Source organism: Hippoglossus hippoglossus, chromosome 22 (genome assembly GCF_009819705.1).
Source record: "Hippoglossus hippoglossus isolate fHipHip1 chromosome 22, fHipHip1.pri, whole genome shotgun sequence".
Taxonomy (NCBI): domain Eukaryota; kingdom Metazoa; phylum Chordata; class Actinopteri; order Pleuronectiformes; family Pleuronectidae; genus Hippoglossus; species Hippoglossus hippoglossus.
Genome location: NC_047172.1, coordinates 16,594,958 through 16,882,483, shown reverse-complemented (window position 1 = coordinate 16,882,483; position 287,526 = coordinate 16,594,958). Strand labels below are relative to the sequence as shown.

Below are 287,526 nucleotides of genomic sequence, written 5' to 3'. Positions count from 1 at the left end.
CCTTTAATCAGAAATAGGCTATATTTGGGCAAATACAAACATCGATTAGGCAAATAATGTATTACTGTTTATTATTACACTGTCATGACTGTGCTGCTATAAATCCAGGCACGTTCGACTGTCTTTGGAGTCATACTAGGCCCAGATTTGCAAACGCTTGAGGAAATTGATCGCGGATGTGGGGCCTGCGTAAATGCATAGATGCAGTCCACCAGTGCTGCTCTGATCCATCCACATGATTTTAATTCTCATAGTTACATTATTAATAATATAGGGATACCCAGAGGTGAGTTATGATCCTCACTTTGCTCCAGATGTTTGAGATCTTCTGTCCTGCTCCTCTTGCTGCGCTCTACACGTGTTCCCACTGTTAAATCGTGCGTAATTTCCCCAAATATTGTCACTGATATTTGCGACCAGGTGGGACTTTGTTCTACTTTACCAAACCTGGATGACCGCATTAGTGTTTCTAAATGTTTTAATTAGTGTTGAATGTGCCAGACATAGCTTCAGAGCGCCCTCTCTCGGTTGTCGTCTCCAACTGGCTCTGCTGTCTGTGGCACAAAACGCAGCCCAAATTCTCGGAAATTAAACGCCTGTGAGATATTTTTTAAATTGATGGAATAAGCGGAGATTGCCTCTGAATATTTTTGACAAGAATTCAAATAATTCAAACCACAATAAAGCACGTTATTATGTGCTGAGCAGAATATAGAGGTTACACCTTAATGGTGTGAATTTAGAGTGTGCGTCAAAGCGCGGAGAGATGGAGTTCTGTCCATATTAGTTTTGTGACGCTCTTTAAATAATACATCTTTATTTATTTTGATCCAGTCACGCGGAATCCCACTGTTGAGTCTGCTCCACACACTGTCTGTACAGTAGTATTTGTATGACACAAACATCTAGGTGAGGCTGCAGTCCGGTGCCAGCCACGTGTCAGTGGTTGTACATCTATTTGACTGCATATTTACGCAAGAGCATAACTATCAGTATAGAGCCCCATTAGTAAAGGCGAGTAAACCTGTCGTGTTGACGAGGGACTAACAGACTCTGCTTAACTTGGAAATGAGATCATGAGAAAAAAAGCTGTGCGAGAGTGCGTGTGTGTTTGAGGATTGGGGATTGCACCGGTGGAGGCGGTCAAATCTGCGCTTTCTCCGCTGGACTCAGTCAACACCAATTTTATTCGAATCATTCAGAATTTAATAATGAATAAAAAAGACATTAGAAAATAAACAGAACTAATTATATATTTTACGTGTAATCATAGATTTATATTTGTAGAGCTGTGTACGTATCAGGGATGCTGGGCATGTAGGCTTTTAAATATAAAAGGACAGCCATGAATAATGTATGAGAACTTCACATTTAGAAATAAGGAATATTTGAATAAAATCAATTGCATGCATTGCAAGCAAGGTGCGTATCAAGTGTGTGAACATGACCAATAATCTCCCAAGTGGATGTTAAATTAAATCTTTACTGTTCCTAATTTATGACCAAATAGATATATGGGCTACAGTGTGTGTGTGTGTTTTCAAATACGTTCATGATATGTTTTATTCCAACAAACAGGCACAAACCCTCCGCTCTCTGAAATGGTCCTTGACCTGCTCGACATTATGTTCCTGAATGAGACATGTTGCTAATTCCACAGTTAATCATCAACCTGCCCCCCAGTCCTCTCACATGGGTGAAGGTCACATTTTGGATTTAGTCAAAAACAAAAAAAAACTCAAGCGTGGCTCCATTTACTCTATCACCCTATTTTGTGTGTATTTCATGTACATGCTCTGTAGTAGTGTGCGTGTACTAATACACTCTGTGCTCCAGTTGCCATAGGTGAAGTGGGGAGTCTTGCAAAACCAATGACTGCCCTGATTATTACCTCTTCACATGGGGTGCTAGAAAGTTGGGCAACATCTCTTCTGGGCCACAGAGGGACATCAGTCAGTGTCAGTTTCACAATATCTCGCCTGGGTCACATTTTCTAAAGAGCTGAAACATGGCTCCTTTGTCGTTTCTGTTTGGCTTGTCATTAATGACAAATCATTGTCAAGTATGAGTAACAAAGAACGGTTATTTTCCACTTTTAAAATGTGCCCGTGATTCAATTGCTATTTACGTCTTTTCACATGAGATAACAGACACCAACGAATTAAGTGTGTGAGCAGAGAAGAGGTTGAAGATGTCGGGAGCGTGGCCATCATGAGATGATATCTAAATTAGATAATTCATTTGCAGTTAAAACAGGCCACTTGTACAAATCATACACTATTTACATTTGCCTTATTGCAACAGACTTTCTTAAATGTGCAACAGCAGCAGCCACTGATTCTCCGAGGTCTAAACGTCACACATCCAACTTCATTGAATTACACCCAGATTCAACTGTGCAGGCCGGTTACTGAAGGACCAAATAGTAAGGTTGCATTGCTGCAACTGTAATGAAATGCAAATAGACGCCAAATGAACAGCAGCAGCCTTTTAGGAAACAATGTTTTTAATAAAATAATGGGAAAAATGATTTATTTCATTATCTATTTAATGTGACTGAGGACCATGATCACATGTTACAGAGAACAAATAACATATAAATAAATTAAAACAAAGGCACACAGCATGGCTGAATAAATGTTACTTAAACAACACTCCAACCAGAGTACAATTGACTTTTAGCTTGCCTGATGGGGGGATGTTTTGATAATTCTTTGGCAGATACCTTTCTCGGTAATTTTACAATACTTACAATCATACAATATATATATATATATTTATCTCCCAGGTTAGCACTGGTTTCTATTCAGCCCTTTATAGCTTCCAATGACCTTCTAGATTCTGATGTTATTCACCTTTGGTTTTCACACAATAAGATCTTGTTTTTCCGAAAAGTGTTTCTCCATATAGAATTCTAGATCTCAATGCAAATTAAAATGATCTTGTGTTTTGATTAGAGTCATATTATGGTGAAACATAAATATCTGGTCAAATTCCGGCTTTTATTGGTTTTTATATCTGTTTTTTTTAGTCTGAAGTGTGTGAGCTGAGAAATCTGTCTTTTTTCAAGACCCCATCACATTAACTGCAGCGTTGTGCTTGTAAATGTTTCTCGAGCACCAACGCAACATGTGCAACACAAACTGCCGCTGCATTCACTGTTGATCATTGTGTTCCCAGCTCATGCTTTCACAGCCCTGTGTGAACACGGGAAATGAGAACAGAACTGCATTTGCTTGTATTTAAAAGAATGAGTCACACGCTGGCACAATGTCGTCTTGTGAAGTTGACATATTAGCAGTGTGTGTGTCCTATACATCTCTGCTGACCATTTAGCCTCCATGATGATCAGTGTTACATTTCACACTTTCAGGCGTCACCCCTCACTGGTTATGATAGGGACAAAACGCCAAGTGTTGAAAGTTTAATGAGTCATTTAAAGAAGGGATAGCACAACGCCTGCATGAGCGAGGCCCCCTATAATGACACCAATACGACTATAGTTTTGTGCTGCAGATGCTGCCGAGGGTCTGGGTGCAAGGGGGATGGAGGCAGGTTTGTTCCCCTGCTCTGTGAGGAAGGCGGAACTCTTCGGACATTCCTTCAAACACCCAGGAGTTGTTGGCAAGAATGTGTTAACTTTAAGTTTCAACTTTCAAAGTAAGACCCCCTTTCTCCCTCTGAATTTGAAGATTCCCCTTTTTGTGCTTTTGTATCCATCTCAATGCTCCAAGTCACACACGCGCACAAAGCACAGGGCAAAGGGTTAAGCATGTTATTCATCAAAATAAAATTAATAACTAGAGTAGTATTCCTCTTAGAAAGTGCTGGAAAAAAAACTGTTTGCTGCCAACTTGCCTGTGGTGACAGTAAACATTCCAGAGCCGGGCTGGAGTTTGGACTTGCCATTATCTGCCACAGCTGTGACAACGCCTGTTGGCCGCAGGTTTGTGGCTGGCCACGCTGTGTTTACCTGGAAATGAATCTGAAAAGCGGCTGGACTGGGAAGGCACACAACCCAGCTAAATAAAAGTGAGAGTGGCCATTGCAGCGAGAGGCAGTGGGAGGGAGTCCAAAGTTATTGCACTGGCCCCAGTGGGTCAGGGCGCAAACACAGGCGTAAACGCACTAAGGATATCCTCAAATATGCACCTTTTGATATTGAGAGGAATGTGGTGAGGGAATGCCATTCGATATGTTTTATGTTGACTGTATCCAGGCCGCTGCAGATCCAATATTCGTCCCTTGTCATGTTAAAGGAGCCTATGTTGACCGCTGCCCTTCATTTATCAAACAGGGTGACAGTTTATCTATTGGACCACAGGAGTAGAGGGAGGACGGTGGGATCCACAGCGATCAGATCAACAGATCAGATGACACCAAAGAATGTATGTGCCTTAAAGTAGAGGCTTTATTAAGTTTTAAATTCTGAAATAAAATGGAAATCTCCTTTTCTTTTTCCATAAGGGGCTTTTAAATAACAAAGAACTTTATTACTTATCAATAAATCATTGGAAAAAAGTTTATATACCTTATAACCGCAGAATTGATGGCTTATTTGAAATTAAGACACAATTGAGGATTTATTAATGGATAACCAATATTTATAACAGCATTGATAACAAACTAAACTGAGAAAAATCTGCCCAATGTTACACTACATTGCAATACATTTCATTTAGCTGACGCTTTTATCCAAAGCGACTTACAATAAGTGCATTCAACCATTAGGGTACAAACCCAGAACAACAAGAATCAAGTAAGTAAATTTGCTTTAAAAAAGCACAACTAGAAAGTGTAGGTGCAATATAAGTGCAACACATTTTTTTTTCATTTTTTAAATTAAATTATTTAATTATTAAAAAAAAATGTTTTAACCAAGGTGTAGTCGGAGGAGATGTGTCTTTAGCTGATTAGAAGATGTCTAGACTTTCTGCTGTCCTGATGTCAATTGGGAGCTCGTTCCACCATTTAGGAGCCAGGACAGCTGTGATTTTGTGAGGCAGCAGCAAGCCGATTGGCAACGTGAGGTTTCACAACCTGGCAACCCAAAACGTGTTCAATTTAATGACATAGGATGACCTGAAATAATTTTTTTAATCATTCATAAAGCAGTAATGGCTTCAGCCTTTTAAAATGGCACTTTATATGAAAGTGTTGCTCAATTGTAAGCTTAATGAGAAGAAAAGAAATAACTATTTTAGATACCCCGACTCTGTCATGGTTCATCTCTTGTGCCACGGCCCCTTGTCACCGCTGTCTGAACTTTACAGCCAGCATGGACGGGTTGTGTATTAGAGCCTGAAGATTTAATATCACCAAATCAGCACATTGTTATTCATTAGTGGACCAACTGCAGAGTCAATACACATTTAATCACAGACTGGAGGCAATTAAAACAGGAGGGGGGCCAGTGGTGCTATGTTAATTAAAGTGCCAGGCTCCCATGGGAAGCTCCGTGTTGAAAATATCACTACAATCGAGCCCACGCCATAATCCACGATGAGCCATCGCCGTTTACTCTCGACCGCCATGCTGTCAGGTCCCTGTCAGCGCGGACAGGAGAACAAAGCAGGACTGATGATTAAAAATGTGTGTATCAGTGATGGTCGTCCTAATCCTAATTGGCTCAAACACGAGAGTGAAATACCAACATCCTTTCCACGTCAGTTAAGATAATTAATCAACTAGTTTGATCTCGTTTTGAATAGACACAAGGGTATGAAATATAGGTTTAATCAATCCAAATCTTCTTCTGATCATCACAATGGTCAATTTCCTCAAATGTGCTGGGAGAGCACGCACACACACACACACACACACACACACACACACACACACACACACACACACACACACACACACACACACACACACACACACACACACACACACACACACACACATCTCAGTTCTACATCTGAGCGAGGCTTTCGGTCCATTTCCTTTTTCCATCAGTCTCTCAGTGAGCGAGCGAGTGAGGTTCATATCTGCTGCTGTCTTATCTGTATTCCGGGCTGATGGGGAAATTCAAGTTTGGGATTACCGCTGACTGCCGACCCAGACCCATCTCAGACAACCGGCCCTGCACGTCTATCATCATCACGCTTCAGAGCCCCGTGCAACTAAATCCCACACTCTCCTGAGCAGACTGCGGTCATGCGCCGTTTAAATCCCCCGCGTCTGATTCTATATCTAAGTATCTTTGTTTTTTGTATGCACGAGGATAGAAATTAAAAGCTGATAGAGGACTTTGCATTTACAGGTCGAGAATATAGTGCGTCCTCTACCGTCACTCTCCTTCCTGTAAAGGCTGAGGGCCCATCCATATGCAGATGGCTAATTTGTAGTGTTTACACGGGAGCATGGAGGGGGCCGACAACTCATGAAGAGGGCTGAAAAGGAGCTACCTACACGTCACCCCAGGGGCCTGCTGGTAAAGCCTGCCCTACCAGAGCAACAACATAAGTGTCCAATCTGTGTTTGCTTACCCGTGGACGCCGGTGGCTGAGTCCTGGCCGGGGGCCCGTAAATTGTGCCCTTTTTTTACAGGCCCTGACAGCTAGCAGACTATTGGGAACAGGGGCCCAATGACACAGCCACTCAACAGATTAGCACCTCATCAGCCTCCTGCGGCTCCGAACAAATACGGCCCCTGCCTCTTTAAAGGGACAATGGGGCCACCGCAGCTAAACAGCACCCCGCCAAGACAGCCCCCCACCCTCCTCCAGCCACAAAACTTCCTGGTCTGCTCTTTCTCCGGGGGCCACAGCTGCATCAAGGGGTCCTTTCCCCAGTCTCCCCCCCGGGCCCACCCCGACCAGATGTGTGTATATCAGGTGAGCAAATATTGCCACTTGCCTGAGAGTTCAATGGCCAGTGCTTTCAGGAGGGTGCGTATTGCGCCTGCCTGCTTTGCAACAGGGGTGCATGTGGCTTCACACAGCAACGGGTGCACAGAGCGGGTCAGGGGAATTCTCCAGGCACAGCTGGAGTCAGCAAATCAAACACACCTATATGGCTCATCTGCATTTTCCCAGACTGGGAAACCGTTCCCAGCTTTCATTTCCTCCCTCCACAGCTTTTACAACAAAAGAGCGACTCTGTGTCACCGAGCAGCCACCACACACGCAGATTTGACCTTTTATTCCCCTGCAATTCACAGTTTAGAACTCTGACTTAAAAACACATATAATATAAAGCATTATTAATCTCTCCATCAACAACAACACTGCCACAACAAGAATGGTAGAGCAGATACCTAAATTTCACACACTCATAGATAAAAAATGCCTCATTTGGTTTTTTAATCAAGATCCATGAATTATTCTCTTGGAAATTGTTGAAAATGTCGAAAAACGTCCGATCTCGCAACGTTAAACAAAGTCTGGGATCCGTCCCCTGATGCAGATCCACACCAAAGTTGTATGGTTTCTTTCCTGACCCATACCACATCCTTCCACCAAGTTTCGTGGGAATCAGTTGTGTTGTTTTTTGCGTTATCTTGCTTACAAACCAACTATCAAACGGACAGGGGTGGAAACTCCCTACAAATGGACCCATAACTCCGATCACCATTAGGTTATATAAGTAGACATGCAGGGGCATTGAAAGCTGAGCTTGCCATCCACTCATGTGTCGTGTTTTGGACTCTTTGTCTCCAGTGCACACATTAGAGGTGTAAACGCCCTCTGAAGTTGGACTCATGTGTCATCCAGGTCATAATGTGGAAAACCCAGACAGGGAAAATACACGGTGTGCTGTGAGATTGTATTAGAGATTGGCGATAGCGTGTTTCTCGGTACTCGTGTCCTTTGTCAAGGACACAGGAGGAAAAAGTAAAACAGTGTGGGTTACAGTTGGTTACAGGCAGACGGCAGTGAACTGATAAAACATGGTCATGGTTTTTTGTTGTTTGAGTTTGGAACACGTATCTTAAGAAATTGTTCGGCAGCACCATTGATTCCAGGCAAACATTCACTGTGAGCGTAGAATAATAGTCAATCAAATGAATCCCTGTTTACTGGTCAAGCCTGAGAGGCAGCATTGTGGAGGATGAAAGGCCACCAGCTGAATGCCACACCAACAAGCCACTCACAGAAAGGCCAGGCCCACAGCTACAGAGAACAGGATCAGCTTAGGTAAAGGCTACGGGCCTGCGGACGCCGCCAGCTGTGTATTGGGTCAGGAGAGGATGTTTCAGCGCGGACTGAGGACCACCTTGATCCCTGCTGGAAGTCAAACACAAGTGTGGGTAGCCGTGTCCTGGGAGGCCTCCTCCGCCGTCACAGTGAAATGACACTGGCCCAGAAAACAAACAAGATCTCTCTCCATCTCTCTCCCCCAAGCCCAGGCCAGCCTTGTCCGGCTGATGGGTTTTTTCTGTTGTTCTGTTTGTTTGCTTGTTTGGTCTGTAGCCCATGGATACCCAGCATGGAGCAGAGAGAGGAGAAGCGGAGGAATGGAGGACGCGGAGGAGAGAGGAGAGGTAAGGAGGTGGTGGTGGTGGACAAGCGTGCACGACACACAACAGACCTCCCCTTGAGGTGACGAGAGACCTGCCGAGAAGCCACCAGGCAAAGCTCCTCGACAAATATACACATGAGCTCAGGATCAGGGCAACAAAGACAGATCACTGTCTCCGCTTCAAACAGATGTTATTTCTGACACACGTCCGATAGCTCAGTGTTAATACATGTAAATAACCTATCTGCCTCGACAACTGGTTCTAGAGCTCACCCTCTTATAGAAGAGAAAACCTTTGGTATTCAGGTATTTACACAGGTAATTTCCAAATGTGGTGAAGCACAACACATACTACATTATGATATATCTTTTCATAAAGAGGGCAACAAATTATCTTTGTAACCCACCTTAAGATAATCAAATGTTGTGCCAAACACACTGAGCTCTCTTAGTCTTACAATTGCAGTGGGTGAACCTACAGTGAGTGACACCTTCTGGCAGCATGGAGAATTGCTTCCTTCATGGAAACAGCACGATGAGGAGTCCGGGCCCATGTGAGTATACATGTACATATATATACAATTCAGATTGTGTCTTTGGCTCAACCAACCAGCACAGGGCATCATTCAGTCCAGAGACCGTCCACTTGAGGTTGGCACATGAGAAAAAACACTTACTCATAAATACTTATCTGCCATTTCAAGCATATTTCAAGTAGTGTATTTAGTTATTATTATAACCTTTTTTAAATTTTTTATGACATTTAGTATTTTTGCACTTTTAGCTCAATGCAGCTGAACCAGTGGTGTTTTATTGTGTTATTGTTTCAGTGGATGTTTATCAGTGCATGTCTGTATCTTTTTATTTTAGTCTTCTTTTAATTGTCTGAAACTAAATTGGCTTCAGGATTAATAACCTTGTATTGTATTGCATTGTAAGAAAGGTTTTTTAAAAGTTTAAAGGTCCCCTCTTGATATGTTTTATGTACTAAGGATTAAACACATCCCTATTTCTGTCTGACATAGATTTATCCTCCAATAAAAGGGTTTTACCTCCAACTACAGATATTTGATGTTTCCAACTACATTGAAAAGTAAATTTTCAGTGTACGTGTAATGGAGGCTTGAAGTTTCCACATCACACAGAGTCGTATACTGGACCATGATCGAATCTAAACTAGCTGTGATGTCACTGAATCATCTTAAATAAGACAATCATAAACCTTTCTCTGTCTATTTAGTTACAGGCCACATCGTTTACACTTCTGTCCATCCTCAGAGAGGGACCCCTCACTTGTTACTCTCGCTGAAGGTTCTGTGTTTTTTCTCTTTTAAAATGTTGGTGTGTCTTTTTGTCCCCCTAGTCCAGGTTTAAGGACAGAGGATGTCACACCTTTGTTTGTTAAGCTCTATGAAGCAGATTGTGATTTGTGAATAATGGCTGTACGAATAAAATTGGATTTGATTTGATTTGAAAGTGTCAAACTTATCATCTTTCTGCAAAAATGAAGATCAAACATGCAAATAAACTACAAATAAAAAATAAAACATTTCAGAGAGAGGAGGACTTTGAACAGTTCTCTCCACTAAAATGAAATATTGTCTTGCGTGAAATTACACAGCATTAAACATATATGATATACATAAATATGTTAAGTAAGGTTTAAACTACTCTTGGTATTAAACCTCCATCCCACCAGAGGGAGACATTGCACCTCATTTCCTCAGCTCGGAACTTCCTGAATAAAAACCTCTTTTCCTATGGTGTCCTTAAACCTGACTAACACCAGTTACACTAAAATATTTTATGGAGGAAAGATTAGATCGGATTTAGCTGAATGTGTGAGGATTGACCCGATCAATTCTCCTTTAGTGCTGTTGTGTCTGTGCCCGTCCAGTCATAACTGTCTCCGGGGTTAATGGGGACATGTGGCGTGAGGACGGTCCACATCTTGAAATCATTCAGACTAACAGACACAGGAGAGCAGTATTAAATATCTTTAAAGGGGAACTTCAACTTCTCATCAGTGGCCGGTGGCAAGTACAATAAGGCCATAGCTTGTTAACAGTGGTTTCTCTGTATCTGCAGTAAATACAGTGAAGGACTCAAGGAGGGCACACTTCAAAGATTTCACTAAATCAATGACAGCCATCTTTAAACTGTCCCTTCAGACAATAGGCCCATTCAGAAGTACAGTCCAGGAACGAGACCTTGTATTCATACGGCTGGAGCCCAACGCACGTTTGATATACAAAGGGATTCCATGATGGCATTTGTCACGGGCGATTTCAAAGTCGTTCCACAAAGCCCCAAATCACCGCCACCCTCTTTAACTATGTCATTACTCCCTTGTGGCGAGCGGCTGGCTCTGCAGACCGCTCGGTGTGGTGCAACAATCACATCCAGCTGCTGAGAATGGGATCTGACACGTGAAACCACTACACACACACACACACACACACACACACATCATTATGCAACATACAAGCCCGGGCTGCTTATGCATGCGTGCTGGGGCAATGAAATTCACATTCTGGAGGAGCGTGAACAGGAAGACGGGAAGAAAACTTTCATTGTCAAGTAAAGACGTTTGGTTTTTTATTCCATTGGTATGAACTGAAATATACAAAACACTGACACCTGCCAATCCAGCGGCAACGAAGACAGGGAAAAAGGACAACAGGAAAGAGGAATGTACTCCCAAAACACGCCAATAAAGCAAACTATAAAACTGTAGCACTATAAACTCCCATGTGAACCGAACTGTACTCATACTGAACTTTCTAACATGTCTACTGTCTAGACAGGGGGGGGGGGGGGCTGTCAAAATGGTCCAGACATCATAATAAACAAGACAATGGACACCAATATCCTGTTCCATGTGAAAACTTAGACTGGCTTGTGTGTGGCGATGCAACGTTTCAGACAAACACATACAGTACGTTCAGAAAGTATTCAGATCACTTCACTTATTTTCTTATTTATCACCTCAACCAAGGAGGTTATGTTTTTGTCTGCATTTGTTTATTAGTTAACAGGATTATGCAAAATCTATGGAACCAATTTCCACAAAATCTAGTGGAGGGGTGGGACACGGCTCAAAGAGGAACCTATTCCATTTTGGTGCAGCTCTGGATCAACATGTGTTTGTTAACTTTCTTTAACATTGTGAGATTTTCCACATTTCCCTTGATTTCTCAGGAAGAATTCGTGGATCTTGATTAAATTGGTTTTATGCATTATGTAGTGTGTGAAATATGGTTCAGATCTAAACAAGGGGACTGTTATGCTGTATGCACTCTACTGAGTTATGTATTAAATGTACAGAGCTCTGCTTTGCTTTGGTATTGTGGGTGTTGAGAGTAGAATGATATGATGATGACATTTGAAATTTAAATAATGTTAGCATTCAAAATATTTATTTTGTTGCCTATTTTATTCTGTTGTCCACCTCATTCTAGATTAAAGCTGCTATAACAAGTGCATTTCTCAAGTATAATAAAGTTGATCTTATTTGATCATACCATATCTTATCTTATAGCTGCAACAAAAGAAAATGGGGGGGGGGGGGTGATGGGATCTGCAAACTTTCTGGACACACTGTAGTTCGGAATTTAGGGTCACATTCAGAAATACTGCATGAGTACAGCGAGCGGTGGCACAGAAACATGATGCTCCAACATACTGTTGATTTGAACCTCATGTAGAACAGAGGCGTTGGCTCCATTTTACTTCAGGGTTATTAGTCCTGTAAAACTTAAAATCAACAATATTGATCAAGATAAATAGTTTGAAAACGAATAGCTTCTGTGAACATGATTGGTCAGGGTCAGGAAAGTTGATCAAACTTCCACACTAAAAACAGATCTGGATGTAATGGTGAAAACACCTGATGGGATGTACACAGGGGCCAATGCTGTGTGAGCTGCATCAACGTTCTTTGACTCTTTGCACCTCGACTGGAAAGTCGTTTGCTCTCCCCGTAGCAGCGAATAGTGTTTCCTATTCATTTGCTATGCTCCGTGGTACGATAGTGCAAAAACCTACCACATTTACTAAATACATTAAAAAAACAGACAACATACAAATACATGTGATAGTTCCAGTTTCATGCCAAAGGACAGTCTCACCAACAGTTCGTACGGGAGAGCCAACTCGAGCGCGTTTGATTCTCAGGCTGTAAATCCCTTGTGAAAAGTGCCCTTTTCTCCTGGGGTAAGATCTCTCTCTGAACTCGTCTGTCACATACAGAACACAAGAGCCATGCCCTTACTCAAAATTCATCTAAATCGTATGTACACTCATTAAACGTTCACCTTGCATATTTTGGCTTGTGGAGAAAAAAATCCATGGAATGTTTTGATGTTGTGCAAAAAGGAGGAGAGAACATCTTTCTCTCCTTTTGTTTAATGCGTTTCTGTGGCCTGCGTCTCCACCTGCCTGCTTCGTGTAGCAGAGCATCGAGCTACGATTTGGGGGTTTTCCCAACTCTTAAAGCCTGCGGAGCGGAACTCTCCGCCTGATTGGCTTCTCTCTGTTTCCACAACAAACAGTCCAGGAGGGGAAATCCGGCGCTCCCAAAAGCTTCATGCAAATAAAGTCCCTGTGACAATACTTCTCCTTTGCCACATGCTGTGTAGTAAGTCCCCCGAGCCCCTAGGGGTCTTCTTCCATGTCGTCCAGGTTGGGAGCCATGATGAAGTGTTTGGGGTAAAGGAGACTGTGCTCGTCTGAGTACTCCTCCCAGCGCGCGTCGTCGCTCTCGTGGGTGATGTAGCGTTCGCCTCGTCGCGTCTCAAACTCCCTGAGGTCCAGCCACGTCTGATAGTCCTGAGGAAACGAGACATGGACTTTTAAATGAAGTCAATATGTTGTTCGTGTTAGTGGGGAGGTGTTCCCGATATAAAGTGATTGAAAATATATAGTTAAGCAACTGAACCCCAGCTTTTAAGTTCCACTTTTAGCCAGACACACCTTATATTATATGTTGTTTTCAGAATTAATTTGTCTTTGGAGTTGCTCTGAGACCTTTTTTATTGGGAAAAAAATCTGTTATTCTGAGCCTTCACAGTGTCAGGGCATGTATTAAGAGAACTGAGCAAATTGCTTAAATCTGACATTAATGGATTTTCTCACTCCTGTTGGTTTTATATATTTTTCTTCGAATTAAACTGGGGTAATTTGTTCGAAATTATTGAACAACATTTCCCATAATGCTGTGGGGAATGTGAGCAGGAAGTATAATGTTACAAAAGAGTCAGTGAGAAGATAAATAGATAGATAGATAGATAGATAGATAGATAGATAGATAGATAGATAGATAGATAGACAGATAGATAGGTAGATAGATAGATAGATAGATAGATAGATAGATAGATAGATAGATAGATAGATAGATAGATAGACAGACAGACAGATAGATAGATAGATAGATAGATAGATAGATAGATAGATAGATAGATAGATAGATAGATAGATAGATAGATAGATAGATAGATTGATAGATAGATCTCAGCTGTCAGTAATACATTTAAAAATATGTCACCTGTAACCAGGGATGGCTGAGACACTTGTCCACGCTGTACCTCTTCCTCATCTTGACCTGGAGAAGATTGTTGATCAGATCTGTGGCTGTGAAGGGAAAACAAATAATGTTACTAAACTGATCTCACATGGTCTCATACTTGCAGCATTACAGCATTCAACAGACTCCCAAAGACGAAAAACTGTTCACAACAAGAGATAAATATCAGCAGTGAATGACAAGAACAAGAAGGGGGGTTACAGTAGCTGGGCTCACCACACATCAACAGTTATTTCCTCCTCTGTGTGGGAGGAGCTGCAGTTGGGGCAGTTGGGGAGAGTTTGGAAGTGAATCATTTCGACCGCAGACGAGAGGAGACAAGAGAAGACCGAGAAAACCAGACGTGTAGGTGGGGAGGACATTACCGAGGCTGCTGAGTGTCAGTCTGACACGAACATACAGGTGCAGCCAGGCCACCATGTTCTGACAAGAGTGAAGGACATGCTAACTGCTAGATTAGATCACGCACAGTCTAATATGGAGAAAACAGACAGATTACCCTCGGGGGAGATATCCTTCCAGGGCGTAGGCGGGTACATGAAGGCAGCGTTCTGGATCTGATCGTTAATGTCCTCGTCCTCGTTGAAAGGGAACGTCCCGCTCAAGCTGACGTACACGATGACCCCCACCGACCACATGTCTAAGGAGCGGTTGTAGCCTTTGCTGCGCAGCACCTCTGGGGCCAGGTAAGCCGGCGTGCCCACGACAGAGCGCCGGAACGACTTCTCGCCGATGATGCGGGCAAAGCCAAAGTCGCAAAGCTTCACCTGGTTGAAGACAGTAAACACAAGTTTATACACAAGTGGACAAAGCAGAAACACTGATGCATTTGTGTTTATTTATTTTCATCTTACCTGAGGAAAGGGCTCTGCAGAAGCCAGTAGTACATTCTCAGGCTTCAAGTCACAGTGAACAATGTTTTTGAAGTGCAGATGTCTCAAGGCCACCAGGATCTGTAGCCACCGAAAGTGAAAAAAACACAGATTGAGCTCCTGAGATCCAGATAACTATATGTCTAATTGGTCTAAAGGTTTTGTTTAGACCAGCGTCTGAATGTTTTCATGTATTCAGCGCGAGGTATAAACAGGGTACTGTTTATATATTCTGTTCAGTCGAATCTACGGTGCTGCCATGTGGAAAAATCACAGCACGCTAATGCCCTTAAATACTTCCATCCTGACCAGTACCTTCACACAAAGACACGTGACCTCGTCTCCTCATCCCATCTATATTCATGATCGCTGGCCTAAGCTCGTGCTGCGCGCATGTCTGCTCGTGGCCGTGCACCAAAAACCACAGAGCGCCTGGCTCCCCCTGTCCTGACCCTGGCTCTGACAGAAGTCCTCCCCGGCCACATCAGAGCCCCGGCCCCGCCGCAGCTAATGCAGCTGTTGTTAATGGCCCCCCGCTCCTGTTTGGGACCTGGGATCCGCAGAGGCCCGGGGGCCCGCTGCTTCTTCTAATCAAACCCCCCAAAGCCACCGGCGTGCGGCAGGCTGTAATCCACAGAGCCAGGGAGGAGGCCGTGATGCCATGCAGACTGATCGCGTAAACAACCCAAACCCTGACACACACACACACACACACACACACACACACACACACACACACACACACACACACACACACACACACACACACACACACAAATCAGCTCACCACAAGAATAAACAGGCCCTGGAGATGAGGCACAGACTCGCTCACAGTGGGCTAACACACCCCAAAAAGAGAGGGAAGCATACAGGGAGAAAGGAGAAGGGAAGCTACGATGGAAAATAAAGGGACAAAACACACAAATGAAAGCAGGAGTTGAAGAAACGGGTTATTAAAAAGTGTGGAAAGATAATAGTTGTAATTGGTTATCAGTTTATTTGACGATAACCAGCTGCGAGAGAGAATATGGTAACATTAAGTTACAGATCGTTCTAGTTAAGGTCAGCTTCTAACAGTTGGAATCTTAAGGGCACAGTCACACATACACAAATGTAGCAGTGCTGTCTCCCCCCCCCCATACGCTTCCAATCTGTGAGAGCGAGGAGGCTAAAAAAACAATTTGCCTTCTGTGGCGAGGCAAATCGCAGTGTAGCTTATCGTGGAATCCAACTTTGGTGAACTTTGACAAGCGATATTTGCTTCGCATACACGTATGTGTGACCGTGCCCTGATACAGACGGTCGAGAGGAGACAAAACGGCAGAAAGAGACGGAGCAAAATGTATTTTCCAGCAACACACACACCTGTGTGACCAGGAACTTGGTGACGCGTTCAGGCAGCTTGCTCTTCTCGCTGGACAGGATCATCTCCAGCATGTCGCCGTGCAGCTTCTCCATGACAACAAAGACCCGCTCTGGCGTCTCGAACATGCACTCCAGGTTGACGATACCTGGGTGGTGCAGATTCTGAGGAAAAGCAGACAATGACTTAGAGACGAGCTCCTGTTCAAACCTGCAGAGCTCACTATCCTTTATAAGGTGTTATTACTTCTTTTAACTCTAAGAATCATTTCGGTTGTTTGGTGGAGTCTGGTCATTACCTGTAATATGGCCACCTCGTTCCTGAGCTGGCTCTCCTGCTTGGTGGGAAACCTCATCTTGTCGATGACTTTAATGGCCACATCTCTGCCGCTCTTTCTGTGTTTGCCTAAGATATTATGGGACATTGGAAAATGATTTTAATAGCCTAAAAATGTATTTAAAATTTACAGTAGATCTATTGTGTATAAAATTCAGGTGCAGAGACATACCTCCATACACGATGCCGAACTGGCCTGACCCCAGCACCTCATCAGAAAATATTTGGTACACCGAGGCGATGTCCTGCACAGAGAGGATTGCCGCTGTTACTAAATGATTGTGTTTTGTTTTTACTTGTGGGAAAAATGTGGTTAAACTTTCCATGCTGTCAATTTAAATCAGTATCGTCACATCATCTAAATCCTGGCAAAACCCCTGCTACTCTGCAAATATTTAACTTTCACTCGATGCAGAAGTGCAACCGAGACGAAAACCCCTCTGAACAAAAAACCTGAGGCTGCAGCTTCCCCATTTGTGCGGCACGAAAGCTTCCTCCGGAGGTTTTGGTTGAAACACATTAAGACATTCTGGAATACGATTTCTGATGTTACCGCAACAGCCACTTCTTTAACAGCAAATGGATAGATGTGTTGTGCATGTGCAGGGCCTGTTCTGGGAAACTGCAACAGTGATTTTAAGAAGTAGCCCAACTCACCACATTCTCCTGGATCTGGCAGTTGGACACCGATATGCTGATGGACAACTCTTCTGAAAGAGAAGACACACGATGGTTCCACATTCAACAAGTGAAAAATGTCACTTAACCGAAGCATAAAGCCGCCGGTCGCTCCATCAGTCAGTGAAGTGATTGTTGTCAGATGCTCACATACTAGTGTTTTTCTCTTACATAACTTTACCCTCTTAGATCGCAGCTGCATGCAATACGTCACAACCCCTCGTAATGAAGCATTTTATTACACTATAAACTGGCTATTCAAAATAATCTGAGATACTATGTGTGACTGGGTGTTGCAAGTATGCAGGAGCTCACTCTGCACAACGAATAGAAAGTCAGAGACGAGAGCAAATGCAAAGTGATGAAGTTGTGATCATTCGGCTAATGTTACGCACAACATCATATTTCGTATTAGCTTTTATATCTGACTTGCCACTTATTGTGGAGATATGAAATATGATGTTGGGATCATTTGGCTCAAGGTAAACAGTAACTTCTGTGTATCTATATTACTTCTCTAGCCACTCGAGGCTCTTTACAGTACAACTTTGCCATTCAATCACTCACACACACACACACACACACACACACACACACACACACACACACACACACACACACACACACACACACACATACAGTGCATCTATGTGGAGCACTTTACATCACTCATACACTGCTGGTACAGCCATCAGGATCAGTTTGGGGTTCAGTATTGCCCAGGGATTCTTTGGCAAAATGGGGGAATAGGATCGAACTGCCAACCCTCTGGTTAGTGTTTGAACCGTTGTACCTCCTGAGCCACAGTTGCACCAAATAAATCAAACTGACATTTACGTTCATATCTTTGGAGCATGGACAGTTTCATACAGAGTCATTTCTGAACACTCTCATGGTTTCAGGAGTGACCCGATGAATTGCTGTTCCACATCTTCCGATTTTTTTGCGACAGCCTCGTTTCCTAATGTGATGCCCACACTTAAAAATCATTTGCTTCTAATGATCAGGTCTCTCATTTTCTATCTTATCGTCAATTTATAACCAAAGAGCCTCTAATAACATTCTACAGGCTCCTGTCTTTGCTGTTAGGGAACAAACCAGTGAGAAAAACAACACCTCTGACCAGTGTGAGACTCAGATTCTGCACAGTCAGTGACAGTCATACAGTGACTTGCCTCATACCCACACTTATTTGGCCTGCAGACACTAATACAGGGCTTCCCCTTCCTCTCCAAAGTTCAGTCGATTCACCTGTTTTTTTTTTAATGCCACCTTAACCGAAGTTGTGTAAGCAGAGTTCTTCTATCTTTTGGGGGCGGATCTCCCACCTCTAACAAACACAATGAAGATAAGAGACACTACATTTGTTGTTGCCCTAGTCTGTACTTTAGCTTCATGCTTCATAAAACAAATTAAAGTTTTCATCATCTCCCTTTGAATATTTCAATATCTTGATTTTAGGTTGATCATTTGTAGCCATGAAGAAAAGACTATATGTAATATCAAAATTGTGGTCTTCCTTGGACCTATTATAAAAGTACCTGCACAATTAATATTGATTCTAAAAATATGTATTTTCATATAAATGAATAAATTCATAATTATAAGTCATTGATTCCATTTCAACCACAACATCGGTGCTTTTTGCACTTGAGAGCTGTTTGTATATCAAACTTACTGTGATCTTTTCCCAGTCCGGCAGCACTGGCCACACTGGGCTGGGGGGTGACGGGCATCAGGGCCTGTCTGATGGCCTTCTCCCAGCCCTGGGCGACCTCCATGCCCACCCCCGAGGCAGCCAAAGCGGGGCTGTGGTAGTGGCTGCCGTTGTTCTCTCCCACGTAGTACACCATGGTGGCTGTGATGATCTCGAAGCAGTGAGGGTTGCTGCCCTGGGCCAGACTGCTGTAGTCTTTGGACTGCTCCACCTGGAGGATCTCGGACAGAGGGATTTCCTGTAAGGGAGAGGGCGAGAGGGGGTTACAACAAATCACATTATATTTTATTATTATAATTCTGAAATGAAATAGATTCAGAAAAATAATTTCTTTCCTTCTTAATATAGATTTAGATGTCCCACTTTATCAACATGAGCGATAATGTGGGACAGCATGCTTTGGATAATCTGGGACAGTTATTAAAGTTCTCTAATTGAGGGAATATGCATTTAGGGACTTCCTGAAGTAAAAAAAAAAAAAGATAAACTGAAGAGATGTAGCATATGGTCGGCAGTTTTTAGAGAGGATGGTAAATACAGTCTGTCCCTGTCTGTTTAAAAGGATAACTAGCCCATAATCAGCTGTCTAGGACAGACATGATCCAAAAAAGCAGAGAAGAGTCTGCAGCCATAACACCAAACATGTGCAGAAGACAATGGGCTGATCCATCATGATGGAGCTCTCACCTTTTGTTCCCTGCGTAGCCCCAATAAAAGAAATAATCTCTTATTGTTGCTTGCTGTTGATTGAATTTGAATTGACTTTAAAAAAAAAGTGATACACCTTTAATAGAATGTATTAGATGAATTGTATAGTTTCTTTATTCAAGATAGGGTCCTTTATGAAAAAATATTACTTTTACCTGTTAATATGAATGAAGAGAATCAAGAATAATATACATTTTCTTGTTAATTTTCTTGGTCAGGCAGAATTTTCTTTTTGGGCCCAAAGAACACTAAAAGCTGTGCCGTGTCTCCTGTGGGAATGAAAGCTCCTTTTTCTCTTCTGGTTTGGTTAGAAAACATCTTAAGGATTAAAGAAAGGTATAATATGTTGATCGAATGTGTAACGCAGATATCAGAATAAGTCGTAGAAGAAAAAATTGCTAAAAAAGTCCCAGATTACCTGAATTCACCCCCCACTCATGCTTATTCACTAATGAACGAGTGCATTATACAGGTTGTGTTTGCTTGAAAAGAGAAATAACATGGAGGAGAAAACAGGAACAAAGACATTAAAACACTAAAATATCTAAATGGACAATCAGACAAATGGCTAAATATACATTGTATATAAGGGTAACTAAGGAAGGGTACCAAAATATCGAAATGGATGATCAGAGAAATAAATATTACACATAAATAAATAAACATTGAGGTGAAAGGAACATTCTAAAAAGTTAAAATTTAAATAAAAAAACTGATAAAATAATAAATCACATCCCCTCACTTCAGAAAGTTGGCTGGTTTCTTTGTACCTTAAATGGGCAAAGATAGTAAAATAAATTGTGATCATCTAATTTAACTAAATGAAAACTGCCTAATTCTACAGATGCAGTGCTCATCCTACACAATAACATGACAATAATAGAGGTATTAACACTCACACAGTCTCCACACTCAGTTGCTCAGTTGTTGACTCTATAATCCGAGCTCTATCTGTCTCTCTTCCTCTTCACTACAGAGTGAACAGTTGCAGCACACTTTAAAAGTTCCCCCCCTTCCCCTTCAGGCTCACTGTCAAATCAAAGAGAGGAGGGAGGGTCGAAAATCAGAAAACACACAGAACTTCCAGCCAATGGGGTCTCCCTGAGGCACACGCTGTCCCCTCCGCGTGGCTCACCACAGGAGTATCAGATGAAGTGCTTGTGGTTAGCGGGGCCGGGTCACGTGAGCGGGGCCCTGCGGCGGCCGAAGCGCTCTGGTTCCCTGATTACAAGGCAGGGCCAGCCAGAGGCCCCATCTGAGCATGAGCCGCTGGCGCTACCGCTAGCCACTGAGACGAAAGACGCTGCAACTGCCATTCTTCTACTGGGTAGAGTGTGTGTGTGTGTTTTGATTGTGACAGCACTCAATCTGGCCGAGACAGAGAGAAGCCCCCTCACCCCATGAAAGGTTCTTCAGAGAAAGCCACAAGTACAGGGGTCTCATCTTCAAACGGGAAGCTGTTATGGCTTCCAAATGGTGAAAATGGCTGCCATGCCTGGCAAGCGAGCCACCGCACGACCACCACTAATCAGATTGGAGGTATAAAGCAAAGGGGAGGACAGTGGCCGCACGCTGATGAGCAGCAGGCAAGAAACTTCAGAGAAATGAAAGGAAAATCCCCGAGCCGGGGCGATTTCCCGGATACAGATGGGGCAGATGGAGAACCTGTGGTTTCTGAGAAGAAACCCCTGGAGGAAGCTTTTATCTACTGTACAGGAGATCATCTCACGTTATCTATCACAGACAGAAATCTGCCGCTCTGCAAGAGGCCTGCAAACCTTTCGAGCATTTACAGCGAACCTTCAATTAGCCTCCTGAAGGTCTTAAACAAGGCGGAGTGCCAAGTTGATAATAAAGAACCACATAAAGCTGCCTGTAAACACACCCGAGGAGTCGGTCCCTGCTGAGGTTTCCTCTCCGAGGCTTTGGTGGCAGAGGCTGCAGGGTGTGACAGAGTAATTGGGGGAGAGGGGTGAAGGGAGTCGAGCTGTTTTTCAGCCTTGTTTCACAACCAGTGTCAGAGAGAAGAAAAGAAGGACTGTAAGCGCAGCTGCTTACAAAACCACCACTTTTTAACACACACGCACACACACACACACACAAAGTGAGCGTGCCGCCCCCTCGCTCTGGAAACTATCTTAACCGACACACACACATAACTCTGACCACAACTCAAAGAGGTATCACAGTCTCAAAACATACAGAGCGACATGAACAATAAAATGATTACACCCAACCCACCCACCCTACACACACACACACACACACACACATACAAAGAACCAACCAACACACATGTGGAAGTCTTTACCTCGCAGTTCCCTCCCTCGCTCCTCAGTGTGTAATTACTGTGCTATTAAGCCCCTGCGGCAGTGTAATGACTGACTCCGGTGCTGGCACTGAGCGGGAAGTGTCACACACTCTCCACGACTGATTCTACACATCCAAATGGCATTTTTATTCACTCGCAGGCACGGTGAACTTAGAGATAAAGGCTGTGGCATAAGATGTATGGTTGAGAAAAAGATTCATTTCAATCATCCTTGGGTTTTGAATTTGAAGAAATCAATCCGTTTATTTTAAAAGATCGCGTGGCAAATGTACTATTTTGGTACCAAAAGTTTCAACTCCATCTCCTCAAAACCCCTGAATATATCCCATCTGACCTGATACACAAGAGCTAAACATAGTGAGTTATAGCGGCTGTATCTTTTGACTGCATGGAGGAAGAGCAGAAAAACCCCAAGGGGAGTTTCAGCGAGACAAACTGACCTTCAAACACACAGGAACCTGCTGCTGACACATTTATTTATACACCTCTCATCAAAGTGGTGTCGGGCAGTATTTATATGAAAAACACAACCCATAGAGGACTTCAGTATCACTCAAGTTGCTTTCAGACATGCACGCACACTGGCTGAGGGGCTGTATGCAAATGTCCGATTCAGCTACTCTGGACTTTTTCTGGAACGTTTCCTGCCAGCCCCCCGGTAAAATGTCTAAAAACTAGAAGTAGTCAAAGTGAATACAGCAGGAAAATGTCCAGAAAACAGTTTCCGGACATTTCCTGGAGGTCATGTCTGAAAACGGTTTATTTTCAATTTGAAGGAAGTTAAATCCGTGGCAAAGTTTCAGGTCTGTGGAGCTATATGAAGATTTTGGGGATATTTTTTCACCACGGACTCAACACTGAATCTCCCTGCTCAACTTTCTGAAACTTTAACGAATGTTACTGTATAGCTGCTTTCAGACATGCACTGAACTCAAAATAATCTCCTCACATTCTCCGGAGGGGCTAAATGGGAGAACACCAATGTCAGTGTGAGAGCCTCCGGACTTTCTCTGGAGTTTCTCCTGCCAGCCCTCTAGTAAAAAACCCTGGATAATGTCCGAATGAGCCCATGTGAGAAAACACCAAGAGATCCTCTGCATGAGTGAGTGGGTGCGTTGATGATGTTTTTAACACACAACATCCATCTTTGTCTGTGCCACAGACACAGACAAAGATGTCGACATAGAAAGACAATAAGATTCCAGAGCTGTTGGTGATAATGGCTGACACCAGTGTTGATGTGCTGTAAACAAAACCACATGATCTCGGCAGCAGAATTTACACGTCTTTTCCTCCCTCCTACATGCTGCATCACCCCTGAACGCTCTGGGGATTTCTCTGTTGTTGAAAATGTGTATGAGCGGAGAATCTCCTGCTGCGTTCTTCAAAAGTGAAAGGCAAACTCCGGAGAAGGTTAGTACCCAATTGTGTGGACATTCTCCGGAGTTCACATCTGGAAACGGACACAGAGACACAGAGACGAGAGTTTCACTCTTACTTTGTAGAACTTGGCTCCAGTGTCGTTCTGGAAGAGACTCAGACTCTTGCTGTCCAGCCTCCAGTAGTGTCTCTTCCGCTGTTAAAGGGGAGGAAAACAAGCACCACGTTAAACTGCACAAAACACAGCCAATATTGCAGTAGTTACTATTTATTTAGTTTCTCAAGCAAAATACCTTCTGCGCTGAATTCAACACATGAATTCAACAGCTTTGGAGAGAGGGAGTTTTCCCCAGCATTAAGGCTAAGCACAGCCCATTTCAGACTGGGCTCCTCTGTAGAGCTTTGGGAGGTTATCAGTCTTACCAGGTTGTCCCTGCTCGTATAATGTACCATCCAGCCCTCCTTCACTACAGTGGTGCTCCGCCTCTTGGTGTGTTTGATGGACTGGACCACCCGCATGAGAGGGATGTTGGTGCTGGTGGAAGGACTACACACACACACACACACACACACACACACACACACACACACACACACACACACACAAAAGATAATAATTAGGGTTTTACGATTTTATTGGTTAATATCAGAATCAACAATTGATAACATTTTAACTGACCAGAAGCCTGTTAATGAATAGTTTTAAATAAGCTTTTCTAGGCAGCCAAGTTTTTCCTGACAGAAATCCTGCACAGAGTGATGCATGATTTTATGTTTGCAGCCGTGGTAACAAACAAACATAAAAACTCCACTGCTGGCCTAGAATAAACTCAGGCATTGGCCAGTTAGACCTGGTGGTTTAAAAAACACAACCACAAAGTCCCCGGTTTCAATTAGGACGGTGACCTTTCATGCAAGTCTTCCTCCCTCTCTCCCTGTTTTCGGTCACTCTGCACTGAAATATCCAAAACAAGTAATATAAAGAAAAGCTGAATTTGGGAAGGTGGCCTCGGCAGGGCTCAAACAGCCATGGATCTGTGTCTGAGGAGCGCAGTGGCCCCGAGCCGTTCGAACCGCTGGCACAAGCTTATCTCACCAGAGGATCAAATGGTTTATGAGTCAGAGACAGCCGAGGGGCAGAAGAGGATGGGGGGACGTCCCTGAATGGCAGACATTGTGGTGACTTGGGGGTTTCATTTCAACAGAGATTTATAGATATATATAAATAAATGTCACTTCTATAAATATCATGAGATGAATATGATGAGGTTGACTCTACGCAAGCATTGGCCCTAAAATGTCCGAGACGGTTTGAAACACCAGGTGGCGTTTTGAGCCAAGTTCAAACCATTACTTCTTTATTTTTTGGTCATAAATGTCAGCATTAATGTATTTCATCAAAAAACACTCTTATAATATAGTTAGACAGCTGAACAACACATTTGAGTGTGCAGTATTTCTTTACATCAGCATCTTCACACCTAATCGTCTTGATGGGCTCTTCATCCTTTTCTCTATCCAAGAAGGGAGAGTCCATGTCGAACATCTTCTCATCTGGTGTCGAGGGTTCCTCTGGGTCGTCCAGTCCTCTGCCGCCGTCCATGTCACTACTGTCCACCTCCATCGTGTCCATGGTCGTGTCTGAATCCGGGCCGGGGCTGGCCGGCTCTATGCACATGTACATGAAAAATGAAAATGTTTGAAATCACAAATATCTAAGGGATATAACACTGTCACTGTGAAACTAGATGAAATGATCACCTCCATTGAAGTCCACCTCTCCTAAACAGTCTCTTGGCACCTTCGAAGCACATCGTTTATGGCAGTTGAATTTGCAATCTGGTCATTGAAATAAAAAAAAACAATGACAAATTACGATCACGGTAAAAAGCTGCCATGATGTTCTCAAATGATCTCTTTGAAACACACTCTTCATACCTTTACACTGCATGCCCTGGCGAAAGAGACCCTTGAGCAGACGCTTGCAGTACTGGCAGATCGTCGGCCGAGTGTAGGTGTGTATGGCGAAGGTGTGCGGCACCTTGACCCGCCCCAGCACCATCTTCTCCATCCAGATGGGCCTGCCGCTCCAGGACAGGATCCGCTTCCCGGCCTCCTGATGGGACCTCTGCTGCTGAGGGTTGGAAGGATTTTAAAAGATTTTAAAAAGTGAAAGATGGAGGGATGTCCAGAGGAATTAAAAACCATATGCTGGAAGGAAGCAAATGGAAAAATGGAACGAAGAACGGCCTCAACGGGAGTGTGGGAGAGATAGGGAACGACAGTGAATAATGAGATGGCGGTAGAAGAAGAGACAGAAGTCGGTGGAAAAAGCAAAACTGTCACACTGAGTTAGCATGACTTCGTCGTCGACACAGCCCTGGTGGTCCATACACTGTTATTAGATTTGTCATGTTTTACCACATATAAGCATTTACCACTGCTTTTATATGAATAAATTGAGTCGTCTGGGAGCTCCTGACAGAAACGGGGAGGAAGCGATCTTTCATTTTCGCCAGCGAGCGAGCAAATACACAAACGAGGACTTTTAATGTCATTAGCATAATCATATTTCCTCATGACCTTTCTGAGGGGACACGGACAAGAGGAGAATATTCCATTGTGGGCTTATCCTAAAACTGTTTCATAAGACCTCACTGAGGATCTCTCAGCGCTGAGCTATGCGTCGCTCAATTCAATTTTCTGAATCAGTGGCGTTCCACAACAGGGCCCAGGAGATACGAGGGAAAAAGAGCCAGATTTGCTAAGTTTAGAAACATCACGCACAGCAGCTACCTCACATTCTTGGCTTGTTCACCTGGCTTCCAGTCGGATTTAGGTTGATGTCAAAACTGCAGCCAGCTCAGTGTATGCACAGAGGATAAAAATAATCATCACAGTCGCCGACTCCTACATTCGGTGGATCAGCAGATACTGACGTCTGTCCAACTTTCTTTTTCTACTTTGATTAGTTTGGGGTTCGCCCCCTTTTGGGAATAACTCACTTAACTCACTCGTGACAACACATCTGGCTCCAGCACACCTGAGACACCAAGGAGAGCCACGGCAGCTGACGGCACATGGCGTCCCAGCAGATCTCCGGTTCAAAAAGAACTCTGGAGAGAGCTGAGTAGGCCGAGCTAGGAGCCGTGGTTCACAGGTCTGCTGGTCCATAACCTCCCTATAGTCAGATAGTCTGTCGGCACGTAGGGAAGTGAGGAATACGAGGGACTAAATCATAGTCTCACCTCATCCAGGATGACGACGGCATTCTCAGCAGGTGGAGGCCGGGGGACAGAGAGGGACGGTACGGGCAGGGAGACATTGGACAGTCGCCTCTTCCTCACACCGGTGCAGTTATTTGGGATCTTAAAGGCACAGCGCTTGTGGTAGTTCAGCCCACATCCTTAAAAACAAAAACACAGAAGACATCAGTCACAAATAACGAGGATTTATTTTTGATTAGCTACAAGATGCATGAAAAGGCCTGTATACCACAATTTATGACTATGTGTGTTTGCACTGGTTGATGAATTAATGTTTTAAATTGAATTCACAGTCAGGGAGGTCTTCAAACGCTGCCGTGTGACAAGAACATGAAAGAGTTTGATCTGATCCAATAATGGCAAAAAATGAAAGCGAGCCGTCGTGCCATAACTCCACTGGGATCTGAATGTCAAGCATTTCACTGGCTGCAGTGCTTGGACTGAATCTTTCTTGTTTGCTTGTGTATCTCTCAGATACATTCTTGAGGTCGGAGATGTCATGTGTTTGTGCATCTGTGTGGCTACAATAGGAGCCAGGCTGGATTTCTAGTGAAAAGGTCTTAGAGAAGTCAAAGGCTCGGGTGAGAAACAGTTTGCTGTGTAGTGTTTGTCCAGGTGTGTGTGTGTGTGTGTGTGTGTGTGTGTGTGTGTGTGTGTGTGTGTGTGTGTGTGTGTGTGTGCTCCTGACCTTCACATTTGAGCCCCTGCCGCACCAGACCCCAGAGCATCTCCCCGCAGTAATCGCAGAAGGTGGGGGCCTTGTAGGAGTGGACAAAAAGGGCATGGGGTCGGATCTGGAAGTCTTCAACTGTCGCTTGAGCTAAAAAAATACAAAAAATACGACACACAAGATGTATAACTAAAAGTTGGCCGGAGCAAAAGAAATCTGGAAAATCATTTTGCAAAGGAAACTGAAGGATTAGAAGAGAAAAAATGAGAAGAGATGACAAAGGAAGCAAAAGAGCAGCAGTTTAACACATGTATATAACAACTATTTCATACCGTTTTTATTATTAAAGCAACACTGCAGACAATACAGTCTCACTGTATATGTATCTGTACTTGTGTTGGGGTAAAAACTTTAAAGGAAGTTTTCTTCACAAGAAAGCAAAGAAGAACCTGTCTGCCGGTGCTCTCTTGTAAATGCTGAGTCCACTTTGCTCCCCTAGAGGGCGTCACATCTTCACTGGCACGACTTCAATTTCATCATTGCTTGTATCAAAGTGACAGGGCACACCCATAGGAGAGCAGAGACCCACAGTGTGACCCTGTTATATCCATCTTTGTTATTTTGCACGTAATAATAAATCCAACAGAGCTGTGGCCATGTTTTTTTCTTTCTGTTTCTCTTCCTCTCTTCAGGGTTTCTGCTGTTTGTGTCAAACAGACGCTCTGAGCTCACTGCTGGAAGCGAGGCTCGGTTAATCATGACTGTGAATCATCAAAGATGTGGAGATGAGTAAGATCAACTTGTGTGTTTGCACGTGTGTGTGGGGGGTGTGGGGGGGTGTGTGTGTGTCTCTTCTTTTGTGTTCCTCTGCAATGCTTTGACCAGTGACACAATAGTTAATCTTTACACTCAGGTTAAGCTGCAGAACTTGCTGCAGGAGTTAGTGCGGGTAACGGTGGTGTCACCTAACGTGTGTTAGTGATTCAACCGATCACTTTTTTTGTCTCCTTTGATGAGCGAGGACAACATTCTCAGCTGTTGTTTGCCCGTGATGAGATGCAGACATGCACAACAAAGTATGAGTATTTGGCCAGTAATAAATTAAAAAGAGCATTTCCTTTGTCAGGAATCTACACATGCTCCTTATAATATAAAGAGAAAACATGCTTGGAGAAAAAAAAGTCAGTCAGAGGGGGAAAAAGTCTTAGATGTCACAGGAATCCTCGCTGGCAGTTAAATTGAATCAATTCGATTTGTTCACTTGACAAACAAAATGCAACATTTCCACAGAAACGATAGGTCGAGGGCTAATTTTAGCGTCGCAGCCTGGGACCAATGTGATGGGAGATATTTTTTGCGCAGCATTAATGTAAGCGGGGATCGTCTGGCCACATTTTTCCATGGTGGGGTGATGCAGGCCGTTTTGATTTGAGAGAGGAAAGAGCACATAGGCAGGTCACATGTCACAGCTCCCTGGCACAGGCACATGAAAGGCAGCATTCATGAGCGTTTTCACACACGCCTGCAAAACAACTGGCTGCTTCTTAGCTGCCACAGTGTTATGTATTGCCCGTCGTGCTTATTAGCATCAAACAACGGCGAACATAAGCTCAGCGCGTTGTTTTTCGCGGCCCTTCTCACGAGCGGAGAGGCTCACAATGATTTGCTTTGAGCCCGAGAGTTTACAAAGTTTCCATCTGACAAAAACATGTTTGCCATATTTACGACAAACCGACAGCATTATAAAACGGCAATTTCACACCGCCGCTGGTGGCGAATGAGGAGCCTGCGAGAGCCGGTGGGAACCTGAGGCAGCGAAAAACAGAACAAAAGGGACAATCGGTCAGGCCAAGCCTCAAACCTCATGGGCCTGAGATGGCCTGCGCTGCGTCCGCTGTGTCCAGGGCCGGCCCTTTACATCAGAGCTTGTTTACACTCCACGGGTCTACTACAATCACTTACTGCAGCAAAAAAAAAGCCCTCGCCTTTGAGCCCGCAGCCAAGAAAAAGCCACTTCTGCCTCCCTCCCACAGCAAGAGAGATATCCACATGGTCTCTCTCCCGCAGCCGCAGAATCCAACAGCAGGTTGGCCAGGGAGCGCAGAGGCGAGGGATGACAGGGGACAAATTGTGGGGCGGAAAGGGTTCATATTTTCTCTGAACCAAATGAAAGGCTTGGGGATGTGGATCACTCAGCTTGTGCTTCCCAAACAAAGATCAAGTGTCTGACATAGCAAAGCCCCTCTGAAGAGGAGGGACCACGTTTATGGAGTGTTGGGTGAAAAGAAAAGAAAAAAAACGGCTTGCTTATGTAGCAAATCTTACATCTCCTTAGGAGTATATCTCTATAGCTCCTCAGGTGTGGATTACACCTGCAGATGGATTAGAATGAGAAGACGATAGAGAGAGAGAGAGAGAGAGAGAGAGAGAGAGAGAGAGAGAGAGAGAGAGAGAGAGAGAGAGAGAGCGACAAAGGAGCGTACGAGACAAACAGAAACAAAAAGGAGGAAGTTCTCCAGTCTTTCGTCTGCATTCCTCAGCCCTGAAGTATCCTCAGATCCTGAACCTATACAATCATCCCACATAATTCCCCACAAACAATAGTCTCACAGCTCAGGAGAGAGGAGGAGACGCTCGGCACAGGTGGCGTCAAGTGCTTCCTCGCGGAGGCAGATGGAGCAGGAGAGCAGATTAGAGCAGAACAGATACTCTAAAGCCGTTTGCTGCTCCCGGCCCCGCACAGGAAGCAGATTCAGTCATCGCAGGAAGTGACACAGAAAAACACCTGTGTAGATGTAACAGTGGTGGACAATCTTTTCATGCTCTGGCTGCACTGAGCCCGGCATTGAAAAAGAATAGAACAGAAAATGCGATATCATTTCCAGTTATTGAAGTCAAGTTGAGGATATTCTAAACGTTTCTTACTGACTGATCATTTTGGTCTTTTGTCTGATATGATCAAAGTATTATTAACATGTGATGCGGATACAAATAAAGTCATGTCAGATTGAGTTAACTCATGTCTGAAGGGCTCAGTCTGACTGACATGTTTTTATTTATAATCATTGGAAATATTTAACTGTGTGGGGATAATTTTCCCCACACAGTTTTCCATCAGAGTTTTTCTTTTCCACTAAAATATCATTCTCTCTCAGAAAATCTCTCTGAAATAGCTGCAGTGCAAGAATAAGTTGAGTTTGAGTTTTGATAACATTTTGATACCTTGAAACAAGTACTTCCTTTAAATAGGTCGAAACGGAAGTTTTGCATAAGGTGCATGTTGCAGCTTTACTTGTGGAACTGCAACTTCTTCTTCTTCTTCTTCTTCTTCTTCTTCTTCTTCTTCTTCTCCTTCTCCTTCTCCTTCTTCTTCTTCTTCTTCTTCATCTTCATCTTCTCCTTCTCCTTCTCCTTCTTCTTCTTCTTCTTCTTCTTCTTCTTCGCTGCTCTAACAGTACTGGACAGTGGCTGTACAGCACAACTGCTGCTGGATCGGCGAAGAAGAAGTGATTTCCAGGAAAATAAAATTGCAGTTTTATCTGGGTAAAACGTTTAAGAGGTCATATGGAATCGCTACACAGAACTCTGCATTTTGGGTAGTATTGGAGGCATTTACCTTGCTGGTATCAGTATCGGAAGGGACAGCATTTAACACTCCCCTGTCATGAATTAACGATTCGGTTGGATTTAAAAGGTATTATGGATTTATTTAGTGTGACAAACTCTCCATCTGTTTGTCAAAACTCTGATTTAAATCCAGAGTGAACACATGCAAAATGTTAAATGGAGTGTATTAATATAGTGTTTTCTAGTCTTATTGGCCATTCATAGAGCTTTACAGTACAGGTGACATACACCCATTCAAACACATTCATGCTTTTCCTATCACACACCAATTACACACTGCCGGCACAGCCATCAGGGGCAATAAAGGGTTCGGTGTCTTGCCCAAGGACACCGAAGATGGCCGTAGTCGACCGATCGGATTGGTCATGAGCTTGGCTGCTGACAGGTTTTGATCCACACCTCTGCTCTGGGGCTGAGTACGTGCGCAGCATATATGATATACCACAGTAAAAAGGGAACCATCAATGTAACACCCGGAGTTTAAGCTGAAGTTACCTCGATAAGCTAAATCCTGCTTGGCAGTAAAGGCCTCAGACCTCTGATGGAAACTTTGATGAGGGAGACAGAAACCAAAACAAAAGAAAACACCAATTCATCACAAAATAAAAGCAGGTCAGTGAGTGAGTGTTGTGCTGAGTGATTCACCCGCAGGAATAACATTTCATTCAGGCATGGCAGTTTCAGCGAGTACAGACGACTCTGACAGTATCTGATCCACTGAGCTGCCCTTGAACGAGACAACACAGGCAGTGTTTAATGGAAGGTGTGTCAGCCATGACTACAAGTCCAGCTTCCTCCACTTTATTAGTTTAAGGCAATTGTTTGGATTTTAATAGCACTTGGTTTGTGACGGTCTGGTGGAATTTTTCTCATTTTTCTCCTGTTTGGGGAGTGAAAAGAAGCGTGACCTTACGTCTGTTGGTTTTGGACTTCAGACTGAAACAAACCCTGAGCCAACAGAGTCACTGCACTACATTTTGTATACAGTCTCTACTGGTTTTTCAGCTGACATAAGCAGTTATGAAGATAACTGAAGAAATGTTTTTTCCTCATTGAAATATATGGGTTAAATAGGCTCTAAAGTCTCTCTTATATTTTAAAATTTGCAATTTTGATGTTTGCGACTGCTACAAAGCCGCTGCATTAAACATTAAATGTAAAAATGAAACATCCCCACCAAAGTCTGATCGTAACCTTTTATGATAAAAAGCAAAAAGTTACTTGGATTACTTATAATCACAGTAAAGCTGCTTTCAGACATGCACTGGACTCCACAGATCCTCCATACTTTCTCTGGAGCGAGTGGGGGGGTTGATGACACGCCTAACACACGACAGACGATAAAATAAAATAAATAAAAAGGCAACAAATATATCCGGATGAATAAGCGGTGACACAGACTTAGAAGACACAGACGAGGATGTCAAGAGAGGTTGTGGTGATTAGAGCTGATGACGGTGTCGGGGTGCTCCAGTGATCTACGCAGCAGAGTTAAAACGTGACTTCCTGTCTCTGTGTGCTGCAGCCGGGTGCTCCACCTCTCGTCTGAATAATGCGGAGGATTTCATGCTGTTATGAACACGTGTGTGCAGAAAACCTCCCGCTGTGTTGTGCATGTGTGAAAGGCAAACTCTGGGTAATCTCTGTAGCAAATTCTCCGTATTTTCATGTCTGAAAGAGGTACAAACTCTTGCTGTGTCCCAACCGTGAAGCAGGTGACCTTCGTGGGCAACATATAGACCACAAAGTCGGAAGCGAAATGAGACGATCTACTTTGAGCCACTGCACAACTGCCAGCATAGCTAGCTCATTAGCTTTGTCACTGGCTTGCAATGCATCCTAGGATAGGTTGCCTCGAGAAGTATCAACCATTTGGATCTTTTGTCACTCACAAATGAAAGGACACATTAGTCGACCGCATCTTGAGGATGCCTTAGAAATGGGACACCCTACTCGCGCCACAATCCATCTTCAAATGCATTCTCTGAAGGTTGTGGCACTGAATTAAGACACAGCTTCTGATTAAATGATTAGAACCTATTGTTCATTCTGTATCTTTACCTTTATTTGCAAAAAGCAAAAGTCGAAAAGGTCTGTCGATACATTACTAAATAGCTTTTAATTTGTGCCTCTTTTTTGAGAAAAAGAGGCACGAGGCACTACTTGAATACACATTAACTTAAAGTTGCAGTGCGGTTTACGTACCAGAGAGCACCACCTCGATGAGGTCTCCTTCATGAATGTCTTCTGCAGAGGTCAGCCTCTGCAGGATGTTCTCGTCGTTCAGGTCGTGGCGGAACAGCAGGATCTTGTCGTACATGCCAAAGAAGCCACACTCGGGGAACTGTGGAGAAGTAGAGATATGAGTTATTAGATGTAGGCAGAGTGAAGATGCTGGTGAAACACTGAGCCTGATAAAAACGAAAATGATAGAGGTGATGTGTGCAATTTAAGATTAAAACAAACTGTAAATCTGATTAAGAAAGCTGACAGAGGTTGTCTGACTCATATTCACAATCTGTGCAACAGTAAACATCCAGAAAATACACACAAGCACACACACACTAGTTACATCATATCCAGTGGCTTACATCACAATCCGTATGAGGAGTATTTTGAAACCTCAGGAAGTGAGCTCCTGCTAAGACCTGCTTTCCTCTCTCAGACAGTCTACGGCATAAAGTTAGAGGAAATACCACGAAAACAACCCTTCACTGACAACTGATACTCAATTTCCCTTCCACCATCAATATTAGTGGCCCACATTTATTTTCATTCGTAAAAACCAGCTGCAAAGCATTATGAGCAAATCTTGAGTATTTTATTTCCCACTTTTCCATTAATACATTGATATCTTAATGCAAACCAGGAATAATCATGATAAAATGCTTGAACAATGTTTTTCAGTAAAGTAATGCATTCGGTGTATGTTTTAATAAAGGTGCACACAGAAAAATCCACTTTTGGCCAATTCTGGCACTACCAAGGTCTTCGACAACAGCATCTGTCGCCGTCATTGCAGAAGTCTGGGCCAAACCAAACCGAGACAAACCAGGTCATGAACTGGAGCCGAGCGCACTGACGTAAAGTCATGTGACAGAGGAAGGGGGCGGGGAGGAGGGTGGGAGAGTGAGGCGTGCAGGAGGAGGAGGAGGTAAACATCCTGTGAGGAGTAGAGGAGAATCAGCGCACAGGAAGTGCAGCGCCAGTCAGTACTGAGTCACTTCCTGTACTGAGGGCAGCTCAGCCTCTTGGAGAGCAGTGTTCTTGTCATAAGCATAGAGCTACTAAAAATGATATGGACACATGCTGTACACAAAAAGTGTGTATATGTAAATATCAATTTTACAAATACACAAATTCAAGAAGAATGCCGTTTTGAACACCAGGGGAATCTTCTCCACACCATAACATCACTTTTTGCAAACCCGCCCGAGTGGAAAAAGCCGATCATCAGTAGATGGATGTCCTGAATGGTAGGAATTCAGGAATTGGGGCACTGTAATTTTACACCAAAGCCCGAGCGTCAGGATCAATGCCAAGCAGGCTGGTACTGGAAGATCTACCAGCTGTTTCCCCCTGAACACGGGTCACACACAATGGGCCACACAAGAACAATGCCACTGCGGCCCAGGAGCCCTGAGGTTGGCATGGTGTCTGTGCACGGGACGCAGAAGACACCTGCAGCCCTTTGACCACCAACAAACACACATACAGAGACAGTGAGAGATTGATGACTCAGGAAAACACAGGGTACATACTAGACGACTCATGTCAGTTCAATCTAGAAATAAACAATATATAGTTTGAACATCAGTATCTCAGAGTGGACATGATATACAACTGTTACATCACAAAGGATGTGATGTAAACTAGAATCCGATCCGATAAAAAAATGTATTGCACACAACCATAGACATCGGTCATATCATAGCTACACCCAGGGGCTAACAGTAGGGCTGGGCTATCTGGCCAAACCTTATATCAAGACAAAACTTGATAAATGAATCAATAATAATAATAATAAATAATAAATCTGTCGATATTAATAATTATCATGATGAATGTCACATTATTATTTCTTATATGTTTATATATTCATATATATTCTTCTCGAAACGGCGTCGTTAAAGGGATAGTTCACTCAGAAATGAAAATTCACTTATTATCTACTCACCCCGACCAATCAGTCGGTAACCTGCACTATTATTTCTTAAAAACACACCCCTGAAAATTTCAAATTAAATAAATATATATCTTTAAATTCTATTCACCTCTTATCACATATCTCAAAACCAAAACGATCAACATTGCATCATTGCACTTAAGGCCTGTGGTGTGTTTTTGTGAGATATGAGACGTATTTTGTGACAACGTTAATGCTACTTTATGTTGATGGTTCTGACCTCCATCGTATAAAGAGAATTCAGCTGCTGCAGACACAAACAGGAGAAGGAAATAATTACACGGAAACAGTTTGTGAAGGAGAAAGTTCTGCTGAGCTCCGAGCACTCAACACCGAGGCACGTGGCTGAATGATGGAACGTTTCCAACTCGCCCACTGCTTCTGACACAGCTACATCCTAAATCCTGTCACCATCTGGGGTGATTGATGCGATGTGGCCTAAACCATCACCACCACCACAGGCAAGGGCCGGGGAGGGTGGGTGGGCGGGGGGGAAACATCCTTCCTGAGGCAGCTGCAGTGTCATGGTGGGGTTTTCCTCCACTCTCCTGACATGCCTGCTCTCCGACACACACACACACACACACATATTGGAGCCCAGGCCCACATCTTGCCAGCTGAAGTCACCTCCTGTTGGCACTTTGTGCAACACTTTCCAGTGAAGAGAACAGGTCCCATTCCAGAGCAGGAGCATCTGCAGGCCGGCACGTAACAACCTCGAGGCCAGAGGACACTACTTTTTTCCAAGGTCCGTTAAAGCAAGAGGAAGGTACAAGAACAATAGATGGGCTGGTTGGGGGCACATTTTAACAATATGTTGTTCAGTTCAAACGGATGAAAGTTATAATTGATGGCTAACCTGCGGGGGTATGAAGTAGAAATCCCCATATCAACACATCTCTCCACCCTGCGTGTAAAAACAAACCATTCACCTCCACCGTGCTCCCGTACACACATGCACACTCACACACACCCTCACACACACCCTCACCCGCACATGCTAGCGCGTTGGTCTCCAAAGCCCATAGTGACTAAGCATGTCTATTGTCATCTTCTAACGCAAATCCATTCAGAGGAGCAGCCGCGACCACACACGCACACCAAAGACCCCGGCCGCGGAGGAGCTGTGTGTGAGGTCCACAAGTCAGCCTGGAAAGACGAGTGGAAAGGGGCTTTGCTGTAGTAAGCTTTTGTTAAACGAACTAATCCTCCATTGATATGCTAAATCCTGTTAGATGGAAAGAGAGTGAGAGGCAGGAGAGGAGAGGAAAAGAAGGGAGATGATTTGGGTTGGGTGGGATAGGTCTGGTTTGAATGATCAAGTGCGCAGTTGATTGTAGCTGTTTCACAAAGCTCAAAATAATACATTGGAAAATGACTCATAACTCTGCCATTTGCATCTAATGATAAATGTGATGTAAAAACAGGGGGGAGGGGCTGCGGCTTGTTTTGAATGTTCCACTCAATTTCTTTGCTATCAACGTGAAATGATATGCCATTTCTTTAGACTTGAACGCAGCAGGAAATTGTCCAGTTGTCAGACGAGTTCACAACAACAGGAAAATATCCAGAGCATTCAGGTGAGGGGTGGGGCCTGGGTAAAACACGACGCATAGAAAAAAACGTGTTTTGGTTTACTGCAAATTGACACCAGCGTCGGCCCTTATCCCAAAAAGCTCTCGAATCTCGTTTTCTTTCCAAGTCGACATCTTCATCAGCGTCTTCTACGTTTGTGGCTCCTCTTTTTCATCCTGACATATTTGTATTCTTTTTCTTTTTGTCCACTTGTGCGTCCGATATGTGTTGCAGTTAGCCTTTTTTCATCAGCTGCTGTGAATGAGCTGTTAAGTGCTCGGACATTTTAATAGGGGGCTGTCGGGTAAAGTTCAGGAAAATGTCTGGAGCAACTCATTCAGATATTTGCGTCCTCACATACTCTGTGTGGAGACTCTCAGTCACAGAGGACAACAAGAGCTTGCGTTGAAAAAGAACAGCGTGCACATGATTATGTGGTTTAGACATTTGAGTTTGATGTGTGTGATGTGTGGCGGAGGTGGCTGGCAGAAAGAGGAAGTGGCGGTGCGAGCGGTGCACCGGCTCTGAGTGATGACCATGTGATTACAGTGAGGAAAAGTATGCTGCCTGACCTCCGGCTTCCTCACACCTTTATGAGTCTGGCAGCGGGCCACACACATGTGGAGGACAGTGGCTATTGGTTTTAGTCTCTCTAAGGCCCCCCTCCTGATAAAGCCCAGTCTGCTCTGATTGGTCAGCTGGCCCACTCTGTTGTGATTGGTCAACCCCTTCCAGTACGTGTACAACAAAATTGGCCTCTGCTCTCACCATACCTGGCTTTGTGAGGGGGCATGCCAGATGAACTAATACCGCTTTTCCATTTAGCACGTAGACAAGGGTTTTTTAAATGTGGGTAAAGACAAAAAGGCGGTGCGTCATGGCGCTCTCTAAACTTGCTTTCTTGCCTTTCATCCATCACTGCCGATTGGAGCAGGAGTCGACATAAGCCTGTGTCTACTGCAGAGTTATTTGACCTGGGACTGAATGCAGTTTATATCCCATTGCAAACAAAAGCCAGATATTATAGGGTTTTAGTAGTTTTTTTTAACAGTGGCAAAAGGGCTTTACTATGCAAATGTGGGGCATTGTGGTGTCACATGACATCATGATGATACGGAAGTATTGGCCCGACTACTGACGAGGTGTTTCAGAAGCTTCAGGATCAGTGTTTTCTGTGGGGGGGGGGGGGAACTCCCTTTAACTGCAGACTTTGAGCTTTTTAACTTTGCTAAATTTTTACAAACACAAGAAACCTGTACAACAAACTAGAGTAAAGAAACACTGAAAAAGCATCACACGTCTCCTTTAAAGAAATGACTGAAACAATTAATAGATTATCAGAACAACTGCTCATTTCTCTGTCAAACCACTAAGTCATTAATAGGCTGATAATTTTAACTCTGTGCAAATGCATCTTTTTCTTCATATGTCCTCAGTCAGCAGTGCCTCCAACAATGGACCTTTTCAATAACACTCCTCAAAGTGGATGCATTTCAAAATGTGTGTGGGGGGGGGGGGCGGAAATAAAGAGTTTTTCCAAATTCTGTATTATTGTCATGTGACCATTGGCAAGTTGTCGTCATGTGACTTGTTTTTCACAAAGTTCACTTGCTGGCTCACGCCATTTTTAAGTCTTGATCTGGAAATTATAATCAGATAGAGCCAGAATTGTATATATTTAAATAGATACTAGAGTTGTCACTATGCAATGTGATAGACTTATATCCGGAAAATCAAACAAATGTGTTCCATCACGTACTCCATATACGATTTAAGCATTTTGCTATTGCCCTGGCATTTCACTGCAGACAGTACACCAGGAGAAATAAACCTGAAATGCTGGAGTGGATGGAAAACTTAAGACGTGTTCTTGTCCATGCGCCAGTTCGAATCCAAAGTCCAGCTGGGAAACTGTGCAAGTGAATAAGCAACAGACTTACTCAGCAAATACTTCTGATGTGCCTTTGAGCAGGCACTCAGGCCAGCACTGAAGACTACTGTTATACAGACAAAAGCAGAGGCTGAGGGATTATCCAACCAACCTCCCTCAAGAGGTCTGAACCTAAATATTTTCATCAAGGTACAGGGCTCTTGTGAAACAGTCAGGAGGAAGGAGCCGCCGCTTCGTTTAGCTTGAGGTGGCAAGATAAAGACTATCATAAGATCAGAATGACACAAGGTGCTTTTATTCACCGGATAAATAAGTCCATTGACTAACAACCCTGCGATGATTTAATAGTGCTGAGACACAGATCACACTGCTGCCCCAGAGACCTACATCAGAAGACACAGGATGTGGACTTCTCTTCCTCTTATTCATCTGAAGAGAAGAAAGGGCCAATAAGAAGTGTGAAACAAATTACATATGTTATATTCAAACTCGGTTAATAACTCAGAGCAAGACTGGATGACATTCATGCAGAGCAGATTTAATAGATAACATGTGCTGCATCAACGTGCTCCTCAGTCACTCATGAAACCAGAGGTTCCACTGAGCTGCAGTGCGGCTTTCACAAATAGGAAAACAGTGTTTCGTGTCAAAACAATGGGGGAAACATTATTTGACTTTGAGGTGCACGTCGATGCCCACAACAGAGGAAAATCCACTTCAAGAACTCGTCAAACGAACGCATTGGAAAATCCAATTATGTGCTGCACGCGAACCTTGGGGGGGGGGGGGGGAGAGCTGTGTAATTACTTTGTTCAAGTCACATCAAACACAGTGTGGAAAACTGTGTTAATTTATTAAAGTCAACTTTGGAATGGTATTTGTTTTCATTACATATTATTAAAGTAATGTGCAGCAAAAGTTTTTTCCACGCAGCGCCGTTAGAGAAACACATGCGCAGCCAATCAAACGATTACTACATGTGGGCATCAGCGACGGCATGTTGGAAACTCTCTGGTTTTCCGTGGTGCTTTAACAGTTTCCATGTAATTTGGCTCGATGTGGAGTTGAAATGAAGCAAATTCAATAGAATGTATTGATTATCATTACAACCAAAATACATCCCATTCAATTCAAAGACATTATTATAATTTTTTCTATCAAGAAGAGGTGATGTTCCAACTGAAAAGGGGCTCAGCAGTGAGCATATATTCTTGCATAATGTCTTCAGGTACTGCCATAAATACAATGTTCACAACTTCTGCACTCAAGAATAAATTAATACATGACTAACTAGAATGGCAGTAGAGTGCATACCTCCACCAAGGCCCAACATCCATCCATCCATCCATGATCTATACCGCAAATCCTTACCTATATACTGGAGCCAATCTCCTCTGACATTGGGTGAGAGGTTGGGAACCGGGCCAACATACAGTATAGAGACAAACAGCCATTCACCCTCATATTCACAGATATGATTAATTGAGAGTCTCCAGTTGACCTAACCCCAGTCTGCATGTCTTTGGACTGTAGGAGGAAGCTGGAGTACCCGGAGGAAACCGAGGAAATGAAGAGAACTGTTCATCTTATCAGCTTCACACTTGTCATGTGTAATGTTAAGTGCCCAAGGAAGTGCAGTGTCGAATTCAGTGCCATCTGGACAAAAGATATGTTCAGTATTAATTTCAATAAGCAGACAAGAAGTGCTCTATAGCAGCAACAGCTGGGACTCATCAGCATAAGTGACGTTGTTGATCACGACAACAGGCGTGTTCATAACAACCGGTTCCCCAGTTAGGGGTTCTGCGTACTGAGTCGATCTTCACTGAACTCGGACTAAACAGGTGAACAGCTCTTTGTGCAGCAGCGGGGCCGCAGCTTTCAGGGTTCTGTGGTATCCTGCAGTCGCTCTTTATTTGCTGCACTCTCAATTACTGCAGATCACGATTTACGGTTTCAGAAAGAAAAGCTGCAACCAGCAGCACCACAGGCCAAACAAACAGACCATTCCAAACAGGCAGACTCAGACCGGCCACTTCAATGCCACATCTGAAGCATGAAATAACTGTGCCGTTTCAATTCAGGGGGGTTTGGGAAACATGAAACTCGCATCATGGCTAAATAGAGTGAAACATTTTTTCCCGAAATGTTGCACTATTCCTTGAATATCTGTCCCAGACCTAGTGCATTTTGTGTCTAGCTCTAATTTAAACAAGATCATCCTAGAAATTAAGCTGAATAAAACTGTATTCAGCTGCAACAGGTGAACAGTTTACAAATCCCTTCACATTATAAAGAAGGTGACCACATTGATTACCACAGCAATATATTTCAGATCATTTTGCAGGGCGCCTTACACTGCTCAGAGAGAGAGAGAGGCAGCGATACATGCTTTATGTCAGTGGTGCATTACATCAAACTATTTGCTCCTGCGTTTGCAGACACAGGCCAAGACAAACAGTCTACAGCTGGAAGAGGAAAGTCTGTGCAGCTCACTGACAAAGCACCACCCTCATGTGGGTTATATTTGAGCGAGTATCTTTGTACACATGCAGGATGAAGTATCCCATCACCCTTCAGAAGACATTCATAATATGTGCTGCGCCTCATTCTCCTTAACTCAAGTCAGCTTCTTTTCCACCTCAGGAGGAAGACTCCACTAAAAGCAACAAACTAAAGCAGCAGAGAGGAAACTCATGTGGTCAGGAGTGCGGCGAGAGAAGCTGTGACTTTCTCACTCGACTCTGACTAACTCGTTTCCTTCCATGTGGCTGTACATGGCTCATTGCTCATTCATATGTTTTTTTTCTTCGACTGTATCATCGCAGAGCACATCAGTATGTTCGTCAGGAGTGTAAATCCAGCGTGAATGATGCTGATACTTCTCAGTGAGTGAAATGAATCTTTACTCCAAATCCGTCTGGAAACCTGTCAATTTCAGCATTCACGACACAGTGCAAAACCTTACTAAAGTCAATGTATGTAAATATTATCAGCACAATGTAGCTAAATTATAAAAAGTCAAATTACTCACATTGCAGTACAATGTTTACCTATTCTATTGGATTCATATTACAGCATTCATGTGTATGTTGCCTTTTACTGCTGTAGTCGTTTAAGGTGGAGCTCATTTGAACTATTTTATTTACTGTTGTTGCATTTTACAGCTAATTCAAGAGGCTTTTTAAAGAGTTGATTTTCTCAACATACAAAGGAACAGTCCATTTTTCAGTTTATCACAAACATTCAACCTCAATACACCTGGAGATGGTTTACACTGACATCTGAAAAGTAAAGCTGTCAGACAAATGAAGTCAGTGGTGTAGTGCAGGGTGCACAACGTACACCCATCACCTCTGATACGCGTCATTCAGCAGAGTGCTGCTGCTGCAAGCCTATTTTTCTTATAGGACAGCAAAAGCAGGACCCGCCTTACACTGCGTCTGATTGGCTAGTGCTTGATGCCGGGTTTAAGTATGAGGAGTGGTGATTGGTTCGTTAGAATAGGAATATCAGAGTAAGCTGTCAGACAAGTGGAGTGAAAAAGTACATTTCCCTCTGAGATGTAGTGGAGTAGAAGTAAATAGTTGCATAAATGCCAATACCTATGTTAAGTACAAGTACCACAAATGTGTACTCACGTTCAGTAATTGAGTAAATAGTTACTGTCCATAACACAATGGAAACACACTTTCGAAACTTATTATTATTATTATTATTATTATCAACGCCTCAGCTGTGACTCTTCCTGCCAACAAGCTGATTCTGCAGCTTCCTGTGAATAAGTGTCAACATCATCACAAAGCGACTTATTGTTTAACCAACACATGAGAGCTCTCAGGACAACGTTGCCTTTTTTTTAATGCATGTTTCACAAAAGTACGAACACCGAAGTCTGGCTGAGACGTAGTAAGATGAGAAACACAGGGGTCTGAGAAAATGCCAAGAATTTATATGCAATTAATTAACTTCTGACTGTAAGCGGAGAGCTCTGTGTGTTTGTGTGTGTGTGTGTGTGTGTGTGTGTGTGTGTGTGTGTGTGTGTGTGTGTGTGTGTGTGTGTGTGTGTGTGTGTGTGTGTGTGTGTCTGTGTGACTGCAGCCTACGCGAACATGAGCGCATCTACAGTTCTGGTGCAGACAAAGTGGAATCACAACTCTAACCACTGAGCTCAGGTCCAGGGCCACGTCCAGACCACAGCGTATAAGCAGGAGACTCTACACTTGTCATCCTAAACCTCTTCAAATCATCAGGAGACTCTAACAAAGCTATACCACTTACCCAATTCACATCCACCACAATCGCTCAGGGTTTCCAGCCAAATGTCTCCGTGTTCCTACAAAACACGTCGCTGCGAAGCTCTCCAAAGAAAAGCCCTTAATTATTTCAACAGGCTTTTTGATTATTTGGATCCAGGGAAACAATACTCCTCTGTGGTAGTTTGGCCTCAAGTACAGTTGCGCTGAAGTGGAGTGGGAGGATAATTGTGGTGAGGTCACTTGTTGGTTACTTGCCACTGTATATCGCCAATGGAAGCCAGGTGGCTTGTGGCCTAATAGCTCTAATAATTTCTATTTTACACACATGACAGAAACTTACTCATCCTTCCTCGATGACGATGTGCTGCACACGTGTGGGTGTTTGCATGCATGCATCTGTGTATATACTATGAGTGTGTGAGTATTGCATGCAGTGTCCAGAGGCCAGGCAGAGGAGAGGAAGGCTGAGTCACAGGATCCAGAGCCTCTCAGGAAGAGAGCAGTGTGATCTAAGACATGCTTGCTTGGCCAGGCCCCCGCACGCCGCTGATGAGTTATAGCCCCGCTGCGATCCTCCGCCAGGGCCCTCCACCTCAGAGATACACTTCATCTCCCCCTCTCACAGGCCTGGAGTTGCGGGAGGACACGCCACCAGATTCACTGCCACACGGGGCAAATAAACAAGTGACCCTCGGGGAATTTGTGCGAAATTGATGGTGACGGCCCTTTCTCTTATTCTGGTGAAGCAGGAGGTCTGAGGGTGGGCCGTAATCACACAGATGTAGGAACACGCTGCTGTTGCTCGACTGAAATGTTCATAATTGCTCTGCGTTGCATGTAATAAGTTGGGCAGCGACTACAGCCGCTTGAGGCTTTCTACTTCTTCATGATTAATAACAAGAACTTCCTTATACAGAGGTTCTTTTGTTGAAATACAATAGCACCTACATAATAAAAAATTGTTTAAACTAAACCCAGGGTCCGGCCAAATTCCAACACCCAGGCTGTCACCGTGTCTTCAACGCGGAGGCAGTTTCTCAGAGTGTTTAAACACACAGACAAGAGTAATTGCGAGTGCAGCGTAGGGAAAAGCCATTTGAACGCAGACACACACACTGACTGCACAGGCAGCGCTGCTCCACCGACCACAGCAGATTGGAGAGCGGGAGCACAGAGAGAATATGGAAACAGGGAGCGGCTCTGAGGGGGAACTAACCGTAACGGCGGCAAGCTCGGCTGGAGGAAGACACACAGCGACAAAAGGGGTCATGCTGAGTGGCTGACTGTTTCGCTTGGGTTCAAAAAACAAATCAAACAAAGGCAGGATTATTACACGACTACTCCTCTTTCCAATTTGGCCGGTGGTGTTTTTCGTTAAGCTGCTTCTTATATGGCATGGCCCTTTTGCACAAGGCTTCTTATTCTATCAACAACTTGTGGTATCAACATGTAATTGCACTTCCGCGCCCCCCCCCCCTTGCCACCTTCCTATCAGTTTGACAGATCACCCGCTGCGCTGAAAAAACAGGAAAGGCAAACAGTGCTAAGAAAACAGCACAGAAGAAGACATTCTGCAACCGGCTCATTCTGCCGGGATCGATAATTCCACACATATACGACTGTGTAGCTGCAACACACACTACACGCTCTCCATCGCCGGACCCTGGAAGCACTTGTAGCTGTTGACAGATCTGCTGAGGTCATGATTATAACATCTGTTTGTACCGGGCGCATGGAATGAAGGGTTGTCCAGTTCAGAGAAGCAACATTAGTGATTAAAGGCAGGGTTGGTGAGTTGTTTCTGAAACTCTTTTTATCTTATTTGTTGTAATCCTCTTCACGTCCCAATCAATCAACCGTAAATGGCACTCGCAGGACCGGTATAAACACGACCAATCATTTCATTGGACCGGACTCAATGATTGGCTGGCGAATCTGTTTGCAGAGTTGTAAAAAGTACACACATTCTTTACTAAAGTAGAAGTACAGATACTTGTGTTAAAAATGACTAAAGTAAAAATACAAGCACTGATTCAACCTCGAAGTAAAAAGTATATAAGTACAAGCTATGAAATGTACTCAAAGTATAAAGTTTCCCTCTAAAGGCCATTTCTAATGTGCAAAAAAAAACTGAGACTCAAGTCATATTAATATAAATCAAGATCTATTTCACTTGAACCACTTTTACTTCCATTAAAAGGAAGATTTTTTGACATCACCTTGCTGTCTTACCAAATCAGAACATTCACCCAGGTGACACATTTCCATTCCGATAAAAACCGGTGTCTACTGCAGAGTCATTTGACCCAGGAGTGAATGCCCATTGTATTTATTCCCATTACAGACAAAAGCCAGATGTTAGTGGGTATTAGTGGTTAGTTTGCTTAAGGGGCTCAAGGAAGGGTTCATATAGACATGTTCTTGTCATTAAGCCAAGTTTAAACCTCCTTCATTCAGCTTTTGTCATGGTTGAAGTCCTCCAAGTGTGCTGAGTTCGTCAGCAGAAGCAGTCAAGGTGGAACCAGGGGAAACTCAAGCCGTTAATGAGTAAATTAATAAGAGTAAAGAAATATCCTCTTTCAGCGATCCGTGTTGTGCCCATGGTTAGAAACTTATGACTGGAAACTGACGGTGATCTCTCAGGAAGTACTCGGAAATCCCCACATGTGGTTGGCTTCACAAGGACAAAGTCGCCAGAAATTACGGCTGCCTGCCACTTCAATATAATCACAATCAAAGCCCATTCACGTGGCATTAGCAGAGATTGGAGTGATGCGAGATTATCACCCGGCACTGGCTAAAGTCAAGTGTGCTGAAGGGCATTTCTGGTGCAACCTAGAAGCGCAGAAAATCCGAAGCAAAGCGGCTCTCGGCGGCAGGAGCGGCCCGCCTACTGATGGTTTTGGCATCGGACATCAGGAGTACAGCGGCCACAACCCCCCTCTGTGCCCCCGCACTAGGCCTGCCAATGGGGCCGTCCCAGCCTCCCCTGCCCCCTTCTTCTTCATCTCCACGAAGGGGACCACTCTTCTCCACTCTGTCATTCGCTGACTCTTGTGGCCGGGGCCCTGCGTTCTGCCTTGCCACTTTACATTTAAAGGAGAGCGAGGCGGCAGAAATGTGCACTGCAGATGGTAGAAATTACTTCGCTCACTTAACTTCAGAGACATTTTTTTTTCTTTTCTTTTCTTCTCTCTCTCTCTCTTTTTCTCTGTTTTCCACAAATTACTCCAAGGCTGGTGGAAATTGATAGATTCCTGCAAGTAGGTCTTCTGAGTTGAACATGGAGGACTTACTTTTCCCAATTGTGATATCAGAAAAGCAAACTTTGGATAACACCAGTATGCCTACAAATGAACACTGTAAACCATCTAAGCTTGAAAAAGGGGCTAAGGCTGTAACAGTGCGTATTCAGAACCAACACCAACAGTGAATATTTTGATTCGGGGGTGACCTGTTTTTTCTTGAGAGGGAGCTGAATGTGCTTTCCAGGAAACGTCTGGCTCCATGTATATCACACATAAAGCCCTGTGCTGTTGGGACGTCCTCTGGGGTGAAATATGGCTGCCAGCTCCATAGGAACATGCAGATGTGGACTTATACTGTTGAAGGGAGGGAGCGAGGGAGGGAAGGAGAGGGGGAGGGAGATGGCTGTGATTTATTTCCCGTGTGTTTCAGTCCGCTTTGGTCAATGTGAAGTGCAGTCCCTCCATTTTCCATCTGCACCCTTCTTTCTTGCTATTTTCTCTTCTCAGTTTCCTCTCCTTGTAGCTCTTTCATTCTCGCTCGCTCTCTTCGCCTATAGACACATTTTGAAATTTTGGATCACAACCTCGAACACTGAGAGATTACAGTCAGTTATTGTTTCCATAATCACTAAAGTAAAGTTTTCTGGTTCAAATCACAATAACTTTGGCTGAAACAGCCTTCTTTCCTGTAACTCAGTCTAAATAATCTTGAAGAGGAATGTTGAGCCGATCTCATTTGCTCTGCCAAGTGTTACCTTGCATCATGCAAGTGATATTACTTAGAGGTTCAGAACAATCCAAATACCTCATAGCACTCTGGCATTTTACTGTATGTTTCGGACTCAAAACTGCCTTGGTCTCAGTAATCCCAGAGGCAGATGTACAGCCCTCACCCAGAGCTGGGAGTCACAGCACCCCTGACCAGAGGAACCTGTGGCTGAGGCAGCCGCCGTTCACAACATTTTCAGCTGCACTGACAATGCAGCAACATCCTTGAAGGACAAGTACTAAAAGTAACGAGTAATATTTGAGGTTTAACCCTCCAGTGGGCGGCCCCTAATCACAGGAGGTTGTTGTTTGCATGATCCTGTTTAAATGAATCTGAAATAACAACTACTCAGGTACTCAGTAGAGTTCATACCTCTGCCAAGGCCCAACAGTTCCCTTAAATTCAATCACGAAGCACCAAATTGCACACACACATAGATATCAGTTTCCTAAGCGTGCCAGATTGTTTTCATCAAGATCATTGAATTATTCTCTAAAAGATGTCCTATCTCACAATGTTCCTTGATCTGCCCCCTGATCCAGATCTGCATTGAAATTTAATAGGTTCCTCCCTGACCCAAACCACATCATTCAACTAGTTTCATGGTAATCCATCCTGTAGTTTTTGTGTAATCTTGCTTACAAAAAACCAAACGGACAGGAGTGAGAACAGAACGTCCTTGGCAGGGATAACTACAATAGTTAGTAAATTAATTATTGAGTAACTTAGTTAAGATAAATTATTTTTGTACCAAAGACCTAACTTCTCTCTTTTGCTTGCTCACATTAAAGGCTCTGGATGACATCATCACATTACCTCAACCTGTGTTGCAAAACGTGTTGAAAACGTACGGAGCTGTAACAGGAGATGAGCAGAGTTACACAGGCATATCTCAACAACTAAAAACATGTACAGCATTCAAATTACATTTGGAGTCTCAAGAAATATTTTGTTCATGTTTTTTTTGTACAAAATTTGATGAAAAACATGTCTGATTTTTGTCTTTTTTACTTTATAAAATAAATTATAATACAACAAACATCATGGTGAGTACAAGGCACTGGCAGAACCAGAGTTCAAAGGCTTCTTGTTTTTTTCTGTAGCCTGTCAGAAGAGCTTTACATTTCTCTCTTCCTTATAGCTACTATTAAATACTGACCCATTAACAGGGAAAATCGAACTGTTTAGATGGCCCAGTTGGCATTATAGCATCCATCAAATATGGCAAATGTTCAGTGCTACCAAAACAAGTGTTTAGCTTCAACATATTTAAGTTTCCTAGCAGTCTAATCCCACCCCATCTCAAGCAACATCACATCATCCCCCAAAAATGCCTGGTTGAGGAGGAATGTTCTGTAGCTGGCCGCCTGTCCCGACTGACCGAGTTGCTAACTGGCACTCATTCTCAGGGAGTCGTGAACTTTTGTCCCGCCACTGCTCCCTCACTGGCTGCACGAGAGGACTTGGGCGACACCAAACAGGAAGTGTTCAACAAGTGGAAGCTTTGGATGTTTATCTCGCGCCCATTCATCAAGCCCCCAAAAAACCAGACAGAGAAGTCGAAACCCAGACCGGGGCTGTCCTTCTCGGAGCCACTGAGGAGCCGTCAGCGGGCCATCATGGGTTAGATCTGGGCTAGATGGTACCCGACTGGGAGGGTCTCTCCGCCACTGGCTGGCCCCTTTCATCCTTTCTCACAGTCCTCAAGGAGCCAAGCCAACAGTCAGCAACCTTGTGCCAAGTGGTGATATCAAAATATTCTTTAGTATTCAATAGATTTCAAGAGCTGTAACTATAGTAGCTGCTCTAAGAGACTAAGCCTATCAGGATCGGGCTGCCCTGGACTAAGGTGGACCTTTACCACAAATGTTGGTGAATGCGGTCCCAACCACTGCTATCAAAACAAACTTCAGATAAGTAAGGGGGAACAGAGGGAAAGCAAATCTATTCTGCGGTTGAGGCTTTAGCAGGAAGAGGAATGAGCTGTACAGAAATCTATACAATACACAGCTATTACAACGGGCTGCATGACTCCCCATCAAACAATGAAACTGATTCAAAACTAAAGGGTTCAGGAAAGATATGAAATGTCAACCTTAAAGCCACGACACAATATATAAATAAAGAGAGCACACGCAAACATCTGGAAGTTTTACAGCTGCACAACTGAATCCAGAGTGCAGCTGCAGAAAAAGGCTGGTGTTCCCGGTCTGTGAAGTTATTTCTCTGCAAGTAAAAAAAGCATCTTTGACACAAAGGATCATTGAAAATTGGACATGAGTTGTTTTGGAAGATGTTGTTGATGTTGTGCAGCAAAAGATCTCACACATCTTATAGTGAAACCTAGGAACAGGTTTCAAAACAGAAGAATACAAACATACCAACAGCAGCAGCAGTGCAAGCAAAAAAAAGCTGACAACAGACTTTCTGTCCTTAAGCTATGGTCACAAGCTTTGAGAAGAAAGTGGAAAATGGAGATTGCGGATACAGGCAGGGTTGTTGTATTCTCTGAAATGAAATGTATACGTCTTAAACTGGAATCATGCTTCTGTACAAAAGGGTTACACACATACCTAAAGCAGCTATGTGCGTGGGCTCTGAGGTTACACCCATAGAAAGATGTATATAAAGATGGACGACATGCCTGCTCCCTAAAAGTGAAGCCAAAGCGTTTCAATCGACACCTGGTGGGCTGGCAGCAGTAAAAGTCATAAATCCTGCCTCCTCCATGTTAGTGGATGGGACATGGTCAAAGTGAATGGTCAGATAAACAGGTCAAAAAAACAGGTCCTTTCTCAAAAATGTAATTTGTCATTACCTCCCCCAAGGAAGTTACGTCTTCATCTGCATTTGTTTGTTTGTAAGTTCGCAAGATAACACAAAATCTACTGCACAGATTACCACAAAATTTTAGTGTGGATCCGAATTAGTGGGCGGAAACAGGAATTTTTTAAAACTTTCTTTTACATTCAACATTTCTGTTGATTTCTCATCGTATAATCATGGATCGTGATGAAAAAAACAGGCATGTTTAGGGGAGTGATGTTTATGAGTGTGTGCATTTTGGTGCAGATCCATAAAAATCGGGTGAATTTAAATGTGGTTTCATAAGGGGACTGTTGGGCCTTGGCGTAGGTATGTGATCTCTGAGTGCCATTCTAGTTACTTATTTGATGCTATATAAAAAATGGGGTGAAACATCATGATCATCACTCACGAATGGTCGAAAGGGCAAATTGGTGATTGCTACTTCAAAGACTCTGGCTCCTAATGCACAAGATGGCACCATTCATATCCGGAATATTTAGGCTTCATTTCTAGATAGTGGAGTCATGTCGTCCATCTTTATATATATATATATATGTACACTCTCTTGTAAAAATGGAACTACATGTTGGGGCAAAGGCAGCGAAAAAGAGCTGTGATCAACCAGCATGGGCGGCCTGTGCTTTCTCCAAGTTTCTGATGCCGGTGGCGTTTGTAAAGACAACATCGAAGACGCCGAAGAAAAGACTCCACCTGTTTATTACTGCAGACCTTCAGTTTACCACGGTTGTTCTGTGTGAATCGATGAACTTACACACAGCAACTGTGAGGCAACAGTTTCTTAATCAGTAACAACACAAGGAAAAGTGGCCTTGATGTAACTCCAGTCCTGTGAGTATGTGTGAAGCCCAGCGTCTCTGTGTATCACAAAGTAAATGAAGGAATGTAAACACAGTCAGTGTGGGGAATACAGGCTACTTAGTGGACAATGCAGTCTGATCCTGTGCAGTACATTCATCCAGTGTTGGTAATATCAACAGCTGGAATCCAACGCCCCACTATACATTCAGACCTACACAGATAGAAGCTATAGAGGGACTCTTGTGTTTAGTTAAGCAGCTTCACTAATCCAATTGGTCAGTGAGGGGTGAAGGAGTGGCGGTTGATTGGCTGTGTATTGGGAAAAACCCCAAAGCCGAGACAGTGCACAGTGGACAAACTACCTTTCCATGTCGGTCCAAAAGCAGCTTGGGATCCCATGAAAAGAAATACGGGGAAAAGTAAATCTGGTTCACTGCTCTTGCTCTGCTGGCACAGTGACCCAGACCCTGATTATCAGCAGGAAGATGAACTTGGTCTGCCACTGTAATACAAGGCCGAGGGCCAGCAAGGTATCAGCATGATAACTAATATGATTTGCATACAAATAAATCCCGCTGTGAATTTTCACAACAGCTGACACAGCGGAAAAGACCTGACACTGAACGGGCAGTTGGGGACGAGCATCCATGTTTGTTGCATGGCTGAGCGGTGAGTCACTCAGCGGAGCAGGCCAGCTCTCAGCGGAGGAAACGGCAGCAGCATGAAGAGGGGAATACACTTCCAGCCAGACTCCATCTCCATGCAGATATTACCACATGTGGTCTAAAAGCCCTTTTCCGTTCTCGCCTCTGCTGCTGACAGACACCTGAGGTTCTGCTGACTGGAGACATCCTGGGACGACTGTCAACAGGCCTGAGCCGGGGTCAGGGATCCTCAGCTGGAAAAGCTGTCCGGCATGAGTGGACTTTGTGAAAGGATCACCGTTGTCACACATATTTCAGAACAAGACAGAGAGGCAGGGCACGGATTGGAGAGCGCAGAAGGCCTCACACTCATATTTTCCATTGATATCAAAGCCATATGGCTTGATTTCATGAAATAGCTGAGGCAGAACACTGCATTTGGCAGCGTTTAATAGAAGAAATGCACAATAATGTGGATGAACTGGCTGGATTTGTCCTGTGTTACTGATGTACAGTATATTATACATTATATGTGCAGATGTTTACTGTAGATATAGCCCTTTCAAAGTTCCCATGACTGTGGGCCATAAATCAGACAGCTTCCTGTCATAATTTATTGGACTCTGAGGCCTCTTTAGATGAATGCATACGATATGAAGTGATACACATTCAGAAAGTTGCAATATGTGATCCTGATCATTTTGTGGCAGATTGTCAACAACCCTCAGTGCTTTTCTTTAAAGTGTAACTTCCGCAGTAAGTTTTGGCTAAAGTGCGTCTTCCTGGAAATTCAAAAAATGCCTATATAACGCAGTGCTTGAAGGCGGGGCTACGGCACACCTACCTACCACCCTTATCCCCCATACCCCATCCACACAGACATCATAAACACACACGCATACCAATTGCTAAAGCTAACTTATCTACTGTACGTCGTATAGCTATGAGCGACGACTCCGACTGCAGCACACACACTTTTACAACAGAAATGTAGTATGAAGTAGAGGCTTCTCGCCTTCGGAGTTTCCTAACTGTCAAGACTTCGGCCGTCCTGAGCCGAGGGTCAGGGGAGGACAGGGGGACGTCTCTGAATGGTGGTTTAGGGGTTTGGTTTCAGTATCGATTTGAAAATGAGCGCGGCTTTGCAGATTCCCACTCCCAAGCAGCCACTGTTGGCAGGGGTGAGTGCCCACCTTTGATTAGAGGGTGTTAACTTTTTCAAATATATATTGATTTCATGATGAAGAGACGTCCCAAGTGGTTGACTCTACATAGGCATTGCTTTGGCAAGTTTTAAACACAGGTGGTGGTATGAGCCATGTTCAACCCATAACTGTTGATTTCTTTTATAAATTTGGTAATAAATGTGGCATTAAAACCAGAATTAAAGTAATTCATCAAACAACAATCATATAATTTAGTTCACAGCTCATAAAACACTTTTATCTGTGCAGTATCTCTATAACAGTTGCCTTCAATTCAACTCTTTTCCTGTTACAGATTCTTGCGACTGTGCCAGTGTTACAGGATCCATGTAAATATGCAGTGATGAGATTTTCTGCTCTGCGGACCAGAACTGTTCATAACTAGCTAGTGAGAATCAGCAGACCTCGTAAAGAACAACAACATTACCGTGCTCCTCTGGAATGCCAACTTGGACAACATGGAACCAAAGGACACAGGCTGAACACAGACTGCTCCTTCAATATCCTCCACTTGCTGCTCTGCACAAGTTTATGCTTCATTCATTTTTTTTCTCTTTTCCTTATTCCTGCTTTCATCAACCTCGAGCAGCAAATGCAGCTCTGACCGGCCTAAATGTTCAGATCCTGGGGGGCTGATGAAAAGTGCTTTGTTTAATCACCCTCTTTTTTTTTATCCAGTCAATGATAATTACAGACACAAGTGGAGCAATCATCATTATTCACAAGAGTTTAAAACAGCGACGTGTGGATGCACACAGGAGCCATTTCATTATTCCAACAGGCTTTACACACCATTAATCCCACACAGCTATGAAGGGCAGGGCCGATCCATGGGCTCAAAATAACTGAGTCAGAGGTTTACAGCACCGGCATAAGTAGAGAAATATCTATCTATCTATCTATCTATCTATCTATCTATCTATCTATCTATCTATCTATCTATCTATCTATCTATCTATCTATCTATCTATCTCTCTGTCTATCTCTCTGTCTATCTATCTATCTATCATCCAACCATCCTTTTATACCTATCTGCTTACCTACCTAGCTACCTAGCTACCTAGCTAGCCACCCACCCATCAGACCTTACATCTGTGCTGTCATAGCTTCACAGTGCTTATCATTATATGGGGCGCCTTTAAATCAGAAAACAAAAATGTAAATGTTTTAGCCCTATTTTCACTTATAAACAGACACACACACACTCAGACACAGGCCACACTCAGCACCAACCAGCAAGAGCATGCCAATTAAAGCTGGCGCCATTGATTTAGACTTAAAATATTCTCACACGACCAAATACAAGATGGCAAATGATCTGGAATGACTCGGCCTGTACGTGTGGTTAAAGCCACTTCTTATACTGAGGTTGTACAACACATTATCATTGTTATGGAAAATGAAGCACTTCCAAAATCACACAGGAGGCCGAGCAAAAACCACAGAGTACTTCTGTGCATGTGAGCTTGTGTGCGAGCGCTTGCATTACGTTAAGTCCAGCAACATTACACCGCAATGTAAATAACTGCGGCTACTACATGGTGTCCTGAGGGGCATCAGTGCTGTTGTGTCTCTTGCGGTATTTGAGTCATGTTTGGGGCACGAGGCCCGGACGTCTGCTCTGGGAACAAACCTTAACCGATGAATAGGTTAGAGGATGCCAAAAAAAAAAAACGAGTGCATCGTCATGTTCTGCCTCTGTTACCGTCACGATCATCTCTACAAACTGATTCTGCAAGCGATAATGCTGAATCTTTAGGTTAGGGGCCGTAATTCTTCTGGTTTCTGTTTCTAGTTTGATCAACATGTTGGAGCCGGCTTTGGTTTCCTGTGAGTTAACAGCCAAATAAGTGGAACACATTGACTGAAATGTATCGGCTATTGGATTTTTAGGCAATACGATACTTCTACTTTTTTGTTAGAAAACACATCAATGTTTGCTATGGATACGCCCGGTGTTCACACTTCTCCTACTAGAGCCCCTAAAAAGGAGAAGTTTGGAAACGCTGCTGGCCTGGTTTTATTTTGAAAAGTCCAGGGTAGCATTTTAGTCTGGACGGCAAGAAACTGAGATGTTTTGAAACACTTGCATCTGCTTCCTGACCAGGCCTTTTCGGTCATGCTGTAGCCTTCGCTGATTCGTCAGGATCCTATCACATGACCCAGGCATTATATATGTGATAAAGAAACTAGTTGGACTGCAAACAGTATTGAGCGAGCTGAAATCCTGACCTTGTTATCTGTTGTCTACACCAGAAGCCCCACAGAAGAAACTTTGTGTTCAAAAACAAAGTAACTGTTGTAGAAAATGTGTCTTGTACAGTGCGACTCATAATAAAGGCGTCCTTACCTTCTGGTCCACTATAGAGCACACCAGGTCCTTCACGGCGGACAGCGACAGGTCACTGGCCTCCAGGTTGACCGTCTCTCTTGTCAGTCCGATCTGCAGCAGGAAGGACACCCCGTGGAAGGAGCTGCGGGAGTTGGTGGGGCTTGGGGCGCTGTGGCTGCCGTTGGACAGCCGCGTGTAGAGCGGTCCAGGCGACGAGGGCGGGTGGTGCGGTAGGAGAGAGTGGAGGTAGGCTCGAGGTAAGGACGGGGGAGAGGAGGCAGACATTGGGTTTCTTCCAATGGCGACGTGAACTGCTGAATAGTGGAGGATTCAGAGTGGGGATAAACTCTTGGTCGGGGGGAATCTTTGGTCCTCATCAGTCGCAGTGACTAAGCACTGGATGTTTGTTTTTTTATCAAAGTGACATAGTTTCTTTTAGAAACGAAGAGTGAAGTAACCTGTCCGCCCACCTGGGATCACACACCACACACTCATTAATGAAGTGGGAGGGTGATGGAGGAAATGTCTCGGGACCATCCGCGGGCGTGTGCAGTAAAATCACCGCCACAAGCTTCATACCCTGCAGTGGTGTTCCCTCTCCTTACTGAAGTCAGTAATCCACTCTGACCACAGGAAACCTGTCACCACAAACAAACACACACACACAGGGACAAACACAGAGAGCTATTTTCACAAAGAAATAAACAATTCATCGTTCTGAATACAGTTGAGAAAGTGATGACTGGTGGAGCTCAGATGTATGAATGAATCAGCTCTTTCTCTTCGCAATGTGAACACTTGTGAAAAACAGCTTTTCAATTAAAGGGTGAAAGGTGGTTCTCAAATAGGGGTCCGTGGCACTCTGCCATGGGTTCATGAAAAGTCTCAATTATAATTATCAAGATATATTCTGTGTTCTGTGTCATTGGCTGAAAACACAATTATAACCTCTCTCTTAAAGCACTTATAGGTTTAAATAGGTTTTGCTGTCCTGTGTTTTTGTTGTGTTGTTCTGTGTTGTGCTGTGTTTGCTGTGTTAGGTTGTCTTGTCTTATGCTGTGTTGTGCTGTGCTGTGTTGTGTTGTGCTGTGTTAGGTTGTCTTGTCTTGTGCTGTGTTGTGTTGTTCTGTGTTGTGCTGTTCTGTGTTATGTTGTTCTGTGCTGTGCTGTGCTGTGTTGTGCTGTGTTAGGTTGTGTTGTTCTGTGCTGTGTTGTGTTGTGCTGTGTTGTGTCGTGGCCTTGCATTGTTTTGATTGTGTGCAGGCCACCTCCAAGTGTTAGCTTTCAGCTAACCCATATTGCCTTTAAGTAAATGAGCCATGCTAAAGCAGCCACAGTTTAAACTTAAGTGTATTATCGAGCTCTTAGTGACTTTAATACACATGTCACAAGTATCACTGCCACACGACACATGCTGGTGCGTAAAACATGACAAGTAAAGCCCCACCGATGCGTAAAAGTTGACAAAGCGCATCTTTTCCTGTGTTTACACGAGGTCAAACTCCACAAACATCTGGAACCGAGGCTCCTCAACATCTGCACCCCTCCCACTTTCTATCGGGCTCCGCTGGCAGAACACAAGCCGAGTGGAGAATGCCAGCAAAACAAGTTATACAAGCGCCCAATGTGCACATTCACTGGGACACTAAGTAGAAGTCAACCCGTTAGAAAAAGCAAAGCAGCAAACGTCGAGTGGGAATGATCCAGAAATGATACTTTACCTTCACAGTGAGCGAAGGGCGCGTTTCTCTCCATTGTGAGCGGACTGAAGGAACTTTTTAACTCCATCAACTGAGCCTGAACTTTTATTATCCTGCACTTTCTTCTTCTTCTGGTAGTATTACGCACGAAAAAGCGCAGCGTCGTCGCCTACACGCAACAAACACCGACTTCACTTTGACGCACGGGCGCGCAGAGGAGAGCCGAGCCGTCCATTTATTTGTCTTTCTTATCTTTTTATTCCAGATTGTAAATTCATGCGCATCTTATTATCCTTCTTCCAGCTGTGACTACTCCCCCCTCTGCTCGACGAGGAGAAAGAGCCGCGGCCGTCGCTGGGGCTTGAAGTCTTTTTATTATCTCCGCATAACTGACTTTCCATGTGTGGGGAGGAAAACTTGAACTACAGTGCCTGTGAGGCAATGGCGCCTCCGATGGAGCTCGGACCAAATGCGCATGTGCTTTTCTTTTCCGTTATTTCAACTTGGTCATGCCAAGAAGAAAAAAAAACTATCCCACACACGACCCGGTTCAGTTTGAAACACACAGCTTTCCACAGTGGAGTCCAGGAGTGTGCAGGGGCCCTAAAGGGATCCAAACGTGGCCCCTTGGATGACAAGAAATGCACTGATTCACACATAAACAATAAATAAAGTAGGATTTGGATTTTAGATTTCACTCTACTGTGTCATCTATCATCCTGCAAACAGCTGGACTCTTTTTTGAATATTTTATGACGTTTTAATCTTTTAACAACACAAAAACAGACAAGACACAGATAACAAAACAGAAAAAAATACACCTTTGCATGTCAATCCATACCACATCCAAAATGTCCAAGAGTGGGTTCAACTTCAGAAAGTGAGGAAATGAAGGCTACAGCCCAGATCCCAAAGGTTTGGGGCAAGATTGTTTTTGTCAGTTGTCATTTATTCTGTCCAGAATAATGTCCTGTTCTAAAAAAAAGTGGAGGTGTAATGTCATACATATTCAAATAAATGAAGGGAAACACAGGAATATTTTTGCAAGGATGCTTGTGTGTTATCTAACTGCCCGCTCATGTTATTGACGACCTGACACACAGCAGATTACACAACACATTTTAGGAACAGGTCCATTGACGTGCTCGTTATGTGAGGTTTTGTAACTCGCCGATGACATTTAACACAATCTACCTAGAAGAAAGATGTAGAGGAGGAAAAAAAAAACAGAGATGCAGCGATTGTTCAAATAAAAGTTTATTGATGGATCAATACTGTGGAAATGTGGGGTCTATTTTCTTTGACCAGGACGTGAGGCCTCCGCGGATGTCCTTCACTGTGATACTGTCCACTTCAGATCCACTCATCTTCTCCAGAAGCTGCACCGCTTTCTGAGAGTCGTTACCCAGCTTACAGATCACATACACTGGGGGAGAAAACACACAGATCTGTCACAGTCTGGTCACATTGATGGGACTAATTCATAAAGTGAATTTGCTTTAGATTAAACTTGCAAACTGGAAGAGCACAGAGAGCAAACGCCATGGCTGATTAGCATCTTTAACACCACTTCTGCATATTGAGATCAGATACATACACCATGTACGTAGAAACCTCTGCAAACTGCTCACGTTAAACACAGGCTAGATTTGTTAACGTATGGTAACAGAATTAAAATCATCCCTAATAAAAAATATTAATTTTAAATGACAAAATCTGGATTATTATTTAGATCCACACAAAATTGCACCTGTTCACAGATATAAGCACCCTACACATGCCATAAAAACGATATTCCTGGATCTGCCCTCTGATCCGGATCTGACCAATATCTAAAGAGTTCCTCCCTGACCCATTCTGCACCCTGGACAGAATGCTGCACAAAAAATTCAGTGTTTCATTTATGAGCAGAAAAAAGTTAAAAATAATAAAACCTGAGTTAACAAGATGTGAATATGAATAATAAGTAATCAAGACTGAAGTATTAAAGATGAAACTCCCCAAACCTAAATTTAGCTCATTGATAAAGAAAGCTCCACACAGTGCATCCAGAGCACCACCACCGAAATAACGTTTTGAATATTCATTTCTCTGAAGCAGGCCAGCTGCTCAGGTTGACCACTTGTTTTGGAAAAGAGGTCACCTAGCAACCTCATTACAACCTTCTACTGGGTGTCCAACATAAGCCTCTGGCCCGACAGTGTGAGACGACACAGGGGACAGTGAAAAAGACACAGACGTCTCTACGTGTCTGCTCATCTCAAACAGCATGTTTGGTGATTTGACATGTTACCTGGAGGCCGGCGGTCACCTGCCGTCTGCTGCTTCAACTGGCTGATTCTCTCCTGGAATAACTGCATATGTCCACTCTCTCTCTCCTCTAGACTGGAGAGTGGGATGTCTGAGAGGAATATAAAGGGAAATAATCAAACAGAAAAAAAAAAGTGATAAAACATTAGAGCCTGACCAATTTATCTGTTTGACAATATTAACCTCTCAGAGTCGGGTCGGTGACAATTAGCATCAGTCAGAATTTTGCCAATTTGCACCGATGTATTCATCTCAAAGTTTTAGAGCATCACTGACTTTGGGGACGCTAACTTTAAAATAACCAATTGCAAATCCAGCTTGAGTGAAGAAATGTAACCGCCACCGGACCGGACTAATGGTTGTAACTATAAACCAGCACAAAAAGGACAATGACCAACATAAACCACACGTTCCTCTGAAATGACATGTTACAAAATGTAGCATCAAACCGCAGTTACTTTGCTTTGTCATAAAGGTTTGAGAATCTTGAAAATCAAATATATATATTACATTTTTTACTCCTTAATATAAATATCAGTCAGACTCTGATAAACATGAAGTCAAAGTACAGAATTATGACATAGGGAGAGAGTTTCTTGTATCTTCATCATCAAAAGGATACTGAGAGAGAAGGGCAAGTGGCAAATGTCCACCTCCACAAGAGGGCGCACGTCCAACAAAAGATGGGGCTCAGCGTTGTCCAATATCGATTGATAATCCTGGAATTATATCAAAACAGCACAACTTAGAGAGAGAGAGAGGGAGAGGGAGAGGGAGGGAGAGGTGTGGCTATATTTTTGGAAAAAGACATTGATTAATATCCACAGTTAAACGGGGAAACTAAAATTACTCGCAGCTAAATGTTGGATCTGTGGAGTAATACGAGCGTTTTAACTGCTTTTCCTTAAATCACAGGAAACAACACGGTTTCTGACTGGAGCCCCTTTGCCCAATCTCGATTACAGCCCAATCAATCATGATCCCCATCTCTGCGTTTAATGACTCAGCGGCTTTGAAAGTGCCAATTCTGCAGAAATATAAACAGACGCAATCCACCGCCGCTGCTCCTGGTGCCAAACGGAACATGTTTTTCTTTCCCATAGAAAATCTACAGGCACATTTTAAGTCATTTCCCATTTGGGGCTGGGTCAGCGCTGAGATGTAATCAGTTTATGAATGCAAATGAAAACTGAGAAAATTGTGAGTAATCATACAATAAACAGCACTAAATACAGGAAGTCACGCAATGGCTGACTGCTGCGTAGGATATACTCCCTACCTGTACAGTGATCCTCTGATTCCCGGAGAGGAGGTTGAGTTTGCGGCACTGAAACACAGGGAAAATGAGCAAATAAGAGAATTTTCTGATGATTAATTTATGTGTCATATTCAGTTACATCAGTTTCATCTCTCATGACCAACCTTATCTGTGGCGGCCGACCCACAGAAGCTCTCATAGTCCACAAGCTTGGTCACGCTGGGCTTTTCTCCACACACTGCGCAGCCCGCCTGCTTGGGCCGCAGCTTGATGGACCTGAATCTGGCGTCTTGAGCGTCAAACATCACCAGCTTCTGGCCGCAGGAAGCTGGAACGCCCAGTCAAAGATAAAGCCACTTTGTTTGGAGTATCACCGCGCAGCTTGATTCAGAGAATCAGCAGGCATGTGTCCCATTTGTGTATGAACACCATAGCAACACGTTGTATGAAAACAACACTGTACTGTTCTCCGGGCTGACGCATCAGAGCCAGGTGTTGGCGCGAGTATCACAATGCAGATCAGAAGGCCCCGACAGAGGGAGTCTATTCTCTGACGTAAGTCTCCATATAAGCATGTGAGCGCTGAAACCACAGAAGCTTCATGAGACAATGGCCCATGAGTAGTGAGCGGACGCCACAGGAGGGAAACTAAAATATTCCTGTTTTTGTTTTGTTTCATCAGAGCGGCATGAATCAGCACTTCTCATTACTGACTTGGATACAATGAAATCCCTTCTGGCAGTTGATGAGTGCTGATTCATCGCAATCACTGAACAAAATGGTCAAGGGTGGTTCTGCATGCAACGTGGGAGTGAGTGATGGAAAAGCAAAGGATACAGCCTTGTCCAGAGGCGATCTTCACGACTTCTAAAGCCTGCAAGCAGCCCATTGTCCCTGGAACTTCAAGAAAAGTGGAAAACGTTACTATGAACTACAAAGACTGTGCCTTATATGACGTTAATGGCTTCCTGACAAGTAAGGCCTGGGCCACACTGGGTGCATGTGCAGTGTGTTCCAGCTGTGTAGCTGATCTGCTGCGTCTCCTGCTCATCTGTTGTTCACACAGTCTGCTACATGACTAATGTGGAGCGGCTACATGAGGTTTCTGGTTTGCCTACTGTATTTCTTTGAATATAAGTACTCAACCAAATGCCAGGACTCGTGTTTACAGCCATGCATCTCCTGGTCATGCAGTATAAATAAAAACTTTGTTAAAACAAGTGAATGGATTCAGTGAACAGAAACACTGGAGCGCTTTTACTTTGTGACAGGTACAGCAAGTGCTGCAAATATTTGTGACACATTGGACAGATAGACATTGACACTGTGGTGAAAGATCACTGTCACTGTTCAATTCGCTGTGAACCACACGTAGTACGTCCAACCTGATAACATGGGCGCCGAAATGACAAGCAAGATGTTCCGTGACGCACGTGCACCACTCACGCATCCAGTGCGTCCTGGGCATAAAACACTCACCCACTCCTAACACCCCTCCGTCGGAACAGTTGGTTACCGTCTCAGGGGGAGGGGGCAATGGGTACAGACATCTGTAGCAGGGGCCTCCACAGTAATTATATACTGTCAACTAGAAAGACACAGAAATTAATTTACAAATCAAAGAGTGTGGCCACTGTGAAGGCTCCCTGCCTCACCTGTCCCTCCATTCTCAGGGCGCTTGCTGACACCAGAGGTTTCCCACTGAGGACGCAGGCGTCATTCACCAGGTAGCGAGTGGGGACATTGTCTGAGCAATCGGCCACGATGTCATACATGACGTCAGCAAAGTCAAGGTGTCACCAGAGTTTGAAAATATACGAGATTAGTTAGTGGGTTTCTGCTAAATTCCAAAAGGAAATAATAAGCTTGAAATGGACATAGCGGATGGCAGCTGTAAGAAATATTCATGACAAAGAATTAGCCAGCAGCAGATCTGCGGAACAGATGTAGGTTGAGGACTTTGAGGCGGCAGGATACTGTTGGATGAGTTGCAAGGCGTTCTCCGACGAAAGCTGCAGGTGGTAGGGAATACACTCGACAGTGGAGTTCAACCTGCAGACAATAAGTCAGATTCACAGAAGTCGGTTATGATCATCTATAATTGGCAGATTCAACACAAACAGATCAGTATTATATCAGTACTATTGACCTTTTTAAAAAAGCCCATATCAGGGCTGTGCTGGTGTTTCAGTTAAAGCAAGAACAGCTCACAAAACAACAACATGTGAGCTTTGAATGGGACATGGGATCTGAGTCACATGACGGCCGCCTCGCTCCCCAACCCCCCTTTTAATCTGTGCTGTCCATCTCTCAGCTGTCAAAGAGGTGATGAAACTAATAAATGCTCTTGCACTGTGCACGCAGCTAAACTCATTAAGGAACAATGAACAATAAAAGAATGAATAGTTTGTAGTGTACGTGTAAGGCAGCACTGGACTTTTCTTTGCAAGTCAGTGAAATTACGCCCTCTTGTGGCAGTGTGTCGTCACTGTGTGGGTGCTAACCACAGTAGGCCGACTGTGTGGGAGAAAAGCTGCCTCTGAAATAACATGTTTACACAATATTTGCAGACTGGGGAGGAATACACAACCAAATATAATCTGTGGTGAGACTGGAGTGCGCCAGCATACAATACACAGCAACCCAAGGACATATAAATACACCAATTATCCTTGTTACTGAGCATTTACTTATGATATTTAATTTACTAATAATACTTAAAAATAATGTTTCAGGTCAGATTTTGCACAAGTGCGCAGGAATACATTATCTCAAACACTTTAAATCTACCAGAGGATTGATAAGATTGACCTCTATGTACTGTATATTGTACCACACTATGTGTAATTCGATGTAGGATCACTTTTTTGAAAAGTATGCACGGGTACCAGTCAGTACCTTCTCACTGCATTGGCAGCGGACAGAGCCTTGGCCTGGCCCTGGTTCTCCTCCCCGTGCAGCACCTGTCTGTGCAGGTTACTGAGCTCCACCTGGTCGTAGTCCAGCAGACCCAGGCGCCCTGCAGAGACACAGAGGAACAGGTCAGGGAGAAATGCTTCAGAAGAAATGACTCTGTCCCTAACCAGCAGTTGTAGAGAAAGCACTCAAACATTTTACTCAAGTAAAAGTACAAATAATAAAAAAATGTGCATGAAAAGTACCACATTAACTTTTCTACTTGAGTAAAGTAAAGTACTTGTGTTCAGATATACTTTAAGTAATAAAAGTAATTGCCCAGAGTAGCTTATTTCCTAATGCAACACACAACTACATCATTAGCTGGGTCTACCACATATTCTGTTTAATACAAGAATAACACAGACGTCATATTAATAAAGAATGCTGCAGATGTTGATGCTAAAAATACTTCTAAAAGCATTTGACAAGTTTCTTCAACAGTGATGCTGCTGCTGCTCTCATTACTTTTAAACTATGTGAATATGTAACATAATGCATTATAACAATTTTGTGGAGTAGAAAGTACAGATATTTGCTGATATCTGTAGAGGATTCAAAGTGAAAAGTACCCAAAAATAAAACTACTTAAATAAAGCACAGGAAAAATGTTCTTCAGGAAAGTGAGGAAGTAAATGTACTTTGTTACATCCCACCACTGTTAACCAGTATGCTGTTATTAACATAACTGTACACAAACTCCTACAGTTATCCTCAGTTAGATAAACAGTACTAAGTGTCGTTTAACAGCCAAAGAAAAACTTAAATAAATATGTCATAAATTTAATACACTCTTATCTCTGTAGTATGTTTTCACGGTACACTAGATTGTATTCATTAAACAGCACTAAAATGAGTACTGGGATACACATCTCACAAACCTCTCCCCTCCCTATTTAAGTTGCAAGCCCCTGGAACCAGAATGCTTATTTTAGATTCTGCTGATTCAAGACAAAACACTTGACATCTCAAGATTTAAATCACACTAAATGTATACATTTATTATAAAATGAAAATTACAGAAGGGTTAATGATTTAATCAGTTGGACACGATATCACAAGTAGACCACCTACCGATGCCTGCTGCTGCTAGGTACTGCGCCAGGGGGCAGCCGAGTCCTCCACAGCCAACAACCAGCACTGACGTCTTGGATAAGTTCAGCTGACCTGTGGACAGTCCAGACGTTCTCTGTTGTGATGAGTCACACCATAAAATAGAGCTGACTTGACAGAGTGTTTACTCGGCTGTATCCTAGAATGACACTGCATGTGGTCTTCCATACCTTGTACACCCAGCTCAGGCAGCAGGAGCTGTCTGCTGTACCGCATTATGTCCTCGTTGCTCAGGGCAGGTTTGGCTTTCAGTGGGGTGAGGGGCGTCACTTTGTCATGAAGCTCCAGTGCTGGGGTATGACTCTGAAATTACAACACGAGACAAGTATTAGATAAAATAAAGGACGCTAGTTTGTTCAGGAGCTTTGGTCCATTTGGCATCAATCTACCTCTATAACATCACGAGCTTTGATTATTTCTCTCTTTACTTACGTCTACAGCCAATACAGCTAACGGAGTGCTGCTACATCATAAGGGATATGATGTCCTTACAAACTTCAAGATTTGATCAGGTAACTGCATCCCATTAATTCTGAAATATCCAGTTTGGACTTTGGACTCTATTTTCTCTCCTTTATGATAATAAAGTATCTTTTCATTTGTTAGATACAAATCACATCTATTTACTATTATAGCACATTAGAATAAGATTACATTAGCATTTTTTTTTCATTGAGTATTTATGTATCTTATTTTTGACATGATGTGACATGGGTGTTGTGTGATCACTCCCTCCTTTCAAAGAACTGGGCTCATTGTCCTCAGACGTCATTCATTATGACATGTGACGTCTTATTCCAAACACTTTAAAGGTTCAGTGTGAAGAATTTAGTGACATCTAGTGGTGAAGTTGCATTTTGCAGCTGAATACCCTTCCCCTCAACCTTCTCTTCCAAACAGCAGTGCAGGCAGCATCGCCTGCAAAGAATTTATGCCACAGAGACATAAAAATGTTCCCACAGTTGATAATGATCTATTTTGTTGACATAGTATGCATCATACTATATGTGTACTCAATTTCTTTAGCAATAGTATTGGGGAAATGTAATGAATTTCAGTGGATATTTTGCCACTGTCTGTGCACGTTTCCTCTTAAGAGAAATATCACCAGTGCTTACTGTTATTTATTATAAAATAGGTAATTACATTTCTGAATCCATCTTTTACATTAATCAAATATGAATATTGTGCATATCCATCATTACTGGGGTCTTAGTTGAAGGTGGGGTTCTGAAGGAGAACAATAAATTAAGTTTCCTATTCACACACACGAGAGGGACGAATATTAGAGCATCACCAGCACTGATCTCACTGAACTGCCACCTGTATGAGCATGTCAACATGAACTTCATATGATAACTAGCTAGCTAGAGTATCTATGTTCTACTACACGTAGGAGAACCTGGGTCAAACGTGCTGTTTTGCTAACCTTATGTAGCATGTAGCATGTTGCTCTATTCAAGTGATAACACTAAGTTACTGCACTATTGCTTTATGACACAATTTAAACATGTAAACACTGTTAATTCAACACGTGTCTAAATAATGGCCATGTGGACACTTGTTGAAACTTCCATACCTTCTCCAGCTGAGCCAGTTTCTTCCTCAGAGCATCCAGTTCTCTCTCCTGCTCTCTGAGCTGAGCTTTCAAACAGCGCAGCTCCTCGCACATCGCTGCTGCTGCTCAACACGAGCACGACACTTCTGTTAGAAAACTATCAACAACGTGTCACCAAGACAGACTCTATATCTGCGATCAGAGTGTGGACATGTTGACGTGAGGAGCAGACCAGGCAACGTACTTCCGGGTTAGACCACGTGAAACGAGACCACGTGGTGGATGACGTAGAGGCGCTGTGATGGGGCTTAAACGGAAAATGTATTTAACAGGATATAAGCAAATAAATTTGATAAAATAAATTATTTCCATAAATAGAACTTAATGCCTTCCTCTATTGTGAAATTATTGTAGTTCATTTATTGTCATTTACTGTGTTTTTCTACGTTTTCTATCATCATCGTGATTGTTATCTGTCGTTACATCATATTTACCTCACACACAATTGATGTTGAAAACTTTTTCATTTGCTTGAAAATGACGTAATGTTGAATCAAGATTTAGTCGACTCACGAAAAGAAAAGAAAATAGACAAAAATTTATAAATAAGTATTTCCAGTATAAGAACCCTCACAATTATATATGGCAGATATTATTTAATAATTGACCTAAGTCCATAATGTAAGAAAATACCATATCACTAAGTAATTAATTACTTGTTTTATTATTTCTATATATAAAAAATATTTGATCAAATAAGTTATATCTTACTTAGTAATGGGGTATTTGATTATTTATTTATTTATTAGTCCGTAATTGTATAAAACATAAAATATCAACTAATATATTACTTGGTAATACGTTTTTTTTTAAACAACCTATTACTTGGTAAGAGGTTATTTAGTCAGTCAGTTAGTTAGTTAGTTAGTTAGTTAGTTAGTTAGTTAGTTAATTCTTTATGAGACAAATATATACATTCTTTTGTCAAATATTAAGGTCCCATTTAAAATGTTGTCCAATAATCAGAGGACACGATGAGTCTCATTGGATTATGTCCTTTGACCTACACTGTATGTTTGCTGGTGAAAACGAGCAATTATCTTATTTTGTATCACTATGTCAATATTGTCCCCCCCCCCACACACACACACACACACACGCACACACACCCACACACCCACCCACACACCCACACACACACAGAGAGCAGTATGGTGACGCTGTGGTGTAAAGAGCCTCAGGTCCTCCCTCCTGCTCTTCACATGACTGCAGCAGCTCTGTGAGCTCTCACACAGGAGGGAGAGGAATGTGCAGAGGAGCCACAGCAGCGATGGCCGAGCGGAGCCACGGTGCCTCCACAATGCACATATTCTACACTGTGTTCATCTGCTTCACACTCATCCACTGCTCCACTGCAATCCCCTGGACACAGGAAAAGGTAAGACTTTCTCTCAACGTTTTACCAGGTTCACTCACATTTGTACATTCAGTGTCTGTAAAAGTGGAGCCATTTCTTTTTTAAACTTGCCACAGTCAGTGTTTTTTACGAGGCTCATGTGGTTGGTTGGTTGATTAACTCCCAATTATGAATTTGAATCGTTATTTGATAATGATATTATAGTATGCATCATACTATATCACGTATGTGTACTCAATTTCTTTAGCAATAGTATTGGGGAAATGTAATGAATTTCAATGGATATTTTGACACTGTCTGTGCACGTTTCCCTCTTAAGAGAAATATCACCAGTGCTTACTGTTATTTATTATAAAATAGGTAATTACATTTCTGAATCCATCTTTTACATTAATCAAATATGAATATTCATGATATCCCAGCAGTCGTCTGCTCAGATTCTTGGCACTGCTTGTGTAATCCTCCTGAGATGCACCTGGGGTACATGCCTGGCCACTCATGTTCCCTCATCTGTGTTTTCCTCCTCTTCTCTTTGCCTGGTTGCTATGGCAGCACCGTCCTCATCATTGATCCTCCAATTGCAGGTCTGAGGTATTTATAGACCTTTAAGTGGACCCCCCAATTTAACCCTCTCTGAGCTCAGTGAGCCCCTCAGTGATCTTGGGATCACATGACCACATAATTATACCTCGGGCACTGTGCTTGTGCCACTGTGTGATTACAGGACTCAGAGTCAGCCAGTAGTGGGGTCCAAGTTTTGCAAGTGAGTGTTTATTCTGTTGTAAATGAACAGACTAAGGGAATGTGCCCCAATAGGATAGTCACACCAAACGATAGGAGGAAGAACAAACGTGTATTACTGTTATTTCCCTTTAAAAGAAGCTTATTTAGCTGACATGCGTATCTTGAGCAGGGCTACAATGTGATGTCAGTTAATCAGTCACTTAATCAGTTCATTGTTGAAGTTATTCAGTAAGTGCCAAACATTTAATATTTCCGTCTGATCGTATGTGATTACTTGCTGCTTTTCTCACTGTAAATTGAATATCATTGTGTTTAGGACTTAATGACACTACCTGTGTGTTCTGGAAATATGCTAGGTATACTTTCACTGGAATGGTAAAGACTAAATGATTAATTGAACATGCCAATAATCAGATTAATCAATATTATTCCTGGGAAATAAGTGTAAATGTGGAAAAACACTCAATGTTGAAGAAAGTGGAAAAAAATTTGATCCACCACCTGATCCAGATCCACACCAAAATGTAACTGGTTCTTCCTGTGACCCATTTCGCATCCTTCCACCCAGCTTCGTGGAAATCATTTTAGTTATTTTTGTGTAATCTTGCTTAAAAGCAAATAAACAGACAAACAAACCCATAACCAGACAGACAGGGTTTGTTAATCTGGATTGGATAATTCCACTATCTGTTTGTCATTTCCACCACTACTACCCAGAATTTCTGTTATCTGCGAGGCTGGAGTTGTGCACACACACACACACATACACAAACACACACACGCATGCATTGACAGTGCTCTGACATTCACAATCAGCTCTGAACCCCCACCCCCCGTTCTCCATCCTCCCTGTCAGTTCAGGTTGTTACCAGGACAACCGTGGTGCTTAGCAGCTGAACTTTGAGACCAAATGAAAACAGAGCCATGGGATCGAAGGATCAATATGTTTTTTTTTTCTTAAACCTGTGATCACGTAATCATGAGCACACCGGACTGACGCTCAGCTTGAAACATGAATCTGAATCCATATTGTGTTGCTTAAGATGCACAAATAGATTGATTTGCATTTGCAAGGGGCTGTGTCTTAGAGAAAAAGAGCCCCTCACTCTTCTGTGGATCCCTGATTCAGTAAAGCAGCCATTGTGCGTATTTGAAGCCACTCAATCAGCCTCAGTTCACACAACTTGAATTGGCTGTTGTGTCTCTCGCTGAGGAGATGTTACAGTGAATTCTAATTATTGCTTTTTTTTTTACATGAAAATACCATCTGGTTTATCTGGTCATTGTTATAGTTTTTTAATGGATATTCTCCTGAGATGTCACTATCAAATCCTAAATACTGAAATAAATCTTCCCCTGTTTGTGGTTTCCAGTAATACAACAGGGTGATTTGACTGTTGTGAGTCACTAACATTAGTGGTTATTCACACTATGTGTCATCCACATTGTTGCTCCATTTAAATCCATAACAGGAAGATTTCCACTGCCCTTAGTAACAAGTTGTTGAACTGAACGCTGATGGAAAATTGTAAACATGATAATGTTTTTATATAACATTGTAGCAGTGATTAACGTGATCACACACCAGACTTTTACCTTAAGATAGTTCCTCTATATGCACCTGTATTTCCTCTTTAAATAATAATTGAAACCAATGCTACTTCTCGTCCATGTCGTCTCATCTTGTTTATTTTTCTTCTGGTCCCGTTCAGCTCCATCACCGAGCAGTGACACTAACGGAGGATGAGACTCTCACGGCGGTGTCTCACACAGATCTGGAGCAGATGTGGCAGAGGGATCTGAGGCCGCTGCTGGTCACCAGGTACCCGGGCTCTTCGGGCAGCCAAGCTGTGCAGGAGGTGGGTTCATCATCTGTAGGAATTAGACCACAACCCTATGCAGTTTGTTGTGAAAGATATTTGATAGTAATTGGCAAGAAAAATGTCTTAGTCTGTGGAGAACGCCTAATTTTACTTCCAACATCATGGCAACTAAAGACAGCAGATATCAGCTGATATCCTACTGTATTTTTAAAACACATTTTATGTCATATTGTTGTTTCAATAATCACAAAATTCTGTTTCATTACAAAACACTACAGATCTTAATACGATTCTTCCTTTTCACAGGTCATCTGCGACAGACTTTCATCCATTAATTGCTCATGTGGTGATCAGTGATGGAGTACTCTTTGCTAACTAGTAATACGTCCATGTGTGTGTGTTCATCTTTCTTCCAGCATATCAAAACCACCCTTGGTTCGCTGGGCGCCGGCTGGGAGGTCACAGAGGACAAGTTTAGGTCACAAACCCCCTACGGCCCTCTGCCCTTCACCAACCTGGTCGCCACCCTCAACCCGTCAGCCAAGCGCCGCCTGGTTCTGGCCTGTCACTATGACTCCAAGTACTACCCGCCACAGTGGCACGGGAGGGAGTTCCAGGGCGCCACCGACTCTGCCGTTCCCTGTGCCATGATGCTGGAGGTGGCACGAGCCCTGGATGAGGAACTGAAGACTCAGAAGGTGTAGTGGGCTAACAATTGACTTACATATACAACACACTACAATAAGTCAAACATCTTTTGCATAATGCATCCAGAGTGAATGAACACGGTTTTCAGTGACAGGCAGGACAGGTAGAGGTGTGTTTGTTTCTGTAGTCATAACTTGAATTGTGGCCATGAATCACAGCAAAGTCATACACACAAAGTCAACACCAGTAAGCTCTCGAATAACACGGCCAAACATGGCAGACATTATTAGAACTGGGTGAACATCCCTTTTCATCACGCAAACATAGGAAACAGCTTTCACTTTAAGCTGAGGAGTAAGAAGAAAGATCAGTGTTCGGTGTTGCAATGTCAGTATATATATATCAGTGTTGCAATGAAAACAGAGTGGAATTTTGAAGATAAGACTGTTGTTATTCAATATTTCTCTGCTATCTGACAAGTGTCAATACCAATCACACGATCGTTGTCTGTCTTTAAAAATAGGTCACAAATATATAGCTTAATTTTTACAAAAGTCAGTGAGCATTTAAAACCGCAGGATGGTAAATGTCCCTATGTTCTCAGAAGCAAATCCCCCTACCCCCTTAGCCAAAGCTGTCCCGTTCAGCACATTGATGTTTTGTTAGTTAGCATAATTCTTTTAAACGCAATGGAGGATTAAGCCACCGTTTAACAGGGTTGGGCTACTATGACAATACTTGTTAGGAGGATCACTTTTGAATTTAGGTTTTGACAAATCTCATGGAAAGACCAGTATTGACAAAGAAGAAATATATTAAGGATTTATATTTTCATGGCAGGAAAAAAAGACAAAATGGTGCAGGTATTTGTAGGGAAATGGTGATTTCATATCACCAGCCTTATCCTTTAAGCATTTTCAATGAGTCATTCAATAAGAGATTATAGATTTTACTAAACAGGAAAAAAAATTGCATGTTGAAAAAGCTTAAAGAAAGTCATGGTTTAAACAAACCTCTGTAAATATCCACACTCAATCTTATCTTCAGTTGTAGCACAGTTATATTAAAATGACATGACAAAATGACTGCTTCTGTCTTATATTCGTAAACATTTATTTGCCACCAACAATATTTAGTAGTTGCATGTACAAGAGATGCAGAGGGAAAACACTTTGCATTCATGTAGCCTGCTGCCCTGAACGTTTCCCGTGTGACAGTTGAGAGTCTCGTCTATTGGGCGGACAGTGACAGAGTCTGTGACGTGGAGATCAGCCAAGGGACATGTTCATCGGCCTCAGCTGTCTGTCACAAAGCTCACTGAGGGAATAGGAATCCCTCTGAATGCAAACACATCGGAGGAGGAGGACACGGAATCGGTCACAGCTGATTCACCACATAGTAGACGTGGTTGAAATGACATTACAGAGGCATATGTGTAGCAAATCTTGAGAATGAAATCAATGTTTCACATAAAAACTACTTCTTTTAACCCTGCAGCTGTTTTTGTGTCGCTGTCATTTAAACGGCCACTAGAGGGCAGCAATGGAATGTATTATAAACTGAACTTTTACATTTACAAAACAAGCTTGGGGAGGGATGTAGGGTTAGTACCACAACCCCATAATCTCAATACCATGCAGAATGAAAAATATGAAAAAGTGTCTCGATTTAATTTAATTGTGCGTTCATTTTGGAGGGGCGAGGTTGTGGTTCCGCAGAATTGTAGTGCATACCTACAGGTTTTTTCACCACGACATTTCAATCTGTAGGAACTGGCAGAACTTTTGCTAAACTAAAGCTGATTTGGCAGTGACCATATGCCCCTAACCTCACCCCACCCCGAATGTCAACCCAAAGTTATGCCTTTGAAAAAACAGACTTAAATTACATGTTTTGTTCTGTACAGGCTGTTTGGTAACACTTTAATTGTTATAGAAGGATATTGTCTACCTTAACCCTGTGCATATATATTTGATGACACTTTTGTGATTGTAACTAAATAAGGAGCAGCACAAAGGGCAAGATAATATTTCTGTTTTGTAAGGAGAAACATCTGATTCATTTTTTTTATTTCTACAAGAAACTAACTCTATTGATAATGATGTCAGTTTCTTGAAATCTCAATAAAGCTGTGGTGACATACTTCTTTGGGGCATTGCTGTCTAACATTTTTTCTTTTTACCTCCCACTGTAGAGCTCCAGCCCCGACCTGACCCTGCAGCTGATCTTCTTCGACGGAGAGGAGGCCCTCTTCCACTGGACACCCACGGACTCCCTCTACGGCTCTCGCCACCTCGCCCAGAAGATGGAGAGCACGCCACACCCGGCCGGGGCCACACACACCAACCAGCTACACGGCATAGTACATATCACCTCTACTCATCCTTCTCTGTCTTAACACTTAATACAATATCATCCCTTTGCTCACCCTCATCAATTTCAGTTCAATCTGCTTATGCCTGATCTCCTCACACACACACTCACACACTCACACACACACACACACACACACACACACACACACACACACACACACACACACACACACACACACACACACACACACACACACACACAAGAATGTCTAAAACAGCTGTGTGTTTTGAGGAATTCTCATAAGCTCACATAGACACATATTTTATCATTTGGGTGTCTTGGGTGTCCTGGTATCAAACATAATGTATCATCTTTCATTGGTATGTACAGTATTTCTGTATCCTGGCTCTACCCAGATAGTGCTACTGTTTATCACAACATGGAGGAAATCCAGTGCGGACACACAGAGATAAAATCTGACAGTGTCGAGTGTGGATTTATCATCACGATGTCAGAAAAGGTTTCTCACCAGCATGGTTCACAATCCTCCCCCCCCCCCCCTCGACTCTCCTCCTCCAGGATCTGCTCATGCTGTTGGACCTGATCGGAGCTCCCAGCCCTCACTTTGGCAACCAGTTCCCCAGCACAACGCCCTGGCTCGCCAGACTGCAGAACATTGGTGAATGATCTCACATTCTACTATTGCTGCCTGGCACAATGAAGATGTGCCAGGCAGCCTCCATAAATCCGCCATGAGTCATTGTACTGTAATTACTAGTTATGAATTACCAGTCATATTACAGACAGTCGTCAGTGTGCGGAGGCCAATGTGCCAACTCTGCTGACAGTTCAAGTGTTGGAATTAGCCTGTAACTTTCCCATCCTCTCTGACTGCACTAGAGACATTATATTTATTTTTATCAAAAAATGGTAACGGAGCATTAAAGGGCCTGACAGCTTCTTTCTAGATTCAAATGGTTGCCATAATCAGAATCGTTTTTTTATAAGTGTATTTAAACTTGACAGATTTTTGAATTAATGTTTTTATCATTGCTGTAGCTCTCATTGGTTTGAAGCGGATAATGTCACATATTATGTGCACTAGAATCCAGCTGATTTATAGTGTGTCCAATAAAAATCGGACAATACAAGCCTTATATCATATATATCATATGGTATGAGGATTTTTGTTAGCATTTTATATATTGAACAATGCAGAATAGATTTATATCTACACTTTTTAAACTTCAAGTTCTATGTTTGGTTTGGTATTTGTGTTTTATTTTTCATCATAAGCATTAAGTTTATGGTTCAATGGTAAAATGTAAAGACTCAATTACATTTCTTTTTCATAAGCGTTTAATAACAACAACTTAGGGATCATTGCCAATTTTCTTTTCCAAATATAGAAATATATCAGCGGCTATATCAGATGAGAATTTAGTCTTAAATCAAAATGTGCCGACTTTTGTGTGGGCTTGGATATGTTTCCAAACTTCTCAAACCAAACCAATAGTGGGTTTTTTCATGAAACTAAACTTACAGATACACATTTTCACTATTTGCCTCCTGTATCCTCAGAAACGCGTCTCCACTCCATGAACCAGCTGGTGGATCATCCTAACAGCGTGCAGTATTTCTGGCCTGACCGACCAGTCGGCCACATACAAGACGACCATATACCATTCCTGAACAGAGGTACACACACTCATTAACACAATCATTTAAAAATGCTTTCATATGACGTGTAAAATCTGTTGGGTTCTCATCCTGTGCTCCTCTTTCAGGCGTACGTGTCCTCCACCTCATCCCCTCACCATTCCCGTCCGTGTGGCACACGTTCGACGACAACGAACAGAACCTGGATCGCTCCGCCATTCAGAACCTCAACAAGATCATGCAGGTCTTTGTCCTGGAGTACCTCGACGCCAGACCAGCTGTCCCTTCCATCACTTCCATCACTTCAGCACCATCAGTACCTTCAAATCCACAGAATGCTCCATAAAAGCATAAAGTTTCTTTTGACGTTTGAATGCAGAAAAGATCCTCAGCTCGTATTTTACAGACATGGCATTAACTGCTCTTTAAATACCAGTACATGGCCGCCAACTGCATTCTCTAACACAGAGAATATGTTTGTATAAAAACTCCGGTATGATTTCAAAATCCATGTTAAAGTTGACATTTTCTTAGTATATTGTCTTTTCTTTTTCTAAATGGTTTCATTAGAGACTTTAAGATTTCACGGCTTTAGTCCCCAGCAGTGAGATGAGCACACAGGATCTTCTGTGTTTACCACACTGCTCTCTTTATATCACCCTAAACCCCTCATTTACCCTGTGAGCCGGCTTCTTAGTGCCAATGCTGAAGCCTAGGATCAGGCATGAGGGAAGGTAGTTAAAAATAAATGATAAATGTAGTCCTTACTTTTCCAATTTCTGAGGAAACAATTTGAAAATATGAAAGTATTGCCTAGCAAGTCCAAAGTCGCTCACGTGTGCTCTACCAGAATTGCAATGGGAACAGACTGGGAACACTTGCAATAGGTCAGTCACATGAATTTTACGTGTGAGAAATACTATGTGGCAACGCACATGTGTCACGAGGTGTGTCTCAGCTCCAGGGTATGTGACATCTCTTCTCCTCCCTCCTCTGCTCAGTGTTTGGATTGTAAACCTGTCAGTGGCAGGAAGTGGGTGTATTTGTATTATCACAACATATTAAGCACTTCATATCCTGTCATCTCCGATAGCGACAGGGATAACTTCCTGTGCTGATGTTTCACATGCCTGCCTTTGTTTATACGTCTCTGTATTAGCAGCGATCTTAAAGTGGTAGATCCCAGAATAATATACAATGCCAAATCTGGACTTCCTGTATTCCGAGGCTGAAAATAAATGTTGATTCAGAATACAAAGCAGATCATGTGGAGTTTTTGATCTTGAAGTCTTTGTTTGAATGTTAGTACACTGGGGGTAACGACGCTGATCCTGCTCTGATGCTTGGTCGTTATGATACAGAGAGGTGACCTTTGAGGAAGTGTGAATGTTTTCCTGTCATTTTAACCTCATAGCATTAAGCAAGAATGGCCAGTACAGTTACTTCTCTCTCAGCCTTGAAGCTTGGGCCCTCTCTTCCTAGCAGCAGACCAAACAATCCCTCCATCCCTCAGCCTCACCTCGACAACAACAATCCCATGATTCACTTAATCCTATCAGGGAGGACCTCCCCTGAATTCCACACCACCCACATCCCCTTCCACCCAGCCCCCTCCCATGAGAACTGAACGTGGGTCTGACTCCCCCGTCTGCTGCCATCAGAAATCGTTATGAAGCCTAGAAACAACGCACACCAACATACAGTATATCTCTGTCTTGAAGGAGACTAAAAGTATACGTACATGGTTCAACATGTTGTGTTCATGCTTCCTTTTACTGGTAGAATAATGTTAGTCGCCTGCTTTGAAGCATTTCATTTCTTTACTTTAATCTGCATTTTGTACTTCCATACTTTTGTGCCGATCAAACTCTTACTCCATTTGCTCTTGTTTCTTTTGAGTACAGGTGTTGTGTTACCTAGCTTCAACCTTCACCTATCAGTCATCACCAGTGAGAATTGGCTCAGAGACTGTAAAGAAAACATCAGCTTGTCTAATTTTAGTTATTAAAAAATAGTCTAATTATCTTTAATCTAAGGCAAAGACCAACCAGCGTGTTTGAACAGGACTACATGTAATGGGCCTACACTCTATTGTGGCTTCCAGCACTTTTTGTCTGACAGCAAACTGATGCATTGCTCAGGAAGTTTAATAACAGCTGAGGTTTAATATGCAGCTGAATTACAGTGCAGCACATTCAGCTCCCAGCTGTGCGGTGGGGGAGTCATGTGGAAGGGCCCGGACTCTCCCATGAAAGGTGTGTTTCAGATTGGTGTTAAAAACACTGAGCCAGGGAAGGTTATTTAATGTCAGAAACCATAATGTAAAACCACTTAAAACCATCACCTCTATTGAGCAGCTTTTAATAAAGACATCCAGCTATGAAGCACTTGCGATTTCTTAAAGCCTTTTATTATAGGATCCAGGGTTTTCCAACTGAAGATATTTATATTTTGATCTTGATAGAGATTTTAACAGATATGCGTTTTCTTGCAGCTGCTCAACACCTGCAAATCCCTGGGTCCCCAACCATATAGTCTGATACATGCTTTTATTTCCATAGCCTGCTTCACATATTTTTAGGGATAAAGAGGAGTTTATCTATAGTTTGTCTTTATATTTGATATGATGTCAAAGAGAGTTTAACTAGTTTTCTTCTATTTAAAACACGATAATCAAGTGTTGAGCTTTCCAGTTTGTCCATTATGTTCTTTAATTAGATTTAGATTAAGACAATAGTTTGTTTTGCTGTGTCACATTTGAATTTTCTCTACTGAGGATCAACAAAGGTACATTTTGTTTGAGTTAGTTAGTAAGTTAGTTAGTTGGTTGGTTGGTTAGTTGGTTAGTTAGTTAGTTAGTTAGTAAATCTGTTCATGAGAATGAATACCGACAGAGGGCAGTGGTGAGTCACATTGAGTTCACTGGAAAGAAGAAAGTGGGAGAAACCAAATATAAACTGAGCTGCACACTGTTCAGTGAACACGCCTCCAGTTTCAAATGAGGGCGGTGAACACTGAGAAACTACCTACATCATACGCTGCATTCAGGTGCTGCATGTAAACCCTTGTATCCATGTTTCAGCATGGTAAATAAACACTATCAGGCGTTTGTGTATTTTTAAACATGAATATTTATAAAATGTGCATACGCTTTTATAAAACGAGTGCAGTGCTTGTTCTAAACATGCCTGTTTGTAATGTTTTGTTCCCCTGGACTGTGTTAATGCTCCGGAGCTACTTCAGAATTATTCCTTGTAATTAGTGACTCCTCCTCAAACAGTTCTACAATATACTGTCACTTTTTATTATTTGTGTGCTGGACGTTGTGTGCAGAGATGTGTATCAACCGTCTATGGTGCAGAGTGAAGTTAGAAGTCTTTGGGTTCATCCTACCTGGTTTATCTGCAATGAAGATTTTATAGTCAGTTTATTTCATAAAATTGAACTTCATTTGCTTTAATTCTGTTCACATGTGTGGCTTGTATATAAGTCTGAATGATTTCCTTTGTTATTTTCACAACATAGGAAAAGATGGTGAATATCCCTTGTACGTTTGAGGGTGTTTTGCACTAGTGAAGTTGCCAACCGCCAGTAGATGTTAACAGATGTTAGCAACCACCAGCAGATGTTAGGGACATATCTTCAGTTGTGTACCTGAGCGTTAACAGGTGTTTTGGGCCTTTTGATCACAGGACACCCCCTTCTCAGGCAGGCCCACCACAGGCTGATCATACCTGGGTGTGTGTCCCTAACACTTCAGTTGGGATCGCTGCAAAAAGTCACAACACATGCAAATACAGAAATGCGCTTTGAATAGCGACAACGGAAATTTTTCCAGGGGACCCAGACAAGTGAAATTAGGGAAGTCGGCTACTCGTCAGTGGTGATGGAACTTCACAAAGCATTGAACTACAGCCAGGTTTAACACTTTTTTTTGGCTTTTGTATTTGCAGGTGTATTTTTTTTAATTTGCAGTACTTTGAGTTCTCACGGCCACTGTACATTGACCTTATAAATCAGTCTGGGATCTGTTTTTGCACTGACTGCTGGCTGTACAACAAAATACCCCTCGGGATGTAATAAGCATCTCTTGTGCTGGACTTTTCCCATAGCTGAGAAAGGCAAAGTTATCTCAACAAAGGTTGCCTGTGTCGTCACTTTGCAGGCAGTGGGGATTTCTCCCAGTGTTCCCGGCGGTACGTGAAGGCAGCAGTGATCCCGGGCCGGGCTGCGAGGAGCTGTGGGGGATTTGAGATCCTCCGGTCACATGTGTTCTCAGTCGTGCGGTGGCCGGACACAAACAGACCAGCAGCTCCCGGCAGCCCCGACGATGTGACAGCTCAGCTTTACTTCTCTTTAATCGAACTCTCGTCGCCACGTTGTTGTTTTGTTGTTGTTTGGCCGCGGACGGTGTGTTGGAGAAACCATGGAGCCCATAACCAAGTGGACGCCGAAGCAAGTTGTCGAGTGGATGAGAGGTAAGAAGTGTGGAGCACTGTGTGTGTGTGTGTGTGTGTGTGTGTGTGTGTGTGTGTGTGTGTGTGTGTGTGTGTGTGTGTTGTGTTGTGTTGTGTTGTTTTACTGTAACATGGCACAAACAGTGGCTCATTCCTGCGCACTGTCGGTCTTCTTCTCCTCTGAGTCGCTCCTCTCGGTTATCTCCGGCTAGTTTCGTAGAAACTGTGACAACATTCCTCCTCCTCCACTCAGCCTCATAACAATGGAACCGCATCTGCTGTTACTCTCACCGATGTTGAGCAGTTTCCCTCAACTGTGTTTCCTTTCCTTTAACACCACTGCTCGGCTGTGACGTTTGAATCATGCTTCCATGTTCACTTGATAAACAAACATCAGCTGAAAAAAAGAAACTTAAATAGATACGTCAATGGAAACACACAGATTAATGATGTTTCTTCAACTTAAAATGATTAGATTTGCTAGTGTAAGTTCACTTTACTTTGAACTTAATTAATGCTTGAAGTTATTATATAATCAATGTTTGATTTACTGTCAAACACTCTTTGTTCTCTGTCAAAACAGGCGACATGGTCCTGTCTCACTGCTTTTCCTCTCACTGATGTTGAGCTATTCACTGTGTTACCTGTCCTATACCACTGCTCAGCTGAGATGTTTATATCCTGCTAACGTTTTGATTTGAGAGACAAGAATCAGCTGAACACTATATGCTGAAAAAATAAACTTTAAAATATACTTCTATTGATAACACACAGGTTAATTAGGTTTCTTCTACTTGAAATTATCAAATTTGTTACAGTATAACTTGTTAACTTAATTCATTTTCGTGTTACCAATTGAAGTCATTTTTTAAGTTAATACACAATTTAGTTTTTTTCCCTGAAAAGAAATGTTTGACTCACTGTCATATTTCTCTGTCAGAAACAGGCTACTTAATCCAGTCTCACTGATTTTACTCTCACTTACTGATGTTATGCAATTTTCCTTAGCTGAAGTATTAGCTGAACACAATGCACTGAATAAGCAACTTATAACAATACTAAAATTGGTAACCCAGAAATTAATTAAGTTTCTTCAACTTAAAATAACATTTTGTTCGTATAACTTGTTAACTTTGACTTTGACTTTACTTTTTTACAGTTAAGAATTGATTGATTCTTAAATACACTAACTTCTCTGTCAGAAACAGGCAACATATTTGCCAGCCTTACTTCACGTTATAGACTCTACTAGTATTAAAAATAGTGAGGAGTGACACTGTCATCAAAGTCATCAAGTACACTCAATCATTTCAATACTTATTTATAAATTAAGTAACACTGATGTCCAGTCCATACTGATTTGAACAATTATCGAAGTAATATCTTACGTTGCCAACTCACTCCCTCTTAGGAAGTCCAGTTATCTTAAACAAAACACCTTTCAGTCAGATCCCTTTTTGGTGCTTTTTGAGTGTCTGACACATCCATAACAAACCATTCCCGTCAGGAATGCTCGCAATGGTAATGTCATCATTCCTCTCTTAACCCGAGTTCCGTCACAGCACAGGTATGTCTAGTGAGGGACAGCAAATGGTATGTGAAGTATGAAGTGGTTGCAGTGCTTCATTCCGAATGCAAACCAGTGAAGTGTGTCTTTATAATGATGCTAAAGGAGTAATGTGCTGTTTATGTGTCACAAAGCTGTTTGTCTTTGCTCTCCTGTCATTGACATTTTGACGACTCCCAAAACAAATTGTAGGTGCTTTCCTTTTTGTTTATCTCGTGAATTAAATTTCGGAGCTCTTTGGTCATCATTTGGATCTGTAGCAGTGTATGTAACTGCTGATTGAGACATGCCCTCCAGTGCTCATCTATAGCTGGGAGCTGAAGGGGATTGTGGAGGGGTTAGGTTCAATGTGCGTAGTGAGAAGAGCCCAACCAGGGCATGTGTGGTTCGAGGATTAGTTGTCTACACAGGCCCCATTGCTGTCAGACTACTGAAAATCTGACTCAGCGGTTGTCTGTGCAGCTCTCAACCACTGGATTTGCCCCCCCTTACAGACACACATGGTAGGAGTCAACTATCTGAAATGACAGCAGAACATTCATGGGAATGTTTCATAGATCCCTTTCACATACAAACCTGGTGCATGATTATGGACAACTTGGTCAACTTGCAGCTAACTATTCGTACCAAATGATCTGTTGCAGGGGAAGGTAGCAGTTCCTGTTGTCATTGTCACAATGTAACTTCATTTTTGTTTTAGATTCAGGGAAGTGGATGATGCTGCTTTGCACGATTGTACCTGAAATTTAGATTTTCCTCATTGTGGTCCAGGATAGCTGAATAGTCACTTGCTTGGGTAGAGGTGCCGGCCATCTATAGGTGTACACTACAATTACTTTGCAAGCTATTTGACCTGCCTTTCAGCAGGAAGAGTCACACAACATATAAAGTTTCTGACTAAAACTCAAAATGCAACAGAGCTTTTTGACATTGTCTATTAAACCATCATCACAGGGATAGTGTTTTTATCCCTTAGTGTCAGTTTATGCTCAAACGGTATGTTTAGTTCGATTGGTACAACAACACTACAACTATTGAAGATACGATGACCTGGATGACTGAGATCTTCACAGATATACTTAAAGTTTTTGCTGTCAAAAACTGCAAAGTATGCAACTAAGAATGGGCCAGAAGTTACCAACAGTTTCTGCAGTACTCAGCCAAAACATGTGGCATGTAACCACAGTCTTTGTTTTGTCTGAAGAATAGCTTGTGTAATCCTTCCATGCCAAAGACAAGCAGCATCACACTGTGGTAAACCCTAGTTTAGAATAGGGTCATGGCCTCATGTTGACCTATTCACACCAATGGCAAACACGGGTGTTTCCAGAGTTGTTGTGCCTGTGTGTAAGAAGTAAGTGCCAGTAAGGACTTTGTTTGTAGACCTTTGCACTTTTTTTTGCCTCAGGTTGTTTTCCCGGGTAAGACAGGGACTTCTTGTGTATTGAGACAGTTGTTAATCACTTGCATTGTTCAAGCGGATCAAATGGTGGTTTGTGAATGTTTACTGCTGGTGAAAGGGTTTTTTGTTCCTACAATTTAAACACACTGTTGTATTTTGTTTTTGGGGGACTGAAGATGCCCTGAAGCACAGTACCTTCACCACACGCTCTGGTCCTCCAGCTGGACCTGTGAGTGTCGTGTGATGGATGTGCCATATGTCATGTGTGGAGCTACGTGCCCCAGGGGAAGTATGCACTTTTCTAATGACAGTGTAGATGGTACAACATGATAGGTTTGCAGTAAATTAATTGAATTTTCAATTTGTGGTGATGGCTAATTCAGCACAAGTTTGGGGTTAAGTTTGAAGAGCTGTGACATTAATAGATTGGCCTGCATACCCACGTTCACTAAGTCAGAAGTGTAAGTCACATGCTGCAAGTCATTTTCCAAATATAGTCCTGAACCCTTATGGGCAGTGCTTCAGCTGAGACGGACTGGCACTCACCGGGGAATGTTTAGCACCAACTCAACCAAATAACTTCTCATTTACTAAACACACTTTGTTTTTGTCCTATACTCTTGTCCACCTTGTAATTACTGAGAGTCTGACTGCCAAGTTTTAACAAGGCATCCCAGACATGTAAACCCACGCAACTAATGTCTGACTAAATGGCTTTTATCCAGTTCTTTAACAAGCCCTGGCTTTGCAGTTCACTAGACATTGGATGTCCTCCAATATTTTCTATACTTGAACGCTGAATAATAAAATTTCAAAGCCATGTATCTGGAGATGAATTAGGCATGTGAACTTAACTGATGGAGTTTATTTGGAGCACAAGGTCATGATTAAAGTCCTGCTGGTCTATTTGCCTGCATCCATCTCATACCACTTCAAGACCAAACCTCCCTGTTTAGCACGCACATCCATACAAGGCCCGACTCCATTGGCTTATCTGTGATGTGTGGGGAGTTACAGTTGCAGATGTGTCTGTTGTATAGGCCCATAACTTGATGTCTGATATACATGGTCCAATGCAGGTTGTTATCCCATGTGTGCTTGATGTGACGTGGTTGGAATATAAAAGAGTGGTAGCAATGGGGTATGTAGCTGTATCATGCCTCTCTAATAACACCAAGGTGCCGAGTCTGTAATTACATTGTCAGGCTACATCCATACTGATACATTTTTTGTTTTAAAATGGTGTTTTATAACTCAAACAATCTCCTTCCAATCGAGCTCCATACCAGTTATAATCCCTGTCCATTCTAACAAACTTGAAAATGTATATCACATGACCATTTACATATACAGGGTATGTGCGTGCATGTGTAAAACGGGAGGCAGTTGCATTTTAAAACTAAAACTCAGTGTGGATAAAGCGTCAGACAGTAGGGTTGGGCACCTTTTACATCTGAATGGATACAATACTGGTATCTTGAATTTGGTACTGGTGCCTAACTGTAACATTTTTGTATGTGTAACACTCTCATTTTCTGTTATGTTGTTGTTGTCACTACTGTAGTGCTTCCATATTGGCAAATGGTCCTGCTTTATCTTAAATATATATTGAGTCATGATTGTTTTTAGTGGTTGCTTACGTGTACTAGGGCTGTGCGAAATGACCAAAAAGGAGGTTTGCATCATATTGTCACATTCAACGCATTAGTCTTTCTCTATTCTCTGTTAGTTTCTAACCCTTTCAGGGATTCAATTTGTCACCATTTGATTTAACGTGAATCGGTACTGCTATAAAAGGGTTTTTGGTAGTTTTTCCTTACTCTTGTTGAGGGTTAAGGGCAGAGGATGTCGCACATTGTGAAGCCGAATGAGACAAATTATGATTTGTGAATATGGGCTATACAAATAAAATTTGATTGATCCATGTAATTCTGTTGGTTCCTTTTTACAAGTTCAGAGGTCGGTACCCAGCCCTGTCAAGAGAGGTGACATACATGTGTTGAATATGATTTTGTCTTTGACCAAGTGGCCACTTGAAAAAATAATACCACTGACTCCACTCAGTCTAAATTACCTCACTGATGGGTACCTTCAACAGGCTTATCTCTAGAGAAGATAGTGAGGTGTGGGCAATGATGGCCCATGATTCTTATCTGGCTGAAACAGTGACTCCTTTAACTGGAGTGTGAACAGACGTAATGCAGACGCCTCACCCTTATTAAGGCATCCGCTGCTTCTGTTTTAGTGCTGGCTCTATCGGAGAAGTGGATGTCTATGTTTGGATAGTCTCCACAGGCATCATTAATCCAGTTTAGCAACCCTTATGCTGTAGAAGCCGTGTGTATATGCATCAGGGTGGACAGGTGTAAAAGTAATCCAGACATAGGATTTAGGAACTGTGGAAATCTGCTTGCCCCTTCCAGTGGCCTCATGTATACAAGGAAGTAGGGTTAGGTTAAGGTTAAATAATTATTCAAATGACAGGAATTCCTCCCTCAATGTTAAAACACCCTTCTTTGTCATTTACCAGTTACCAGTCACACAGCCATTCAGCCTTTAAAATGTACTTATTGTGTTGCACTGATGGGCAGATAACCGCATTACTTTTCCATAGAAAATGGCCTTTAGAGTTCAGGGGAAGTGCTGTAAGTGGATTCCCCCTGGGGAGGGATGACTGAAAGGGATTGCCGTGGTTTTGTTCCTGTTGGCCCCTCCGCGGCCTGTTTCTCACACGGCCCGATGTCCCAGCCTCATAGCCTCAGGAGCTCCAGCATATGGGGACTTCTAGAAAAATCATCAATAGTTTATGTCATTGTTCTAGTGAGCAAGACAAACCAAGAGTTAATTTGTTTCACTGAGTGTTTTTTATGATAGGGTTAATCGCTGCTACCCATTTGAGCTTCAGGTGAGTTTGTTCGGCTTTGATATTGTGTTTGCACAGTACACAATAATGATCCTTCATGTGTGCAGCACTTTACAGGGGTTATTACTTTTATCAGGCAAACAATATCAGTTTGCATTGCCTGTGAACCCAACGGTTCTTCTCACTCTGCGAGTGGAGGAGACTGAATGCCACCTGGTATCCTTGCCAACCTGGGATAGACCAGTTTGCTTTTCATTCAAATCTAGAATATGCATTGCAAATCTCCCCCGATGATCTCAGCTTAGCAGGGCCTGTGAGCTATTTGGCCCTGCTCTGCTGTAAGAGCATTGCCCCGCGAAGTGCCATGCTTAAGCCGTGAGAGTAAAAGCTCCAGCCTGAGGTGGCACAGCGTGTAAAGTGTAAATACGGGTCACATGCTGACTGACTGACCTCTCGTGCAGGGATGTCAAATGCATGCACCTGCCCACACCCGCTGGTTTATGTGCTTGTGTGTCACAATTATGCCTGAAGACTCGTTGTCACAGTCATGTGATTTGAAAAGTTTCATCTTCTCAAATTGCTGCCACACCAGATCCGCGCTGCTGCACTGGTGAAGAGAACGAAGAAGGAAGCATAGGGCTATGTTGATATTGCCTATCAAAGCACTGCTAAGGCAGTTATGCGCAAATAACCACAGAACATGAGAGGAATGCAGCCTCCTGACGTTTTTTTCCCTCCCAAACTGCTCGGCGACTGAGCAGTCAAAACAGGTCACACATGTCCTTTGTTGCATTTGGGGCCACCAGTTGCTTTTAACGGATTTAAAACGCTGAACCCAGTCGAATTGATGGTCTCCCCCCTCGCTGACCAAATACACACAAAGCTCTTTCATCCTGCCACCAGCTTACGCTGTAATGGAGTGCAGTGTCATTATGATTATGAAGTGATCTGTAGTTTTATGAACTGTTACCCACTTGTGGGTTTAGCCGGGCAGTTGGGTAGTTGCCAGATCAGAGCTTGCTCATAACATGTCCAGACTAGTCCTTATTTTTTCCAGTCGTCCACAGAGGCTGGCTGAATTCCTGTCTAGCTATTAACAGTTCTAAAATTGCTGTCCTGTGGTTAAACTTTAAAATGACTCTAACTTTCATTTTGCAGTCCATTCAACATTATATCATGTGTTCATATCACAAATGAACTAGATACAGGCTGTTATTGTTTGGAAAAGTCCTTGCTTATGATTTCTCTTGCTGTGAAAGGTCTTTTAAACCCGTCAGCTCTCTTGTTGACTGGTTACATTAGAGAGTGTTGATAGACCTGGCAGCATGTAATGGGCCAGTCTGTGTTTTCACACCATTGATGGTGCACGGATGAGCCCCCAGGTCCACCATGCAACCCGCTTCACGCACATTGAGTGGATGGTGGGATGAAAGTATTATGCTTTTAACCAGGAAACTAAAACACCTGCAAGATTAAAGGGAAGCTTCATACCTTCTTTGTGATTATTCGTATGTTTGGTTTTCCACAGAGCACAAAGGCACATATAACTCTATTACAGAAAGTTTGAAAACAAACTAATGGGTGAAACACTTGTACCAAGTTCCAGTTTGCATTTGTTCCCCTTTGAAAATCACCGATGGGTGTCCACAGAAAATTCCACAAACACATTGTAGTGAAGTCATGGAGAAACAGTTTTACATCCTGTTCATGAGGGATTCCACATCACCATCCTACCTTAAAGAAAAAAAAACATTTCCTGATCCTCTTCCAGCAGTCACGGCATCCAGCACACAGGCCACTTATTGACAGATCCACCCTGACATGCTTAAATTGGAATTCGTTGTGACATCTCTCAACTCACTGAACTTAAAATTATCTGCCAGAGAGCAAAACTTGACAAATCTCATGTCACATCTCAGCCACGTTGGACCTGAGGCTGAAAACACCAGCACGTTTCAAACAAAACATTTTTTCCCTCTCGATCTCTTCTCAATAGGTTGTACAAAGGACGTTGCAGGAAAACATAGGGTTTGAATTTGTTTAAGCAGGGAGTGGTAGATCCTGGACCTGACGAACAACCATGGGAGAATCGAATGATTCTCCCTTTTGTTTCCCTCCGTGCAGACACCTGGGAAAAGCCTCCCACCTGCTCTTCTGTTTGTATGTGACGCCCTTTCCAGTCAACAACACATTTATTATTCATAGGAACATGACTGTCCCTTCCTAATATGTCATGGCTGTGAGGGAGACCCACAGGTGCTGACAAGAATACAAACAAACCTCACCTGGCTGAAAAGGGGCAGTGTGGTTTTTTTGTGATTAGGGAGATTAGTGTGCGTGTGTGGTAAGAATATTTGATTAATTTAGAGCATGAAAACTGAATGTAAAAACTTCAGCAGAATAACCACAGTGCAACATGCAGTGTGTGAATGTTTGTCTGCGTCATAGGTGCCCTGTCCTGGTGACACACTGTCGCTCACCGCTACCTTTCATTGAAGATGACTCACCCTCCCCCACCTGGAGGCTTCTTGCAGCAGGGAGAACAGGATCAGCCGCCTACAGCCTGCAGGCTGCTTAGTAATGTTTTACGTTGCATAATTTATTCAAGTGTTCGTTATATTTTCTCCTCGGTGTAGTAATATGAGAAATGAGTCATTAAGACATTTCAGGGAAAGCTGTTGATGACTTGTTGCTTTTTGTTTTGGAATGTAGTTTGTGTTTTTTGAAGAGGCGTGTAAGTGTGCATGTGTGTGTCTTTTTGTTTTTCTGGTCTTACGTACAGAGAGGACGGACAGACTAATGATGCTCTCAATCTTTTTGACCCCCTTCTCCTCCTCCTCCCCTGACCTGCCCACGAGCCAGCTATAAATTGCTGGATTGTTGTCACGCACTCCTCCTCCTTCATTTCATCATCCTCCAACTTTCCCCAACCTTTGCCGCCAACACCACCACCACCCCCCCACCCTCCTCCATGGCTCTGTGCGAGGGTAAAAACGCAGGTAGCACCCTCAGATTTGCGTGTGGACAGCTTAGGCTGAGGAAGGGACGTCCACTGTGCCAAGGTCACGGGTGGACCCACTGTCAGTTTTGATTGAGTAAATCCTCTGCACGGCTTGGCAGTAGACTCTTTCTTTCTGCTTTTTCAGCCTGGCTTTTTAACAAGATTTGAGCAGGGATTTACCCTCTTGGAGATTTGTGGCAATTAGCAGGTTCTTATCCAAAGATTATTATGGGGATCCACATTAGGACCAGAGAAAGTACTGCACTCAACCATATGAGCCACAGGGGCAATATGAAGCTATCTTTGATTTAATTAAAGGCTGGGTCTGTTTCATAAAAGCCAAGTCAACCATTGTCATCGAACATTAAAGTACATTGATGCACAATTTTTTAGAGTTGCAGTGTTACTTTGTCTACCAGCACAATATTCCCACGGCAAACTAAATGAGTGGGGCTCATTTCCTCTGCCAAACCTTGTTCATCTTTGTTGTGGTTTCCATAGGCAGCTATTATGGTGCTGGGTAAATGGGTCTGTAATCAGCATGCAGGGCCACCCTGATCATACATGTGATGGGCTGAAAACACTAAACAGAGTCCCCTGTTTTTTCACCACAACCTGTTTGTGTGTCAGTGGCTATGACTTTGAACCCAGGTTTAGTTTTGAAAGGGGTTGACACTTCTCAAAAGTGGTCATTTTCCTTTCTTGTCTTTCCTTGTCTTCTTCTGTCTCTGCCCTTTGTTCCTCCACTTTTTGCGTCTTTGCCTCCATCCCTGTCTGTTTTTCAGCAACTCCCTAATTATAGTTTTGTCTTTGGTAAATGATGCATAGGCTGTAGCAAAGCACGGGTCTTTTAGATGTCCTGTTGACACACAAACAGCGCTGCCTGTTATGCAACTCATCCCATCTTTAGGAGTGACTCTCATGGCCACACAGAGTGAATGTCGTCAGTGCTTTCTCGTTTAACATCTCCTGTGATTAAAAATGGAAAAGACAACAGCGTTTCCGATTCCAAAAGTGACAGTCTACATTGCATCTTGTGTTTTTCAAGACACGAAGACTGTGACTATCTTGGGATACTTGTCAACAGGCGGAACCACGACAATAATCACGGACATTGGAGGGGCCAGGAAAGACGTAAAAGAATGTGGTGGGTGGGGATGGAGGAACAGGACTGGGAAGAGAAGGAGGAGGTGGGGACTTATGAGACATTTTTAGGGCTTTGTTGCTTTCTTTCGAGGGTGTTTATGCTAGTGGCAACGAGCTGCAGTGTTGCTGGGCGGCGGACTGACTGGAGAGGGATGGGTGTTTACGTTGTTCTGAGAGGTTATTGCTCCAACCCTTGGCCCTGTCCAACCCTCAAGGCCGGGCCACACTACCTGTGCATACTGTCTAATCAGGAAAGACAGGGGTTCTATACAGCTTTATAAACCTGACCTCAGATATCCCTGTACCTATGTCCCCATACATAAACTAAATGTCTGTCTGTGTTTGCCCAACTGTATATGATTTATCTTCCATGCCTTTATCTTAAGCTACAACTGTTTTGGTTGCTTTCATTACTAATGCGCCTGCAGCAGTATGTTTCATCTCTAGCTCCATCTTGTTTCTGTTCCATCTTCCTATCAGCTTGTGACCAGAAGTCATCATGTATCATGCATGCGACACCAAAATACCTGTCGTAACCCCCTGTGCTCCTCTGCTCTGACCCACATCGCTTCCAGAAATCCCCTCTCACCTCACTCCTGTCAGTATTAGCTGAACCACTAGAAATAAGAGGAATTTTAGAAATCTGACTAGTTACCCAGCATTGTGCCTGGGGTTTGTGGGCTGCTTGAGGTGAGGATTAACTGAGCCCAGGGGGTGGTACTCCCAGCCACGCAAACTTTGACCCCCTCTTCTCTCATCAGTCATCGTCCATCACGCTGTAAGAGACAGAGCTGCCTTTGTCTGGCTGTGGAAGGACCGGCCTCAGCTGCTTTTTCTCACTTAAGAAACCCACTCGGGACATGTCACTGCCATTTTGTAGTTGTCTGTGTTTTAGATCAGTGTACATGAAGTGAAACAGTCTTTGTTTGCAGGAGGAAGCCATGATAAGATTAAAACAGGGGTCACACATGGTCACAGCCTGTTAAGCAGTCTGAAAAGGGATAGAACCCGACCAACTCACTAACTAACCCTAAAGACGAATTTACGGTCAACGTTAGATGTGTATACGAAAGCGGACGCAGCCCTCTGTCCGTAGTCTGCATTCATTTCATTTGTATTTATGCACGCTTCGCGAAAGCTTTGGGATGTAGATGAAACGCTGCAGTACCACATTAAATCGTGGGGGACAGTGTATCCAATAATTCAACCAAAATGACCAGAAGACATGAAGCAGAAATTTCGACAATGGCATCTATAGCTGCTTTTGGATATGCACTGGACTACGCAGTACCTCTGTATTTTCTCCAGAGGAGGTGCATGTGTGCAAATGACCGAGTGAGACGCTCCGTTTCTGCGATTTTATCCGCCTGGCCTCCTAGTGTAAAGTCTGTAGAAATCCAGGTGAAGTCGATGTGAGAACACAGCAGGAGATCCCCCGCTGGATTCACAACGAGGGAATGGGGGGGTTGATGACAGTTCTAAAACACGACCGACGCAAAAATACAAAAAGAAAACAAATATCTTGCAGTGAAAAAGAAGACACAGACAAAGACCTCAAAAGAGTCTGTGGTCATAAGAGCCGAAAACTGAGTTAATACGTCACCTACTACTTCTGCCTGCTGCACCCGGCTGTTCCATCTTTGGCCTTAATTATGCAGAGGATTTGATGCTGTTGTGAACGCGTCTGTGCAGAGATCCTCCAGCTGTGCATGTGTGAAAGGCAGACTACAGGTAAACACTGTAGCCAATTCTCTGGATTTTACCCGTAGGTCATGTCTGAAAATGGCTTATATGATGTTATTTCACAGGGATAGTTGCTTTTTCCTCTTTCTTAAAAGGTACCTTATCCGAACCTCCTCTACCATCGCATTGCATGTTGTCAAAAACTCTCAACTTTGCGCTTCCATCTAGTGGACGTATTGCTTAAAAACCATGCTAACGTAAACAATGCAGGAAACGTACTCTTATGTCAAGGTAGCATAAATTAACCATAACCCTGTCCTGTAAGATGCAGCATCAGTAAAACCTGATTCAACAATAACCATGAAACTAGGTGAATTATAAGAAACAGACATTGTTTTTAACGAATGAAAGACGTACTGTAGACAGAAACCTGTGCGATTCTCTACTGTCCACAGATGAGAACACAACATGCTGATTGGCGAGATGTGGAGCGCCATTGTGTAACTCCTATCCCCAGTTCCCATTGGAAGGGCCTGTCCAGTGTGTGTACAGGCTTTGTTGTTGTCCTGTGAAGTCATGCATTAGAGGATAGCTTAGCAGTTGCCGAGAGGAGCTTTTTTCTTTCTTTCTAATTACAACACGGCCTGGTCCAGCCAGGGACCATTGTGCATGAGCGCTGTGAATTCCCACAATGGAGCTGCTCAGCAGAGAACAATGAGTCAAATTCCGCACCATTCCCCACAGGTTCAGAGGCCGGGCTAACAAATAAAGACAGCAGAGTTACAGTGGCTTTGCTATTCTACACCCAGTAGCTTTCCCACTGGCCACCCCAGTGGGGATATTGGTTTGTGTTTGTGTGTCCTTGTTTGTGTGTGTGTGTGTGTGTCTGTGTGTCTGTGTGCATGTTTCTGTGTGTGTGTCACAGGGTGGCTCAGCTCCCACTGGGAGCAAAGTAAGGGGTTGAAAGATGGGGGAGGTGAAGAGGCGGGAGCTTTTTTTTTGTTTTGTTCTTTCTGTAGGAGGCAAAAGACTGTTCACTCTTTTTCTAGTGTAATCAAACCCCTGAGAACGAAAAGTTGGCAACTAGAGGCGTGATTGAAGGAATTGTTGATCATTTTTGCAGAAGACAACATTGAACTTGTGTAAAGTGTCATACCCAAACCTGTGTGCCGCAAACACTAAATTGGTCCTCATGTACTTTGCTGCATCAAATCTAAACCAAATCTGCAGTTTTTCTTCTTCTGGTGGGACGGGAAAATGTTGAGATGACAAAAATAGCTGAGACATTAGCAAACAGTTGCTGTTTTTTACGTGGCCAAAAATGTGTGCTTACACAGCCTTTACGTAGGCTGCGGAGCTCAAAGGCCTCCAACAGGGTCTAGTTCCACTTGTAGCATCCAGACTGGGAATTATCTGGGGTTCTTGCTTTCCCAGCTGTTCAGAAATACGACTGGGTCCAGGACTGTGCCTCCTACGTTCACTGAAACAGTTGTGTATGTAACTTATTCTACACATAATCACTGTTTACTGAATGGGAGAGGTTGGGTGGTAGGAAAGACCCCACAAGTGAACGGCAGGTGCCATACTGGGACACAAACTGACATTTGCAAAGCCCCTGCTTCTCTGTTTATTTATTGATCATCAATACTGAGCCAGATGCTCTCTTCTCTCTCATACTCAAGAAATCGCGTCATAATCAACTTGATTTTATGTAACTCCAGCATTTTGTTGCAGACAATGTATTTTCCGTATGCTCATTCTTAATTTTTGTTTAATGTGCTCTTTTTTACTCTTGTTTTTCTTTTTCTAAGAACCATTTAACCATTTAAATTTCCTCACATTTAATCCCAAGGAGACATCTTAAATCTTTCATCGAAGAAAGATATTAAGTTTACCGTGATATAAATCAGAGAAATAACAGCGAATCAGATGACATGATAAAAAATAACTTTTCTGCTCATTAAAATAACTGTATATCTAAAGGACTGTGCATCCCTTAAGTATAAATTATTAACTCTTAAGAATTGGTTAATTATGTTAATTGAAATGTTACATTAAGCTTTAAAGTGTAGTATTTGAATGCTTCCATAAAATCCGGTCCAGTTTGATTAAGTTTCTTTTCAAAATTAAATTTTGGGGTGGGAAATTGTCAATTTGTGTCTGTTCCTCTGTGTCGCAGTTACACCCACTTGCTCTGGTTTGAGGACATTTGCCAAGTGGTTCACAGAGGCCATTAAACTTCTCCAAAGTGTTTCATCCTGCGCAGGCTTTTCAAAAGCATTCACACGGTCTTCCCTGCTGACTCCCCCTCCCCTCAATTCACAATAACGTGACACTCTATCTCCTTTATTACTTTCCCTGCCCTTAATGAAAATTGATAGTCTCACACACATACACACGCACCCTAGAAGCCATTGATCAAGGCCCTGTAAATGTTTTATAAGCCCCACTGTAAGGACACCCCTCTTTTATTCAGAAGGTGTCGATGGTTGGGTCCACAGGGAGGGATGGCTGTGGTATGTTCCTGTGAGGGCCACTGAATTCAAGGCATTTAGTTTCTAGCGCACATTTAGCCTTATTCTCAATCACTGCTACCATCTAAAGTGGTAGATCTTTTTCACTGATGCACACAAACACACTTAGAATTGTTCCATCTCAAAGGAAATGCAGATCAGTTTGGACCCTGAAGTGATCTCAAGTTTCTAAACTCACCAAAGCCTGCACTACGATCAGGGACAGGAGCTGTGGGGATAACGCACTTTGCTAATGAATAAATTAAATTGAAAGCTGTCTAGAGCCAAGGAAAGACCCTTCATTCATCTATTAGTGGACGAGGATTCATTCCTCACTCGTTCACCCTGTTGTTTCATTCCACACTGTTTTTCCCATATCTAGTCTGCATGGTTTTACAACAGCCAAGCTAAGAAAAACACACAATGTAAGCCACAGCATGTTTTATTGTGAGCGGAACTGCACAATTCCCTTGTGCCCTTTTCCTCTTCTTCGCTTTAGTTAGCGTGGTGGCACCGTTCCACAGGAAATGCCTTTTTAACGCAGCAGGAAGGAGAAACTTTGTCCCTTCAGGATCCGAGTCTTTGTTTCCATCTAATCGCATTAAGTGACTAGCCTAGTGTTTAAATTTGGCTTGTGTTTGTGTCGGTGTGGGCTCAGACCAGTACTCGGTCCCTCTTACAATTCAGAGCGTACTCCTCTGCAGACTGCCGGCCCATCAGGGGTTAGGTTTAAAATTCCCAGCTCAGGAATTAGCATGCAGAGGAATGAGAAAAATCTTATCAGGCTAACTGGACTTGACTTGTATGGCGGCTAATGGTTAACAAGTCATGATGGATTTTTCCTTTTGATTCAGTGGAGATGAACTGAGCTCTCACATGTGTCTCCTTAAGGCCTGAAAATACTGCTGTAAGTGAACTTTGATGCCATAATGGAATTTTAATGGATCTGAAGGGAGTCCTTTGTAGGTAGTTTAAAATCTCTGGGCTACACAGTGCAGCATATCCAGATGTATAGTGTCATTGTTATGTGAATGTTTACTATTAGTGCAGCACAAAGGGCTCCAGGTTAGCCAGCTGCTTCACAATAACAGCCTTCCATCCTAGAAGTCTGATGGAGCAGGTTTTTACTGTTAAAGTGTCTGAGCTAAGCTAACTTAGATTTAAATTTGCCTTAACAGGTATGTGTTGTTGTGGTTTAATCAGATCTGTTTTTGCAGCGACCAAACCACCAACCAACCATCATTAGATTCTGATTAAAATATTGATTGAAGTATGTGCCATCGTGTTTCTCTCTTGTCCTGCCCACATCACACCAAAAATAACAGTGCCAAAATAAAACAAAAATGGAGAAATCTGTATTATGAAATAACCAAAACTGTTCAAACTTTGGCAGAAATGGGTGTGTTTGTGTCGTGTACTCTTACTCAGATTTGGCTTTATTTGTCACTTCCATAATACAAGTTACAGCATACACAGGAATGAAATGTCATACCCAACAGATCAGGGTGCAGGTCACATTTAAAAACTACATAAGACACATTAAGATACATTATTTAAGTAACATAAAAACATAAAAAGGAACAGTGTTTTAAACTTAGCAGGCAGTCAGTGGACATTTAAAGTGGAATGCAAAGTGTGCATATTTAGAAAATAGGTTCTCAGGGCCTTAAAAGCCAAATAACATATATTTTGTATTTTGCTCTTAAAAACAGGATACCTAAAAGTGGAATCTGCTATATCGTTTTAGTTTCAGTAATTCTGCATCATGTCAGCAAAACCTACATTGGTTTTCATGTTAAATGCTTATAACATCTTGAGTTGGTGTATGTCATGTGCACTTTTCTGTGTATACTCTGCACAGCTTGTTTGGTCAATATTCACTGCACACACACTCAATGCACACAGTGTCTCCTTCTTTCTGCGACACATGCACAGACTCAGTGTCACAGAGGCATGAAGATATGAGGTGCCATTCACAAAAGTGGCTCAGTGACCAGAGAACACACCCAGCGTGTCTTCACTCACAACTACATGCTCTGCATTTTATATGGACACTATTATCTGCTGTTAAGTTACATGTTGCTAAAAATGTCAAGCCTTGAATATCTCAACTGAAAACGTATCCGCCAAATCATACAGGAGAATATTATGTGTGTGTGTGTGTGTGTGTGTGTGTGTGTGTGTGTGTGTGTGTGTGTGTGTGTGTGTGTGTGTGTGTGTGTGTGTGTGTGTGTGTGTGTGTGTGTGTGTGTGTGTGTGTGTGTGTGTGTGTGTGTGTGTGTGTGTGGTATGGTCAGAGAGAGGGAGTGTGCCGTGCAGCTGACAGGTCTTTCAGAGAAACAGGGCGCAGGGCCATGTAGCTGCAGCTGCCCCCTCTCTGTGCGCTCTTTGATGGGGGAGAAAGATGGCGTTCACTTCGGCGCACACACACACATTAACACACAAACACACACAAAGGCTCGTTCTTCGCTCAGTTGTCCCAACACTACTCGAGCGTCCACTGAGGGACACATTGCATGCATGGGGAGGGTGTGTTTGTGAGGTTGTTTATTGCAATGCATTGTACATTGTGCTCATTCTGCAGCATCAGAAGAGCTGTTTCTTTATTAATGGGAGTTACACACTTCAAATAGTAGACACAAGCACGTTTATTGGACACACACGCATGCACACACACGTGTAAATATAGCCCTCCATTGTTTAACCAGCCTAACAGTCTTAGTGGCCTCAACTGTTACTCTGATTATAATGTGTTTGTCTAGCGAGGAGCAGAGATAGAGGACCCACCTGTTCCTTATTTAAACTGCTCACGCACACACAGTGTAGGGACACATGCTAATTACACTGACGGATACAGTTGATCTTATCTGATCTGTTAGCATTGTTTTTATAGGGGCAAAGCTCTTCTGAAAGTGACCGTTGAACAAGCCTTTCAAAATATGAAACTTTTTTTTTTGTCTAATTAGTGTTTGTCGTTTTCATTGTGTGTTATCAGGATTGGACGACAGCCTGCAGCAATACGTGAGCAACTTTGAGCGGGAGAAGATCAGTGGGGAGCAGCTACTAAAGATCACACATCAAGACCTGGAGGAGCTCGGCGTGGCCAGGATCGGACACCAGGAGCTGGTGCTGGAGGCTGTGGATCTTCTATGCGCTCTGGTCAGTACATCTCTGCTGCTGACATCTTTGTAGGACGTGATTCTACTGTATCTACCGGAAGGTTTAGTAACAAACAATGGGCTCTTTTGGTCATCACCCCTCCCCCCCACACTATTTCTGCCCGTGTCCATATTCACTTAAGTCTCAGCCTGTATAGTTTCTGGTTCGGCAGCCAGTGGAGGCAGCGATGCATAAGGACTCATCATTTCCCACACAGCTCAGCAGGGTGTGGAGGCACCACAACACACGAAGCGGCCTGAGGACTTTAGGGAACAGCAGTGTCACATAGAGAAGAGACATCGGGTCAGAGGGGCTTGGGCTCGAATCATCAGGTTGAAGCTGTGGGAGATTATTAGAGGCAGTTAATGGTGGCTATCGTGTAGCAACAAGTGACAGCTTGCCCTCTCCTCACACTCTACATTCCATGTACATTCTAAAGATATGTTTAGAATTTAGAAAAAAAATTGTTTTTCAGGCTCAATTCTCTGGAGCAAAATCACAGAAATGTCAGTCGGTTTCATTCCAGTCGCTGCAACCTTCTGCTCCCCTGAGCCACCTTTCTCGGTTCATTCAAAGGTCCCTGTTTGGCTCTCATTAGTCACTGTTGTAGAGAACCACCTGACCCGGTGTCCATCATCACAGCCTCCAGAAGAACTGCCAACAGAAATTCCTCTGCCTTCAACTAGTGAGCACGAAAAGAACGATGAAAACCATCCACGCTCCAACTTGAAGGAGAACCAGGTTTTCAAGCAGATGGGATCGATTTGGAGTTTTATCACTTCCTGTGCCATAAAAGTCCCAGATTGTGGTCGCAGTGTCAGCGTTTCTCTTTTTGCATTTGCTTAAAATGCTTTACATTTATCGTTTGGGGCGGTTATTTTTACCCTGAAGAAATGTGAAAGGAAAATCCTTTGTTTCTCACATTAGACTTTATGTTCCATTGATGCTGATCTGAAAGTGGTAGTTGACAAATGTTTGAATCAACTTATTTTATTGATTTAATTTGATTCGGTCTGCTTGGATACTGCAGATACATATTTGATATATCTCTTATTTCTCCCATTGTTGGGCCAAGGTTATCAGCCTGTCCACTACCGGTTTATAGTATCTTCCATACCTATAACCATTGGATTTGACACATGGAAGCACTTTGTGCATGAATGTGTGCCTTCTTTTGTTTTGATAGATTTATTCCTCATTGATATAATGTACATCCTGTGGACCATAACCTCTTTTACCAGCACAGTAATCAAGCCCAGATTCTTGTTCACCCGTTGCATCAACACAGTGAAATCTTCAGTCATTTTCCTCTGGAGCCGCTTCATAAAAAGTGCTTCCTCAGCTTGGTTTTATTATTTGAAGTAAGGTCCTTTCCTTGCATGTGAACTTGAATCTCCATCCAAAATGTGCTGCTGCTTTCTAATACATTGTGTACATTTGTACTGTAGTATAATGCAATATATTAAGAGAGCATTTGGCATATTGCGCCATCATCCTCTCTCTTTTTCTTGGAACTTACAGCCAGGAATGCTGGACTCTTAGCGACCTTTCACCTCTGGTTGCATTAGTGAGGAGATTTTTTTTTTCCATCCGTTAGAGGTTTCCTTATTAAGAACGAGGTCTCAACCTTTCTCAGGCCCCCTGGGAGGAAGTGAGGCCCCCCGATCCAATTAGCTTTAACTGTGGCAAGGTCACTGCTACCAACTGGACCACAGGCCACAACCACCATAAAAACTACCACCACCCTTTTTTGTTTACTGTTAGTTCAGGCACTTCCTGTTATGTTTTTTTTTTTGTGGAAATGTGTAAAATTAGGAACGTCCTGTTAGCAGTTTTCCAAATTGAATCATTGTGACCAATGGCCTTAGATACAGCCCCAAAGCCCTTTTGAATGCATTTATACTCATGCTTCTTTTATAACTCTTTTACATCTAAATTCGTGGGGTTTTTGTGAGTTATCCCACTTAAAAACCCGCGTCTGTGCAGAGAACCTCCCACTGGGTTGTGCATGTGTGAAAGGCAAACTCTGGCTAAACTCATTTTAACCCTCAGGTCATGTCTAAAAACGGCTAAAATGTTACACCGGAAAAGGTGCAGGGTCAGCGTCTTAACTGCCAAAAAAAGGGGTGTTACCTTTCCATCACTGCTGATCTGAGCCAGAGCTGATAAAAAACCCGTATCTACTGCACAGTCATTTGTCGCAGGAACGAATGCCGACTGTATCCATTTCCATTGCAGGCAAAAAACAGATGTTTGTGGGGTTTTTGACCAGTGGAAAAGCTTAAGCTATCAAGAGCAAACCACTGACTTGGGACTAAGAAAGAACATGTTAATTAATTTGACTGTAACGCCGTGATGACTTCTGCAGAGTCAATGTTGAAACCCAACACTTCTGTATTTGCTCTCAGACCCCAGTGACCCTCTCAAACACAAACACCTCATGACAGTCACACACACATTAGCTGTGTCCAACAGTGACTGAACACACAGTATATGACAGATCATCTGGTCGCAGAGCAGCTGTAAATGTATTTTATTATTGCCTAGGGTCGAATCTAACCCAATATGTAACGCAACACTCAACCTTTAATGGCACATTTTAGCAGATGCACATATAAACACACTCTTTGTCCAGACTACAGACATTTATATATTTTATAGTCAAGTCCGATCCATGTAATGCCTGTGGCTAGGGCAGGAAGTGCTGTGCTGTGATACCCAGTATCCAGTTCTCCTGGGGACACTTATATCAGTATATGGTCCCTTCAAAGAGCTTACACACAGAAAAAACATCCCTTCCGTCTTGATTCTAGATTAACTCAGAGTCTATAAAAAGGCTCTGAAAGAATGTAAATGTGGCTTGAAACGTCGTTGAGAATGAAAAATTGTGTTTGATTGGAACCACAGATTTCCTTGCTCAGGCGTGGTTTTCAGCTCAGCCGGCAGTGCGTGACAAAGGCTCGAGCTGGACATCTGCGCGCCCGCCAGAGCTGTTGTGACTGCTGTGTGATTGGCCTGCTAATGAAAAAGCCAGGAGAGAGGTTTTGATCTGGAAAGTCCTCGCACTGCCTATTTGGGCTCAAAGTTTTCACTTGTGAACTGTGTGCATGGCTGAATGAGAAACCAAACCATCAAATGACTTTCCATATATTCTTTGATCAACTTTGCTTCTCTTTAATGGTGTTTCAACATGCTATTTCATGTCATGTGTGGCAGGAGTCAAGTTGCCTACAGCTACTGTTTAACTAGTCCAGTAATGCCAGTGGTTCCTTGGGGACTGAAGTAAGTGAAATGATTTGTATGTTTTTTTGAGCACACGTTGGCAAGAGGCAGTGGAATAAACAGAGACGCTAACCACTTGCAGATCTCCCCTGGTGTTTGCCAACACATGCTTTTTTTTTTTACTCATTGCAAAGCAGATTTAGCTACTGGAACATCACATCACACGTACAGCAGCACTGCTGGCGGGCTTTGCAACACCATGTAAACTGATAAGAGCCTGACAAGAGCCTGGCCACCCCTCTCTCCGTTTTACCTTTAACCAACAAATCACTACAGGGCCATTTATTTAATGAAAACATCAATAAGTGGTCATGCTCGGCCTCCGACGGTCACGTCATCCTCCAAGAAAAGCCCTGCATTAGTCCAGTTCATAGCTGGACTCTGCTGTTCTCTGTGACCCTCGAAGACACAGAGCTGTGCTGCTTGTTGCATGTGAATAACCTATAAAGTGCAGGAATGCAGAAGCAGGAAACAACCCAGGCTCAAGAATGCAAACTTTGCTCCCCTTCACAGGAATCAGGTGATGGCACGTGCCCTTCCTTGTAAGGGAGGACTGAGGGTCAATTCATGTCTTTGCTCGTTCTCAGAGTCAAGTGCATTTAAATCACACCTGTCAAATTTATTGTGCAGGAAACCACACTTATAGAAACTACCTCCCAGGTCTGGACTGTGAAGGATGAGTCCTTTTGATGTTGACTTTGATTGGATTGATTGCATGCTTTTATTTATAATGTGTATTCGTTTACCGTTTCAGAACTATGGAGTTGAAACGGACAACTTGAAGAATCTGGTTGTGAGGATGAGAGCTGCCACCACCAGTCTGCACATGGCCACGTCTGATAGAAGGAAAAGCCCCGCGTATGAAGGCAGCACCTCTCGCAAGCCACCCAACGACTTCCTCACCTCTGTGGTGGAGCTGATCGGCGCCGCAAAGAGCCTCCTGGCTTGGCTCGACAGGTACTAAAACTATCACCAGCACCTTACACTGTGTATCAGATCAGGTATGACAACAGGTTGACATCTGATCACTGCTTAAACTGGCTGCAACCCAAAGAGTTTTGCATAAACACATGATTTGACAACACTGTGTGTGAGGTGTGGCTGATTCCAGACTGACGGGCGGGTGAAATTAATATCTTTGTTTGGATGTGATGTCTGTATCCCCTCTGCTCTCCTGGTGACCCGCTCCAAAACACATAACACTGTAAAAGCAGAGCATATTAAGCAGGTTGCCAGGATTGAGTTTTAGTGTTAGCGGGCTGAAGTTAAGCTTCTCTTTTTGTGGCAGGCTTTGCTCGTGTAGGTTCAGTGAAATCATGGTAGAACAGAGAGCAGTACATCAGTCTTTAGAAGTGCTGTGAATTAGTTTCCAGATCACATAAATTCACATTTGTACTTTTTTTTTCTTAATAAGAAGATGAATTAGAAATGTTGTAGTAAATGTTCCATTTTTTAATCATGGATTTTTCTCGTACATAAGTATGTGTCAATGTCAACAAATTTTATATCAAATGCTAATATATTTTTATGGTGGCATTTTTGCAGCATCCCATTTACTAATTGGGGATAATATTGACTGCACATTGGCAGATAAAGGCTTTAAAATGAAATTTCGGCATCGACCCAATATGATTATTTCTGCCAATATGACAGGCAGATATGATGATAATTTAATTATGAGCATGCAAATTGAACCATTGACTAAATAATTTTCTTATTTTGCCTAATGAATATGCAATTTTGAAAGAAATGTAAGTCTGCATCTGCCAATTGGCCATCAGGCTCAGAGTAGACATAATAATATGAATTTCACGACAGTAGAGACCTATTATTCTCTGTAGTAAAAGGAAAAAAATGTGCATATATCGGGTTCCGCAATCCAACAAAACAAGTTGGCGTATTGGATATTGGCAAAAATCTAATATGGTGCATTCTTTTTAATAAACAAACCTTCATACACTTGGTGTTGCAGCTGACGGTCTCTGCTCAGATCGTCAGAACATAGAAATAGTTCTACCAGAGCGGTTTCCAATATTTAATCAGCATGTTTTTAACTTTTTATTTTCACCAAGTAAGCAACAAGTTACGGTAAACAGGCGAGTTTCACTTTCTTCACTGGTCCTTTGCCTCTGGATGGAGTGTCATCCACACGTCAGCCCTGCTGCTCTGTGTTGTGTTGCTAAAGCTTTAACTCAGATCTGATCTAATATGATGAGGCCCACTGACATATTTCAGGGACTGCATGGAGGTTTGGGGCCTGATGTTTGCAGAGCTATTTTTTTAGATGGTGACGTTCTTGAGTTACAACCTAGTCTGTCTGTGGTCAGTCACCCATACACAGTGAGCACAGCAAGGTGCATCTGCTGTGAAGCTTAATGTTATAGCTGACTTCATGTTACTACACAGTCAAGTATCCAGTTTCAGTTTTTAGTGTTTTACAACTGGAAGACTTCAGAGATATCAGACGTTGTTTTTCTGTGCATTGTTTTTTAAATTGTGCTGTCATGCAGTGTGAGTGAGATCAAATTTCAACACAACTCCTCCGTCCATCACTGGTTCCTAACGTTCTCCCTTTCCTTCTTTGTCTGCTTGCAGGACGCCTCTTACAGGGATCAGTGACTTCACAGCCACCAAGAACAAGATCATTCAGCTGTGCCTGGAGCTCACCACCACAGTTCAACAGGTCTGCACACTAGTTAGCTCAACAACACACATGTAGACAGCCTCGGGAAAACATACACACAAAGCCACACACACATAAAATAGCTTTTTTCCACTGAGCACATACCAGCTCAGGGGCACAGACGTGCAGGATAAAGTGCAGGAGAAGAGAGTTGTGGGAAATGTGGTCTGGCAGCGATGGCAGAAGCCTGAAACCAGCAGTCTCGAGCACATTATTGCAAATGCTGATGTTTTTCTTGGTTCTGTTTTCCTCCTCGTGCTGGCTAATAAGGACGACCCCCTTAGTGCTGGGGCGTTTAATGGTAAATGTTGCTTTTGTGTTTCCAGCTTCATAAAAGCCACCGGTGCTCTTTTAGCGGTGCTTGACAACATTCCCCAGGCTGCGGTACTCCCTCAGCCATGTGGTTCCTGTTTTTGCTTCTCCAAGATGCTCTCAGTGGGAGACCAAACCGTATGAAAGCACTTCCTGCGTGGAGGTTTAACGCATGTATGGAGGAGGTGGTCCATCTGACTGCCAGATAGGCAGCTAACAGTGAAAGCGGAGCAGCAGCAAACATCCACATCCATATATTTCAGACTCTCTGCAGAGAATTGCCCTAACGTTGCATCATGGGTGTTTCTTCCGACAGTTTTATCCAACCAGCGGTGGTTGTTCATACAGTTTCTTTAAACAAAGGCAGCTGGTGAGCTTCCCTTTAGTTGGTATATACAATCTCTCCTCCCCAAAGGCTTTGTCTCATAAGCAACTCATTTTACACTGCCAGTGAAAGTGGCTGCTGAGACCACAGGTGTCATTTTTTTAGAGGGTTATTACATCAAAATAAATTCCTTTCCCAGAGTGCCTGTTTCCCCGCCAGAGTCTGGGATTTCACCACCTCTGGTGATTTACTATGGGTGTCTCGGTCATGGTCATCCAGTCGAGTGGGGGTATACATTTCCCACACTGCCACGTGAAGAAGTGGGGAGGTTATGGTGTGGAATAAACTACCGATAGGTGCTGAAAGAGCTTTGGAGCGATTAGTTTCCTCCAGCAGCTGGAGGGGAGATGTAGTTTGCTCCCTTATTCCCTAACTCGTAGAATTGTGTAGAGCTGCGGAAACACTGATGAGAGATGCTTTCAAACTAATACCGTCATTTAAGCATCTGAACTTTCGCTCAAAATTGCAAGATTCTGGACTTTTTCTGGATTCAGACCATTTGGTCTCCCTTTGTTTTTCAACAACACACGGGCAGGCATCTGAGCCACTTGTTCATAAAGTAGGTTGCACAGGAGACTGCCACAGTGATTAGTTTAATGATGGGGGAGGACTGCATGAGGTTCGCCCGACTCGTTCATGAACTTCAGACCAAAATTGGGTCTTTTCAGATGGCACAATTTATGTGTTCTGCTTGAATGAAGCCTGTGTGTACGCACACAATGGGACACAGCCATAAAACCGTCGAAGCATCACCCATCTTGGCTGACCTGTCTGCATGGAGGTCATTATCTTTCAAAGAACGCATTTTTCATCGATTGCCCTGTGTGTCCACTTTTCCTACTCCTGAATTATTGGATGAGATGTGTAGTTTCTCACTAATATGTCGGCCAAACACATTTAACAACCTATCCATCATATATTGATACCATATGACTAACAGGCCATTTCCAAAGTATTGCACTGCTTCATTTCTCTCTGGTGTAAAGGCAGCATCTCCCCAGATTCCAGCACTGCGCGACCATGCAAATCGCTCTGGTGACAGATCAAAAGCCCAGGGAGCAGTGCACAGAGAGTCATCTGAGCCACACCGGCTGTGGGATCAAGTTCATGACGTGCTGGATCAGTACACCCAGGGAATTGTCCCTCAGCCTCTCTCAGTGCTTAGTTACGATCTGGCTCCTGTCTACTAGAAGGACTTTGGTTTTTAGCATAGATGTGGGATTATTTTGGATATCACGAACAGGATTATCTGCAATATTGTTTTTCACATGATTCGATGGTAGCGTGAAACAAGAGAAAGGTTCCTCAAATGTTAAAGCTTGATGGGAGATGTGCCAAGTCGTGTCTGCAGCACATAACAACGCCGTTTTTGTTTCACAACCTCTAAACATTAAAATGTGTATTTTTAGCTCATCCCTCTTGGCTCAGTTTGAAGTGTAGTCATCCAAACATGGGCCAGTGTCTAAAAAGGAAATATGCACTTGCATGTTTACACACACACGTAGCTAAATTCTCTCTGAAACCACCATATGTTCTTGGCTGAAAATATTATATGGAAACATAACTTTGGGACCAATGTTCAGTATGTAAAAAGAAACCTATTATGACTCGTGCTCGATGTTTATTTGGGTTTTAACTTTCCCCCCAAGTGAAGGAAATATAGAAAAGCTACATGTGTATTACTTTACCAAAAGTCCTTCAAGCATGCGCCCAATCATAAATCCAAAGATAATACTTAGGAAGCATAGGATGTACTTTGCTATGGACAGATGCAAATCTCGTCAATGCAAACAAACCAACAGTAATGACAGTATGCCAAGTGCATGTGAAAACAGACTCTCGCCTTTAGCCCAGCGGAATGTGCAAGCTATGGAAATATGGAAAAACTTGCTCGACCCCCCCCAATGGCTGTCTGCACAATGGATTTACAAAGAGCAACAGAGCAGGCTTTGTACCTGGCACATGCCCATGCACGTCCCTAATACTGCGAGGGCCACAGCACCCGTTTTCTCTTTATTTTGCCTCGACAAAAGGCTTGTGGCTTGCGAAGGGCTCTACGGAAAAATAAGCGAGTGTTCTCCGTGCTCTCTGGTTTTTGACAGAAGCGTTTCTCCTGTGTTTTGATGGATGGTTTCCCTTGGGGCATTCCCACCCCCACCCCCACCCCCACCCCCACCCCCACCCCCACCCGCACCAAAAAACACACAGTGGACTACCCGTTCCTAACCAGGGGCCCTTTCAGCACCAACAACACAGTTGTCAGGGGAGGCTGTTGCCTCAGCTGTGTCCAGTCCAGCTGCAGTCTGTGAGTCCTGTGTCCGGCACGGTGGTCAGTTTCCCAGCCGACCTTGCACATTTTGTCACCCTAAACAACCGAGATCACAGCTACTCGGCATTGTCAGACTTAGGAGACCCCTGCCCCCCATTTCATGCTCACTGTCCTCAAAGATGGAAAAAATTCCTTTAAAAAAGAGGCCTGTCCCCCTAAATTCTTCCATAAAAACAAAGCTTTATTTTGCATCAGGGCGTTCTGAACTTCAATACATGTTTTCCCTCACTATGTCTTCTGCACAATACTATATGAGTGTTCATATAGTTTACTGAACCACACTGGGCATTATGCAATTACAGCATCCCCAGAATTAAGGCGAAAGAGGTCATTTGACACTAAAAGCTGTTTATTTGTGGCTGTTCTCCATTTTTCTCGGTTCTATGTCTGGAATGCTGATTACATTGTGTTTACTCAACCCCTATACTTCTCTCTCCCGGTCTATCTAGCCATTAAATAACCTCTTCCCTGTTGTTTACTGCTCCCTCATCTGATCTGTCATCACTGTCTTCTGTGCTACAGGACTGCAGTGTTTACGAGATGGAGGAGAAGATCCTGGAAGTTGTGAGTATACTCTATCTCTTCTGCTTTGTTTGCCAAATATATAAACTAAAGGAGACCTGGAAGGGCCTATTTAGGGGGTAAAGGGTCTTTTTGGATTGTTTGGATAAATGTCCTTTTAGATTGTGATTGTGTGCCATGCTCTCAGTAGCAAGGTCAGTTTTCTGAGTGAATGGAGCAGACAGGTCTATAGGATTGCCAGTGGAGGAGGCGGCACTAATACGCCCCGGCCATCAATCAGCGTTTCCTGCTGCTGACACTCTCCAGACTCCTTGGTCTAACACTGAGCTTCCTCTAGCACTGTGTCTCTCTCTCTCTCTCAGACAACCCAAGTGAAGTCAGCTGTAGAGATGACGATCTCTTTGTACCATTTTGCATTGTCTCGCTCTCATCTTTGTTCTCGTCTTTTTTGTTCCTAGACTGTGCTGCATCTTATTTTCCTCCAATTCTGTTATATAAAATGTGAAATGTGTTCAAAACAAAACACACGCGCCAAAGAACAGATCCCTCTACTGAGGACAAATCACAATTTTTGTTCTAACAGCAGCAAAGGACGAAGCAGACAGAAGGGATTTCAGTGCTCTGTGTGCACTGATGCCCTATTGGTCCTTTATAGCCCATTAAACCTTTTTCTAAACATAAGATCTTTATGTCACGAGATTCACGCGTTGCAGCGTAACCTGACTTGTTCTAACCTGTGGAGCACACGATACCCTTTGCAAACCACAGTGCACCATTATGGGATTCAACACGCCACTTATAATCAAAGATTATCAGTCTTGTGCTTCTTATTTTACTCATGGGAGCGTTTTGTTTTTCGCCTTCTCCTCCACAGTCGAAGGTTTTGAACAGCATCTGCGATCAGACTGTGAGAACCACCTCTGACCCCCTGATGAGCCAGTCGGCCTGCTTGGAAGAAGTCCTGCTGACCAATATCAAACCGGGCGAGGGTTTGGTAAGGAATGCTTGGATATTTTTCCTTCTATCCCTAATCATGCTGTCTGCGTCTTGGCTTTGCAGGCCAGGAATGCCTGCAATGTGTGTCAAATTGTGACCCCCCACATCTCTGTCATACAGTTGTCTCCCTCTGGGAATATTGTATTTTAACCTCAAAGTTGAGTTATGTTGTCTTGTGTTTTTTGTTTTTTTAATCATAGGGGATGTACATCAAGTCTACCTACGATGGGTTACATGTCATCACAGGAACCACAGAACATGTAAGTTTAACAATTTGCCCCTATCTGGGGCTGAATATATTTTGTAATTGCAAATACATAGGGAGGTTAAGCAATAACTGATTTAGCTGCTCTCAGACCTGCACTTAGCTCCAGAGGGGCTGTATGTCAGAACACAAATGGCCGAGTAAGAAGCTGAGTAAGAAGCTCTGTGAGAAAACAGCAGGAGATTCTACGGAGAATTTACGAGTGGGAGCGTTCATGATATTTCTAACACGCTACAGATGCAAAAGTGAATAAAAACCCCAAAGAAAACAAAAATCTCTGGTAGAGAAAAGGGTGTGATACATAAAGAAGATGTCACCTCAGCAAGAAAACAAGATTCAAAGCAGAATTAACTCCAAAGCAGAATTAATACAGGACGTCCTGCCTCTGCCTGCTCCGCCTCCCCACACCTGCTCTTGAGATTTCTGTGTTGTTGTGAACAAGTCTTACTGCAGAATCTCCTGCTGCATTCTTCATATGTAAAAGGACCCTCTTTTTGGTTCTGAGAATAAAAAACATATGATTTTCTTAGAATTTCTTGCATCTTACTCTCAAGAACAAGCTACTGATATTAGTTTGGGGGGGGGGGGGGTGAAGTGCTCTCATCCTCCTCCGACTTCCTCTCCATTCTCCTCCTCCTGTACTGAGGGCCCATTGATTTACTGTATCCGGAGGAGTTAGGAACCACTCATTTGTTTATGCATTCCAGTAACGACAAAATATCACAAACAGCATCCACAAAAATAAATCCCACCCCCACACACACACACACACACACGGAGACAACCAGTTGGTGACTAATGCAGCAGCATGACTGCCACGGTCGAGTCCTCACACCTCCGGTCGTTAATTGTGAATCAGGACCTGAATCATCACAGATAATGACGAGTTAATCCCGTTTGACATCCCTGTGACACGAAAGACAGCAGACAGTGTTTGCGCTTTCTCACGAGTTTGAACTTTACAGTGTTTGTTCATCAGTTATTTGCTGTTTGAAAAAAAAGGAGTTCCTTCTAGTAAGGATTTGGTAATAAGTTTTGTGTTGGCAGTAGGTTCCTTGTTGTATTAACATTGTCTGTAAGGCTTTGACCTCATAAGTGTATGCTTGTTGTTTAGTCGCCTGCAGACCTGACCAGGAAGATCCACGCCGGTGATGAGGTGATCCAGGTCCACCAGCAGACAGTGGTGAGCACCTTCAATTTTATTGATACTGTATCTTCTGCACATATCTGACCATAAGTAGTGGTTAATACAGCACACACACAATAAAGGCAGTCCTGATGTTTTCCTGAAATATTCCAGAGGGGCTGTATGTGAGAATGCAAAACTCTGAGTCAGTTGCTCCCGATTCTTTTTAAACTTTTCCGGCCAGCTCCCCAGTAAAATGTCCATGACCCCATGTGAAAATACAGCAGCAAAATTCACAGCGAGCGAGTTGGCGTGTTGATGAAGTTTCTAACACTCAACGGAGGCAAAACTGAAGAAAACCCCCCCAGAAAGAATACAAATATCTCAGGATGACAAAAAAAAGGCTCAAAATTAGAGATATTTTGACATTTCCGGTTGTTCTGATTGCGTCTGACTTGGACAATGTCCTGCTGCGTTTTTCATATGTGAAAATGGCTGCGTTGGTAATTGAGGATACACACCTACAATATTACTAAACCTTACTGTGTATATGTCTCTGTGTGTTCACATCATGTCAACCAGGTGGGCTGGCAGCTGAAAAACCTGGTCGTCAAACTGAGGGAGGACCCTAAAGGTGTGGCGCTCCTCCTCAAGAAGAGGCCCACTGGCACGACAGGTTTTACCCCGGCCCCACTTAAGAACATGCGCTGGAAGCCGCCAGTACCTCAGGTATAAACACACACACACACACACACACACACACACACACACACACACACACACACACACACACACACACACACACGTCAAAGCACAGGTGGTGGTGGTCAGGTCACTAGAGTCCTGAGTTTGTGGCGGCGGCTGCAGTTGTTCAGTTGCACTCACCACAAACTCAACTTCTACGAAGCTCCACAGCGAGAACAGGAAAAGAAGACAGCAAGACTCGTACCTGGTTCTCTTTCAAAACTAAAGTCACTTCAGGCTCAAAACACCTTCACACCGAGTCTCCTCTGTGACTCCAGACAGACACACACACACACACACACACACACACACACACACACACACACACACACACACACACACACACACACACACACACACACACACACACACACACACACACACACACACACACACACACACACACGCGCGTTAACAAAAGCCTTTTTTCATTGTCAACAAATTATCCGATTTTTAGGGAGTTGGTTCCTGAAACAACAAGTTCAGACTTGTGTCGTGGAGCCACCTTGAAAGGGCTGCTGGCTTAATTGTATTTCAGGTTTTTGAAAACAGCCTAAACGTCTTTTGTTCAAAGAAGGGTTAGGGATAGCTGATTAACATTGTGCTAATAAGGTTATGCGACTGTAATTAAATTTTCCTGTCTTCCTCATGTGAACACATTAGGCTTGGCTCCGCTTTTAACCACGTCTGGGCACCTGAGTCCCGTTTGACAGACAGAGACGGAGACAATAAGCCTGTTGTAAGCTCAGACTACCAGAATTCAGCCCCTGACATTATCTTATCACGTTTTTGTTTTACAGCCTGAGAAGGCAAGACGAGAGGATATCAGATAAGAGTAGGTTTCTCAAAACAACAAAGAGCCTCCCAACACAAAGGTGGCCAATGTCAACATGTCCACCAGCATCTTGTTTTAACAAGTAGTCCGAGGTATCACAGTCAACCATCTCGGCTATCTGTGAAAATAAGACTGCAGGAGGCAAAACAGTGATACATCACACACAGTGATTCAAGAAAGAATGGCACTGCCTTTGTAATGTTATACAGTTTGTGCACATGGCAGCTATGCGAAGAAAACAAAGGATGAATGAATCATGAGATCCAACAGCAGATGTTAAGTTTGTCATTAATCTATCACTTCTACAGCTCTGTTCTATCAGTGTATCATTTTGCTCTGATGAGACTGGAGGAGACTAAGTGTGGTACATCAAGTCAAGGGCGCGATGTTGTTGAGTGTTGGGAAACATAACTGTGGTAAATGAATACAGTTTTAAGTACACGTCTCACAGGCTATTCTGGACTTCACTTACAATCTTTCCGTACCTCAACCAAGAAGATTTATGCTCGGGGAGACGCACAAGCACTTTAACCATCTCGCCACATCTGGCGGACTTCAATCTTTTTATTCTGTTTCATAAAAGAAACTGTTCTGTCGCTGATCATTAATTGTGTGTGATATTGAACGTGTTGACTGATTCATTGTTTTTTTATTTTCCAGAATAATTCCTCCCTGATCAGAGCTCAGTCTCCCTGCGGCTCAGCCAACGGATCGACCAAAAAAGAGAAGCCAGCCATCATGGACTTATACATCCCCCCTCCCCCTCAAATGCCATACACCCCACGGTGAGACATCCCATTTCCTTGGCTTCAAATAGTAGCTCGGCTTCTGCACACGTAAGCAGTTGTATCGTTGTAAAATGCAGAATTTAACCAATCAGCCAATTCGACCCAATCAGCAAGCAGTTGTTGTTGTTTCCAAACATCTCCGTTTCTATCCATCCAGAATAAAAAGCAGCCCCGGAGCTTTCAAACTCAAACGGGACCAGCAGCTTTACGTTTCAGCGGCTCTAAAACTCCGGAGTAGTGTGGACGCCAGACGTATCCGTATTAGAGTTGATGCGTTTTTAAATTAAAACATAGAACTAAGTTTTATTCATCAAGTGGAGTTAAAATATACGCTATGAAACAACTTAAAGTACTCATAGCCAGAGGGACGGTGGCCAGATTCCAGCCCGCAGTAAGCGATGCAGTAACGCCCTCACTCAACCTTTGGGACCGTTATCGCCTTGCTTCTTCTTTTTCTGCCTCCTACTCTACTTTCTGTTCTGCTCATCCTCAGCCCACTCCTCCCACCAGTCCCACCAGTCCCACCACAAACCTTACACAACAACTGCTTCATCCTCAACTACAGGAAAAAGACAGAGCGTGCCTGCTTTGCTTAAAATGCTAACAGGGCTTAATCTTGAAAAAGAAGTGCAGAAGCCTTGTCATATTTATTTAACTGGAATAACACTGAGGCTAGTAACATAATATTATTTGCTTTCAAATCTTCCTAATCGTGGTATTCTGGATTGGCATGTTGTGCCGTGACTAATCAACAAGCGGTTTGTTTCTCCCCTGCAGAGAGATGAGAACAGAAGCCTTCTCCAGCATCAGTAAGAGACCAAAGGGCGCTGAGTCACCAAACTCCTTCCTGGACCAGGAGAGCAGAAGACGCTGCACCATCGCAGACTACGACAAGCTTAGCGTCGGCTGTCCCATCGAGGCCAACGTGATACAGCCCAGGATGAGGGAGAACAAGCCTTCACGTGGTCAGTACATTCTCACCAGGGTATCTCATGAATATTCTACTCATGGAAATGATAATACATTTTTAAAATGACATAAAATGATAAATATTGATTACTCTGGCCTGTAGGAAAGCCCCGACCTCTGTCTATGCCAGTGGATACTAGTGTTGGAGTGGTTGATCCCTACGCCAAGCCCTGGGCACAAGGAAGGAAAGGTATGTACACACACATGCTTTCCCTATTGAGTTGAATCTTTGTAATTCCAAGTCTTACCATGAATAACAACACCTCGATAACAGTGACAAAACTAGAAGGGTGCTCGGAGAGTGCATCCCTCCCCCAAGGCCGATTTGCCAGATGTGTCTGATTACAATACAATATGTTGATTATCTGGATCCGCACCAAATTTCGTCTGTTCATACATATTAGCAATGCCGTTTTTTTCTCATCAAGATCTCTGCATTATTTATTGAGATGTGAATTTGCAAAAATGTTGAAAAGTTAAAAAAGGTCACCCAAGAAAGGGACAAAAATTCCTGGATCCCCCTCCTCGATTCCACTCCAGAATTAATTGGATTCTTTCTTGGCCCTTTATTATGTTTATTATCTGGACCCGTGAGTGTGGATATTTCTTCTTTATTGCTGTTCATTAAACGAACTGTCTCTCTGCTCCAGGTGAAGAACTCCTGTATCGATACCTGAGCAACGAGAGGATCCCCACCATAGTAGAGGAGGTCCCCTCAGTGTCTCCGCCCTACAGGCCTGCGGGGGAGCGGCACCTTGTCCGGGTGGACCATATCCGGGGCAGCCGCTACTACTCCAACACAGACCTGCACAACAGCGCCACCATCCCCTACCAGGAGGACATCAAGAAGGCCCCCGTAGCCCCCGCCTCCAAGCGCACAACAGCAGAACGCTCACTACTGGTCAGTTGGATCACGCGGCTTAAGCTATTGACTCACTGATGATGCGCTTCCTGTCCGGGGCTTCCTGTTCCTGTCTTGTTCTTCCTCAGTGCCTTTTTTTTTTTTTTTTACGTCCAGCTGTGTTTTTCGGCAGCTTCAGGCTTTCTCACACTCCTCTACACCCAACCTCCATACTTCCCTGGTGTTACTACTACTACCAACTACTACTCCTCAACCCAACTTTGCTTTTGTAGTACTCACTACATTACGTCATCACCCCCTTTAACACTGCCCACAGCCCTCCTCGCCTCTGACCCCCCCGGTCCCGTCTCTGCCTCAAGAGGATTCACTCTGTTCAGGTTTAGGACACGTTGGCCTTGTGTTGCCGTCTCTGGACTCCTCTGTACATACTGTCATGTTTCAGTTGAAATGCTCTCTGGTACCATTATTTAACATTTCAGCCAACTATCACTTCATCTATTTGCTGAGTTTGATTTTATTTGCATAACTAAGTTATAAGATTAAAAATAAGTGGACATATTTTGTTAGTAAAACTGTGCTTTTACAATACATGTTCTATTTTTTTCTTTTTTAAATTCACACTTTTGTGATCCGTTACATTACCCTCTGCCAACGGTTGCCTCTTGTAAGCTATGCATATACTTCAGAAGAATTTCTAAAAGTCCCTACAGTCGACAATGCTGCTTCAGTTTGTAAAAGGATCTTTATATTTTGTCATCAGTGGATATATGTGCAGGTTTTAAAGCTATGCACCCTGCAATCGCCCACCTGAAGGGGCCTATACATGCAGCTGGTTGACGGTAATAACTAGTCTTTTAAAGCAAACCAATTTTTGAGGACACACAGGTCAAATTTCCTCGTATTGGCCGATGCGATGAAAAGACCACACATCCCAAGAGACAGAATGACAGTATTATTTAAGAGAAATACAGGGAAGACGTGTCTGATGTTGCTTTATCTGCCTTTTTGTAAGATTTGAATAGCGTTTATTAAAAATTTCCAGTTACTTCAGTGAATCCTTTTGTATTGTCTTCATTTTACCATTGCGTGTGGAGTCACTGTAACAATTATGTAGCATGTTGGGCTAATGATTTCCTCTCTGAAAATGACAATGCTGATGTTATTTCAGTTTTAATTGATGGGCAGCTTTAGTTACTGACTTCCACTCTCGGGGCTGAATGCAGGGGCAGGCTCTCTCTGACCTACCCTGACCTTTGAGGCTGCTTCTGCTTTTTTTTAAGCGTTCACTGAAACAGGATAGCTGACGTCAAGATGCCTCTTTTCGATGCATCTCAGATGGTGATGGTTATGTAACAACTCCCCTCTTTGATGAACTTTAAATTCCAGCTGGACGACCATATGGTCAAAGCCGGTTTTCCTTCAGGAAACCTTATTCCTGAACATATGTTGCCTTTTAAAATATTTAAACGTAAGGTTAGGATTACTCCTGCCTGACAGCTTTTCCCCATTTCCATTGATTTGAGGAGTTGGCCTGGGAGGGATCAGCACCTTCTCATCGCGGAGCTGAGGATCTAGATTGCTGTCGAGCGCGAGCGCGTCTCTCTGCATGATTTCCCTGATGGAGATGGGCCTCTTCTCTTATCTCTCCTCCTCCTCCTTCTTCTTCTTCTTCTTCCTCTTCTTCGTCCTCATGTCTCACTCTGACCAAGCTCGCCAAGTGTTAGTCGCCTGCGGTCTTTACTAATTTGCACTTTCTGAAAGCCTGTGGTCTGCTTAAGTACTACCTGCACTCTATTTAACCCACTGCTAAGTTCGCTAACAGCTATCATGTCATGCCTGCACATCACAAATGCTCACACAGGAATGAAATGCTGATTTATTAGTGGACTGTGCATGTAAAATGATTACTTGTTAAATTAACACAAAATCACAGACGGAGATGTGTGAATGTGATGAATGTTTGTTCTCCGCTTATTTACTTTCTGTGATGAAGATGAAGAGTTTTTGCAGTAAAGCGTCACATGATATTAAATTTGTCTACAATGTGGTTGCCTGCCAGGAGACGCTGCACTTTTACAGTTATCATTAAAGTCAAAGCAAAAAAAAGACCAAACACGACGAGCAGGATCGAGACCAACAAGCGTTAACACACAGATCTTTATGTATCACAGGGACCTGACTGGTACGCTAGCAGCGACTTCCTCAACCGGTGAGTCCCTCTCCCGCCCTCCCTCCCTCCCTCCCTCACACACACACACACACACACACACACACACACACACACACACACACACACACACACTCATACACACAGTCTATAGGTCCGATGACAAACATAAGAGCAGGGTGGGTCTAATGTTTACAACGAGCCACAGGGTGCAGGGCGAGTGGGTGGGCTGCTTTTTATGATCAGGGAAAATATGCCATAGAAAACCCGGCTGCAGTTCATACAGGGCAGAGAGAGACGGAAACAGATGGTGACAGCTGTAAGGTGAAAACAGCAGAGTAGCCATGCAACTGTGAAGCTATAGAAGTAATCTGTTGATCAGTGTTTGGTGTTGTAAAGAAGAAGCCATTCAATTTTTTCTTCGCTCTAAATTTGCAAGACAGGGCATTGTCAACATTTACATTGAATTCATTTATTTCCGTTTAGAAAAATTCATGGATCTTCTTGAAAGAAATTCAGGCCTGTTTAAGGGACTGATATTTATGTGTGTACAATTTAGTGCAGATCCACCTAAAATTCTGGATGTAGTGAACTAAATGTGGTTGGATAAGGGGACTGTTTGGCCTTGGCGGAGCTGTGAGCTCTGCTGAGTGACCTTCTTGTTAGGAACTGCAGCAATATGAACTAGAAAATTAAAGAAAGTGTTGCTCTGCTTCAGAATACAGAAACAATTATATCCTACAAAATGTCCCCATCTAATTACAACAAAGAACAGATACAAATGTCTGTTGCCATTTTAAAAATAATATTTTCAATTGTATTTTTTTTATCAGGGGAAATACTTGAAGTGCTGGAAATTTAGAAATCTACATTTTATCAAACCACCGCAAACAGAATTTAAAGTTTAGATGGGTAGATAAATTTGATGGGTTTTGTTTAGTCATCAATACTTCTAGTGTTTGACCATCTTTCACCATCCACCCCCTCACGACACCTTCACATTCTGGGGGAATCTTCAGATATGTCACTACTATGACTAATCCTGATTCTTCTGCGCTCGCAAATATAAATAACTTCCACCCCACTGCAATCTATGACAACATGCAAGGGATCGACGTTCCGTCCGTGGAACAGATGCATCTCCTCTGCTTCTTGGATGTAGGGCCTGAGGAGGTGTGACTCCCCACATTAACACTGTGATCAATGACTAAACGCCTCGCACAATACCAACCCACCACCCTCCCTGGCATGTTCTATTCTCATAGGCGCACGCGAGCGCGTCACATCCGGTTTTTTTTCCGATCAAAACCTATTACTCACATTCTAATTCATAGAAAGATGCTATGGTGAATCTCACAGATAAGCAGTTGACTCATCGTTGGTGAGCATGTGACACTCACGGAGGAAATGGAATTTGATCGACGGTGGATTTAATCAAGTGTCAAATTAATTTTACCTCGGTGATCTGTAAAACCAAACCAGATTCCTTGTGACAGAGCGTAAAATGTGCATCCAATTCATTTCTGTGCCATATATCAAAACGTAGGAGCTTTTCAGCTCGGTCGGAAGGCAGAACGTACACAAGTATTTGAAGTTGCAAAAAAAAACGATCAGCATCTCCTTCAGCAGACTAGTAATTTAACAGAGGAGACAAAGATGTGAAGATTTATGGATGACAGGAGGAGGAGAAAAATGTGAGCAATCGAGAGGCAGGAAAAACTATCCAGAGACAATTTCATACCCTGAAATTGCAGGGTGAGGCCCGGCTGAGGTAAATGCAGTATTTTGAGCATTGGGAACAAGCTTCCTGTCTTCCCATGCTGCTGCCGGGGGGGCTGGTTGCCAAAAGTATTATCAGAACCGCTGGCGACTAAATGCCAACCATTTAACAGTAAGTCGCCACGGGATCTGTTTTGTTCAGGCCAAATTAAAGTGAGTCAGATCGGAACGTAGATAAAGATAATAAACGGTTGCGAATGAGTTTGAAAGCGGTGAGTTATGTGTCGGAAACAAATTCCGAGAGACGCCTTTGTCTGATCTAAAGAAGTGTAGAAGACGACATGACTGTAAAACTATTTAAGTGGGTTGTTCCAAGCCATTAATTTGTCGACTTCTGTGTTTCTACAGGTATAATCAGCCACATATTCGATCCTGGTCCTTCTCTCAGGCAGTAAGTAACTGTCAGATCCCACTGACTTGAACATGAAGTGTTTGCATTCAGTCTGTGACGGCATCTGCATCTGCATACAGTCTCTGCAGGAGGAGGTGAAATCGAGAGTTTCGGTTACAGGCCCATTACATCACACAGTGAGATATGACATCATGTATCTCTCTCAGACACACACACACACACACACACACACACACACACACATCATAATGTTGTTCTTTAACCTCGCTTTAATTTTTTTTAGTTTGTTTTCAGTTTATGATCAAATAGCTCAACCACCACGACCAGTTTTAGGCCCAGTTTTACCTTGTGTTAAAGCAACACTATGTAACTTTTGACTGAGCAACAGCGCCCCCTGTAGTCGCATGTGATATTTAATTCTGTTGGGCTCCATGTCCGAGTGATTAGGTGGGTTTCGTGTAGAGAACCACTCACTGAACATTGGATATTTCCCATGATCCCCGGCTTCCGAAAGCAGAAGAGCTCCCTGCTGTAACAAATACACCAAACTCTGTTTAGAATTCTTCATATTTTAAGTTTCTTCGCTGATTATTGGAGATAAACTCTGGTTTTTAATGACTTTTAACTCTTTTTAACTGATCTATAGTTCGTCATTACTCTTGAACCTGCTGGACCTGATTTTTACAGTTTAAGCTGCGACTATTGCACCTGATCAGAAAAGTTAAACAGAGCAGGAGCAGACGTTCAGGGTGAGGAGGGGGAATGACAGAGGAACCATTCTCTCTATACCAAGTCAGTGTATTATCAAACTAATTCTGTAGCTGCTACTTTCAGCTGCTCCCCCGAGTTGTGAAATCGTTGTTCCGACTTTTCTGTTTTCACGTGTTTCAGCATGTGGAAAAAACACTGTAATCAAAATGTATTGTCTTTATGTGTTTAGAGAGTTTAAACAAGATTCTGACACGTCTCTCCAATGTCTGCATGATAACAAAGAACAAAGAATAAGGATCAGATGTTACAGGCACCTAATTAATTCAAAACATATTTTAATCATAAAAGCATCTGTATTGGCTAACAGTGGTGTAAGGTGCTTGTAAGAGATGCAACAGTGAGTCATTCGACAAGTTCACATTAAAAGTGAGTATTTAGAGCTGATTGTAAAATGATGTTCATTGGTTTATAAGTGATCAGCAACTCGTGAACCAAAATGTTTGCTCTAACTTGAGATGGTGCTCATGTGAATTTTCCCTCCAAGGAACTGATTTTCCGACTATAGAGCTTCCTTCCTGGCTGAAGGCTGTTTTGTTACCTCTGCAACTTTCATAAACATTGCAACATTGGGTGTTTTTCAACATATTTGCACTGTAAGTACTAGACAATCAGGATTGTTTTGGCCTTGGTGGAGATGTGTGCTCTACTGGCTCCCATTCCAGTTTCCTCATTGAATGTGCTGCGAGCGGGAAATTGATCCAGCACTTATTAGCTATGGCAGATGTGGAAATGGAATGACCACAGGGGTAAACCAAAGGGCTGCTTTCCTGTCTTTACATACAGACCGTACACTACAGTCCCATAAGCCTGTGTCAATCTTTCAGACCATGCAGGGTCAGATGGATTGAGCGCATAGTCAACTGTGGCAAGTGAACCAATCCCACTGGTTCAGATTTATGGTCCAGTGGTGACTTGTTGTTGTGGCACCAAACAAGAAAACCTTGACCTTGATGTCAGCGCGACAGAAATGGAGCGAAGGGAGTATTTTATTGCTTTTGTTTTATTGCACAGGAGAGAGCTAATTCCTTTCAATTCAGATCCTCATTTCCTGATATTCAAAACTGCATTTAGAGATTTAATGATGACACGTGGCAAAATCTAACGTGAGGTGATGACCAGCAGCAACAGGGCAGTTACCACCAACAGCGGAGGGAGGGCGGGAGGCTCTGTCAAACTGAGCGAGCTCGAATGTGATATCATCCTGCACCCTTCCCCCTTTACTCTTTGAGAGATTCCCCTGCTAAATAATAGCCACTCTGTTTGCCCCCCCCAACTCCCTCCTCTTCCTCACACACACACACACACACACACACACACACACACACACACACACACACACACACACAGAGTTTCTGGGTGGGAGGGGGAGGACACTAGCTAAGTGCCATGACAATTCTCAGCATGGATCATGATGGGAGATTGAGCGACACAATGGTGTGACCAATCCGCATTCCCACGATTCCTTCAGGCCTTTGACACGAGTCGCAGGCGGGATTACCTCACTTCCACCAGAACTCGCCCTCAGCGAAAAGGCCCCCTTTAAACCATCCTGAAGTGGCATGCTGAGGCTCCCCCCCTTAACACAGAAACAAGAAGAAAGTGAATTGGTGGAAATGTTTTACTTAGTTCAACGCATTTAATTGAAATGTTAAAGAGTGAGGAGTTTGGGATGTGGGTTTTTGGGGGGCAACACAAGGAAGTCACTTGATATGGATGAGCAAGATAGGGGGGAAAATGGGCGGAGAGGCAAAGAGGAAGCGATGGTGTGAGAATGTGAAAGATATAAAGGGAGGAGGGGTCTCGTCTGCTCTCTGTGGTACAATAGCAATTGGGAAGAGAGAGGAGGCCCCTGTCTATTTAAGTAGAAATGAAACAGAGACTATAATAACGCAGGACTGAGGAATGTGTCTGCGGGTTCACAGCCATCAGACGCAGGCCAGGACATCCAGGCAGCATCTGAGTTCAGCTGCAGCTCGAGATGTTATGGCTGCAAACCAACTCCTCAAGGAGACAGCTTAGGGTGTTGACAGCCAGGCCGCAGCTTCCCTGAGCTTATGAGCGGACTCTGTAACGTGAAACACTTATTTTTCTCCTTCTTTCCGAAGTGAAACCCATATGTATTTTCTCAAAGAGATAATGAGAAAATATGCAGTGGTCGCACTCGTCTGGCTGGGTCCTGGCCTTTCCACACTGGTAGCTAACAGTAGCTTTATTTTGATGAACGTAGAGGGCGCTCTCATCGTGACTATTTGAGGTGGTGGCATGGTTCTGCAGGCGAGAGCAGGTGTTATAAATAACCAAAGGAAAATGTTTTTCCCAAACCAAAAAAATAAGATAGATATATAGGTTATAATTTTATTTTAACCTTATTAATATTTTTTGGTAAAAAGGGTGTGTTTATTTATCCATGAAAGTAAATTTAGTCGTAACATTTTTTACTTGTTATTTTCTTTAAAGAAGTTGCACAATATATAAATCCTAATTTCTAAATATAACAAAAATTCTATTCAAAACCAAAACGTGTATTTCTTTCAATATATTTGTTTTTGTATTTTGTATATTGTGTATTGTTCTCTCTCTCTAATCCAGAAGAATGTGATTCTTAATAACCACAATAACCTAGTGTATTGAAACACCAAGTTATTTAAACACAAACACAATGTTTTACTCTTACTTAAAACAAACACTGACTGTCTTTGAATGTTCACTTTCTGTGGTGACTCATAATATGGCAGTACAGAGGAGGGGATTTAGCGACACTTGGCGGTCATGCTTGGTCATTGCAAGTGTTTTCTGGAAAAATAATTGTCTTCTAAAATTTACTAAGATGCAAAAAAAGGTTTGTGAAAAACTAAAAGTACCTTTAAATTTTTGAATTTTTAAGCTTTGTGAGTTTGGGTGTTACTTTCCTACACAGATAAATCCTGGTCCTGACGGTTTAGAATCTAAAATATATAACTTGAAAACATAACATTTCCATCCTTTTGTAAATTAATCAAACACAAACAGAATATTTTTTACTTTAAACAGAGTAAATCAAACACTGAATTTGTTCTGTCCTCTTATATGGCAGCTACATAGCAGGGACATCTAGTGGTCATGTGTGGTCATTGCAAGTACTTTCTTAGAATTCTTTATGTGATTATTTTATTTCGTTTAACTAAAATGACCAAGATGCAAAAGTGTCACAAACGGCTACATTTGAGATCAAATAAAAGTTGAACTGAATGTTTTACTCTCTGTAAGTTTGGGCGTTACCTTGAAGCCTCAGTAGGGGGCAGCACACTTGGTCTGACGTCAGCTCACCTGAAACCAGCTGACCTGAGTTTCTGCTTTGTTTTTAAAAGCCACATGTTCGCCAAGGTTTGGTCAGACTTTGAGCAGAGCTGTCGAGACAAACTCCTGTCTTTGGGGTTATGGTGGAAGGTACAGTAAATGTCATTTATCAAATTACAGATATATGTTTATTAAAGATGTTAGGCATTTATTTGTCTTTATGAATTCTTAACACCCAAATTACCTTGCTCCAATTGTTATTTCCCTCTGAGGAGCAACTTTACTTTCCTTGTGTCTGGAAAAGTTACAAAAATAGATGTTTATAGAATATCTAAGATAGAATGTGGTTGCAACATGGGCCTGTTGATTTTTAATGTTACTTGTCTTAAAAAGAGCACATGTTAATAACGTCAAATGGAACTAAACTAAAATGACACTACACTTCATGTCTGCAGAGAAAAGCAGGAAGTGAGTTGCAAAACACACAGGCACTCTCAGAGTCACACTTGTGCTAGGGTTAATGTGGTGATCAACATCCACAACCAGCCATTAGTGTTGAGCAAGACAGGACACACGCACACACACACACACAAACGCACACACACTGATGCACAGAAGTGTAGTTGAGATAAGAGCCGCCTGCTTGTCATCGTGTGTGTGTGTGTGTGTGTGTGTGTGTGTGTGCGCGCGCGCGCGCGTGTGTGTGCGTGCGTGCGTGCGAGAGCTGTCTGGAGTCACAGAGGAGACTCGGTGTGAAGGTGTTTTGAGCCTGAAGTGACTTTAGTTTTGAAAGAGAACCAGGTACGAGTCTTGCTGTCTTCTTTTCCTGTTCTCGCTGTGGAGCTTCGTAGAAGTTGAGTTTGTGGTGAGTGCAACTGAACAACTGCAGCCACCGCCACAAACTCAGGACTCTAGTGACCTGACCACCACCACCTGTGCTTTGACGTTTCCTGTAGCTGTTTCGTGTGCGTGTGTGTGTGAAATCCTACCCCAATTTATTTGTGCAATTTACTTTTTTTTAGCAGTGGCAAATACTTGAGTGCTTGATCTGGTGCGTGTGTGACGTTCTCTGTCTCTCTCAGGCAGCTCTGTGACTTTACAAATAAGGAACTAAGTACGCGGAGGAAGTTAGACAATAATGGCAACTTGGATTTCTCAATATATTTTGTGACAATGTTTTCTGTGCTGCTAACATAATTTTGAGTTGTGACAACTGCAGAAGAATCAGATATCTCCATAGTACTCTCAGTGGTGGGATGTAACAAAGTACATTCACCTTGTAACTGTACTTAACTACGTTTTTCCAGGTACCGGTACTTTACTACATTTAGTTTCAGGTAATTGTCACTTTTACTCTGTGACATATATCAGCAATTATCTGTACTTTCTACTCCGCTACATTTTTGTGACATGTTCCCATTGTTACCTCAGCCAACAAGGCTACGTTTTCGGCTGCGTTTGTTTGTTTGTTTGTTTATTTGCAGGATTACGCAAAAACTGCTCAACCGATTTCCATGAAATTGTGTGGAGGGGTAGCTCATGTGATGGGAAAAACCATTACATTTGGGTGCGGATCAAGATCACGCAGCAGATCCGAGAATTATTTCTCACTTTCTTTAAAATTTCAATTTAGGACGTTTTTCAACATCTTCCTTGATTTCTCAGAGAATGATTCATGGATCTTGATGGAAAAAATGAGGCATGTTTAGGGGATGATATTTTTGAGTGTGTGTTAAGTCAGTGCAGATTGAAGTAAGAACCTAAATCTAGTTAATATAAAAGTGGTTTAACAGTGGTAGGGCTGTGGGCCTCGATGATGGTGCTCCACTGAGTGCAATTCTTTTTTTGAAATCTTTTTAAAAGTTATCAATTACACTGATTCAATTAGAGCGGGCAGATAACATTCGACTCCGCCTCCTTAAATGTAAAGTACCTACTTTTATTACGTACAAAAGTTAATGTGGTACTTCTAGTTTTACTTGATGTTGTCTATTTATTTGTGCTTTTGCGTTAAGTAAAATGTTTGAATACTTCCTCCACGATTGGTACTCAGTGCTGCTCATCAACATGGAAAAGATTCCTACTTTATTTCTGACTCAGCTTCCAGTTGCTTTTAAAGCCTTATTTCAATTCACTTGTGCGTTTTTTTTTTTATTTTTATTTTTTTCATTATCCTCTCGAATTAAAAGGGTTGTAAAATAATCAAAATTGAGAAACATTGTCTCTGCCCATGACGTCACTTCCTCTTGTCACGCTGGAGCAACAAACCGCTCATTTCTGAACATGTAGATACAGATGTGGGTAGTAACCTCATCAACCCACACCAGACAGTCGAAAATCTTGAGCTTTCTGTTCTCTTTCAACAGGCTGCCTTCCCCATATCCGTGTCCCAGTCTATGGCTGCCGATGACTATAACCCTGTGAGTGTCTCTTCTGCTTTTTGTCTGTCATTTATTTATATAGAGAGAAAGAATCCTGACTCTGCTTTTCACTGTTGGTGCCACTTCTGCTTCTCTGATTTTAACATGAAAAAGTTATCTATTTAAAGCAGCGATGTAGAGCTTGTCATTACTCTAGTTCGGTTTTCCTTTATAGTTTAATGAGCAATAGGGAGATAAAGCAAAAGACAGAAAGTCACAGATGAGGATGTTATAGACAAGTTGTGTGTGTGTGTGTTTGTTTTGTGTGTAAATAGAGAAATAGAGAGAACAGCAAGGAGAACGTGTGTATCTGACATTTGTGTAAGAAAGAGGATGTTCCACACAGCCTCCTCCTCCTCACAGCCATCAGGTCAGAGGTGTTATTCTTCTTCTCTGTGACCTCACGTTGTCCCCCACCCCTCCTCTGCTCTCTTCCCACAGGTCTCCCTCCGACACAAATCCAAGAAGAAGAGCAGAGGAGGTGAGCTGTCACTTTGTCTCTGTAGCGTGCCCAACAACTATAATTTTGGCCTCTCCGTGGGGGCGTGTGAAGCGGCAGGGCAATTAGTGTGTGCAGGGGCTCGTAGACAACACTTTAGTTTCACTTCAGCACTCGTCTATTTTAGCTCAGTGTGGCAGCAGCTTGTGTTCTTGTGGGGAGCAAACTTGAATTTGTATGTTGATATTATTATTGCTGGTGGATCCGTAATAACAACAAGTAGGTTCATACTTCTTGTTTCCTCTAATGCAACACTTGAGCTTCATCTTTTTCTGTGCATTCATGTGTATGTGTATTTCTTTCTGCGTAGGAAATGGCACAATGAGCAGAAGACGGATCTCGGTCAAAGAGCTGGGTCAGCCGGACCACCAGGGCTGGCTGTACAGGAAGAAAGAGAGTAAAGGCTTCCTGGGCATGAAATGGAAGAAGTTCTGGTTCGTGCTGAAGAAGACGGCGCTCTACTGGTACAACAACCAGCTGGTGAGTGTCCTCTCTCTCTCAACCAGCTTTTCACCAGAGGAACCGTTTATGATGTAGACGACATTTAGAGTCGACCGGTGTCAGAGCCAATCATGCGAGATGACTGTCGCAGGTCATCACTGGTACCAGAAACTCCTGCAGTGTCACAAATCCTGAGTTACATGGAAATACTAAAAATAAAACAAAGTTTCTCTTTCTTTCTCTCCCTTAACCACTGCTTCTTACTAACCTTTCTCTTTATCTATCTGTCTGTCTGTCTCTATCTATCTATCTATCTATCTATCTATCTATCTATCTATCTAAATCAACATCTATCTTTCTGTCTCTCTCCCCAGTTTTGACTGAAATTTAAAGACTGTAATGTCAAAGTGTCTCTGAAAATAATGCATAAATAATTTTTTTAGTAACTCATTTGAAAATCGTACATTTCAAATGGTACATTCTAAATTTACTCTACATTTTTGTTTTCTTTCACTTGCACTAGTTTGCTTTGCTTTCATCTTCTGTTCATTTCATCCCAAACCAGCTCGATGAGGTTAAAGTCTGTAGACGAGTCTGTGTTGCTCTTCAATCATATGAAGCCTCTGCTAGTTCTTCTGGTTATTTGCATGTCATTATCTCGGCTGTACGACGAACCACTGACAAACTAGTCTTCCCTTGATATGTGTCATTCTCTCACCATTCTGATAATACCTAAAAATGCAGTGTTACTTCCTGCAGTGTTATCTTAATGATACACCAGAGGCTGGAGTTACACAGTCTGTTTCAACACTGCTTTTGCACAGAGAGGGTTTTATAGAAATGACTTGCATTAACTTTCAATGCTTCATTTACCTCCTTTGCAGCAGTGTTTCATTGCCAATAACTTTTAACGTCTACAAATTCATACTGTAACTGTGTGATTCTGAATAGTTATGACTCCCTTTGATCTGATCTGAGTCTGAATAAAAATTGTTGGAAAGGATTATGTATTGACGAGAGGAAATATTTTCTTCCTTGCAATTATTCAAAAGAATGACAAAAATATGGCTGAAAGAAATTTAATATAAAGTATCTTTCATTGTATTTAAAAATCTAAATTGGCCCACAGTTGATAATGGTGCATTTTATGTACATGTCAGCACTGTAATTACACACAGCACAGAAGCAGTGTGAGGCGCTGGAGGCTGCACATGAGTCATACACTGGTTTTGGTCTCAGCTGTCTCCCTTGCTACTGCAGGAACCACAAACCCGTCACCATGTTTCCTGAATCCGAAGGTGTCACTCATGCCCTATCTGGCCCTCGTGCAGGCAGACATAAGTGACATGTTTGATTTACTGGCATGATGACGTCGGTCATATCTCCTGTATGTCACCATCGCATGGTGAAAAGAGAAGCAGTCGCCGACTGCAACATAATGGCAGGTGTCGTTGTCAGGAAGTGGTTTGAAATCATCAGATGCTCACTGTTGTTTACTCTGTGTGTTGCAGGCAGAGAAAGCCGAGGGCTTCATTGACCTCACCAACTTCATGATTGACAGAGCAATAGAGTGCAAGAAGAAACAGTAAGATCACACTCACACTCAGATTTTATAAGCCACCCAGTCCTCGTGGTTTCAAATTAAAAGGAACTCTATCTATTGTTGGATCTGAACAATATAGAAAGTGCTCCCACACACAATGATGGGAAGTGTAATCTCAAAAAAGAATCCATTTTAAGAATAGTTTCTTTTACTAGAGTTTAAATAGTAATTTGTTATAAAACTCAAAAAGTAAACTCAAGTTTATTTATAAAACACATTTAAAACCACCAGAGCTGAAAAAAGTGCTGTATAATGAAAAAAAAAAAGACAAACACAAGAAAGAAAATACAATGAAATAAAATATATTAGCTAAAACGTTAATTTAAAAAAACACCTAAGGGCAGCCAGAGAGAACATGTGGGTCTTCAGTTGAACCTTAAATATGTCTTTGGAGATGTAAAAAGTAAACTGTTCCAAAGCTTGTGCTTGACTGTCGTACATTACCAGTAACATTCAACTCCGTGTTGTTCATTGTGACAAACTGAACCTCTGAATTTCTGATCCTGTCTTAACTGCTCTTCACTCCCTTTCCTCCTGCAGTGCGTTCAAGGCCTGTCACCCACAGGTCATGATGTTTTATTTTGCTGCCGAGAGCCACGAGGAGATGAACTTGTAAGTCACACAAGAAAGTACAACATCCCTTTTTGTATTTATTGTTTTGTCAGGAAGGTAATTGAGTAGGGATGCACCGATATGGAAATTCTTGGCCGATACCGATATTTAAAACAACAATCTAGCCGATAGCCGATACCGATACCGATATTTGTTTATTACTTGAATAATATGAAAAACAGAAAAAGTGACAAGTGTAACTTTAGATGCCATGGTGTCGGGGTAAATGACGTATTCTCCAAGCAAGCCTTTAGCCCCCCCCCCCCCCCCCCCCCCCCCCCCCCCCTCTCTCTTTTTATCTATATGTAGTGGATGGGCAGAGGGGGACATTTAATTATGTGATTGGGAAAATTAAAACTCCAGGACAACTGAAGGGGAATACAAAGTATGGGATGCGTATTTGATCATTTATATGTAATTTATATCGTTTAAAATCATTTTTCAGTCTGTTTCCTGGCGCAATACGCTCGCTCGCACGCTGAAACCATCGGTGAAGGGCGCTGGCGCGGCGCGGCGCATCGCAGCCCATGTGAACCGCACAAAGGTTTAACAGGGGGTGGATGGGAGGCGCCTGGCTTTCCTTGGCGCTGCGCGGCACGGCGCTTCAGCGCCCGGTGTAAACCCGGCGTCAGTGTACCATAATCAGGATGCCAGATTGGCAGGCTGCAGAAAACATACCAATGAACATCGGCCAATGTTATCGGTGAAAGTCAAGTTTATTACCGATACGCCGATGGCAGTAAACGAGGCGAATATCGGCCGCTACCGATATACGGCCGATACATCGGTGCACCACTATAATTGAGTTTTAATATCTTTGTATTTCAGATGGTTGAATAAGCTTGGGTTAGCCTCCATTAAGTACGAGCCCACAGAACAAAACCCTGCAGCCGGTGAGTTGTGAAAGCTCTTTATATCTATAATATTCTTGTTTTTAACTAAATAAAAATGCTTTTTAAAACGTATTAAGTTGGTTTTGTCTGAGAATTTTATACACAAGTGAACTTAATTCATCAAAATTCTCAACTTTGTTAATAAAAAATAATTTCTAAAATACTATTTATATAAATTTTCCTCTGGAATTTTGTTGAATATGTCATGTTGTGGTTTCTAACTTTGTATCCTATCCACACACACACACATGTGGTTATGTAGAGTGTTACAGTGAGGCCAGTGACCATGAAGAGGCTGAAAGCACAGAGATCCCCCCTCCACCATACTCTGAACAGACGCTGCGGAACTCTGTGGAGGCACCAACACCGCCTGGCAGCACACATCAGGTCAGTCTTTATCTCTGGCTGCAACACTGCACCACCAGTCATTCAATTGTGGTCAGTTTTGTGTTTAAAAAGTACATGATTTATTTATTTCCAGATGTAATAAAACTGCCTTTGTCAACTAGAAAAATCAGTTTGACTAGATTATTATGTCTGACCCTGATGTGTTTGTCTTCCAGGGTACCCTCCCTCCCCCTTACTCCTCCGCGGCCCCCAGCGAGGCCAACTGTTCGCTCTCGTCGCCCGTCAGCACGATGACGTCGCAGAGCTCCGCCTCTTCGCTCGCCAAGCACCGGCAGTCCTGGCTGGACCTGGTCTCGCAGGCGTCTCCTCCCGCTGGGGAAACGGCCGTGGTGTGCTCGGCTCAGGTACACTCGCAGCAGCAGCTTCCACGGGAGGAGGCAGAGGAGCAGGGGGAGGAGATAGATCGAGGCCCTCAGGTGATGGAGAGTTCAGTTCACAGGGGCCCTTCAGACGTGGTGTTTAAGGAGGACAACACTGCTGTGGAGGGGGAGGCACAGAAGGAGAGTTCAGGTGCTCAAGATGAAGGTGAGACTTGGTTGTGATATTGGGGCTTTTATACTTTTAAAATCGGACCTGACATTCCCTCATTAAACTTTGATGTAACATTTTCATTGATTTCTTAGAGAATTATGTGTGAATCTTGGTTAAAAACGTATGACATATTTAGGCCGTTAGTATCGTTGAGTTTGCACAATCTCATGTGGACCCCCCCCCCCAAAAAAATTGGGCTCTTGTGGATTTAAACGTGGTTTAAACTACCACCAATGTTTTAGCTGAGAAACGTAATGTGGCTTTTGCTACAGGCTTGTTGGGCCTTGGCAGAGGTATGCGTCTACTGATTTTATTTCTAGTTATAAATAAAAAAGAAAACACAAGTATGACCATATATATGGAACTTGAATTAAGAAAATATGTTTTACATAAAACATAAAGGCACATCATTTCTGCATAATCTTATTATTCCGTAGAATTAAGGTTTTCATAAGGTCAAACAAAAACACTCAGAAGTCTTTGAAAGGCTCACATAGGTTGATTTTTATCACCAACCAATAATTTGGTCGGGCTCTACTTCTAAGCAGAGGAAATTGTGTTTTAGATTTGTACTGTATGATTTTAAGTTGTAATATCTTCTGTTTCCTGTTTCTGGCATTATTTAATCCTTCAGATTTCCCAATGTATTTTGTACCCTGTCCTCTTCATAGCATTGCATTTTGTCTGTGGCTCTGCGTCATCTCTGTGGCATTTATGATAATGACACGGTGTCCCCTTGTTGCAGGGGATCATGGGAACGGCTCCGATGAGATGGAGAGGCTGTACATTCATCTAAAACAGGCGAGCCTGTCCCCAATAGGAAATCGCAAGCCCTCGACTAAAAGGGAATTCAGGGCCTCCTTCGTAAAACGCTGTAAAAACCATACTATCAACGATAAACTGCACCTTATCAGGACACTCAACAGCACGTTAAAGGTACTTTTTTCTGTTTTCTCCCCACTGCTTTTCTGTTGTTTTTCTATTTCTATCTCTATACAGCACTGTTAGCTAAATAATTGACTTTGCCTTTGCACTCTTCTCCCCTGTCCCAGTCGAAGGAAGCAGACCTACAGGTAATCGAGCAGTTGCTTACGAAGCAGGAGCTCACATCGCACAAGTTCAAAGAGTGGAAGGAGGCCAACGGGCCCTTGGTGCAGGAGATCTGCGTGAAACTGAACCAACAGGTGGCGCCAGAGGCCACGAAAGCTGCAGCATCAGTCAGTGCTGCTCCAGTGGTGGAGACTAGTTTATAAAGACTCCTCATTTCTACTGTATCCAGACTCTCTCTCACACACACACACACACACACACACACACACACACACACACACACACACACACACACACACACACACACACACACACACACACACACACACACACTGATGTTTTCAATTGAGAATATCAGCCATATCAGCCGACTGTCAGTGCTGTTAAACAAGTAACTGGATCAATGAAGAAAAGTGGTTTTTACGTGGTTTTTACGTGGAGACAATAAATGAACATCAGTTCACAGTGAAATGTGTTTTTTGTAATACTTTTATTTTTTGACTTGTGAGATTAGATCATTTCCCCGGCGACTGTTTTTAACATGTAAATCTGTGAACCTATGCATACGTTGTTTGGAATAATGGAGGACGTTGAAATAATGGATCCGTTGTTCTCTGCATGGAAAATACTTGTTTTTACAGTTTGGTTTCTATCTGATTTGATTTCATCAGTAGTGAACATGTTTTAATCATTTTTTTTTTCTCTTATTGGTGCCATGCACCTTTTACTGCTGTTTCACTTGAGTCTCACAGAAACTGTTGTGAATGATCAGAGTGTGTTGTTCATCATAGAAAATTACATCATCATACTTTACAAACTGAGCTCCTCCTTTGCAGTAGGAAAGCCTAAACAATGAAGAATCCCAACCTTAATGACTAACAAAATATTGACAGTAATAGATAAACAATGTGAGAAAGACTTAATTACTAACAAAAGATTAGATTTGAGCCAGGAAAACATAGGATACATGGTGGATAATTCTCAGGAAAAACAAGCTGAAATTGTTTAAAATACTCTGCTTGGGCCAACAAACCCAAACCATATATAGTTCCAGCTAAGCAGAGAATTAGGAGGTTGTACAGTAACGGGCATTATGTGACTGTGCCCAGCCACAGCTCCACAGAGCAACTGGTTCAGGAAGCTCAGACCAAGCAAAGTTCCCTGTCAGGAGCCAAAACCAAGCCCCAGGCACAAGAGATGCATTTTTCTGAATAAAGTTTCATCTGTCGTGCACATTAAACATTAACTGAGTGTAAATAGTTGTAAATGGATGTTCATTCTTTTTGATATGTGTTCTGGTATGAAAGTCATTGTGATTGTTTGTATATAGTGAAATAAACTGTTACGAAATTGAATGTTTTCCACTGTGGCTTTATTAAGATTCATGCAGTAATGGTTGTACGCGACAGCATTCAAGTATTTTTACTTTTATGTTAAAATTGGACTTTTGCAAATAAATTAAAAAGAAGACGTAAGTATTGAGATGCTTAGAATTTAGCTCAGGTGCTTGACATTTCTCTTGATCACATGTGAGATGCTTCAACATTTTAGTTGGAGTCCACCTGTGGTGAATTCAGCTGATTGGGCAGGATTTGGAAACACACACACAAACACCTGTCTATGTAAGGTGACAGCTGATAATGCACATTAGAGCAAAAACCAAGCCAGGAGTGAAAGGAACTGACTGCAGAGCACAGAGACGGGATTGTGTTGAGGCATAGATCAGGGGAAGGCTACAAGAAAATTGTCATTTTTACATGAAGATGTTTTAAAGGCTATGACTCTTCCTCGAGCTGGTTATCCGGGGGGTGAAGGGCCTTGTTAAGAGTAGTGATCAACCCAATGGGCCCTCAAGTTAAGGTCTACAGATTTCCTGTGTCGAGAAACTCCCTGAAGGAGGACCACCAGTATTAAGCTTCATGTCTGGAGGACACCAGACACCGCTCATCACCTGCACAACACCATCCCATCTGTGAAGCATGGTGGCAGCAGCTGCTGGGTTTGTTGGTCTGTTCTGACTTGGGCCAGACATGAGTGTCCACCACCAAACTCCAACCTGACAGAGCTGGAGGAGACTGGCAGAAAATCCTCGTCACAGAAGATCAGAGGCTGTAATCGCTGCCTAAGGCGCTTCGATTAAGAATTAAGTGTCCAATGTCAAAGTGATTTCATTTTTTATTTTTTGAAATAAAATTGCAAAGTGCAAAATCAGTTTTTCTTCATCTTTATGGGCTTTTGGGTACATAAATATGGGGATGAATTCAAACTACAAAGAAAATGTTAAGTAAAGGTATCTTGACACTTTCTGAATGTGCTTTAGACTCAAAAAGAGTGGATTGTGATTTATTTTTTATTTTTGGTACAACTTGTAATGTCCCCAGCCAGACGCTAGGAGTCGCCGCTCCCTCTGCGGATTTCCTACTGGGGCTCCTGCGCCATATTGGCAGTCTCCTCCATCTCCGCAGACGTCGAGCATGCACGTCTCTACCCGGTTACTGAGGAGATCTGTGTAAATACTCACAGCTTCCTGCGAGCCGCACTGCATCACCATGGAGGCCGTCAAAGCCTTCAACAATGAGGTTGGTGTGAAATGATTACACATGGTCGGAACTGTGGATGTTTAATTTTACCTCTCACTGTAGCTCGCTGGCTAATGTTAGCATCCAAAAAGGGGAGAGGGGGGTGGGTGGGGGGGGGAGTTTCGGACAAGGCCGCCATCTGTGCACAACAACACGGCCTTAACGATCAAATGAATCGGTGTCTGGTTCGTGTCCGCTGTGAAGAAAACACGTTTAATAACAACCCCCACACACACACACCATGTTAGCTTGTTCGTTCACGAGCGAATACTTTCAACAGTCTGGCGCTAAGCTAACTGTAATTAGCAAGATAGCTACAAGTTAGCAAAACCGCCTTAGTTGTTGCGTGCTAACTTGACGAGTTCGCTCGCCAATGTGGAAGCGGAGGGAAATGTCCTCCCAGCTGCCATTTCCCATAACAATTATTTGTAACAATGTCTGATTGAATAAATGTTACACCTCTGATGTACAGTATGGAAATATATTGTGCTAACCTAGCATGTCCTGGCTGCTAGGTTAGCCGCTAGCTATCACAGCTAGTAGCGCAACCATCATTTGTCTGCAGTGACATTAAAGTCTGCCTCAATTCTGGTGAAGTCAGTGTCAGTGCTGGACTCAACATCCTCCCACAGACAACACAGGACTAACTCAGATGACGTTCCACAATAGAAAGCACTGCATTAATCAGTGGTTATTTTTGTTTATAATGAAATCAGTTAATCTGAGGTAGACACATACCCACTACATCATCCCATCATGATGATCTGAAACAATAATGGAGGCTGCTTTGGACCACTGCTTGTCACTTATTCCCTGAATGAACGTCCATGTTAAATCTTTTAGTAGTTTCATTGTCTGACCAAAGATGTCCTCTCTTGTCTCCATCTTTTCAGCTGTACTCGCTCAACGAGTACAAGCCGCCCATCTCCAAGGCCAAGATGACTCAGATCACCAAGTCTGGAATCAAAGCTATAAAAGTAAGTATGTAGTGTTAAAGGATGAGGCAGGTAACAGGGAATAAAGACCTGGTCATGAAAGGGAACTCTTCTAAAAAAAAATTAAAAAGAGAGATGGAGGGCCGAAGGTGTGTCCATATGTTTTTAAAGAAATTGCGCTATATGAGAAAACTGCAAGCAAGATGTGGAATATTGACTTTTATTTCCCAACATAGATATTTAGTTAAGAGTTTCTTATGTTAATTTCAGTAAAAATAATACTAGTAGTGGATAAATTGTCATTTAAATGGTGAATGTGTGGCTAATGAAAGTCTAAATTCAAGCTGAAATAAGTGAATCACTAATGTGGGCTGATGTCAGTTACACAACACTCAAATCATGGTACCAGTGGCTGTATGCCCACATTAGCCAGTGAGTGGGTCCATTACTGAGCCACATCAGCCCAGATAAGCTCATCCACACAACCTGTCTCATATAGTACTTTTTTTAAGATCCCACTTGTACCACATGATTACATGTGTACAATTTGTATTTATAAATTATTTTATAGATTATTTAAAATAACACTTAAGGTATGCAGACCGATTAAAAGACTGAAGGGCCAATGTAAGCATTTTGATGACTATATTTTTACAAACATCTAGAAAAGTTGTCAGTACAAATCGTGTCGAAGTTTCTCTTCTGTAAAGCCTTGAGACTGACACTAGTGTCAGACCAGCAAACAGTCAGCGGGCTCACAAGTAACCCAGGCAGTGAGAAAACCATGTTGAGTTAGTGGAAGAGGATTCAGATGACAAGAGCAATCCAAAACATGTTAGCATGATTTATAATCACCTACTTACTGTAGGTTTCCATATGGTACACCCATGCTATGCCCAGCCACAAGCAGAGCTCTACATGTTGGCACTGCACAAGTGTTAAATTGGCTCATATGGGTTTAAGTCATAAAGTTGTGGGCGGCAGCAAGACTGGAAAACTGAGATATATTTTTTGCTTTTTATCTACTGCAAAAGTCTGCACTTACACCGAACTTCATGTAGGAATTTATTTTAGTCAAAGTTGTATTATAAGTGCACAGTGATGCACATCAGTCTGAAAAATCTTCTAGTCTGGGATATTCATGTCCTGGATGAAAATACTCTGCTGGTGCTGGAAAATTCAGTTAATTAAAAAAAAAAGTTGGCAACAAACTAAATCAGAAAAGAGACTGAGCTTATTGCATTAAATGGTGAGAAAAAAACACTGCATTTCTGAAAAAGCAGATAAGTAACATATTGTACAATCAATCTAAATCCTTCAACTGCAGTTAAATCAGTACCTCGTGACTATTTGTGGAAAAGTGCAGATGTTTGTGATAACGTAAATTATGGATTCATTCTGTTCAATTGCCCCAATAAGTCATGGCTGTGACCGTAGCCCTGCATAAACGACACCATGACCTTGAAACCAAGCATCCAAATGGATTTTCAGCCATCGTTTATTTCAATTTTGACAGCTGTGCCTTTCATAATGTATGTCAAATCTCTGTGCCATTTTTTTCAAACACTTAATTGTAACTAATTGTTTTGAATTAAGTTTGATTTATCTGCTGATGAGCTTCTGGTCTGCTTTGAAGCCATGTCAGAGCCTCTTTTAGAACAACAATGGAATTGTTTGTGCACAAAGAAAACTCTAAGCTGTTACAGTATCACTAGATGTATTATAACAAGTTGCTTCAGTCCGTGAATGTGCTCAGCCTCAGTTCTGCTTTGTGGTCAATCATGTTTCGGTAGCACTTGGTCTCATGTAAATCCAGAGTGAAATGTTAGTCACTAAACGGTTTATGTAGACAGCTATATTGATTTAAATAGAATCTGTTCGGCCAGACAGGCGTGATATAGTAGACTGAAAACTTCGGCTGAAATACATCCTGTGAAGACCGATAGTCTCGTCTCATAGCCATCATTAGCAGTGACTGCATTTGTACTAGAACAGTCGACCCACAGTCATCGGTTTATGAATGGATGTTGTGTTTTAGTGTGTATTTTAGATTTTTCTCATCAATAACTGCTGCTCGTTAATCTCTAACCGATCAGCAACATAACATGTTTGCAATATTTTTAAAAATCACAATGGGTTAATATTAACGTTTGCAAAGATCAACATAAACAATAAAACCTGAGGATTCACACATCAGACTTCTGCAGTGCAGTGAAAGAAGTAAAACAGAATTTAATATACCAATAGGGCTACACAGTGTTCCCCATTAATAACACCCTGGCACAGTTTCATGATGATCCGAAAGTCATTTTACTCTTCTCATCGTGGCTTAAAACATCTTAACTTGGAGCTTAATGCTGTTGTTTCATCGTAGAGCTATGTGCAGTGCTCTTTGCCCGCTGTCACTAGCTCACGCTCCCACAAACCCACTGACCGTCTGTCACAGGCAGCAACGAGATCAGTCCCGCCGCGTCCATCAAAACACCCATATAGTTTTGACCATTCTCGACTGGCTGTATGTTATGCATTAGAGCGCACTGTTGCACGTTCAGTTGGAAATCATAGTGATCAACCCCCATGTAATGGTGTTAGTTGGGTGCACAGTCTATTAACTGTGCGACCCACAAGGGAGATTATCTGCTCAGATGGTACTGATGTCCAAGAATAGCAGAGATGGTGCCAGCACTGAGAAGATAAAAATAAAGTTCAAATGATAGTATTGATCCGTCAAATTTCTTAATTGTTAATTACATCCATAGTCTAGGTATTGGAGAAGGTTTCAAAGATCTTAAAAATACAAATTGTAAATCCTTCGTCTAGTTTCCCTGATTTGATACTTTTTGTAAAGTCTCTGTGACATGACACTGTGAAAATCTTTTAAAGTTTAACATAAAGGTTCCCTTAGTGACCTAGTAGACTGCCTACAATTTCAAAAGCAGCCCCCCGCTGCTAAAAAATCCCAGAGGAAACGCTGTAGCGTGATGATCCGGTTGATACTGTCCAGCATCAGGAGAACTTTTAAGCCGTTTACAGATATAACCTGCGTGTAAAGTCTGGATTTACCTGCAGTTTGCTCTGCTCAGATGCGTTCACAACAGCATCAAATCCTCATTATTTAGGCGAGAGGTGGTGCAGCAGGCAGAGGCAGGAAGTGACTTATTAACTTCGCTGCATAGATCATGTGATTTTCTTGACAACCAATGGTATCGGCTCTTATCGCCACAAACTCCCTTGAAATCTTCGTCGGTGGTCGTGTGTGTGTGTCACCACTTTTTCACTGGGAAATGTTTTCCTTTTTGTTTGTTCCTCTCACTTGGACTTTTGCGTTAACACATGCGCCTCCTCCAGAGAAAATACGGTCAACGTCTGCACTTAACGTTACAAGTTGTTGACCTTCGATAAAATGCTTTCGTCTTTTTTATTGATAAAATGTAAATGTAAAATTATTTATTTAATAAATTAAAATTCTATAGTTTGTGTATCAGTAATTTGAGCATTTACTTCATATTTTAACAATACCTAAGATAATACTGGTAACCGTGATAATTATGTTCGCAGTATTTTCTAGCACATGGAAATTTCAAGTCAATTCAATATCTCAGAAGACCTGCATTGTTCTCAGCTTTTAATATTGTCCTGAGCTGCAATAAAAAACTGTAATTAGGGAATGTAGCTCAATTTTACATAGTTTTATATATTTTTTAAGAGATCAATGTCATGCCCCCTTTTAATAAGGATTTGTCTCTATTTTGCCAGAAAGACCTGTTGTGTAAATGTGTCTTCAGTGTGTCAAACTAGTGGCTGGTTTCCTTCACTGTGGTCCTTTTTAAAAGCCTCTCAGAGAAAAATGCTGATCAGCAATCACTGGCCAAGTCTCTATTTATACATCTTTGCTTTTATTTCATTAATCTAAAATTGCCTAGTGTATTTTCTCTGAGATGATGGAGGCCAAGATTGGAGATATTTTAAACAAACAATTATTTTTTGATCTATTATGAATGTTTATATTCCATGAGAATTAATTCACGATTAAAAGGCTTGAACACACAAATCGAGGATACCAGCCCTTATTGAAAATGTATTACCGTGTCTTGTTTGTACTCTTGTTTCTATAGGAACTACTGTGCTTTTGGTGTTGCTGTGCCTTATGCCACCTGAGAATAACACCTGTTTCCCCTTCCCTCAGCAGCTCTCCCAGCTCCCCCAAAGCACTGAAAGTGAAGCAGGAGGATGGGGTGGAGAGAGTTACAAAGAGATAAGAGAATCCCTAACCAGCTTAGGTAGGAGTATGGGTTGTTTCACAAGGAAGATGGAAAAAGACCCAAATTATTTAAGCTTCATTTGCTCCCACACACTCAGAGAAGCACAGCTTGTTCTGCTGCCACTGTGGACTCTCTTTCTGGTTGTCATGCGGTGGTCAATGTAGGTTTTGTTGCTTTGCTGGTGGTTGAGGGTGCAGCCTTGTTCATCTTCGTCTTGAATTGTCAGAAGAGGTTTCTGAATTCATTTGTTTTGTACTGATGGAGCTTGATCACTTGGAAAATGGACAAGTTCAAATAGATTTATGAAATTTTGACCTTGGTTATGAATAGCGATATTCTTGTGCTGCTCAACAGGCATATGTTCTCACACAAATGCACACACATTACTGTGGATTTTCAGGTTAGGCTGGACATGTCTAAGATGGATATTATTTTTATGGTGTTTTTTATAAAATGCGGTTGCAGAATCTTTGAGTATTAGTCCTGTTTTAAGAGTAAACCACTTTCAGTATCACATTAAGATGGTAATTCCCTACATCCCTCTGGGAAACCCTGAATGTTTGTTTTGACAGAACAGCAGTGATGCATGTCTTCTTCACATGCAATGTGGCTGTGTTTGGTTGTTGGTACATGCAGTGTAGTGTGAAAAGACCTGGAGGATTTAAGTGTTGATCTCAGTTTTGGTATTTAAGATGCAAGTATGGATTTAAATATCAAATGTCACTTTTTAAGGCAGCTAATGGACAAGTTTTTTTATGAGTGGGGTTGAATCCAAAATGCTTCCACACATTACCTCTCAGGAAGCTCAGTATCATTATCTATTCAGCATCTACTCCTTTGCTGGCCTGTGCTCACTTTGCACTTAAACAATAAACACCAACACTAAAAAGTTATTAGGACCCGTCCAGTACTTGAAGTTTGCTTTGTGTGTTTTTAGAACTGGGCAATATAACTTCAAATCAATATCCTGATTATTTCAAACTTTTACCTCGATTACAATTAATGAACGGTTATTTTATGCCCCCTCCTGATCGTGATCTGACCCCCCCGCATGAGGCACATTACTCCACACCAGTCAACAAGTGACTCTGCTCCTCTGCTCTATTCTAATCACTCGCACGTAGAACTGATCTTTATAAAAACCTGCTGAATTCATATTTATGTCCCTGGATGGGAAGAACTTCTCTACCTCTACTCATGAGTGAGTGTCTGCTCCTCTCTGTCGCTCTTCACACAAACTGACCATCACATTTATTTAGTTATTAATCGATGATGTCGATCATGAATCCTGATCGTTCTGGCTGTGTGCATCTCGTTAACTCTCGTGTTCTGTTTGATCATTTGATCTGCGTGCGCACAAAATGTTGGGCCTTTTTTTCAATGTGTTTTTAAATACGTGTCTCAGAAACCCTTGAGCAAATCAAACAAACACAAAGTAAACTTCTAGAACTGTACATGTTGGTGTTTATTGTTGAAGTGTAAAGTGAGCGCAGGTCAGCAGGGGGAGTGAGTAGGGAGGAGGGAGAACATGCGGCAGGGAACGTAGCGGAAACCCGACAATTCATAAATGCACGCATTAGGGAAAATATTAACCAAATTAACCAACATGAGCAAAGTTAAGTCGGTTACAGGTTATAAATGGTCAATTTCAGAAGAAGCTCCGCTTATCCAGGAAAAACATAAATATTAATTCACAAGGTTACTGTGAAGATCAGCTCCAAGTGTGACTCAGTAGAAAAGAGCAGAATCGCTTGTTGACAAGTGCAGAGAAATGCACCTGAAGGCAGTGGTGCTGCCAAGGGGGGGGGGGGGGCACCCTGTTACAGTAAAGGCTGTTATTGGTCAAGTTTTTCAGACCAGGACTCTTCTTCTGGGCAGTTGGTGGTGGTGAGATTGTGTGGAATATTCTTGTATTTCTTTCTGTCTGCAGTGTTTCCGCACGCACGCCTGCATACAACTTTTGTTTCTGGACTTTTACATTATGGGAAAATGTTAAACAGTCAATATAAGTTATTGAACTGAGGACATTATATGAACTTGGGGTTTTGGGGGAATCATTTTGTTTGTATTTGTATTGTTTGGGTCGGTGTGTTGTAGTTGCCTCCCGACTTTTGTTTGCATTATGCCGTCGAGGTGGGACAAGTGATAATTTTCTTCAATAGAAGCTGATATTTGCAGGATATCCGTGTCTATTTAGTAAATCTACATTGTGTTCATATTTTATTGGGATAAAGAGCAAACTTGCAGCATCCATACAGAGCGTGTCAGATCTGCCCGTTCCCTTTAATATAGCATGTGTGATTTTTTTTTTTCTTAGGTTTTTTTAGTACGTTGAAAGAATTGGAGTGGTCCTGGGCATTTATTTGCGTATATGGCCGTGCTTTTATTGGAAGAAATACTGTGATCATAGACCAGAAATCTCATGAAGCAGCTCCAGTGCAGGCACGCAGGCAGTGTGGCCCGAGCGCAAGTGTAATAGGTTACCATATTATCACCAGTAGAGGTGGAGTGTAATTTTCAAAAAATTCCTTTGGGTGGTTGATGAGTGGATGAATCAAGCATACGTGCGTATTAGGATGATGTCAGAGGCGATCTAAAGATCTCTCTGTAACTGCAGATCGTAGAGACAGTTTAATCATTCATGATCTAATATCATCGTATCGCACACCCCTACTCTGGGCAGGGAACTTAGTACAATTTAGAATAAACAAATATGTTCAGAGACTTAACAGAGCTCAACTGAAGAAAGAGCAAGGATTGTATTAGACCTTTATTTCCTCTTTTTTCCTCTAAGTATATTTTGAGATTTTGGAGCAAAGCTTTCCTTTGTTCTGATGTGTGATAAATTTGGTAACAGTCATTCGCTAGTCGACATGTGATGTCTGTGACTAGTCTTTGATCTCTGATTCATGAAGGACATTCTGATGGGCCTGCCACATTCTACAGTAGTGTTATCAATTGAGCTAACAGCAGTGATGAGGTGCATCTCTCTCATCTGTGTTATGCAATTTGCTGGCTTAAAATTAAAAACCTTGTGACTCATAATGATTATATATTCAAAGAGCAATTATTGATATAAGGAATTCTTGGTTCCCTCCATGGGTAGACAGGCAAGTCCTCTCACTGAGGAAAGCTCAAAGTAAACATCAGTCCATGATAGGAAGTCAAAGGATGTCCCTCCCCACACGTTCTCACTTATTTTAGCTGATTTGACGGTTATTGCCTTAGGACCATGTAAGACTAACAGACTCTCCTGTTAGTGAGGCCAGACACATTAATTTCTAGACCTTTTACACAACGGACATTTCAACTTATTATAGCAGGCAAAGCATGGGCATAACTAAAGTCAGAAACAAGGCCTCAGTTCCAGTGAGCTGTGTCAGTCAATGCGTTTACATTAAAACTGATATTCCACTATTAACTTGACAAATTTAGGATTTAATACAGCATATTCAGTATGGATATAATTTTTATGGTGTTCTTTATAAAATGCAGTTGCAGGATCTTTGAGTATTAGTCATCTTTTAAGAGTAAACCACTTTCAGTGAATGCCAATTAAGGCATTCTCCGATTAAGACATGTTGAATATGTACTGCATATTCACAATATTAATCTCAATGGCTGAACTGCAGTTTGCAACATAGTCTCTTGCTTGTTTTGTCCTCAACCGTATTAGACAGAGTTTGAATGGCTGGCCTAGAGCTACATGCCCAAACAGAAGGAGAAGTGCACTAGTATTTCATCAGATGAAGGACTATGATATTAACAGCTTTATGTGGATGCATAATAACACTATGCCGACCATTTAAATTAAGTGATTGAATTGATGAAAGAGGGGGTGTTTTAATAATTTAACAACTCGACTACCAATAATAAAAATAATGGTTAAGTTGGAAAGGACTTAGCCGTTGGAGGGGCAGTGCGCTAATGCACGGCTGTATTTCAACAGGAATCTTAACCTGCTTTCAGACATGCACTGAACGCAAACGTCAGAGTGAAAAGCTCCTGCCTTACTAAGGACTTTATCCACCTGACCTCCTAGTATAAAGTTCGTAGAAATCCAGGAGAAGTCGATGTGTGAACACAGCAGAGGATCCTCGCTGGATTCACCATGAGCGAGTGGGGGTGGTTGATGATGCTTCTAACACGCGACAGACGCAAAAATAAAAATACGAAGGGAAAACAAATCTTTCACTATCTCCGGGTGACAAAGCGCTGTCATACATGTAGAAGACATAGACAAAGATGTCAAGAGAGTTTGTGGTGATAGGAGTTGACGATTGTGTCGGGGTGCTGTAAACAAAATCACATGATCTACGTAGTGGAGTCAATGTCACTTCCTGCCTCTGTCTGCTGCACCTGGCTGCTCCACTTCTCGCCTGAATAAAGCAGAGGATTTGTTGCTGTTGTGAACTTGTCGGTGCAGAGAACCTCCCACAGTGTTGTGCGTTTGTGAAAGGCAGACTCTGGGTAACTCCGTAGCCAATTCTCTGGAGTTTAGCTGGAGATCATGTCTGAAAACCGCTTTAGTTGGATATTGTTTTTCCATATCCGTGTAAACGACGAGTGATGTCAGTTTTGGAATATTAAGTGCCAGATCGGACAGAATTGCCGTTTTTTTAATGTTATCAACTACACCTGTAAAGTCCATTAACAATTTGCCTCTTATGCTCTCCAAAATGTGAGAGATCGTTCATGAGAGAAATGTTGTTTTCTTGATGTACAGTGAGAATGATGAGGTGGAGGAAGGATCGTGCTGCTTGGCAGTGAGTGAAGGACAGTGATGGTCAGTTAAGTGTTTGATATAGGGCTGCAACTAACGATTATTTTGATAATCGATTCATCCGTTGATTATTTTTTAGCTCAATTATTAATTGGATAAATAGACAAAAGCTAAATTTGACCCTTTCCAGCAGTTTATTCTAAAAGCAACTTCATCTTCTTGTACATTATGTTTTTATATGTATTACAGACATCTGCAGCTTTAATATGATAATTCCAGATTAAGATATCTACTATTTAATTCTGACTATTCAATTCAAGTTCATGATATCTACAACACCAAGTTCAAACTTAATTTAAGGTATCTTAAATTGAGGCGAATTAAAGATACCTTGAACTGCAATTAAATATAATAATATAATACATATCTATAATGAGCAATCAAACACACATGAATAACAATAGTAGTTTGAATCTTACTATGTAACTACAGATGTTGAAAAGTTTCGAGTAGTTCAAACGGAATGATGTTGTATATATCAGTAAAAGTCAAAAGGAAGTCGTAGATATTGTAAAGTTATCAGAAAATACAGTACTTTAAAGTGTCTTGTGTTTTTGTTACACTGCTTGGTGTTCGTTTTCAGCGCTCCCTCTCTTCATTTAGCCTATAGGTCTCTTGACCATCTCCTCTCTCTCTCATTTAGTCGGAAGTGACAGTCTTTAAAAGTGTGTGAACATGTTACTTTTACACCTCAAAACTAGGGCTGCAACAACTTATCAATTTAATTGATTATAAAAAATAGTTGGCATCTATTTCACTAAGCGATTACTCGGGTCTGATATAATGCACAAAACAAGTCATCAAAAGCGTGAGAACACTTTACATTAAAGCCATCATTGCCATTATCCCTGCAGTTTTGAACCTTGTTGTTGTTTACGTTCCTCCAGTAAACCAAGAGACATGTATTTCTCTTCAGGTTCATACAGTGATGCTCTTCCATGTGAAATCAGCTGTACGCAGTTTGCAGCTAACGGTCTCTGATGGCTTAGATGTAAATTGTTGTCACGCTTCTGGCGACTTGTCTCTGCTGTGTCTTAGCGGTGCGAAGTGTGTCCACCATTTTTCGAACGTTTACTCCTGAGAGGAGACAGCGTCGTCACATGAGGTAAACGATGTAACACGCTTTGTGAGCCTACTTGCTTAGATACTCTCGTACATCATGCTTTCAATCGTACCCATTCTGTTTCTGCTTGAAAACAAAAACAACATTACACACACTATGTTGTACTTATTTTGCAAACCATGCTGTAGCATTTATGCTTTTTTGTGGTTTGTTAGATTTCCAGTTCACGCCAACAGAGGGGTTTAGCATGGAGAAAAAGCCCTTACATTATCACAACATAGTGAACATGAACAAGTCCATCAATGCTAACTTGTGAAACTAGAACCACTACTGACTTAACTGAGGCTGGAAGTACTTAGTTCTGTGTGAATGCACTTTCACCACCTGGCCCTCGGTGCTAAGTGAATGAAACTAACTTTCTATTTAGTGTAATGAAACCAATATCAGTGCATCTTAAAATATGTTTATATGTTGGTTTCAAAGGATTTACGAATTGACTGACCAACTTATGTTGAAGGGCTTTCAAATCCAATGTCATTTTAAAAACTCAAGCGGTGCCCTTTTTTTTGGTTTCACATTAAATAATATCCTAACAAATGAGTAAAAGTTTAAGATTAGGGAGAATCCCACTTTTATTGGTGAAGAGGGGTCCCACCAGTATCTGGACTATTGTCTTTTTTCTTTTTAATGCACCTAAATACAAGCTTAAGTTAGCAACGGGTTTCTCAGTCTCTGCATTATGCGTGATCAGTTGCTAAGAGAGAGGTCCACACTGCAGCAGCAAGTGTATTAGGCCTTGTTTTAGTTTTTTTTCCTTGGAGCTGAACTTGTTGAATATTTAAGGCTGGAGAATCTCATGTTTGGTTTTTTGATTTAAACTCAGCATGCTGAAAATCTTTTCAGAATTATTTTCAGTCCATCTCAATGTTTTTATTTCCTATTCTTTCGGTATAACCATATTTATATGAACACGTAATAGACATTTATCATCAAATAAAAAAAATATTGGTATGATCCTGTTCCATGAGAGAAAGTTCTGCAGATTTCCTAAAAATATTAACAATATTTTTTTGTTTCGCTAAATAAAGCCAGTGAATCTTTTATCTTTAAAAAACAAGCTCCTATCGTTTCTTCCACAGAATTCACTGCTTTTCTCATTTTCTTATCAATTCTGTTACTTGGTGTGTATACATACACTTAATGTCCCCATGAAATGTAATATTTTCCTAGTTTTAACTTGGTGTCTCTGTATCAATTGTTTATTTATGGCTTGATATTTACCAAATATACGTTAAAAAAACCAATATCATATTAGTTTACATATTTTCTCTTCTAAAACGGTTTCAAATATTTGATGATTCACGGGCATTTACTAATTTGGCATCCAGCGATAATCCAATGTCGGCTTCTCCACATACATATATGTCGGCTTCTCCACATACATACATACATATATATATATATATATATATATATATATATATATATTCTCACCTTCAGCCAGTTGGATGCCTATAAATACAGACACAGCAGCTTAATTTGCATTTCTTTGGTTTAAACAGTGTGCACCTTACCCAGGTGATGCATTATCTAAACTGTGTTGTGATCTTTATGTCTTTCTTAGAGATACGATTATCATTAATTCTTATTTAATCTATTGAGACCGCTAATTGATTTCAATGCTCAAACTGTACAAATTTGTTTTAAGAGCAATATACACACAGACACACCTTAAAGTCAAAGTTGAATACAGGACCTTCTTTTTGACACTACTTTTTCTCTGTGGTAGTGTGCTGCCACAGCTAAACACTACATCCACCTCCTGTGTGATTTGAAACAAAAAAAAATAATTCCACAATGACGGTTTAGATTATTCTGACCATTAGAAAAATTATAAATATGAATGCACCCATATCAATCAGCTGGCTAGTTTTAACTCATTTAACCCTCGTTAATCATTAACCCACGTTTGATAATTCTGTTAGCTCTGTGTGAGGTCATGTCTGCTAGCTAAGATATTCTGGGCAACATCAGATAAAGTAGGAGCTGGGCAGTTGACAACCGTGCATTTCTCAACTTGTATGTTACAGACTTGCTTGTGTCTCTGACCTTACTCGTGAAAGTCTTGTGGCAGATGTGGCAATGAAAAATGTTGAAATCGACTTTAGTGAAGTTTGACAAGTTAAGTTCTGTCTGCCATTGTATATAACAGGTGTGTGCTACACTGAACTGCAGCGCACACAATCTCAGAGAAGGAACATTTTTCTTCTTGATATAGAACAGCAATATTATTATATATATATATTATATTATCATATCCAAACGTCTAAATCAGAAATGGAGTTAATGAGAGAAAATTGGCCTGATAACAGTTGTATAGCAATTTGATTAATAACAGAGCAGGACCACAATAACGTCAACAGCTTATCAATAATATTGTCTTTGTAGTTTAGAACTGGGCAGTGTTTATTACCAGGGTTCGGCACCTGTCCCTAACCCATAATTAATACTTGGTATCATAGTAAAGAGATGTTAAAGCCATTGCCTGGTAAATTCAGAGTCTCCTCAGCTGTGCTTTAATTTCTGAAATTTTTCCTCAGCGAATAGCAACAAGACTAACCTTTTTTTCTGTGGTCATTTTTACCACCAGGAGCTTGTTCAAAAACATGCATTAGGTTAAGTCTCTGTCCCTCATCCCCAGATTAGACTGGGTTGGCTTTTCAAATCAACTTAAGCCTGTGATATACTCTTTTTAATTAGGACACATGTCACAACATTGTAAAATCCCCATTATCAAGCTATGAGGTTTTTTCCTGTAAATACAGTTTGTTTTGAATATGATGTGTTAATTAGCTTGCTGGGGACCACTCATACATACTCGTACTCATACAGAAGACATCTGTCGTCTCTTAGGTATTTGGTCCGAGCCTTAGATCTTTTATGTGACTGACAGCATTTCAGGCTTTAGGAGTGCTGCTGCTGACTCTTGTCAATGATAACTGGCTAATGTTGTTTTGACACAAATACATTTCATATTTTAAATTTTGAATCACTGGATGCCTTTTTGTACACCGTGTCAAATGGCATAACAAGTGAGATGTTTTCGTTTTACCTAGGCTGTGTTATCCCCTGGCATGTAATGCTCAGTATGTAGTGATCACTGTCTGTTGGTCCGTCTGTAACCATTTAATTTCTGGAGCAGAGCTTTGAAAACAATCAGGAATGTTTTTCATGCAGCTTCACAAACATGTTTATCCTGTAGTGAAGTGTTCCCTTTTGATGTTTTTCAGTTTGCTTGGGGATATGTTTGTTTTTTCTAATTGAAAGCTAATACAGTACAAAATAATTGTCGGATGGAGGTAATAGCTAACTAAGTGGCTAAATTATCTTTATAAACATCAGAGTTAATGTTTAATTTTATTAATGTCACCAGTGTTTTGTTTTCCTGAAACCTTTGCCAAGGTTATCCTTGAGTATGCATAGTTACACAAGGATAAACATTCTCAAAATACCAGTAACATGGCATCGTTTAATCTTACTCATGTAATATCTATGCAGTGTTAGTAAAAAAAATGCGAACAGTTTACATTTGTAGCTGAATCACGCTGCTTTACCACTTAAAGTGAACTCACTGCCTTATATTCGAACCCTATGATTTAGTTTTGACTGTGCCTGCAGTTTATTTCTCTGAAGTGACCACATTCCTCTATTTGCTACCTGATCTAAAGAATCATAAACCATATCCAGTCAGTTGCTTGTACTTTGACTCCATCTACTGGATGAAGGAAGAAATTGAACATATATATAAATGTTGACCCACTTTACTGGTCAGTATAAACTTTGTGCACTAAAGATACATTTTTGTATTTGCTTGAATCCAGATTTATATGCTGCAGCCATTGTGTTCAAAGTCCTTGAGGAAAAGTATTTTTTCCCCCTGTAACATTAAGAGTGTAAATGTGTAAGCCTTTCGGTTTCAGTGCCAGAGTCGAGACATTTGTCATCCACCATTGAGGCATGAATTTCAGTACTGTGGTACATCACCATACATAGTTTATGATCCCACATGGCAGATTTATGGCTTCAGCAAGTCCAATAATGTGTCTATCTTCAGCGGTCTAAGCGTCGCTCACTGATGGACTGTGCACAGAGTTAATGTTAGTGTTGTAACTTGTCATTGTCATTTGCATAACGATAAAATATTAGTAGCAGGGGCACAGACTGTATACAGCAATCAAGTTGGTGCTGTGGAAAACTTTAGCCTCATCTCTCCATCGGTGAGCAATGGTTTCAATCAATCTTACAAAAAGTAGTTGTGCTGTTGATCTTGTGTAGACAGCCAGTGATGGCGAGGTCACTGGACTGGATTTATTGGTATCCACTGTACATGGTAGGAATTTACATTACGTGATATATAACAAGTCTTTTACAGACTTTGGCTGGTTTTCCTTTTGTGTGTAGTTTGTAAATAGAGGCAGCAGTGCAATTTTTTATTTAGTAGTCAAACAAATCATTCTTAAGTCATACATAATACATACATGTCTAATATCCTTCCTTGATATACTGTGGTAATGGTTCTAATACATTTAAAGAACTGTACACTCTTGAGTCTGCACAAGTTTATAGATTAAATCAGAGGTTTTCATCCTCCAGGTCGTTGAAAACAGCTCAATAATAATTTTCTATTTTTGTGGTATTCAACTTAAACTACCCTTTTTTTCTTCTCACAACAGTATACCACATTTTAAGTAGGTTATTATGCTTTTCTACTCTTTTGGTTGGTGTATTATAGATGAGCTACCCAAACAGTCATATATAATAAATGCTTAGTGCCAGTTGCATCAGTTGCACTGGAACTTCCCAAAACGACAGCTGTCATGTAATAGCTGTCTACTCGCCCCTCTGCTGGCAGGTTGCCTTTTATTTCGTAACAGTCCTTTACAACTACGGACCAAATGGACCGGCGATTCTAGCCAGGCTCTATCCTGAACAACAGATGGAAAGTGATCATTTGTGACGGGTGGTCTGGTCTTTAGTGACGTTTTACTGAATTGAGATACCTTTTATCTCTCCGTTTATCTTAAAGCACACAGCTTGCACGCTTGAAGTGCATCAGAATAAAACATTTATTTGTGTTAGTTTGCGTGTCTTGCCTACCTAGATATTAGTGAATTTGTTAGTTTTTTTAAATTACCACTGAATAGTATGGACTCTCGACCCTTTTCTCAGTTTCACCCTACACAATGACAATTTACCTCCACCTTTAACGACAGTCAGTCATAACTGATAAGTCCTTTCAGCGGCACTCTAACGAGGAACGAAGAATTGGGAAAATAAATAGATATTACTGCAGTTTTCACTTTCTTGCACATTGTTTCATAAACCGAGCAGCCAGCAGACAACTCAAGTTTCATCACTACTCCCTCGGTCTTCACTGTCAGTGCATGGTGGGGGTGTTTTGAGGGGTTGTAGAGAATATATGGTGGAGAAATGTTCGAACAAAAAAGGAGAGGTTAAGAAGAAAATTCAGAACACAGCTCAGTCATGTTTCATCTCTCCCATTTCTTTTGTGCTGCTGCTTTTTAAACGTTACCTATAATATTGGCGTAAGTTTGGATTTTTCCCAGAGATATTGCAATTCAAGTGATTTAAAAATGTTTACGTTTCCTCTGCTTCTCTTTCAGTTCTACAAACACGTTGTCCAGAGTGTAGAAAAGTTCGTACAAAAGGTGAGTTATATTTTAAATCTGGGAAAAACTAACAAAAATCCCAAGTGCCCTTAAATCTTACGAGCTAAACCATAAATATTGCAAATGATTTTATGGACATTTGCTCTTACATTTGTCAATAAGTGTGATGATGAGGCAAATTTATTTAATTTTATTCTGTATTAATGTTTTTTTAATGTCAGTATTTTCTAATCAGGGTTGCGTGAAATGGAATAGTAGTTACATTAAGTATTGCATAAAATGTACCAGACAGTAAAATCATAGATTAATTCACAGTTTTTATAATACCCTAACACCTGCTGTGTGTTTTCTGTATCACAGTGCAAACCGGAATACAAGGTTCCGGGGCTGTACGTCATCGACTCCATTGTCAGGCAGTCACGACACCAGTTTGGCACGGAGAAGGATGTTTTTGCCCCACGCTTCAGCAAGAATATCATCCCTACGTTCCAGCACCTCTACCGCTGCCCTTCAGATGATAAGGTCAGGCAGATTTAATTGCTTCTGTGTTCCTCTCTGTGGCTTTTCATTTTTGTGGCTTGTCATGGTTTAATGAGTCGATATTAAACATTTGATATATATAGCATGCATCACTTGTACAGGAATAGGTGATTTGATGAGTAGATCAGGGTTTGGCTATGGATTCATTTCATTGCATTTTTACTACAGTGGTTGCGTATATTTACCACATTTACATCACTTATTTATCTAATGTGTTTAAGTTTGTCTTTGTCCTTCCCTCAGGGTGTCTTTGTCCTTGTCGACTTTTTTCACATTTCACTGTTTTAATTTGTCGTCTGTGTTGTTGTTTCCAGAGTAAAATTGTGCGAGTGCTCAACCTTTGGCAAAAGAATGCTGTCTTCAAGAGTGACATCATCCAGCCTCTATTGGACATGGCAGCAGGGATTGCTCCGCCGAGTGTCACCCCTGTCATGTCAAGCAGCGCTGCCGCGGTCAATAACGCTACACCTGGTCAGTCAGAGCACACATGCCCTCGGATGCTGTGGTCAGATCGTTCGTTTGACATCATGCTTTAAAATACAACATCTGTGTCTCTGTGCATCCAGGCACCCCAGCTACCCCAGCAACCCCAGCCAACTTAGTCCAGGGTCTGCCAGACTGGGCCTCTCAGATTAACAACACAGACACTGTGGCTGCTGTGGCACAGATCCTACAGAGTCCCCAGGGACAACAGGTTAGTGTGCATGTCCACTCAGTGTCTTTGTAATTAAACTACTTAAGTTAAGGGTTTTGATTAAGGCAAAATAAGATCTTTGTCTCACACTTCATCCTTAAGCTTCTGAGTTGCCTAGTTAGTGGTCAAATATTTCACACTGTAACACTCTGTATTATCACTTGTAGCTGCAGCAGTTGGTACAGAGTCTGCAGATGCAGCAACAGAAACCCCAGCCATCCCTGCTGCAGGCCTTGGATGCCGGCCTAGTGGTGCAGTTGCAAGCTCTGACTGCACAACTCACTGCGGCGGCTACTGCCAACAGCCTCAACCCCCTGGAGCAGAGGGTCTCCTCCTTTAATAAAGTAAGGCTGGAGTCAACCGCTGATGATTTCTTATATCTTACAACATCTAAAGCCTCATGTAATTATGTTTTTTCTTCGCTGCAGAAACTTTTGGGTCCATTTGACTTTGGGAATGATTCTGAACGTGGCGAGGAATCTAAAAAGGACTCCTCATCATCTCAACTGTGAGTTCAGTGTGTTTTATCATGACTATTTTTTTTGTCTTGCATTAAAACTAACATCAGATTCGTGCCCCTGCACTGTTTCAACTACATCTGCCAAGTTTTTATATCTAATCGAGCTGTTGAACACTTCCAGACCTATGGTGTCCGAGCCGATCAACAGCTCCCTCTTCCACCAGTTGGCGGAGCAACTGCAACAACAGAACCTGGAGCAGTTTCAAAAGCAGCTTATGGAGCACCAGCAGAAGGTAGATCTCAAAGACACACACTCACCCTGCGTACTGCTTTTGTTTTCAACCCTAGTTTCTCAAAGTTCATCATTCTGTGTAGTTGGCCTGGGCAATATGCTGAAAAATAGTCTTACAATATTTTTTCTTTCATATTGATCTATTAACACTTGGATGGTTATTATTATTATGCAGCGGCGGGACATCGCTAAATAAATTAACGTAGCGGAAAACATAAATCGATTCTGTTGTGTCCACGTCCGCATCGCAATGCAAGCATCGAGAAATGTCTCCACCTCTAGTGTGTGGGTGCTCGCATACAAATGATGCTGTATTTGACATTAAAGGTGACTTGGCGATAATATTGGCATGAAAAGCAAACATTTAGAAAGACTGATTACCCAGTTTGAGTATCTGTGCACACCTACTCCAATGGCAGATTCCCTACAAGTTCTAATTCTAACCCTCCAGAGTCAACAATAACACCGCCGTGTTTAAGCCATGTGATGGGTCTTTTGTGTCGTGGGGTCCAATGTGTTTCAAAGTGAAACATTCATTTTCTGGACATATGGGCAATGTTGTGCAGAAAAAAGATACCAAACATTGAAAAGGTAAACATTTTTATTTGGTGTATATAAAGACCAAAATAGCCCAGGACTCCTAAGGGCTACGACCCATATGCTCCACACAAACAAGTTAACAAAATGGATCGGGTTGTTATCATTGTCAAACCAAGTTTTCAGTTAATGTACAGAGACTCACCCGTTTAGATACTAATACATATCCTGCACTTGTTCTTCTTCTAGGCCATGAGCATAGAAGGGCAGGATTCAATATTTGGGCAGGAGAACTCTGCTGCGACTGCTCAAAGCATCAGCCAGCCACAGCTTCCTGATTCCGACAACAAGATGGACGACTCCATAGACAACCAACAGCAGGTGAGTGTAGCACGAGGACCTCACAAAGCAGTGTTTATTTAGCTATTTGCCCTGATCTGATAATTACTGCTTTCTGTTACTTTGCATTGTTGTGTAGAGAGGTGCTGAAATATTATTTTTCTTTTAAGGACATGGACATGGACCTGGACGAGGGCCCAGATGGAATGGAGGAGGAGAGCTTTGAGGCGGAGGAGAAGAAGGCTGTTAGCACACGCTCCAGAACACGCTCAAGGTCACGCTCTAGGTCAGGCCCACTTATTTCAGAAATCTCATTTTGTAGTTGAATTTACTCAATGTGCCTGGAATATTAATCGAGAAAGAAGCAGAGATCCTTTAGTCTTGATAGAACAGAACTGATTGTGTTGCCCTGAAGGTCAGATGAGTCAGTATTGTTACATGATAACTGTTAAGAGCTGGGTTGATACTGAGACTTGGCTTCTTTTGCTTCTTACCTCAGAAGACACACTCACTTACCTGTGTTTTCTCTGTGCACCCACTCAATAGATACATTAAGTGTTTTTATTAATAATGTTTTTTATCAGGAACAGATGTTGGCACCAAGATTTTGTGAAGTGCTGTGTGTTGTTAACTTGAAAGAATGTGCCTGACTGTATTTTTGAATAAAGAAGTGAGTTTGGGCAGGGATTACACTCATACAAGCTTGCAATATGAGCTTGCTTTAGTCCTTTAATTACAAACACTAGCCAGTAGCTCACAGTGTCGCATTTTTTTAACTCGACGAATGTTAAATAACATGAACTGGGAAAATGGGTGTTGCTCATAAATAGCTCACCTCTGGTTTTACAATGATCGTGTCAAAACAGTCACAGTCTGGGAAGTATAACAGTTGGTGTCCCCTCTGTAGGTCTCCCAAGAGGAGGCGATCTAGGTCCCGCTCTGGCTCACGGAAACGTAAGCACCGCAAGCGGTCACGCTCACGCTCCAGAGATCGCAAGAGGAAGTCATCACGGTCTTACTCGAGCGAGAGACGCGCCCGCGAGCGAGAGAAGGAGCGGCAGAAGAAAGGACTGCCTCCCATAAGATCCAAGACACTAAGTGGTAAATGGAAGTCTTGGTTGATTTAGATTTTTTGCTTCCTGCCAGTGGGTTTTATTACAAGTAATATTTTTTCATTTTCTTGCCTAGTTTGCAGCACAACTCTGTGGGTGGGCCAGGTGGACAAAAAGGCCACTCAGCAAGACCTCACCAATCTGTTTGAAGAATTTGGCCAGATTGAGTCTATAAATGTAAGTAGACTTCTCCTTCTGCTGAGCCTCTAATTTAGTTACAGCATGTCAGCCAGCCCTTTTATCGCCAGAATCTTAACATGAAAACTGGTAAACGAGCCACAGTTTTTCATCACCACATTGTGACCTTAAGCTGCTGTCGTTTTTCTACCACCGTCCTCCATAGTTTTCATGTCTTTCTACTTTAGTCATACTCTATCCGACTCCCTTTCTCATATACGCATTTCTCATTAATCACACAGTCCTAGTCATTCCTTGTTTCATGGTCATGACGTTCCCTTCTCCTATGTAATGTAATCTGTGTGTCTTTGCAGATGATCCCTCCCAGAGGCTGTGCCTACATCTGTATGGTCCACAGACAGGACGCATTCCGCGCCCGCCAGAAGCTCAGCACCGGCTCCTTTAAGATCGGCTCCAAGGTCATCAAGGTGCACATTACCTTTAGAATTTAATTTATTATATTCTCCTTCTCCTCATGGTTTCCTCTAATGTAATTTTCCATTGACCTTTTAATGCTGTATCCTCAGAGACAGTTTAAGCTTTCCAGGCACATGGATTCTTGTATGCTCCCAGAAATTAAAAAGGCTGTCTCCTGACCTTCATGTGTGTCTGATCCAGATTGCGTGGGCTCTGAACAAAGGGGTAAAGCAGGAGTACAAGCAGTTTTGGGACGTGGATCTGGGTGTCACCTACATACCCTGGGAGAAGGTGAAGCTGGATGATCTAGACGACTTTGCTGAAGGAGGAATCATTGACCAGGAGACCGTCAATGATGGTGAAAAGAAACATTTATACACAATAACTTCCTTTGAACAAATACACAAACACTAGGTCTGTTGACTCTGTAGCAATGATTGTTTAAATGTAAATAGGACAGGCAGGTTTTGTACACAGTTCTTGGCATTTGATCACATAACTGGATTTGTTTTCTACCCATTTCCCTCGGCTTGTTTTGTTATGGTAATACACAAAATCCTTTAAGTAATTCCATTGGGAACCCCCCACCTTGATAAGAAGATGAAGACAAAGATTTAGTGTGTAAAGTAGAGTTAAAGTCCCTCATCTAAAAATGTGTTTTCAATGATTTGTCTGTTTCTGCAGAGTGGGAAACAGCCAAGAATGCTGAGCCAGTGAAGGAAGTTACGAGTCAGCAAGTGATCGCTGAGACGACGGCTGTATCGAACTCTCAGACTGAGGCATACAACCAGCAGGTTACCATGATGCCTGTACAGGTACTGAAGAGCGTCCGTTTTAATCTGTGGGAAAAATGTAAAGAGTACAAGGACAGACGCACTGTTTTGATTCATGCAAACTTCATTATGATAATATCTTTTAAATGGAGTTAAATTTGAGTTTCATATAGATTTTAATCCAACTTCATCCTTTTTAATGTGTTTTTCTCATGAGATTTATGTGTCAGAATGCATCTTTTTTTCATAGAAAGACTAAGACTATCTTGATCTGGTAAACAGAGACACAGGACTCAAACCCATTGATACCTAAGGTCCCAAATAAAAAGGCACTCTAAAACCTAACCACCGAAAACCTGAGGGTTTTCTGAAGAGCTGACAGTATTGCCAAAGTATAAGAGAACCTATGGCAGCCTTCAGTTGTCATAAAAAAAGGTGTTTAGTTTGTCCAGTTTGGACGACTGTAAAAAACAAGGCGGCCTCCGTAGAGAGGACCCGCTCCCCATGTAAATATAAAGGGGCCCATTCTAGGATAGAGAATTCCGATGAAACACTAGTGAAAACATCACTAGGATTATTTTATATTCAATTTCTGCCAATAGATCCCTTTCACCTAAATTTCACACTCTGGACTTTTAAATTTCTCAAGCAGATAGAAACATGATAAAAACATTTGATAGCTTAAACATTTCACTTTGATTGTAAATCGTTGCCTTTTCCTGAAAGTTCATGAACATTTTTGAAAAACCAGTAAAGCCAGCAAACTCCCAGCAAGATCCCCCTTTCTTCCTCCTCCTTGAATACTTATCGACTGAGCCTTTGCCAGCAGGAATAACGTCTGGGTCTGAATCTTCAATTTCGTTTTGATCCATGAAACACTGCAGTTATCTGCTTCTATATCGCTCCCCTCCGAAATGCACTTTAAAATAAGACTAATTGGGTTGAAAAACAAATTACATTTTCCATAATGCATTTTGCCGGAATGTTTGCTTCAGAGAGCAGGATTGATTGGTTAGGAGATGTTCCCGCAGTCTGTGCTTTGTATTATAACAGACCTGACTAATCGATGACTAAATTAGTTGCCAACTATTTTAATAATCTATTATAATCGATAAGTTGTTGCAGCACTAGTTGCAACGTGTCTTAAAGGAAGCTTTGCCAGCTACTTTTGTATCACATGAATTAGCCATTACACTATTAACTCATGTGTCTTGTGTGTCACATATGTCATCCAGCTGCCAGTTCCCCAGGCGGTTCCCAGTGCCGTGGGTTTGGTACCCCCCAGCTTCCCAGTCCCCATGGGTATACCCCCCCCTGGCTATGGGCCGCCACCACCCTTCTTAAGAGCTGGCTTCAATGCTGCACAGCCTCCGCCAGGTAAATAGCGCAAACTTATGTCATATGAAGATTCGATCCAGAGAAATTTACAAGCTTACACATGCTGTTCTTTTGTGCAGGTTTTATGCAGGCAGCACAGGCCGCAGGCATGGCCTCAGCTACTTCTTGTAAGTATTTATGACGCACTCCTCCTAAAACTAATACATGCTTATCGTTTTTGAAAATTGGCAAAGTGTCCATTCACATCAGTTGCCTGGAATTTATTCTTTTTTTGATTCAATTTGATGTTTCTCCTTTAATCACCTACAGCTCTACTGCAGCCTTCAGTGGCCACAGGCCAAGATGCTGTCAAGGATTCTCTGTTCGGCGCTATGATCCCTCAGACCAGCACCATTCCCGGCAGCTTCATGCCCTCAGCCCTCCCTGGAGCCGGTGTGTTCAATCCAGTGGGAGTCCAAACTCAAATCAGCCATGAGAAAACGGGTCAGTCTGCAGAGGGACTAGATGCTGCTGCAGAGCTCACACTTCAAGGTGAGGCACTACTGTGTTTTAAGTGAAAGAGACATATTTCTTCTGGTGGACAGTAGATCACATCTTGAAGAGTACTGTAGAGTCTTTATTAGGAGATGTAAAGGTTAATTATGTTTTAACACTTATTTTTGTCATTGTATTTTGCCCCCAGGCATGCAAAATGCAGTCCGGAGTGGGATGGGTCTCCTTGGCATGCACCCTTCGGCTTCCCTCACACACCCACTGCATCAGTCTGGTCTCGCAGGGCAGAGAATGCCCGGCCTGTTGCCTCTAGATGTGCGACCTAACCTCCTCCAGCCTGGGGCGGCAGCCCGCTTCCCACTCCTCCTGCAGCACGGCCCCACCCAGCAAGCCGTGGGCCTCCTCGAAAGTTCTCTCCAGGCTCAAGCTCGTGCCAGGGCTCCTTTCTCTCAGCTGGACCCCTTCAACAGGGCCCCAAATCTTGCCAATGAAAATGTATCCAAGACAGAAGACAAGTCTTCCTCTAATGCTGATGAGGGCAAAGACCAGGACTATCGCTTCCCCCCTATGGAAAAGCCGAGCACGGGCCTGCTGAGGACCCCTCCACCAGACCATAGGGAGACCCTTGGAGGTGGAGCAGCAGGCGGAGCAGCAGGCAGACCTCCTTTGCTCCAGACCCCGGGGACTCAGCCCGCCAGAACCAGCCTAGTGGGACGACTGCAGGCTCTCGCAGGCTTCACTCCTGATAACCGCTGGAACCAGACCAGAGGGGACTTTGATGAACGAGATGGGATGCGAGGAGCCCCACAGGCTCCTGGTGGTCCAAAAGGCTTCCAGGAGGAGCGCCCCACACCTGGACAAAGTTTCCCCAACCGCTTTGACAGCCGTCCTGGGGCAGCAGGAGGGGCTGGGGTTCCTGCAAATGCTGGTGCTGCTGGTGGGCCACAGGCCTGGAACCGAAGTAGTAGCACTACAGCGCCTTTTGATAGCGAATTACACCAAGACTTAGATGACCGAAGACGCCAGTGGGACAGGCAAAGAGACAGAGACGAAAGAGATTTTGATTTCAGGAGGGAGATGAATGGTTACCGCCACAGCCACAGCCGAGAGAGAGAACGCGACAGGGACAGGGAGAGGGAGAGAGAGCGTGACAAAGAGAAAGACCGTGAGAATCAACGTGAGCGTGAACGTGGGGGCTGGACACCGCTCCTTCCTCTTCCTACACCTCTGCTTCCAACTCCACCTCTTAATCCTAACCTGACCTTGAACCAAGGTAAACTACTGGCACCACTCAAGTTAAATCCCCAGCTTCAGCAACGATTCCAGTCTCCACTCCTGCCTCAAGCTCAGGGCAAACCCCCCCTCATGGGTCTGAACCAGCCGCTCCCTCAGGTTCAGATCAAGACTCCCCCTCCATCCCAGAGCCACGCAGACACGGCCGAGGGCCAGTCAGAAACACCAGCTTCGTCTGAGTCACCTCAGGCGCAGTCGCCACACTCAGCCCAATCACCTGAACCATCACCTGATGATAATATAGGTCAGAGCCCCTTGTCTGACGCTCCCATTCAGGCCAAGTCACCGCCACAGTCTGAGACCCCTCCACTGTCAGAATCTGAATCTGAATCACTATCCCACACCACAGCCCAGTCCCCCTCCAAGACCACTGCTTCTCCAGAAACTGAGAGCCCAAACCAAGCCTTACCTTTGGTTGATGCATCACCCCAGTACTCACCTGTGGCCTTCACACAAGCTGTCAGCCCCCCCGAAGAGCCGACCCACTCTGTGGAGGAGCAGGAAAGCCCACAGAAGAGTGAGGAGGAGGAGGAGGAGGAGGAGGAGGAAGAGGAGTCACAAGATAGTGCCTCCTCAAGTCAACCCCAGTGGGTCAACGGACCTGGGATGGACAATATGGATGTGGCTGACCCCACACCCGAGGGCTCTCCTGAGCCCACTTCAGAGCCCACCTCTGAGTCTGTGCACTCTGAAAGTGAAGCGGAGCAGCTTGCCTCTCCTAAGGACGTAGACAATGAACAGAGTGAGCCCATGGAGGAAGCTGCGAGTCAGCCAGTGGTAGACACTGTCACAGACACTGAGGGGACATAATCATCACTCAGTAGGTAAAAGATCATTTTGTAAAGTTGTCTCTTCTTCTCTGTACTCATGTCAGCAAACCTCCACCACCACACGGGACATGACGAATACTGACTGATAACAAGTGATTTTATCTCTCACAAATACCAGTGTACTTAAATAGAAGGCTCATTAGCTGTTTTATTGATAGACATTTTCTTTGTATTTTATTTCCGGTTTTTTTTTTAAGTTGTAATGCCACCCCACCCCATTTTAAACAATTTTATCAAATTTTACTGGATTTTATCAAAATGCCTGCCAAAATGTTTTAATTGTATATGGGGAAAAATAAGCTTTGACCTTCCTATGGAAGAGAGTAAGACATCCTGGCTGTTCAACAACGGATTGAAAACAGTTCAACACAACACTTGAAAGTGGCAGTTGCTGGCCCTGTTTCTGTCTCCTCTTATTTTAAAAATGCTGCTGCAAAGTTTTCAGTGAATGCTTTTGTGGTGTCCTTCAATGCTTTCTGTTTCCAAGCAGAACAAATAGCCTCCGTGCAGTGAGACCAGTACAGCTGCCCATAATTGGGAAATAAATATGAACATTTTTAATATGAAATCATGAAAATGTTGTATCCCCAGAATAAATGTCTGCAATTTGTTTCTAACTATCTCGTAAACACAAACCGCAAATGACATGCCAGGGGGGAGAAAAAGAAAATGAACAGAGGGATGTTCTCATGTCAGGTGCATATTGTTTTAGTTTGAAATAAACATGCTTTGTCTGTTCTAAAACACATGCTTTAGGACTGTTTTCTGACCCAGGACCAGTGGAAAGTAGGACAGATTGGTACACATTGTGTACTGTCACTGCAGTTGATTTGACGTTCTCGCAACTCAAGTTGCTGCTGTACCATCCATCCACAGAGCACTTTGTTGGATGCAACCGTGGGACGTGTAGTTTTTTTTAGTTTTCGGGTTACATCAGCCTGTATGTTTCCTCCTAAGCTTTTGCTGGGTGACTGTTGAGGATGGGATTGTGCCTTTTTTTTGAATGGATTTTGTCGTTCATGATGCGACCCCAACACTACTGTGTGACGTACACCAGACAGCGTACGACTCAGTTTCAGACAGCTCTGTGAACAGAGCTCTCTGCACAGAATTGACTGTCCTACCGTTTGAATGGTAGCGGGGCAGTTTGTACAGCACTCACCTAGAGGAGGACGATATATATACTCCCATTGTTCCTGTGCATGCAGGCCTGTAGCCATGTTTTAACCTTCTTGTCTCTTGTTCATTTCATAATTGTAGTTCTTTTTCTGTTGAGACATACTACTAGAAACCCATAGTCTGCTGTTCTCTCAGACCAAATGTCTACAGGAGTTGTGATGTTGAATAAAAGTTGAAGGTGCATCATATTTTTCTTTACCGCTCTTATTGTCATGAATCACCAATTCAGGCCGATCGGATGAAGTTTGGCAAAGACGTCAACACTGCAGCTTCGAACTCGAGCAGGATTCAACTGCGATAACTAGTACTTCAACAAAGCACATGTGAATCTAGTCCAATACAAATGCAAAACTGACATATCTTTTAAACAAACAAAGACAGACAAACAGACAATGAAAACTTCCTCTGCGAAGGTAAACATTTAGACTGTAGACTGACTTTTAGGTGCTTCTTAAAATTGACATCCAGCTACCATAAAGGGCACAACAAAACATACCCGTATCCTAGGGTAAAAAAGCCTCCTGAGACCTGCGACTCTGAATAAAGGTCAATTCCACACTGTCAAACCACTAAAGTATTTATGTCACACCTAGCAATAAAGGTGTCGAGACTACAACCAGATGCCCTCACCCTGAAAGAGCTAAGTTTTCTGCTGAATCCAATGAAAAGTGCATATTTCTCCCAGGAGACGGTTATTATAAGTATTACTAAAAATGAGGAAAACATAAAAAGCGGCCACAGAACTGAAGGGGGGAGTAAACTGATGAGGGAGATGTAGAAGAGGCGGGAGAGGATACTGTCTACATTATCCCCTGCCCCTCACCCCCCAAACACACACACACTCACCCTCCACCCTGCAGTGCCAAAGACCTGGCTGCCACAGCTGCAGGAAGTGCACACTCAGCACACCCCATGCAGCAGCTCTCTCTACTAACGTATGGCCCAGCAAACACAAGCTGGGGGATTTATTTAAACAATCACCTACATCATGGTGTCTGTTGATGCCATTTCAGCGCTTTGTATTTTTAGCAGAGAAATCAGCGCGAGAGGAGCTGCACTGCAGCAAAATGCCTTTATCCCAATTACACCTGAGCTTAACCTGCTTATCCAAGCATTAACACACCGATTAAAGCAAAAAAATACAAATACACATCTCACAGGTTCGGATTTGGATTAAGCATCTAGTGTTCTAGTGTTTTTTTTTTTTTTTTTGTCAGGGATAAATCAGAGCGTAAAAAATCCACTTGTGCGTCTTCTCCTATGACTCAGCCCATAAATTTCCAGTTCCCACCTGGCTCCCAGAGGCCCGGGCAGCTGGCCGAGTCCAGGGCTCGCCTGCTGAACCCCCCCCCCCCCACTCACTCCCACAACGATTTGACAGGCTGAGACTTTGAATCAACCACTATCTGCCCTGTAACAGACAAACATGTACACAGCAGTTGGCTGGGGCTCCCGTGGGCAGCAATAAAAATAAATCCTCTCTCTACAGAGGTCCAGCTTACCTCAGTTATTTATCTGTGGCAGAGTAAAGGCCATACAAAAATAAATAATAACTTCAAACAGGAAATGCAAGAGGGTGAAATATCTACATTTTTATCTTGGTTTCAAACAGGTTTAAGGAATAGATTAGCAAATAATTGTGTGCTTTTCTCTTACTGCTAGCTTTACATCAAAGCCAACGTAGCCACAGACCTCACGGTGCTCCTGTGCTGAACCATTTGCACATAATTGTCAGCTTATACTCAATATACACCCCATGCCAGGCCCTTGGGAACGCACTGAAGCAGGCCTGACCTTTAGCCAAAGATTACCTCAGCATGGGCAACTAATAAGAGCATCTAAACTGTAAAGGCATGGAATAATTATACACTGGTAGTTAATCCTGAAATGCTAATGTGTGTTTTTTATCATAGAGGGTCTCTGCTGAAAGAGGAAGCTAATTAGACAGTGCTGAGTTAGCTTGTAAATGGTTTTACTATGACGTGAGAGAATTATAAAATCTCCCGGTCTGATATGAACTGGAGATGTCAAACGTCGAGGCCCAATTGGCTCTGAGAGGAGCAGGTTAAAGTAGTTTTAGTTATACTGGAGAGTAGTGGTTCATTTCCACAACCTGTGCAGTGCTCGTGGTGACAATAAAAGGACAAGTCAGTGGAGCTGTAATGTCAGTACCATGTCTCACCATTGGAGGTCAGTGTGGTACTGCAGCGCTCCTCATTATGTGCTCTGTGCAGATTGGTGTCTGGTCGTGCTACAGCTCAAAATCTGCAGTGCTCACCTCTCTTACCTCCAGTGCTTCACTCTCACAGACAAATAAAAGCCCGCCGGGTCCAAGTCGAAGTACGTCTAACGTGAAATGAAATCCCAACAACAACAGAATCTGTGGAAGAAAAAAGGCAGAGAAAATCGCTGCCGTGCAGGATCTTCACGGTGCCACCTCGCTGAAATTCATCCCTCAGATACCCCTCTCCATACCTTTACTCAGATCGATACAGGGGAGCGGTGTGATAAATGGAATGAGCTCTTTCCAGTGTGAGATTTGGCCTTTTTTCTGCAGGCCTCTCGGTTGCTGCATTCTTAATTAAATAAAGCTATTGATTTAGTCCCCTTAAGCCTCTGGACCAAAATCAGCCATGGCCAGATACGCAGATATCATGCACACGCTGGAGTCTGTGCCAAGTGCAGAGAGACAGAGTGTCTGTGTTAGTCATGAGCACCAAAGAGCAACTGAGACTATTTTTCACACACCTAGTTATGCAGGAGAGGAATCCCCTATCTCAACTCGCACTCAGCATCCACAGTTATTACTCACGACTGTGTGTGTAGGTCTGTTACCAGGGCCGGCAGACTGCTGGAGGCTCAGCTGAGGTGCCCTAAAGTTCCCCCTCACCCTGGAGCTTAGCCTTGTCAGGAGTTCAGCGACCCCTGCTGCAGGCCGCACCCCGCTGCAAACTGGCTCAGAGAGGCAGAAAGGTCACTGGGTTGTCCCGTCGCACCACTGGGAGGTGAGAGTGCAGAGAGTTAGAGCAGAAGCAGCCGGTGGTGGTGTTTTGTTGTTTGCTCGAGGGCACTTGAACCTGCCAAGGGGTTTATTTCTGCTTCATTGGATGATTGGAACGTCAGCACACCTAAAGCTCCCATTCAAGGATTTCTTTGCCATTTATTTATGATATCGACTGTTGTATATATTATTTGTACAAAATGATTGTGTGTATTGATGGCGACTCCGTTCTTTATCAGAAGTCTGCTGAAGGGAAGCTTTGGGGGTGCAGATTTTCTCTTTTTCAAATATTTTGTTATGTTTTGTGAATACAGCACCCATCAAATCCCCATGAAAAGTCTGGGGATCAATAAAGTCATTAGGATTCATCCTCTGTGGACCATGAATCTCTGAACCGTATTCTGTGATCGTTACAGGGATGTTTTCGTTTGGACTGAAGTGGTGGACACAGGCCAGAGACTGATTTTGTCATGGCTTAAAATTCAAATGTGTATTTCGAGTTCACTATTTCCGCCAAGGAGGTTTAAACCTTGTCTGTTTGTCTGTTGGTTGGTTTGTTGAGCAGGATTACGCAAAAACTACTGGAAAAAAAATACTGAATTGATTTCCACAAACCTTGGTGTAAAGATGGGACATGGGCCAAGGCAGAACCCATTCCTATTCTTTTTTCTTTTTTTTTCACCAATTTCCAAGGCTATATTGAAGGGATCTTAGTAAACAAAATGTCTGACATATTTAGGGGACTAATATTTATGAGTGGAGTTTGGTGCGAATCCAAATAGAAATCCAGATCTAGTGGATTTAAAGTCTCATAAGGGAGTAGGCTTTTTTTCTAGCTGCTATACGGTAACAAATAGGCCTACAAATCAGTAACTACCACCTGATGTGATGTGGATTCAACAGTTTACGTATATCCTCAATAGTTTTAGAACTACATCCAAACAAATATGACAGATTTGGTGCAGAACTTAAGGGGACTGTTGGGCCTTGACACGGCTACGCACTCTACTGAATGCCGTAATAGTTGTTGCATCTTTGCTCAACAAAAATGTTGACTCATTCGTAGTAATGCCTCACATGTGTGAACACACGCAGCACAGAAAGCCTCTGGCAAAACTTTAACACTTAACCACAAACAAATGTTGGACCACAACTTTTTATTACAACCGATTTGTGAGAGAAGTTCTAGAAGTAGTATTTCTCGACAGTGTTGTGATTGTTCTCCTCTGCAGAGTGAGCGTTGCTTTACTTTTGCTTTTTGAAGGCACCAATTTTCTCCCTCAACTCTCATATGGACATTTTATTTAAACTTCTCCAAACAATTTGGTGGCAAGAGTTTTTTTTTTCACCGCGCCAGGAGCAGGAGGAGAGAAACCTTGTATTTGCCGAGCTGGTGTGTATTTGCATCCCGAGGAGGTGTGTGTTTGTTATCACTGTTCTCCATGCCCGTCACTGAATACCCACACTCGTAACTAACTGTGTGTGCATTGGCGGCGTGTCAGCCGTGTCACAATGCGACTGGAATTAAACCTATTAGTGCAAACATGGTTTACAGAGGCAGAGTACGCAAATTGGACGTTTCACGATTGATGTCTACAACCGATGTCCTTTTGTTAACACTGTTAGTCCCTAATCTTCCCTGTGAGTGGCCCCATGTCGAAACACAAACACCAGTAAACATACATCATCTGTTTACATGTGACTATCTGCACCCGAAAAGGCCTGTTTTCCTAAAGCAGACGGGCTCTATCAGTGCTTCTGCTTCTTGTCTTCAACTGTCCACACTCATTGTAAGTGGAGTGGAGGGTCATCAGAGCGAGGGAGGTTAAAGGTCGCCACTGGGAGGTGTCTGGGAAAATGAAGGACTTGTCAGGGAGAAGTGGCGATGAGCAACGAGCACCTTTTAAAATTTTCGGAGAGGATCCAGTCATGACTCATGTCAGGCGGGAGTGTTGTGTGTAATCCGGGTGACGCTGGGAGTCTATAAAGGGGGAGGGTGATGTGTAACGGGAGATATGCAGGGGAGAAATCTGGAAACATGGCTGGTGCGGGCCGTGGCCTCCTGCTGTGGGTCCTCCACCAGCGCTGCTCTCCCCCAGTGTCCTCATGCAAACCCCATTCAGCCTCTTCTCGTTGTCGCGTTCACCTGCAGCTACGGAGGGTGTCCGGCGAAGCCTCGACACACTCAAACACAAAGCCTTATTAATACGCTGCAGACATTTCACATCCACTTTGTTCTCATCTGGTCTGTGTCGCCTCCTCTCACGTCTGTCATCGTTTGTAAAAGAAGACCTTATAAAAGCTGCTTATTAAAGGCTGACTCAGCTTCTTCCTGCAGATGTGACACCTGGTTCATCAAGAGCCAAAACAAGCCTCATTGTTTCCATTAAGGGCTGCAGAGATTTAGTGTGTGTGTGTGTGTCTGCCTGCCCACACATGTGACTCTGCTCTTACGCTCCCCCTGTGCTGTTTGTCAGAGGCATCAGCCACTATAGCTGGTAATTAGCCCCGAAGGCCTCCTCCTCGTTGTCTGCGTGTTTGTTTACGATGGTAAGAAGCAGATTCCCTCTGAGGCGTCGCGCAGGAGAAGTGTGCACGAGAGAGACGGGAGCAGACGGTGTCAAATGAAAGAAGATGGGAAATTCCTGAGTCTCCAGAATCGTGCGGTTGGGTGGGGGGGGTTAAGAGACAGACAGATTTGTAAGGATCAAGGTGCTGTGATCAAAGTGGCGGTTGTCGTCTTAAAAGCGGATGTTTTTTTTAACCATGTTTATCACGCAACAGCCAAATAGAGTCGTTGAAATGTTTAAAACAGACGTGAAAAAAAGCTATATTTTTAGGCCAATATTACACAAAATCTTGGGTCAACAACAAAATTATATTGATTTGAACTAGTCCGGATCTTTTTATTTTCTCATGCTTTGAGTTAAATAGAATTACAGAATCGATAAATTACTTCAATATTAAATTAAAACGCATCATCGATTTCCAAGAAACAATGTCTCAATTACTTTCAAAGGACACACTCGGGTGTAGTTCCTCTTTAGAAAGTAGTTCCAATGAAAATTGTTTCTGTTGAGCATGAACTGAACAACAAATTAAGAAAACATTCAGGGAAATGAGCACAAAATATTCTGGACACAAGGCAAAAGCTTCCAAAACAATGTACTGTCAAATTAAAGTTCCTTTTACATGAGTAATAATTTAACTAAAGTTATAAAAAGACTGTCATCATGTTGCAGCGTTATAGTTTTCGGTGGAAGGCATAGTATATATATTATAGATTTATTATAAAATTAACCTGGTTTTGATCCTGAAGACTGTAATTCCCATGCACGCCAACAGGACCATACACGTCCATCATGTCAGTGACAAGTATCAGTGTCTATAAATACAAGATAAATATTTGTATTTATTCTCTCACTTTTTTAATACAGCATTTCTTTTTTTGAGATTTACGTTTTATAGAAATCAAGGAGAACATAAACAGGCATATAAACAAACTGTAAATACCTATTATATTTATACAACTTCAAACAGAGGGTTAGGACATAAACTAGAAAAGGGGGACAAAGAGTCATAATTGGACCAAAGGAACATTGTGTGTGTGTGTGTGTGTGTGTGTGTGTGTGTGTGTGTGTGTGTGTGTGTGTGTGTGTGTGTGTGTGTTAAAGAGAGTACACATTATACATAGAGGGGGGGCTATTAATATAGTGATAAAACCGCTCCATCCTGTCCAGCAGGGAAAAGGAGATGCGTTTTTATGCCACCCCCCTACCAGGCAGTCTCCTACCTAACATGGTTTGGACCCATTCAGTGTAAATAGAGGGAATTGTGTCTTTCAGGGTGGATGGGTCCCTGACCAACAATTCTCTGTCATACAATCATGAACTGATGTCCGTAAGTCCCCGACTCTGGGGCAATACCATATAACATGGGTTAAGTACCCTCCTCAGGGCACTTCCAGCATGGGGGGGGTCACTCTTTAGCTTAACCTTAATATGTATTGAAACCTAGTGTAAATATCACGTGACATGTAGAATTTGTTTTGATTATAAAGACTAATTTGTAGAATTCTTTTTCTGTAAATGTGATTCCAAAATCTGTTTCCGATCCAATTTTCCGGAATAGATTGGTATATTTCTGTAAAAGCAAATTAAGCATTTCTAAAGAGAATAACTACAATTTATTTTAATCCGTCACTTAATCAACCAATGAATCCCAGAAATCTGGTTTTCCTGGGACAAATGAGAAAACAAATTTTGCTAAAAGTTAATTCAATTTAATTTGTTTCATAACATTTATTCAATCACTCTTAATTCAAATTCCTTTCTGTTTCAAGATGTTCTGGTAAAGTTCCCACACAAGGGGGGAATGAACTTTGCTGGAATTATCCCACCCCAGGCCCATTTCTAACACATGTCCTTGTCTCAACATCAAATAAGTGCTTCTCGTGCAAACTCATGATGAATAGGTTCATTAGAGCCAGACAACACAACAACTATCTGTAGACACATGACCAGTCCTTTATATTGACATTCATTTTAAGCTTTGCATGTAAGGAATATTGTCCCCGCTCTCACACACAGTTACAGTTGGTAGTTAACCTCGTGGTGAGCCTCTCAACCCTCCCTCCTGCCGCTCCTCCAATCTGTCGAGTGTGTGATTGTGTGTGATTGTGTGTGAGTGTGTGTGTGTGTGTGTGTGTGTGTGTGCGACTATGTCAATATCACCCACGAGGGTTCCCCTGCCACCCTGCTGATGGGGATTAAACTTTCATGATCATGTTTATTAATGACCAGCAGGCACCAGGGATTCCAGGCTGTCTCACACACACACACACACACACACACACACACACACACACACACACACACACACACACACACACACACACACACACACACACACACACACACACACACACAATACACATTTTGTCCTTTTCAAACCCCACACAATCTTTACACTTTGACACACACCCACACAAACACACACAGAAAGGCTAACACACTCGCACAAAAGGTCTACAGTACCTTCATGAAACACAATCGTGAATTAATCTCCCTCATCTGCCTTCATGCTGTATGATTCGGTAGCAAGGACTGAAGAGAGAGTGAGGGACAGTGTGTGTGTGTGTGTGTGTGTGTGAGTGTTTGTGTGTATTTCTAACTAAGGATCCGAAAGCCCGTTAAATAGGAAAAGAACAGATTTCCTGTCTCCGTGTCTCTCTGGACCGCCGCTCTGAACTCTCCCAGGGGTTTGCGGGGATGGACTGAGGACCTCGCTGTGAACATCTGTGACGGCAGCAGAGAACTGTAGTGTGACAGGGCCCCTACACACAGCAGATGTCACACCAGTGTGTATGTGTGTGAGAGAGAGAATGTGTGTATGTGTTTCTGTATTCGAGGTTGAGAAGTCTATGACCTAGAGAAGATACAGAGGAGAAGCTCACACACTCTTCCCTCCTGTCCCTCTGTTCATGTAGCCGATACTTCCCGGGTTAATTCTTGGAGATGCAGTAGTAATTAATAGGTTGATAATGACTGTTCTATATTAAAGATAATGTCGAATTTGTATGTGTCACCAGAAGAAATTCGTCTGCAGTTCTAACCTTTCGTTTTTCCTTCCTCGTCTCTTTTCCCTCTCCCTTTTAACTCAGACTCCATTTTCCCTCCTCTGATGTGATATTACAGCTAAACATGCTTTGTCCGACAGCCCCCGCAAATGAAATGAAAAATGAGTGATGAGCACAGGGGCGCTGATGCTGCACTCCTCACATCCTCCACATCGACGCTTCCTGGTTGACTTTCCCCTTTCCCCGTCTTTCCTTCCCCCGCGTGCTGTTCCCTCATTATTCTCTCACTCCTCTTCCCCCTGCCTCGCCCCTCCTCTTCTCTGTCTCTTATTCTCTGCTCTCCATCCACTCTGGTTGCTCCCCAGTGAAGCGTGTCACAGTCTGGTCAGATTCCCTGGAAACTGAGCCTCTCGGTGGGATCTGCAGCCTGGATCGCAAAACGGGCTAAAATACAGTTCTAATGCGAAAGGTTATATTTAGATTCAATTTCCATCATGTCCAGAGAAGCTAAAGAGCAGTAAATGACCCTTCAAATCCAGGGAATTCACCTCTATTGAATTCCCTCGTTTAGGGGTTAATCACTGGTTAGTTGGTCCCATCATCTGTTCAGATGAAAACGTAGACTTTACATTGATTTTTACCATCTGCCATTTTACACCTTTGCCTTTTCTATGTTGTGTGTAAAGATCATAGGCATAAAGATAGACGACATGACAGCTCCCTAAAAGTGAGGCCAAAGCGTCTTGATAGCTACCTGGTGGTTGGCTGCAGTGTAGGTGATTAACCCTGCCTCCTCCATGTTAGTGAATGGGACATGGGCCAAACTTAAAAGTGAATCTCAAAGACGGTTTCTGTCAATTTTGTTAGTTCTTACCTCACTGATGTTTGTTCAAGTGCTGGTTTTCCTTTAAGTTTGGAATCAGTTATTTGATGCTATAGAAACATGGTGTAACGTCATGATTGACAGCTGAGACTGACTCACGATTGGTCAAGTGTGTGTCAGGGGGACCTCGCTACGTGCCCCATTCCCTGATCGCTACTGCACCTTTAATGTACAAAATAGCGACATTCGTATCTCGGATATTTAGGCAAAATTTTGGGTTAATAATTATATAATATACTAACATTTTTACTTTATAGCACTTATCAAAACAGGTTACAAAATGCTTTACAAAGTACATGGGAGTAAAACAGATAGTGGGAGGAAGTGGAGACGCCTTGTCCATCTTTATATATAGTCTATGATTAGGATCGAAAAGTGCTCACGATGTTTTAGTAGCTGTAAAGAAATTGTTTCTTTTTAATAACTTTTTGTGGAAGATCTGCTAAATTTTGCAGTTTTGAATTGTTTGGGAAAAAATTCCTCTGTTGTTTTTTTCTTCTAAATGTGTGGATATGTCTGAGGAAGCCAGTTTACTTGAGTACACACACACACAATTGTGTTTTAATGACATCTCATTCCATCTTTATTAAAAATAAAACAAAAGCAGCTTTTATGCTGCTAAAATGTCAGTTGTCTTACTTTGATCTCTCAGCACAATATGTGCTAAAGAGAGAAATGCCAGAAGTAATGATATCACCAGAGAAACATTGACAGGTAAAGATTGTGCACGATCGGTGTCTTCACAGTATAATTCAGTACAAAATCCCTGCAACACCTGCTAACTGCTATGAAGCTGTAAATGTTCAGTTTGGATCAGAGGAGTGAGGCAACGTTAACATCAGAACATTATGATCCTGTAGCTGAGTCTGAACGTGTCAGTGCTTGAAGCTAAATTCAGAACAGGAACCAGTAATGACCTTGGTGGGGAGCGAGAAGACAAGGGTCAGGGACGAGTGTGGGAGTTTTGACAAGGTGAAGGAGGGAGTTGTGACTAATGAGTGAGAGGACAGTCTGCTCCTCCACCAACCTGTGTGGCCTCCAGCCTTTCTCTCTTTTCTTTCTTTCTTCCTCCCGTGCTTTTATCCCTCCCCCACCTCTCTCAATCTTTCACACTCCAAGCGTCACATGGGACACCAGGGAGAAAATGAGAAACATGGATCTGCGGTTCGTTTTGAGCGTAACAGGAGATAAGCGTGGGTTGGGTCGGTCCATACCACTCTGGGATGGGATGGGGGTGGATAACGGAGACTGTGTCTATTAGGTAAGCTGCCAGCGACAGGACTGAAGCCTGGGCAGAGAGAAAAGATGTGGTTCATCTGATGAACTGGCTTTTATACGCCAGTTAAAGGATAATTCCACTTTACTACAATCTTCTTTTCATGCCATCAATACGCAGCGAAACATTGGAGATGGACAAACTAACATTATACATGAAACAAATAACTTTCATTATCATATCATCATAATTACAAAGTCACCTACACAAGCAAAGTAGCCACTGTACCAATTAGTGGTGTGTGTTGGCTGTAACAGGGTTAATCACCCTTTAATAAGTGCTTTGAGGGTTTTAATACGTGGGTTGTGGATTCAATCATTTTTAATTTTCTATAAAAGCCTCATATAGCGGATGTAGCCGCTGTTTATATTTGGAACCGTTTCAAGTCAGTAATGACATACTTATCTGGTTTTAAGTGCAACCTCTACGAAAACAGGGACAGAACAAAGATAGTTTTAAAGTAGAGCAATATTTGCATCACGCTTGTTTTTTGGGGGAATTTGACTATATTTCATTTGAGTTCAATTCGAATGGCTTTGTGTAATCTGCTCAAGTGTTAAAATGGAGCACTACAACCATATAACTTGAGTGGGAACATAACCCACGGAGAAACTGCCAAAAGTGCTGCCAGCAAAGATCGACAAGTCAGACTTCATCAACATGGATGAATGAATTCGGGAAAAAAAACAGAAATCTTACCAGAGAGTTACTTAAAGGTTATAAGTTCATAACAAAAACAGGTCGAGGCAGGTAATGCAGTGGATTTGCAATGAAAATAATGGGACAGATTAACTTGCAGGGGGGTGGGGGCTCAGGACAAAATATTTAGCTGTTGGACCCCATAAACCTGCAGTGTTTGTGCAACGTGCGCAGTTTTCTGACCCCAGGTTTGCAGCGAGGTTATTAAATTAAACACATTAGGAATGTGCAAATCTGAAAATCCTACAAAACTAAAACAATGAAAGTCTTCCAACTAGACATTTTCTTAAGTGATGCTGCACATAACATCGGATGCAGTAAAACCGGGAACTTTCAAGGCCACGTGGGGCTCTGACGCCCTGTGGCAGTTGACAATATTGCCCCGTTGGTAATCCAACCTTGGAAATGTATGAGCCATTTTCATTAAATGATAATTCGCACAGCTAAACAAATTTAAGAATGAAATGAACACTTGGATGAACTCAAATTGCTTCCCATGACCTCCCAGATCACCAGACCTAAACGTCATTAAACCTGTCTGAGATGCTCAGGATTTGTTTATGAAGCCGCCTCTAATGGGAAAACCTCACTTCATCATAGACTCTTTTTCACTTGCTTCGTCCATTACCTGTACATGCAAACCACACTCCATGTTGTCTTCATAGTAACACATTGTAAACACACACACACACACTCACACACTTTGTTGTCAAATCTGACATGCATACGCACATGCAAACACCCACACACCCACATAAACACACACACATCACAGCACTCAGGAGAACAAATCTAATTTCACAGGCCAAATGAAAAGAGTCTCACATGCACAGATCCATTAGCTATTTTTAGCCAAATAAGCTAATAGGTAAACACACTCCCACACACACAAGGGCTGCTGCAGTGTACCCTAACACCCAGGGAAACCTGCTGCTACAAAATGGAAATGTGCTGAGTGCTTTGCTTTTGTTCACAGCTCTGCCGCGCAAATACACACAACAGTCCAGGGTGCACGTCCTCTGAAATGGATCTAAAAAACTAAATGTTGACCCGACCTTAACTTACGTCCTTAAAACTAAACTTTTCCAGCCTTTCATTTTCTCAAAAAATCACTCATAGGTTGATAATTGTTGTCATTGTATATTGGACTATTTGCTATTTATGTATTTATTTGTCCTTCGTTTATCCAACCCAGGTGTAAGCCCCATGCTTTCTATCGTTGAATGGCATACAATCCTTAGTACTTTTCTAAAACAACATTTTAATTTCAGATTGGATTGGCTTAAATGACAACTGATGATGTATCTAGCCAGCTAATCAAGGTAACATCAGGTCCATGAACCAGATTAAAACATTTTGACTGACTTTTTAATGTTTACAGCTGACTTATCTTAAGTATCATCAACAATTCATATAGTTCTAAAAGATTGCTAAAGCTACGTAGCCATGTTTGTGGCTAAAATATAGCAAGATTAGCCTGTTTTTACCTTACATACTCATTCATATTGTCAAATATATTTTCATTTTGAATGAGAAGGGGGTTTGGCAAACAAACGGACAGGGCAGTGTTGCTAAAGTTAGCCTCACGTTTGTTGGCATTTGTGACTAACTACCACACACCGACACAGCACAACACACAGGGTATATGTTAGCAGTGGACCTGTAAGTTATGCTAACATATTCAGTTTACTTTAGAGCCGCTAAACACAATGAAATCTAGTCTATATAATTTACACCTATTTAAAAACACCTGTCTCTAAACTGGACATAGAATATCAATCTTACTAGAGTCCAATGCACAGAGCACAAAAGCTTGACAGACCTGTAATATCTTATTACTCTAAAGCCTTTTTCTGGAATTAACTTCGTAAAATGTCTGAAAAATTGGCATCTCCGTTAGCACTTCTTTTTTGACCTAACATTTTTTGTATTCATTTAGTTATTTTCAATTTTGCAACGGTTAGAAATGTAATCGGACTTTTCCTGCTGTATTCTCACATGGGCTCCCTCTGCCATGTTGTGGACATTGGGGGCTGGTTTGAAAAGTTCTGGATAATGTCTGGAGCAACCGACTGGGACATTCACGTTCTCTCATACAGACCCTCAGCACAACTTCATGTCTGTACTTCAGTGCATGTCTGAAAGCAGTTCATGAATGGACACGTTTGGCAAAGGGGTTTAGAAAATGGTCCACAAGTATTTAATGTGTACCCAACTGGATCCCTAAATTTAGCATTATGAATAGTAATTCTACTGAAGTAACCAGAAGGGATTAACTGAAATTAATCTCCAAGGAAACATTTAAATCTGTTTATGAGCCTTCATCATGGCCATGCCTCCATGCCTCCATGGGACATGTAACCAAACCAGTCCAGACAGTTTGGGGGGGGGAAGTATCAGCTTTCCATTAACAGCTCCAGGTCAGTTATTTCCTGCTTAGTTTAAAACTCGAGCTGCCAGACAGAGAACCGCCTCGCTTGGGTTTTGGTGCTTTCTGCTCTGCTGCATCGTACCGGTAGGTGATGATTTTGTGGGAAAGACCCAGAGCAGCGTGAGTGTTTCTAATTAACAAAGTGAAATGAGCAGATTTTAACAAGGTCATTTTAACAGCCCCGTGCTCTACTTCCTTCACACGGGTGTGAAAGTGTTTCTCAGCGGGGAGTGGGGAGGTAATAGATGTGTGGGAACGTCACCTTAGTGGGCCCGGCTGAGGGACAATCACGGTCCTGATGGAGCAATAACAGCACATTTGTTTCTGACACCTCCGATATCGTCCATGACAGCGAATATCGCAGTCATAGCTGGAAAGTTGTTGCAGTTAAAGAATGTGATTAAAGAATGTAATTAACACATTTGTCATTCGCAGCCTTTAACTCTCCGCTCTGGGTTGTTTGTGTCTGAATCGCCTGGCTTGTTTTCAGTTTGTCACCCTTATTGAGTTACAGTGAGCAGAATTTATCCTCGGCGTGGCCCAACACAAATCAGATTACACTTCAGAGTGAACGATTGCATTTGGCTCATTGGAATCAGTTTTTACTGTTTACTTCACTGAATAGAGCTCTGTGTATGCTTGTTGGCCTCGTAGCATGTTCTTCTCATTTGACTCGATTTAAGCTTATGATAACTCAATCAAGTGCCCCTCTGTTTGCTGTGGATTCCCCTCGGCTGGCCTCTGGCTGCGGGGATGTGGTTGTAGTCATTTGACCAGGAGTGAAGAGATTTGAAGGAGCTTAAACTGTCACGCCAGCCCAGAGCTACAGACTGCTTCCTCATTCTCTTTCAGTGGGAGTCCATAAAAGACAAGACTTGTCCAGTCCTGATCTTTCTTTCATAAAGTAATCTCCCCACAGACTCTCAATCATTTATGTCCTCCCCTCTCTCCTGTGGGTTATATTTAGCTACTTACATACTCTCTACTTTGTCATTGTCAAATCTGCCCCATATTCCGTTGAAGAAAAGGTAAAAACTTGTGTGTCTGTTTTCTTTAGGTGCATATTTTTGATCGAGGCCTCGTGTCACGCTGACCTCATGTTTAGCTGTCCACTACCAGTCCGTCAGTCACATTTTCTCCCTCCGTGTTTGGACATGGCACATGGTGCCTCCGTGTGCCAGACTTGACCCGGCCTGATGGGAAGACAAACAGGGCTTTTTAGGACAAGCAATTTTCTTGTCAGTCACTGCAGAGTGACTCGCTAGTGCAAAGATTTGCAGCCAAATGTGTTTGACTTAATGTAGGTGGTGAATGTCCCTGAGAGGAAATTGAAAAAAGGTAGGAATTCAGTTCAAATAAAACATAAAAGGGAAAAAAAGGGGATAACAGATAAAAAAAAACTGCGACTCAAAGGCTGTAGTTTGTTACTTTCTAAATCAAATGTCACTTGTTTCATACAGACGCTCATATGCATACAGAAAGCTTATCTGAGGGAGAAAGCAATGGGTTATACTGTGAACTGAATTCACCCCGTGGTAAATACACATATTCGGATGTTGGATTCAATCAGTTTTTGAGTGTGACACTAAGAAAACAAGGATTCCTCAATCACCCACCTTGCTGATCATGGTAGAATGAATTCTGTGGTATTGTGCATATTTGCATTATGTGTTTGTCCTTTCTTTTGTGGGGTATCACTAGGTTATTACTTCACATGCACATCCTGGCTCATGCACTGCATGAAATTCTGAGCTAAAGGTGTGCAAACACATGTTTATCTCGGAGTAGCTGAATGAGTGCACACGAGGATATTTGTCATTATAAGTCAAAATATCCTGCGGCAGCTTTGGCTAGTAACTACTGTTGTACAGATTTACTGCTGTATGTCACTTGCAACAATGACTGTATAATCCTCAATGTTAACATCCTGCAGCTTAGCATGGTTTTATTTTGTTTAATACATTGTGCGAACTGATGTTGCACAATTTGGAATTTCTCTAAGCGGCTCAGCGTAATCTGGAGTAATCTTGAACTTGTTTGCCATTTCTCAACAGAAATGACCGTGCTGACCAAATGGCACCACAATGCTGTGTTGATAATCACTGTTTGATGGGGTCTGAGAGGTGAAGGTATCTGCCCTCTTAAGCCTCTTTTCCTCCAGACAAAAAACCCACTTATATGTGGCTTTTGTCTGCAATGGGAATGGATACAACCGGCATTCACTCCCGGGTCTTATGACTCTGCAGTAGACACAAGTTTTCATCGGCTCCAGCTCTGATCTGCAGTGATAGAAACATGAAACTTAGGTGAATGCGTAAATTCTTCTTCTTCCTCTGCTACTTCTTAATTTTCTGCGTGATGTTATGACGCACATTGAACTTCCGGACTTTGGCACGTAGACATTTTCATATTTATTGATTTTTTTGTATTTAGTGATTTTCTTTTTCTTCGTATTGTGCAAGATGCAACACTGACAAAACAGGAATGTGAGAGAGCTTCTCAGTTTGCGGCACATTTGTGACATCGAACATGAGTCGCCAGGGGGGGGGAAACATAAAGGAAAACTCCTCTACCGGCAATGGGAAAGGACTCCATCGCCTTGTTATTGTACCCGTGTTTTAAAAAAAAGTGTGTATGATCAAAAATGTTCATGTAGAAGACGCATTACTTTGAAATGATTCATTCATCACAAGTGGATTTTGTTGACAGTTGAAGACCCGCTAAAGAAACCACACCCTATAAAATGAGCCTTTTTGTGTCAATATGAACTTTTGCTTCCACCTGTAGAGTTTATATTGGACCAGTTCAATAACAAGCTTTCCGGGTTAGTCCTTCCTGCAGACACAGTGGCCTCATGTGCAAATGTGCTCTTTCATTTACACATTCCCAGATGTACTTCCCACAGGTGCAGCCTCACCTTATAATCCCATTCTTCTCTTTTATCACATCTCAAATCTTTGCTCCAAAGGCAGGGACACAAAAACCTAATTCCGCCCCTCATTCTCTCACACCCTTGTGACACTTTCTTCACCTAGAACTCAAGTAATCAACAGCTGAGGCGCATCCATCCCCCGGCCCTGCTCTGTGTTGCTCTCACTCTCGTCTCAGTAATGACATTTCCTTGTGGCAGACGGGCATCCAGTCAGACGCCCACATGAGGCAACTTGAGCGGAGCAGATCCATCACATGCGGTTTCCCACACCGATATATCCATAGAGGTTTAATATGTCCTTTGACAGCCGCTCTATCAAGAATCAATCTGCTCGATCAGCCATCACTTTCAGCTCCTACTGCTGGATTTATTTCATCACACAACGATGCCGTTGACGTCTCTGTTGAGTCATTTTCACAGATCGAGGGATTCATTTTAAAAGCTTTTCTACAGAATCTCATTAAAAGGACTGACTTTTTTATTTAATGCTAATCAACTCATATGTAGCGGGAGATGAATCGCGGTCTTTACATTCCCCGTACTGTCCAAAGTCCTGAATGAAACTGGCACGAGAGGTTGGCTGCTGTGACACACAGTTCACTCGTTGTCATCATTGATTTTTCATTAGTTGGACCCTTAAGAGCGAGCGAGCTATCACTTGGATCAGACCTGTCGTGTTCAGTTAAAAGCTTTTCTAAAATAGCCTTTTTTTTTTCTTACAGCACCTTATCTTCACCCGGGCCCTTCCACTGCCTTTCCCTGCGTAAAGATTTCCTTTGTCTATAGTGCGAAGCTGCCGCAGTCACCTCTTTGTGGCGGTGGACGCTTTAATGTTGGTGGCTGTTTTTAGAAACAAGAAAGGAGTTGTTTCAGGGTGTGGTGTGAGAGTGTCTGATTATAGCCCTCCCTCTGTCTGTCTCACACACGCACACAAACACACCTTACGACAACTCTGTCATTGTGTTCACCGGACGCTGTCACGTACGAGCCCATCTTCCCGTGCAGACAACCGCAGAGGACCTGCCACACCAGCCCCGCGGGCCCTTCCAAACGACTGTATAAGACAATTTTCTCCCAGCTGCAGTGAGCCATTACAGGCTACATGACAAATGAGCGGGATAATTACATGTGGACACTGAGCAGGCAGCTCAGCGCCTCATACAGTGGTAATGATGGCTGGATCACATTGTACAATGGGCAGCAGTAAGAAGGGTTAGAAAAAAGGCTTAGCAGGGGGATCTGCTGATTCCCTCCTCTTCTCTCACATACAGTAACCCCCACACTCTCACACATGCACACAATTGCTATGACGACCCTATTAGAGTTGCCATAATGGCAGAGCAAAGCGGTGACAGTCAGCGTGGCGGGACCGAAGGTGTTGAGAAGGCTCATTTAAGGGACGGAGGAGGTGCTGAGGTGTTGATAAGTGTGTACAAGTGTGTGAGTCCATATCTGTGTGCGTATTTGTGGAATATTTGTTTAGCGTCAGCACAAAAATACCAAAAAAACACGAGCTGAGCTCACAGATTTTCTGCTCCCTGTTGTGTTTTAGAGCAATGAACTGGCAGGACTGACATTTCAGCTCTCCTTGGTTCTTGAGTCTTTTCTTTGCAAGTTCATGGGAAAGGCACAGTCAGTCAGTTGTCGCGTGTCAGACCAACAGACGGACAGAAAGGGAAGACAGGTGGCAGGATGTCCGTCAGACTCAATTATATCTAATGAGATGCGGAGTGACCAGAAACTCCTGGTGGCTGCCAGACGAAACAGAACCTCAGTGTGGCTGTGAATGATTCCAGACTGCTGCACTGAACCACATTACATACAGGGCGAGGCTCTGTGGCTCGTCACTCGTGCTACTGATGACATTTGCCCCGTGGATCAATTGCAGTGATGGTTCCTCTGGATGGTTCACGGCCCTCGTTCGTATGCATAATCCCCTAACACTCCTGAAGACACATAATTAGATATTTGGATGAAATGCTTTGGCGAACTGGAGTTGAAACCAGAGTTGAAAACTTGCCGAGGGGGAACGAGAGGCTGCTCGACGTGCAGACAGATCTTGATCAGCCTGTGATGAAGGAGCAGAGCGTTACAGTATCTGCTGCTACAATGGGCAGCAGGCAGATAGGCATCTCCAATCCAACTCCACTGTAGCAGCTGTAAAGATGCGGATATGCAGATTGATGTAGATGGGTCTGGCTAAAGCACCACATTACGAAACATGAGGTTTTACGAGCATCGCAAAGGAGAATGCAGGAAGGTAGGCCTGCTCGTCGCAACAGGGAGTACAGAGGCATTGGAATGAGGATGAGAGAGAATGATAGAGAGAAAATGAAAGAGAGGAATGTGCACTTTAACGTCAGGCCTAAGAATAACAATGATCTTTGTCTTATCTTGAATGCTGTGTGATTGTCTGAGGAGACCACACCTGCTTCCTATCAGCCTGCTTATCAGTTCAGTCCATGTGACAGACAGGTTTGCTGCTCACCTTGTTCACCTTCAGACAAACAGCTGGGTGGGAACCTGAGGTCGACCAAACAGATTCTCACTGGAGTTGATCTTGAGTTGAGTATTATTCTGTCTAAGGATATTCTATATTGCTTGAATAACACAATATCACATTTCATTTTTCTTGTGGTGAAAACTTTAAATAAATATAAATAATAGGTTCCGAACATTGTCTTAAGCTTGATTTATTGTTCCCGCACCTGTAAGTCTAAGGGTGTCTGCTAAAGTCATCTGCCCTTTGCTGCAAGAGTCCAAGTGGAACATATGGCACAACAAACGTGAGGACGCATCTGTTAAGTAGACATGTAAACACAATTGTGTGTGCTTCAGTTTTTGCTCTAATTCGGTGTCTTAAATGTTTTAAATGTACTCTTAACTATATAGTTTTTCACCACCATTAAATTGGATGACTGACAAGAGAGACACTAAATCATTTTTTTTAAATCGAAGCAGTATAGGTACTAGTATAAGTATTAGTCCTTAGTATAACTAACTATAACAGAGTATAAGGGCCATATTAAAGAAAAAGAGATTTTGAGAATAAAATTATAATATTATGAAATTAAAGTTAGAATTGAGTAGAAAATTGCAATGCTACGAGAAAAAAGTAGTAATTTAATGAGAAGAAAGTCACAACATTATGAGAATAAAGTTATCATTCAATAAGAAAATTAGTCATATTTCCAGAAAAAGAAAAAAATGACACATTTTGTAATATTATGACTTTATTCTCTTATTAATATGACTTTATTCTCTTAATATTATGATTGTATTTCTTGTGGTATTACAACTTTATTCTGGTAATATTATAGCTTTATTTCTCGTAGTACTGCACTCTGACGGCGTCTTTTATTCATTCTCCCCGGCCTCCTAAATGCCCATTATCTCCACCGTCTTTCTGTTAAAAGTAATAAAATAATAAAAGCATCAAGCACATAAAATGAAAGTAACGTGTAAAACCAGTGGAGGGAAAGTGCCCCTTTAACTAGGATGAAGCAGACACATAGATGACCTTTATCTGCCTAGGACCCTGGACACGTCCCTGAGGGACCTCGTTCAGGTCCACGAACCATGGTTTGGGTACACGTGCTCCACCTGTTTTACCGTATACTTAGATCTACACGTCATTATTAATCCCTGGAAACACAACCACCTCCACCCCCCTCACTTCTCCTCAGTGTCCGTGGGAAGGAGGAGTTTAACCCCACAGTGTCTGGGAGGAGTCCGCTGCCTCTTGGCGCTTCGTCCCATGAACATTTGATCCGGAGACGAGAGGAACCGTGGAAGTACTCGCTCCAACAAAGTCCCGTGTTTTTACGTTTTTCTGTCCAACGCAACCTCGTTATATTCCGCGGCTGTGAAGAGGGAAACACGTGCTCACTTCCCCAAGTCCGTCGCGTTAAAGGAAACGTCAGCCGGTAAGTTGCGAGCGAACTTGTTCTCCAGTCAAAGCGGACTCTGCTCATCTCTGTGCGCGCTTTGTCCGCCTTTACGCGTAGACGCAACCCCGTGTTCACCTCAAATGTGTCCGGCAGACAAAAGTTGTGAGGATGTTTGTGTCATATGCTGAACGAATCCCACCAGTGTGTTGTCGGTGTTCGTTGTGTGTGTAGTAAATCTGTGGGGGAACATGCGATAGTCGTCAGTGGGTCCATGGCGCAAAGGGGGTTTCAACAGAGGACCCATCCATCTTAGATTTATCATCAATTAAAACTAGCAGCCTGGGAGCTTATTTTCACTTTTCATATGTCATTAAATCTTTTTGGGATGGGAAATTGATTTGCTATGATGAATCAAATAAATTGCGTCCAGTCATTTTCTTTTCGTTCTCCATACTAAGAGCAGAGGCTTCATTGAGTGTGGAGATGTTCAACATGCAGCCCCCAGCAGGGTCATTGCTCCCCTTTCTTTGGTCTGATTTATGAACTGAGAGATTGCGAGTCATGATCCTTCCACTAACTGTTGGGGTATGCTCTGCTGCTGTTGTGCTTGGATGTGATTTACCCTCCACTTGTATTATTGTTGGGCCGTGTGCTGGGGTGGAAGGGCTCCCCGGCCACATACAGAAGCAACAAAAGGGACCCTGAGACCCCTGGAGTGAAGGGGCCCGCCCAGTGCAAACAGAGGAGGAAGGGTCGGGGAATGCCTTTTGGCATGGTTGGCCCTCTGTCATGGAAACCCTCACGTGAAGGTGTCGGCATCGTTGTCCCTGCTACCTCTGCCACGCTGCAGGGGAGGGTTGTAATAATAAAAACTCAGGCTAATGTTTGACTGGGAGAGGCTGGCCTGCTCATTGATCTGTCTGACAGCCGGAGTCTGTCTAATAATCTCGCAGCTGTGGCTGGTGAAGTTAAGTCTTGAGGAAATGTGACGTGTCAAGATGTCATTAACGTGATTAACGTTTATTGAATGATAGATTTGATAAGAGGATGCACAGTAAATTCTTAGCAATCATTTACTGGGAGCAGGATTTAGACTCGGCCCAAGAAATTAGCCGAAGAGAAAAGACGCCCAAGAATGTGATCTGTTTATTTTTCTGAAGGGGGGAAGGCATGCTGTGTGGTTGGTTTATGTTTCATCAGCCGTTTCAGCTCCCCTGCCTGTTTAATGGACTTGCACTTTTACATAATTGCTGTTGTCCTCATGTGTGCACCCCGGTTCTTTTTTTTTTTTCAGTAACAAAATCGCCGGGTCAGAAGCCGTGGCTCTGTTTGGATACTCTGTCCTTTGCGGCTCACATATTTGTGGCAACGAAATCCACAACCACAGGGAACATTAGGTTTTTATTATTCTGTTTTTCCCCATCGGGTTGGGACGGGGGTCTGTCTTGAACCAAGAGCGATATTGATTCAGTGTGGTCCGTAATTTCCTTCCCAGTGGAAAATATGGGATCGCTTTGCTTGTTCACTCTCTCCTCCGGTGCCACGAGTTGCACATTTTGCGGGAGATGCCACTTGTCGAAGTTGTTTACCAGTGACAAAAGAGAGGTGTAATGCTACCCCCCTTTCTGGGTGGCACGGAGTCACTTCACAGGCATCCTCAGCTCATCGCTCGTCTAATTTAAGATGAAGTGCTCGGTAAAATCATCAGACGGTGACATAATTACCTCAGGAACTTCCCCTTTTATGAAACGGTGTGTTCTGAAGTGAGTTGATTTACTGTGTGCAACTTTGTGGAGTAAAAAAGAGGAATTGTCTCACCGATGTGGAAAACTCTCTCCACTTGTCTTTATTTCCTTTGATCCTCTGTGTGAACAACTTTTGTAGAGTGAGAAAGTGATTTGTTCTCTTCTCCAGGCCGTGTCGTTATTTCTCAAGTGCTAGAACACTGGCCGAGAAACACCAATGTTTCACGTCTTCTCCCCCGGCAACATTTTTCTCCATATAAGGTGGCGTGCATGTGACTTATCATGCATGGGTAACATCTGTGCTTATTGTCACACGGGGATGAAGGCCTGTCTCTAGGTAGAGAGGCGCTGCAGGGGAAACATGACTGCTGCATCTTTCCAGACAAAAGGATTTGAAGTGGATCAGATCCAGATCAACAAAAACTTGAACTTTTTCCACTTCGCCACATATTCACTCTGACTCTAGATTATAATGAAATGCCCTCTGCCTGCTTTTATTCCAGTTAAAAACAGCCCTGTCAGGAAAGTATAATAGTAGCTTGTATGCTTCTATTTTTCACTGCTGCGGTTGAGATTATATTTAGCTTTCGAAGTGTTTGCTGGTAGTGCGCGGCCTGCAGCGTCTGGACTGTCTGCTATAAAAAGCTTGACGGACTAAAAGCTGGTGTTGACAGCAACCTGGCCAAGCCTTTTCATTTGCTCCCGCACTCCCTGAGAGGCACCGGGCTGGTTTGGACCCCATCCTGGTGCCACCAAGTACAGGTCAGAGAGCCTTTACCACTACAACGCTGATATTCCCAAATTCTGTCATGTAGTTGCGCTTTTCACAAAAATAACAAACTACTGAATCAACTGAAAAGAAATATTTTGTATCATTTTGTGTTTGCAGCACAATTCAGTTATTCTTAATTTAACTTGTTTTTTTTTATAGCCACTGAGCGGTCAGACACACAAAAACACACACTTAGCCCCATCCACTTTGAGGGATTTGTTCACTCAGATGTGTTTTGTGTATCTGCTTCAACACGAGATCCGTTGCTCTGCTGCACTCACAGGAACCTTCTGTCCAGCCCAGCAGAGCGACATAGCATCATCCAGCTGAACCCATGCACCCATTCACGCTCTTTGTGAACAACCAGAACTCCACTGCCTTTGAGAAGATTAATGTGTAGGTCTAAATTGAATTGAACCCCTTCTGGGTCCCCTGCTCGAGAGTAGCCCACACGAGGTATACACACACACTCACAGGCAAAAAATGAAGATTAAATGGTGACAGGAGTTTTTACAATGTGTCAAACGGTATCACATTAAGAGTTACCTAGCAGATGATTGGGGTGTAGGTGAACAAGGGAGCAAGGTGGCTCTTAAGTGCCAGACGACTTCACTATGTGATTCAGACTTTCATTAACCCAGAAAGAAATAACTGGAAGACACACCATTAACATTCTTTTATTGATGGTCATATAAATCATATGGCGATTGGTGTACATGAGACAAAAGGCCCCCATGGTAGCTGTTGAGTAGCAGTGCGTGTAATTCCTGTGAGCTCAGACGACATAAAATATTTCAGTCTGGAAAAGGTGCCGTTACAGCACTTTAAAGTCATTTATACGCAGTGGACACACATGAAGTAGTTTGATTGTCAAAATATATGAACAATGGCATGGAGAGGACAAGGAGATACAGGAGGTATTTGCTGGTATCCACACATGGGTCTATATCTTGATCTGCCTGCTATGGAGAACCCAGTGTGAGCGTGTCTGATCCTTTATTCTGAAGGTGTATTCTTTCAGCACATAGATGCTGGGTAAAATCCAGTTTGAGCCTTCGAATGTGAATTCAAGCTGGTAACCTGTCAAATTGCATCATGCCTGTGTGCAATGCATTTTTGATATATTTTATTTCCGATGCCTGCTTCAAACGGCAGCGCGTGTTGCCGCATTGTTCGGACAATTGGCAGCACTCTTTGAATGGAAATAATCCATTTTGCACCACACACTCCCCCACTCCTTCCTTCACCGGTCAATCCTTATAACAATACAAATTGGGATTGATCTGCCCTACCCTGGTCCAGTAGCCATAAGGTCTAGCTCGCAGTCCTTGCTCTATTGCAAAGGCAAACACAGCTGGTACCACAGGCCAAAGTGCTCGGTGCTCTGATGTTCAGTTGGTGCCATGTGTCTTGTATTGTCCTCCATGATGGATGGAGAAAACTGTGGGTACACATTTACTCCTTCACATCCCATCTGCCCATCAGTGGGTGGAGTATTGATTGGAGATTGTTTTTGATGAAAGTCAGGAGACCCACCCTCTTATTGCTTTTGTACAGCTCATCAAGTGTGGCAACAAATGGTGCTAAGACATTCAAAAGTAAATGTCAAATAATCAAAGCGGTGATTGATCATCATGGTAAGATGGATTTGCTTTTCATACTGAAATAGGTTTACACATCTTTCCAACACCAAAGCGTGTACAATATCTGATCATAATATGATCTTTGAAGTAAACGATAAATCTTAGTACAGTAAGTTATAAAGAGCAGATGGGAGAGAGAGTTGTGATCTGCACAAAATCCATTACTGACCACACATGGATCCAACTGTATCTAATCGTCCATTCATCACTGTCTTATCTTTAGCAGCCATATATCAGCCATCTCCGAACGAAATTTGCTATAAATCTTTAGTCTCATAAGATATTGATGTTGTTTCCCTTTTTTTGCTTGCTCAGTAGCTCGCTCCAGTGAGCTGCGTGCACACCATGTGACCTTATCTGTAGACTTTCCTGGGCTTTGTGACAGACGTGAAGTGCTTTGGATGGTGTTTGGCAGCAAATGCATTTGTGTTATGTTGAGGAACATTTTCAGGCTCATTAGTACTCCTCTTCCTGTCCAGCCCCATCCCTGCTTTAGCAGTCGGTGGTTTGATCTCCGAGCAAGATTAGCTCTTTTCTCCACTTCAGTCTCCAGGCTTTTGTCATGTTGGTTCAGTCATTTGGCGCTTGGCCAGTGTAAACAGAGAAAGGGTCCTGATTGCTTTAGGCCAGTGGCAACCCTGGCATCCACTAAGTGAACATGCTCAATTAAAGCTTTCTCCAAAGAAGTAAATGTATCCAAATAACCTGTTTCCCGAGGCCGACAAGCCTTAGCTGTCAAAAGGAAAACGCATGTGCGAGTGAAGGAACTTATTGCGAAGGATGTTTAGATAAGAGCAAGGAAACAGTAGTTGCAAGAACATTTCATCATTTCATCAGTTTTTGCAGTTTATGCCTCTGAAATAGCAGGGAAATGGTGTAAAATATGCATCATGCCATCAATCTAAATGAAGCCGCGTGGTGTATTGGCCAGGCTGCAGCAGACAAGCCTGTGTTGTACCTTCTTCGTGCCCAAAGATTGACAATTCTTTTCCATTTCTCACTACAGTTGACTCGGGTTTGCCCCATCTTCCAGAAACTTTCAAAAGTCTACTTTTCTCTGCTCTACTATCGCCAAGACATTTGTGCTTTCTGCTTGGCTGTTGCTTGAGCTGTTTAACAGGGTTCACTCTCTCTTACCCAGGGGGACCAAATTGCCCACGCTGCCTGGTTAGTACTCCATGCCACCTTGGCTGCACAGTCCACAGCAGGTGTGGTTTTCACAGTTTGATGGAAGCAGGTACAAAAAGAAAAGAGAAATCTTCCCAACTTGTGTACCTCCAGGTTCAGTCATGTAGCACAAGATTGCGTCCAGGTTCTGGCACGTTTTTCAAACTGAATCACTGTGATCGAAAAAGCTCACCATCAGCACACGAGAGTACTGTATTATACAAAGTCAAGAAGTCAGTGTTACTGGGAGCTGGTTTCTCCATGGGTCAATGCCAAGTCAAGCAGATTACGCAGAGTGCAGGTTGGTGTTCAGCTTGTTGCAACCTGAGCAAGTCCTGCAATATTAATGCAGCATTCTCCCCAAACGGTGTCATGGCAGATGTCACCAGGCTCTCATAAATGCCACGTTTTTTAAAGTTTAAGCAGTCTAGCCGACACAGGTTCCAAGCCGTGTCAGAGGATTATTAAATCTCTATGAAACGAGACTGAATCTCTGAACCTTACGGCTGCTGATCACCAGGCTGCAGTTAAAACAGCAGGCATGTGTTTGCTGTGTGTACATACAGAGGCTATATCAGAGGCTATTAATGGTATTTGACATTCAACGGTCATTGGAGAGGCTGACTCGCAAATTGTCTGCAGCTCAATCCTAATGTTATTAAAGGTGCTGGAGCCAAGAAAGTGACCCGCTTAGGTTTAGAGACTACCACTGATCTGGGGCCTAATTTATAACCTTTGCGTACACATCTTTCAGACCCCATTTTGTGTGTACACCACTTCTCACGCAAACGTTGGGATCTATAAAAACTAAATTGACAGGAGAATGTGTGCACTTATACGCAAACTCTGACCCATGCGTACAAACATTTTGGAGACGGGATAGTGGTGATGCAGACATGATCTTAAACCAGATTATAGATCCACTTCATCATTGAAACCAACAGCGTTATTTGTACTTGTGCGACATAACTGTTCAATTGTAAAAGACACATGAAACAAAATTTGGGTAAAATAGCAAAAAAGTTACATAATAGTTATTAATAGTTTTTAATAATCTCTTCTATAACACTGCGCCTGTATCACCAAGTACGACTGTAGTTTTCATGCGTGTGTTAAATCGCTGCAGAGAACATATCTTTGCTGTCAGGTGCATAGATTTATTTTACAAAAAATAAATAAACTGTGTTCATCTTTAAACCTCCATTTCCTAATGATGTCCCAGAGTGGAGGTTAGGATCCCACTGATACGCACTGTATAATTTTTACCTCACTAATTAAAGCCCCTTTTGGGAATAAAATGATTTGGTTTAATTTTATAGGTTGGGAAAATCACAGCTGTCTCTAAATTTAATCATTCCTGCAGTATTGACGAAACAACAATCATTTTTTGCCTCCACCTTTAAATCTGACCACTTTTTTATTTCAGACACTGTCCCCTCTGTCGTAGTCACTCTCACTCACTGCATTAACAGCAGCAGCAGCACTCTACCACTTAGTGCATTTTCTCTTATTTAATCACGGCTGTGGCCACCAAACAATCGGTTGCTGTTTACCTCCACCTCAGGAACAAACACCTCAATGTCGCTGTCAGAAAGGGCGAAATATGAGGTAGATCCACGTATGCAGATGGAGTTTGATTTATTTCAGTATAAATCCTACGTGCTTTTTTTTATAAATGAGGCCCCTGGTCCTGGTTCCTCTGTCCAAGCACTAAACCTCCAATCCAAGAAAGCTCCTCAGACACAGAGGGAAGAGCAACACAACATAGGTTTGAAGGAATGGTTTGATTTGTTAATGCTAAGCTAAGCTAACAATCTCCTGACTCCAGCTTCATATGTAACCAAACATACGTCATATCACGCTTCTCATCTTACTATTGGATCAAAAGCAAAAACTGCACTTCCCAAACTTTTGAACTATTCTATTACAAAGATCCATATTACGATAACAATAAGTTTTTTTGGCACAAAAAGTGGAACAGTATCAAAATACATAGGCTTCATGAGCTTTGCTGCACAGTGATCCAACCTCTTCCTATTCATTTCAGTTCTGTTTTATTTGAATTGTACCAAATCACAACACAAGGTCAAGCCCATACTATATTTTGTCTTCTAGTCTTCTTGAGACTGTATGACATGGTAGGCACAGTAGCCAGTATGGGTCGTCTCACTCGACCCCACAAACCTCCCTGGTTTGACTTACTCAACTGCGTTTTCCAGATGGATCTCTCTGGATGTGGTTGTGAGAGCAAGTCGTGTACAGTTTGGACTGTCTCTCTGTGTGGTCAAATGGAAACGACTGACTCACAACTCACAATGTGCATCTTCTGTGTGCGTGTATATTACAAAAAAATCACTGCTGAGGCGTGCGGGGGCCACTGTGATGCACGTGTTGTATAGCAGTTCTTCTGGTTGCATTCTTTCTAGCTGAGGGTGACGTGTCTCACGACATAACTACCTCATAGCCTTTCGCCATCCGCGCTGATGGAGCAGCTGTGTGTGAGCAGCCTTTTGGCATTTCACACTGTGGAAGATTTGACCTGTAGCTCATCTGCTTTCATGGCAGGAATCCTTTTGCCAGCTTATCAACGGAGAAAAAAATGCCTCTTTCACTGATGCTTCATTTTTCCCCCTTCTATATCTACAGCAACCACCCTTTAAAATACTCATTGATATTCACCCTGCATGTGACACAATCTGGTGTACAGCGCTGAAGTCATTCATTATAAATCATTTACCCTTTTGAAGGGTGAAATCCTTTATTCACAGTTTTATGAGATTAGTGATCTGAGGAGCATGTCCTGACTGGTGACTAATAGGTGGTGGATGTTGTGTCACTCAACCCACTGACATGGATTGGATAGTCTTCACTGTGTGTGTGTGTGTGTGTGTTACTGGATTCCATATTCTCCATCAATACAAAGTGCTACTAGAAAGATTAATTTCACTTTTCCTGCCTCAGGTGTCTGCACTCAGGCTTGGATCCACCATGACACTTTTCACCAGTGATTGCCAATTTTCTCAGTCCACATGTCTGCTTCTGCCTGGCACAGACTCCGACTGTAAAAGAATGACTTTAATAACCCGGCCTACTTTCTTGAAGCTATTTAAAAAAACCATCCATGTCTCTTTAGGCTCTCGTCCTGCTCCTCAGTAGTAATTTTGTGTGCTTGCGAGCGAGCGGTTTCGTCTCCATCGACATGCCCTGTGGTCTGCTCGCGTGGAGAAATCGGCCTCACTGGAAACTTGCGGTTGACTTTCTTTCTAATGCTAATAACGACATACAGAGCGTTGGTTCGTACCGCCATACATAATAATAACAATGTTCAGAAACGCCAGGAACTGGTGTTTCCTGACAGTTGAGATGATTGTTGCAGTTCAAGGAGCTGGGGAGCTGCACTTACAGAGTCATGCTGTATTATTAGTCTCATGTATCAGTTCACTCTTTCCTTTGCCTCTGTGAATCATGGGTCCTGTATGTGCTGAGATTTTTGGATTAACAGATAGAAATCAACACAACTCAAACTTGTTTTTCTTTGGCTTTTTTAACCAATTTTTAATTGGACCATATTTCTTAAATGATGATACAGTGTGTGTGTGGGTGTGTGTGCGTCGTAGACATGCCTGCTGCTTTTACTAATCATGCTATCATACAGTGCCGCAGGCGTTTTTTTTTTTTTCTAAGCCAACAAGTATTTTAACAAGCTAGAGGACTGCAGTCATTTTTTCCAATCTTTTACCAGCATCCATATCGTCACGTTTAATGCCTGGGCCTTTTTTGGCAAGCCATGTAATACACTCTGGCTAGCCACAGGAGACCAAGGCCAAGACACATCCATGCATAGCGTGAAAACTGTTGAAAAACCTTGCAATCATCTTCTATGTGGTGTTTTCAGAGGAAAGTTTGAGCCACTTTGATGTGATCTGAGACAAAACAGTCTCACAGATGCTGCAGACAAGTCGGATCAGGTTAGATTGTTTAAACCACGATATGCCTCTGTGGTCATTATTGCTGTTTAAAGTGGGTTACAGTGCATGAGTCTTGGCAGCGGGTATTATTCTTTTCAGTTACCATCCAGCCTGGGTGGCAGCGCTTTCTCTTGATCATTCAGGAGTCACATAATCTGTGAATATCTGGGTTTTGAGTGGGTGGACCACTAGCTGTATCTCTACCAGCAATGAGAGAAACAGTGGATGAATTGTACAGAGCAGTTTGCCTCTAGGGTTAAGTATCCATCTCCATTCCCTATGGGCCCTCCCCTACTTAGAAGGAGAAGGCTGTGAATAAATACCACCCTTGTCCTCTCATAATGGAACAGCTTGACCCTTCGTGACCTCTGCCGGTCGGAGCATCTGCCCGTCGATTCCTCCAGCCCGTCCTATGGGACATCACCAGGTTGTCACATCTGCCCGAGAGCAGTAATTCAATTGGTTGAGGAATTCATTTTGCAAGATAAAAATTAAGGACTGGCCTATCAGAGACCGAGTCACAATAGAAACCCTGTATGATGGAATACTTTGTAGATTTACAGTCTGCAACTGTAAATGGAAAAAGGGCTTGTTTCCTTGTGCATGACGAAACCATAATGACTCCTCATCGACATTCTTCCGCCTCCCCTATATGGATTGCATAATGATGAGCTTGGCAGGGGTCTTAATTTAATCATGTCGGTAAAAGTGGTGCACATGTGGCACAGCTGCTAGCGCTTAGCCGAGCCTTGCCATGTGTTTAGGAGAGGTGCCACTGGGTGCCCACACTTCATGAAAAGGCTTTTGCAGAGCAGGACAAAGGAGTTTGTTTTGCAAGGATTTGTCTCCGCTGCAGTCGATTTTTAGCTCACGTGCCTCTGAGTTCGCGTGACTCGAGAAACTGGTTTAGGTATTTCCCTCATCCCTCGCACAGGTCAGTCTTTGTCGTTGGGTTTATTTAACATTCCCAGTTAAAGCACAAAGCCGCTCGGGTGCATTGTCGAGCACCTGTGGTAGATTATAGGTCGATAACGGCTCCCAGCTAATTTCTTGTGATAATTCAACGATGAAATCAATTCTCGCCACTTTATCGTGAGCCTCGTACAATATATGCCACGGTGTGAGGAGTCAAAATATGTTCCTACTCTAAATGACGTGTACAATTCTCAAACGTAAACACTTAAACACACACTCTCACACGTTTCGCCAAGCAAATATTTTTCAAACAGCTTTCAAACAACAATTTATACATGAAGCAGTGAATTGCATTTAAACCTATGACACAGTTTTTGGACAGAAACTAGGTCATGTGTTTTGCACTGACTAAGCATCTGCCGGAAAAGAGACAAGTAGACATTCTGTGACCATACTCAATCACTGCAGGTGTTAAACCTGTTTGTGAGTATTGAGCTCCCTTCTGCAATAAGAGCCTGTGTGTGTCCTTATTCCTCTAAAAAAAAAAAAAAAACGTCACTTCTCACCACAGATCGGTCATGTGCTTTTTTTATTCTGCCAGGTGTGGCTGTTTCTTGGCTATTGTAACAGAATGACGACAGCAAAGACTCTTCCAAATCTGTGGTCTGGTGCATAAAGAGGATTAACACTAATCAAATGACGCTTGTATCAACACAAATACAAAAGTGGTTTGGACAGTGCATTATTCTTTTGTCTGTGTGATGCTCTTGTATTTACATATAATGGCTTCCCCATATGTTTGCAGATAGATGGAGCCTTCCGCATGAGCAGAGTAACCCCAGGCACAAAAAGTGGTGGCTGTGGTGATGACTACATTTTCTGTGTGTGTGTGATGGTGTGTGTGTGATGGTTTTTGCTACCTCTTTAGGGCCTTTTCCAGCTTAAACACTGATCTTGTCAGGACCAGTAGACCTCATGGGGAAAAAGCCCAGGCCTAATGAGGCAAAACATAATTCCTGAGGTCCTGTTTAAGATTCGGAGTTTAATGTTAATTGTGGTTAGGTTAAGGTTAGGCATTATTGGTCATGGTTAATGTTAGGGATAAGGTTTTGGTCAGACTATCTGCAATGAAGGAAAGTCAATGCAGAGTGTGTGTGTTTGTGTGTTTTCCTGGCTCCTCACCAGCTGCCTCACCCATCAGCAGTGCTTTCGGGATGCAGTGCAGACACTAGTCCAGCTCAGATTTCCCTCCTGTGCTGTGGACAGTACATGGTCACAGATACTGTTATATCATAACCAGCTGGGCCTGAAGCTGCAATAAGAACACAATATTTGGTTAATGATAAGAGGAGCAATATTGTTTCTGCTTTCCTGTAAATGTGAGATTGCACTAAGCTTGTTTTATTTCATAACCCGTTTAATGCTTTGGAAATGTACCCACCTTTGATCAACGGCCAGCTCAGCAGAGATTGTTGGTTGTATTTTGCTCATCTGCAGAGAGACAGTGGCCGTAAGAAACTTTAGAAGATGGTTACGGTTAAGTTAAGGCAGATTTGTGTTTACTAAAGTGAGGATACGTCCTTATTACAGGCTACAGGAGTGTTTCAGGACATCTATAAACTATATGTGCATAAACATGTATTAGTTTAGACCCCATATCAGCAAGACGTATCTAAACAGGGCTGATTTCACCTGATGGATGGTTCATTTAGCTGTCATCCTGTGTTTACAGACCTCTGATGTAGGTCCACAACCTGATACTGACATCTCCACCGCTTTATCGCACAATCTATAGCCGGCTGGCCGGCACCACTCAGCCGAGCTAGACACGACGATGCATGCTCGTCGAACAGAGGCTCAGCAGCGTGACGAGAATACTAAATCTTCAATGGTGAATCATCATATCCAATTAAATTTTGAACAGAAACATATGTCATCTGTTGCATTTATGATGTGAGCCAAGCTCACAGCTGAAAAAAAAAATCAGTCAGCCCTAATAAGCAAAACAAGAAATTAGCTTTAAAAAAAGTTAATCCTCCTCTTTGGCAGAGAGGAGAATTATTCTGCTTGTTTGTTAGTTCTTTTTCACTTGTTTCAGGCATTTCTTTAAATGTCAGCGGTTTGGAAGCGAGGAAGAATAAAACGGATCAGGTTGGCTCTCACCAGGTAACGTCAGTCCAGAGCACTTAACAAAAGCAATCTGTCAGTCCTGCTAATGTGAAAAGACAGGCTTTAATGCGAACAGTAATTGCCTCAGGTAATGGCCTCTAATGGCGAGCTAAACATCAGCTCCTTTGTTATATATCTTAACTTTGATCATGATGAGCAGGCCAACCAGGCAGGCCCAGACTAGCTTAACCACCCCTAATAATAGACGTAAAGCATCATCTTGGCTTTGGCCTGTCAGTTTACAGCATTAATTGACATGAGTGTGATGGATAAGTGTTGGCGAAAGTGCTGAGCCGAGCACCAACAATAACCGCGACCCAGTCGATACATCATTTTGTATTTCCTGCCGACTTATCATTTTTATTGGTTTTGTTTTCCAGGTCACTGGTGTTATCAGTCTGACGTTCTGACAGCATGGTCAAGAGAAAAATGCTAATGAATTTGATCAGAACGAGCTGAGTGATTCATGTTCTGTTTGGCCTGACTACGATCTTAACTTGGGCCCTTAATGGGCCATAAAAGGACGGACTCTGCCAGTTGGAGTGCTGGTTTACCATGAACATATGCTCTAAATTGGCACAGGGAGATAACGTTTGAATTACCATATCCATTAGGGGCAACCTGTCCTCGGGCTTCCCTATGTTAGTGATCCATGAGCTCACACACACAGATTTCTGAATGAAGTTTTAGTCTAGGCAGAGGGAAAAAAGTTTGCTCTGGGGGCACAAGGGCAAACTCCCTCCCTGGCGTCAGAGCTCCTCAAGAATGCAGGGAGGGATTACTGCACGTCTGTGGCAGTGATGGATGTGAGTAAGAGCCACACACTCATACACTCGCATACAAACCCAGCGAGCATCTGGATGCAGATGGTTTGGCCCTCCGCTGCAGCAGTGTGTGCCAGCTGAGCAGGTGTGTGTGTGTGTGTGTGTCTGGGAAGAAGCCAAACTTGCATGTTGGCCCCGCTACCCAGATAAAGCTGTACTCACCAGCCGTATGTCATTTTAAATCAGAAGGCGCAGACTTTATATGCTTGATCACGACTGGAGCACTTTGAGAGATTCAATCGGTCCTTTTCAAATCGCAGATGAATCGATTTCCGCTCCCTCGATAGATTTTTGTTTCCCGTTGAGTCCAGTGATTGATGCTGCGCGTGTGTGTGTGTGTCACTTCCAATGTGTGTGCGACTTTGATTACTGTACAGGCGCTCGACTCATCTACCTGCTCCCAAATCCCCAGTAACTCATTGTTTCCTCCTGAAACCTCTGGTGATTCTGTGTGTGACCTCTAGCAGCTGGCTTGCTATGACAGGTATTGTACTGCAGTTGTCAATGATCTCTGATGGATCACCTCAGGGAGCCCAGAGTGTGTCTCTCTCGCGGCTGCTGCAGTACCACTACAGTGGCTATTGCTATGGTAATTAGCGAGGGAGTCGCTGGGTGATTGTATTAATCACTCGAGCTCGCGCCACGCAGCGTGTGACAGATTATCCCGCGGCACACAAATGACAGCCACAGCCAATTCCAGTGGAGATAATACAGTTTGCAAATGAGTTTAAAGCAGCTGTGTTATACAGGCGTTCTCGCTCACATGTGCAAGATATGCAAAGCAACTGCAAACCTTGCACTGATGACGCCCGGAATTTAAACTGACCTTACTGAAGGTTAACAACGAATGTTTACCTTCTCTCCACCTCAAAGGCACTTTTCTTTCTCTATCTCTTATCGGCAGAGAGATAATTAGGTATCTGTCCTTCCCCTTTGTACAAGGAAGCCGTCGCCGTGCTTGGCCCCGTCTTCCTGGCCACGGCTGGGTGTGAGATTGTTTTTCCTGCAGCCTCCGGGTCTCTTATCTGACCACTTGGCTTTTTAAGAATCTCGTTCTCACGTGTTTCGTATGCACGGCCAATCACTCCTTCTATTACTTTTACCTTCGCTTCCGGGTACTTTCCCTATAACTGTGCACCTTAAAGATAGGGACGCTTAAAGCTCACTTTAATTTGCTTTAACACTGTGTGCTTTAACTCTATGTCATACTAGAGTGAAGCTGACCAATCAAAAAGGCTGGGGTGAGCCAAAGAGCACGTAGATTACACTGTAAAGTCAATACAGCCAAATTATAGGAATATCAGTCAGTTTGAGAAGCTGTTTTCAGACATGTACTGTCCAGTCAGCTGAGTCCAGACTTTTCTGGAGTTGGCCTTGTGAAGAAGAACATGTGAAGAATGCAGCAGGAGATTGTCTGAGTCGTTCACAAGAACAGGAAAATCCCCGGTGCATTCAGGTGATGGGTGGTGCCGAGCATGAAGGAGGCAGAAGGAAATGTATAGTTTTCACTGTGTAAATTGACATGATCTACAGTACACCGACACAAGAACCGGCCCTTACTGTCAAAACCTCTCGAAGCTCTCGAAGCTCTTTGCCTTTTCAAGTTGACGTCTTCTTCTATGTGTTTCATCCTGAGATGTTTGTTTTATTTTGCTTTTTCTTCGGTATTGCGTCCGTTGCTGTGAGTTTTTACCAGGGGGGTCTGAAAGGAATGTTTCGGAGCAACTGACTCGGACATTTGCGTTCTGTAATAACGCCCCTCCGGAGAATTTCTGGAGAATATTCGGAATTCAGTGCATGTCTGAAAGCAGCTCTACTGTGATACTGCAGCTCTGGAACAAGTTCAACTACATGCTGACTGTGTGCGTGTGTGTGCGTCTTCACCTCTCAGATTTAACCCTGAAATTGACCTTCCTATGCCCATTAAACTGCTTAATTAGCAGAGAAGCTAACTTGCACCTGCAGTCTTCTAGCTGTTTGCTCCAGCTCACACACTTTCCATCTTTTTCTCTGAACGCTGCTAACCTGTCCCTCCCTCTGCCACTCAAAATACACACATGTTACAGTGCATAAACACAAGGAGGCAGCAGATGGATGCCGGCACCCCCTTGAGGATGTTCTGAGTCATTGTCTCCTTTAAACAAACCCTCAGATGACTGTTTACACCACATTCACTGCTACTGCCAGCAGAGAGCAAACCCTCAGGCGTTGTCCTCACACACACACACACACACACACTGATACTCAACACACACAGGCACACTTCACCGCTCTTTTTGTTAGTTTAGAGTCTGCACGTTGTGACACATCTCAGTTAATTTAAAGTCAGTGTTGGACTCTCTCTGTTGTGGGCTGCCCTGTCAGACAGGAGCTCCAAATCTGTAGAAAATGAACTGAGCTGACGGCAGGGGAGGCTGGCAGAAGATGGAGATTTCACTGTATGAGACAGAAGGAGGATGAAGCGGGGGATGAGGGATAGAGGTGAGATAGTAGGAGGGATAACCTTTGGAATGATTCAAATGTCACAGAAAATCAGAGACACTTTTAAAATGTTTGCATCCCCATTAGTTTTTGTTTTTTAACCTTTACCGTTCAGGTGTAAGAGTACATTTTTTTCTGTTTAGATTAATGAACTCTTTACTTCACCTCAGCCAAGGACATTTTATAGGTTTTCACCCCAGTCTGTTTGTTTGTAAGCAAGATTACACAAAAACACCTCCATGGATTTCCATTCATACTCGATGGGACATGACCAGTGGAGGAATCAATTCAATTTTGGTGCAGATCAGAATAAAGGAGCAGATCCATGAATTATTCTTATTAACATTGAGACATTTTCCAAGTCAGGGAATAATGGATTTCAATGTAAAAAATAATGGCAAGACTAATTACCACCGAACTTGGTAGAAGAATGCAGTATGGGTAAGCGAAGAACCCATTTTAGTCCAGGATTTCTTTTCACTAACATTGTGATAAAGGGCATCTTTCGAGTGAGTGAGGTAAGCAGTCCACTGAGTGCTATTCTAGTTTAAGTTCAGTTTTATAATATGTTCAGATTCCCCCACAATAGTTTTAGAGTTGTTAGAGAGGCGGGGTGGGATTGGGGGTCGAAGCTGGAGACCAAACAAAAGACTTGACCTTTCACCCTGACTTAGAGCATCCCAACTTAAGTAAATTCCATCAGTCTACACCCCTGAATTCCTCTGACACCCTTTTTTCTGATGTATTTCCAGACCCCTAGATAATAAGGCAGGGGACTAATCTCGACCACAATGAGCAATTAAGATCAATTTATTTCCTCCCATGGATGTTTTGTTTGCAAATTGCCGCAGACCGCATTCCCCAGCGAGCAGCATAATCGATGTCATCAACCATAAACGGCCTCCAGCCACGAGAGTGGCTCCATCGCACTGTTAAGGGAAGGAGACAAGAAATATTAGCACACTGACTGAAAACTCATATTTCTCCCTCTGACTTCTCCCCACAACTCTCTTTCCCCTCATCCCCGGTCCCATGAGCATCACTCGACCAGAAAGAGATTTTCATCAGCGATTGCAAGTACCCTGTCTGCGATTAAATGTGACATAGTTTATGTACTTTACATTAAGATCGTAATGTAATGGCACCTTCCTCTATCAGTTCAGCACAACTGGAATGCATTCATCTGAGAGGCTGGAGCCAATGTGCTGTATATATGTAGAATCACTGTCTAATTATTTCATCCTTTTAAGTTAAACCGTCCATGTCATTGCATTGTTAACTGCACAATAGGGCTGCAACCCATGCTTCAAAAATTGCTTTTGGTCAACAGATTTATTTAAAAATGTCCAGGAAACTAAATTGGCCATGAAAAGAACCCAGAGCGCAGTGTGACATTTTCACATGTAGTTTGAAAAGATTAAAGCAGCTAACCACTGTGTCAAATGAGTACAAGTGAGAGGTTGCATGGTGCAGGAAGACAAAATAAGTGCTCCAACCACCGAGGCTCACCTAACCTGACTTCCCTTCACTGTCTACTGTCGTCCATATGTTGGTTTAACTTGTTATTGTGGAGGCAAATTAGAGGAACAGATTTTTGTCTTTCAAGGGTCATCTAGAGCTCAGTATCAGCATCAGTGGGAATCCCCGGTGTTTGAGAGCATTATCCCAAAGCAAAGCTGTGCTGATAAACTCTTTGTACCCTGTGTCAACACACACACACACACACAGAGTAATAATACTGATTATCTGACATACCTTTTTCATGAATTTCTTGTGCTGCACTTAATGTTCCCGAGTAAGGCCACAGAGGCAGAATATGACCAAAGTATTTTGTAGAGCCCGACTGATATAGATTTTGAGGGGCCGATGCTCATGGCGATAATAAGTACAAATTTCCATACAGATATATCTGTAAATAAATGTACATATATTAAATCAAATTTGGAATGATTCCAAAAAAATATTTTTCAAATACCTATGACAAAGACATTTATTTTAGGCTTAAGAAGTTAAACTTTATTTTGAATAATTATAAATAAAAGACAAATACAACCAAATATATAGAACTTGAGTAAAGAAATATACATATGCAGATATTGATATGTTAGTGAAAGCCTCATATCAGCCGACTATTATAGACCAACCAATAACCGAGCTCTAGTATTTTGTGAATGGGTCATTATCGTGATGTGGAGCAATACATTTACCTTCCACTATCAGGTCTGGCATTAGTTCAGCATTTGAAGACATTTATGGGATCTACGCTGAGATGCATGCCAGACAGGTCCAGATTTTTTGGATATAAAGGGATTTACTTTGGCTCAGGAGATCTTGTTGGGGCCTTAATTGATCTTAATTAGAGGTCAGACCATTGGCTGGTTGAAATTACACCCACCACCTGCTCTATATGAATATGCATCCCAGTGGTCCAACTTGCTTTTCCTATTTTCTTTCTCAGCCACTGAGCGTGTTTGTCCACCAGCCTTTTAGCTGCCTGCATCTCCAGCCGGACAAAGGGCTTTGAGAGCAGCTCAGACTGGGCTACAAGGTCCATTGTGTTGTTAACAATGTTGTTTAGCCCTGTTGAACGCTGCTGACATTGTGTCCTGAAGCTGATGTCTCTATGTCAAGCAGAAGGCTGATGAAAGGCTATCCCACAGCTGCTCGTACAGCGTGGCATGGACATGACTTTGAATAGCTTTTCATACCAATATGGATTTCTAAAGGAGGAAACCCCATTGAGCATTCCAGTTACACACTCATGTTTTTCCATTTGTACCAGTCACTGTGTCCCTGAACACCAATAATGTTCACTCGGTTGCTCTGGCGAGGTGGGAGCAGCTCTTGGGTCTGTCTGGCACACTGCGTCCGTCTCTGCTGCCGTGTTGCGTTCTGGTGTGGCTTTCTGAATGGGTCCAGTTTGACTGTGTGACCACAGCTATGTGAACCATAGACAAATGGAGGCGTGCGTGTGTTTTTAGAGTGACGGCGGTCTCTAGTTGTCTCCGCTGGGATATAAGTTAGTCCCAACACTTTGAGTGCGGTTCAGAAATTCTAATTGCATTTTCCTTTTGTTTTGATTAACTTCTCCTCAATGTTAGATGCAAATTCGCCCTCTGTGGCCCCTAGAAACTTTCACATAGCTCAACCATGTCGCCAACCCCGTTTCCTCCTGTGTAGTTTCCTCTGTCGCTCTGCTCTTTCTCACACCAGCCCTCTGTCTTCACTTACAAGACTTTTTTTTTCTTATTCCCTGAGTCACACTCACTCATTAATACACACATATAACAAACACACACAAAAACAGTCTCTGTCTCCCCAGTAGCCGATTGCCTCCCTGGCCTCCTCCTGGGGTCATTGTGGTATTTAGGGTCAGACAAGAGCTCCAGTCATTGCGCCCTCCCCGGTGCCTCCCAGGCAGCGCGCAGCCAGCTTGTCTTACCCAATCGCTTCAAACTGCTGTGGAAAACCGCCTTGGCTGCAACAAGCCGGCATCCTCCTCCTAGCCAACGGAAAGGCAGGATATAGGAAAAACAACACAGTAGAGTAGTGGAGCCCTTTTTGCAGTGGAGACTGAATGGATGAGCGCTATAAAACATCCTTGCTTCTCTTTCTGAGAGAACTCCTCTGTTGAAAACTTCTCGGTTTTCCTCGCGGCTCGCTGGCGTTGCCTCTTGGTGCTCCGTTACCCAGGGTTACCCCAGGAGGACTGTGACTTGCTGCTGCCGCAAAGCCTGGAGGGAGTTTCCACATGTCATCCAGTGTGTCTGGGGTTGTGAGTCAGATGCAGCATGTGCTCTGCTTTAAGACTCATCAAGCCTTTACAGGGAGAATCCACTCTGAGATCTGAGAACACCAGCTAGACTTCTCCTTTGCAAGGCTGTTCAAAGAGCTGATAGATTAAAGCCGGGGCCACAGAGGTAAGGGATGTTGTGCGCTTTGTGTTTTATCCTTCTCTCCCTTTGTTTCTCCTATTTACTGCAAGAGGAGTGGATCAGGGTGAAGAGGTTGTGTTGGGTTTCCTATTGTTGGGATGCACAGGTGTGGGTGACACTGTGTGTTTGCATTTGTTGCACCTGTGTCCATCAGATAGCAGTTTGTGCTTTATTTAGTTTTTATGTTGTAGATGGAACTAAATGACCTCTTACAGTCTCAGCTTTTATCGTCTTTTTCACTCTGTGGTTCAGGGTTGTCAGGATTATTTCTGACTCACATTCCCTCATGAGCGTAACTGAGTATGACGAGCTCACCCACCTTGTCTAAATTTTGTATCTTGTGCTGAAGTTTCTGGTTGATTGCTCTTACGGGACCAATCGTACAAATTTTTTTTAAATGCACATTTTATTTTCTTGGCATGGCTCTGGAATGGCATACGTGTATAAATCTTTCAGAGGGCTGCCATGTCATTTTTGGTCAGGAGCCAGGCGCACAGCTTTTAAATGTATTATGAAAAAGCCTGAAAGACACTTAACAAGCACTTTGATGGATGTTTGGTGGTTTTGGCTGAATCCAGCGCACTGTAATATGGGCTTTCAGCAAGTGATTCATACATGGACGTTCCTCCTCATAACCGAACCACTGCTGGATTCTTTGAATCTGGTTCTTCTGGACAAAAACTCAGCAGGGGATGTCCTCCAATAATTGTTCTCTCTTCTTCTTCACTTCCTGTTGTTGCTCTTATGTTTAACCTTGTTGGTGGTTTTTCACAAGTTTGAATTTAAGTTGCTTAAAAGAGCACGCTGCTCCTTTAAGAGCTCAGTTGTCACGGCGCCAGAGGAAAGTGATAAGAGACAAGTCCCATGGGGTGTGATTTGACAGGAGGAAGGCAGCGCCATTGTATTAACATTAACAAATGACCTCATAATTTCTAGTTCACAGCCTTATAATTCAAAAATAATGGCACCTCGTTGGTACTTTATATTGATGTGAGATTATTGTGGCCAATTTATTTTTTATTTGCATTTTATTTATTTATAATTTCTTCTATCAGAATCTTGTGTCAACTAAATATTATGCCATTTGGTTAGACTATATATTGAGAATTATTGCTGACTGAATGTTCTCTTTTTGGACAGGAAAGTAAAAGGTCCGGCTAGATTTCTATATCTCAAAGGTTTTATGGTAGCGTGGATAAAAAAAAAAACTGCACTAACAGCATCATGCTGTTACCATGTGCCTTGGTTCTCTTGGGAAATCACTGTGTGGCTCACACTGCTGTGTCATTACTTTGAGCTTTCTTCCTCAAGTTAAGATTCAAGGACACAAAGGTCAGAACTGCAAGCAGAGTTCTCCTGCCTCTGCCTTTGTGAGCAAGAGGCTGTAGCTCCTGTTCCACAGATGCTCAATGGTCCTCATGAAGGAAAAAGATTATTTCCTTAATGCTTCACCTACCTACAGTGTTTATACCATGTCGAGGTGTGGCCTGTTCCTCACCGTTATCCCGAGCTCCAGACCCAAGACGCGCAACCATTGCCAGACTAAACACGGAGCTTACGTGGGAGTCACCCAGGGGCAACCTAAGAAGAATGCCAGGTCATAGGGTGTGTCGAGGAGCGATGGGGTGCCAGTGGTCCCTTGGCCCCTGAGCAGATGGTCTGTAGGAAACTTATTGACTAGAACAGAGGACTGAAGGGGAAGAGGGAGGGAGAGTTCAGACTTGGGCGTCAGTGGTTTGCAGCAAAAAGGAAGACTTGTCTTGTTCTCCCAAAAACAGCCTCACAATACTCCGGTTCAGCTCACAGCAGAAGGCAAACGTGTGTGTCTCTGGGTTTGTGTGTTGGCACGCCTTGAAGCCTTTTCAATGTCGGAGCACTGCTCTGCGTGAATAAACTGTGCAAAGAAAAGCATCAGTAGTAGTGTTAAAAGAAAGCAGTCACTGTGACAAGTTCGACAATCAGCTTTATGCTGACTCCTGGTGTTGTCAGCAGCTGCTTTCTCTGTCTTATACTCCAAGAAGGAACATTGTTGAAGTCTCTCTCCATTCATGTGGAGGTACTTCTCGAATCATTTTACCTCCACTTTGCTCTGCTTTCTGGATTCATTGACAGATGCTGATAGAAGTCGAGGGTCTGGCGGTGTGTGCGTGCTGAGGGTTTTAAGCAGTGTAAACCAGAAAAGTGAAATTTTTTCCACATGCGGACCTAAATGCCCAGAATTGGACCAACCAGTAGTTAATCACGCCTCCATTAGTGCTACTGACTCGGCTTTGCCCAAGGTCCTTGTGAATCATGACCCCAGCTCAACATGCATGGCAAAGATGGACACTTTTTTCTGTGTTCTTGGCAAAAAGCTCAAAGGTTGGAATAGTTGCGTTCAGGGTCAGGATCAGTGCTGTATTCAATTGTATTCAATGTCCTATCCCTCTGGTTCACCCTGAAACTCGTGACGAGTGAAACAAGTGTTTGGTTAATCCTCTGATCAGCTCAGAGTTAGAGTTCAAGTTCATTGCAGGCCGTCCAAGTTTCCACTGCACTTTCAACTGCTCCTTTTTTTTCACACTTAGTCTAAACAGTTTAAATAATGAGAGAATAATTCCTTTGTGTGGCTTCTTGTCATGTTTAATTTTCTTTGTAACATTAGCCTGGATCTCTGCCCTGCCCTCGAACCCCAGGATCCTGTGCCACATGTGCTTTACACTCAAATCATTCGAGTCCCATGGAGTTTTCTACTCAGCTTCATCTATTAAACAAATGCTTTTACAGAAGTCCATTTACTCAGTCAGCCAAACACCATAATCTCACCTCACAGTCAAGGTTCATCCAAGCAGGAGCTGATAAACTCTTAATTCTGCAGATCACTTAAGCCTGAAGGTTAGGGCTTTTGGCAGCGGGCTGTTTACACTGTAACCTTATACATGCTGTACGTGTGCTTTGAGGCTTAGTAGAGTTAGCAGTATCTGAAAACCTTCCTGGAGTGTGAGCTAAATGCATGTAGGTGGGTTGTATTACACACACACAGGAGACAGTCACACTGCCTCTCAGATGATGCCCGGTGCCTCAGAGAGAGTGCTCCTTGGCCGTCTCTGGTTTTGGATCTAACCCTGGACAAATTTGGCTGTGACAAGTAAAAAAAGATAGGAAAAGGGGAGCAAGCAAGTTAGAATTCCAAGGTTTAAAAATAAACACACGGTCAAACTGTAGCCGTATTTCAAAAACTTTCCCAACTCTGATCAAAGACGACGTCATTTAGTTGTGGGGAGGTGGAAAAATGTCTGACTAATGTTTGGTTTGGATGCCTGATTGAGGAGAGCTAAATTTGGGAGGTGGAGTGACATTTTTAAACTGGTCATACTACAGTGCCAGGGTGGCACTGATCTACTGTGCTGTCTTGTTCCTTGGGACTGCTTGCAACTTAATGGCTGCATCTTGAGAGGAAATATTTATTTGGCTGTATCATTTTTGCAAACTTGCCAATAAGTTGTTTTCCAGACATGGGAAAATCTCCGACTACATAAAGTAAGACAATCTCAGATAGTGGAATGAGCCTTATTTCTGTTTCAACTTCACACTGGCTTTGTTTATCCCAATGAGAAACAAGTAGTGCTGCCCACCAAACACTATCCCCTCCCAAGCGCCGGGGGGGATTAAGATCTGCTCTTTAAATGCTCACACCTGTTATCAAACTCAGCGCTCATTGCATGAAGTAAATTACAGTGCTAAATACTAAGTCGACCTCTCTCTCTATGTTTCAGATGAGCCAGACGACGAAGGGATGAGTTTATTTTAAGCAATGAGGCGGAGAGGACCGAGCGCAGGAGCTCCAATCTGAGACGAGACTTTCAGACAGGTGAGTCTGGGTTGTCTCTATTATTATGCTTGATTATATTTAACCCCACCTTTTTAAAATATGTCCCTATACACACATTACAATCTTTTAAAGTCATTGTAGTGTTTCAATACCAGTGGGTCTTACTTTGTCTTCAAATATATTGGTCCTGTTTTAAGTGATCGTCATTTTTAAATGTAGCCACTATTACCCCTCCACGTGTTAAACAGTGGTTTGTTTTAGTTGCTAATCTACTTGGTGTGAGAATTCAAAGACTTAAAGACTAGAAGTTATTTACCTGGACCTATTATGTAATGTCTTCACAGTAGTTAATGTCCTATAGCGTCAAACGTGTATGACATACATGAAATGAAAATTAAATTTCTGGTCTGGTCTGTCTGGTCAAGGCTCTCCAACAGTCTGGAAGTGTTATTTTTCATTGTCCTAAACTCTGTCACACATAACAACCATGAAAAGCCGAAAATCCTGTTAATCCGACTTTACTTTTCAAGAGAAATAAAGAAAGTGTGTAGCAAAAGAAGAGGGGGGCCGACCAAACGGGTTGATGACCAGATGTGATGGAATTACTCACAACCATTCTTTTTGAAAGCCATAAGGAATATGTTAGACCTGCTGCTGTTTTACTCTCGAACCAGCCTCTGCAAATGAAAACGATTATGTGTGTGTGTGTATGGTTTTATGGGAGTGTGGCTGTTATTGTTTGAGTAATATGTTAATTTTATGTCTCTGGTGACCTGGCATTATCTCATACCATGTCATTTATGTTATACTGCCCATATGTATAAGTAACCATTTTTCCAGGATAATGCCATTGACGTTATGGTTTTGTTTTCCAGACAGAGATGGGAAATTCAGAGAGCCAGTACAGCATCCAGGGGCCAAAAGGCGCCAGCATCGTCTTCCCTGGGAAACAGAAGCCATATTCACTGAAACTCCGCTCAGCCAAAGATGACGCCCTGTCACCACATACATGGTGGAAAAGTGCCCCAGTGGGCTCAGGGTACAAGGCCAGGTGTGTTGGCCGTGGTTGTTTGTCCCCTCCTAAAAGCCGACAGCCATACTCCGCTCGGCACTATGACTATGTTTCCAAGGGAGCGAGAAGCAGTCCAAGTGAGCATCGCTGGCATCGCTCGCCTGGATGTGGCATACGAAAGCGTCACATGTCAGATGAGTATGAAGATAATCCGTACGGGGCTGAGCTCGGTGGGAATACCCAGGATAGACACAGTGATGAACATGAGGTTTTAGAGGAGCAGAGCAGCCCGCGGGTGGTGATCAAGAAGGATGGTAGTCTCAGAGTGGAGTTCACCAACACTTCAGGAAATCCTCTCCTCCTGAACGAGGCCACTGGCCCGGTACAACTGCTCAAGTTCTCCCCCAACCTTGAGTCTGCCTCCACTCCCAGTCTGCCTGGTTCCAGTGGTAGTGGGCTTGATGGCCCCTGCAGTGGTCCTCCGCCGGCTTCTACCTCCTCCACTGCCAGGACCAGCAAGGGAAGCTCTCTGAGCTCTGATGGTTCATGGTATGACTCCCCCTGGGGGCCCAGCACAGAGTTGTGTGAGCAGGAACAATCCTGCTCTGCAAGCAGGACTCTAGTTCACTCGCCAATCCACCAGCTTGACTCATTTACTGAGCCATGCCCCCCTGTGTCTATCACAGACCTCTACAGGGAGCCCTCAATGGCTGCTACCTTCCCCACAGCCAGAGACCTGTCCTCCCAGTTACAGGATCCTCCACCAGGCCAGAGGGGACACCGAGCCTCCTTCGCATCCGTCCTCGATGCTCCCTTAGAGGAAGAATGCCCCGATGTCCGGCAGTACTCATCATACACCCTGCCCTGTCGCAGGCCCAAAGCACACACCATGAGTGAGGAGTTGGACCGTTACCCTGACCAGGAACAGCACCAGGAGCAAGATGTGCCAGATTTTGGCGCCCCCAAGAAAGACTCCATCAGAAACCGCATCAGACGCCTCAGTGACTGGACAGGCAGCCTCAGCCGCAAGAAGAGGAAGTCTCAGGTACGTTTGGCTGGGATGGGTTTTCAGAATCACATTAACTTTAATCTACTACTTTGTGGCTTTCGTCTTTACACTGCTTTATCGCTCACAGGGTTCATTCAGGAATCATATCGACATGGTATGTAAAACATTAGGTCACATAGCTTGTTTGTAGTCCCCTGTAACTTATAGTCCTCTTAGTTTAAGCTCACGGTAGTTACATTCATGACTTTTTTTTATTGTGGTCATCTGTAGTTCTTTCATCACAAGCCTTACAGTAACAGCTTATTAGACCGGAGAGGGTCATGCACAGACAGTCGTCTGTCTGGCGAGGTTTATTTGATCATGAGCAGCAGTGGTTGTCCTGGCATGGTCAGTGAGCAACCACCATCCTGTGGTCCTTAGCGCCACAACACAAGCAGTTTGAGGACAGGGCACAGTGGGGTGGCACAAAATGAAATTTGTAAGGCCAGGAAACCAGTGCTTGTTTTTATGAAGAAAGAACACAAATACTAAGGGGCTGTATCGGGGGGTGGGTACATGTGAAGTATTATTGCATACTGACTCGTGCATTCATAGTTATGAGTGCAGTACCCATATGTCAAAGTTTTGTTAATAGTCGGGTAAGGATGGATCAAGAGTCAAATTTTTAGTCTTAGTAGTCATTAGTCCAAGATTTAAATTATATTTAAACGGGTTTTGCAGGTTTCAGTGTAGCTGATGACTGATTGAAGTGCATATAAATTTGGAAGTAGAACAAGCTGCTGCAGTGACACATCAGGCAGCTGATATACAGTATACATATGTTTTCCAAGTAGTAAAACGATACTTGTGATACGTACAGGCAAGGTTCAGAGAAGAGGTTGGAAATAACCACAGCTTGTCTGCATGTTGTCTGCCTGCGCAGACCATGTAAATCTTTCTCCTACAACCACTCCAGTCTTAATAGCTTTAATTTGACACGAAACATTTGTTTAAACTGAGCCTGAACTCGTGTCTTCCTCTGTCTTGCAGGCTTGAAAGCAGTTGTTTCTGCATTAATTCGTTTAGCTTTGCCTTGTAAAAGTTTTAAGAACAGTGTTTAGGCACTGCCAAGAGAATAGCTCTAAGCCCCTGAGAGGCTCCGTTAGAGAGAAACTAAATCCTAGCTGGAGATTTAACCCCCACCCCTCCTCTAATGTTAATGAATGACTTACGGTTGTTCTGGCTGTTGTGCAGTGCAAATTTTCTGGGCTCCCCTCTCAGTCTTTAGAGAGTAAATCTGCTTATCAGGATTGGTGTTCAGTCAGTTGGGTCAGACAACAAACCAAAGGACAGAACAGAACAATCATTGTATTCAGATGACATTTTTCTTCTTCTGAGAATTTGTGAGCTTCGCCTTGTACTTAAATAGCAGATGTTGCTGAGCAAAATATATGACGTACTTTGCCTTGACACTGTCACCTGAGTGTGGAGTGACAAACACCCTTGTAGACAGTAATCATTCAGAGCGTTCCACTGCTTTCACTTTACATTAGTAATGTCTGCCTCTAAATCTCCTGCTTGCCATAATGCCATGCTAATCTATGGCCATTTGCGGCTACTTAGCCAGTTTGGGGGCAGAGCCAAGCACCCACACGTTTACTCGAGTCTGTTTCCTGATTCAGACATAAATCTAAAAGAGCATCGTTTCTTACCTGAACAAATCCTCAAGAAACATTTAAATAAGGTGTGTTTCTTCAAGGAAATTAAAATCTAATGCAAGCTCCAGGTTTCGCTGACATTCTAACAAGCAGGGCTCCTCACCCCTGATCTTAACCCTAACACTAATGAAAGTTAAAGGATAATTCAAACAAATAATGATACTAATAATAATAATTTGAGGTAATGACAAGACCTGAAACAAGCTCATATTAAAGTGGTGGTGTTTAAAGGTGCAATATGCAAGTTATCTCACCACCCAACCCTGTTTTTCAGGGATGGGTAATGGTCACTTGCCAAGAGCTTCAGCCATTGTTTTTATTTAGTAAGACAGAGTTACGCCCTCTGAGCAGTGCTACTTCTTCAGGGCAGCCTGTATGCTAACACAAAGAGTCGAGATGCGCATGGCTTGACTGTAGCTAGCTGATTAGCATGCTCACTTCAGTAGACGCATGATGGAAACAGAAGCCAAACCAGAGTTAGCATTGGCGCTGCTTTCAAATGAAGTTTGAAATTTGATGCACGATTGCAGAAACAGCTGTTAATGCTAATGTTGTCTATGTAGCGACAGCAAAGAAGCTTGTCTGCGGAATAAATTTCCTCTTTCCTTTGGGGGCCATTTTGTTGAATGCCAAACCTCCGCGGCCTACGTCTCCACAGGCTGGTCACGTTGCCTCCTTTCAGTGGGTCAACCAAAATCAGGAGCACCTCCAGCTCTGGTTTCCCTCCACTTGGGCTCCAGGGCTCTATTGTGGGTTTAAAGGTCAAATTGTGACCCTGATGCCAAAGACCAAGAACCTGCTCATAATGAAAGGCAGCTGGAGGAGGGAGACGGTGGATAAATTTGGACTGTGCCCGCTAAAGGAAAGCAGACGTAAACCTTCCCTGTGCACAGTGCACATTTTCCTACGGCTGTAGCATACCAGTGCTGTGGCAGCAGTTGAACATGATGGTCAAACAAAGGCAGTCCTCAAGTGAGAACACTGTGGGCTCACAGGGTTTATTTCTGTCTTGTAGCTAAACAGGATCTCTGGTCTGTCTGGCGAAAGGATGTAAGACTTTTTTGTAATTTTGTTTTTGTTAACTATAAAATAGGGGGTGGAAATAGCACAAAATCAGGATAGGGATGGAGAAGACATGGACAAAGCAGAGGGAGACACACAAACAAACAAACAAAGATGGAGAATGATCGCTGTCATGACAACACATACTGTGTGTCTGCATGTTGAGAGCACTCCGCTATGTTGCCAGGGGCAGAATCGATGCTGCAATCTACTCAAGTAGTAGGCAGGCTGTCATTAGCCATGAAAGAGAGCAGTTATATCAAGTGTTCATTTGGGGAATTGGGAAGCCTAGGCAGACCTCAAATGACGTGAAATTGTCGACGCCTGGAGGGTTCCAACCTCCCAGGTGCCGTCGCAGGAAATTGTCCCACTTTCTCAGCCTTTTGAAAAGATTTGCAGACCAAAATGCAGACTTTGAAGTGGGTTCGAGTTTTTTTCCCAAAAGTTTCTCCTGCAATTGTGCAGTGCCCCTGGGCTAATTGAAAGGTTTCCCAGTATAAGCTCATAGTGCTTGTCATGCATATATACAGAGCTGTTTATGTCTATGGGCAAACATGGTTTATTTTTGCATAAATATAGGAACTGGAACAATGAATCTGTGGAATAAGTTTTTAAATTTCCAAACTAGTCCAAGGCTAACTAATCAATTAAACTGATCACTGTAATGGAAGTCTCATCCTTCCCTTCAACCTCTGTCTTTCATCTAATTAATAGATGGTCATCATGCCTTTCTTCTACCTTTTGTGCCTTATCAGGAATCTCGGTGCAAGGACTTGAGTGATGCCTTTGACAGTGGAGTCGACGGCCTGACTGCAGACACCAGCTCCCCCTCCCAGGTCTCCAGCCTCCTCTGGTTCCCAGGAACGTCCGGGGCCCAATCTTCAGGGGCCATCCCCCAAACAACCAGCGATGTCCTGCGCCAGAATATTTATGAGAACTTCATGAGGGAGCTGGACATGGGCACAGGGCAGGGTGGAGGTGGAGGAGGCGAGAGAAGAGACCCGTCCACTGGCACCGAAGAGGGGGAGAGCAGCAGCGAGTCAGCAGAGGGCTCTCTGGAGGAGCTGGACCTGCTGTTTGAGAAGGAGCAGGGGGTGGTCAGGCGGGCCGGCTGGCTCTCTTTTAAACCCCTTGTCACGCTGCACAAGGACAGGAAGCTGGAGCTGGTGACCCGCCGCAAGTGGAAGCAGTACTGGGTGACCCTGAAAGGTGATTTTGAGTCTGGGGATAGAGGAGGTGGTTTCAACTTGATAGTTTAGAAGATTATACGAATTTAGATTCTTTAAATTCAGGTTGACATGCTCCCTTTTAATATCAGTGCTTTTCCTTTAACAGCAGTTTTGTCCTTGACCATGGCTTCACACCTGACATTTAGTGTTTAAAAGCTCACAATTCTGCTGATAATGATAAAATCCAGGCTAAATGTGTGTATATCCACAAACTGCTTTTAAGTGTTTAAGTTTTATTATTGTTTATCTTCACATCCATCCACAACTCCCAGGTCCATTATTCTATTTATCTGTATGATAACTTGTTCTGTGGAATGTCCCCTTTATCCTTGCTTTATTTTTTATTTTTGTATTGTCTGTATTGTCTCTTTTTCAATTCCTGGAATATACACCTTTTTACATGTATTTTATTATAATTTAATATTTGTATGGCTTATATTTCAGCCCTTATCTTTACTTTATAGTTAATCCTTGTGTGTTACCTTATTAAGCCTCTACAAGCTTGCTCCACACTCTTTATACCTGTTCAGTGACAAAAAAGATCTCTTCATTCTTGAATCTTGGAAAAACAAAAGGTAGAAGCAAGGACAGCCTTATCACTTTTATGATTCTTACTTTTGGGAGAACAACTCTCTTCGCTTTTATGTATCAATGCTGCTGCAAATCTTGGATGTTTTTACGAGGACATTTTGTCTTTAAAACACCCAAACTCTAGACGAACACTTTCTTTTTGCCTCACTTTCTCATGTAAATCTATTGTCGTGTCTATATCTCCACATCTTCGTTTCCAGGTTGTACGTTGCTGTTCTATGAGACCTATGGTAAAGGTTCTCCGGAGCAGGAGCTGTCGCCTCGCTACGCTCTCTTGGCCGAGGACAGCATCGTCCAGGCCGTTCCTGAACATCCAAAGAGGGAGAATGTCTTCTGCCTTAGCAACTCATACGGAGACGTATACCTCTTTCAGGTAAAGCACATCAGCTGACGCAGCTCTCCATATATAACACATATTTGTGTTATTGAGATTCAAAGGAATGATTTTATCTTTATGTGCATTTAAGTGTGAATGGAATGTTTTGATGATATGTGCTAATACCAGACAAAGAAGGGAACGTATTGGGTATACATAGCAGCATGCAGTACATGATTTTGGCTGAATTATACCTGAGAGACACTTTTTACCTTCTCTTCCTTCAGGTCAAGCATACGAAATGAAAAATGTTGGCCTGTTAGGTCTTGCGAGCAAACGGCCCAAACTTCTCAGACAAGTTGTTCTGGGAGCACAGCCTATTTGCCCGTTGTGCTTACTGACCTACATATCAGGACCAATTTTATTGGCTCCTTCCATGTAGACTCCTCCACTCTCAAAATTACAAGTTTCTTCAGATTGCACTATATTGCAGTGTCCAGACCTACAAATAATAAAATGGTGTTGAGCTGACGGGGCCCCAGGGGGAAGAATAGAGTGAAATTACCTCTGCAACATAAACATCGAGCCTTAGTTTCTTCCATTTGTTTCTTCCATTTGTTTCCACTTACACGGCCTGTTGAGCATGAGTCATCCTCATTGAAAAAAAGGGGCTTCACAACAAATGTTCTGCTTCCAAATGAATCACCCTATAAAGACAGAGATGATCATGAAATGGCTTATTAAGAGGGAAAATGTATGTTTAATTTCAGCAACAGTTCATAACCTGTGGTTTTTTCATGGAGGTGCTGTAAATCTTGTTTTCTTTTATTGATCCAGCGAAGCCCAAGTTACCCACCTAATTATATTATTGTGGTACATGATAGAATAACACAATAACGGTGCACTGGAAACTCTAGGAGTTTTATAAGGGCAGATCTTTGAATCTATCTTGTAACAAGAATATTGGCCTTACTGCCTCATCAAATCTAACTCCCTGTGTCTCCCTGCCCCTCCAGGCCAGCAACCAGACCGACCTGGAGAACTGGGTGACAGCCATTCACTCTGCCAGCGCCTCACTGCTGGCCAAGCGTCAGGGGAAGGAGGACACTGTGCGTCTGCTGCGCAGCCAGGTCCGAGGGCTGCTGCAAAAGATCGACATGGACGGAAAGATGAAGAAGATGGCCGAGCTGCAGCTGACTGTGGTCAACAACCCAAAGAACCGCAAAGCTATTGAGAACCAGGTAAGGCGGTGATGATGATGGAACTGCTGGAATTAATACCATCCACACTTGGAGTATTGGTGTCTCCTGTTGCATCATTTGCATGACAACATGCGTTTCATGGCCTCAGGAGAAATTTCACTGCAAATCTATTTTTACACTGATGATACATCAGCTGCCTAACATGTGCTCTTGTCATACTTAGTTTTGATTTAAACTCCTGTGTGTTATTATTCTGCATGATACATGTAGCGACCACATGACATGCCCCACTTAATTTCCCTGATTTTGTGACTGCGGCGACACGCCGTCACTTTATTTTTGTCTGTGGGTGGGTGAAGTGGCCTAAATGCACTGGTCCCCGAACGCATCGCGAGGGGCCCAGGGGAGCAGCTCTCTTCCCCCAAGCATCAGATTGGGATTCCAGATGTTTCCTGGTAATGGGCTTGCAACATGCATTATCCTCTTCCTCCTCCTCCTCACTGCCTAGGGGAGAATCCCAAGCACCGAGCACTGTGCCGTAGCCTACATGCAGCAGATTACAGAAGGGGATAAAAAAGGCCCATAACTGATGGCTTAGCGAGAACACAAATACTTTTACAAGAAACAAGTGTTTGTTGAGGAATGTGGGGAAAATCATGGTGCTGTTTTTGTACCTGCAACTCAGGGACTTAAAGGGATAGTTCACCCAAAAATTCTAATTCACTCATTATATTCTCACCAGTGTTTGAGTCCACAAAACACTTTTAAGTTTCAGGGGTAAACAGAGTTGCAGCCAAATTCAATTCAAGTAAATGGTGATTAGTTCTTCAAACGTAAAAAAAACATAAAATGCCCCCATACTGCTCCTGTGGTGACATCCAAGTGTCCGTAAGCCAATCCGTAAGACATACAAATTCGACTCAAAATGTCATTTACACAATGTTTTTAGCCTAAATGTCCGCTGTTATCCTTAGCTAGTTACTACTACTACTACTACTCGCGAGATACTCAAAATCCACCCCTCCATCGGTATAGTGGTGAGTAGATAATGAGTAAATTTACATTTTGGGGTGAACTATCCATTTAAAGTGTCTCCTTGAAACTTATGTATAATTTCTGCATAGCCACAAGGGTCCACATTTGGCGAGTGACTTATGCATTTATGTGCTAGAAAAGCATAATGGTCGCTCTCCATTATTTGGTCTTTCGTTAAAGCATCCTGAGTGGAAATAAGTCTATGTTTTGTCTAAGTTGTTTTGTATGTCTAAGTATGTTTTGACAGTTCACTGCCGCAATGACCAGTGGAGATGTCTCCTCCTGACTTTGTGGATCTGTTTCCATTTAGCCAGTATGCCAGTGTAGACGAGGAGACAGACGGGGGTTTGGAGTCAATGATAGGGTCAGAGGGGTATGGGACAAGACTCTGGTACAGGCGCCCAGAGGCTGATGATAGATTTAAGGTTTCGTTTGGGTTGTCTCGCACCAACAGGGCACTACTTTGATGTCCCCGCCCACCCCCACCCATGTCTTCAGAAATCAGTGCCAGCTGACCCTCTTTTGAAGTCTGCCTTTACCTCCGCACGCACGCACGCACGCACGCACGCGCACACACACACTGTGATCAAGTTGCATTGTAAGACTTATTATGCATTAGGGCTTTTACAGAGAGCAGGGAGCAGATGTTAAAGAGGGGAAAGAAGAAAAGATGAGAATCAGTTAAAGAAAGGCTCATTTCTGCTGAGCTTAATGACACTGCAATGGATGTAAATAAGTGGCGCACGCAGACCAGATGGGTCCAAACATGCCTTTGCTTTTCACTGATGTCAGTTGATTGTCTTACTGCTTTGATCCAAACCTACTTGACTCGTGAAGCAGTCGACTGCTTACGGGCTTTGCTGTTCATCAGTGAAACACCCTGGCATGAATCATTGAACTGAATGTTCTGCTAAGGTCTATTTTCGTTCATCACTGAATGAAAATGCAGATATCTGTTGACAACAAACAAATCCAGATGGCGTGTAAATCAGACTCATGCTAGGATCTGGTGTGATGGTTATACATAGACGTGAGGTATTCTAAAGCAGCCATTCTCCTAAATTTGTCTGTACTTTTGAGGAAGGAGCTTATCTGATGTGCTTAGTAATGTCTCCCTCCCCTCCGTGTCATCCTCAAAGTACTCATTGGAATTAAGTTCTAATTCAGAACACTGTATATATAAATGGTAAATGCTCTGCATTTATATAGCACTTTTCTAGTCTTGATGACCACTCAAAGCTCTTTACAGTACAGTATTTTACCCATTCACACACACATTCATACAGTGCATCTATGTGCAGCAAATATATGTAAGTATAGCAAGATGAAAAATGTGTATTCACAGGATTCGTGTTCAAGGTCTTTGAGTTCACATTCAGCAGAGTAACGCTGTAATCCATGTCTCTGAGATAAATATTTAGTGTGATACTCCGTGTTAACAATGCTGATTCCATATGCAACTGCAAATAAGGTGACTCAACTTTTGGGTGACAGAAAGAGTTGGCAGATAGCAGTTAGCCAACAACTATATTCATCTACAGTATATACATCTATGTCCTTGTAAAGTTGCTGTCGGATAGGCACTGATGTCAAAACATCCATGTCCTTGTTTTAATCAATCTCTGATTTTAACTGTGCTGATTTCCTAGAGATAGATGATGGCACTGATGCCTTACTCCTCAATTATTTAGAGATCTGGCATGCCAGAATGCGAGGTCATTTTGTACCCAAAGCATGTGGACTCTGAGCTGCTGGTCTCATGGTCTGGAATGGGAATAATTGCTGAATGTCACTGACTCGTGACTTGTTAACCGAGGCCACCTGCACAGCCACAGTCACAGGCGCTTTCATGGGTTCAGCACATAACATAGCTCGGCACGGTCCCTTGGTGATCTCTGTGCAAAGTTTCTGTTGAAGTTGTTTAACTGTGTAAGTCAGAGGTTCATAAAACAGCAGCCTCCCGTCCCTCCTCAGTTTGTTCCCGATCCTACAGAATGCCATTAACGTGCAAGAGACCTAATGGGACAACGCCATAGGGTGTGTTATTGTAAATGAACTCGCAGCGCAGACGAGACCTATTAAAGTCAGTTGTTATGGAGGGTTGTTTAACTTGAGTGTTCTCATTAAAACGAGTCTCCAGCCAACAAAATAAGCGCTTTCTCATAGCTTACATAGTGCAAACAGGGACGGGGGGGCATGGAAGGCAACTGTGAATTGTGTGTGTATGCGCTCTGTGTTTGTGTGCCGGTCCGGGTTTAACTGGTGGTCTGCGCAACATCACAATCCTCTCTAGACTTACATAAAAACGGGCACTTGGATTTACTACACACACACACACACACACACACACACACACACACACACACACACACACACACACACACACACACACACACACACACACACACACACACACACACACACACACACACACACACTCCTTTGCTCGATACACACTCACCCCTCACTATCAAACCTCCACCAATTTATGCCCTCACCCTCCACCAACATCTGCAAGCAATTGCAGCTTGATGGAAAGCACTCCGCTGACCTTAGATCTCCCTCATTGACTCCCCCTCTCCAAGCCATTACCTCCCCTAAATTCTCTTTTTCACTGCCTCCACCCAAACGCGTCCATCGAATTCACTTGGACCCCGTTCAGACCTGGTGTTATCACCCGAGGGATCCGATGACAAGTGGTCAGCGCTAAAGTACAGGTCTGATCATGCTCAAATGCGTCCATACTGCATCTTGAGATCCGATCACTCAGACCACATTTGGAGGTGGTCTGGGACGCATGTGGTGCCATTCTTTTCACTGTGTGAACATGAATGCATCCTGGGCTCAGCCAACGTCCTCTGTCTCACGACAGTTTAACAACAAATTGAATGAACTTTCAGTGTCCAGACGTTGAGTTGTTTGTGGACACAGCTACAATATCAACACTGACTAACACATTATGATTGATACTATTTTTCAAATTGGTAAAATCTTTCTTCATAGTAGATCTGTGCACTGCTCATTGACCTGTTCAGTCCCTTCTGACTCTGCTCTCTCTCTCTCTCTCTCTCTGTCTCTCTCTCTCTCTCTCTCTCTCTCTCTCTCACTCTCTCTCTCTCTCTCTCACTCTCTCTCACTCTCGCTCGCTCATGCCAACACACATTAACACACACGCATACAATGTCACCGGACACATCTATATACTCAGACTCGGTTAGAACAACAACATTTGGTTTTCGCTATCACCAATGGCGTTCATGATTACTAAGTGTGAGCAGGGCTTCTAACACCCCTCCACCAAACCTACCAAAGTAACCTTCTTCCTTTTTTCCTCAGATCCAGCAGTGGGAGCAGAATCTTGAGCGGTTCAACATGGATCTCTTCAGGATGCGCTGTTACCTTGCCAGCCTTCAGGGTGGGGAGCTGCCCAACCCAAAGAGCCTGCTAGCCATCGCCAGCCGCCCTACCAAAACCACCCTGGGGCGCCTGGGGATCTTCTCGGTCTCTTCCTTCCACGCACTGGTGAGGAACTCTTAGACTGGGGCACGACAAATGATTGAATGCTAAATAAATAATCAGAGAACAAACTGTGTTTCCTGTTTGGTTGCTCTGTGGCTTCACTTTTTGTTTTGCAATACGTCACTTTCAATTCACTTGATGTCTAACAGCAACCTTCAAATCCCTCTAATCATTCCAAAACTAGAAAAGCATCCTGATATCACGTCCTTTTTGCATTACTGGAGGAACACAAACTTAATTAAGATGGTCTGATTAGATGACATTTCTTTTGGTGTGCCAGATGATTACAGTCCCGTTATTGTGCAATCTGTTCAGATCTGTTCCCGAGATGAGGCCACTCTGAGGAGGCGCTCCCTGTCCCTGACTTACAGACAGCACAAGAGAGGTCTCTTCTCTTCGCTCAAAGGTCTCGACAACCTCACGAAGAGAGGCCGGGACAAGAGGCCCTCTGCATCACAGGTATTAATGAGATCCACAGTTACATGCACAGAGATGGGTGCTGTTACGAAAAATACAAACTCATTTCAAATGCTATAAAAACTCATAGTTCTCATTATCTCTCTCATATGAACAGTTTTAAGGGCTGCAGCAAAGCCTCTTGGTTAAAATGTCTAATATCTTCATATTTAATATCTTCCAACATTTTTAATGAACCAGTATTCGGAATCGTTTATGCATGTATGTAAAACGCTGCAGTAAAAATGCACTGCTGTTGGTGTTTGTCTTTGTAGTCAAACTCGGTACAGCTGTCTTGCCTTAGGATAAAATTGTGCACTGCAAAGTGTTTCATGTAGGTTCAAGATGCTGCCACACTTTGCTGCTATTTTCTTGTCACAAAGATTACTGTGTTCTGTCTCCGTGTCACTTTGTAGAGGTGGATGATTCTTTGTTTTTAATATGTGACTTGCAGCGAACCCATGAGCAATCACTTCAGTCACAACAACAGAGGTGCTAAGATGAAAGATTATATAACAAACTGCACAGGTTTTTTTTACTTCAGCACTTAGACCTCGAAGTGACACTAACTAATCTCATCTGAAGAGAAATAAAATGCTTCAGGTGGTCTGGATTAGCAGATTCCTAATGCAGGACCACCTGTCCTTTTAAACAGCAGTGAGAGGGGGCACATACACATCATATGAACATGCAGGGTCGATGCCCAGCTCCTCCGGTCCGCATGCTAAACTCACTTACTAACCCCAAATTGCCCCTGACGCTGACGACAGCAAGTTAATGGTGCGTGATGGAAAAAGTGCAGCATATGCTGTAGGCCCTGTTCAGACCTGGAATTAACATTTGCATTCACACAGTGAAAAGAATGTGGCCACCTCCGAGTGAGGTCTGAGTGATCGGATCTCAGGACGCATTGAGAATGCATTAGGGTTCTTTCAGACTACTGTATTTACAGTATTTTTGCCATTGACCCATTCACACATGCATTCATGCAGTGCTTCTATGGGCAACACTTTTTCTATGAGAACGGCACAGCCAAGGTTCAGTTTCTTGCCCAAGGGGCACTTGGGCATGTGGAATGGGGAAGACTGGGATCGAACCGCCGACCTTCTGATTAGAGGATGACCCACTCAACCCTCCTTAGCCCCCACTTGTGATTGGATGGCTAAAAACGGATGTTAAGACTAGGTCTGAACGGGGTCATAGTTGCGCTCTAAGATCGTGTGTGTGTGTGTTTGTATTTGTGTGTGTGAATGGGTAAACGCTGCTTTTGCTGTAAAGCGCTTTGAGTGGTTGATAAGACTAGAAAGTTTGCACCGTATAAGATCCATCCCATTTACTAATCCTAAATCCTAATTCAAAATGCTGAGAGAAACTGTCAAATTGTACGTGAACAGGCCTAAAGACATGTTGCCTTATTGCTTACTCACATGTTCAGTGACTGTGCCGACATGAAAGACCGTTAGAGTCACGCAGCGCTTTCAACACATTCCCCCCCAAAGGAGAGTTTATTAATTAGAAGCACATAAGCTCATGTCACTTCCCTCCCCCAACCCACCCCCCCTTCTGCTTCCCGGTAAGTTTGAGTGCAAACCTCCCATCAGCTTTAGGCATAGGGGAGCATTCCTTACCCAGATGCAGACGGAGGAGGGGGAGTTTGGGTCTAAAAAGTCCTCTCAGGTTAGTAATTAGACTCATGCAGGCTATTTATTTATTGATACAGTAATCCGCCACTCTGTGCCCTAAAGGTACGGCCCTGGAGAACACTCTACTCTTGGTGGTCTATTTTAGGAACAGCCACAGGAAGCGCCCATTTGCGCAAGTCTTCTTTTATGGGCCTGTGTTCATTAGCTGAGACTGCAGGACGAGGAGAGGAGCGTGGTTTTGATTAACACAGTTAGCGGTGTCGTCAGTATGGGGCCTGAGCTGTTAAGAGCCAGTCATGTTCTTCAGCTGGTGAGCCCTGATCTCTTCGACTGCTCACAAAATGTTCCCTGTCCCGTTTCACTCGCTCTTATCTGGCTTATCCATGCCACCACCTGCTCTGTGATATTTGTGCACGTCTGTCAGCTACTAGGTACGTGTGTGTGTGTGTGTGTGTGTGTGTGTGTGTGTGTGTGTGTGTGTGTGTGTGTGTGTGTGTGTGTGTGTGTGTGTGTGTGTGTGTGTGTGTGTGTGTGTGTGTGTGTGTGTGTGTGTGTGTGTGTGTGTGTGTGTGTGTGTGTATTCTTTTTCTGGGGAACTCCAGCCGGCCGGCCCTAATGAGGCCCTGTTACATTTCACAGTGCAGAAGGCCGAGGTGGCGCTGCAGCACACACATGAATTATTAAAAGCCATATGTGGTAGATGGCATCCTCCACTCTTCCCTCAGCCCTGCAGTCATCAGCAGATGGTCGGTGTAAAGACGCTAAATATTAAAGAGCTTCCCTTTAGTTATTTTGTCCCCCAGTCTCCTACTTTTCTTTTCTTTCAAGCTCTTTTCAGAGTCTTTCCTTTGTCTTTTTTCTTTACAGGGAGGCTAATGAGGAACAGTTAATGGCTGTCAGTGATTTTCAGAGCATTTTGTGAGAGATCACTGTAGTGTTAGTTTCGGTTTTCTATTATTCTTTGTGGGGAAATTCAACCAAGGCCATTTTGAATGACATCACCAGCTCCTTAGTTGTTCTCACACGTAGTCCCGACGAGACATGTGTTTGCTGGCGAAAGGATTTGGACAGCGAGGCCGGTCTACGCAGCCAAACTCCTCGTCCATTCACTTAATCTGTTTTTACCTTCTCAGGTTCTGAGACTGAGCTTCTCTCCAAGATTTCCAAGATAGATCTTCTTACTTTCCCACCCTTTTCCTCTCCATTTATCTCTCTTCCTACAACTCAAATCCACTACGTTTTAGCCTCTTTCTTTTTTCCTGCCTATTTAATCTCCTAAACCTAGAGTTGTATCTCACTGTCTCCCCCAGTTTCTCTCACTATATGTCTTTTTCATTTTTCCCTTTCAGCCTTGTCCTCTGTCTCAAACCCCCCTGGTTCTCAAAGCATAAACATCAGAGCATTACCCGGCGGTCTTTCTCCCACAGTTTCCATACTGACTCATCTGTGTTGACTAAAGCCTAAATCCCATTTACCACTGCGACGCTGCGCTTGACAACCTTGCTCCTAAGTCAGGCACCCCCCCCCCCCCCCTCTCATATTCTCATCTCTCATCCGCCTTAGCGGTGCTGTGTATACAGTAAGGGGCTGGCCAGCAGGCTGTGGGAAGTAGGCCAGAAAGGTCTGAGGATTTGTGGGAGAGTTTGTGGAGCTTTCTAAAATTAGTCAGTTTACGGTGAAGCAGTGCTGTTTACAGCCACTTTATAATGTGCTCGTGTTGGGGAGGGAGAGTTACTGTAGTCTGCTGATCGGGGGTCAGATGAGGTTTCTTCCATAACAGGAGCTGGAGTTTTTCTGGTTGTAAAGGAGATTTATTTTCTTGGGATTGTTTTTGGAGGAATGGGTATATTCCCTGCAAGTCTTCTCCGTATACTGATTTCTAAGTGTAGTGTGCATATCTTTGAATAAACAGCTCTTTGTGCATCAGCGGTGGCACAGCTTCGGGGTCGACTGAGTTCTGCAGACGCTCTTTACTTGCCATAGATCAATTACTGCAGGTCACTCACAGTTTCAGAAAGAAAGCTGCAACCAGCATTACCACAGGCCAAACAAACAGCCCAGTCCAAACAGGCAGGTTTAGAATGGACCCTGCACTAGTAAGAGGGAAATTTAGCAGGAAACTCGGCTTCATCTAATTTAATTTCACAGCAAAAAATATAAGCACCTGTGAGCTTGTCTCAGAGACATTTTTAGAACAAAACGCCCTATTTCTGTCAGCAGCGATGCCACCCATCATGTCTCCGACTGCACGGTGACAAACTATCTCAAAACCTGATAACTGCGGCCGCTTTGAGGGAGGATTGGAGTTCCACCTTCACATAATGGATAGTTCTCTGTCACCGCTGTGTTATAGAGTTGTTCAGGCCCTCTGATGCCACAGAGTTACCTCCAACTCAGAGGGCTCAGCCAGACGCAGCGTGCCGTGCAATCACAAGCCGGGAGGAGGAAGATGGAACGGAATGAGAAGTGAAAGATTTCCACAGTGATGGGTGAACGTGGTGACAGAGAGAGAGAGAGAATGAGAGGGTGGGGGGTTGTCTAGGCAGACACCACTCATCATCCATATACAACCCCTCACATATTTCCACAACTGCACCTTCAAAGGCCACAGACCCCTTGTGGAATCCGTATCAAAGCGCTGCACTCGCCACGCATTGCTTTTTAATTAACTACATAATAGCGCCGTATGTGTCGGATATTGTATTTGCCGGAGTTGCCGGCCACTTAATTGCCTGTGACTCGATCAGCGCGGTGCCCCGCTGTCTGCAGCTCTGACTGCTTGTTCCTTCATTTCAGATCTTTGAGGGCGACGCTGGAGGTCAAACTTACACACTGCCTCCCAGGAGCACCGAGGTGAGTCATAGCGTTTGGTAACTCTGTGCGTCCATTATGGTTTTCAGGATCTGTGATATACCATTTAAAAATTCCTCTGCCATCTGTCTCATCCATCCTGTGGTAGCGATTTACATGCTGAAATATCAGTTTCAGCGTGAAGTAGCCACGGCTGGGACGGGTCAGCTTTTGCTATGACCTCAGCTGTCTCTCCTGGCTTTGATTGTGGGCCGTGTAACGGTATTTGTCGAGGATGAAAGCAGGGATCCCTTTCATGTAGATCTGCAGGTGTATCCAAGATAAGCAGACTTTTACTGCAGTGGGACTGTGTTAAACTCCGCTGTGGACGCGGGTCCAGATTCACACCATAATTAAGTTAATGGAGGGTGTTGGGTTGAAGTGTTGGCGACTGGATGTGTGAGTGTATGGATGGTAAAACGTGTTGAATGATGAGGAGTGTGAATTCTGGCCATCTGAGCAGCCACACATTGAGACATTAAGCTGCAGCATGTGCAGTTTATCGGGTATTTACATGCCTGCATCAAGGAAGCGTGAAATATTTCTGTGAGCTTCAACTCCAAGCATAAAGACTGGAATCCTGGGAAACAGAGTTGGCCTGCCTCTGTCCAAAGGTGACATACTTTGCCTTCCAGCACCTTGGACGCCTCGTTTCCACACAGCTCTGTGTCTGTATGCGAGTGAACCAGGAATGCATTCATTGCTATGGCAACCTCTGTGATAAACTTGTTGATCCAGTTGAAAACATTATGAATTTCAATAAACTATGTGCTTTAACCGACAATCTTATAGCAACAGTTTTCTGTGCATTCAGCACTAGGGGGCTGAGTCTATATATGAAACGGAATTGCGGAAATTAAACAAAGCTATGTGGAAACAAGGTGTCACTTCCATGCATCTTTTATGTTGGTACATCTACTAGAGGGCAGCACAGAGTTGATAGATATGTTAATGTAAGGTAAGGTTCACGAAAGTCACTGTGGCCACAGTCCTATAGCCCAGCACATAACCATTCCTAAAACAATTGTTTTTTTACGCTAAGCTTTTCGTATTAACTTCAGTCGAACCTTTTCCCCATTTCTCTTGTCTTTATGAAGGGATAAGCTAAGCTCCTGCTGGACATATATATATATATAACTAGCAGATAGATTTATCTGCCATACAGCAGAAAAGAATATTTCCTGAAATAGCAAACTTTTCCTTTAATAGAGAATGACTTTGACATGACTGTCCTCCATGTGAAAAGGAAACTGGAGAATAGCTGTTTGTCCCTCAAAATAAAATCTCATCAAAGCCTCGCTGGAGGAGCAGTTGAAGGCTGGCGCAGACAGATGAGCATAATGGACACATTTAGACGGAGCAGGACGGGTGTTATGAGGATCACTGTTCCACAGGATGCAGTGATTCATAGTGAAAGGCTGTGGTGAATGTGGCGAGTGTTAAAACTGCCCTCATTAAGGGTTTAGAAAATGGACTCAGAACAGGAAGTAGTTTGGGAAACAATCATGGCCTTCATTGGGTCAGAGCTTAGATTTTGCTTTAAATGGTCGAGTGTTTGGATCCCTCCGAGGTTTTGAATGTGGAAAACCGCTCGTCCCATGGGTCCGTTTTGATTAGTGGGGATTAAGATTCTTCTGGGTGGGAAAAAGAGGAGTTCCGCGCAGCTCTTCTGATTTGTTTGCCAGCACGTACATTTCTTCACATCTGTCTTAATGACTGTTGATGCTGTACTTCCTGGTTCCTCGAATCCTGTGAATCTCTCTAATAAGCAGCCATCTCCCTCCAACCCTTTTGAAGTGAAGGGTGTGTACCCGTGCTTTGTTGTAGTGCACTCTCGTATAGCATGTGACCGTGTGTGACCTATACGATTATTAACCATGCAACGATACCAGGAGTCTGAGGAAGTGCCCACACTGTGGCTTTGGGTCGTGGCATCAAGCTGAGAGACATAAACATCTATATGGGATATGTGACTGTAGCAGCTGCCTTGGCCTCCATGGAGGTTCAAAATAAAGGTCACGCTGAACCGCTTGGTTCTGCTCTGCAACTCCTTCATCCACCAGCTTCTTCTCTCCAGCAGTGGAGAGAGTGAATATGTTCAATTGCTAAAAATGTTTTATGTTACTTAAACAGTTTTTTTTTTTTTACTTTATGCTGCAGCAATTCACATAAGCCGTTTTCAGACATGACCTGTGGGTACAATCCGTAGAATTGGCTACGGAGTTTAGCCAGAGTTTGCCTTTCACACGTGCACAACACAGCGGGAGGTTCTTTGCACAGATGCATTCACAACAGAAACAAATCCTTCGCATTATTTAGGTGAGAGGTGGAGCAGCCAGGTTCAGCAGGCAGAGACAGGAAGTGATGTATTAACTCTGCTGCGGAGATCACGTGATTTTCACACAGACACCGGTGTCAGCTCTTACCACCACAAACTCTCTTCACATCTTCGTCAGTGTCCTCTACGTGTGTCCCCACTTTTTCCCGGGGAGACATTTGTTACCTCCACCAAGGACGATATGTATTTGCTCCTGTTTGTTGGTTTACACAAATACCACTTTCTTTTCATATTTTTGGGGTCTTTTGCTGTTATTGAGAGGACAGTGCAAACGTGAAATGGGGAGGGAGAATGGGGGGAGACATGCAGCAAAAGGCCAGGGGTCTCATTTATAACCGTTGCGTACCACAAAACGGGGCCTGAAACGTACGTACGCCACTTCTCACGCAAACGTTGGGATTTATAAAAACAAACTTGCCGCCTATTTGCGTATTTCCACGCAAACTCTGACCCATGCGTACGAACATTTTGGAGACGGGAAAGGGGCGATGCAGACGTGAGGTGGTGAACTGAAGCCAGAATATTGATCCACTTCATCATTTACATTAAAACCAACAGCTTTAGTTGTGCTCGCGTGACATATCTGTTCCACACAAACCTTTTAATTGAAAAAATATAGAAAACAATTTACAGCAAATTACGTTCAGATTCCATTAAACAGCGCAGTTACAGAGCCGAGTCATTAACAGTTTTTAACAATATCTTCCAGCACTGTGCGTGTATCATCAAATCACTGCAGTGAACGTGACTGTGCCATCAGGCGCACAGAGCGCACAGAGCGCACTGGAGATCACTTACAAGAAATGAAGACACTTTCCAAATAGTATCCCAGAGTGGAGGTTAGGATCCACTGATGTGAGGTAATCGGTCCCGATGCTCTAAATAAATAAATACTGCCGTGACACTGCTGCGTGTGACTGCGTGATGTGTGCATGCGAATGGAAGGATGAGGAAGAATAGAGGGTTCAGCGATGTCTGTTCAGCTAATATAGATTCTATTGATCTGTGACCTTTGTGCTGAACTGAGTCCAGCATCACACAGATCGACCGACGGAACCGAACCATACAGTACAAACACGAGCATATAATAATAATTCTGTTAAATTCTATAGATTGGGGACATCACAGCTGTCTCTGAATTTAATAATCCTGCAGTTTTGGGTGATTAAAATACGAACAGACAATACTCAAGTCCCCATATGTGTGGTAGCCGTGCAACCGGGTGAGCTAATAGGCCCCGTGACAGAACCTATTCCAGAGAAACTTGGTAGGAGGATGGGACATGGGCCAAGAAAGAACCCTTTGAATTTTGCCATAGATCTGGACTTTTTTTTTTTTTTTACATGAATGCATGAATCTGCATCAGACATATTTAGGGGATTGATATCTATGAGTTTGTGCATTTGGTGCAGCCTGATTGAATTGAAGGGGACTGTTGGGCCTTGGTGGAGGTACAGGTTCCACTGGGTGCCCTTCTAGTTCAATAATGTAATGAACAAATGCCTGCTTCATTGAGTGTAGTCCAGAGGAGGGTTGTGGAGATATTTTATTGGCTCGTGATCTCCACCTCGCTGCTCTCGTTGTCCCTGACCCACTGATCCCTCTTTTCGTGTCGCCACACTCCACTATCCACTAATACTCATCCCTTTCTGTGACTTTGAGGTCACTGCTGAGGAACAGGCACTAGTTGTAGCCAGTCTGGGCGGCAGTTATTGTCACCTTGTGTGTGTAATTGTGAAGAAACGCGTGTCACAGCAGTGGAAAGAGGAACCTTGGGTGGAGCGTCAAGGAAAGTAACAGTAATACTCTTTTAAAGGATATAAGAGAAGGAAATTGTTTTTAAAAAATTCTGCTTCCTCTTCATGGTCAAAATATCTGCTTGAGTCAGTGCTGTGATATTTTTGTTACTCAGTTGCTAAGTGGAACAGAAAGGGTGGATTTGTGCGGCGGCCACCAAACCGTCCGAGTGTGTTCTATGTTTGGAAGCGGCAGGGTGGAGGTTGGCGTGCGCGGAAACAATTTCGACACTCAAAAGGATAAAAAAATGGCTTGAATCATTTGGCCGAATGCAAATGTAAATACGCGCTGTCCACACAGAGCACTTGTTGAAGACCAGCGCGTGCCTGGACTGTACTCTTGGCACTGGCTCACGGAACGTTGACCAGGCAACAGTTACAACCCTCCCTTGACCATGAATGAGTGTACAGTGTTAGTCAGTCGCCAGTCAGGTCAGCACAGGCGACCAAATCTTAGTTTTTCCAGCCACCCCATATAGCTCGGACACAAACGGGCCGGTTATGCAACCAGTTACCATGACGCTTTATTTTTTATTTTTTCATCCTCCAGTTTGTAAGCATGACCTCACATCCCTGAAGAGGTGGGCGTTGAAGTGGCACCTTGTTTTCCTCTGTCACCGACGACTGAGGGAAACATTCTGGGATAGGAACATCGGCTGCCTGTATTTCCGCGCTGATTCTTGAAGTTAACGTGTCATGGGGACGTTTAGATGGAAAACGAAGTAAATGTTTGCGCGTTTAAAGTGTTTTTTCGGAGCCAACACGGCTTCTTGTGTGCACTTTCTCTGTGTGGAGCTTAGTGATGCTGTGAATCAGAGACATCAGCTCGTCTCTTTGGGCTTTTTTGTCAGGAAGGGGAGAAAGGTTATTCATTAAGAGCAAACATCCAGCTTCAGAAACGGGCAGAACAGCTCACACACACTCGCACACTCCCACAAACACATATGCACATCAGACACAAGACCTCACACACCACTCTCCATTTTTATAATCCCATAATGCTTTGCTATATAACCCAGACCTACTCATTAAGGCAATTATTCCTCGTGGTTCTGTCTCTCAGTTTATAACTTTGTCTTTGTCAGAAGTGATGAATCACTGGTTTTTCTGTACATTTGGTGTGATTGAGCCCATTCCTCCAGATCTAGGGTCTTGATAATTGTGGTCTTCTGCTGCACTGCGGCCTCTCCCGCAGCCCCACAGCACAGCAGAGGCACTTTCCCCCTCCAGAGACACAGAGTCGCAACCAAAACCCACCAAATGGCTGCCTGTGAGGCCGAGCAGCGGGCTTAATACCCGGTTCAGACCTCGCTGTTAATGCCACCAACAAATAGTTCCCTTCTGTCTGACAGACTTTAAATAAATTGCCCCTACACACGTCGCTGAAGTCAAAACTGGGCTTGTGGCTTTTCCAGATGGAAAAGGTCCCGGTGACGTGCACCGATATCATCTGGGTGTCTAGACCTCTGCCAGTCATCTTGTGTACACGGTCATTACAATGATTATTATGTGGAGCAACTGCGTCTATATTGTCAAATGAATTTCTGAACGGCTAATTGTATGACATCTTTGCTTTGCTGCTTGATCCACAGCCAAGCATTTAGACTAATGGAACTCTATTGATTTGTGGGCTGTTACTCAAACTCTCCCTCTCATTCATTCACTCACTCTCTCTGTTTATTTCCTTCTCCACCTTCTTTTCCCCATTTACTCTCTCCCTCCATCTATCACTGCTCACCCACTTCCTTGCTTCTTTTTTTTTTTAATGATCTCTGTTTACCTTCCCCTGTTTTCCTCTCCTCCTCCTACAGAGGCTGGATGTGCTGACCAGCATTTACTCCATGTCGCCCCCTGAGGTTGGTGCGTGGGACAGCATCAGCGGTGCCACAGACGAGCTGACTGGCGTCTACATGCCAGACGGCCTGACAGTGCAGGTTCCCGTCAGGAGAGACCAGACGGCCGCCGACCTGCTCTCTGCGGCCTGCAAGGTTGGTTTCACAGTTGGTTTCAGAGAAATGATTTCATGAACAGCCTTCCTGAAAGTGACAGTGAAAAAAACAACAAACAAAAGCAGTTGTTTCATTTAGATTAGGTAGAATTTTTTTTCATAATCCTGCCATTCATATATATATATATACAATGCTGACAATATGTATTTTGTTATGTTGGGTCTGATCATATGTAAATACAAAGTTAATGTTCTAGAAATTTTCAGCTACACCAGGTGTGTCTGACTTCACACAGTCGCCGACAAATGACTGCAGATGGACACACACACACACACACACACACACACACACACACACACACACACACACACACACACACACACACACACACACACAGCTTTTTTTGTTTACCAGAAATTTCTCATCACATAGTGGGAAGTCGGTGAATAATTCACGCTCTGGCCACACAGCAGCTGTCAGACGAAGCGTCGGTGCATGAAATATGTGCGATGACTTTGTGCGTACAGGCTGCTGAACATTCAGGGGCTCTTGTGTAAACAGGTGAAACAGCTGGACCCGGCTCTGCACTGCCTCCGACTGCACCGGCGAGCGGGGCAGGACGCGGAGGTTCGATGTGTGGCGTCCGGAGAGCTCGTCAGCGACATGGTGAGGAGGGTGTGCACAGTGCACAGTCACACACAGATACAGAGTTCTAAACTTTCATTTAATGGGTAATTGATTTGTTTGCTATCACCCTGTAGGTCAATGATCAGCTGGAGGTTTTCCCAGTTAATGTGTTTACACTGCACATGAGCAGGCCGAGCAGCACCGGAGACTTTGGTGAGTCTCAGCTGTGGATTGATTTTTGCGTCTGTAATTTTCTGCACACCTCATGATCCTTTATGTAATCCTTCTCTCAGTTTAACTCTGTTGACTGTCTGTCTGCATCTTTGTTTCTCTTCCGACTCGCAGGTTTCGCAGTAACAGGACACATAGACGCCCAAAAGAACAGTCGCATCTTTGTCAGCGAGGTGCTTCCTGATGGACTGGCCTTCAACGAAGGTGCTCGCTTACGTAGAAATGATGAAGTTTAACCTGAAATCACGATCATGTGCAATCTGTGACGCTTTTGCTCCTTTTTCTGAAATGTGTGTTTGTGTTGGCAGGTTTGCGTCCAGGCGACGAGATCTTGATGCTGAACCGTCGGTGTGTGTCGGGTCTGGACCTGGCGTTGATCCAGACGCTGTTTGCGGAACAAACTCTGCACCTGAGCCTGAGGCGGAATGGGCCGCTGCCGCCAACTGTGGCCTGCACACATCCAGCCCCTCCCACCAAAATCGACCAGGAAGTCCGCGGCAAGCACCACCGAGCCAAGTCCTCCTCAGGTGCTTAAATCCAAATAACATTCACTTCGTTTTCTTCCCTTTTGTGGAAGAGCGAGAGAAACGTTATCTACAGTGAAATATAACAACTTGGCACACACACACACACATTGGGGATAGCAGTCAGTGTGTGCTGTGTTTTATTTTAGTACTTACTCTAGACATTAATTTTCTAAGTATCTTTGTCATTGTGGTGTTCTTCTAGCAACGCCCGAGGAAGTGTTGTTCGTGTAAAACCTAAAAGGTCATCAGTTGCTCACATTAGCCGTTACTGCTGAGGAATAAGGTCATTTTGTCACATCACACCACAAAACAACCGCCCCATGTCCGAACATTGTACTTCCTCAAAAGAGTCACTGTCAAAAGTTAAAGGCAGCAGAAAAAGAACTGTGCATCCACTGAGAGAGAGAGAGGAGAGAGAGGAGAGAGAGGAGAGAGAGGAGAGAGAGGAGAGAGAGAGAAGAGAGAGAGAAGAGAGAGAAGAGAGAGAAGAGAGAGAGAGAGAAGAGAGAGAGAGAGAGAGAGAGAGAGAGAGAGAGAGAGAGAGGTCAGAACTGAAACAACACTACATGTCGCTACACGGGCCCAGCTGGTGGACAGGCATTTGTTTTTGTTTGAGACTCGCTTTAAAGGTAAGGGAAGTTCCAAGAAGAACATTCACCAATTGAAATGGTCAGTAAATTGTATTAGTAATCATTTTTATTACGACTCCGATTTTTTGTGTTTATGAGGAACTCACAGTAAACATTGTTAACTGAGTAGAAATTAAGATTGTGACACATATATACATATATACATGATTTATGAACACAGGATATTATGGATTCCTGATATGCACTTAACCAAGCGGGAAAACCGCTTAATAATCTCTGCAGTTGGCAAACACATGCTGCCTTTTTATTGTTTATTCCATTGTTTTGTATCAAAAAACATTCAAAACAGAGAGTCACTTTCAGAGACAGTGTCATCTTAATGATACAAAGTCATTATTGTTTTCTCCCACTGCCATCATAATTGAACCCAGAGGGCTTAATGACTTAAAGGCCTCATTATAAGAAGTAGTGTAATCAAAGTTCCTGCAGTTTTCTTGTATGTCTCTAGAGGGCGTATTATCTGCAGGCTGATAAAGAGGCTGGGAGACAAATGCCGACAGTGGGGGAATTAACGCTTGTCTGACACAAAGGACAATAACAAAGTCATTTCATGGTGGTACTCCTAGAAAGAGGCCGTCTGTCATCTGTCTTCATGCAGCCTGATGCAAACGTCTAAGACAAGGGAGTCAAATTCAGATGACTAGATATCTATAGTAACTCCCACATTTGCTTGACGTTATGATTTCCAGCTTCAGTAAGAGAAGCTCGGCTCAACGGGAGGTCCAGAAGTTTTCTTTTGTTTCCCTGCTGTCACGTTGGCCTGCCTCCCGGGCTACAATCCGGAGAAAAGCCTTTTCATGTGCCAATTGCTGGAGAGTTTGTCCCCGGGTCCTTGGATTTAATGAGGCAGAAAAATCTGGAAAATGTTTTTAAAACAATCGGTTAATGTGACAAAATCATTATCAGGATGTCAAAATACAGAGGGAACCATTTTTTTTATTTTTCTAAATATTTTTCTAAATTAGTGTTTTCTAAATCAGGGTTGGTTTATTCTTTCTAGAAATGACCAAATGCCATGTAGCATTTTTTTGTGTGGAGATATTTAATTTCTGTGCAACAACTAGCCTGCAGTGTGTGTGTTCTGTGGTCAGGTTGTGCTTTAGCAAAAAATACTATTGCACAGATGCAATGATGAGTGATGAAAACATCTGTCATTGACACACACACACACACACAGACACACACACACACACACACACACACACACACACACACACACACACACACACACACACACACACACACACACACACACAACCACAACCTAATTCTGACTGTTACCTCTGTTTCTCCTTCCAGATGTGTGCACTGCAGCTGACGGTGTTGCATCCCTGTGTGTAGGACTGGAGAATGGTCACTCCCACTGCGCACACAGGCCTGTTCAGCACAGCAAGGTGGGAGGGGTGAAAGTGTGTGTGTGTGTGTGTGTGTGTGTGTGTGTGTGTGTGTGTGTGTGTGTGTGTGTGTGTGTGTGTGTGTGTGTGTGTGTGTGTGTGTGTGTGTGTGTGTGTGTGTGTGTGTGTGTGTGTGTGTGTGTGTGTGTGTGTGTGTGTGTGTGTGTGTGTGTGTGTGTGAGAGAAAGTATTTTTGTCATGTTGTAGACGTACACGTATAGAACACCTCTCTCCTTCCAGGTTTGTTTGCGTGAATACAAGTGTGCGAGTCGTAGAGTGCGTGTGTGTCTGTGCCCCCACAGCTGTGGGGCTGTCAGAAACCAGACTGACTCCAATCCTCGGCATTACCATAATTAGGATATTTCATCATAGCCACCGGTACAAACACAGCTTATTACTGTCATGCAGACGGGATCCAGATCGCGAAAAGACGATGTGTAACCTTCCCACCGCCTCTAGCGTACACACACACACACACACACACAGACACACACACGCAAACGCGAAAAACCCACACATGCGTGGATATATGCACATGAATACATGCACCCCCCACAGGCAAAGCTGAATCTCTCATATGAGAAGCTGTCGAATGTGTTTCTGTCATCCTCACCTTCACTCAAACATATATACTAATCAATCATTGTATTGTAGACATGCAGACAGATTTCTGTGACACGTCTGTGTTTGTCTTTGCTTTAAGACTCTTCTCTGTCGTCTCAGTACCCTGCAATTAACTCGACCCCTCTGTTTCAAACCAGTTTTATAGGAATATCTCCTCTATAAATATGCCTTTGCTTGTCTCTCATGATTTATGGCATATTGCACACCTATTTCTGTGCTGCCGGTCATTGAATACCCGCTCAGGTTTTTGATATGTAAACCAACTTTATTGAAGTCATAAAACTGAGCGGGAACTGGTCCCTTGGGAGTTAAGGCTGCTCTGACTAACTCCTAAAGGATGATCTGCATGCCGGTGTTTATTGAGAGCAATAGTGAATGTGAGTGGTCACCGTGTGTTTATGGATGGAAGCCTCTGAGTGCATGTGCACGCATTCATGCATATTCACCCCCTTTTGCATTGTTCGGCTGATATCTCCTTTTAAAGCCGCGTGGTTGTTATCTGCGGCGTGAGTGCATGTTTGGCACCCTTTTAGCGAGCTGCTCGTTATGTAATATGAGCTAAAATGAAAAAAGGGAATAGGCAGTGGTGTTGTGTGTCGTTTCAGCTGTGATTCATTGATTGTAAATCCAGGCCAAATATCCAGAAATCGTTTCTAAATGCCGCGGCTTTATTCTAATTGCTTGAGTCAGAAAATGCCGTGCAGTGTTTGACCCGAGGTCGATCCAGGAGGTGGATTAGTGAGGACAACTTGCCCTTTTCTCTGCTCTCTCTCTCTCTCTATTCTGGCTCTATTTGTCTTCCCTTTTTGTTTGCCCGGCGACATGAGTCAGTCCCACTGCGCTGAGATCTGCACTGCACCACTGCTGCTGCTGCTGCTGCTGCTGCTGCTGCTGCTGCTCAGCTCCCCGCCGTTTGTATTTTACTGAGTGAATGAATGGAAGATAGGTGTGTGTGTGTGTGTGTGTGTGTGTGTGTGTGTGTGTGTGTGTGTGTGTGTGTGTGTGTGTGTGTGTGTGTGTGTGTGTGTGTGTGTGTGTGTGTGTGTGTGTGTGTGTGTGTGTGTGTGTGTGTGTGTGTGTGACGGAGGGAAGGAGGGAGGGATGTTATTGAATGTGTGTGCTCATACGTGCACATTTAAGGCAGGGAAGGAGACAAAGCCCCTCTCCTTCCATCAGGGAAACTCAGCCACTGTGAAGGCGGGTTTAAAAAAAATGGTGCTGGTAAATCAGATTTTTTTTTTTCTCTTTGACATCATGAAATGAACGGAATTTAATCACCGCACGGCCATCAATTTGTTCTCTGGGGCGGGGAGAAGGGGAATCGAGTCACCAAGTAGAAAATCAGCCATGTATCAGCATATAGGGGCACAAATGTGTGCATGTGGAAGTCAATAGAGATGGATGGAGGGGAAGGAGTAATTTCAAGCCTGTTGTCATGCGTTGTAATCGGCCACCTCCCCAGACTGACTACCTTTTGATTAATTGGTCCATTGCATTCCAATTTGTGCTTATTACACAAGAGAGATTTGCGTGTGTGTGTTTGAGGTGAAATGCTGACTAGGCACAGTTGACAGTGTTGTTTACCATCAGGCTTGTGCTGCCTTTGTGTACGAGTTACTTAACGATACATTTGGCTGTAGTGCACCATAGCAATTGGTTTAACACAATGCTGTGGTTCCATTATGAGCTTAACCAATCAATTGCTGAAGTCAACTGAATTGGTCCCGGATAACTCCCATGAGGCACCTGAAATTGAATTGATTTCACATGCATGCATTTGTTTTAGTGAGACGATGTGTGTCTTCAAATTCAAAAGCTGCAGCTTCCATTTTGTTCATGCCACACCTCATCTCCGCCTGTTTACTGAAACTGAAAATTTGTATTTGACTGGCAGGTGATCCACACTTTCTCACGCATACACGTGAACACACACACACATCTAAAGCGTAACAGGCGATCGGAGTAGACAGATGGAAGGACACGGGAAGTAATCTGGCATGGTGTGGTGCCACCACATGGCACCAGTCCACTGTAGGGAAGTCACACTCGTGTATCAATGCACAAACAGACGAACATACCAGGATGTGCAGAGAATTACCCTCACATCCCTGCTTCGGTGAACATTTGCTGTGTTTCTTAATCTTCCATGAAAGTAAACTCAATGCCTTTTGGTTTTTGAAAATGTTTCACTTCATTCATTAAATTATATAAACCCAAGACCTTCCTGCATAACAGTTGAATAATAGTAGGAATAATTTTTCACAATCATAGTGATTTCAGCCATAGACTGTAAAGATAGTGCTCCAAAAAGTGAAGCCAAAGTGTCTTGGTTGCCCCCCAGTGGCAGGCTGCAGTATAGGTCATAAACTCCACCTCCTCCATATCAGTAGATAAGGGGTGAAACATCATGATTGACAGCTGAGACGGACTCGTGATTGGTCAAGCGCATGTATCAGCGGGACATCTGTACTGCGGCTCCATCCCCGATTGCTACTTGCTAGAAATGAGCCAAGATGGTGGCATTCGTATTGCGTGATATTGTAGCTTCGTCGTGGAAGGTAGTGGAAATGCGTCATTCATCTTTATATACAGTCTATAGTTCTTCTCACTTCTGAAGATTTTAGGTTTTATCTTTTAGTAAACAGAATATCTTTGGGATTGACACATTTGAAGATACAATTATTTAATAAATTATTGTATTGATACTGACTTATAATATATATAATTCAGCCTTAGTTTCCTGTGTTTGTCTAATGTTGTGAAACCCACTAAAGCAGCATCTTATTTATTGTGCAGACTCATATCTTGACCTTGCTTGTAGATTACAGCCATGTCACTTTAATGTCAAATTCCATTACGTAATTAAAACTGTGACTTTGATTTTAGCCCATAAAGAGAAGTTGTATGTTTGGTCGGTCATGTCTTGTAATAAACCAAAGGTTAAACAGTGGACAGACATTTTAAGCCTCTTTGCTTTGGTCCAGACATTTGAGTAAGAGCATTTACAGTAAATGGTCTTGTGAAAAAAGACTGGGGCAAAACTTCTCTGTGCTGTTCAGCTTGATTCACTCAATTGAAACAGTGATGGTATTAGGCCTCTCTGTATGAGAAGAAGGTATATATCTAAGTAGACTGCAACATTTGTGCCTGCTTCCTTACTTCTTCCTCTTTTTTTGGTCTCGACGTTCCATTTTGCTACACGTCTCAGTAGACAAGAGGAATTTGAAACGTGTGTTTAGACTTTATATAAAAAATGTGTGACTAAGAGAGAAGTTGAATTATTCAGTTTTGATCCTCATCTCTTATTATGGTGCTGGACTTAAAAAAGATTTGGTGATGCCTACGGATATTCAACTGTATCATCTTCTTCAAACAAGATCCCTTCTTCCTTGCAGCTACAGCCATCCTCTCCCTAAACTTTGCAGAAGCTCCTTTACCCGACTGGAGTGTGTGTCTGTCTGCGGGATGCAAGTTTTGGGGGGGGGGGGGGGTAATTTGGAGAGTCTGTGTGTGTGTGTGTCTGTGTGTTATGACTAAGCCCATCAGCCGCCATCTGGCCGTGAGCTAGCTAATAATCTGAGCTTACTGTCGTCAGTGCAGTTAATGCTGGCCTGCTGCAGTCTGTCCACTCCACTGTAAACAAGTTGGAAAGGCAGATACAAACTGAACAGGAAGGAGCCCAGGAGCGACCAAGAGCATCCAACATGACGCAGGTCTGGCTAGAATGACCACAAAGGGGCTGCCTGGAGCATCCATGGCAGTGGCCATACCTATTGTTGCCCCACCGGTGAACGATGAAGCTCCCCGGTCGTGTCTCTACCTCACCACCTTCATTGAGCTCTTCATGCGGGACCAGTCGCTCGCTCAGGCCCTGTGCTCGCTCCTGTCCATGTGCTGGTTCTGGCCGTCTGGCTGCGAGGCCGAGGAGAAGGACTTGTTGCTGGGCTCTGCGCTGCTCAGTTTGGGACGGCTCCTCAGGGACAAGCTGGCCTGCCTGGCTCAGGACATGGCCGCCTGCTTGTCCTGCCACCGAGAGGCCAAAGGGGACAAACAACCGGTAACTATTATGGGCTGTGGGGAGATTTTAGCTGAAGAAGCTGAGACTATTAACACTTGAGCTGCAAAGTTTCACACAACTCCCACAACCTTCTGTGAGCATATTTTTATAAAAATATCTCCAGAAATGCGAGTCTCGACTAGTTTAACAGTCGGAGAATTCATTTGCTTTTTCTTTTGCATTTATTTTGCATTGTAATATACATTTTAAAGAACAAAAGAATTGTAGTATGCTATGAATGCACAATATATATAAATGATTACCTCCACCAAGCAGGGTATGTTGTCCCTGTCTGCTGGTGGGTTGGTTGGTTTGTTTGTGTGTAAGATTGCAAACAACTGAACGGATTTCCATGATTATTTGGTGAAAGGATGCAGTATTGGTAAGGAAAGAACCTATTGAATTTTAGTACAGATCCAGATCAGGAGGAAGATCCTGAAATTTGTTTTCACATTCTTAACCTTGTGAGATTGGGTGTTTTTGAGCATTTTCCGATGGAATAATTCATGGTTCTAGATGGAAACAAAATCTGGCCCATTTAGGAAACTGATATCTATGAGTTTGTCAAATTTGGTGCAACTTGATAAAATTAGAGGGGGTTGTTAGGCCTTGGCTGGGGTGTGTGCTCTACTGAGTGCCATTCTAGATTTTAGCCATGCTAGTGGTGACAGGTGGGCGGTGTTGGTCAGATGGTATTGGTCCACCACTTTGGTCCAGATCATGGGATGGATTGCCATACAATATGGTACAGATGCCACCTAGAGGATGAAGTCTGACCATTTTCATCTGACACAGTTTTACTAGAAAACTACGACAGTTTTAGTTTTTCCAGGACAGGTTTCTATCCAAATACTTGCAAAATGACCTTCCCATCAGCCCCATGGGACATTGTTTTTAGTGCTTATTAGCAAATGTTCATAGGCTAACACCAAGACTGTGAGAATGGTAAACATCCCTTCCTAAACATTAGCAGGTTAGCACGTTGTTTGTCCCAGCTAACCCTCTCCACACAGCCCTGTCCTGGTGATCTTTAATGTTAAGCGTCCTCTTGCAAGGTTTATGGTGTGGCCAGATGGGAGCAGGTCAAACGGTCACAGTGTTGTCGCGTCTCTTTACTGTCATGATGTTATCTCAGCAGTATGGGCTCTATTAGAATTGATTGCATCGGTTTGACTAGCAGTTATGGTCTTTATGGCTGTGTATCGCTATCAATAGTCACCTTGTGCGCTCAGCAGCTGTGTTATCTCTTTGTGTCCTGTCCCCTTGGCAGTCGTGTGGTGCGGCTCGTCCAGGTTGCATCGTTTTTCCCTCTGAACCACCCAGATCGAGTGTTTTGGGGGTCAGTGTGGGTACTGGGGGCAGCACAGGGATTACCATTAGTTATTCCAAAGACTTGTTTGTCATCAAGCTTTCCGTCCTTTGCCTTTGCAGTGGCAGTCGTGCAGGAGTGGGTCTGAACAGCCGAGGGGACGCGGTAGAATGGGTGCTGTTGTCTGAAGCTGGTTTCATTATTAAAACACACTCCTCTCCCAAAGCCCTCTGAGACTTTGTGGAATAATATTTGTTTAGGATGAATAATAAAAGCCATAAATGGGCTTGAGTGGAGCAAAACGAGATCAGCCCTCCCTCTCGTCTTTCTCTCTCCTCCCATCCACTCTGTTTGATTTATGTGCCCATGTCTTCTTTTATTGGGCTCTCCAAAGAAGATGGCATCGTGGCACGGTGGCCCACTAACATGGCAAATGAATCACCAGTCTGCCTACTCTTCTTCATCTTCTCCCTCGGCATGTATATTTGCTTATTTCTGCTACGATGTGGCCTCTCCGCTGGTAAAGCGCACAGCTTCTCCTTTGATTTGAGCAGCATTTCATCGGCAGAGAAAGTAATGGAACATCAAATGGAGATGGAGACTGTCACCGGTGGCTGACCGGTGACAGTCATCACAGTGTTTCCAGCCCAGCAGCCTGAGTGCACAGCTTGTTTTGTTTTTTCAGGGCTTTTGAAAATAATGTTTTAAAGGCGGGAGCTCTGCTTCCTTGGGAATTCATCACCTACACTGATAGGAAGTGCTGTTTGGAGTTGGGCCATATTATAACTGTTCTTGTTGCCCTGATTTCCACCTTTCCTAATGCAATGCAGTGACTAAATGACAATCAAGCTGTCCGACGTAATCCAATCAGTAGGTACAGAAATTGTTTTAAAATCTGGTTTAATAACCAATATAATCCCAAATAGGGGATTCTATATTATTTTTCGCAACAAGCTTAAGGCCAATAACTTATTTCTTGAAAATGTTATAGGGATTGGGGGACTACCTGCACAGTTGGAACATTTTAACATATCACCCAACCCTTGCATACAAATTGACACTGTACCCTGTCTTAATATAGGGAACCAGATGATAATGTACCTGGGACAAAGTCTTCCCATGCAAATCGTTACACCTTCAATCAGCTGACTATCCTCCCAAAGACTAAGTGCTGAAAATGAATTATAAAAAAGCCAGTTTGGAAACAAGTTCTCTTTTCGTGTCCAGTGCGGCCTTCTGTTTATTTATTCCATGTGTAAGCACTGCGTGATACATGTCACGTTTTATTCTTGTGCGAGGCCATAGTTAACATTCCTGCCCCGTTACCCCCACCGGCTCAGAGCCTCCCATTTTTGAGTCAGCCATTCCTCTGTGTGTGGAGGTAACAAGCCAGAACAGTCTACATTGTACTGCCGCTATTGAGAGACTGGACACTGATACAGCCCCCGGCCTCTCCATTCAGCTCTCTGGAAACCACACCAGAGAGGTCACACAGAGCCGAAAAGGAGAGGAGGAACCAGCAGAAGAGGAAGTAGGAGTGGAGATATCTGGTGGCAAATGGGCAGAGAGATGGATGGCAGGATGTGGAGGTAGAGACATGGGCCGACCAGGACTGATGCAAAGAGACAGATACGAGGGGAATTATCCCCCCTGTATTTGCACAAACCAAGTGGCCAGACCGTCCACTGCTGATTGATATGCAAAACAAGCCGGCAGCAAGCACTTTTTCTCTGCCTACGCCCACAGAACGGCAGGACGGAGGATCAATGGCTCAATCCCCATCAAAGTCCACTCTTCCCCAGAGGCCGAGGTGTACTCCAGACTGGGGCTTTTGACCCCGGGCCTAGGAGAGAGAGCGGGGCAGCTGCGAATTAGAGAGAGAGCACAGGGAAGGAGGAGTGTGAGGAAAGTTGAAGAAGAGGTGTACTGACCATCAGATGAATAATAGTTGTGGATGGTGCGAGATCTGAAACAGAGTAAAGCCAACTCCTCAGTTCTGCCTCAGATATTTTCTCCAGTTTGGTCAAGTGTGTCGAATCAAGTGCCGTCTCTGGAGCCACGATGCCGGCGTCCAGGGGGGGCAGGCTGCGTAGGAAGGGCTGCTCGCTGGCCCGGAGGACCAAGCGTCAGGCCACAGCAGCGTGGAGGCTGCTCTACAGGATGCTCTTCATGGTGAGCAGAGGACCAAGAAAGCAAGTAAATATTTAGGAAGATTGACGCTGTGAAATTTGATTCAGTTTTGGAAAAGCACCTCATCAAGAGGGACGACAGGAAGGCATCTTTACCAAACTGGGTTAAAGTGTCAATGTGGTTTAATTTCAGAGGGATGAGAGGGAGGTTTACCTTGATTTATGTCATGGGAATTTCTTTGGTCAGTTTGGAATGAAAATGTGAAAACGATTTAAGAATTAAGATTTTTATTTGGCTCTAGCAATGTGGAACGAACCTTTCACTTTGACATCTAGCTAAAGAACAACATGTTTGCTTGTATGAAAACTGACTGAAAATGAAAGAAATGCTGCTGGAGACAAATTGACTCAGCAGACTCTCAGGTCTCTTTTTTTTTAGCCTGCAAGGGTTGACGAAGACTTCTTTTCTTAATCGAGCGAGAGGAGGTAGAAGTGTGATGCGGAGCTGACAGCTGTCAGGGAGAAAACCTGAATATGAACCCGCAGCAGCACCGTCGAATCCACTCGCCTTTCCGACGCTCGCAGGCTTTTCTTCAACCTCTGCTGACTCCTGTCCTCGACTCTTAATTGCTTATTTGGGCTAGCTGCTGGGCTGTGTTGGTAGGATTGTCGTGAGGCTATTGCAATTCCTGAGTCATGACAGTTCGTAGTCCCCCGCCTCCCCCTCCTCTTTGGTTCTGCCTCCTCTCGTCGTGCTCCAATGCAGGTTTCTGCAGTTTGCTGTTGATGAAAATCATATTTACTCGCAAGCATATCTGTTCAGTTTTTCCCCTCCTCAACACTGTGGCTCCTCCATCATTGTGTTTGTATGTGTTCGATGTGAACCTGAGCCCATGTCCTTCCAGTGTGTGGGTGTGGATGAGAATTAACTCAATCAGTTGTGTGTGTGTGTGTGTGTGTGTGTGTGTGTGTGTGTGTGTGTGTGTGTGTGTGTGTGTGTGTGTGTGTGTGTGTGTGTGTGTGTGTGTGTGTGTGTGTGTGTGTGTGTGTGTGTGTGTGTGTGTGTGTGTGTGTGTGTGTGTGTGTGTGGTACCCTGGCCAGGCCTCCTCTTTCTGGGGGCGCCTGTAGCTAAATTTAACAGCAGATATGACTGTTATCTATCTTCACTGGGCTGCTCTCTCCTGTCTGGAGCTGCCAGTGGCCAATTTGATAAATATGTCTCTCTGATATCCCTCAACCTCTGTTTCCTGCAGGCAGCCCCCTCCCCTCCCCTCCCCTCCCCTCATCTGTCTGTCTGCCTGCCTGCCTGCCTGCCTGTCTGCCTGTCTGCCTGGTGTAATATGGAGTTTTCCCAGAGCGTGTATTTGTGAATGAAGGCTGAGTGTCGTTGTGTGTGGCACCATCATCAGTGTGTGAAGCAGATCTTTAGTGGGATAGTGAAAGTTAGTCACTATAAATAAAAAGTATAAAAATGTATAGAACTTGATTTAAAATAACAAGCCAGCAGTATGGCCTTTTTCAGCCCTAATTTGCTACGGTTACCTTGTAAGCCCACACACAAATGTTGAACATGGTGAACATGCCTGCTTATCATCAGCACGTTAATATTGTCAGTGTCAGCAATGTTAACTCGCGGATGTTAGCATTTAGCATCAATAACCGCAACTTCACAGAGCTGCCGGCATGTCGATTCTTAATCTCGTTTAGACCCATAGACTGTATATTAAGATGGATGACGCATCTCCACTCCCTCCCTCTGTCCAGAAATGAAGCCAAAATATCCTGGATACATCTTGTACATTTGGTTGCATTATCTGCAAAGTTGCAATCGGGGGATGGAGCCGAGTTGGCGAGGTCACATCTGTCAATCATGATGTTTTCAAATAATTAATAAAAAACAAAATTCCTGCTTAATTCGTACTCGAACATACATCAGTGTGATAAGAACTACCTAAGATGACAGACTATCTTTGAGAAACATTTATTTGTGTACTTTGTCTTTTTTGTTTGGTCCATGTCCCATCAAGTACCATGGAGGAGACAGAGTTTATGACTTATACTGCAGCCAGCCACCAGGTGGCGATTGAGACGCTTCGGCTCCACTTTTGGGAGCAGTCATGTTTATACACAGTCACTGTTTTGATGATGAATGGGGCATAATGTTTTTTGTCATGACAGCCTGTGTGTGGTCACAGATACGTCTTGCTCTGCATTCTGAATGTTGGTCCCCTCCACCAGTGCAAATGAAGACATTTGTCCCCCCTCTTAATCACCATCCCAGAGATCCAGACAGGAGTGCTGCTGTGGGTGGTGGATCACTTGAAAGAGGCTTAGCCCTGACGTGCACAGAAGACACAGGAGAGGCCCCCCCCCCTCTCTGTCTGTTCCTCTCTTTTCTGTCTTTCAGTCCATCACTCTCTCACACACTCTATATACTGTTGCAATGCGGGCCGGTCTCTGGAGTGGCCGTGCTATAATGAGCTAGCTGATGAGTCGCAGGCTTATTAATGGAAGCCCAGATTGTCTGTGGGCTCTCTGGGAGTGGATTGGATGGGAGAGGTTGTGGGTGGGTGATTGGAGCTGAGTGACTCAGACAAGCTTTCGAACACATCTCAGCAAGTGTGTGTGTGTGTGTTTGTGTTTGTGTGTGTGTGCATCGACGCCTGCAGTGTGAGAATGAAGGGTTTATCGATCCATGTTTGTTACTGTGCAGTTGTTCAGACGTGCTTGCTCATGCAGTATTTTCAGAAGCAGAATGCCCCCCCACACACAACATACACACGTACATTCTTGTACTTCTATCGAGTGAGGACACTCATTGGGATAATGCATTCCCTTCACCCTTACCCTAACCATCCCTTACCATAACTCTAACCCTAAACTAAACCTAACCCTAAAACAACCCTGGGTCTGAAAGACAGTACCAGCCAAAATGCCTTCTCTTTTCCAAAATGTGCTCACTCCACATGGTTTAGGCTCAAAATGGTACATAAACACACTTTCATTCTTGTACTTCTATCTTAGTGAGGACACTGTCCCGAACTCCTTACTCTTAACTAATCCATTACAACTACATGCCTAACCCAAACCTAAACCTCATTCTAACCCTAACCCTACAAGCAAGTCTTTACTCTCACTAATACCCCTTTGAAAAAGCGAGAAAAGGTCTATGCTCAAAATGGTCCTCACAAAGATACAAGTACAAGTTAACACACACACACACACATGCACGCACGAGCGCGCGCGCAAACACACAGGACTATGGAGAGTGCTGAGCAGCTGTTTTGCCTCCTGGCACATATTGGCTGTCCCACTGCTCTGTGTTGCTGTGCAGCGGATTTAAAACCTGCTATTACTGGCACCCATCAGCCTCTGCTGATTGTAAGGACCGGCCGCACATTATAGCACTACATCATGTTATTTACTTGAATCAAGCAGAACTGGCCATTATGAGGCTTTTTTTAGCGCAGACATTATAATTGACGGGAGTTTGTTCCCTATAGTTTAGCAAAGCTTGGTGCAGTTGATGATGTGATGTGCTTGAGTGTTGTGTCAGGTAAAGAAATGGGGTTGAATTTTGATTAAGTGTACATATACAGTACATTTGCTATAATACAGTCAGCAGAGTAGCAGCTTTCTTCACTACCTTTTTATATGTATATCCCAGAAAGTAGAACAGAGAGGCTGATCATGTTTAATTTTCTGCCACAGTTGCTCAGACTACAGTTTCCTACCCGCCACAGGCAGGATCTCTCAGTACGGTGCCCACAGCTGATAGTTATTTCTGTACCCCAGGCAATTCAGCCCAATATAAAATAATGCATTATCTGTCTCCACTGAACACCTCTGTAAATGGTGCGACGCTGGGTTTCGTCGTGGGGTTCCACCTTTCAAAGAAGTACAAAGCAGGGCTGGAGGAAGTTTCACTTTTTCTGAACGAGCAGCTAAATTTAGAAAGTGAGATGCTCTTTACCCCCCTCCCTCACTTCCTGGAAATGCATACTATTCCTAACATGACCACCTGGGACCTCTCGGCATGTCACATTTTCTGAAACCGATGTGACACAAAGCCGCATAACTATCCATTATGGATTTAGAGGAAGCATGTAAGTTGCTATAATACTCACTGCTGGGATATCCAGTCAGTCTTTCAGATGCACTTTAAAGTCTTTGATGAAAATCCAATTAGCTTGGAGTGCACAACCAAATCTCCATATTGTCATTAGCATGCCCAGGAGAGGGGCTGGCCATGTACAGTGTAGGAAAGTATAGGTCATTATTTCTTACAACTGTGGAGCCGGAATCATTAGTGGTGAATGGTTAAAAGAGGAATATTAATGCATCTTGGAGAATATGTTTGTAGGCACATGCATGCAAATTCTTAGAACAAGTATGATCATCTTTTTATCCATCTGGCAATTATAATCCCTGAGCTTCCTAACCTAAATACACCTCCCTTCTCTCTCTGTTGCCCCCTGCAGAGCGTGGACACAGTGTGCACTCTCTACCAGTCCTTTCAGGAAGGCTCAGGTGCTGGAGGACTGATGGAGGACGCCAAGGAGCCTCGGGTTAGGCAGGGAGGCGAGCTGGGGTCGGGTCCCGCGGGGGAGGCCACCCTGCTCAGACCTTGCCCCAGGCACATGAGTGCCACTGAGAGGTTACGAAAGGTCATCCAGGAGCTGGTGGACACAGAGAAGTCCTACGTGAAGGTGAGACCACACATCTTTGACTGCTGTCTTATTAGAATATATGCTCCAATTATTTGTAATGACACACATAACAGGAGCCAATAGCCAGTTAGCTTAACTTAAAGACTGTAAATAGGGGTAAAACATCTGCCTACTAGCAGCTCAATAATAAACATGTTACAGCTCCTTTGCTTTTAATCGGATCAAAAACGTAAGTGTTAGAACAACAACTTTAACAGGTTTATTATGTGCCTGACTATTTCTTGGCCGAGAGCAGTTGAGACCAGAATAGCACTCAGTAGAGCACATACCTCCGCCAAGGCCCAACAGTCCCCTTAAGTTAAAACATAACCGAGGCGACATCACATTTCTCAGCTACACATTAGTGGCAGTTACAGGTTTACTGTCCTATTTGTTACCATACAGCTGCTGGAAAAGCCAACACCCTTGAGCATTTAAATCTGCTAGGTCCAGACTGTTATCTAAGTCTGAACAATTTTGCACTTATAGATACCAACCCATATAATTCACTGAGAAATCAACGGAAAAGTTTCGTGGTGAACTGTCCAGTAGTTTTAGTGTAATCCTGCTAAATAACAAACACACATTCTCATCTACCTCGCAAAGTGAATATTGTCTCATTACTCCTTTTGGATATTGTGCTTAGTAATATGTGTCATCAACAAGAGTAGACCAGAAAGAGATGCTGTTTATTGTGTCACATCGACCCTCATTTATCTTCCTCCCGCCCAATCATTTCGCTGCCCTTTTGCTTTTTCCCTTCACGACCTTCTCCTCACTGACGCACACAATAATGGAGCCACATTAATGATCTTCTTGTGCCTGAAAAACTTGGGATGGCTGACGTTTTCTTTCCCCCTTTCGTCTCTATCTCCTAATTTTTCATCAACTCCCTTCCCTCCCCGTGCAGCCCTCTTCTTTCTTCAACCTGCCTTTGATTTGTAATTGAGGGAGGTGATCGTCTTCCCGGAGCGCCTGCTCACCTAAATCTGTGCACCGCTAGAGCCTAAAGGTAGTGAGGAGAAGGGGATGAGGCAGAGGGGGAGAAGGAAGCTCATAAATCACCCTAATGAGAATATCCCCACCGATACCAAGACACGCTACAGCCCCATTAAAGGGCCGGGGGGGGCATTGTCGGATGGAGAAAGAAAGAGGTTATAAAGTGGGAATAAGCAGTGATCTGATGATGAAAAGGATGTTAAATGGCACGTGGGCCTAAAGAATGGTTTTGACTCATTTTCACTAACCTACTAATTTAACAATTTTTCTTTTGCTGCAGGACCTGGCCTGTTTGTTTGAGATCTACTTGAAACCCCTGCACAACAAGAGCTTCCTCACACTGGACGAGGTAAGTGACGTGTGTGTGTGTGTGTGTGTGTGTGTGTGTGTGTGTGTGTGTGTGTGTGTGTGTGTGTGTGTGTGTGTGTGTGTGTGTGTGTGTGTGTGTGTGTGTGTGTGTGTGTGTGTGTGTGTGTGTGTGTGTGTGTGTGTGTGTGTGTGTGTGTGGAAAGAATGGAGCATGTAGCACCCAGAGGCGTGTCCTGGGAGGCGTTGAGGTGATATAGAACGTTGAATTCATTGAGCGTTTATTACCCAGAGGTGATGGCGATGAACTCTCGTAGGCCAGAGCTCCCTCATTACCACTGCGACGGGCTGGAGGAAAAATTAGCATCCCCCTCCGCTGACCTTCTGGCGTCCTTTGAGGGACACGCCAATAAAGGCCAATCTTACTAGGAAACCTACCCTTTAAGCATTCAGCTTGGTTTCACGTCCCACTGTATTTCTTTCCACTGATTTCAGTGCAAAAGTGGGATTTATTTCCCCCCATTAAAATAAAACGTGTCTTTGTGTTGCTGTGACAACACATAAGGAAGCTGCAGTTTGCTAATGACCACCGAATTCCAGTCCATGTGCCGGACGTGACCTCCAACACAGGACGTCTCTCTCTCTCTCTCTCTCTCTCTCTCTCTCTCTCTCTCTCTCTCTCTCTCTCTCTCGCTCTCTCGCTCTCTCCCAAGATACACTACTAGTCGATAGGCCACTGAGCACTGGGGCAAATTAAAAGGCCATTATGGGACAATGGGATGTGTCCAGGCACAAAGCGGACAAGGGCGTGTTAGACCCTGAACACCTTTTAATGAAGGGAAGTGTCGACCCTGGGTTTGTGTGATAGAGAGGGTGTGTTAGACTGTACATCTTTATATACGTGTGTGTATATATGTGTTGTGTTTCTAGCAGGGTTATAGTTTGTCCCTGAGTGCCTCTATCAGAGATGGATCCATCAGATCGGAGGTGTTATAACACTCCAGGGTGCCTGGGTGACTGATTGTTATGAATTACAAGCCATTTGGGCTATTTGGGCTCTGTTTTTTTGCTGTGGCTTCATGTTTCCTCTCCTTTCTGCCCCTTTTCTCTGATATTTTCCTCCCTACATCCTTCCTTATCCATCACCTTCCCACAATTCCAAACTACCCCTGTACCCCCGTCCCCCTCCTCCTCAGATGGACAGTCTGTTCGGCAGCCTGCCCGAGATGTTGGACTTCCAGAGGGTCTTCCTGCAGACGCTGGAGGAGCGGATCGCCTCCTCGCCCGACTTCAGTACCCTGGAGACCCCCTCACAGTTTAAGGTGAGACACACACACACACACACACACACACAGTAACACATCAGATGCAGTGTACAGCCACTTTTCCAAACGCACATGTGATGTTTGAGATGTTGTGGTATATAAATAATGGAAGTGATGTGTGACAGCAGCATCGTTGGCTGATTTGCAGCCTCGATATGACAAGGTGTGGGGTCTATTGATCCAGGTGGTGGTTGACTTGGTTGGATTGTGAGCTGCTAAAAGCTCATGTTCTCAAGAGGTTAGACCAGAGGGACAGGACAGAGGGGAGGCGTTTGAATCGTCCCCCAGGAGAGAGAGGACAGAGGCTGGGTCACGACTTCACATGTTCTCGCTCTTATTTTTTTTCCACCCCCTCTCTGCTTCTGTGTGGCAACACTCACCCCCTGTCTTTCTCTGCGTTCACAGAAGCTGCTGTTTTCTCTCGGGGGTTCGTTCCTCTACTACGCCGACCACTTCAAGCTCTACAGCGGCTTCTGTGCCAACCACATCAAGGTCCAGAAGGTCCTGGAGAGAGGTACGACCAGAGACGTGCTAACCGAGACAAATCACACATCGTGAATAGAAAAATCTGTAATGCCAGAGATGGCAGCTTTATGACACATATTCTGCCCAATCCCCCAATAAGCCTATTGTCTGCTTCATAACAGCTGAACAGGGAACCTATCAAACTTATAGTCATGGCAAATGGACTGTGTTCATATAGCACTTTCCTGGTCTTATTGACCACTTAAAGGGCTACAAGACTCATTCACCCATTCACACACACACATTTATACCGCGCTTCTATACGCAGGGCCTTGTCTATCACACCATTCATTCACTGTTGGCACAGCCATCAGGGGCCATTTGGGGTTCAGTGTCTTGCCCAAGGACTGGAGGAGCTGGGGATCGAACCGTCTTGTCAGTGGACGACCCGCCCCTTTGTTGTTACACCGGCACAAACGTAACATTGCACATGCATAGAAGTGTGACCTACAGAGAAGAGAAAAGCAGTTGAAACCTTATTGTGGGGGAAACGCGCTAAATGTTTTAAGAGGTTGAGCGACACTTCTTCAATTCACTGCAAGCCCTGTCCCATCGTCATCATGCTCCAACACACAAATGATCAGTCTGACAAAAGCAGAGTTCCCTCGCCTTTCTTTTCCTCATCTACGCTTCTAAACATTACCTGTTTTACAAGCAGACAAAGTTTAAACAAATACATACGTTTATTTATGCGCAGACTTTGAATAACCTTGTCGGCTGGTGGCAGATATGCGGCCGTAACAACATGAGTGGCCATAATAACTCCTCGCGTCTTCCACAGCGTGTGACAGAGCAGAAGTTTTAAAGTTGATTTACGCCCGTTAAGATGTGGGGCTTTGTGCCACTTTTTGGGAATGCTGCCCGGTGCGGAGGGAACTGTAAGGGGATTGGCTTCTTTGATGACATTAAGTGGGATGGGGAGGAGAAAATTGCCCCCCACCCCCTGTGCTGCTTAAATCTGCCCCATTACCCGAATTGCATGGGATATTCCTCGAAGTAAGCTGCAGAATGGATTTTTAATAGGATTAGATGAGAGAAAAATGTCTGATGGGTCAGAATTATCTAGATGAGAATAAAATGCGGTAAATAAGGATATCAAAGCAGCACTGTGTGTGAATGGGTTTTCTGCACACTTAAATATATTTTTTTAAAGAATCACAAAAGTTATAATTACTGATAATTTTTTTATTTCACAGGAAAACAGCTCTGTTACTTTTAGATGAGCTGTTATCTGCGATCCGAAAGTAAACAGAAGCCTACCATCAAAAAAATTATATTTATAATTATTTATTAATGTATTATTATTATTATTATTATTATTATTATTTATTTATTTTACCTCCACCAAGGAAGTTGTGCTTTCATCAGCATTTTTCAGTCTGTTATTAAGCAGGATTACACAGAAACTACTGGACAGATTAGCATGAAACTTAGTGGAAGGATGTGGTGACCCATAAGATTTTGGTGCAGATCCAGATCAGGGGCCGGATCCAACATTTGTGAGAGTATTTAATTTGTGAGATAGGGTTTTTCAACATTTTCATTGATTTCCCAGAGAATTATTCATGGATCATGATGAAAATGTCAGACTGGTTTAGGAGACTAATTTTTATCCTCGGTGTAGCTTGATTGGTTTCAAAGGGAATGTTGGGCCTTGGCAGAGGTATGCGCTCTACTGAGGGACATTCTATTATTATAGTGAATAATAATAAATAATGATAATCATGAATTAAATAAAAAGATTCTATTATTTTAAGTTGTACATCTTTTGATTTTGGACTTTTGGTCATTTGACGATGTCATCTTGGGATTTCAGAGATCATCAAGGATGTTTATTTATATTTTTATTTCATTAATTTACCTTTTCATTAATCTCCCAGAGAAAATTCTTAGATCTTGATATTTATGAGTGTGTGTAATTTGGTGCAGATCCAAATAAAAACCATGATCTATTGAATTTAAGGGGATTATTGGGCCAGTCTAATTTTTTACTTGGATTCATATGGTGAAGAATGACTGGCTGTCCTTTTCTGAATTGCTCTTATGTCTTAGCCTAATGATTATTCTTAAGTACTTGAGTCTGTGGTCAGCATCAACTTGAGCCAAAATGGCTGCACGTATATGAGTGAAGGGACAAGATGCCAGCAGCAGGTTCACAGGGTTTTATACACCCTGTTCTTTGACCACTAATATTAGATCAACATGTAGCATGATAATTGGAGAGCACAGTGTAACAAAGTGGTGGTTGCACAGTGGACACACACACACACACACACACACACACACACACACACACACACACACACACACACACACACACACACACACACACGGAGAGGGTCGCTCAGCATGACACAGAACACCCGGCACAGCCTGGTCACAACCAGCTGATCCAAGGACACAGAGGGAAAAAAAATGTGTGGGTGTTTGTCAAACCCTTGGAGTAATTATAACCTGTGTCTGCCTGTCTCTGCCATCCTCATCACTCCCCTCCCTTTCCCATCATGCCAAGGGCACTGGGTTGCCTCAGCTCCCCTGTTTATTTGTCGACTCGTTAATTGCCTGCCAATTACTCAGGGAGGCGTCGATGCGGCTGCCTGTCTGTGGCTGGGAGTGCTACAATTAATACTTTAATGGCCCCCCTTAGTTCGCCTTGTGGAAGAACGCTGCACTGGGAAAATGTCAGCACCTTTACAGACGGCTTGTTCGGTTTTATACCTGCATATTTTACACGTTGCTGTTGGCTTCAGTGGAAACACAACTGCCACAACATGATAATTTTTTACCAGGTTGTAAACAAAAGAGTAGTTAAGTAACTCATCATCATTTTGCTTTTACTGTGTGAAAACACTTTGTCTTCCATTTATTAAAATCCTCCAAGGTGATGCGCTGAGTATAATGGATTAATTAGCAGATGTTTACGCTTATAAATAGTGCAGCCGTCGTGGTAGGTTGAGAAGAAACCTACACTACCCTCTACTGGAGACATGTTATTGCACCATGATTCTGCACCAGCCTGCACTGGAGTAATTATATGCAATGCAGAGTCAGCAGGTTTTGACATCACACATCTCTAGCTATGTTGCCTTGAGGACACAAACATGAAAAACAACGATCGCTGCCTGCTTAAAGATCCATATTTATACAGTGTTTGTGTTTTATTTCAGCTAAGACAGATCAGGCCTTCAAGGAATTCCTGGATGCGAGGAACCCCACCAAGCAGCACTCATCCACCCTGGAGTCCTACCTGATTAAACCGGTGCAGAGGGTGCTCAAGTACCCCCTGCTGCTCAGGGAGCTGGTCTCTCTCACTGACGTTGACAGCGAGGAGCACTACCACCTCAACGGTACGGAGAGAAACGCATGTACAATTACATTTATGCACGTTTGTTGAGTAATACATCCACTAGGGGCAGCGCAGAGGCGAAAGCTTCTGCCTACAATAAATATGGTCGCGGTCGAGGAGGTTGTGATGACGTTCCTCATTTGTTTGTCACTTTCTTACCAACTCTTAAAGTCTCTACTCAAAAAGTTCAGCCATTGTTGAAATTTCTTCCTTGTGTGCGATGACAGTCCTGCTTATGATCGTCTTGCTTGAACTATTGGCAACACTGCCCCCCCATGAGTTCCTGTGGTACTGCTCTATTTCGTCCGTATCCGTAAACCTTCAGAAGACGTTCACAAATAGGGACTGAATGAATGCAGAGTATGGACAGAAGGCTCCCACTGTTTCCGTGTACAGGTGTATCTCCAAAAATGTTAATATTGAAACTAAAAGTTCAATGTTTTTCATCAGTTATTTAAGAAAGGGAAAATGTAATATATCTGAATATATATCAAAATTAAAAACAAAAAATGTCTTCAGATATTTCACTTAACGTATAATGAATCTAGCTTTTTAATCGAATTACAAAAAAGAACGTTTCCATGATGCACCTGTGCATATCTAACATTGAGCATAAATGAACCTCAAGATGCGCTCAAAATATTTACATATTACCTGCCACTGTCGTACAAAGCCCTCTCATGTACGATCCACACTTCTGCTCTTGTCGCTGCAGAGGCCCTGAAAGCCATGGAGAAGGTGGCCAGCCACATCAACGAGATGCAGAAGATCTACGAGGATTACGGCTCCGTGTTTGATCAGCTCGTTGCTGAGCACACCGGCCACGATAAGGAGGTAGATGCACATTTTTTGAATCAGGTTTATAAGCTCCAACATTATATTTAAAGTAGCATCTTTTGTACATTTTGATAAATACCGAACACTTACCACAATAAGTTTCAACTGCTTCAACCCAGCAGAACACCAAGACATCAGAGTGGAGCTGTTTGGCTCCTCATGTTGTTTACGCCGTCTTCTGTGCATTGCCTCTAGGGACTGAATACATTTACAAATTGATGGAATATTTAGTTTGTAGGCGCTGCAGTATAAATATTCAAACTGAATGCTAAATAATGTTGTCCAGGGTGCTGTATGTTTCAATGGATTTAAACAGGCTCTTCGATAAACCAGATATGTTAGACATGTTATTCTTCTGTCTCCGCCCCCCCCTCCTCTGAACCCCTCCCGTCTCGTTCTCAGGTCACCGAGATCTCGATGGGCGAGTTTCTCATGCATTCCTCGGTGGTGTGGCTCAACCCGCATCCGTCGCTGGGTCGCATGAGAAAAGACCCCGAAATGACCGTGTTTGGTGAGTCTCGCCCACACACACACATTACCAAGTCCCCAGTTTGCAGTTAAAATGTTTAAACAGCACAAACCGAGAGAATTGGGTTTGTAGCGGAGCCTCACAGAATTGCCAGCAGTAACGCTTAAACAGATCTCAGTGAATTTCAATACCCATAGCTGTAGCGTGGATATATACTTTAAAGCTCCAAGCCAGCATCTAAAATGCTTCTGTGGGTTGGTGTCGGCTTTCCCCAAGAGGCGTTCGCAGTCAGATCTAAGACGCCTCTGTTTTCCCTCTCACCAGTGTTCAAGAAAGCGGTGATATTGGTCTACAGGGAAAACAACAAGCTGAAAAAGAAGATGGTACGTATTGTGTCTGCTGCGCTCATTTCCTCTCAACATACCATTAAATCTTTGTTATGAAACTTATCATTGCTCTTCCCCCCCCCCCCCCCTCATGTGGCATTTTTATGTGATGACCAGGCCAACCCTCGTTCAGCACTTTCTCACGGAGATTCCGACCCTTTTAAGTTCCGCTGGCTCATCCCGCTCTCGGCGCTGCAAGTCAGATTGGGAAATACTGCAGGTAAGAGGGCTGGCGCGCCGCCACATTAGCCCCACTAAATCACTCACAAAGTACATCCACTAAATCTTTTTGTTCTTTCTCCCCCTCATATTTCCACATACACACACACCCTTCAGCTCATTGTCTTGGCCCACACACACACACACACTTTTTCTCCTCTGGCATTTTCATTCAGCGCCCTCCCTCCTTATCTCCTCCTGAAACCATAAACCATGTATGGACAGTGTGATTAAAAGTCTCCCTCTTTATTTCCTCGCTCTCGCAGGAACAGGCACAGAGAGCAGCTGCATCTGGGAGCTGGTTCACTCCAGGTCTGAAGTGAAGGGCCGACCGGAGACCGTGTTCCAGCTGTGCAGCAGGTCAGAGATTCCACTTTAGGTGCAATCAGTCATGATTAACTCTGGTTGACATTCCATGGTCTTTCTACCCGTGACACACACAAGAATAATTGTATTTCAAAGGATAATGAAGGTTTATTGCAACTTTGCTCTTATCTTTGTACTTTTGGCGACTATTTCCTCATAGTCATAATAACACTGTACTCAAAGTAATTGCTAAAATCGTGATATTACTCTCGCAGGACCAAAAAAACTGAGTGAGCATACTCATAATGTTATTTATTATTATTATGAACAATAATAACCCTCTCACTGTGCAGTGGTTAATATTATTTACCGTTATTATCAGACTTTTTCCAACAAGCATCCAGATGATCAGACAGATTCTGTTGTCATTTTACTCTTCAGAGATCTTAATATAAGTCATTAGTTGTGATAAACTGGAATTATGTTTTCACTTTTTCATACCTACTTTACTTAAAGTAAAGTGAGTTATTCCCTAAGGTACATTCACATTAAGGTAAACCAGTATTAAAATGAGAAGGTGCTGACTATACCCTACTGTTTCCATTATTACCATCCTATCCATCTGCCTTTTAATCATGAAGTGTGGCAGTAGTCATTTAGCTCAGCATAAAAAATGGAAACAGCTAGCCTGTCTCCAGGGGCAGATCTAGGTGCAGGGCCAGGGGGCACTGGCCCCAGCTGAAATCTGATTTCCCCCCGTCCTGTCAGTAGGTTTTCTAAGCTTTTTTGAACAAGGAACAACTTTCAAAATATATCAAATACTGTTTGGCTTTGTAGCAAAGCTGTAACACTAACAGTGAACAGGGAATTAATTTTAGATCTATAATTGGACCCTCTGTGTAACATGTGGCCCATATTATAGCCCCTGATTTAGGAAAATCCTAGATCCGCCACTGCCTGGCTCTGTCCAGAACAAAAACCACCTTCTTGCTCCTCTTCTCTATTTAACACATTATCTCTTAGTTTTGTCCAGAATAAACACATAAGATGTATTAGATTTGCTGGCAGACACTTTTTTTCCCTTTTGAACGGAGCCGGTTTCCCAGTTTCCAGGCTCAAAGCTAAGCTAATCTACGGTAGCTCCATAGTTGGCAAACAGTGGTCATCTCAGTCATCTAACGTCTTTCTTTTTAAGTGTATCTCCCAAAAGTTGAATCCATTCTGTTCAACATGACTTAAAATACTCACAAGAAAATGCAATGTATTCACTACAAAAATGTAAATGTTTAAATTTGTCCCTTATTGATTAAGCATTTTGTCATTTGTCGTCCAATGATCATTTGTTTTCGTATTATGGTTTCTAAAGAAGACACTGGGTGATTGGCAATTTCCTTTCTTCCCATGAATGTAGGGTTTACTCCAAACTAAAACAGTGTTGTAGCATTTACTGGTACAAAGTGTCTGCATGTGAACAGGGAACAAATTGTTAATTCTCATTACACAGTGAGAAACTGGGATCACTGCTAATGAATTTAACCACCCATGACATTGGGGGACACAATGGGACTCTGACCAATTAACTTAATTTGTATTTAGCTCCTGAAATCAAGTTTAAAAATACCTTGTGCTCATGTTACTATGGTACCTCGTCTGTGTCCTCCTCAGCGTGCTGGAGAGCAAGGTCAGCATCATCAAGGTGATCCGCTCCATCCTCAGGGAGAACGTGAGGAGGACCATGAAGAGCGACGGGACGCTGGAGAGGAGCTGCAAGGAGCGTCTGGCCCCTCTGCGCGGCACCCTGCCCTCCTCCGCCAGGCTAGGTGAGTGTTCAGAAGGGTTCTTATGAAAATTCTAATGATCAATCATACATGAGCACCAGACACAGCTTTCTGAAAAAGAGTGTGGATGCCTGGTGGGACCTGATAGATAAATACAGCCTGAGCCGCCGTGTAATCTTTGTGATTCTTCCTGGCTGACATTTAGCCTTTAAGGTCATTTGGCTTTAAAAAAAACATTATCAACTTTGTAACACTTATTTTTTTAAGCCATAATGCACTAGAAGGGCCTTTGGTCCAAGTGTTTTGCTCAGATAAGATTTCTAACCTGCGTCTCCACCTACGTTACCAGGTTCCTCCAGAGCTTCCTGGTTGTGTAAGCAGCCACTTGGAGATCTCTCCACCCATCCAGGACACTTGAAGCTGGGGCCAGACTCAGACGAGGGAAGCCTCAGCAGCGGAACCTGCAGTTTATCCGGAGCTCCTCCCCCCCGCACCACCTCTGACTCACATGTCCTCCCCGCCCAGCAGAACTGTTCTCAGACACTTGCATCCAAATCCCAAGCCCGCTCCGCCTCCGTCAAAGAGTCGGATATTTTGAGTGACGAGGATGACGACGGCTTTAGCGAGGGGGCAACGAGGATAGACAGCGGAGACAGCAGCTCCCCAATGAGCACCATCGAGGCCCAGTTCCTGCAGCTTGACCTCTCGGAGGACGCAATGTCAAACTGTGCGCTGGCGCCCTGTGTTCAACCCGAGGGCATCGGGGACACTCCGGAGACCCAACCCAAACTGATGCGAGGACACTTCAGTGCCGTAAAGAGGAAACCCAACAGTTTCAGGAGGAGTCCGGCTGCACTGCTGAACATGAAGGAGCACAGCAGGTCACTGGACGACCACACGGACGCAGCGTCATCGCCAGGGATGGTGGACCTCAACGCGCTGCTGGAGCGAGAGTTCAGCGTCCAGAGCCTGACGTCTGTCGTCAATGAAGACTGTTTCTATGACCCGGCTGAGAGCTGTGCCACTGACTCTGGAAATGCCATCTCCCCATAGAGAGCGGCACTTACGAGACTATGCTGTTCCCACGCCACAGGTTCGTGGTCGTTAGGTCCGAGTGGCTGACTCAAGGCCGTACACTGCAGTAGGGGAACCTCCTGTAATTCATCGCTTGCTCTATAAGGCTGGATGTGAAGCTGTGCCTCAGTTCAGAAGTCGGTTTATAACAGACTCACACTGCCTGGAAGCTGCCACAGAGAGGTGAAACTAGGTGATTTCTGTCCCAATGATGATGACCGCAAGCACTGATGCGTACCCACGGCCTCCTCGGCTCTCTGGTCTTCGCTGCCTCACCTCAAGCCGTCTGTGGGATGCGCCCCATCCAAGTTTGCCCCGCAGCTCATGCCGAAGAATCTGGGAAAACGTCCTTGGTCCCTCAGTCCCAAAAGCTGAAAGACGGGTCCACAAAAGTGCAGATATCTCTTCAGGATCACGTCGGCTCTCTGGGACAGTTCTGGCACATTCAGGATTGATGAAGTATTTAGTTTTCACAGAACCAAAGACTGTAGGTCCACACTAACTCCAAATAATATCTGTAAAAAAAATCCAAACGAATGGAGACACTGAGCCACAGAGCTCGAGTCCCAGATAAGGAGGGACATTGACTTAAATGAAGAGGAAGACAAAGCCTTTTTTTGCGGTATTTTGTGCACTAAAGTACACTGTTTGCCTATATAATTGAACTATTTTTTATTTGTACAGGTTTTTAATGTTATGACTGCTGTTATTTTTATTTATTAATAGGTTTGATTATGTATATCTTAGCAGGTTTTGGGTGAAGGCTTGAACAGTAAAGATTTGGTCGACTCTTATAAATAAAAACAGTTTGGCGTTTATACACTTCATTTTAAATGTAGCCTGCTGGAGAATGTAATTTCCAGTGAATGCATTTGAATGTACGGACGCTTTGAGACATGGCTGCTTCATTGATGAATGATTTGAACTGCAAATAATGTGTAAAACCCAACGTTTCTTTTTCATGTTCATGTCCTGTGTATATATATCATCTTTTCTATCCTCGACACATTGACGTATTCTCTCATCCAAACTTGACACTGTACAGACGGGAAGTAAAGGCAGGAATTTGCAATAAAAGCAGCTGATATTGTTTGTAAGTCATTGTTTGCCGTGGCAGAGTTCAGGTTGAGGTGCTACGCAAAAAGGCAAACCACTAAAACAACAACGCTCCTTACTTTCTCAGCTGCCATGCCTTTAATGCTAGGATACCAATGAATGTGAATGCCCCCCCTCGATTCCGTTATTTTATGGAATTGTTTTTTTAAATAAAAGTTTTATCTGTGAATGATGTCTGGAGGAACGTTGCTTTCAAGTCGCCCTTTCGATGTCTTGTCACTTTGGTTTTTTTTTTGCGTATCCTCTGTGTTGTAATGACAGGTAGAAGCAGTGCTGGGAAGTGAGTCTTTTATCAGACTCGGTCCCCGGACGCGACTCGCCGCACTCGTCCCTGATTAGCTGTCACAAGAAACACACCAATATATCCTGGCACTGGAAGAAAAGGTATATCCTCTATAGAATATATGATTATTTGACAGAAGTGGGCCAGATACAGAAAGACTTTTAAAAACAAAGCTATACCCGATGCTCGGATCTCGTACATGTGCAGTTAGCCATGCAGCATGCCGGGACATTTTCTGATTACATTTAGCAAATCCACAAGGTCAATTTGATTTTCTATTATTAATATTCTTTTATATTAAAGTCAGCGGACTGAAAATACCCTAATAATTATTGAAAGGATGTTTTTTAAGTCTTAGCTCTATTATCTACAAGGTTATCCAGTCTTAATTTGCTACCATACAAGTAGGTGTATAGAATAATACTTGAGTGTTTAAAGCACCTATGTGTGTTTGTATGTTTTCATGACAGACCGTGGACAGAGGCATTATGTTTTCAGGTTGTCCATCTGTCCGTCAGATTCAAACACTTTTTAGGCTGTGGCTCAGGAGATGGAGTGGGTCGTCCACTAACCAGAAGGTCGGTGGTTCGATCCCAGAAATTGTGTGGCACATAGCTGCACTGTATGAATATGGGTGAATGGCAAAAGTGTACAGTAAAGTGCTTTGAGTGGTCATCAAGACTAGAAATGTGCTCTCAAAATACAGACTTGGACTGATTAGATTTTGGTGGTTTAAGGTCAGAGGTCGCTGGGATTCTTGAACATTATATCTCTACAAGTCTGCCTTCATGGAATTCCTTGAGTAATCACTTTGACTCAAAGATGAACTGATTGAATTTCAGTGGTAAAAGGTCACAGTATGAGTCAGGTGAAAAATATCATATAGACTGGAGCAGCACTGGTTACAACCACAGGGCGGTAATTCTAGCCTTTTAAATAGAAATTTTAATATATAAGATAGCGGATGTGATCTTTCTTCTTTCAATGTCACTTTTCAGCTTTGAAAACCTCCAAAACAATTCATCTGAGCAGAAACAAGACTCATCAGGACATTTGTGTGTTTTGGATGAAATGGGTCTTTCAGACACTTGTTACAACCTGCTGCCAACCCACCACCTGTTCACTGGGATACACTCCACTAATCTACACAGGGACAGCTATATGTAAGGGCCGTGATTAGTATTCTGCCCCCAGCGCAGTTTTACACTGAGTCACTCAGAGGGTTTTTTCATGATATTGTGATGAGCAGACATTTAAATATGTGTGGACAGAAAATATTAGAGGGAGCATCTCGAGCTATTTTTCAATATTTTACAATCAGTGCGTTGTGTGCTGCTGCTTCACTTTGAGCTGTCACATGAATAGAGATATAGAGTTGTGCTTGGTTCGGGTCAGGTGTGATTTATGATGACGCCACACACTGAGAGACAGCAGCGGCAGTTGAATGGTGTGAACCACATCAATAAAGGGTTTCCAGGCATCATTAGAATCAGTGGTGCAGAGAGGCTCATTCTTTTTGATTGGGCTAAAATGATTAAAACTTGTTTTATGTGGGAATGATGGACACAGTTAAATGTCCTCTTGTCTCCTCTAAGCAAACAGTGTTTCCTCTTGAGTCTGGCTCACACTTGTCAGACCACACATGCTCCAAAGTGCTTGCACATGCACAAAAAGGGTTTTTAGTAGTTGGAAGTTGGCAAAAACTGGTCAGTCTGTTCCCTTGACAGCTACTGTCCAGTTACTTTCTGGATTGAAGACTATTCTAAAGTATAAAACCTATTTAAAATGAGCTCCACCACAACCAGCTACACAAACATCACATTACTTTTCCTTTTAATAGTCTTTAAATACATTTTGTTGCTTTTTAAATGACATTTTGAACACAGGGCTTTTACTTGTCATTAACATTATCCATTGACAAAACTAATCTTACGGTTCCATATTTTGTCCCCATGTCATTTAGATGATCCTCCCGTCTCTGTCCCCCTGTCCCGTCTAAAACCTAAAACTAAAAGAGACTCCAGAACATTCTCCTCACATCCTGCCCCACTGTCTATAATTTTAAATCTAATTTAAAGTACTACTTTTTTAAATTTTGCTTTGAATTCAGCTCGAGTCCGTCTTATGATTCTGTTAAAGCCAATCATTATTTACTTTGTCTTAACTTATCTTCTATGCTTTTTACTGTATTTATTTTTTGGTGCTTTTACTGCATTTTTCTAACATTGAACATCTTTCAGTATCTTTTCCATCCTTTGCTGTGATTGTCAAGCAAGCAAGCAAGCTCAACTCCTCCATATAAATAAATCAGACTTCAATTTAATTTGTATAGCACCAAATCACAACATACATGATCTCTAGACACTTTACATAGAAAGGTCAATACCTTAAAAATAAGACAAACTTTAACAGTATTAAGTATTGTTTACTCTGCTGCTCAGTTTACAGAAACTGGTCAATTCAAGGTTGGATGGGTTACAAACATTCAGAGGAAAAAGCAGAAAAAACTGTTGACTTTTATGACCATTTTAGAATAAAAAGATGCATCGCTGATCAAACTTCTAAGTCCCAGACCCGACGCTGTATTTGACTTGAGGATGTAGAGTTTGGACTTACCTGTAGCTGCAGGACCGAACACATGCTTCTCCAACTAAACAGACAAATCTCCTCTGTGGCTAATTACCTCTCCACCCCAAGGGTTTGACGTCAGTTGTCTTTTACCCATCTCTTTCTACATTTTGCAATTAACTTTCCAAAATAAAAGCACATCATGACACAGGGTTGTTCAGGGTCATACTTCTGTACGGCCTAGAGAACACAGGCACCTATCCTGCCATGCAGATCAGATGAAACCCTGACTGTGGTTGGAGATTATCATCCACCAATCATCCAAACTGAGTGAATTCTCCATCTGGCACGTGAACCCGAGCACGCCATCTGTCACGCTGGCAGGAAACAGCCTCGCCACGTTCTGCTGGTGATGATCTGTTCTAGTTTTCAAATATCACACATGAAATAACACGTTTAATGATATGAAAGCCTGAATAATAACACCAGGTGTTATTATCCGATTTTTTTCAAGATAAATGTCACATTCTGCAGCTGAAACATAACAAATGTTAATGTAAAGGCATCAGTACCTCAGGCACAGGATTGATTATTTGTCTCGTCTGTGAGTTAAATGGCCACAAGTTTTGAATCCTGAGTGTTTAGCTGAGTGTTTACATCGTAGACAAACACACATAATCTCAAACATTAACAAATAAAACAACATGGCCAGACTTTAAAATAAAAATGATTTTAATAGCAGTCCTCTTCTTTTAATACATCAATTCCCAGCACTTCCCTCCTCCCTTTAAGCCCCTTGTCCCCAGTGACTGGCAATCCAGTACATAGCAACAATGGGGGAAAGAATGGCCTGGATATGGTTTTGCCATGTTGTTCCTCTCTAAATCACCCTGAAAACATTTTGACGTTCCTTTCAGCTCCCGGGGGACAAAGTGTTATGTGAGTTGGAACTAAAGTAAGAACTGGGACATCGGGATATTCGCTGTTAAAGAGCTATTGTGGGTAACTCGCATGCTTTCTTTACTCTGCCAGAAACACACAACTCTGCTTGGACTCGTCCCGTCCCAGAACAAGGCTCCCTCCAGGATCTTAAAGTGCCTTGTGGCCCATGTCTCTGTCCCAGGATTTCATGTATACCGATAGGTGACTATCGCTCCCTAGGCGCAGGGAAAAAACATTTTAAAAATGCATGCTGATGCCAGGTGGAAATGTCGAGGCTAAGAGCAGTCTGTTGTCTCCCTGTGCTAACAGAAGCTATTAGCGGGCTTCTCTTTTTTCTGTTTTCAGCAGGGTTGCAGAGGGCTTGGCGGTGCGCTGGATGGTCTATCCATCAATGTGTCCATCGGTGCGTTTTTTTGCCTGGTGAGGTGCTTCATCCTGAGCTCCTCTCTGTGCTCGTATCCGTTGAGAGAGGGTTCACGGCTGCAGAGATGAGCGTAGGCATCTGCTAAAGCCTTGATGTGAGGTATGGTGAGTTCTGTGGGGCGCAGAATGGGGTCCACGTCTGCCTTCTGCATCATCTCCTGTGTCAGCTCAATGCGACACGCCTCCGGGAACAACTTTCTGCAGGGAGGGAAAAGAACAAGAGACAAAATGATTGTACAGATGCCTACACTCAGGTCACTTTGATATCTTAATGATCATGCAAGTTTAATGGCAGTATAAAGTTCAAACAGAAATAAATTATCCCACAGAAATTATTTCAAATCTGTGAAGTTAATTGAAATCACACAAAGGGCTGGAGCTGCTCATGAATTGTTAATCTGTTCTACTACTATGCAACATCAAGGGACGTAAGGCATCGAGACAAAACTCACACAGACACAAACTTCCCCGACATAAAAGAGGGCAGCTATAATCTAAATTTCTAATTTTCATTTTTCTTGCCGACTCTCAAACCTAAAAAGCTCTCCGGTACTGAGAAGCAGCCATGTCACATTTCCCTGCCTGAGACCATCCTCTGTATTCTTCCTGTACAGGTGAGGGAGCAGCAGCCAGTTCCACACACTTCGCTGTACAGATGCTTTTTAGGCGCTTCACCGCCGGTGCCTCCTCTCCAATTTGGTGCTGCTGCCGCCAACCCACTGCATTACATAAAATATGCTCCCTCGTCTTCCTATGCACCTCAATGACTCATAATTGCTGCTCTCTTTCACACAGCCATGGTTCTTTTGTCATCCAGGGCCCACGTGCACTTTCCCAACAGGCAAGGGGGCGATGGGCAGCACATGTGTGTGGGCGTGTGGGTTTGTTTCAGCAGAGATCTGCGGGTGCAACGATGTTCAGAGTGTGGTTACGGCAAGTACTCAAAGAGATGTTTGTTGGAGTGGAGTGGAGTGGGGTGTGTGTGTGTGTGTGAATAGAAAGGAGAATCAAAAACCTTTCTAATTAATGATTAGATGAAGATGCTGCAGTCAGAAAACAGTGAATGAAAAATGTAGAGGAGTGAATGATAGATGAGGATGAGACAGGAATACAAAAGTAGAAAGACTGAAGGAGAGAGAGAGAGAGAGGGAGGGAGAGAGAGCGAGAGAGAGGAAGGATAGATGTGTTACAGGCTTCATCAAGTTGTATAATCATGCTTACTCTACTCCTTTATGGCAGTGCTTCCTGCGGAACTGGAATATGTTCCTGACCACTCTCTCCACCAGCTTGAAGGGCTGCTGGATCTTGGGCTGAACCAGAGGGGTGAAGTGCACGACTCCCACGTCTATCTACACACACAGAAACACACACACACACACACACACAGCGAGAGGAAACCAAACAGCAAGGGTTAAAACCAGATTGCTATGAGCGTACGCATGGGAATGTAGAAAAATACAGTGTCAAGGAGGAGGAGGCGGTTGTGAGGAGGAAGGAGAATACAAAGTGTGGTGAAAAATGCTGGAGAGAAAGGTTGCCTGACAAATGGTGGGAGAGATACAAAGAAGAGAGAGAGAGAGAGAGGGATCAACAGACTGGGACAAAAGAAAAAGGAGAGGCTGAAAAATAAGATGACGCAGCATGGCTGGCTGGTGAGCTGGTTCCAGTTGCCACAGTAACACCTGTGCGATGGACCATAGAAACTGAGCCTCAGTCTTCCTCTTCCCGTCACTGCATCACCACAGAGTTACTTAATACCTACGAGCCTGACTCACTGTAGCACTCGTCTCTTCATCCCACTGTCTTGCGTCTATCAGACTCTACATTTCCACTGGAGCATGCACAGAGTGTACGTTCGTGAGGGGAACGGCCGCCACAGAGCTCCTGCTCTAAGAGACTCAGTGAGCACAGGTAGTGATCAACTGATGGAGAAACTGTTCCCATCAACACACTGGTGTGTAAAGCTCAGCTAGTATATTTTGTGTGTAGAGAGAGTGTAAGGAATGAAGCTTTTTGAAGGTCACCTTAGCAGAAAGTCTTCTTTTATTTTTATTCACTTTAAAATCATTATAAATTATATAAAGACATAATATTTGAGTCAGTTCAAGTTTGCATTTGTACTGCCATAAGCTGGAGATCTTAACTTATAATATTTCAACTATATTATGCCATTATCTAATTACGTATCTGATAAATCGATTATTCTTTATTTAGCTGTTTATGATTTTCACCATTCATTTATTCCTTTTATTGAACTATTTATAGACTTATTTCCAGTGTTTCATTACAGATTACAGAGTGCATGCCCTTAAATGTAAATTGTGAGGTATTTCATGAGCTAACTAAAATTGAGGAACATATTTTATATACCTTGGACGTGTTCAACATAGTCTTAAAAGATAAAGCTCACTGAACTCATGAGTCACTCTGGTGAGGTTTCATCTGGCAGACTCAATCTTTTATTTTCCACAGCATATTTTGGTATTTCTCAAATGGTTGATTAAAACTTCCCACATTCCAATAGATATATACACAATAGAAATAATTGGTGGAAAACATAGTACACATCATGCATATTGTATATTGGCTTGTATTTGTCTAATCTATTGATTTTATCTGATTACCACCTATATAAATTGGAAATGTAACTTAGCCGTTGCTACTCATAGTTTGAATTCTAAATGTATTCTGTTACTTCCCAACACAACTATTTAATATTCTAATTAACCATTTATCTGATACATTTAACTATTTCAGCCATTTATTTGTTATTTCACTAAATATTAAAAGGATTTACATTTCGTTAAAATGTAAATTTTGTGCATTGTAATTTTGTATTTCTTTACTTTTGGCTGAATGATTAGACATGTTGATATTTCTTTCAATCAAAAAGAATAAGTTCTGTTTTCCCCCCACAAAGAATATAGTTATTCTAGGTGTGCATGTTGCCCCGGGTTGGGGATCACTGAACTCTCGGGGTGGAGGGTGGTGGGAACCTTGGCTCCACTTCCTCACTAGCTGCCGCCTCCCGATCCTCCGTGTGTCAGCACGGTCAGCAGTAAGCTGACATGACACTGTTGGAAGTAATCGTGCCAGACTCAGCAGAGCCCAGCTCTCGCGCTCTCAGATCCCCACCTCTTAAACTTAAAGCACATATAGATCCACATGTTCTGTCCTCTATTGCTTCTTGTAAGGGATCATCCACTTCTGAACACCACAGCAGGATCAAAAGGAAGCAAAATACATTGACTCCATTAAAATCCATTTCTGAATCTCTAGATCTGTGTGTCCGTTGAAACCCCCCCCCCCCCCACAAAACGAGCAATCATCTTCAGAGGGTGTTTCACATGATGCTGTTTACGCCTGCAAGTGATAGCTTAAGGAGCTGCAGCACATTCAGAGTGAGGGAGCACTGAGGGGGGGGGGGGGGTGTACTCAGACTAACTGAGCAGACTTACAATGGGGAGAAAAATCAGCAGTGTTAGTCATAAAAATAATAAATTTTATTGCCCATAAGTGCTTTTGGCTCTGAGTGCCTTTCAACATACTCATATAGAGAGGGAAATCTCAATGGAAAGGTATTGGTGTTTCAAAAAAAATAAATAAAAGATTAACAAGCTGAGAAGAAAGAAGAGAACAGCTGTGATATGCAGGTATGTACAGTGAATGGAGAGGAGGCAAAGGTTGTGCATGAATGGAGACAACACACAACATTTAAGGACAAGGCAAACATGCTAAAACAGACAAAATAAACAGAGGTAAAAAAAAAAACACAGAGCCCTCCTGTTGAGCGACAAGCCCTGCAGAGTGCTCTGTGCATCCTTGAAGCTCGTATTTCTGGACCAAGTGACTCACTCTCATTCACAGCTGCCTCTCGCTTTTTTTCTGGGCTAGGGGGGGCTAGCGATAATAATTAGGGGAGGGAAAAAAGAAAGTTGTCCGAGGGTGTGCAAAGGATTTCTAATGAGCTGTTTAGATTCCCTCCTCCTTGGTGAAACACTACAGGCGGCGCTCAGGGGCACTTGTAAACCGTCGCACTATCTCTTATCACATCTATAGATCCCTGTGTAGTCCAGGGATGCGTGGCTGCTGCTGAGTTTCCTGCCGCAGTGGCGTTTAATGGGACGGCAGTGGAGTGGTGGAGAGCGTCGACAGCCCTGAAGGCTATATGTGCAAATAATAAATAGGAGAAAGCGTGTAACTCCTGTGAGTGTGCATGTGGTATACAGCTGTGAAGATGATCCGATGCTTCATTTTAATATAGATTTTTGTCTCGTTAAACACAGTCTAATATTGGGTGATGTCTTCGTGGTTTATTTGTATAAGCTGCATCATTTGATTTGGAACCGAGTTTCGTGTTATGACAATTCGATTGCTCCCCCTGTCACGCCGACATGCAAAGCATTTTGGTCGGGATTTTCTATCTGGATTTGCTTCTCTCTGCGCTTTGGTGATGCAAGATCAGACCACCATCTGTTAGGAAGGAGCAATAAAAAAGGAATGCCTTTAATTTCACTCTCTGCTGGAATAATTAGGCCATTTATATTCCGCACTTCATGATTTAGGAGGAGCACGGGGGAAAAGTCGATATTGGGACTATACGGGCAACAGCATTTCAGCCATCAGCTTGTCCAAGTCACTTTGCTGTTATGATTTATGGATGGCCTTGCTACACGGCTTCACTAGGCAGCACCACTGTAATATATCCCGCTCGCTGCCATTAATCCTCCCCCTGATAACCTCAACATGCAAGGAAACTCCATCTTAAATCACACGGTGTCACCTGGGCCCTCCACCGAGCTGCTAGGAAACATGCCTTCACTCATCCACCCCTCCCCCCACAAAACCCCTAAAATACTCTGAACTGGGGTAGCAGACTGACTTATTGACCCTATTTGACAAGCTTAATATCTCCCCCCCCCCCCCCCCTCAGTGCAGACTCCTTTTCTCTCACCCCCTACCCTCCCCTTCTCTTTAAAGGGTGGCAGTAGGATCATAAAGCAGACAGAGGCTAGAAATGCTCAGATGGTAATCAGTTCTTGTTGGCTTGAGCAAGCAATCGTGTTTAGCAAGTGAATCATTACCACTAATTTGGCCACAAAATTAGACTGTTACGTAAGGACCTATACACAAGCTCAGGATAATTCCTCTTTCTCCGACTCTCGCAATCCAGCTAATTTCATCAGAGCTTTGTAAAATGAGGACCTCCAACATTCACATGGACTGAGAACCTGCTTCTCCTCCCATGTATGTAAAAGTAAAATAATTTGCCAAACCGACAGTGACTACGTTTACATGGACGCCAATAGTCCGAGCCTGTTTAAGCCAATAGTCTGAATAAGACACTGCCATGTTAACAGCATTTTCTAAATACCTTAAACTGAGCAATAATCGAATTAAACATGTGGAGTAATCTTAGTTGCATTATCTAGACATGTATAGGTCTTGATCGCATTATAACGTCCTACTATAGTTTCCACAGCATTTTGCGACATGGACACATGGCAGTTAAAAACTACATGACGACGTATTCTCCGGTGGAAAAATATGAAGGAGCTGTACCGTAAGCATAATTAGAAAGAAAACTACTAAGTTGTATACGGTAGCATTGTACATTCAGAAATTTCAGGTTGGGGTTTTACAACTGGCGGTTATAATCAGGCTATGCTCTATAACATGTAAACAGGAATATGAATGTTAAATTCTATTAGGAAGTCAAGTAATAGTCAAAATATTGTCTTCTTGTGAATAAGGTCAATAGTCAGAATACTACTGTAAACGTAGTCACTGACAACCTTGCCAGTCTTCTGTAAAAATGTATTATTCTGCTGAATAGCCTAGTGGAGCTTGAAAAGGGCAAAATGTGACAGATCAATCTAAAAGTCACGTAACCACTTTTGTCCGCAACTCAAGACCTTTGCTGACCCAGTTGAGCACAATACTCACACGTCCATCTTGGGCATTACCATATTTCTTGTGTTTGACCTTCCCAAAGCTCAATGGGGAACTCTATTACCCCAGCTTTGCCCTGTGGTTCTCCCAGCTCCCCATTCCCCATTCCCACCTCCAATGTCTCCTTCTTGGCGAGTTCTTGCCCAATGGCATGTGAGCAGTAATTTGTCATGTCCCTTTAAGCGTAACCAAGATGGGATGGCAGGGGCCCTGGGGCACCAGCCACTGCGCTACCTGAACCACCGACACTTGCGCTTACATAATGGGTGGTTCTGAGAAAGAGCAAGAGGGGGGGATGGAAGAAAGCTATATACGGCCTGGGAATGCAAGACAGCTCACAACCAAGGGGGGAAGAGTTGCATTAATTATGACAATACCTCCATTACATCAGAGGAGCGAGACAGCCACTCAGAATGGAGAAGGCAACAGTCAATGCCGCTGAACACACCAGGCTGATGTCACTTGAGGGGTTTGGGGAGGAAAGGCTTTGGCATACTTCCCATGAAATCGCCCCCCAGCATGCACACAGGACACTCAAGCCTGTCGCCCTGGTCTTTGACAAGAGCAGCTCCTGGGAGAGACGCTTTCGTCATAGGAGGCCTGAATTATGCCCCAAAAATGCGAAGTTTACTGGACCAGTGGAAAAGACAACAAGGGCAACATGGGAAACATTTTTTTGATGGGATATTTAAAAACTCATAAATGCCAATTCACAATGTTCACTAGGGAGTTGATCTTATAAGGGAGTAAGCTGAGACTATTTCATCAAGCTAATGCCGGTAATTTCACGACATGTCACAAGTGTTTTGCCTGAGACAGGTTCACACCCATTATGCGTGGTGAAACTGAACCCGGGCCCTGCTCCACAACAAGATTGCATTGACAGCCACATCACAGCGATGACACGACACCTTGCATCACCGCTGTGAACAAACCGCCTTTGCGAGATGATGGGCGCAAAAAACAATTATGCAAAGGGAGGACATAAAAGAGAAAAATGCAAATGGTACGATAAAAAAAGCCTCTAATGTGGGCAAAAAGAAAAGCGTGGCTGGTCCGGCTGTGCCTCAAGAGCTGTGCTGCAGAAAGGGTGCTCTGCTGCGAGGTGATAAAATAAAAGGGGACCTCGCTTATAATAGTCCGCAATATCTTCACACATCACAGCGTCACACGTCTGCACTCACCGGGTGTATGTTAACTGCATTTTGCTTTTCTCTCCTTCCGTCTTTTCTATCCCCCTCTTCCTTTCATCCCTTCCCTCTATAGTCTATTTATTTATTTATCTTGCTCCCCACAGAACAACACCAGCATCAGCACTTAGGATCTCATCGGTTACAAGGAGATAGGTCACACACGCCATACTGTAGTGTGTCTACAAAAAAACAGGAAAAAACATTCTCCTGTTCCTGCTGCAGAGGTGTCCCAGGAGGAGGTCTGGGGATGTAGTATTGAAGGTCGACAATAACATCCCACTGGAAGGTGTGCACCATTTCTGCATGCTGTCCAGATCTCATTTTAAGAAAGGGGTCTCTGAGGGGTTGTTTATGGGAATAAATGGAGCGACCACTGGGCCATAGTAAACAAACAGATCAATAGCTGAACAAATCAATTGCTACCAACCTATCAACATGTAATGTCTACACATCAACCTGGTCAATGCCTGGTCGTTAGATTGCGGGTGGGTGGGTAGGCAAAATGATTTCCCCCAGCTGGCTGTTTTTGCCGATTTGCCCATGCAGCAAAAATAATAGCAACACACATCTGCTTTTCCAAGGTTATCAGGTCTATTAGTTCCGTCAGATTTGTTCCCCCCTCTCTCCCCGTTTTGTCCTCTTTGTCATTCATGAATCAGGGCCATGCTAGCCACTCCCTCCCTTGTTTTGTATGTCCTCTACAGAGAGAAGAGGGAAGACGGGGTAAGACAGGGTAGCAGCTGGGAGTTTTAGCCTCCTGCTGACTGACGCCTGATGAAGATGACGCTCCAGGGAGGGTCAATTTTTGGCATGGTGGGGTACTCACGCTCTCCTCGACCAACACATAAAGAAACAAAGCTTTGTAGAACACAATCTGGTCGTAACGATAGCAGCTTTCCTTCTTCTTGTCTTAATGAGATTACTCTTCCCAGTTGTGTAGTGGGGCTATGTTTGGAAATCTTATCCAACTTTGCATCTTGGCAATTTCTTATCTTCATACAGCGTCAGTACTGTGTTATGATTACCGAGCAACTGGATGCAAGGATGGGGTGGGGTTCCTATGTGGGTTAGTTATTTTACATTACAGTGCAAAGGAGTTTTTTCTATCCAAACTCCGAGGAGGCAAAGTGTCAGTATTATTCGTGCAAACACCATTCTACATAATTTATAATAATAATCTTTATTTATAGAGCACTATTCAAAACACATGTTACAAAGTACTTTACAAAGGCAGCAAGTTAAAAACAGACGAAGAAAGCAAGTAAAATTAATTAGTGTATAAATACAGAAAAATTGTGTAATTTCTGTCAATTTTAGCTTTATTTGATGTAAAGAAATTACAAAAGGATCTTTGTCTTTGTTTATTCTTTATAAAAAAATATAGAATATATTTTCATTTTATTACTTTCCTTTACAAAACTCAATTCTCCAGGTTTATAAAAATGTTTACTAGAAGTCTACTAATCCCTGCTTACAATGCACTGTTTAAATATTATATTTTGGTCTTTCCCCTAGAAAAATCATCACACAGCTGCAAACTGACAAGAAACGACATCATTTTAATACAACACAATTTACCTTGAACATAATTACAAGCTGGCTGAAGAGGTAAGGTAGCCTATATGGGCTGGGCAATATAAAAATATCAATAATTGCATGGTGTTACATTGAGTAAGCACAGTGAGGAACACTTGATTGATCGACCTCAGATGTTGTGCTGTTTGTCATTCTCTTTATATTTTGAATAAAAACAGCTAGGATTTTATTGGTCTAGACAAATTCCAGTTGAAATTTGTACAAATCATCTATTTACTTTAAATGTTTGTGACAAGGTAAACTGGCTCTTACAGCTAAAAAAAAAAAAAGGTGATTCTTGAAATGAACTGTTCTTTTAGCTATATGCGCTATAACTGTTGTTTCTGAAGTTGTAGTGATGACACACACACAGACACACAGACAGACACACAGACACACACACAGACACAGACACACACACACACACACACACACACACACACACACACACACACACACACACACACACACACACACACACACACACACACACACACACACACACACACACACACACACACACACACACACACACACACACACACACACGAGGGGGAGGGAGAGAGAAAGAGAGCGGCTCTCGCGCTCTGCTTCATTTCTCTCTGGCTCGTGCTGAGTGTGTGTGGTCTGTCTATGTGTGTGTGAGTGTGTGTTGGTGAAGATGGGGTGTCCTCCTCTCAAACACTGTTGCTAAGGAAATGGACTTGAATGGATCCGTGGCTCGGGCTCAATCCTCCCGCTCGCCCCCCTCGTCAGCCCGCTGCTGCTGCTGCTGCTGCGTGTCGGTGTGTGACTGTGTGTGTTTACAGGAATCACTGCGAACAGCGTGACGCGTCAGAGCCAGCTCTGCACCAGCCAGGGTAAGAGATCATTCCAACATCGCTTTCTTTCTCCCCTCTCCCTCTCTCCCATCGCATCATAAAGCAACAGCAAACACTCAGACGAAGCTTCCAGGTTATTCATTCTAAGCTGTAACCATCTATTTAGCCAAGATTAGACCGATCACAATGTAGAAAGTCAGACAAAATGATAATAAAAAAAGAGCTGTACATCCACAAGTTTAATTCTAGCGGCTCACTAAATCGCAACCAGTGATCAACCAGAGGATAAGCAGCTATGATTGTTAAAAAGCATTCTCAGTTTGTTGGATAAACAGCAGTGGAATCAAAGTGCTACAACATACAGTACGTGAGAGAACTGAGGGCGCTGCAGCTTTAAGTCCACATGAGCATTGCAAATACCACAAACTCATTTCTCCCTCTCCAATAACACCTCTATGGGGCACCGGTAAGGAGTAAGGAGAAGGCAGTAAGCACATAGAAAATGCACACATGCACAGCCACCCCCGGTGTTTTTGCTTACCTGTAGTCAGCCATTGAGCCAGATCTGATCTCCCCTGCCTCATGCTCCCCCTTTGTTTCCAGTCAGAAAAAAGTCTGCGCTTGTATGAGGGTGAATGAGGGGGAGAGAGAGGAGGGAGTGCAAGGAGACCCGCTCACTTCAGTTTCTCATTTCCATCACTCTCCTCCAGTCCAGTGGAGCTGCGGCTGAAGAACTGAGGAGCTGGGGGATTTGACTGGCAGCTGGTACACACCACCACCAAGGGAGGGAGAGAGAGGCGGCTGGGGCAGTGGGGTCGACGAGCCTGGCTGGCGCTGGGTGAATGCTGCCAAGCGAGGACAACGGCTGAGGAGGCGGCATCAGCAGCAGCAGCATCCACTTTTTAAAAGGAGTATGGCATCCACGGGCATGCAGATATTTGGATTTGTCCTGGCTCTGTTGGGCATCATGGGTGCCATGGTGGCCACCGTGCTGCCCAACTGGAAGGTCAGCGCAGACGTGGGCTCCAACATCATCACAGCGATCTCCCAGATGCAGGGACTGTGGATGGACTGCACATGGTACAGCACAGGCATGTTCAGTTGCACACTCAAGTATTCCGTGCTTTCACTACCTGCGTACTTGCAGACGGCCCGCACCACCATGGTGCTGTGCTGCGTAATGGCTGCCATGGGCCTCTGCCTCGCATCCCTGGGACTAAAATGCACACGTTGGGGAGGTGGACGACGCTCCAAGCGACACGCTGCAATCGCAAGCGGTGGCTGCTTTGTTGCCGCAGGGTTTCTGTGTCTGGTTCCTGCTTCCTGGTTTACCAACGAGGTCATCACCAACTTTCTGGACTCCAGTGTGCCAGAGAGCAATAAGTTTGAGCCTGGGGGCGCTGTGTATGTTGCCTTTGTTTCAGCAGGATTCCTCTTTGTTGGGGGGTCCATCTTCTGTATGTCCTGTTCAGGGAAGCGGCATGGCCCCCAGGACCTGGTCCTGCTGCCTCCCCCTGACAAACTGCTGCTCCAGCAGCAGCAGCAACAGCTGCTTCAGCAGCAGCAGGAGCTCCAGCACCAGTACTGCTCTCTCTCCCCATTAGACAATAAGACGGGCTACAGCCTGCAGGACTATGTGTAATAAAGCAGCGCTGTGTATGCCACGGCAAAAGGGAGATGAGCCTGAGGGGAAACCATCACGGCTTACGTTGCACACTAGGCTCTACTTTACATGGAGGTGGAGAAAAGACGAGGGAGGAGGGCAACAACTTTGAATTCATTTTCCCCCCTTCTCCTTTATCTGGCTCTTCTCCTTTTCTTTCTGTTTTGCAAGCACAAGCAGTGGAGGTATTCCCTAAGCAGCGGCTTGGAACAAACAGCATGAATGTGTAAGGAGCCAGGATAAGGTGCTGCAGAATCGGAGGACGCCGCTAACCAAATGCAGACATCCTTCATCACAGAGAGAGTTCCCTGGGGAATGGATTAAGCAAATAAGGAAGGCTCCAGAGTAGATTTTTTTTCCTCGCCAAAGGTTTGAATTAAAAGAGAGAGAAAAAAAGCAATCATTTAGCTGCTATTTACAATCGTTTGGTACTCCCATTTGACGAACATAGGCAATATAATGCCTGAGAGCAGGAGGTGGAAGCCCTCTCATTTGCAAGCCATTGTAGTTTTTTCGTATACTTACCCACTAGAATGCTACACGGAAATGACTGAAATAAATGGTCATACTTATGTTAGCTACTGATGTTGATATGTTGCCTCTAAAGCATGCTGTGTGGAGCCTGTCTGTGTATTAATACAGAGGAATGCCTGGTTAGAAGACTGAGACATAGCCACACAATGCCTGTGCCTGAAAAGCTGTAGAAACATTACCCTGCTGTAACTGTTCATAGGAGGACTGTCAGGAGGAATAGATGTGGGCTGCCGGGCTGGGACTGAGACCCACAACGCAGACAAACAGATGCCTGCCTCTCTTTTTCTCTGCAGGTGGAAATATGAGAGAGATGGAGAGAAGAAAGATTGATAGAAAGATTCAATCCTCCAGCAGAGGGGACCATCTGATATGCTGTTTTCATATTTCCGTCCGCACCGAAAAGAAAAAAAAATAAATAAATAAACATCCTGCCTTTAAGTGACAGCCACCCATCTCAATCCATTCCTGCACCCCCTCCGTCATGCACGCCCACCCCGCGCACACTTACACATGCTCTTGTGCGTCTCCGTTTACACAGTAAACACTCAAGACACGCCGGCTTTTTGCATGTGCTCTTCACTCTTGTCATCCTCCTCCACACTGCCATGGAAACAGAATTCTGCCTTCAAATATCTTTATTGTCTGAGGGTATGTGCTTGTCAGTCAGTGATTCGAAGTTGTTGTTTTTTTGTGAAGGGGGGGGTGGTCTCTCTTTGTCTAGCCATGGCTCCATAAGCTTTAATCAGAGCCTCTGCTTATGCTACATTTACTAATCCCCCTCTACAAGTCAGGGACAAGAGGCAGCATCCCTGACACATGGGTTTGAAAAATGCTTTACTTTGCTGCCCACTGCTGCGGTGTCCATACCATAGTCTCACACACAGGGGTGAGCAGATGTTTAATGGTGCAGTGGCAGAGAGGCAAAAAATAAAATGAAGCAGAGAGGGGAGACGCTTCTTGAGTCATGGTCGACTGGGTGGCTGTGTGGCAGGCAGCTAAAAAAGGTTTGAGTCATTCTCCATATGTGACTTGTTTTCCAAGTGCGTCAGCAGTGCGCAGACGCCACCAGCCTGCACCTGCAAGAAGGTCTTCGTGACTTAAACTGTGGCCACTTGGCTGTGCCGCCGTTCCCTCCATTTCCTACCTGTCAGTCTCATTATTTCATATTCAACCCACACCCTGTCCCTGCTTATGTCAAATGCCACATGGATGTGATCGCTGACAACAGAACGCTGATGCATGCTGAAAAGCGTGGCTGCCCAACGCACACATACACACCAAGCACGCATAAACAAAACTCGCACCTACTCATATGTCATCAGCACTGTCACGCTTGTAAACGCTCGTGCTCCAGAGTGTGTCTGCTTTTTTTTTTTTTTTTTTCGGAGGGAAGGATATTGGAGGAATATTGTCTTTTTGTGTGTAGTCAAGTGATGTATAGAGGTGCACGTTCCCTCCTTCTCTCTCATAAACATGCTGCTTCCTGGGGGAGAGCAGATGGCTAAGCCCAGCTCGCCACCTGCAGGCTGCTTCCTGCACGCCACGGGCATCTCTGTGGGTAACACTGCCAGCTCTGGCAGCCCTATAAGGTTCAGGGTTCCACCCCACCCTGAGTTACACATCTTTGCCCGGCACAGACTTTAGAACTGGCCTCCTGACAATAACTCACTGCCCAGGCACCATTACCAATGCAATAAACAAAGTAAAGAATGTGCCATGTCATCAGCTAATACTGACACGATATGTGTTTGCAGAATGTGCCAAATCGTCTCATGATGACACGTTTTAATACTATCTGGAGTTATTTCTGTTTATTTTTTTATTGCGTTGTTTGTACATGAATAATACATTAGCAAATGTTTTATGGATTTGTGATTTGTTCTGCCAGACTAAGTCTCAAGTCGACTAGATGCTTGTGTATAGTCCAGCGCAGCTTTTGAGGGTTATTTTAAATCCTCTTTATTCATCTTTTTCCCAGAGCAGAGCGAAGACCACTCTCAATGAGTTTCATCTGGGTGACACGAGTGTGGTATTTTATAAATGAACACATGAAGAAAGTATTTTGTTTTAGGAAATCTGTGACATCTGTACACAAGTATCTAAGCGTTTCGATGTGTTTTTGTTTTTATGGAGACTACCCTCTAGATTATTTCAATATAAGATACAATACCATGTTCATACCATATCTTCTTTATAAGAAGACCTTTACTTGTGTTCCTTTCTTTGACAGCAGTTTGTTTCAAAAGGCTGAGCTCCCTGGACCAGTACAAATTCATAACACAACTGGCACTCTGGAGAAAAAAAAAAAGGAACCATCTCTGTCTGCTAGGATTCAGCAGGGAAACAGGAGCTAGAGGTTTCTCTTTTTTTTTTGTGGCTGTGCAGCTTGATCATCAGCACGCAATATCATTAGCTTATAAATGGCCAGAGTGCAAAAGTGACTAGGTCCTAAAAAGTCTGAAGAGTAACATCTCTCCTGCGTCTACTTGTACCAAGACACTGATTTATCATTTTGATAACTGCAGCTTATTTTTGTGGATGCTTTAGCACTTCTTACTTTGCCAGAGCATATTTGTGATGATGAACAGTTCACAAGTTCTGATACAGTTGTCTCAATGTGCTTGTGCAAGTAGTTCTATTTTTTACCAGTAAAACTATTTTGTGAAAGCAACGTGTCTGGTGTCTGATGTATGTTGTGTGTTTATGTGTGTGTGGCTGAAGAGGATGGAGATGGCTTTCATCTCCCAGCCAAGACACTGTTGGATGGTACAGGCTGTGCTGAGTGGAGGCTGCAGACAGGCTGCTGGTACGCGTGCAGCACCCAGCAAGAGAGCAGCATCGGTCCAACTAAAATATGTATCTATAAAACATTACTATGTGCAAATGGGTTTTGAAAGAGAGAGAGAGGGATTCTTTTAATACCACAGCCAACCTGTCCCTGTCATCCCTGACTGAGAGGACAGCATTAGACAATAAATGAATTAAATTATAATGGCACCCAAGGGAGCTTCATGGAACGCAAACTATCCCAGTCGCCCAGTTCATCTCGTGAAGCCACGAGTTAAATGACTACATGTAAAGTAGCTGATATTAATATGCAATTAAATTGGCAGAGAAGGGAACAGCTGAAGGATCCACTTTGCCTAGTATAAATGACAAATTAAAATATAAATACAAAAAGAAAGGGTCTCTCCGAGAGTGAACATTCTCACAGAGCCAAATAACGACAACTGTAATTAATAATGATATTAGGGAGAAGCATAGATGAAATTAAAAGCCTGGACGTAAAGACAGGAATTATCTAGAAGAAATGTTTGGGTCAATATTGAAATTGAGCGGAAACAATAAGTCAGTCAACAGAAAACTTATCTGCAACACTTTTGACAACCGATTCATTGCTTCATTGGGTTTATTAAACAAAAAAGGCAAATATTCTCAGATTTCAGCTTCTCAAATACGAACATTTCTCTGTTTACTACTAGACGGATTAACATGAAACCTGGTGGAAGGATGCAGTATAGGTCAGAGAAGAAACCATTTAATTTTGGTATGATTCTGGATTTATTTTCTCTCTTTCTTTAATGTTGTGGGAAAGGGCCTTTTACAACAGTTTTGCAGATTTTCTATGAGAATAATTCATGGATCTTAATGAAAGAAAATCATGTTTAGAGCTATTAATATTTATGAGTGTGTGAAATGGGGTGCAGAGTCAAATAAAAATCTCTATATATCATGTACTGAATATAAATGTGGTTTCATAAGGGGACAGTTGGGCCGTGGCGGAGGTGCGCACTCTACTGAGTTCTATTCTATTTTATCATCACATACAATGAAATGAGGCACATTTGTAACTGGGGAACATTTGGTATTTTTGCTTTAAAAGAAAAATAAATTGTCAGATTAGTTGATTGTTTCTTTTTTGATCACATATCATAAATGTTGGTGTTGCTCAAACAACTATTCCAGCTTGTAAATTAACATAGCATCACATTTATAACATTTATTTGCAAAGGAGGAAAACTTGGATGAAGGAAAAAATCTGAAAATGTTGAAAGCTTTAATGCTTCAACCAGAGCTAGTTTCAAATCAGAATACTCCACAGAAGGTGCTTCAAATTTTATATCTGTCACATATAACCTGATATACGGTTCAGATGGAGCGCTTGTTAAATAGTTACTTTCCAAGAGAAGATTTGTGGGCTCTCATTACAGCTGATTGGACCCTCACTGACACCGGCAGAGTGAGAATGTGCTTTCTTGAAACAAACATGGATTATTCAAGGCTCTCTCTCTCTCTCCCTCTTTCTCCCACTCCTCTCAGTTACGCAACAAGAGTGCAGATCAAATAACTACTCCTCTCGTGGGGAAACACTAATAAGATCTGCTCCTCTGTGTATTTAACCTATATTTTCCATCAAAGGCTTTCACCCCGAGTCGCTGCTACGACAGATCTGGAATGTGAGCTTAGATGAGAGGAGGTGAGCGCCTGTCAATTTGAGGCAGGGGTTAAGCATGTGTAAGAGTTTTTCCTTTGAACCACACTGCCACAACAGATTTACAGATTATTTACCCTTTTTTTTTTTAGATTAGCAAGCTTCTTGACCAGCAGATAGCCTTTCGGAATGTCAAGGAAAAAGAAATGGGAGACAAAAAAGAGAAAGACTGCTCACAAAAGCGTAGATGCCCTCCACCACTCATGCTCACATGCCGACACAGAGAGGGAGACATTCTGCATCCTTGTATGTATGTAAAGGAACTCTCAACCTAAAACGCTTGGCGATCAGCTCATTGCTCAAAATGCAAGCACCCAAATCACACCAGTATGTCACCATACTTAACGGGCGTCTCTTTGTTTTGGACGGCTGTTACTCTGAAGAAGGTTCATGCTGAAGATATAATGTGGCCGTCAACGCTGACGGAGAATGACCTTCCTTTGTTGGAGCCCCCTCCTCTGGACCCAGCGCACATGTGAGGCTGTAGAAATAACAGCAACGACCTTGGCTGTGCAGTAAACTGCTGAGAAAGGCAGTAAAAGCTATGGAGATGACAAAAGGGGAGAGCTTGTAGGAAAACAATACACTCTGACAGTTCAAAGAAGGCGCTTTAATATTTCAGCTTGGCGCACGGGGCAGGAGCGCGTGGCTGCGAGGATTCTGTAGGCTGAAGGTGAGTGAGGCTAAACTGTTGGAATGTGCGGACGCAACGGTGGAGATTATTGTCTTAGATTAGAGACGAGGAAAATGTATTCATGAGAGCAGAGAAACGCAACAAGAAAAAAGCTGAGGCACAGGCATTTTCACACAGAAGCAATCAATTAGATTTTTTCCTCTTCAGTCCTCTGTACAAAACCTTCATCAGCACACCCACAAAAATCAAACATTCTAGGGCTGGGCATTATGGCCAAGATTAAAATCCTCTTATTAGTCGATAATTATCATGATAAATGTCACATTATTATTTCTTTTATCGTTTAAAGACAGATTTTTGCTCCCGAGTGAAGGTTTGGGTTTTAAACTCTTCTTTAGAGCACAGTGGCCGAGAAGTGTCACACAAGCACATTAACGGAAAACACAAATACAAAAGCCACAACTCTGCTGCAAAAGCCACACACCGGAAACACAATCACAAGGCAAGTGATCGACAACAGATGATGACAATGAAAATGGCTTATTAAAATTTGATGTTTGTCTATTTGAGGTGTTACGGTAGACATGCTTGGAGCAGCCAAAAAGGATGAATGCACCTGTACTGCAACACCTCAAATAGAGAAGCATCAAATGTTAAGCGGCGGCCGGCTTGCCTGGGTTTTCACAAACGACAACCACAGCTGCATTAAGTTACTCTGCTCGTTTCATTCAACATCTGTTGTCGCTCACTTTTGTTGTGTTTCCATTTTGTGGGTTTTGTAGTTGTGTTGTCACTTTTGCATTTGTGCTTTTCAATAATGTGTGAGGCATCTCGGCCACAGTAGCAGAAAATGACAAACACTTAAAGAACAGCAAAGTATTTTAAAAGTCTAAAGTAGATAAATTATGGGCATTTTGTTATATTGCTATTAATGAAAATCATAGTGATAATTATATCGTTTCAATACCCAGCCGGACTGCAGCCTCTAGCTCTAAAGATTCTGAAATGAAGTCATGAAATCGCTCTATGTGACGAGTTTTCTCTTTCACTTCTCATCAGTGTGTCATTGCACCACTTGCAATTTAGTTCATTAGATTGGTTTATTTGAAGCAGACCGCGTTTCTTTGGGACATTGGTTTTAGCATCGCTCCTCAAAAACATCTGCGTATTCTCCTGACATGCTCACTGAGTCAACAGAGCTAAATCTGCTAAACTCCGAGCACTGACTCGGAGTGCGCCCGGCACACTTTCTTGTTAGGAGGAGAAACGGATCTCTGGAGATGTTCGTACGCCAACTCTGCCAACCTTGGCGTTTTGTTTCGGGAAAAAAGGAGGAGGAGAGTATTTTTAGCTTTTTTCTTTACCTTGGGTCTAGAATACATGGAGATTGAGCCTTCAGGCGCTTACCGCACTGGCTCGAGTCATTGAAATAACTTTCCCTCAATACTCTTGATACCGTGTTTGACCCCGTTTACGAGATAGGCCTAGTTGAATTGTGCGACGGCAGGTGAAAGAAAAAGAAAGCAGTAGGGCAGAGCAGATTCTCGCTCTTCACAGTTCAGGCGAAAGCTGGGCCACTTCGGGTCACAGTGAAGATATCCATCACTGCCAGAGCAGCACGCTGGACTGAGGCAGGTCACATTCAACACTGAAACACCCTGTGACTTCAATGAATGGACTTATTATGATGCTTGAAAACACCAGCTGACCCCATATAAAAAGAAGAAGTAAGATAGAAAGAAAAATCATCAGCTAAAATGTGTTTATATATCTGCTAAATCTTTACAGCACAAGCCAAACACTCCCTGACAACTGCCGGCCGTAATGGATGCTCAATGCAGCATTAACAAATTTAATTTAGGCTCCACTCATCTGGCCTGTGCTCTTGGTGGATGATTGTGTAACAAGGCGAACATCTGTAGGGCTCTCCTCCTGCGAGGCTCAGTTAGTTGGTGGATGATGGCTGATGACTGGCCCAGACAACCATATGCTGGAGGTACGCCTCACTCTCCTCTCGGATCCATCTCTGTCATGAATCTGCTGCTCTGCACTGGTGTGGAGGAGGCTTTGCTGTGTATACGTCCCATTTATCTACTCCTTCTCTTCTCTTTTTTCATTCAATACATCACATCCAGGCCAAAATACTTCTTAATTTCATTTTCGTTCTCTTACATTCAGTCTCTATCTTATCTTGCCCTTTTTCTTTTACTTCGCTGTGGTTTTAGTCAGTTCCCAGTGTGTCCTCTCCATCCATCTTTTACTTTTATTGCCATCCCCCACCTGGTTATCGCTCCATTTTTCCTCCTTCGCATTTTCTTTCTCCAACTCATTTTCTGGAATCGGTTCTTTCAGCCATATCATTTGTCTCCCACTACCCTTTTTTCTCATTATCTGCAACAATGAACACCAAAATTGTACAATATGGAGCATCCCTACAGAAGAAACAACAGGTCGCTCATGATGGAGCATCCATTGTCTGATTTACAGCCCTCAATGTGATGGAGAGAAGTTAATTTACGTAAATCACATTCTGCCTAGATACAGAGAGGCGCAGGGGAAGACACACTCTACTCTTTGCAAATTAGCTACTTTCTATGTTAAGAGCCAGTGACGATGTATCTGGATTGGATGATGCTGATGTTCGTGCTGAAGATGCAGACGCCTTGATGGCAGCGTGCACTCTAAAACTCCTTGACCCCTGCTCAGGCTAGAATATAAATTGGAAATTTGTATAATGACTAAAGCAGACGAAGAGCTTGTTTATACATTCAGTTTACTTCCTCACAGAGAGCTTTCGGATATATGTACAGCTGTGAATGACAGAAGGGACTAAAAGATCTCTATCAATTTGTCCATTTATGTGAGAACTAGAATGTCTCTCAGAGGAACGCAGAAACGATTTGTCATAAAACCCAATCCTAAGCAGTGGAAAGTCAAGATCTGTGCATTATTCCCTGCTGGAGCAATGTAAGGGACTTTGTCAGCCCCAGGTTGGTAGATTTTGCATAATCCTGCTAACAAATAAACTAACAAATAAAAAAACAGACCCGGGTGAAAACATAACCTCCTTGGCGTGGGTAATTAACAGGAGATAAGTGACTAATAAGAAAAGGGAGGCAGGTGTGATCTGCAGCAGCACAGATTGAGGGCAATCTGAGCCCTGGGGGGGACGCCATCGAAGTAGCCAATTGCCACTCACTGAAACCTTCAAGGACAATCTCAGTCACTCAATGTGACACGCACGAGACCGGGGGCGAGAGGAACAAGGCAGACGGATTAAACATCAAGGATAAGAGCCTATCTGCCCACCTTATACGTCAATATGGGCCCCAGCAGCTGCTAATGTAAAATGGATTCAACATTTCCCTTCTCATTATCCTATTAGCCTGCATCGCTCCGGTCCTATAGGTTCGAGTCAACCAGCCAATCAGCCGCTAGTTTTCCCCTTCCCCCCCGCCTTTAAATAATGCTATTTTCACATTTTAGAAAGGTTCAGTAATTCCATAGCTTTGTCCGTGGCTCTCTGTGATCTATGTTTGTCTGATTACAAAAGTATTAAATGAACTCAGATGGTTTTTCACACTCCACTAATTGCCGTATGCGTAGTGTAGCACCTGCTGCTGCATATTTTACCCTTCGCAGTGTTGGAGAGGTGCCATTGGCGATGTAGAGGGACGACACGTGAAACGACTGACCGATCAGAGAGGTTATTTTCTGACAGAGATGTTCAGAATTTCCACAGACAATTGTGACAAAAATCACACAAAAGGAAACAGAGCCTTAATTGACATGGCAAATACATGACGAGAGCAGACGGAAAGAAAAACCAACTGTGCTTCAAACTGAACAAATCCCTCTTCATTAAGACAATCACTGATGCCAAAGAGGGAACGAGATAATACGAATAATCAGACCACTGAGCGGATTTATTGGCTATAGGTATAAGGGGTGGTTACATATACGCTCCCTGAGAAGACGTTGGAGGAAAAGAGATGCAGAGAGGAATATAGAGGGAAAGACCTTTGTTATTGGCAGTTACTCCAACAGTAAAATTAGCTTCTGCCAGCAAAAGGCGCCATTCATCCATTGTGATTTGTATAAGAAGCTCTATAAGCAGCATACAGTATAAACACTCAAGACAGAAAACATTAAAACGTGCCATGTCCTTTATGTATTCTGACAATATATAGGTCTGTTTGATCATTAACCCATTGCTTAAGCTATAAGTCTAAATTCATGTGTGTCACAACCTCAATCCCCCCTCCAACCAGCACTTTGATGTCATCCCATAAATCAGGCAGGACGTTTTTATTGTTTATGCAATTGTGCATAATTACTCTGGTGTGCACCAATAAACAATACAGAGCCATAGGGCTTTTCAGGAATTATACTATGGCACATACGAGTAAAAAGGTTCCTGGACAATGTAGTAAGAGTGTGATAGTCTCAGCACACGATGTGCTCTCTGCTCTTTATAGGACGCCAGTAGCAGGAGGCCTGCTCATCAAAGAGCCATCATCTCTCCTAATGATATCAATTCGACCAAGTGCCCATTAAAACATTTAGAGGGGATAGATGGCCTGTGTGGGGACGTGGGAGGCGCTTATTCATCGCGTGTGCAGTGCAAGTCCGCTCTGTTCATGTTTATACTTCCAACATGCATGCGTGTCAGTGCACGATCACGGCACAAACAAAGCCTGCTGAAATCCATTAAGCTGCAGTTTGACATGCATACAAAAACAAGATTCAAGAGTAAAATAAAAACGAAAGGAATGGCAGCTAAGTGTGATTAAATAAACATTGCAAGCCATCTCTTCTAAGAGAATGAACCATCAGCTCTGGTCCTATTCACTCTGCTGGATTTCAGTCCACACAGGAGATTAAATATTTACCAACTGTGGGTCACCTAAAGAGCCACCACTTCTTCAAGGGACTGGGAGTCCGTCTCTGACATCCACCTAACACCTATCCTCTAATTCGGCAAAAGAAAAACATGGTCTCAGTTGTACAAAGATGTGAGTGAGCCTTTCAAAAGTCTGGCGTGTCTATCCTATCAAAGGAAATCTCTGCGGAGCTGTCTATTAGCAAACACTGATGTTTGAGATTTTGCAGCAGTACTTTTATATTTTTTTAATGTGGCCCCTTTGTCCGACTACAAATGCCAACCCCCGAAAAATAAAAAACATTGCATTCTCATGTTAGATAAGAGTGCACGCCTTTCTTTCACCGCCGATACAAGCACAGGGGGCTGAACCACACACAGAGAGATATTGGTCCTAAAAAAAGAACCAGGCCCTCATTACAAGGCGCAGTGTGATCGTGACACATCTGAAATATCCACCAGGCATCATTACAACCTAGAAAGGGTCCAAAGACAGAACAGACACAACACTGATTCAACACAGTCTTAATGAAGCCTTGAAGCAAGAAGAGCGAGGGAGTGATGAGTGATTGTGACGTGACGATGGACTCTGACAGAACCAGGGGACCAGATGAGGAGCAGAGATGAGGAGATGCGAGAGGGTCCCGCTGTTATCACGGGGCTGAGAGCTGTGAAATAGTAATGTGTCCATTTGGCACTTCTCCAATGCGAGTACTGACAGCCGGATTCAACATTAAAACTTTTAAAGCATTCATAACTTTCTTAACATTCTTCACTATTTGTATGTGTAGGCAAAAAAGAAGAGAAGGGAAGACAGAGAAATTTCTGGAATAGACAGTAATGGAACAGCTCATGCCAGTACACTGCAAAGGTCAGCACAAAACTAAATTCAAACAGACCATCACATGTCGGCCAGAAGCACAATCTGATTTTCAGGTTTATGAAAGTGGTCCGAAGTGGAAAAACTATTTATTTTTCCAAATACAACCTAACAAATTAGAATCCTTGAATTAAAACTGCTTAAATACACTTAAAACACTGCTTGGTTGCTTTATTTTGATTCCTACCTCTGGTTTTGGGACGAAGGCCCGTCCGGGGATGGTAAAGCAGTTGCGGACAGTGCAGAGATACTGAGCCATGACGGACAGACGGCTCCTCTGTTTGCTACCCGTGCTCGCCGTCAACCTCTGGATGGAGAGAACAACTACTATCAATTGTTGCTACATATATTCAGTAAGAGCAGGCAATTTGTTAAAGTCACATGATCTTGCTTTAAGAAAAAACAGGGCCCAAGGTACGTAAAGACAAAACAAACAGAATTAACTGAATATTTAAGTTGAATAAATCCACCATGGAGGATTGCCTGTTCATTTGTAAGTTTGTTCGTAAGCAAGATTACACAAAAACTGAATGGATTTCTATAAAACTTGGTGGAAGGATGCTGTATGGGTCAGGAAAAAAAGTCATAAAATGTTGGTGTCTTTAACATTGTGTTTTTTGACATTTTCACAGTTCTACCAAGGAATAATTTACAGATCTTGGTGAAAAAGATCAGGCATTTTAAGGGAACTGACACCTATGAGTGTGTGCAGCTAAGACAAAAAACAAGTCTTCATAATTAAATCCTGCTCTAAATGTTTTTGACTGACCTAAATAGCAACACAATGCCCTGTGTAGACTTCATACTTAGTATTAAATGGGTATCTCAGCTTCATTGGAATCTAGTTTTCACGCACCTCCGCCACCTCTTTCTGGAACGTGAGTGTGAGTCGTGTGCGTCCGTGCATGAAGGGCCCTGTCCTGTTGGCTATGTCCTCCAGCCACTTGATGATGAGGGGGGTGGAGACGCTGAATGGGAGATTCCCTATGATGTGAAGGTTTGGTGGATCTGTGGAGCCACATTTTCACACTTGTTAGTCACGTGACTTTTTTTCCTTCACACCCCCCAGCAACAGCTTACACAATTTCCAATTCTCACCTCCTTCCCATGGCTTGGAGATGTTTGATGGGAATCCTCGGTCCATCCTGTAGGTGAGTATGTCCCCATGGACGATCCTGAGCCTCCCTGGCGCTGCCTCTGACAACAGCTGTGGAGACGAACGTGATATGACTGAATGAAAAGGTACTACGTGGTCATCAGTCACTCTGCGGGATGCTAATGATGCCACAGCTGAGAATAGATTAACTGGGTTTATGCGATTGACAGATGAAGTGGTGTTAGAGGCTTTTCAGGGGAATGACCTTATGACCTTGTGCGTAAGCGAGTATCGTTGTAGCTGCTCGTTTACCTTAAGCCCAGGGATGAAGCGTGTATCTTTCTCCACCACAAGCAAGTCTGTTGCACCAGCGTTGAGGATGGAGCGGGTCAGGCCCCCAGGACCGGGACCCACCTCACACACATGGGCATCCCTCAGACAGCCTGCCTGACGCACTATTTTGTCTGAAAAGATGGAGACACATGATCATGCTCGGTGATAAGAAGACATTTACCATCTTTGCGTTCAATCTGTTAATTATATACTCACCTAATTTAACTCATGCATCATATAAACTAGATCATACAAGTGGTTTCATCAGAGTCTCAGGTATCTAAATTGTGATTAATGGCACGTGAGGTTGCAATACCTCTCTGCCTGTGTGTGATGAAGATGGGACGTAATAATCTAACAGTCACCTTGTCCAAGGACAAGAGAGCAGATCAGACCTGCACTGCATCACTGGAAATTATATTAAGGTCTGAGCTACGCAGGGGGCTGCAAATAATTGTCTCAGTCCATTCACTTAAGAATGAGATCAACTCAACCTCCCTGTGTAGAAAAGCCTGTTGATTTTTGATGCCTTAAAACAAGGCTGCCTGGAGCTGTGCAATCAAGTGCGCTGACAAAAAAAACTGTGTGGTGGAGAGAAAGGGGCAAAGAACACAAGCTCCCAGCGATTGGTGCATTGCAGACCGAGCGAAGGAAAAAGAGTGTGAGGCGAGAAGAATACTAACCTGTGAGCCTCAAGTCCAGGAGAAAGTTCTGGGAGAGCTGCTTCTCAGCTCGCAGGTTGTAGAGCTTTATCAGCTCACCCACAGTTGGCAAGGGAGGCAGACGGAAAGATGCCAGTTTCCTGGAGGCAGACATCGTTCAGGTGAACTGATAAGAAAAGATACAGACACCCACGTTGAGAGGAAGAAACTGTGACTGATCAGCTTCGTTCAGAGGTTGAGAGAAAACAATATAATAAATGTGAGGCATTGATGGTGATAACAACCTGTCAGTAATAGCATTTTAAAGCTGTTATGTATAGCACACAGCCTTTTAAGTCAAGAGCGACCTTTTGAAATGCATACACAGAAAGTCAATGTATTTACAGTTGAGTAATTTGGTCCTTTTGCAACAGTGATTCTGCATAATGATAGAGTCAGCTTTGTTTTAACCTTTAATCTCACAAATACATTCATGTGTTCCCACAAACATGACACAGGATGTTGCCTGGTTTCAATCGATAGGTGCCTGTCAATTCTGGCAAACTGTTACCAATTCCAATTACTTCTTCATCAGGTCATGAGATTGATTTCCATTGTGAGAGCTTATGATGAGTTACTGCTGAGGGCGGCTACAACGAGTCTTATAATAGGATCTCTGGCATCATCTAGTGGACAAGTAGCAGAAAACTAAATAACCAGGATTAAGACATAACATACAGGAGGCCTAGTTTTACAGCACATGGTGAAAACAAGAAAAATCAATATGTGATGTTTACATTTTAGCTGCTGCTATTGTTCCGTCAGTAGCAAATAACTTAGCACAACACCTGTTTGTTTATATTAGGAATGAGTCACATTATCGGTAAAGACAACAACAATAAGGGATCAGCGTCACACTGACGCGACAAGCAATCCTTCAACCCTTCCATGTCCAGCTGAACACTTCCCTTCAAACTCTTGTTGGTGTTTTACACCACACAGTTGTTAGCATTTACAGCTGAGGTTAGCTTAAAGTGCAAACACCCTCAGCACAGCGCGTTATAAACGGCTCAGAAATGAACCGGGAGACTTCGCATTGTTTGTGAAAACCGACCAAAGACAGAGGACGAACTAATAAACACAACAAGGACACAAAGCAGAACAACACACATCAGTTACACACGTTTCTCACCGGCACCGCTCTCCTCACTCCTACATTTCCTGTTGCGTCACTCAGTTGACGTCCGGGTGTCCAATGAGGCTGCGAGAGGTCTACATGGACCAATCAAATTGGAGTAGGCGCGGCCGAGCTTTGCCCTTGAAAAGCCGTTCAGAGTTGATGTAATGAGACTTGTTAGCCAGTAGGGGGCGACATTTCAACCTTGATACTGGACTGCTGTTTTATTTTGAAGCTGGTTTGTTGGTTGGTGTATAATAATAATACTACTAATAATGATGATGACGGTTACAATAATAATAATAACAAAAACAATAATGATAACGAAAATGATAATAATGATGATGATGATGATGATGATGATGATGATGATAATATAATAGTAATTATTATTATTATTATTATTATTATTATTATTATTATTATTATTATTATAAGTTTTCTCTCTTTCTTAATGAAACCTTATTGCATTCTTGTGAAACAATTATATTTTGAAATAAGCTTTGAAAGCTGACAGAACTGGACAGAGGTACTACAATAAATAAAATTCCCTGTTCAATTATGAAAACCAATAAATATTATTTAAAAAAAAGAAATAAATTAAATGCATGATACATATATGCAAAAAACGAATAAAAAATGCAACTGATATTTCATATAATAACATTTATCTCCATCTTTAAAAGCAGGAGGTATGATGGCCATTATAAAGCATTAGGCCCACTCATGCTTGTAAACCCACGTTATCCATCAGCTTCCACTGTTATTGTCATGCCATAAATTCAGCTTTAGATGTCATCATCGTGTTAAACTAATCGAAACCTCTCAGCTCAATGTGATGGCCATCCTGCATGCCCATAATCCACTGCTGGCCACAGATTCATTGTTCAAGTATTTGTCATGCTGGGTGATGCACAGCTGCTGAGTGGAATGAACCTTGTTGCCCTGAGGTCATCTGGCTCAGCTCAGGCTCAAAGCTCACGGGTGTCGGGACTGGAAATACCCTCCTCCTACTCTGGGGTTTGGCAGATGAGTGGCAGCTCTGTCTCCTGGTGGCGGCTGCTCTAAACAGAACACCCAGAAAAATACTGGAGGTCAAGGGCAAGGATCATCCTGGGTCTCCTCCTTTTGGAGTAGTTTCTGCAAAATCACCTTGTCGACAGTTTACTTACCCAGTAATGAGACCAAGCTAGCTCTGTGGTTAACAGAGTCATGAATAGATTGTCAGAATATCAAGATTCATCACCTGGAATTCTGTTCAAATTCAACTGTTGAAATATGTCAGCTGTCATGGTTGTCATCATTCAGTGGTAATATGGAACACATACATTTCATATACACTGATAAAGGAACAATTTCATGTTCTCACAAAGTCCCACATCTTTCTCTAAACAGGCTTTCTATAGTATATGAGGGTTTCATGTGATTGTTTCCCCATCTTACCAGAGGAAGGCGTCAGAGAGTCACTTCCTCAGTGCAGCTCCACAGTGTGTGATCAGCAAAAACAGGAAATGAACCGTAAGTAATCAACATTTCTGAGATGGTAAGTCATCACTATAACTGAAACACCAGAAGGAAAACAAAGACTGAAATACTTAAGTGTATATAATTTCCCAACCAATTTATACTTACATCAACAAATGTAACAAAACCACACAGGATGTGATGTCTACAGTGAGGTCAGCAACAACTCATGCTGTGATGATCATACCGAGTTGAGTGGGTTTAATGTTTCCCTGCATGGATGTGTTACTGATGCTGAAATTCAACAAGGTTAACTGCACAAATAGTTTCACTAGTTGGATACTTTTATGAATCCAGTCATTTGGATGAGTCATTTCCAGTAATATTTACTATGCTGCATATTCTACGGAAAGCAAAACTATTCTGATAAATTGGTGGAGTAAACCATAATAGTTATTCTAATCTAATACAAGTCAGTGATTGTGATGTATAT

The 287,526-nt window shown here is 43.1% G+C and overlaps 9 protein-coding genes across 21 annotated transcripts; 6 read left to right on the top strand and 3 right to left on the bottom strand.

The window, feature by feature from the left end:
* Positions 1-12,029: 12,029 nt before the first annotated feature.
* prkd3 (protein kinase D3) lies at positions 12,030-56,905 on the bottom strand. 2 transcript variants are annotated; one of them, XM_034575925.1, is made up of 19 exons: positions 56,457-56,905; positions 54,754-55,373; positions 33,205-33,343; positions 27,391-27,522; positions 26,685-26,842; positions 25,375-25,570; positions 25,198-25,275; positions 24,918-25,104; positions 23,860-23,983; positions 23,555-23,632; positions 18,978-19,254; positions 17,279-17,331; positions 16,794-16,866; positions 16,584-16,690; positions 16,288-16,449; positions 14,905-15,003; positions 14,550-14,817; positions 14,012-14,097; positions 12,030-13,296 (listed from the first exon to the last, which is right to left on the bottom strand). In XM_034575925.1, the coding sequence occupies exons 2-19, from the start codon at positions 55,018-55,020 to the stop codon at positions 13,123-13,125; spliced, it is 2,658 nt and encodes an 885-aa protein (XP_034431816.1). In that variant the 5' UTR covers positions 55,021-55,373; positions 56,457-56,905; the 3' UTR covers positions 12,030-13,122. The 2 variants fall into 2 exon arrangements, with proteins under 2 accessions (XP_034431816.1, XP_034431817.1); XM_034575926.1 differs by having other exon boundaries at positions 25,375-25,567.
* Positions 56,906-57,674: 769 nt separating this feature from the next.
* Positions 57,675-65,895, bottom strand: mocs3 (molybdenum cofactor synthesis 3). The gene is made up of 13 exons (XM_034575931.1): positions 65,651-65,895; positions 64,242-64,374; positions 64,033-64,125; positions 62,902-63,022; positions 61,981-62,055; positions 61,659-61,776; positions 61,483-61,591; positions 60,841-60,903; positions 60,168-60,331; positions 60,025-60,072; positions 59,368-59,464; positions 58,729-58,836; positions 57,675-57,861 (listed from the first exon to the last, which is right to left on the bottom strand). Exons 1-13 carry the CDS (start codon positions 65,741-65,743, stop codon positions 57,704-57,706), a joined length of 1,380 nt encoding a protein of 459 aa, XP_034431822.1. The 5' UTR covers positions 65,744-65,895; the 3' UTR covers positions 57,675-57,703.
* Positions 65,896-66,548: 653 nt separating this feature from the next.
* LOC117755824 (glutaminyl-peptide cyclotransferase) lies at positions 66,549-75,499 on the top strand. Its single transcript, XM_034575933.1, has 7 exons — positions 66,549-67,067; positions 69,503-69,649; positions 70,030-70,311; positions 72,456-72,623; positions 73,157-73,256; positions 74,159-74,275; positions 74,365-75,499. The coding sequence occupies exons 1-7, from the start codon at positions 66,936-66,938 to the stop codon at positions 74,580-74,582; spliced, it is 1,164 nt and encodes a 387-aa protein (XP_034431824.1). The 5' UTR covers positions 66,549-66,935; the 3' UTR covers positions 74,583-75,499.
* Positions 75,500-78,402: 2,903 nt separating this feature from the next.
* LOC117755820 (connector enhancer of kinase suppressor of ras 3-like) lies at positions 78,403-113,180 on the top strand. The gene is made up of 13 exons (XM_034575927.1): positions 78,403-78,714; positions 95,864-96,027; positions 100,064-100,266; positions 101,905-101,992; positions 105,541-105,582; positions 106,415-106,534; positions 106,737-106,796; positions 107,916-107,984; positions 108,510-108,656; positions 110,167-110,291; positions 111,072-111,259; positions 111,367-111,453; positions 111,914-113,180. The coding sequence occupies exons 1-13, from the start codon at positions 78,663-78,665 to the stop codon at positions 112,201-112,203; spliced, it is 1,635 nt and encodes a 544-aa protein (XP_034431818.1). The 5' UTR covers positions 78,403-78,662; the 3' UTR covers positions 112,204-113,180.
* Positions 113,181-120,294: 7,114 nt separating this feature from the next.
* ipcef1 (interaction protein for cytohesin exchange factors 1) lies at positions 120,295-130,285 on the top strand. 3 transcript variants are annotated; one of them, XM_034575928.1, is made up of 12 exons: positions 120,295-120,620; positions 122,837-122,890; positions 123,332-123,371; positions 123,700-123,869; positions 125,342-125,415; positions 125,974-126,045; positions 126,874-126,938; positions 127,201-127,325; positions 127,502-127,871; positions 128,623-128,813; positions 128,930-129,159; positions 129,232-130,285. In XM_034575928.1, the coding sequence occupies exons 1-11, from the start codon at positions 120,546-120,548 to the stop codon at positions 129,128-129,130; spliced, it is 1,437 nt and encodes a 478-aa protein (XP_034431819.1). In that variant the 5' UTR covers positions 120,295-120,545; the 3' UTR covers positions 129,131-129,159; positions 129,232-130,285. The 3 variants fall into 3 exon arrangements, with proteins under 3 accessions (XP_034431819.1, XP_034431820.1, XP_034431821.1); XM_034575929.1 differs by lacking the exon at positions 120,295-120,620 and adding an exon at positions 121,144-121,271; XM_034575930.1 differs by lacking the exons at positions 120,295-120,620; positions 122,837-122,890; positions 123,332-123,371 and adding an exon at positions 123,459-123,608.
* A 1,023-nt stretch (positions 130,286-131,308) lies between these two features.
* Positions 131,309-158,900, top strand: scaf8 (SR-related CTD-associated factor 8). Of its 3 annotated transcripts, none has more exons than XM_034575920.1 (20): positions 131,309-131,506; positions 132,400-132,483; positions 148,234-148,278; positions 148,600-148,761; positions 149,094-149,250; positions 149,346-149,473; positions 149,641-149,817; positions 149,902-149,981; positions 150,115-150,226; positions 151,012-151,143; positions 151,272-151,387; positions 152,009-152,202; positions 152,290-152,390; positions 152,705-152,818; positions 153,009-153,165; positions 153,492-153,622; positions 154,816-154,957; positions 155,038-155,085; positions 155,228-155,449; positions 155,601-158,900. In XM_034575920.1, the coding sequence occupies exons 1-20, from the start codon at positions 131,477-131,479 to the stop codon at positions 157,511-157,513; spliced, it is 4,245 nt and encodes a 1,414-aa protein (XP_034431811.1). In that variant the 5' UTR covers positions 131,309-131,476; the 3' UTR covers positions 157,514-158,900. The 3 variants fall into 3 exon arrangements, with proteins under 3 accessions (XP_034431811.1, XP_034431813.1, XP_034431812.1); XM_034575922.1 differs by lacking the exon at positions 131,309-131,506 and adding an exon at positions 136,631-136,721; XM_034575921.1 differs by lacking the exon at positions 131,309-131,506 and adding an exon at positions 136,628-136,721.
* tiam2a (TIAM Rac1 associated GEF 2a) lies at positions 157,483-255,649 on the top strand. Of its 5 annotated transcripts, none has more exons than XM_034575915.1 (27): positions 157,483-157,527; positions 202,777-202,871; positions 203,708-204,889; positions 208,368-208,821; positions 209,633-209,805; positions 210,765-210,989; positions 215,322-215,507; positions 215,820-215,963; positions 220,400-220,456; positions 226,399-226,575; positions 227,098-227,202; positions 227,298-227,376; positions 227,509-227,598; positions 227,703-227,921; positions 229,871-229,974; positions 242,567-242,794; positions 244,074-244,142; positions 245,296-245,421; positions 245,830-245,938; positions 249,117-249,296; positions 250,011-250,129; positions 250,535-250,643; positions 250,926-250,984; positions 251,105-251,207; positions 251,473-251,566; positions 253,178-253,332; positions 253,640-255,649. In XM_034575915.1, exons 3-27 carry the CDS (start codon positions 203,714-203,716, stop codon positions 254,341-254,343), a joined length of 5,244 nt encoding a protein of 1,747 aa, XP_034431806.1. In that variant the 5' UTR covers positions 157,483-157,527; positions 202,777-202,871; positions 203,708-203,713; the 3' UTR covers positions 254,344-255,649. The 5 variants fall into 5 exon arrangements, with proteins under 5 accessions (XP_034431806.1, XP_034431808.1, XP_034431805.1 ...); XM_034575917.1 differs by lacking the exon at positions 157,483-157,527 and adding an exon at positions 179,171-179,438 and having other exon boundaries at positions 203,712-204,889; XM_034575914.1 differs by lacking the exon at positions 157,483-157,527 and adding an exon at positions 179,172-179,438.
* A 3,391-nt stretch (positions 255,650-259,040) lies between these two features.
* tfb1m (transcription factor B1, mitochondrial) lies at positions 259,041-285,700 on the bottom strand. Of its 3 annotated transcripts, none has more exons than XM_034575936.1 (8): positions 285,576-285,700; positions 284,435-284,579; positions 283,731-283,882; positions 283,421-283,529; positions 283,179-283,330; positions 282,510-282,629; positions 260,918-261,045; positions 259,041-259,894 (listed from the first exon to the last, which is right to left on the bottom strand). In XM_034575936.1, the coding sequence occupies exons 2-8, from the start codon at positions 284,565-284,567 to the stop codon at positions 259,615-259,617; spliced, it is 1,074 nt and encodes a 357-aa protein (XP_034431827.1). In that variant the 5' UTR covers positions 284,568-284,579; positions 285,576-285,700; the 3' UTR covers positions 259,041-259,614. The 3 variants fall into 3 exon arrangements, with proteins under 3 accessions (XP_034431827.1, XP_034431826.1, XP_034431829.1); XM_034575935.1 differs by having other exon boundaries at positions 285,585-285,639; XM_034575938.1 differs by having other exon boundaries at positions 285,538-285,593.
* Positions 269,006-274,838, top strand: LOC117755827 (claudin-20). Of its 2 annotated transcripts, none has more exons than XM_034575939.1 (2): positions 269,006-269,276; positions 269,948-274,838. In XM_034575939.1, the coding sequence occupies exon 2, from the start codon at positions 270,151-270,153 to the stop codon at positions 270,877-270,879; it is 729 nt and encodes a 242-aa protein (XP_034431830.1). In that variant the 5' UTR covers positions 269,006-269,276; positions 269,948-270,150; the 3' UTR covers positions 270,880-274,838. The 2 variants fall into 2 exon arrangements, with proteins under 2 accessions (XP_034431830.1, XP_034431831.1); XM_034575940.1 differs by having other exon boundaries at positions 269,841-274,838.
* Positions 285,701-287,526: the final 1,826 nt, after the last annotated feature.

Coding starts and splice junctions, on each gene's coding strand:
- prkd3 (XM_034575925.1), bottom strand. CDS start 55,020: ATGTCTGCCTCCTCTCCCCCGTCCTTACCTCGAGCCTACCTCCACTCT. Junction 25,105..25,197: donor AGAGGTGGACTTCAATGGAG/GTGATCATTTCA, acceptor ACATGTGCATAG/AGCCGGCCAGCCCCGGCCCG. Junction 14,818..14,904: donor CTGCAGAGCCCTTTCCTCAG/GTAAGATGAAAA, acceptor GTCTTCAACCAG/GTGAAGCTTTGCGACTTTGG.
- mocs3 (XM_034575931.1), bottom strand. CDS start 65,743: ATGTGCGAGGAGCTGCGCTGTTTGAAAGCTCAGCTCAGAGAGCAGGAG. Junction 62,056..62,901: donor GCTGCCAATGCAGTGAGAAG/GTACTGACTGGT, acceptor TATTGTCTGCAG/GTTGAACTCCACTGTCGAGT. Junction 61,777..61,980: donor GCCTTGCAACTCATCCAACA/GTATCCTGCCGC, acceptor TGCTGACGTCAT/GTATGACATCGTGGCCGATT.
- LOC117755824 (XM_034575933.1), top strand. CDS start 66,936: ATGTGCAGAGGAGCCACAGCAGCGATGGCCGAGCGGAGCCACGGTGCC. Junction 72,624..73,156: donor CCAACCAGCTACACGGCATA/GTACATATCACC, acceptor CTCCTCCTCCAG/GATCTGCTCATGCTGTTGGA. Junction 74,276..74,364: donor TATACCATTCCTGAACAGAG/GTACACACACTC, acceptor CTCCTCTTTCAG/GCGTACGTGTCCTCCACCTC.
- LOC117755820 (XM_034575927.1), top strand. CDS start 78,663: ATGGAGCCCATAACCAAGTGGACGCCGAAGCAAGTTGTCGAGTGGATG. Junction 101,993..105,540: donor TCACCACCACAGTTCAACAG/GTCTGCACACTA, acceptor TCTGTGCTACAG/GACTGCAGTGTTTACGAGAT. Junction 111,260..111,366: donor GGAGAACAAGCCTTCACGTG/GTCAGTACATTC, acceptor TCTGGCCTGTAG/GAAAGCCCCGACCTCTGTCT.
- ipcef1 (XM_034575928.1), top strand. CDS start 120,546: ATGTTCGCCAAGGTTTGGTCAGACTTTGAGCAGAGCTGTCGAGACAAA. Junction 123,372..123,699: donor CAAGAAGAAGAGCAGAGGAG/GTGAGCTGTCAC, acceptor CTTTCTGCGTAG/GAAATGGCACAATGAGCAGA. Junction 126,939..127,200: donor AGAACAAAACCCTGCAGCCG/GTGAGTTGTGAA, acceptor GTGGTTATGTAG/AGTGTTACAGTGAGGCCAGT.
- scaf8 (XM_034575920.1), top strand. CDS start 131,477: ATGGAGGCCGTCAAAGCCTTCAACAATGAG. Junction 151,144..151,271: donor CCATAGACAACCAACAGCAG/GTGAGTGTAGCA, acceptor TTTTCTTTTAAG/GACATGGACATGGACCTGGA. Junction 152,391..152,704: donor GCCAGATTGAGTCTATAAAT/GTAAGTAGACTT, acceptor GTGTCTTTGCAG/ATGATCCCTCCCAGAGGCTG.
- tiam2a (XM_034575915.1), top strand. CDS start 203,714: ATGGGAAATTCAGAGAGCCAGTACAGCATCCAGGGGCCAAAAGGCGCC. Junction 204,890..208,367: donor GCAAGAAGAGGAAGTCTCAG/GTACGTTTGGCT, acceptor GTGCCTTATCAG/GAATCTCGGTGCAAGGACTT. Junction 253,333..253,639: donor GCCCTCCTCCGCCAGGCTAG/GTGAGTGTTCAG, acceptor CTACGTTACCAG/GTTCCTCCAGAGCTTCCTGG.
- LOC117755827 (XM_034575939.1), top strand. CDS start 270,151: ATGGCATCCACGGGCATGCAGATATTTGGATTTGTCCTGGCTCTGTTG.
- tfb1m (XM_034575936.1), bottom strand. CDS start 284,567: ATGTCTGCCTCCAGGAAACTGGCATCTTTCCGTCTGCCTCCCTTGCCA. Junction 283,883..284,434: donor CCTGGACTTGAGGCTCACAG/GTTAGTATTCTT, acceptor CCATCTTTTCAG/ACAAAATAGTGCGTCAGGCA. Junction 283,530..283,730: donor GCTTCATCCCTGGGCTTAAG/GTAAACGAGCAG, acceptor TCGTCTCCACAG/CTGTTGTCAGAGGCAGCGCC.